Source organism: Bubalus kerabau, chromosome 21, assembly GCF_029407905.1.
Source record: "Bubalus kerabau isolate K-KA32 ecotype Philippines breed swamp buffalo chromosome 21, PCC_UOA_SB_1v2, whole genome shotgun sequence".
Classification (NCBI taxonomy): Eukaryota; Metazoa; Chordata; class Mammalia; order Artiodactyla; family Bovidae; genus Bubalus; species Bubalus kerabau.
This window is the reverse complement of record NC_073644.1, coordinates 49,331,203-49,553,345: the sequence shown is the minus strand read 5'-3', so window position 1 is coordinate 49,553,345 and position 222,143 is coordinate 49,331,203. Positions and strand designations below refer to the sequence as shown.

At 46.7% G+C, this 222,143-nt stretch overlaps 1 protein-coding gene across 2 annotated transcripts; it reads left to right on the top strand.

The window, feature by feature from the left end:
- The first annotated feature begins 14,137 nt into the window (after positions 1–14,137).
- LOXHD1 (lipoxygenase homology PLAT domains 1) lies at positions 14,138–209,635 on the top strand. Of its 2 annotated transcripts, XM_055559027.1 has the most exons (41): positions 14,138–14,267; positions 20,946–21,060; positions 27,788–27,868; positions 30,162–30,346; positions 53,319–53,417; positions 59,862–60,010; positions 70,068–70,191; positions 73,197–73,447; positions 82,524–82,659; positions 83,494–83,654; positions 84,664–84,750; positions 85,179–85,314; positions 100,552–100,706; positions 102,502–102,662; positions 105,415–105,491; positions 108,032–108,228; positions 110,933–111,125; positions 116,738–116,898; positions 119,267–119,738; positions 120,198–120,352; positions 123,409–123,542; positions 132,924–133,090; positions 134,020–134,124; positions 137,707–137,835; positions 138,829–138,993; positions 140,181–140,362; positions 144,897–145,013; positions 145,686–145,848; positions 149,322–149,476; positions 152,751–152,960; positions 153,052–153,187; positions 167,225–167,433; positions 168,291–168,476; positions 171,290–171,417; positions 178,426–178,543; positions 179,454–179,628; positions 181,217–181,402; positions 195,079–195,249; positions 201,418–201,550; positions 202,886–203,044; positions 209,155–209,635. In XM_055559027.1, the coding sequence occupies exons 1-41, from the start codon at positions 14,138–14,140 to the stop codon at positions 209,633–209,635; spliced, it is 6,834 nt and encodes a 2,277-aa protein (XP_055415002.1). The 2 variants fall into 2 exon arrangements, with proteins under 2 accessions (XP_055415002.1, XP_055415003.1); XM_055559028.1 differs by lacking the exon at positions 168,291–168,476.
- Positions 209,636–222,143: the final 12,508 nt, after the last annotated feature.

The following is a 222,143-nucleotide window of genomic DNA, read 5'->3' as shown; positions in this document are numbered from 1 at the left end:
AGTTTACTCAGCCTCAGGCAGTTGGGGACTCTGGTGAAGGAGAATTAATTTTGAGCCCCTGTAGTAGATGCTGTAAAGCTCTGTTTCAAAGACGAAACATCTTGCTAACAGCAAATCCCTCACGGCATTCATGGAATTTAATTTTAAATTCATTTCCAGTGAACTTGATTCTGGTTTCTAATAATAAAGCAAATTAAGAGAATGACAACAGGTGCTAGATTTAGCAAGAAGCGGCAGCTAATAGACTAACATAATGGCATTAAAAAGACCAAAGCTATACATCTCAGAGAATACCAAGTGATCGGATGCTGTTTAGTGCAGGGCCAATATGTAGTAACAACCCCAAGAGCAACAAATAACCCCTCACAGCAGCCCATCCTGTGGTGTCCACAGCCACGCAGAGATACGAAAAGGCTCAAAGAATGTGCAGTAGACTGTGTTTAAGGAGGCAGAGAAGCGCTTTATCCACCTGGAATTATTTCCATCCCCAAGCACTTGAAACACGTTCATCGAAATCTTGGTGCTTAAAGGATTAGCCCTCAGTTATCTTGAAATTCAGGTTGGTAAAGTTCAAGTTCATTATCTGATCACACAAGATTCGTGAGCTGGGTAAACTCACTCTTTGAGACTTAGTTTCTCTCTGACATTTGCTGCCTCCCCCCGCAAGGTGGAGAGTGAAGGGCACCCCTTCCACCATCCTGCCTTATAGGGGACATGCAGGTTAGTGGCCAGTGGTGGCCGGGTGTCCCCTGCTTCCACCTGTGGTGTCTCTACTGCACGTGGGAGGGGATCTGGATCTCAGCTGGGGCCAGGGCCAGCTCTGCAGTGACTCAGCCTGGATTTATTTGTGTATATAAGAATAGGCCTATTTGGTTGTCTTCCTGTGAAAGTGAACACATCTGCTTTCTATACACCTTCATTCCTCATTTTCTCCCCAGCCCTCGCTGTGTTCCTAGGAGGAGAGAAAGGCAGTGAGTGGCCTGCAGACTGGGCCGAGGCTGGGGAATATGACAGAGGTCTGTCCCAGGTTGCACAGAATGCTGGTGGAACCCTGGTAGGGTGCCCAAGCTCCCCAACGGGCAGGGGGAGGTGGCCCTGTCTTGCTCCCACCCTGAGGCCCTTCTGTTTTCTTCCCTCTGGGTTATCCGGTTGACTGGAGTCAGGTTCAGGCCTGGGGCTTACCCCTGGCCACATACGCTGCCCAGAGTCTGTGGGGAGGGTCCTCTTTAGTATTCGTTCCTCTCGGGGCCCCCAGCATTGGGAGCTGTACCTGGTGGGGTGAGAGGGTGGCAGTTTTAACTGGCAGAGGGTCAGCCAAGTCCACAAGCCTGAGAACAGCAGGTGTGAGGAGGTGGTTGGCAGTCGATCCAGTGATGCCCCCTGTTGCTGTGCTTGTTTGTGGGGGGCTGGGGGGTGCCCCAAGTGACAGCTCCTTTCTAGCCTTCCTGGACCTCTTCCACAGGACCCTTGGCCTCTACTGGGGCCAGCTTCTGAGCAAGTCCCTCTTCCCAAGTATATTTTGGGGGGCAGGTGGTCCTCCCTGAGGCCTCCATGCTCTGCACACATGTTTTAGGGGTGCAACAGGGTCTTCAAGGCCTGCCAATTCCCTTTCTGGACCCAACTAACCTCTCTTCAGAAAGCCATAACTCTTCTTCAGAGCTGTATTGTGTGAACTGTGAAATATATGTAAATGTGTATGTATTTTTAAACTCACACGTTAACTCAATGCGCGTACAAGAAGTCGTCCAGTGCTACAGTTTGGAGTCGAACCTCTGCCACCTGGCTCCCCAAGTGAAGGCAGGACAGATGATGGGGGTCCACGAGGGAGCTGTGGAAACCTCGTCCCTACAGCCACGAGCTCCCAGGCTCGATGTCGGTTTCCCAGCGACTCGCCCCTGTGTGGCCTCCTGTGTATGAAGACAAAGTGGCCATGAGGATGTGACCTCCACGTGCTCCTCAAACCCACCCCCCTGTGCTTTCCTCTCCCAAGAGCCACATCACGCTACACTGCGCTCCACAGAGCCTTTCCCACTGGAGAGGGAAAGGGAGACCGAGACGTCATTTGCTGGGCTGCTCAGAAACTCAGTCTGGACGTGGAGCTGGAGCATTTCTTTAAAAAAAAAAAAAAAAAAAAATCCCTCTCTTGCTCTGGTTGATTTGCTCCCTCCGTTTGTCCTGGAGAGAAACGCTTTGTGCCCCTCCAGAGTGCTGGGAAGATGAGGTTGCAGTCATTATTTTCATGCAAATTTTGCTGAGGAGCAGGGGTTCATAGAAATTCTTGCAGCCTCATTCTAGCTTGTGCTTGTGCGTGGCTGTCCTTGAGTGATCCTGAAGTGGTGACTGTGACTTAACGCCTGAGACGTAATCAGGGTAATTTGTATCTGTCACTGTGTTTGAAAAGCTCTCAATTCCACCCAATAAAACCAGTCAAGTGGTTCATCTAGTGCAGATTCTCTGGCTCTGGCCTTGTGTGTGTGCGTGTTTGGGGACTGGGCTGGACCAGGCTGATGCAGCACAGCTCAATGTGCTGCATTGAGCAGCTGCCAGCTCTAGGGAGGACACTGTGGCTGCCTGGGGCTCATCTTTGGGAAGCATTGGCCTCTCTGTGTTTGGCAAGAGTGGCAATCTAAGCAGGGGGGCTTAGGAAGGGTTCAGAGACCAGACCCAGACCAAGTTGGGTGGAGTGCTGAATTGGCAGTATACAGGGAGCAGAAGAACAAAAAGAGAGAAGACTGCAGACTTCCTCTAAGGAAGGAGGGTCCCCACGGGCTGGTGGGGTGGGGGTTAAGGGGAGAGGGGTGAGTGGGTGGGGGATTATGGGATCTGAGTTGTGCTAACACCTAGAAACAGACCCATTAGCTAAAAAGACTTGTTTTTCTTTAAGCAAACTTGCTCTGTCAAGGTCTGGAGCCACAGCAAAGGAATTACCCTTTCATTAAAAAAAAAATTGTTCTTTCAATGCCGCTATCCATGAGTGTGTTTGGAATAGGATTATGTTAAATAAATAAAAAAAAAATTCATGTACAAACTGGCTGGGTCTGGCCTGCCTTATGAGATGTAGATAAGACTGTTTGGATTTCACAAATATGCATTTTGGAGAAGTGCAAAACCTTTCCTCTGATTTCTGCAAGCTCTCAGGGGCTGGTATTTTCATGATCCCCTCAGTCTCTAGACTTTAGAGCTTTTGAGCATGTTTCTGTTTTATATCCCTTAATCACCTAGATTATATGCAGACCTTCCCTTGACATCAATGATCATCAGAGTGATGTGGGAGAAGATGGGAAAGGGATGGACAACATTCCAAGCAAGCAATCTCAAACATAATGTTGGGTGTCCTCTGGCTAACCCATTGGCCAGCCTCCCAGTGGGAATACTTCATGTGGTCCTAGCCCATCTATTTGGCCAAACTTCTCCTTGTCCTTTTTTGGCCTCCTATTCTGACTCCCCAACTCTCTATCAATGGAGAACACATTTCTACTATTTTTATTTGGACTTGTTTAAACATTCTCTGTATGCTTGGTTTCCTATACAGCCTGGATCTCAGCTCACCTTTTACCCCCCACCCCCTCCCCCCAAAAGAACTTCCATACCAGCTAAAAGATATTTAAACTTTCCTTATTACCACTGTAAAATGCCAAATGCTCAAACAAGCAACGGTGGAACCTAAGGGTACTATTTGAGGGTTAGCCCTGAGACCTGAGTACTGTCTGTAATAGGAAGAAAAAAAGCTGAGGGTCAGGGAAATAGGACTTCAGTATGTATTTTTGAATAAATTAGTGAATGAACCAATGAGCTGGGGGGACAGAAGTTAATTGTAGTCTGTTTATTTAATAAATAGAGTCATGCTATTTGTCACTTCATTCCTTCATTGAATAATCATTTCTTGCGCCCCTACTTTGGGCTAGGTGACTTGAGGATTTGGGAATACAAAGGTGAACAAATTCATGTACCATGTTTGCATTTACAGGACATAGAATCTGGCCAGAGCAATAGAGATAACCAAAAACTCCACAATTCCAAGTTTAACTATAGACAGTGCTTCTAAGGAGCATACGGTATTGCAGGATGTTCAGCACATCTCCCTGACCCAAGGATGAGCCCAAAGAACACTCCACTGGAGCAGAGACAACTGAGATGAGAACCGAAGGATAAGGAAGGGTTAACTGGGGGAAAGGTGAGGGTGAAGTTGTAGGGGAAGAAAGTCCAGATAGAGGGTCCTGGATGGGGAGAAAGCTTGGGACCCTGGGGGAAGGCTTTTGCAAGGGTAGGGCGGGGGAGATAAGGCTAGAGGGCTGGATGGAGGCAAGACCCTGTGGCAAAGAGGTGGGCCAAGTTAATGATTTTGATTTTGATTCTAGAAGAATTAAGTAGACCTTGGAGGATTTTAAGGAGGAGGAGGACATGGTCAGATTAACATTGGAAAAATTCCTGAGAGATGTGGCCAGGTGGCAAGTAGGAAGACATTGAGCTCACCTCCACCCCAGGGCACACCAGAATTATGACTATTTACAGAGCAACTATCTATGAGTATGACTTGAAGACTAGCAGAAAAAATTTCCCGAAACTAAAGATATAAGAAGGAGCAATGACTTGGGTACGAGGGGCAGAGATGAGTATAGTCAAGACTCACATCTCTGGATAGGTGACCCACAAATGGAGGGGTGATAATCACAATTGCTGAGGTTCTCCCCAAGTTGTGAGGGGTTCAAGTCCCACACTGGGCTCCCCAATTCAACCCTAAATTGGGAAAACAAGCCCTCAGAATGTCTGGCTTTGAAGGCCAGTGAGGCCTTCAAAGGGGAGAGTTCTTTAGTTGTAACACATTCTAACAACCCTACTGTTACAGGGGAGAGCCAGAGGACTGTAGAAAGCAGAGACTCCACTCTTAAAAGGTGCACACAAAATCTTATATGATTTGAGTCCCAGCACAGAGGCAGTAATTTGAAAAGAGCCTGGAGCAGACCCGCTTGCTGAGCTTAAAGAGCCTCCTAGAGAGGCAGGAGGCCACTTGGACTTCCCCTTGAGATGGAGATGATGGCAACAACCATTGCTGTGAGTGGTCCTACTGCAAAAACACTGGCACTTGCAAGCACCATTTTGGAGTGCTCTAGCGCCCCACTCCCGGAGAAGGCGATGGCACCCCACTCCAGCACTCTTGCCTGGAAAACCCCATGGACGGAGGAGCCTGGTAGGCTGCAGTCCATGGGGTCGCGAAGAGTCGGACACGACTGAGCGACTTCACTTTTCACTTTCATGCATTGGAGAAGGAAATGGCAACCCACTCCAGTGTTCTTGCCTGGAGAATCCCAGGGACAGCAGGGCCTAGTGGGCTGCCGTCTATGGGGTCGCACCGAGTCAGACACGACTGAAGCGACTTAGCAGCAGCAGCAGCAGCAGCTGGCTTAGGTAAGTGCTGGGTGCATACCCACCAGCCGGACAAGGCCCCCACCCACTGGGGGCTGGCAACAACCCCAAGATCTCACTGAGTCATGCAGCTAACTGCCCTAGGACCTGGCCCTGCCCGTCAGCAGCCTGGTCGCCACCATGCAAGGCAGATCCCTGCAGTCAACTGGCTGCCAGAGTCCAGACAAGCCTAAGAGAATGTCCATGGTAGTTGATCCCACCACAAAGAAGGGCCCACACAACACACATGGGGGCATCTCTAGAGCATCTAGCTCTGGTGACCAGAGGGGAGCATGGTGCTGAGCCGCAGAGTCCGTCTCCTACAGAGAGCTACTTCTCCAGGACTGGGAAACATAGCTGGCCTATTTAATACGTAGAAATAAGCACAGAGAATTAGGCAAAATGAAGGGACTGAGGGATATGTTCCCAATAAATCAATAAGGTAAAACCACAGAATAACTTAGCAAAGTGGAGATAATCTGATATCTCCATATATCTGATAAAGAGTTTAAAGTAAAAACTAAAAATGCTCAATGAACTTGGGAGAAAAATGGATGAACATAGTGAAAATTTTAACAGAATTAGAAAATATAAAGAAGAACCAAACAGAAATGAAGAATGTAATAACTGAAATAAAAATATACTAGAAGGAATCAGAAGTACATTAGATGATATAGAGGAGTGGTTCAGTGAACTGGAAGACAGAGCAGTGGAAATCATTCATGCTGAACAGAAAAAAGAAAAAGAATTTTTAAAAACATGAAGGTAGTTTAAGAGACCTATGAGATAACATCAAGCGTGCTGACTTTATAGGGGTTCCAGAAGGAGATGAGAGCAAGTGACAGATAACTGGAAGAAATGACACTTCCATACCCTGTGAAAGGGAACATACATTCAGTTCCAGGAAGCACACAGAGTCCTAAACAAGAGGAGTCTGAAGAGGTCCACATCAAGATACAGTATAATTAAAATGGCAAAAAGTAAAGATAAAGAGGGAATCTTAAAAGCAGCAAGAGAAAAGCTATTCATTATGTACAAGGGAACCCCCATAACACTGACTTTTCAAAAGAAACATTACACACCCAAAGAAGTGGAACAATATATTAAAGCTGTGAAAGGGAAAAAACTCTACAACGAAGAAGAGTCTATCTAGCAAGTATTTTATTCAGTTTTGAAGGAGAGAGAGATTTGTACAGATCAACCAAAGCTTAAGAGTTCAGTACCACTAAACAAACTTTATAAGAAATGTTAAACCATGTGCATGCATGTTCAATTATGTCCAACTCTGTGACCCCATGGACTGTAGCCCACCAGGATCCTCTGTCCATGAAATTTTCCAGGCAAGAATACAGGAGTATTCTTACCTGGAAAGACAAGACTCCAGGGAATCTTTCCGACCCAGGGATTGAACCCACATCTCTTGCATCTCCTGCATGGGCAGGCAGGTTCTTTACCACTGTGTCATAAGAGATGTTGAAGGGGCTTTTTTAAGCAGAAAAGAAAAGACTACAAGAAATATAAAAATTATGAAAGGAAAAATCCCACTGGTCTCATTGGTGAAAGCAAACAAACAGCACAGACAGTATATCAATCCCTTATCAAGTAAGTAAGATGGTCTAAAAACAGAAGTAATAGAATAATCTATATCCACAATAAGTAGTTAAGGGATACACAAAACCAAAATTATAAAATATAACATCAAAATAATTAAATGTGGAAGGGAGAGTAACAGTAGGGTTGTTAGAATGTGTTACAACTAAAGAACACAGTAACTTCAAATGATTATATATTAACATATATGATCCACATCTATTTCTATTACCTATTTATCTATCTACCTATCTATGTTGTTATATATGAATCACAGACCATGGTAACCACAAACCAAAAACCTAAAATAGATACACAAAAAAAGAAAGGAATCTAAACTAACACTAAAGGTTGTCACCAGATTCCAAGAGAAGAGAACAAAATGAGAAGAAAGGGAGAGTGGAACTATAAAAACAACCCTAAAACAATGAACAAAATATCAATAAATATGTATCTATCAATAATTACTTTAAATATAAATGGACTAAATGCTCCAATAGAAAGACATAGAATGGCTGAATGGATACCAAAAAAAATCTTATATATATACATACCCTATTCCATCCGAAAGCAACAGGATACAGAGATGTGCTCTAAAGGGTTTTGCCCTTGGCAATGGGTGTGTGTGTGCTTTTTGATCAGGACAGGAAGAGGAGTGGTTGGAAATGGTGTGGGTTGGAGCCACATTGGCTGGAGAATGGGAGGTGGGGGTGGGCTTGGGGATGGGGTGAGGAGGAGAGAGTCTGCAGGCCTGAAGGAGGGATTAGGATTTTATTCTAAGGGCATGAGAAGCCATTGTAGCATATACGCTGGGGGTGACATGATCCGATTCATTTGTAAGTAAAACCTCTTGGGCTGATCTGAGCAGAGTGGATGCGGGGAATGGGGACAGATAGGAGGAGCGGGGACGGGGTTTGCCTAAAACATACATGGAAACAAACATTTCAGTGAAGCAGGAAAACCACCGATCTCACATCACTGCATCACCCGCCCTGCTCCCAGAATAGGAGGTGGTTCATTTTGAGACACCAGACCAGCTGGTACCCTGAATGAGAAATCAGGGACACGTGGTGGGTAGGGAGCCATGGGAGGGGCCGGGGCTGCCAGAAGGAGCACTCCTCTTGCACTTGTATATGCTCTGCACCCAACCTCAGCACACAGTTGTAACTCACTCATTCACTCACAGTTGTTGAGTCACATTCAAGCAACTCTGGATAGGCACTGAGGATACATAGGCCCTCCAGGAAGGATCAGTGTCTGCTGGAAGAGAGGAGGCATTGGGCAAGACTGAGATTTTGCCCTCATTCTCTCCCTTCACTGTGTCCACACCCTTTGTTATGTAACTTTACAGCCCTGGACACTGGGCTCAGACATGTGCGTTGTTTGGCTCGGCCAAAGATGTTAGCAGATGTTAGCAAAGATGTTAGCAAGTAAAGGCCTCAAGTGTGTTTGCCTTGTCAGGCTGGCCCTCCTGCCCTTCGATCATGGCCGTGAGAAGAGTGTTCCCTGGGCAGCTGGACGCATATAGGGTAGGCCTACGTCCAACAGATTCTGTAGCTGAATGCAGAGCTGAAGTTGAGACCAGTGTAGATATTAACCCAGTTGAGCCACAGACATGTGAGATATAATGCTCATGCCACTGAGATTTTTGTGGTTGCTGTGTACCAAGAGCTGACTGGTACTGAGATGCACACTTCAGCTCCAGTGTCAGAGTGGACAAGGGCTTTCAGAAGGAGAGCGCCAGGCATGTTTAGAAAACAGAACTTCAGTTTAACTGTAATGTGGGTTTCCTGAGAGGGAAGTTGGGTCAGATTACAGAGGACCTCCAGTGTCAGCTCCAGGAGCTCGAACTCCATGAATGTCAGGGACATCTGTTATTCTTTTGGCAACCCCACATCTGAATGCCCTTCCAAAGTTTGAGGAGAGCACAGCTCCCAGTGTAAGAGTTGAAAATGCCAAATCCTCATTTTCCCAGCCTCCTTTCCAGCAAGGTGTGGGCACACACTTAGGCTCAGCCCATCAGATGCACAAGCCCAGACTCTAAACTGGCACAAGATACCAACGTCCACTCTGGCCCAGCATCGGTGGCATCGGGGTCCTTACACCACCACGTGACCTCGGGCATCCTTCCAGGGTGCCCAAGACCCTAGCATGGGTCTTAGCTCTCTGAAAAATCCTGAAACCCCTCCACCCCCTTTTACTCTTACATAAACAAAATTTTTCCAACTTAAATTAGCCAGTGTTGGTTTCTATTGCTTGCAGTCCCGCATCCTGGCTGATTAAATTTGGATGCACTCAGATGTAACTGAGGTTTTTAAACTGGACAGTGACCTGACCAAAGACAAGCTTTAGAACTGATTCAGCCAGCAGGGGGATATACTTGAAAGGGGAGGAGCCTGGAGCAATGAGATCATTTTGCATGTGTGTGCAAGCATCATTTGGGCACACGTGCCAGTGGTCAATGGGATAAACAGGCACCTACTTTAATCAGGTGGAGAAGGAAATGGCAACCCACTCCAGTATCCTTGCCTGGAAAATCCCATGGACAGAGGAGACTGGTGGGCTGCAGTCCATGGGGTTGCAAAGAGTTGGGCACGACTAAGTGGCTAACACACACTTTATCATCATTATTTCTCCTAACACACACTTTAATCAGAAGTCCCAACAATTACCCTGTCTGCCCTGCATGTCAGCTTTCTGAATTAGAGTGCAGATGTACAAGACCATGTTCAGGGCCTCATGCTAAGCCTAGGTTGGAGGAGGAGGCTGGCACTGACCCTGGCTCTGCCTGGGATGGAAGGGGGTGTCTGCACATCATGCCCTGAGTACCTTTTTCCATTAGCCATGTGCAGGTCCTCCCATCAAAGGGCCTGGCGTTGAGTCAGTAACCAAAACGGCACCACATAAGCTTTCACAGTGGAAGATAGCAGACGAGGCCGGCCGGTGAGAGACACAGTGGAGTCTGAAGCCAAACACTGCCCTCTCATCCTCCCTTCCAGTCAATCCCTTCCCCTCTTGCCTGCCCCCTACAACCACTGGGCTAGTTTCACCGCTTCTAGAAGGTTGAATGCACATGATCAGACAGCATGTAGTTTACTCTGACGGGTTTCTTTCACTCTGAATAATGCTTTCGAGACTCATCTGTATTGTGGCATGTGTCACCTCTTCTTCAGTTATTTTAATGGTTGAATAGTCTTGGCCAGTCAATGGGCATCTGAGTTGTTTCAAGTTATTATCAATAAAGCTTCTATGAACGTTCAAATGCAGCTTGTGTGGACATATATTTTCACTTCTCCTAGGTAGATATCCAGAGACGGCAATGGCAACCCACTCCAGTACTCTTGCCTAGCAAATCCCATAGACGGAGGAGCCTGGTAGGCTGCAGTCCATAGGGCCGCAAGGAATTGGACACGACTGAGCGACTTCACTTTCACTTTTCACTTTCATGCATTGGAGAAGGCAATGACAACCCACTCCAGTGTTCTTGCCTGGAGAATCCCAGGGACGGGGGAGCCTGGTGGGCTGCCGTCTCTGGGGTCTCACAGAGTTGGACACGACTGAAGCGACTTAGCAGCAGCAGCAGCAGGTAGATATCCACGAGTGGAAATTTTGGGTTGTGTGGGAAGTGTCTTTACAAGAATGTGTCAAACTCTTTTGCAAAGTGATGGTATCATTTCACACTGCCACCAGCAGCGTGAGAGTTCTAGTTGCTCCACATTCCCGTCAACACTTGGTATTGTTTCAGATTCTGCTCCCTTAATCATTATGTTCTAGAGACATGGGATGTTCTAAAAATATTTGATTTCAGTTTTTTGAAAAAAATTCCAATAGAAATTTATTTTTTACTGAATGGGCCCTCATGCAAAATGAACACTTTAATTTTTTTTCTCTGAATGGATCCTCATGCAAAATGATATTTCCCTAGTAATTTCCCAGTAATCTTTAAGGTCCCAAAGACCTCCTGAAGAACCCAATGTGAAATTAACAACAGAGGTCAAACCACACAGTGCCAGCAGGGGGCGTGCGTCACCCACACTTAAACTCCACTCCTATTCCTCATTCAGACTTTGGCGTCGCCAGCAGAACTAAGATGGAAGAAAAGTTGATCTTTCCTGAGTGATAATGTTTAGGGCCAGAGATGCCTTCCTGTGGTAAGGACTTGTTGTTCAGTCGCTGAGTTGTGTCTGACTCTTTTGCAACCCCATGGATTGTAGCCTGCCAGGTTCCTCTGTCCATGGGATTTTCCAGGCAATAATACTGGAATGGGTTGCTATTTCCTTCTCCAGGGGATCTTCCCCACCCAGGGATCGAACCTGTGTCTCTTGCTCGGCAGGCAGATTCTTTACCACTTGAAGCACTTGTGTGTGTGTACATGGTAGATCAGTCATGTCTGACTCTTTGGAACCCCATGGACTGTAGCCCACCAGGCACCTCTGTCCACGGGGATTCTCCTGGCCAGAATACTGGAGTGGGTAGCCATGCCCTCTTCCAGGGGATCTTCCCAACCCAGGGACTGAACTCAGGTCTCCTGCATTGCAGGCAGATTCTTTACTAGCTGAGCCACCAGGGAAGCAAACATTTATTCATTTATCAGCACATGTGGGATCTTAGTTCCCCAACCAGGAATTGAACCTGTATCCTTTGCATTGGAGGCCCAGAATCTTAACCCCTGGACCACCTGGAAAGTCCCCTTGAGCCACTTGGGTGGCTCCAAAACACAAAGCCGCCCCAGGGTCTGGGGAGGGATGTGCATGCTGACTGCTGTTGGATGTCCTGCATCACCCGAGAGCTTTGAGGACTCGACTGCCCAGGCTCTGCCCCAGACTGAGTAAATCAGGGTCTCTGGGACAACCAGGCAGCAGCCTTTAAAAATACTCCAGGTGACTCCAGTGTGTTGTGGGGACTGAGCGCCCCTGGGCTGGAAGCCTGTTAATCCTACCTGGGTGGCCTGTTGTGGCTCCTCCACCATCCACAGGCACCTGCCACTCCGTGTCACAGAATGTCGCGGCTACTGGACTGAGAGTCTGCCAGCCCAAACCCCGAGAGGCTCCTGGAGTGCCCCCTGCTGTCGGTAGGCAAGCAATGCCAGCTGCCCTCAGACCTCTGTGACACTGTCACCCCAGGCGGCACTCAGCGTCCCTTCCTTCTTTCTGGATTGAGTTGAAACCAGCCTTTACTCACCCGCAGTTGTAAGACTGCCCTTTCAGCCTTAGTCTAGACAGTCACTCACATTTGTAGACCCTCAAAATGTCCTCTTCTCCAGGCCAAACGTGCCCTCAGAACGGTATTGGTTCTGGAACACTCACTTTACAAGCATGTCATGTAAAGTGTGTTTTCTTTTCAGCCTATTCTGTTTTCCTCGTAGCTGGTTTGTAGATCTGACTGCCATTTGTTTATCTATCCACTGAGCATCCATTCATTCACTGAGCAAGCCGGTACCAAAGCCGGTAGTGTGCCAGGCATCTTATAGGTACTGGGAGCCTAACGATGAGCAAGGGGGCATGGTCCCTGCCCCCACAGAGCTCAAGGCTGGGAGAGGCAGGGGAGGGGCATCAAGTAGACAGGGCCTTGCAGGACGGTCTTCAGGAAACTGGCTGTTTCATCTGTTCGTTAGTGTCTCTGATGTGTTACTGTGGGCCGGGACCCACAGAGGAAGGACACTGGGGTTCATCCTTGCTTCTGGGACAATCTGAGATGATAATGAAGCATCACTGAAACTCCCACTCCCCACCCCCATCCCTGCCGTGCAAAATAAGAGAGAAGTCCTGAGTCATGAATGTTTATTAAGCTTCTACTGTGTTCCAGAGGCTTCTGCTGACCGAGCACTTTCTCCAAGTGTTCGATAGGTTTTAATGAGTCATGCTCCCCCTTTTACAGATGGGGAGACTGGCTTGTCCAAGCCGCACAGCCAGGAGGTGGTAGGCAGACCAGTTTTGTCTTATGACCTCAGTTTTATCTGATGACCTCACACAGCCAGAGAGAGGGATGAAAGTTCCAAGTGGACTGAAAACTGCCAGCGTTTCAGGATTTACGTAGACATTTTACAATTCGGGCTGTAAGAAATCTTAATAAAATCTTAATAAAATCAGCAAGGCAGAGGGGTCTAGTGGCCCTAAGGGAAACTTTCGTGCTGACCAAGGGTGGGGAGGGGCCTCTGGTCCTCTTGCTGTGACTCAGAACCCCACATGGGCCTGCAGGGAAGGTAAGGGCTGAGTGGGGCAGGCATCTGGGTGGGCACTCAGGGTGTCTACTATTTCACTGCAAAGCACAGAGGGCGATACGGGCAAATGGAAAGCTCTTGTTAGAACAGATGCTGGTCAACTTTGCCAGCCTGTCGGGGCACTGTGGGGGTCACCTAGGACTTGGTGGGCTTCCCCAGCATCCTTGGCTTCAGCTGTAGGAACTCAGGACTCAGGAAGCACCTTGTGGGTGGTCTGAGTGTTCGTCAGAGCAGCAGGTCCCTCCTGGCTGAATGACCTCTTCTGGAGTCTAAAGGAGATGAAAGCGGAGAGGTTGAGAAGGACCCAATTAGAACCTTGCCTGCCTTGTAAGATGAGCAGAGGTCATAAATAATAGAGAGACACTGAGTCCTCTGAGTCCGGGGGCCCAGCTAATTTGGGGCCCTGCGTGCCTCAGGAAGGCCCCAGGTCCTGGGGGCATGCTTTCACGGCCCTTGAGGCTGTGAGACTGGTTTATCTTTAGGTGGGAGGCCCCACCTGTCCCTGGGGTGAGGGGGGGCCCTGCTGTGAGGCCAGGTAGGAAACAGATGCCAAGGGCTCATGTCACCTGATTCTCCATGAAAGGATGAGAGGGGGGTGGGTGGAAGGGGAGGGGTAAGGAGGACAGCCTGTCCTCGGTCCCCATGAATAAGTCATGAGGCCCAAGGAGAGCCCACGGCAGGTGCAAAGGAAGCGGCAGGGGAGAGGGAGCCAGAGACAGGGGCCAGGGGCAGGAAAGGCTGGGGTAAAGCCCCGAGGTCCTGCTCAGGGGCCAGTGAGGAGAACGGAGCGGGAGGGCTCTGGACACGCGTGAGCTTTGATCCACCCAAACGTGTGTGCAGGAGCGCAAGGAGAGGGGGGTCCCGGAAGGGGCCAGGGAGTGGGAACGCTGAGCCAGTGAGGGCCAGGAAGAGGCAGCTGGCACAATGATGCCCCAGAAGAAAAAGAGGAGAAAGAAAGACATTGACTTCCTAGCCCTGTATGAGCAGGAGCTGCTGAACTACGCCTCAGGAGACGACGAGGAGGAGCTGGAGCACGATTACTACAAGGCCAAAGGTCTGCCGGGTCCTGGCTGCAGGGTGGGGGGCCCATCCGATCCCATCCCTCACTTCGAGAGGGGAGTTTAAGGTTCTGCCTTGACCCCTTTCCTGTGGACTATCCTGTTACAGGGTCTGTACTGCATCCTTTTGGGGGTACATGAGGGCCCCACTGTACTGAGGGCCACAGAGTCGCAGTGGTACAGAACAGACTAGAACAGAAGTGCCCACCCTCTCCAGCTCCCGTACCTCCAGCCTGCTCTCTGTGGGGCAGCCTGCATGAGGCTGTGAAGGGGCTGTGGAAGGAGATCTGGGCGCTCATCACGTGCTCAGCAAGGGCTCGGGGCTGCTGCCCGCTATGGCCAACGGAGAGGGGGCCCTGGGGCTTCGCAAGGTGATGCTGTGGTCCACTCGGGGAGGGCAGCTGGCGCTTTGGACCCAGGACTCTAGCCTTTTAGTCTTCCTTTCCTCTGGGGTGCATGGCAGCTGCTTGGAAATACTCTACCTTCACGTAAAGTAAACCAGAGAAGGGGTGAACTAGGGACCCAGGAGCCAGTTTTGGCTCAAAGGGGGCTTTTGTTTGCTTTGGTGGTTTTTTGTTTTGTTTTTTTTTTGCTTTGCTTTTACAATTTAAAAAAATGTTTGACTGTGAACGCCTATTAGGCAGTGGATTTATCACTCATGTGTGTGTGTTCGCTCAGACTTTGTCTGACTTTTTGCAACCCCACGGTCTGTAGCTTGCCAGGCTCCTCTGTCCATGGAATGTTCTAGGCAAGAATGTTGGAGTGGCTTCCATTTCCTTCTCCAGGAGATATTCCTGACTCAGGGATTGAACCCACATCTCTTGCATCTCCTGCATTGGCAAGCAGATTTTTTTTTTTTTACCATTGTGCCACCTGGGTTTCACACATCAGTGCTGTCTACCTCATCTCTGAAGACATTAAATTCTCAGTGCTCCCTCTAAACTGGCTCACTACCCCCTGTAAGCACCAGATTCACCCATTCATTCACCAAAGAAGTATTGAATGCGTGCTTTGTGCCCGCCATGGGCTTCTGCTCCTCCTTAATCCCCATCCGCTGGGAGTTCCTTGATTATACTCCATCTGTCGGGCTTGTTCCCCAGCCAAACCTGACTTCTGTGCGGGTGGGGCCCTCCTTTCTTTGTGCTGACTCCTCACCCCACTCCCAGTGCAGACCCAAGCTCAGAGAAGGAGGTCACCGCTGTGGCACCGTGAAGGCTGTGGCTCTCCTGGGGCCCCTTTCCTGGCTCCATGTCCCAGGCATCTCCTGGGGTGGAGGCGGGGGTGTGGGGAGGGACGAGGGGCCCAGAATGAGTGAAGTGTTGCCGCCTTTTCTCAGGACATGTTGTCCAGTGGCAGGGAGGGGCATTGAGGCTAGGTGTTAGGGCAGAACTCTTGATAAGTACTCTCAGCTTTGGGGTGATTCACCCTGGCCAGCACGACGGCTGGTGCGAACATTCGAGAACCTTTCATAGCTGCCACACTGTCCACTTCTGTTCATGGGCTCTGCCTGCCTCAGTGTGACTCACAGCTTCCCTTTTCTCTTTATCCTTCTCAAAGCATTTTCACTTCCATTCTCACTTTTAATCCTTGAGATCCCCAAGAACAGTCCAGGCAGGTGTGATTAGTCTCAGGTTAAGGACAGAAGCTCTGAGAACTGAAGTGATTTCAGCAAGGTCACAGACAGGAAAGACAAGAGCTTCAACCATTCCCAAGACAAGTTCCCACTTCCGGTCAGGATGCTATTCAATAGAATCATGGGTTTAAGCATCAGGCACCACGCTGAGCACTTTACTCATGTGGATTGGTTTCATCTTCACAACTACTCAACGATGTGGGTTGGATTCTCAAAATCTTCTTTTTCAGATGCGTCAAGTGAGGCACAAGGAAGCTAAATAATGTGCCTGAGATCACAAATCTATTAAGTAGCAGAGTTAGGGTTTGAATCTTGCTGGTTTGGCTGGTCCTTGCCCTTGTACTGCCCCATCTTGACTGTGCTAAAAATAGCTGGAGAAGAGCAAGCCGAGGTGAGTGCCCCCGTGACATTCCTAAGAGGCATGGACCTACTGATTCTGCAGTCAGCCGCAGGATGGGAGGATGAATGTGGATGGTTCTGACTGTAGTCACATTCTGAGCTTTGCCTGCTCTGTCGTGGTTATCCTCTCAGCTTTAGAACAATGTGTCACCTACGCCCTTTGAGCACTGGGTTCTTCCATCATGTGGAGAATCTTGCTGAGTGTGATGGGGAAGAAGAGTAAGGAGGAGGAGAAAGGCCTAGGTTTCCTTCTCTGTTCCTTGGGTCGCCTCCAGGCTACACTGGAGTTCACCAACAGCCAGAGGAAGGTGAGCAGCTCTCTTGATGCTCTGAGGGTACAGGCCGAGCCTGGTGCATTGGTCTACCCCCTGACCTACACAGGGCCCATGAGGACAAGAGAGTGACTCCTCCAGAATCCGGGTTTCAGAGAGACCTCAGAGGCTGTCTTGCCCAAGCTTGCAGCCCTGGGGCCCTTTTTCTCTCCTGTGTCTCAGACAGGGGTTGCCCAGCATCTGTGGGAATACAATTTCCCAAGGCGGCCTTCTTGGGGACGTTGTTAATGAAAATGATGACGGTCATGTTGAAGACGATATTGATGTCGTTGATGACAACGCTAGAGATGATGATGGTGATGGGATGATGGGATGATGGTAACAGCTCATCACTTATGGAATGCATATCTTTCATCCAACTGAGGGAGTATCTGTAAGATAAATTCCCAGAGGTGGAAATAGGCTAGGTCAATGACTATGAAAGTTGAAGACTGTTTTATTTGGTTTAATCCTTATAATCATCCTTCAGAGAAGAAATCATCTCTACTTCAGCAATGAGGAAAATGAAGCTCAGTAAGAAATCTGTTTGAAATCATAGAGGCAGTGATGGTAGAATTGAGATTACATACTGGTCAATTTATTTCATAGTCCACACTCATTTCATTGATTGTTTCACTCATTAATTTGTCTTTCCATTCATTCATCCGTGTAATTATTTATTGAGCATCTTCCATTTGTCATGCTCTCTGCTAGGAGAAGCCTTGTTGCTGTTGACAGTTCTTCTTTGTGCTGATCAGGGGATTTTACTGTTTGGGATCCTCTGCACCAAACAGAATTTTGTGTTTTCCACGAGGTATTTGTCTTCTCTAAGACAGTTCTTCAGCTGTTTGAAAAACTTTTGAATTAAAATTTTTAAATTGAGGAAACACACACACACACACACACACACACATATGGACTTCCCAGATGGCTCAGTGTCAATGGTAAAGAATCTGTTTGCCAATGCGGGAGCCTCAGGAGACGTGGGTTCAATCCCTGAGTCAGGAAGATTCCCTGGAGAAGGAAATGGCAATCCACTCTGGTATTCTTTGCCTGGAAAATCCCATGGACAGAGGAGTCTGGGAAGCTATAGTCCCTAGGGTCACAAAGAGTTGGACGTGGCTGAGCATGCACAAACACACATAGAATATTTTATATATATATATAGTATATATATAGCACAAAACTCATAAAGGTACAGCATGTTGAATTTTTACAAATGTGCATGCTTGTGTAACCACCATTGAGAACAGGACATGGAACATTTCTAACCTCCAGAAAGTTCCTTCACTCTCCTTCTCAGAGGTAATAGCCCTCCTAATTCTATCACCATACTTTTGCTTTTTGCTCTTGAACTTCCTATAAATTGAATTATATAGCATGTTTTTGTGTGTCTAGCTTCTCTTTCACTCAACATTATACCCAAGAGATTTACCTATGTTGTGACTTGTTACATAGTTTGTTCATTGTATTATTTGTGTATTATTGCATTTTATAGATATATCACCCTTTGTTTAACCATTCTATTGTTGATGGACTTTGGCGTTATTTTAGTTATTATGGATAAAGATGCTTCAGGTCTTGTACATATCTTTAGATGAACACATGCACTCATTTCTCTTGGATTTATAACTGGAAGTAGAACCACTAAGTCATAAGGCGGGCTTATGTTTAGTTACCAGGGCTTGTACCAATTTACACTCTCAGCGTCAATGTATGGGGCTTCCCTGGTGGCCTAGTGGTAAAGAATCGCTTGCAATGCAGGAGATCGCCTGCAATGCAGTAGACCTAGTTTTGATTCCTGGGTCAGGAAGATGTGCTGAAATGGCAGCCCACTCCAGTCTTCTTGCCTGGAAAATCCCATGGACAGAGGAGCCTGGCGGGCTCCAGTCCATGGGGTTGCAAGAGTTGGACACAACTTAGTTACTAAACCACCACACCACCAGTAATGTATGAGAGTGCCAGTGGCTCCACATTCTTGAAAATACTGAGTATTTGTCCATCCTTTTAATTTTAGGCATTCTGGTGCATATATGGTAGTGTCTCATTGTATTTTAATTTGCATTTCCCTTATGAATAACGATGTTGAGTCTTTTTCCATTTGGATATCCTCATTTACGACATGCCTATTTAAGTATTTTGTCCATTTTTCAACTTTACTGAGGCATAATTAACAATAAAATGAATCTACTTTACTTGTGTTGTTTGATGCATATTGACAAATGTATACATCCCTGTAACCTCTTGCAACATTCATATACAGGGTATTTAAATTATCCTGCAAAAGTTCCATGTGGCCCTTCCCCGGCAATTCCCCCTAACGTCAACCCTAGACAACCAAGATCTGCTTTCTGTTAGAACAGATTAGAGTTCACATAACTGGCGTTACTTACTGTGTAGTAATTTTTTTCTGATTTCTTTTGCTCAGTGTTATGTGCTTGGGATTCATTGGCATTGCGTATGTCAGCTGTTCATTCCTTTTTATTACCATCACAGAGTGGGATTCCACTGTAGAGATACACCACATTTTAAAAATCCATTCACTCCTGGCTGCATTTGGGTTGTTTCTAGTGTAGGCTTATTATTCATATACTTGCTGTGAATGTTTGTGTGCAGGTCTTAGTATGGCCATGTTCTTATTTCTCTTGGGTAAATATTTAAAAGGTGAATTTCTGGGTCTTATGGTAAGTGTATGTTTACTTTTAAAACAAATTATTGCCCATTAGAACAATCATGTGGTCTTTCTTTTTCTTATTAATTTGTGTAATTCTTTACATCTTCTGAACATCTGTTCTTTGTTGGCTACAGGTAGACTTCAGAGATATTGTGGATTTGATTTCAGAGCCCAGCAATGAAGCAAATATCACAATAAAACAAGCCACACCACGTTTCTGGTTTCCCAGTGCCTATAAGTTACGTTTACCGCTATATAGTCTGTTAAGTGTACAATAGCGTTATGTCTAAAAAAAGTGCACATACCTTAGTTTAGAAATACATTTTGCTAAAAAAATTGCTAGCAATCATCTGAGTCTTTGGCAAGTCATAATCTTTTTGCAATAGTAACATCAGAGATTGCTGATCATAGATTATCATAACAAATATAATAATAATGAAAAACGTTTGAAATATTTTGAGAATTACCAAAATGTGACAGAGAGACAAGAGTGAGCAAATGCTGTTGGAAAAATGGTGCCAACAGACTTGCTTGACACAGGGTTGCCACAAAACTTCCATTTGTAAGACACAAAATATCTGTAAAGCACAATAAAGCAAATTATGATAAAAACAAGGTATTATGGTGGTATGCCTGTGTGTGAATTCCAAATATCTTCTAGTCTATGGCTTGCCTTTTCATCTTCATGATGGCTTAATTTTTTATGTTTTTAAAATTTTTATTTGTGTATTTATTTTGGGCCGTGCTCCTTTCTCTAAACCAGGCAGCTAGAGGCCTTTATGTCTTCTCTCATGTGGTGTGGTTCTGGAATTTCCACTGTGTTCTCATTTTCCTATTGACTCAGTTTGAAAACATCTTTGCATAAGCACAAACCATATGGGCAACACTTCAGGTCCTGGAGTTATCTTGGGGAGGGGTGTAGGAGCCGTTTGCAGATCAAATCCCTGTGGTGTAGACTGTGAAGAGTGAAGGCTTTGGTTATCAGAAGAGACAGGGAGTCACACAAATGCACTGCTTCCTTTCTCCTCCTCACGGGGACTTTCATCAGAACCAAGGGCATCAAAAGAAACCACATCAACAGCAAAGAGAACAAACTTCAAGGGCACAAAGAGAGGAGACATCAGTGCCTGTGCCTAAAGGGACTCATTGGCAATTCTGCTTCCCCCATCCATAGGATGGGTCATCCTGAGATCACCATGGCAATGCCCAGGCAATGCCACAGGAAGTGAGGACTGTGAGGCAGCCTTGTGTGGAGGGCAGAGAGGAAGGTGAGAACCAGGCGCAGGCTCTGAAGAAGATCTTGGCTAGGAGGGCATCCATGTACTGTCCTGGAAAGATCACAGATGGGCTATGGGAGCCTGGGGCTGGGCTCTGGTGTTGGCATTGTGTAGTGTGTGACCTGGGCTTGTCCCTTTGCTTGCAGGTTCCTCACCTGTAAAATGAGCATGCAACAGTAAGTGGGAGACTGTGGTCTCATGGCAGGACTCGATGTGGGTCTGATCCTGGCTTAGAGTCTTGGGGGTTGCAGCAAGCGTTCTAAGAGTCCTTTGTGCTGGATATCCCTGGTGGAATTAGCAGGAGCCAGGCTTCTCTGAGCCCACGTAGGATTCAGGGTTCTCTTCTGAGTCTGCCCCCAACATCTCCTTTCCTCCTCCAGTGTACGAGGTGGTCACAGCCACGGGGGACGTTCGTGGTGCAGGGACAGATGCCAATGTCTTCATCACCATTTTTGGAGAGAATGGGCTCTCTCCCAAGCTCCATCTCACCAGCAAGTGAGTACTGACTTAGCCTTGGTAGGGTCCTGGGCTGGTACTGGGGGTTGATGCAGTCCTGGAGCCCATGAGGGAAGATACATGTGTCCACAGGTATATGAAGTGGCATGGGCCTTACTAACGACAGGCCGCATGCCAACCAGGTCTCAACCAGAGAAGCTTCTCTGTTGATTTTTATACGTATAGTCATGCTTACTTTGGATCCCAGAATTCCAAGTATTCATATCAGCTGTACTTTTATGTGGGAGAATAAATACTCAGGCAATAAATGAGGTCTAGGTCCAGCTTTACCATTTAGTTGCCATATAACTTTGGCCAAATATCTTTGCACCCAAAGCCTTGACTTCCTCATATATCGTCCGGAAGTGATAATCACCTTTTACCAAACTCATAGGACTTTTTGGAAGAGAAGAGAAGGTCATGCATGTGGATCATGTGTGAAGGTTGTGCATGATCTTAAATGCTCTGCACCTATGTCTCACCCAGGACCAATGTCATATCAAACCTACTTGTCCACTAATGCACACTCGAGTCAGTGTGTGTGTTTGTATAAATGTGTGTGTGTGTGTGAGTGTGCTTGTGTCCTCCATGTCATTGTGGCCCACTGAAAGCAGAGGCTGCTTCCCTCCTCCCCCAACACCACGCAGGGGCACACAGGGTTACTACACACGGTAATGTTAGAGTGGAATCATGGGATTCCAGAGATGGCCGGGGCCTTACCTAGGCAACTGGTTTTCAGCCTGTGCTAAGTGGAGCAGGGTATTGGCGAGCTGGTTTGGGGCTCCCAATACCCTATCCTCCCTTTCTTTGGAGCAGCTTGGCTTATACTTGTCTTATCTGCTGGGTTTCTCAGTCAGATTCTATTTGCTCCAAGGATTCTATAGCCAAGGAAGATGTAAAAATCACTAAATCTATTCCAACCTGCTCTTGGGAAATCTGGGGTCTAGAGGAGAGAGGTGAGCAGCTCTGGATCATGGAGCTTTTGACGGTAAAGCTGGTCCTTCAACCCCAGGGTCCTGATGCAGACGTTCCCTTGAGTACACGACCCCGTGGCCCTGGAGGGTGTGCGGGAGTCTCCCCCCGCAGTTCTCCTGGGGCTCCAGGGTGTGATCTCTGGGCTTTGTGGCTCCACACCTCCAGGTGTGGCAGGGGAAGCGATAGAAGGGTGGGGTCCACAGGCCAGGACATTCATAGACTTTGTACTTAGCAGACCGACCAGGTCCGGCAGAACACGTTCGCCCTGAAGGCTGACCTGGGTGTAAATGCGACTGTGCTGAGGCAGGCATAACGTCCTATTTTGTCCATTTCTGCAGAACAGGGTACCTGCCTCCTTGTACTGCTTACCCTGCTGAGTGGCTCGCTTGTGGAAGCCCTTTGCTCCAGTGCTGTGGGCACGGTAAAGAGAATACATGGAAATTCCATCCTTTTTGCCATGTGTCCTCCTGGAGCACAGCCCTCTAGGGAGAAGCTGCTGGACCATGGGGAGTGGGTTAGCTTGGCTTCTAGAGTCCCCAGCCCTTTTGTGGTGGTTCCTCACCATCTTTCCTCCTCTCTGCTTCTGCATCCTTAAACTCTCCCCTCTCACCTTTTTCCTTTGTCAAAATGCCCTCTCAGGAAGGTCCCTGGAGTCAGCTTTTACAGCCCTGTGTGAAGGCTCATCGCTGAGTCCCCTCTCCCTGGGAATCTGAGTTCCAGCCTTCCTTCTCAATGGGGAAGACAGACTGCATCTTGGGAGAGGGTCTCAGGCAGCACCAAGCTGGCAGGGCACCAGGCAGTGCTGAAACTGCAGGAAGGCAGCCAGCTTTTCTGGGATAGCCCTGCACGTAGGAATCAACGTCCCCCCATTACTCTGTGGGTCTGCTGATGGGGGGCTCTCCTGTGTCTGTGTTCTGCCTCAGGCTGGGCATTGGGGGCAGATATTAGACCAGGACCCCAATCCGGCTGGGGCAGAGGGTTCTTCAGGAGCTCATGGGAAGTGGGTGGTTTCTGATATACAGGCATGTTTTGCAGCATCAGCTGTTTGTCCTTGGAGAGACTAGAGAGGTGATTCCTAGAGGGATGCTAGCTGGAACCAGAGGATGATGGGAGATCTGCCTTGTACTTCCAGTGTCTATTGCAGTTCTTTGCAAAGAGAGCTTCCTCAATGATTTGGTATCAGTGTGGCTAGATTAGGACTTTACAGGGAAGGACATGTAATCTGGACCTCGAGGGGTGAAAAGGACTCTGATAAGAAAGGATCAGAAAGAGGGGACTTTAGATGAGTGGGGACAGCTTGCAGAAGTACGGAGGCCACAAGGGGCACTGCAGGCCAGTGGGGGCTGCACTGAGGGGCAGAGAGGAAGGAGCTAGGAAAGGCAGGGAGGACTAGACACAGACGGCCTTGCTTGAAAGTCAGTTAGTGGAGATTTGACGTACTCCGCAGCCAAGAAGGACGAATCAGACCGTAGTAAGCAGGATAAACGGGGAAGTAGAAGATTAGAGTCTGGCTGCTTTGCAAGGCTGCTTTCAGAGTTTGCAAGACCTGAAATCCTGTCTACAAAGAAAATTGCAAAGACACAATCCTCACCATCTGAAACCCTCTGATTCAAGATGGAGAGCTCAAGTCCGGGTGGGAGCGTTGCTTTCTGAGGAAGTGCAGGTTGCCACGTGACCCAGGTGCAGGGGGCTGCAGAGGTCCAAGAGAGGTTTAGGTGCAGCTAAGTCCCGCCCGGCTCGGCCCGCCCCCTCCACCATCCCTAGGGTCTGGATCAGAATGCCTGCTGGTCTCAAAACCCTCTCCTCTCAGTGTCCAGTGCTATTCTCTCCTCTCCACACTGTGTCACCCAAAACCCACCTCCACACCCACTTGTCACCTGGAATGGAGCTCTTTTTCCTTGTTTTACACCCACAAGCACACACACGTACGTGCACTCATATGCACATGCACACATACAAAGTACGAGGCTTACCTGATCGCTCAGTTGGTGAAGAATCTGCCTGCAGTGCAGGAGACCCTGGTTCAATTCCTGGGTCAGGAAGATCCCCTGGAGAAGGGAAAGGCTACCCACTCCAGTATTCTGGCCTGGAGAAGTCCATGGACTGTAGAGTCCATGGGATCGCAAAGAGTCAGACACAGCTGAGCCACTTTCATTTCATTTCACTTCACAAGGCATCTTGGGGTGCATCAGACTTCACTGATAGCTCGGGGCACGAGAGTTCACACGGAGGCAACATAACTTAAAACAGAATGTTAGATAGACCCTCCCCCCAGTTTTAAAATTAAGCCACCGCCCTTCCTGGAATTTCTCCTCGAACCCTTTCTCTGCAGCCTCTGGCCGCATCCCTCACCCCGCCCGCTTCTCGCTCATCCTCCTCTCTCTCTCCTTGATTCTGCTCTTTCCTGCGGCTTTCCTCTTCTGCCCCAGGCCTTACCTTCTACCCTCTTGTGGCTTATGAGGATGTTTTCATCTCCGGTACAAAGTAATTCCTGCGGCAAGAAGAACCTTGCTGCCCAATGTTAACGTGCTAATTGTTCTCACCCTCACGGTCTGGGGTCTAAATTCCTCGGCACACATCAGACCCTCTCATAGTCAGCCAAGAGTGTGACATGCTCACTTCCATTCCCCTACTAGCTAACCTCTGCCCCACCCTCCACACCAGTCAAGTGACGGCAGCTCTGGATCCCAGAGGAAGCCCCATTCTCTGTGACCCAGGACCACCCCCCAGCACTGGGTCACATGTTCAGGATATGGCAAAAGGATGGAAATCTCATGTATCTTCTGGAATACGGTTCTCTTGTTAAGAATTCACCACCCAAGAGTGTGGGAGAATCCTGGCATCTTAGCCTGCCCGGCAGTTAGCTAAAATGCCCTGTGAGCACCTGGAGAGGGTGGGTTCCCTGCAGAACAGCAGGCGCAGGTGGGGGGCTGTGTTGATTGACCAGCAACCTTGAAGAACATGCCATCTCCCGCAGGAAATGTGAAGAGGTCTCTATTGTTTGTGATGTTTCCTTTGACCTGGGACCCTCTGCCCTTTGCTGTTTCCCCTCCACCTTCAGTCAGATTTCTGACTTACTGGAAGCGGGGGATTTGGAGACTGACCCTGAGTGGGTTGGGGTTGGAGCTCATCTGGGATTGTCCTGGCCCCTCCCTGAGAGGAGAGAGTCCATGTAGCTCAGTCTCTACAGTCCTTCAGTCCTCTGTTTCCCCTCCTCTGAACAGAGACCCTGGCAATACAGAAGGCCTTGGTCTTTTTTTTCCTCCTTGGCTGCACTGTGTGGCTTGCAAAATCTTAGTTCCCTAACCAGAGATTGAATCCAGGCCCCCCTTGCGTGAAAGTGCAGAGTCCCAGCTGCTGAACAGCCAGGGAATTCCCCAGAAGGCCTTGCTCTTGTCTGCCAGGATGCTGGTCTCCGTTCTGTAACCACTATGATGTGCCTCACATCTTGCCATGCCCTGGGTGCTCCAGTGTGGTCCGGAGACAGTGAGGAGTGTGCCCTCTGCCCACCCCGGCAGATGTTTCTCTCCTGTTTCCCTTCTTCTATCTCGGTTTTTAAATTTTGTCTTTTGAGCGACTGTAAAGCAGCATGGAAAAGTACAAACACGCTGGAAAGTACGACTCCACCTTCCACCTGGTTGTATGCACAGGCCCTTTCCGAAGACGCAGAGCGCTCTGTGCTGGACGCAGCTGCTGGAGCCGGAACACTTGTGAGAAGCACCCCGGAGAGCCAGCCGCTTTCTTTCCAAATCACCTTCCTCTTCCCCTACTAAAGGCACTGGTTGTTCCCCAAATTGCATGTACCCTTAGCAGATGCCACTTGGCGATCTTCAAATTCATTCCAAAGAATTTACCACGGGCAGCTGCAGGCTGGATAGAGTGGGGCTGCTAAAATAGGGACTGTGCTTTTTTCATAATTGCGAAAACAAGACGTGCTCCCTTCAGGAAACTGAAAAAAATACAGTCAAGAATAAGTAACCAACACTTCATAACAGTCTTATCATGCAATGTTTTTGGATAAATCCTCCCCCTCTATTGTTTTTAAATTAACTTGGTGTTCCTTATGTATTGGTTGTTCTGTTTGTACATTCTATTTTTAACCTGTTCTTCCTTCCATGCCCATTTCATAAACCTGTTTTTGTTTCATTAAATATTTTTCACAATAGAATTTTTGATGGCTGCCTAATATTCCATCATATAACTTCCCACGGTGACTGTTTCATGGGATATTTATATGATGTAGAGACTCCTGTCTATTCCCCAAATCAATTTCTTTGTCTCATATACTGAAATATAAAATACCTCTTATTTCCTTGTTTTTCATTCACACAGTCCTGATGCCCAGAATCAATGTTCACAGAATGCAGGTGGTGTTGCTATTCACCCTTGGAGGTGAGATTCTAACAGGTTCAAGCTGCCAGCCTGGGGGTGAACCATTTCACTCCAGCACAACCCAAAAGTTCCCACCTCTCTCTCCTCCTCCAGCCCTGCACCCAGAGTACACACCTTGGGCTCTTCTCCCTGACAAGGTGACCTCAGTGTACATTTTCACCTGATTTTGTGAGCTTTGCACTGCTTTAGGAGGGCCCTGGGCCCCGTGTCTCACACTGTGCCCACCGTAAGGCAGTTTCTCCCCAGACCAGACTTTTTGCCAGCTGGGTCTGTGTGCAGAATCACAGCTTCTATGTCTCTAGAATCTTAAAAGCCTTTGGTTACTGAGAGAGTCTGAGCCTTGTTGCCTTGGGGAGAAGGCCCTTCACCTCCCTTTTTATTTTGAAACAGGTGATGGCCAATAAAAAGGCATGTCTTCTTTAGTTTTCATTTCCCGTGGGCTGCGTGCTGCTGCCGAGAGCCCTGGCTGGGAGCACTGAGGGAGGTCCACAGCTCTCAGTCCTGCAAGGCCTTCACCATGGGGGCAGGAAGAGCTGCGAGCAGGCCTGGACTCAAGCAGAGGGGGTCCTGGCCCACAAAGAAGACAGAGCAGATGTCCACATGAGATTCCGGCTTCCACTCCCGGAGGACTCGGTTCTCCAGCCTTCCCATATCTAAGCTGATGGATGCTAGGATGCTCCCAAGTCTGGACTTGTTTGGGCACCTCATCGAGAAACATCTCAGGTGTACTTGCTTCTGTTTGCACCATCTGTGGGATGCCAAATATGCATTCCCTCACTGCCCCCACTTCCCTGATTGCTGGTTTGGGTTGAGTGTTTCCTCTCTTGTTGGAATGGCAGGACCGTGGACCACCACCCAAGGTTTGCATCCACTTGGGGCTGCCTTTGCAACTCTCTCAGCAAGAGCAAGGCAGGTGGGGAAGAGAGGCCAGGAGGCCTGCAGATCCAAGAGCACCATGGCATTATCACACCTTCCTTCCTCCTCCACTCTCCCAACCCAGAACAACCACAGATGATTGGATCATGACTTTGGAGAGCCAGGTTCTGGTCCCAGAACCTGGGACCAGACTAGCAATTTACTTGTTTGTAAAATGGGGCTAACGTTGCTCACCATCCTTGCTTTACTGACACGCAGCAAAGATCCCATGAGAACCTGGGTGTGAAAGCAAGGAATGGATACTAACCATCCTTGCCTTCCACCTCTCCAAACCATGTCAGAAAGGAATCTCAGAATGGAATTGACTGCCAGTAGCACTTCCTGGAGTGGGACGGTGGAGGAAGTAGGATTTGCCAGCACTTGGCTCTCCTCCTGGGCCTCTGAACCAAGTGCTGATCTGTGTTAACTGTGCACGCCATTGCAGGAGTGAATCTGCCTTTGAGAAAGCCAACGTTGATGTGTTCCGAGTAAGAACCAACAATGTGGGCCTCATCTACAAAATCAGGTGAGAGTTTGGCCTCTGACAGGGCAGGGTGAGATGAAGGCAAGCAGAATAGGAACTGCTTTCATTATTGACACTTGGGTGTTGACTGCTTTCCTGGTGTCATCTGAGTGGTGACCAAAGGTGACCACATCTTCCCCTCCCATCCTGAGTCATGGTGCTGTAAGCTTGCCCATTAGAGATTCACTTCTTTGGGTTATGACAATTTGAGACAATTTTTCACACACTTGGGGGAAATAAGCTCTGAGAAATCCTAGCACAGTGGTTAGCAGACTCTGCGTCCAGATTGCCTTGGTTCAAATTTCTGCCCTGCCATTTACCAGCTGTGGAAGTTCAGGGAGATTTCCTCTCCAAGCTTCAGTTTCCTCATCTGTAATAATGGTGCCCAGCTCCTAGGGCACCATCAGGGTTAGTGAGGACTCAAGAGTCAGTGTTTAGAACAATAACTGGCACACAGTAAGCACCCAGGGAGCGTTAGCAATGCCAGGCCGTATTGCAGGGTGCCTTTTGACAGATATCTCCGCTGACTTTGTTCTCTGGGGGAATTTTTGTGAATGTGTGGGGAGGGATAAGCCTGCCAGCCTGGTTGCTGAGCAAGAGCTTCAATTGTCCCTTTTTGCCCCCCTCCACCTACTGCTGCTGCTGCTAAGTCGCTTCAGTAGTATTGGACTCTGTGTGACCCCATAGACGGCAGCTCACCAGGCTCACCCATCCCTGGGATTCTCCAGGCAAGAGTACTGGAGTGGGTTGCCATTGCCTTCTCTGCCTCCACCTACTACCCATCCCCAATCAAGTCCATGCCCATCTGTCAGCATGTCAAGATCACCTATGGTCTGACTGTACCCAGACTGGAGGGCCTGGACAGGAATGAAATGCAGCCTCCAGTCACTCCTTGTTTTTCTTCTTCCCACTAGGAAATATAGGGCTGTGAACTCTTTTTACTGGGAAAATAAAGGATGTTTAATAGGCTCTGGCACTGGTTGTGTCAAGGGAAGGGGGTTATGACCAGGAAAGGGGGTCTTACAGGGGAAGGCTGCTAAGAGAGTGTCATTGTGTGGGAAAGGCAGCCCCTAAGCTGAAGTCCTACTGTGTGCTGGGCTCTGTGCCAGACAGAGTCACGCATTATGTGTATATCATGTGTAGGGGCTTTCCAGGTGGTGAGAACTAGTGGTAAAGAACCCACTAGTGGTAAAGAACCCACCTGCCAATGTAGGAGACACGGGAGACACAGGTTTGATCCCTGGGTCAGGTAGATCCCCTGGAGGAGGGCATGGCAACCCAGTCCAATATTCTTGCCTGGAGAGTCCCATGGAGAGGGGAACCTGGCAGGCTACAGTTCATGGGGTCGCAAAGAGTCAGACACGATTTAGTGACTGAGTGTGCACACACACACACACACACACACCATCTGTTGGGGTGTGTGCTGTCTTGAGCTGTGATTGTCCTGTTAAGATCTGCAAATGTAAGGCCTCACTGTAATGGGATGCTTGGTGCAAAGTGAGGTCACCCAAGGATCAAGTTCTGGGGAAGAAACTGGGCCTCAAAGAGGAGAACTAGACTGGCAAGGATGGAGAGAACTACAGGAAGTGGAAGAAGATGATAGGGGCCAGATTTTGAACATTCTGGATCTCTACAGTAGTCCCTGGCCCCACATAGTATTGATCACTTAAAAGATGGCTAGCCCAAACCAGATGCAAAACCAGGTGCAAAACCACTTCAGATCTTTGAAAAACTAGCGCAAGATAAAGAATGTAAGATATCTCATTAACAAATGTTTACATGGTTACCCACTGAAATGATAAAGGGATTAAATGAAATATACTATTAAAATTAACTTCACCTCCCCTTTGTTTTCAGTGTGGCTACTAAAAAACCTAAATTACCTTTCTGGCTTGCACATGAAGCTCATGTGATGTTTCCATGGGGCAACACCAGTCTATGTGGCCATGCGGGCTCCTCTGGGTGGTAGGACTGAGTAGCTGAGTGTGTTTTGGGAGTCGCGGTGAGAGGGAAAGCTCCAGACAGTCCTTCTGCAAGCCTTGGTGATCCTCAGTTTTCCATGGAAGGCAATATTTCCTTACGGGCAATGTAGCAATCCACATTCATTAATAAGCACACCCACCTTGCAAGGAATCCCCATTTTTCAGATGAGGAAACTGAAGCCTCAGAGATAAAGAAATAACAGAATCAGAACGGTTGAACCTCTGTTTTGAGAAAACATTGGTGGGATTTCAGTATGGAAGGGGCACTGTCTCTGTCTTACCAGTGATGGTGTGGGTGTCTGCCTCTGGCCCAGGATCGAGCATGACAACACAGGCTTGAACGCCAGCTGGTACCTGGACCGTGTCATTGTGACCGACGTGAAGCGGCCTCACCTCCGTTACTACTTCAACTGCAACAACTGGCTGAGCAAAGTGGAGGGTGATCGCCAGTGGTGCCGTGACCTGCTGGCCAGCTTCAACCCCATGGACATGCCCCGAGGTCAGTGTCCAGAGGCTGACTTGCCTGCCATCCCTCCCTGCCTGCGCTGGGCTCGCCCAGGCTTCTGCCTTGTTCTGGGTGGCCCCATCACTCCTTGCCACCCCTCCAGGGTCTTTTTGTTGACTAGGGCACAGGTGAGGCCCCAGCACTTCCTTATGACCCTTTCAAGAGCAAGTTCTGGGGGCTCACAGAAGCAGAAGATGCAGGAGGCCCTGAAGGCATGGTGGAGGAACAGGCACAGCCCTGAGCATACCCTGTGTTTTCTTGGTGGTTAGTTTAGTCCCTAAGAAGTCACTTGCAACCCTATGGACTATAGCCCGCTAGGATCCTCTGTCCATGGGATTTCCCAGGCAAGAATACTGGAGTGGGTTGCCATTTCCTCCAGGGGATCTTCCCGACCCAGGAATCAAACCCAGTTCTCCTGCATTGCAGGCAGATTCTTTACCGACTCAGCTATGATCAGCTCCTACCTATGGAAAGTTCCCTCTGAGTTCAAAAGCAAATCTCCCTGGCTTCCTATTCCATGGTTTTTCTTCTTACACTTGAGGAAGGTGAGTTCCAGCCAGGGCATGATGGATTGGATCACAGCTTGCTGCTTCCAGAGTTCCCCAACTCCTTCTGGTTTTATGAAAAGTGAAGCAACTTATATCAAATGCATTTCTGGCCCAAAGAATTAGTTCCGTCATTTTAGCCCTGCAGGAACAATGGGAGGCAGGAAAAAAAAGTGTGTAAAAACATATCTATATTCCCTGTCCTATTTTATCACCCCTTTGTCTCCTAAAATCCTGACCACCCCCCGCATCATCATTGATATACGTATGTCCTCATTTCCAAAAAATGAGACCTCACAAGTGGGTACCATCATCATTATATCCTGCCTACATAGAGTCAAGGGCCATCAGAGAGAAAAGGAACTTGGTGGCCAAGGAAAGAGCAGTGGGTTTCCCACAGTCACTCGGTAGAACAGCAGAAGGCTAACACACTCCTCCATCCAGCATGTCCCCCGTGGTTTCCAAGTGCCACTGGCTCTTGCAAGTCAGCTGGGCATGTAAACATATCTGTTATTCTAGTGATGATCTCCCAGCTCCCAGCCAACCTTGAAAATTTGCCCTATTCCTGTGTAGTTCTCATCATAATAACTTGCAACTTTGTTGATTCTTTTTTTTTTAAAATATATGCTATCCATCTTTTATTACAAAATAAAAATTTGATCATTGCAGAAAATTTAGAAAATACAAACATACAAAAATGAAAAAAAGAATACCTATAATTCCTGGAGAAATATCACTGGTGACATTTTTGAGCACTTATTTCTGATCTTTTTAGTGCATATAGTTTGAGAGGATGTGCTGGTACAACATCCCCTGTTTTAGAGCATGTTTATTTCTAAGTCATTAAATGTCACTCAACATCCCTACTCGGAGAAGGCAATGGCAACCCACTCCAGTATTTTTGCCTGGAAACTCCCAAGGATGGAGGAGCCTGGTGGGCTGCAGTCCACGGGGTCGCCAAGAGTTGGACACGACTGAGCGACTTCACTTTCACTTTTCACTTTCACACATTGGAGAAGGAAATGACAACCCACTCCAGTGTTCTTGCCTGGAGAATCCCAGGTTCAGGGGAGCCTGGTGGGAGCACAGAGTCGGACACGACTGAAGCAACTTAGCAGCAGCAGCAGCAGCAACATCCCTACTTATAAGGGCTGTGTAGCATTTTGGTGCGGAGAAGGCAATGGCATCCCACTCCAGTACTCTTGCCTGGAAAATCCCATGGACGGAGAAGCTTGGTAGGCTGCAGTTCCTGGGGTGGCTAAGAGTTGGACACGACTGAGTGACTTCACTTTCACTTTTCACTTTCACACATTGGAGAAGGAAATGACAACCCACTCCAGTGTTCTTGCCTGGAGAATCCCAGGGACGGGGGAGTCTGTTGGGCTGCCGTCTATGGTGTCGCACAGTCGGACACGACTGAAGCGACTTAGCAGCAGCAGCAGCATTTTCGTGTAGGGAGATACATACCATCATTTATTCACTGGATACTTTAGAGTTGATATTTATATTGTCTTCCCCCTCTAGCTTTTTTGTTATTACAAAGAGTACATCTAAGTCTTGCCACAGATAAATTATTCTTTCCCTAAGATCATTTCCTCAGTGGGATTTCTAGGTCAAATAGAGTACATATGGTGAAGACTTTTGCTGATCATTCCCAAAGTGCCCTAAAAAGGACCCATCAGTGTACAGTCACATCAGCTGTGAAGGGCACCCACTCCACTTGTCCCTGCCAACAGCTGAAAGTATTGATTAATTTCCCAATTGGATAGGAAAAAGGGCTTTTCAATGTTCTCTCTTTGGTTAATGGTGGGGTTGAATATTTTCATGTTTTATTGGTCATTTGGATTGTGTGTGTTTATGTGTGTAAATTATCTACCTCATGGTCCCTGTGTCTTTCTTTTTGCTTGAGGTGAATTGCCCCAATTCTCCTATAGACTTAAAGCACTTTAACTCTTGATCCAGTGTCATTATCAGGATCAATCCTTAGCAAATTGTCAAGCTTGCCATCTTTCTTTTTCTGTTCTCTTAAGTTTCCCCTTTCTTGGCCTTTCCCCTCCTTTTAGCTCATGATCCAACTTCTGCTCTGGTCACATGAAAATCCAGTGCTCTGCTGTTAGGCGAAGAGCTTCTGAAAATCACCGTTGAGAGAGAATGAATGTAACTCAGTGATTCCTCAACTTTCCATGAGAATGGTCCAGGATAGTGTTTCCTTAAAGCTTCTGAGTTCGGTTGCCTGACCGGGCCCTCTGTCCTTATATGGGCTAGAGGGCATTGAGTTTTTTAGTATTTTCAGGCCAGATTCTGGAGGAGAGAATGAAAAACATGATCCTTAAATATTCAAGGGACTGCACGGGTAAACAAAAGGTTAAGTTTCTTCTATTTTCACCTGGAATTATATTAATTTGGTGTTTGGAGGTCTTTGATCACCAAAATGGAGAAGATAATTATTTCTTAATTCATGCAGTTTGACAGGTAAAAATATTTAAAAACGTGGGATGTAGGGTATAAAAGAGGGGGAGAGAAGAAAGGGGACATTTCCCATGTATAATCCATGCCCCTATCTTTGTTCCCCTCTCTCCATCCCCTTTTGTCCATTTAAAAAAATTATTTTTAAATTTATTTTTAATTGGAGGAGAATTGCTTTACAATGTTGTGCTGGTTTCCGCCTACAGCAGTGTGAATCTGCCATAAGTACACATATATCCCCTCCCTCCCATCCCCCGACCCACGCCTCTAGATTGTCACAAAGTCCCTGGCCGAGCTTCCCGTGTTATACAACAACTGTATAGCTATCTATTTTACAAGTGGTAATATATGCGTTTCAGTGCTACTCTCTCAATTTGTCCCGCCCTCTCCTTTCCCTGCTGTGTCCACAAGTCTATTTTCTAGGTCTGCATCTCTATTCCTGCCCTGCAAATAGGTTCATCAGTACTATTTTTCTAGATTTCATATATATTCATTACTATACGATACTTGTTTTTCTCTTTCTGACTTACTTCACTCTCTATTGTAACAGGCTCTAGGTTCATCCACCTCAGTTCAGCTGACTCACATTCATTACTTTTTATGACTGAGTATATTCCATTGTAAATAGGTACCACGACTTCCTTATCCATTCATCTGTCAGTGGACGTCGAGGTTGCTTCCATGTTCTGGCTGTTGTAAGTAGCACTGAATCAACATTGGGGTACATGTCTTTTTGTATTATTTTTTCAGGGTCTATCACAGTAGTGGGATTGCTAGGTCATATGGTAGTTTCAGCCCTAGTGTGTTAAGGAATCACCATACTGTTTCTCTATAGCTGCTCTGTCGGTTTACATTCTCACCAATAATGCACGAGGATTTCCTTTTCTCCACATCCTCTCCAGCAAGTACTGTTGGTGGATTTTTTGATGAAGGCCATTCTGACTGATGCAAGGTGATAGCTCATTGTAGTTTTCATTTGCATTTCTCTTATAATGAGTGACATTGAGCATCTTTTCATGTGTTTATTGGCCTTCTGTGTCTCTTCCATGGAGAAATGTCAGTTTAGGTCTTCTGCTCGTTTTTTTTGGTTGGATTGTTTGCTTTTCTGATATTGAGCTGCATGAGCTGCTTGCATATTTTAGAGATTAATCCTTTGTCAGTTGCTTCATTCGCAATTATTTTCTCCCATTCTGAGAGTTGTATTTTCATCTTGTTTACAGTTCCTTTTGCTGTGCAAAAAGTTTTAAATTTAATTATATCCCATTTGTTTATATTTCCATTACTCTAGGAGGTGGGTCAAAGAGGATCTTACTGAGATTTTTATCAAAGTGTTCTGCCTATTTTTAAAAAAACTTTTAAAAAGTTTATTTTTAATTGAAGGATAATTGAAGGATAATATTGTGTTGATTTCTGCCATGCATCAACATGAATTGGCCTTAGGTATATATATTTCCACTCCCTCCTACCTCCTACCCCATCCCACCCCTCTAGGTTGTCACAGAGCCCCAGTTTGAGTTCCCTGAGCAAATTCCCACTGGCTATCTATTTTACATATCATAGTATATATGTCTTCATGCTCCGCTCTCTATTTGTCCCGCTCTCTCATTCCCCCCGCCTTGTGTCCAAAAGTCTGTTCTCTATGTCTGTTTCTCCATTGCTGCCCTGCAAATAGGTTCATCAGTACCATCTTTCTAGATTCCATATATATATATGTTAATATATGATATTTGTTTTTCTCTTTCTGACTTACTTCACTCTGTATAAGAGGCTCTAGGTTTATCCACCTCATTAGAACTGACTCAAATGCATTCCTTTTTATGGCTGAGTAATATTCCATTGTGTATATGTACCACAGCTTCTTCATCCATCTGTCGATGGACATCTAGGTTGCTTCCATGTCTTAGCTATCTTAAATAGTGCAGCAATGAACATTGGGGTACATGTGTCTTTTTCAATTATAGTTTTCTCAGGGTATATACCCTGTAGAGGGATTGTTGAATCATTCAGTAGTTTTATTCATAGTTTGTTAAGGAATCTCCGTACCTGTCTTCCATAGTGGCTGTATCCATTTACATTCCCAGCAACAGTGCAAGCGGATTCCCTTTTCTCCACACTCTCTCCAGCATTTATTGTTTGTAGATTTTTTTTTTGATGATGCCCATTCTGACTGTTGTGAGGTGATATCTCATTGTAGTTTTGATTTGTATTTCTCTAACAAATAGCATGTTGAGCATCTTTTCGTATGTTTATTAGCCATCTGTATGTCTTTGGAGAAATGTCTGTTTAGGTCTTCTGCCCACTTTTTGATTGGGTTGTTTATTTTACTGATATTGAGTTGCATGAGCCACTTGTATATTTTGGAAATTAATCCTTTGTTATTTCATTTGCCATTATTTCCTCCCATTCTGGGTGTTGTCTTTTCACTTTGTTTATAGTTTCCTTTGCTGTGCAAAAGCTTTTAAGTTTAATCAGGTCCTACTTGTTTACTTTTATTTTTATTCTCTTTATTCTAGGAGATGGGTCATAAAGGATCTTGTGATTTATGTCATGGAGTATTCTGCCTATGTTTTCCTCTAAGAGTTTTGTAGTTTCTGGATTACACTTAGGTCTTTAATCCATTTTGAGTTTATCTTTGTGTGTGGTGTTAGGAAGTGTTCTAATTTTATTCTTTTACATGTAGCTGTCCAGTTTTCTAAGCACGGCTTATTGAAGAAGCTATCTTTTCTCCATTGTATATTTTTACCTCCTTTGTCAAAGATAAGGTGCCCATAAGATGAGGTATGTGGGTTTATCTCTGGGCTTTCTATCTTGTTCCGTTGATCTATATTTCTGTTTTTGTGCCAATGCCACACTGTCTTGATGACTGTAGCTTTGTAGTCTGGAGTCAGGACGGTTGATTGCTCTAGCTTCATTTTCTTTCTCAAGATTGCTTTGGCTAGTCAGGGTCTTTTGTGTTTCCATACAAATTGTAAAATTTTTTGTTCTAGTTCTATGAAAAAATGCCATTGGTAATTTGATAGGGATTGCATTGAATCTATAAATTACTTTGGGTAGCATAGTCATTTTTACAATATTGATTCTTCCAATCTAAGAATTGGAGAAGGAAATGGCAACCCACTCCAGTATTCTTGCCTGGAGAATCCTGTGGACAGAGGAGCCTGGTGGGCTGCCGTCTATGGGGTCGCACAGAGTCAGACATGACTGAAGCGACTTAGCATGCATGCATGCATTGGAGAAAGAAATGGCAACCCACTCCAGTATTCTTGCCTGGAAAATCCCAGGGACAGAGGAACCTGGTGGGCTGGCGTCTATGGGGTCCCACAGAGTCGGACACGACTGAAGCAACTTAGCAGCAGCAATCCAAGAACATGTTATATTTCTCCATCTGTTTGTGTCGTTTCTTATTTCTTTGACCATTGTCTTCTAGTTTTCTGCATACAGGTCTTTCATCTCCTTAAGTAAGTTTATTCCTAGGTATTTTTATTCATTTTGTTGCAATAGTGAATAAGATCGTTTCCTTAATTTCTATTTCTGAGTTTTCATTCTTAGTATACAGGAATGCAAGGGATTTCTGTGTATTAATTTTGTATCCTTCAACTTTACTAAATTCATTGATTAGCTCTAGGGATTTTCTGTTGGTATCTTTAGGATTTTTCTATGTATAGTATGATGTCATCTACAAACAGTGAGAATTTTACTACTTCTTTTCCAACCTGGATTCCTTTTGTTTCTTTTTCTTCTCTGATAGCCACAGACTTCCAAAACTATGTTAAATAACAGTGCTTTGCTTATTTTAAAATCAGGGTGTTTGCTTGTTGTGGAGTTGTAAGAGTCTATCCAGAATATATTTCTGAATATAAACCCCTAATCGGACTTGATTTACAAATATTTTCTCCATTCCATGGGCTGCCTTTTGCACTGTTTGTGTCTGCTGGTGCACAAACTTCTTCAATTTTATGAAGTCTTATTTATCTAGTTTTCCTTTTTGTCATTTATGCTTTTGTGTCATTGCCAAAGTCATTGCCAAATCATATGTCATGAAGCTTTTGTCCCATGTTTTCTTCTAAGAATGCTGTATCTTTAGCTTTTACATTTTTGTTGTCGATTCATTTTGAATTAACTTTTGTAAATGGTGAAAGGTGAGGGTCCAGTTTCATTCTTTTGCATGTGGATGTTCAGTTTTTTCAGCACTGTTTGTGGAAAAGGCTGTGCTTTCCCCCATTGAATAGTCTTAGCACCCTTGTTGAAAATCATTTGACCATACATACAAAGGTTTGTTTCTGGGCTCTCTGTTCTGTTGGTCTAAATGTCTATCCTTATGTCAGTATCACATCGTTTTGATTATTGTAATTTTGTAGAAGTTTTGAAATCAGGATGTGGTAGACCTCCAACTTTATTCTTCTTTTTAAAGATTGTTTTGGCTATTCAGGGTCCCTTGATATCCAGCTTCTTTTAATGCACCTTAAATTCTCATTAACTGTTTTTAACAGTGACACTATGCCATACTGACTTTGCTGTCAAAGGGCTTTTATTTACTTGGAAAAAAATATGAATAGTCTCTCTCAACCCCAAGTCCTCAGTCCTTGCCCAGGACTTCAAGGCTGCTGGGGAAACCTCACAGATTCTCCTGACTCATCCCCCGCGTGAGTCAGCAGGTGTGGGTGTCCCAGTCTTGGCTGGCTCTCCACCACATCTCAACAAAATGATCCAGGCAGACATCACACCTCCTAATTAAGCATCTCAGTCATACAGACAGCCTGAACAGGGAGTTAGCAGCCATCTCTATGTTCATTTCCTTCCTGGAACGGGTGTCAGGGGTCTTGGCACCTTCTGGGGTCTGGGGAAGGTTGGCAGCCACTTTTTCAGCATATCTGTGTTGATTATCCCTGGAAACACAGTCTTGACTATCAAACTGCTCCAGAAATTTGGCGAAATTTCCCTCCTGCCATCTGCCTTTTTGCATCCTCGCCTCATTGTCATGGACACCTGACTCATTTCCTGGAGGATTTCTTTCATCCTGTCTGTAATGGCTCACCCTCTTGACACCCAGAACCCAGAGGAGACATTGACATTTACAACTGATGAAAGCCCTTGGCTGGGATCTAAGTACAGTCTTCCAGGCTTTGAACCAAAGCATCATCATTGAAAACTAACAACTGCCATCAGTGATGCCCTCTGAGCTACTGTTAGATTCTCCAGGTCGAGCTAAAGACACGGTCTCTGCCCACAAGGTGCTCACAGTCTAGTGGACAGAGATTGCCATAGTGCAAGTATCCACGAAGAGGGCACAGTGGTTCAGAACTCCAGTCTCAAGTCACGGAGTTCTAGGTTCAAATCCCAACAGTGTTACCTACTAGCCATGGACAAAATCCTGTGGCAGCCTGTGTCTTCATGTGCTCACACCTTACAATTAGAATCTTATTTAAAATTCACAGCACCCCAAGGAGGGAAGTTCTGTTATTTGCAAAGAAGGTGGAGCTGAGCATCCATGACCTTGAATAGCCCCCTCCTCTGTTTCTTGGTCTCAGACTAGCAGCTCCCCTTTCTCAACCTGCTTGCTCAGACTGTGTTGGCTCTAGTGTCTGGCAGGAAGTGCTCTGAAAGCTGTTCTCCCTGGCACTAATAAATCATGAGAAGGTTTCAAGGGACCCACGCAAAAGGGGGATGAAGCCTGAGGGACAGGATGAGACATCCTCTCCCAACCTGCTCCCACAGTCTGGGGAGGAAGCCAGATAATGTACAGCAGTTTCTAGGGTTCAATCTGCACCCCATCCACCCCAACAAGGACCCAATAGGACTGCTCTCCCCGGAGCCCCAATGCCTGCCTGCCTGGGATGATGGTGGGAGGTTCTCCTTGCTCCCAGACTGCTGTCTCAAATTGGTTAGGCAAAAAATTCTGAATCTCCCACTGAAACATATACCAGAGTCAGAGAAAATGTTAGAGCCCACACCTCTGCCCCTTCATTGCTCTTCTATTTTCTCCTTCAGTTTTCTCCAGGCCACCTAAACACCATTGCATCTAAAGCCCCAGCCTCTCTGGAAAGGATTACCTGCTCCCTTGCCTGGGGTTGTTCTCTCCCTGCAAACTCTGGATAAACTGAAGTCTGTACCTTCCACTGTAGTGCAATGATTCTCAGTGGGGTCCCGGCACTCCATCAGCAGTTAGGGGATGTGTAGGGAATCCTATGGGCTTCCCAGGTGGCTCAGTGGTAAAGAATTCTGCCTGCCAAGCAGGAGATCCGGGTTCGATCCCTGGGTCTGAAAGATCCCCTGGAGAAGAAATGGCAACCTACTCCACTAGTCTTGCCTGGGAAATCCCATGGACAGAGGACCCTGGTGGGCTACAGTCCAAAGGCTTCCAAAAGAGTCAGACACAACTTAGTGACTAAACAATAAGCAAAGAATCTTATGGGGAGAGAGGGAAGAACTTCTACCTGTTTCCAGAGATTCAGATACATCCTGGCCGAATAGCAGAAGGAACCACCGTGGCTACTGGGGCTGGGGTGTAGCCCTTGGATACATGGCTGAGAAACAGCATATCTCAGAGACTCTCTTTACCTCTTTGGACTCTAAGCACTTAATATGTGTCAATCTGGTCTCTCCAGCTCAGCTTGGGTTTCTCTGAGGGTAGCACTTTCACTTGTCCCTGCACACTTGGTCCTGGGACTTAGGGGCTGGAGTGAAGGTCAGTAGGACACGGGCTCAGGTGTGCAGACACACGCGCTCATGAAGACCAGCAGCAGAGATGAGTGCAAAGAGCTCTACTGGGGGGCAGAGAGCTGGCTGCTAGGCTTGCCCTCAGGAACGGTGCACCTCGGGCAGGTTACTTGTCCTCTGGGCTGCCTGCTCATCTTATCAGAGGTCCCCTGTGACTCTGGCTTCCTCTGCTAGCTCTGGCTTTACTCTGCTAGCTAGGCATCTCTCTCTCAAATGGCTCCAGGAGTCTGTGCACCCCCCACTTGCCAACCTTTATGTCATTTTTGGTGTGACACTCATGGGGCACAGTGCCCAAATGCAGTTGATAAACACACTGCAGACTTACACAGGCTGAGAACACAGGGCTGCCCATGTCTTTCTGGCCCCAGGGAGGCTCAAGGTGCATCCCTGAGGCTGGAGCTGGGATGGGGGCAGCATTGAATGATTGAGGGTGGGGACACAGAGGTGGACAAGGCAGGACACGATGGAGTAGAGTTGGAGTGACACAGTGCTGGGTCTTGAAGGAGCGTGGGCTGAGGGCTGTCACCAGTAGGGAAGCGCGGGTATGACCTGTTTAGAGCAGACATAGCTTTCTCACTGCCAATATGATGTCATTTCCTGCCTTCTGGCCAAGCAATTGTCCCCATCCTGGTGCCAACCCACAAACCCTCCCACCTTGCAAAGCACCGAGTTGATCACATGGCTTAAATCAGTACCGAGCCCACATCACATTAGGAGAGCTTGCCAGCTTGGCAGTGAGAGAAGCCTCTGAAGCCAGGATCTGAGTTCCAGCTGGTCTGGGGGCTGCACGCACCCTGGGGCTGGTAAAGCCCAGGCCCAACAGTGCATCAGGGTTTCAGACCCAGGCCTCGCTGACAGCTGACAGGACCCCTGCCTTCAGAAGGGCCCACCCTTGCTCCCAGCTGGGGCCGGTTCGTTAGGGACAAGCCTTCTTCTAAGGACCATTTAGTCTTTGGTGGAATAATAATAAATATGACTGCAACCCGTTCTGTGCTGTGCTTCAAAGAGACTGAGGGGCTGGTTGTTGGAAGAAAAGGAGCCCACAGGAGGAACGACAGCTTGGGCAGGTGGGCTGGAACAGGCAGGCGACAGAGAGGATCGAAGACAGTCTCCCATTTACAGTCTGGAGCAAGGACTTGCTTTTCTCCCCCCATACCAAATGGGACAGCAAGTGCAGTGCTGGGAGCCCAAAGCTGCCCAGAGCTGGGGACTGGGTAGAAATGGTGCCATGTTTGTCTGGCACAATCACTGTTTCCACTCCTGGTTATTTCATCAGGTTAGATCAAGCTTGTGCTCAGTCGTGTCTGACTCTTTGTGACCCTTTTGGACTATAGCCCTTCAGGCTTTTCTGTCCATGGGATTTTTCAGACCAGGATACTGGAGTGGGTTGCCATTTCCTCCTCCAGGGGATCTTCCCGACCCAGGGATCAAGCCCCACATCTTCTGTGTCTCCTGCATTGCAGGCAGATTCTTTACCTGCTGAGCTATCGGGAAAGCCCATTTCATCAGGTAACGGGGTTGTAATTTCCAGCTCATGCCGGGCTTCACAGAAATTATCACACAGCTCCAAGTGCACACCTGGTCTTGGCAAGACAGTGTGGGGCACAGTGCCCAGGGCACCTTTGAAGAAGGGACAGGACAAAAAAAGGGATCATGATTAACGTCTTAGGGGCATATGGCAGTCATGCTGACCTGCAGTGGATTCCAGACCAGCCGGAGAACCACATGGTGCAGGAGCAAATGCAAGCAGCCTGGGTGATTGATGCAAAACACACCCGTCATGAGAGCTCTGCCAATAAACCCGAGGCCCTAACCTACTCCCAGATTCTAGTGGACGCTATCATACAGTAGTCAAGTCACTAATGTTAACATGCAGCTCTCTGGATCAGAAAGCATACGGGGCTGCGCACCTGAGTTCTCTCTGGCTCTGCCCTCGGCAGTCATGGGGCTTGGGCCAGAGCTCAGCTCCTCTCCCTAGTGGGGGCACTAGGTGGCCTCTTGGGTTTTTTTAGGACTGTCGTTGTTTAGCTGCTAACTTGTGTCTGACTCTTTTGCGACCCCATGGACTGTGGCCTACCAGGCTCCTCTGTCCGTTGCCATTTCCCAGGCAAGAATACTGGAGTGGGTTGAGACCCCCATGGACTGTAGCCTGCCATTTCCTCCTCCATGGGATCTTCCAGACTCAGGGACTGAACCTGCATCTCCTGCTTGGCAGATGGATTAGTTACCAATGAGCCACCTGAGAAGCACCTTTTCAGAACTAGAGGAGGGTTTCCCTTCACAACCCAACAGAGATGGATGGCCCAGGGCTAGCCTTCCTCTACGGCAGCAGGAGGAGATTGACTTTTGGCCCCTCCCTTCTGCAGCAGATACTTCTTCCCCATTTCATGCCCCTCCCCTGACCTTCTATTCTGCCCATGCCAGTCTCCCCATCACAGGCTGTATCTCTGGACTTCCACTCTCTGTGGTCAAACCTGACTCTGCCTCTCTAAGCATGAACAGATGCCTTAAGCTCTGTACCTCTATTTCCTCTTCTGTAAAATGGGGATAATGTGAATTCCCACTTCAGGAAGTGGTTGAGCTAGTTAACTGGGGGAATGAACATTAAAGGACTTAGGGCAGTGAATGAGTGAGTGTCCAGCTCTTTACGACCCCATGGATTGTAGCTAGCCAGGCTCCTCTGGTCCACGGCATTCTCCAGGCAAGAATACCAGACTGGGTTGCCATTTCCTTCTCCAGTGCAGTGTAGAGCATAGAATAAATGCTCAGTCAACCAGGCCAACCTGGTTGTTGCTATTGTTACAAAGCCGTTTCTCCCCCTGCATCTTCCTCCACGTCTAAGCTTGTTCTGACTCTGAGATGCATAGACTCAAGATTCTGGCCTCTCAAGCTCAGAAAGGACTTTGGAGCCATGAAGTGCCTGAATCTCCTCTAGAATCCGACAGGCTCATCTAGGCTGCTGTGTATAGGCTCATGACCTTGACCACAGCCGAAACCTGCAGGGAGCACTGCTCTTCCCAACCCTCTTCCCCCTTAACCCAGCTCAAGTGTTACTCAGGGTCCCCTAGCTCTATTTGCTGGGGCTGCAGCATAGGAGTCATGATTCCTTGAAACCCTATGGAGGTGATCCTGGGCCTCGGGACACACAGCCTTGAGGGCTTCCGGGTGGGGAGGGCAGGGCCATCCCTGCAGCCCTCTCTTCCTGTGAACTTCACAGCAGCTTCCCACCCACCCCATCTGCTGCCTCCTAGCATTGCAGGAAATCATCTCCGGAAAGAGTGGGAAGAAGAAAAGTGCTTTGAATGAGGCCCCAGTGAAGAGTCTCAGATAATTTGGGGGCCAAAAAGGACCTTATCTACCCTCCTCCGTATTATAGAGAGGAGAACAGAAGCCCAGGGAAGCTGAGCCACCTGCTCGTGGTCACAGTGTAACTACAGGCAGAGCCAGATCCCTGGGGACAGGATGCCAGCTCATCTCCTCCAGTGTCATTCAGTGATTCAGTGGGCAGTGGAAATTCATTGGGAATCTTCTCTGCACCAGATCCTGGACTCAGGGTAAATATGTAAGGGCTTTTCTCTAGGAGCTTAGAGTCTAGAGGGAGGAGAGTCAGGCCAGTAAATGGCCACAGTACAAAGAGATAGAATGGTCTAGGGAGGGGGATACCCCAGGCCCAAGGAAGCATTGAGGAAGGGGGAAGCAGGAGGGTTCATAGAGGAGGTGATGGTGCTCAAGCTGCGACTTCATAGGTGAGAAGGGATTCACCAGGTTTTCAAACAGAATGAGGGCACTTTAGGAGCTGATGGGTCCTAATGGCACAGTGTCTCATTCACAAAGCTGGGGGTAGACCCTCAAATTCACAGCTTCACTGTGGCCTCAGTTTCCCAGGGACCACTGCCAGCCACACTCTCTTTCAACCAAGCAGCCTGAACCTTTGGGGGAATGCATAGACTTGTATATTTGCCCCATGCTTGGTTATTTTGATTCTCAAATAGGTATTTTTAATAACCTTTGTAATTTGGAAACTATACTTTTTGGAGCCGCATCCTGTATCTGTGAACTTGTGAACTTATGATCCAGTCATTGCCTGGGCCGTGACCCTGGTCTGGCTGTCCATTTCAGCCACCATGGTTTCCTGCTGGGTCCCTGCCGAGAGATCCAAGTGCTTTTTGGATCCTTTTCCGTTATAGGTTATTACAAAACATTGACTATAGTTTCCTGTGCTATATAGTAGGTCTTTGTTTTTCATCTGTTTTATATATATAGTTGTGTGTTCATTTTTTCAGATTCTGCATATAAGTGATATATGATATTTGTCTTTCTCTGTCTTCACTTAACATGGTAATCTCTAGGTTAATCCATGCTGCTGTAAATGACATTATTTCATTCTTTTTATCTGGCTGAGTAATATTTCATTTTAGATATATACCACATCTTTATTATCCATTCATCTGTTGATGGATATTTAGGTTGCTTCTACGTCTTGGCTACTGCAAATAGTGCTGCTATGAACATTGGGGGGCATGTATCTTTTCAAATTAGAGTTTTCATATTTTCTGGATATATGCCCAGGAGTGAGATTGCTGGATTATGTGGTAACACTATTTTTGGCTTTTTAAAGGAAATTCCATAGTTTTTCATAGTGGCTATTCCAATTTACCTTCCCATCAATAGGGCAAGAGGGTTCCTTCTCTATGCACACTCTCCAGCATTTGTGATTTGTAGACTTTTTTGATGATGGGGCTTCCCAGGTGGCACTAGTGGTTAAGAATCCACCTGCAATGCAGGAGCTGAAGGAGATGTGGGTTCGATCCCTGGGTTGGGAAGATCCCCTGGAGGAGGACATGGCAGCCTACTTCAGTATTCTTCCCTGGAGGATCCCATGGACAGACGAGCCTGGTGGGCTCCAAGTCCATAGGATTGCAAGGAGTCAGACATGACTGAAGTGACTTAGCATGCACACGTGGACATTTTGATGATGACCATTTTGACTGGAATGAGGTGATACCTCATTGTAGCTCTGATTTGCATTTCTTCAATAATTAGCAATGTTGAGCATCCTTCATGTGCCTATTGACTTCATGTGCCTGCATGTCTTCTTTGGAGAAATGTCTGTTTAGGTCTTCTTCCCCTTTTTTTGATTGAATTCTTTGTCTATATATTTATATGGCCTTCCATCGTAGCTTAATTGGTAAAGAATCTGCCTGCAGTGCAGGAGATCCAGGTTCAATTCCTGGGTTGGGAAGATCACCTGGAAAAGGAAATGGCAACCCACTCTAGAGTTCTTGTCTGGATAAGTGCATGGACAGAGGAGCCTGGCTGGCTACAGTCCATGGAGTCGCAAGAGTTGGACACAACTTAGCAACTATATCATTATATATATGTATGTGTGGTTTTGTGTGTGTGTGTGTGTGTATGTATATATAGTGAGCTATATAAGCTGTTTGTATGTTTTGGAAATATATTCCCATTTTGAGGATGCTGGAAACAGAAGCACAAAGAGGTTAAGTAATTTGCTTATAAGTAATGGAGCCAAAAGTGAACCCAGATGGCCTTGAACTTAATCACTGTGTAAGACAGCCTTAGAGACACCTCTGTTAACATTTTAGTGAATTCCGTTTCTATTCTTTTCTTGTGCATGAATGTATTAAAGACTATATATTGATGAAAATGGTATTTTATTTTGGTCAAATTTATAACCTTTTTTTTTTCAGTTAATAGCATTGGCTAATATTTTAAATCATTATTTTTAACGGCTGCATGGTATTCCATGAATGAGTGAATACTATAATTCACTCCCAAAGATCCCTCGTTTTAGATGTTTTTAGGTTGTTCTCAGTTTCTCATTATTCTAACAGTTCTGTGATAGACATCTTTTTAGGTGGTCTATGAACACAAGGATTTCCTAGCATTAACTAGTTGCTATGCACAGGGATGGAATTGTTGGTCCAGGGGGTTGCAGAACGATGTCTTTAACACACATTCCTCACCTCCAGCAGCACCTGAGACATGTTGGCTTCCCAGCCCTGTGGGGGATAAACTCTGGCAGTGGAGTGGAATCTGGGTTGGAAAGAGAAGAAATGGAACAACAGTTGCTGAGTACTTGGGTAGAAGGGAAGAACCTTCTGCAGACAGCCAGAGAGGGGGGCTGAGTCTGTGGAAGTAGCTTTGTGGGGCTTGGCAATGAGGGAGGTGAGCATTCAGAGCAGTAAACCCTTCTCTATAGCATACTGTTAAAAACACCCCATAGCATTTAGGCTGACATCACAGTTTCTTAGGAAATATACAGGTTGTATATTTACTTGGGGAGGATGAAAAGAGCAGAGCGCTTTTTCTTGATTACCACCCAGGAGTGATTATTAATGATTGAGTGATATTTCAGTGTCAGTGTGTAACCAGGCTCAGCTGGGTTCAGCCCATGGCCTGTGTTCCAGCACGTGGGAAGTGCCGACAAAGTGATACAGACCCCAGAAGTTCTGGAGTGCAGGACTGAGGGCTCGGAGATGGGGGCCCTTGGCAGAGAGTCTGGGGCTTAAGCTAGGCTGGGCAGGGTGGGTGGAATGACAGCTAAGAGAGAGCCTTCTTGTCCAGGTCCCTTGAGTCCACATCTGGGCTTTAGTCCTGTCCAACTGTGAAAGCTTGATTAAGTATCTCAGCCTCCTGCTTCCACTGATCGCCTCATTAGTGAATGGTGACAATAGCCATCGTGAGGATTACCCGAGGTAATAGGTGTGCTGGCCCATGCTAGGTTCTCAGCAAGCCCTGGAGACTCTTATTTCTTGATTAGTGGGGGTGTCTGTGAGGGCAGAGAGGGTCAGGGCCCTCTATAGAAAGCAGAGATATTCCAGTCCTGATTAAAGAAGAGGGTGAATCTGGGTGAGAAATTTGGGCCTCTGGACCTGAAGGAAGAAAGAGGAAACTGTCGGGTCAGGAATGGGGAAGGAGAACTCGGGTCCATGGGCTTGGGAGGCCATCCACTGGTCAGTGGCCATGACCCAGCGAGGAGCCTTGCTGCCCATCCTCGGGTTCTGTGGACCACATCCTCCCCACACCCATGCGGGCTTGAGTAGTTAGGGGTGTTCCCGGAGAAGACTCTTGAGAGTCCCTTGGACTGCAAGGAGATCCAGCCAGTCCATTCTGAAGGAGATCAGCCCTGGGATTTCTTTGGAAGGAATGATGCTAAAGCTGAAACTCCAGTACTTTGGCCACCTCATGCGAAGAGTTGACTCATTGGAAAAGACTCTGATGCTGGGAGGGATTGGGGGCAGGAGGAGAAGGGGATGACAGAGGATGAGATGGCTGGATGGCATCACTGACTCGATGGACGTGAGTCTGGGTGAACTCCGGGAGTTGGTGATGGACAGGGAGGCCTGGCGTGCTGTGATTCATGGGGTCGCAAAGAGTCGTACACGACTGAGTGACTGGACTGAACTGAACTGAACTGAACTGGAGAGGGGAGAATGTTCTTCCTCGGCTCCCACCCCCAAGGCAGCTTCCCCCAACCCCTGCCATCTTCAGCTCCCACACAGCCCCTGTGAAATCTCACTTCTGTGGCTTGGCATCCTGGCTCTGGGTGAGCGGAAGTGCTGGGTGTCAGGGTGTGAGGCTGGCAGATGTGGTTGGGGGTGGGGTAACATCAAGTCCAATCATCCCTCTTCCAACTCTCCTCCCCAGTCTCACCTGTGAGAACAAATAAAGCCACGTTCTAATTAGACAGGATCTGGGGATGGGCGAAAACTTCATTCTCTTAGCTCATCCTCAGCTCATTCATGATTCTCTGCTTCCTGAGAAAGCCTGGACCATGTGAGCTTCTCCAAGGCTCAAACCATGTGGGCAAGGGATGGTCTCTTCCTTGGCAAGCAGGACAGAGGCTTCGGTATGGGGTCTTTTGCTAGGCTTCTGCTGTCGGGCACATGACGAGCAGCTTCACCCGCTCAGCTGTGCACCCAGCACCAGGATGTGGGGCTTCCGGCCCCCTCAGGGCTGTGCCTCCTCCTCCTGCCGCCCAGGATTGCTCTCGGGAGATGCGTCCCATCACTGCTGTGTGCTGACTGTTCCAGACGGCACGCCGGGGAGGCTGCGGGGGCGGCTGGCACACCCGGCGGTGCAGGAGGCAGCTGGGGCCTGCCAGTGCCTGTCTTTTCTGGAAGCCCACGCAGGCAGCTTCCGGCTGGTCTGCAGGGCACATATTTCCTGTTTGGAAGGAGCAGCTTTGTGCCTCTGCCAGGATGGGGTGCAGAGGGGAAAAAAGGGCAAGGGCCAGGCTGGACTTGTGTATCCCTTGGGCAGGCAGGGCAGGACAGGAAGGTCACAGATGACCCTACGATGTGACCTTGAGGCAGCCATCTGTCTTTTAAACTACAAACAAAATTCTCTGTGCAAGACCCCAGCTCAATGTGGTTGGGCTTTGGAAGGCACCATGGGATCAGCACCTTGATCTGTAGCTATGGTGTATTGTTCAGGTCAATGTTTCAATTAGTCTGTTCTCTTTGAGCTCACGCTGACCTTTGGTGGAAAGAGGCTACTACCTGGTTTCAGGTGTGCAGGCTGTACATGGCTCCAGTGCGACTGTGTAAGGAGATCCCTTTCACAGCACAGGGACTGTAGATTTATGCATTTATTATGACAGTTATCCAACAGATGGCAGTCAAGTGTCTTGAGGAAGGGCTCCCTTTATCTCATTTGCACACAGGCACTGTGTGGGCTAATGGTAACCCTGCTGAAAGGTCAGAGAGAAGTAGTTCTAGGGAGAATTTTAGAACAGATAATATGCCAAACAGGTCAACCATAGGCCAACTCCAGGGCTGGGGCGGGCCCTCTTTAGTCCCCATTTCTCCCATGTTTGCTCAGGAAGAGCGATGAACTCAGCTTGCCAGCTCCTCCTCCAACTTGACCTTCCCCTTTCTTCCCATCTCTGCTCCTTGCTCGTTCACAACCAGGCAGTGAGCTGAAAGGCACATGGCCGAAGTTTACAGAACTGGACCTGCCATCATCCCCACCTTCAGGAATCCCCAGATTAGACTAGCCCCTCTTCTCAATCGGACTCAAAGGAATGGCAGCTTCAGCCCAGTCACACAGCACTGTAAGGGGCGGGGAAAACGGAGCGCCGTTCATGGTCCTTTTCACTCCCCACCCCAACAGAGAAAGGGCAGTCATTCCCCAACCTTCAAAGCCCTAAGCTGTTTAACTAGCGGTGAAAGTGAAAGTCAAGTTGCTCAGTTGTGTCTGACTCTTTTCGACCCCATGGACTGTAGCCCGCCAGGCTCCTCCATCCATGGAATTTTCTAGGCAAGAGTACTGGAGTGGGCTGCCATTTCCTTCTCCAGGGGATGTTCCCCACCCAGGGATTGAACCCGGGTCTCCCAAATTGCAAGCAGACGCTTTACCATCTGAGCCACCAGGGAAGCTAGCGGTGAGGATGCGCTATGATCATCCTGTAAGTAACTGACTCCCCTGCTCCACGTAGCACTGCTCCCATCTGGGCCCCAGAGAGCAGAGTGGTCTGCAGTCCTTTGTCCAGAAACACAGAGGATGGTGCACAAGATGACATAGAGCAGGGGATGGCCACACCTGGCCCATCGCCTGTCTTTGTGTGGACTGGAAATGCCTAGAAAGGTATTTACATATTTGGAGGATTGAGAGGAAATCAAAACAAGAAGGGTGTTTCATGACACAGGAAAGTTCTGCAAAGTTCAAGTGTCCATGTCCATAAATAACATTTCCTTGGAATGCAGCTGGGCCCATTTGCTTATGTAGCATTTACGTAGGACTGTGGGCCGCTGCTTGGTGCTATAGCAGCAGAGCTGAGGAATTGCAACAGAGACCAAGAGGCGTGCAAGGCCAAGAATATTTACTATCAGGCACTCACAGAAAAATGTTGCCAGCCCCTAGTCAAGAGCATGAGAGCCCATCAAGTATTCTGGAAGCAGCCCTGGATTTGGAGACAAGAGACCTGGTTTGAGCCTTGCTGACAACATTTAGCAGTTGTGTGTCCTTGCTCTCCGAGCCTGTTTCCTCATCTGTCAGGCGGAATGTTCTCACTACCTGCCCACCTCATGTGGCCCTTGCATGGATCACAAGGACAGGCAAGTGCCTTGTGAATTGCAAGGCCTGTGTGAACGTTTAGTATTATATGCCCAAGAAGCTGGGTCATTCCGGCCCCTTCTTTCCACCTTTCTTCTCATTGTCTTTCTCCAGGCAGCCTTGCTCCCTTGGCCTCTGGGGCAGGGGTTTTTATTGGCTCTTCCCCTTTCCCCCTGGCTGAAACACCCACCTGTGACCAGAATGGAAAGTCTGTGCTTGTTGAAACTCTGATTGCAGGAAGCTGGGGGGCTCCCATGCGACCACTTAGGAGGAAGCCTTGCTGTACTGTGCTGGCCATTTGCCTCCTGTGAGGGGATGAAGCCCTGCTTTTATACTTTTATCACAACTCAGGATGGATGCTGGGCCCTGGACTTTGCTTGGAAAATGGCTAATCAGATACTATGGGGTTCTGCCTGAAGAGGAAATATGGGGAAAAGAGAACAGTTATAAAACAAACTTCATTGTCTGTCTATGGGGCCTTTAAAGAATGGATTTAAAAGGCAGTTCCTTGCCTTATGATCCAGCAATCCCACTGCTGGGCATACACACTGAGGAAACCAGAAGGGAAAGAGACACGTGTACCCCAATGTTCATCGCAGCACTGTTTATAATAGCCAGGACATGGAAGCAACCTAGATGTCTATCAGCAGATGAATGGATAAGAAAGCAGTGGTACATATACACAATGGAGTATTACTCAGCCATTAAAAAGAATACATTTGAATCAGTTCTAATGAGGTGGATGAAACTGGAGCCTATTATACAGAGTGAAGTAAGCCAGAAAGAAAAACACCAATACAGTATACTAACGCATATATATGGAATTTAGAAAGATGGTAACAACAACCCTATATACGAGACAGCAAAAGAGACACTGATGTATAGAACAGTCTTATGGACTGTGTGGGAGAGGGAGAGGGTGGGGAGATTTGGGAGAATGGCATTGAAACATGTAGAATATCATGTATGAAACAAATCGCCAGTCCAGGTTCGATGCACGATACTGGATGCTTGGGGCTGGTGCACTGGGATGACCCAGAGGGATGGTATGGGGAGGGAGGAGGGAGGAGGGTTCAGGATGGGGAACACATGTATACCTGTGGTGGATTCATTTCAATATTTGGCAAAACCAATACAATATTGTAAAGTTTAAAAATAAAATAAAATTAAAAAAAAAAATAAATAAAAGGCAGTTCTTGGCCCCTCCTCAGTGTGATCAAAGGCCATAGGCTCTCCATTCAGCCAATACATGGGGGCCCAGGGCCTTGTCCTGCTGCAGAAAGTCCCAAAAAGTTTAGGACAGTCTAGCTTTGTTTCAGAATTGACTTCCCCCTGCATCCTGTTCATCTGGCTTCCTGACGCCTGGGCATCGGCCGCTGGTCACCTCACCTGGAAAGGCCTGGAAGCGTTCTCTGGCCTATTGGTCCCTGACCCTTGGCTTGTCGCCCCTGTTCCTTCACTTGGGCCCTGGTTCTCTGCTTGCCTGGGCTTTCCCAGGACGAGGATGTGTGTTCCCTAAGCCCTTGGTGGGCTCCTGCTTCCCCAGCCTCATCTTTGTGGCCCTGGTTGCCTTTCCCACCCTCTGAGGTGCCTCCCTGTTCTCCTGGCTTCCCTCCACAGTCGGCGAGCTGCCCCTCCTGGTCAAGCATCGTGGACTTGCAGAGCGCAGAGGACCTCGCTGCTCTCACGTCCCTCGCCTCTGCCGTCTTCTCCAGTGTCCCTGACATGCTCAGTGAGACTCTCCTATGTGCCCAGCCCTGTGCTGAGGGCTTTGAGAGAAAACCATATGAGACAAGGAAGTCCTGCTCCCAGTCCTCTTTTAAGTTCTTGAGGAACTTAGAAGTCTCACCTCCAGGAAACAGCAAACAAAACAAGGAGGAGATGGTGAAACTGGGAAATTATTGACACCGACCACGTGGCAGAGCCAAGGAGCACAGGGAGAAAGACCTCTGGGGCCCGAGACACTGAGGAAGGTCTAGGGAGGAGGCAGGCAGAGGGGCTAGGATTTGGACCTCAATTAAATACCTTTTATTGGCTTCATATACGAGGCATGTTCGTGTGTATGTGCTAAGTTGCTTCAGTAATGTCTGACTCTTTGCAACCCTATGGATTGTAGCCTACCAGGCTCCTCTGTCCATGGGATTTTCCAGGCAAGAATGCTGGAGTGGGTTTCTGTGCCCTCCTTCAGGGGATCTTCCCAACTCAGGGATCAAACCCATGTCTCTTACGTCTCCTGCATTGGCAGGTGGGTTCTTTACACTAGTGTCAACTGGGAAACCCATATATTGGGCATAAGACATCCAAAAAAAGATTCTGGAACATAAAAAATAGAAAGCTATGGCAGCAAGGGGAAAGATAAGGAAAAGTTGCCTCAGCCCTTAGACTTGTTGAGTCACAAAGAAAATCTAGAGGAATCTCCCTTTTGCAGCACAGAGCAACTCCTGGCTTTCGCTCCCCACTCTAAGGCAAGATCTGGTTGGGAAGGTTTGGGCATGGCTTAACATGTTGTCAAGTTTACATTGAGCACCACCCCCTCTTGAGGCCATGGCCAAAACTGAAGTGTTTTGGGGTTACAGAGAATAGATTTCTATTCAATAAATGGAGCAAGATACAGGAAGCAGATATAGGTCTTTAAATGAAGTAACGTCAAAATGTGTATTTGCTGGCTCTTATTGGTTCCTTTGGTCTTTGCATTGGTTATGGCCTTGACAATTTATATATAAATTTGTTTTTTATTTGCATAACCAGTTTTATCCAATGAATTTTTATGATGTGACGTGGTGTAAAGAACAGATTGGCAAAAATAGTGTAGAGGCAGTAGGCCCAGCTGGAGTCATTTCAGTATCCAGGGGAGATACGCTGGTGGGTTGGTTGCATTTGGGTTGATTCATGCATCCCAAGGCAACAAGTTAGTAGATGAAAACAGAAGTCCCCTCCACCTCTGATTTGTTCTCTGCATGCACAGATCAGCAATGTTCAGCTATGACCTCTGGAAACCAAGTCAGGTGACTTGAGTCTTGCTCAGTTACTGACAGTAGCGGAGACAATTCATGTGCTGCTGGAAAGAAGGGTGGATGGTGTGGTAGCTACTTTGAGGCCTCTGTTCTTCTCTCCTCAGGACCTGAATGAGCTGACACTTTCTCTGTCTTCATTTCCAGGTAACAAGTATGAAGTCAAAGTGTACACTGGTGATGTCCTTGGTGCGGGGACTGATGCTGACGTCTTCATCAATATCTTTGGAGAGTATGGAGACACAGGTAATAGATTTAAACTCTTCTCAAGCCATTCCCAGAACTTCTTAAGTGGGCTGTTTCCCACCCTCCGGGCAGAGGAAGGCAACTCCAGGCTCCTCTAGGCTCTTCTCTTGAGCCTCTCTCTTCTTCTTGTGATGTGCTTTGTCATGGCCTTCCTCGGGCAGTACGGTGCCCATTGCATCAAGTTTATGTGAATGATGTGCTTTCAGAATAAGCTGTGCTTGGCTTTTGAATTGATTTTAAATCATCCTGCATCCTAGAACAGACCCAAGCTCCACATTTCCAGGGGATTCATTCTCACTTGCTCTATCTCCCTAAGCTCCATGCCCATCTTGAATTATATTTGGGGTTGTGGCTGGGCATGGCCTGACTCACTGCAGCAGTTTGGGGCAGACAAGAATGGGGCAGGGGGATAAATTGCTCTTGGCCTCATAGGTGGACCAGGAACTGAGGGCACAGACCCAGCTGTAGGTGTTGGAAGGAGGTTCAGCCAGTAGAACTACTGAGACAGGTGGTTTGCTCCTGCTTCTGCCCATTTAAAGGGATACTCTTGCCTGGAAAATTCCATGGACAGAGGAGCCTGGTAGGCTGCAGTCCATGGGATCACTGAGAGTTGGACACGACTGAGTGACTTCACTTTTACTTTTCACTTTCATGCATTGGAGAAGGAAATGGCAACCCACTCCAGTGTTCTTGCCTGGAGAATCCCAGGGACGAGGGAGCCTGGTGGGCTGCCGCCTATGGGGTCGCACAGAGTCGAACACGACTGAGGCAACTTAGCAGCAGCATAGGAGTCAGAAAAGCTTCAGAGACATGAATTTTGGACATAATCTATTAGATAATTTAAAATGCATTGCTGGAATTATAAGAAAAAAAGAGAAATCTCCTGGTGTCAGAAATGAGAGAATTTAAAACCAAAGTATTAGCTATGAACTGCTGCTCTGAATCTTAGAAGGACACCTTCATGTTCAACAATCTATAGGATGAATTTCCTTACACATTTGGGGTCAGAAAATGATATTTTGGCTCTGTATGAGGCAAAATATGCAAAAAAGCCAGGATCCCTAGAAGTTCACAGGAATATCTTCAGTGAAAAAAGAGAGTAGGAAAAAAAAATTGCTCCTCAGTAGAGTAAACTTATCTTTGTAAGAACTCTAGATTAAAAAAACAGTTGCTGGGGAATTGATACTTTAGGCTTATATACATACAGGCTTTGAGGTGTCATTTTACACTGCACATGTGATTTGGGAACCCTCTCCTTCAGGTACAGAAAATTTGTTCCATGCCAGTGGTGTTTAGTTGCTAAGTCCTGTCCGACTCTTGCAATCCCATGGACTGTAGACTGCATCTCTTGCATTGGCAGGCAGATTCTTTACGTTGAGCCACATGGGAAGCCCCCTATGACAAATACAGGAAGCAGAAATACAGGAACTGAAAATACAGTTACTAGATACAGACACTTAGTGGATGGGTTAAACAACACAATTAGAAATTGTTTAATAGATAATTAGTGAACTGTAGAAAAATATAAACAAAATATGCAGATGTGCAGAGACATAAAGGGTTGAAAAATACCAGTAAGAGGTCCTGAGATGTGGAGGAGGGAATACGCCCTAATATGTTGAATAGGAGTTTTGGAAACAGAATATACAGAATAGGCGAGAGGAAATATTTGAGGAGATAATGGCTGATCACATTTTTTTTCAGACTTAAGCAAAGATATGAATCTTCAGATTAAAGTAACAAGAGACATTGACCAGAATAAACAAGAACAGATCTTCATTTAGATAAATTGTGGTAACACCAAAGGCCAAGAGAAAGATGTTAAAAGTAACCAGATTTGGTGGATTATCTTCTATAGAAACAATTAGATTGATAGCAAATTCTTATCAGCAGCTTATAGAGGATATAAGTTCGTGGGATAATATTTTGCATCCTCTGGGAATTCCCTGGGTTCCAGTAGTTAGGACTCCGTGCCCTTACTGCTGAGGGCCTGGGTCCAATCCCTGGTCAGGGAACTAAGATTCCACAATCCCACAAGCTGTATGGTGTAGCCAAACCTAGAATTCTATACTCAACTATTCCAGAATGAGGGCAAAATTAGTGGATTTCCAAGCAAACAAAGAGAAATAAGACTTCCCACCCAAAGACACATGCTTAAACATGAGTTTTTCATTGATTCATGCTTAAACTCCTGAAGAATATACTTTAAGAAAAAGAAAATTGTACCCAGAAGAAATGTGTGAGATCCAAGAAATAAAGGTGAGCCAAAAAATGATAATTATGTAACAAATTTAAGGAAGCGTTAACTGTACAAAATGATAATATTAATAATAATAACTATTATCAAGATATGAGAAAATATGGACCCTAAACACTAAAACACAGTGCTATTTGAGAAAGAAAGGCGATAATAAGAATTAAAACATAACTTGGTTGCAGTCCATTTGCTGACCCCAGGGAATAATTAACTTTAGACTTTGATACATCAAGTATGCAGATTAAAATTGTAAAAGTAAGCACCCCAAAGAGAAATGCATAAGTTCTAAACCAGGAGAGGAAATGAAAGGGGATAAAGACTCAATCAATCCAATAGAAGTCAGGAAATGAAGAAAGAAAAAGTATGCTAATAGCAAAAAGTAAGATAAATGTGTAAATAATACAATAAATAGAAATAAACTAAACTAAATTCATCCACTAAAGAACAAATGTTCTCATATTAAATTAAAAGAAATAAAATCCAGCTTAAATATAGGATACATAAATTTCTGAGAATATATAAAATGAAATTAAGTATACCAGGAACATATCATCTACAGGAAAGAAGCTGGTGTAGCTATATTAATATCCATCAAATTAAACTGTCAGACAAAACACTTCATTAGAAATAAGTATCAGAATGACAAAAAGAGCAATTAACCTGGAAGATAGGATAATTCTGAACTTGTATAGATTTAGCAACATATTTTTAATACATGTGAAGCAAAAAGTAATAAAATTCTTGGAGAAACTTGACAAGTACATGATCATAGTGGAAGATTTTAATACAACACTCTCAGTAATTGATAAGTCAAATAGATAAAAATTTAGTATGGTTGCAGATTTTAACAATGGTTAATAACCTTGGTCTAATATAAGTATGTAGATTTCTAAATCCAGTGGGTAGAGAATATACATTCTTTTCAATCGCATAATGACAAATGCACATGAATCAATAACATAGAGACAACATTCTTTGATCATAAATCAATAAAATTAGAAGAAACTCCAACCTTTTACCCCATTTAGAAACAAAATTTAATTTTCAAAAAAATGAATGATCATCTATAAAATCCAGGAGAATTAAAAAAATTATTAGAACCATGAGAAAGTTTAATAAAGGTGCTGGATATGACTAATACAAAAATATTAATAAAACAGTAAGCATATATATTATTTAAAAATATATGATTTATACTAGCTTTTGGTATCTAAGAAAAACTCTGGAAAAAATAAAAATTTCTACTTAAGAACATGCAAGAATACCTAAAAAATGGAAAAATATATTATCCTCGTGGATGAGAAAAGACTTAAACTCAGTAAGATGTCCAAATTTCTCATTATTCTATAAATGCAATGCAGTTTCAGTCAAATTCCCAAAAGGCAATATTCCACAGCTTAAGCTGTTATTAAATTCATGTCCACATAGGGCTAAGTATTGCCAGGAAATTTTTGAATAATGAAAATAATATTGACAATAGTAATAATATGAGGATATTTACCCTCCTGCTGCTGCTGCTGCTAAGTCGCTTCAGTCGTGTCCGACTCTGTGCAACCCCATAGACGGCAGCCCACCAGGCTTCCCCGTCCCTGGGATTCTCCAGGCAAGAACACTGGAGTGGGTTGCCATTTCCTTCTCCAATGCATGAAAGTGAAAAGTGAAAGAGAAGTCGCTCAGTCGTGTCCGACTCTTCGTGACCCCATGGACTGCGGCCCACCAGGCTCCTCCGTCCATGGGATTTTCCAGGCAAGAACACTGGAGTGGGGTGCCATTGCCTTCTCCATTTACCCTCCAAATACTAAAATATTCAAATCCCCCAAAACTACAACAGAGTGATATGTATAGGAGGAGAAACAAATAAACCAAAAGAATAAAGAGTCTAGAAATACACAGAGAGTGGCATTATAAATCTGAGTAGAAAGGATGAAATATCCAATTGCTGGTGTTAAAACAGTTGTCTAACCATGTGAGAAAAGATAAAAGTCAATCTTTTTACCTTTCACCACACACAAAAATAAGTTCCAGATGGGCTAGAGATTTAAATGTGAAAAAGCAAACTATGACTTTTTAGTAGAAACTTTAAGAGTGTGTCTTTTAAAAATCTCAGTTTAGGATAGAGTTTCTTGAACAATTCACTAACAGCACAAACAACAAAAGGAAATATTGATAAAGTCCATTAAAACAAGAAAAAGTCTGTATGATAAAAGGAAAGACAAAGAAAAGGAAAGACCACAGACAAAGGAAAGACAATAGAAAAATATAATAAAGTATATGAACAGAAAAATTATGGACAAGCAAAGCCTGAATGGCCAATATATATATGAACCAATCTCAAAATATATGTATATATATGAACATCTTTCAGTCTTTTCAAATAGTCAAAGGAATGCAAATTAAAACCATAATAAGACACCATTGTACACATGAAACAGAAGTTTAAATATATGTGTTAACAATGATTATGGGGAATGTGAACCCTCAAAGGCTGCTGGTGATAATTGATGTAGTACAACCATCTCTGAAGGTGATTTTGCAATTGCTAATACACTGAAGATGAGCACATCTCAATATCCAGAAACTCTGTAGGTGTCCAGTCAGATCAGTTTTTACAAATGTAGGGCAGAAGGTTAGTACTGGAGAGTCCATTTCAGTGCTGTTTACAATAGCAATCAAATAGAAACAACCCAAATATGAAAGAATGCACGTATAATCCTGTTTTCTTCATTCAATGACTGTTATATACAGCAGTTGGGTGAATTCGGTTACTAGCATCAACAGAATAATCTCAAAGGAGTGATATTAACTTCACAAGAGTGTGTGATGATAAGATGATGGTAACACAGGCAACAGTAAGAATCCCAGCCCCTGACATGGCACCTACCACACTCCGGGCACTACCCTAAGGGCTTTGCACACATTCATTCAGTTAATCCTTGAAACAGCCCCTATGAGGTGGAGTCCTTATCATTCCCACAGTACAGACAAGGAACTTAAGACAGATGCTAACTATGATGTTATTTATGTAAAATTCTAAAACATGCAAAAATAGTATATGCTCTTTATGGATACATACATGCACAAACAAAAATTCATGAAAATAATGGATGCCAGTTGATGATACTGTTTGCTTGTGGCAGGGTGTGGCAGGTGAAGGGATGGACTATGAGGCTTTAGACCTACCTGTTATGTTTAATTTCCTTTAAAAAAGAGAAAGGCCTAAGTTAATTACACAAAATGTTAATATCTGGTATACCTCTTATATCTGAGTGGGGGGTACATGGATGTCTAATATTTTCTATATGTGTGAGTTGTGGCAATCTAAAATTTAGAAAAATTTAAGGAATCGGCTTTTAGAAAAGAAATAAAACAGGAAGGATAAGCAAAAATCTGGTGCTCAGATGGGCTTGTAAGGGTTAACATGACCAGTAGACTTGGGAAGGCGATCATGGAAAACTGAAAATGAGAAGGAACAGGCTGGCTCAAGCCCTAACTATGTGCTTAATACCTGTGTGACTTTGGCAAGTTGTTTCACTTCTCCAAGTCTCAGTTTCATCATCTGCAAGACAAAGTTAATAATATTTCCCTCTTAGATTGTGACAAGGGAGCAAGTGAGGGAGGAAAAAAAAGTTAAACATGGAGCAGACTCTGGTGATAGTTATCATAGCCATTTTCCAGAGGAGGCAAGCCTCAGGCAGCCTGCTGGCTGATGTCAGGGTCTCAGCCACAGCCTGTAGACCAATAACCATGGTTGTGCTCCTTGTTCAGGAAAAGCAAGGCAGGGCCTCAGGCCCAGGTACTGGGGTGCAGGTGGGTTTGCTAGGGTGGGGACCCTGGGCTAAGGCTGAACTCAGAGACCCAGTTATGGGTCCTGGGCACAGGCCACACAAGGTGAGCCTCAGCCTTGACTGGCAGCTGGAGGGGTTTAAGGAGCCTATAGATCTTGGGGTGAAGCTACCCTTTTAAATAAATTAATAAACTCTATTCTTTAGAGTAGTTTTAGGTTCACAGCCAAATCGAGTGGAAGTACAAAGAGTGTCCACATACCGCCTGTCCCCATCCACAGCCTCCCACGTGGTGACTTTTGAGACCATTCTGCAGTGGGTGACCCATTAAAGTTTGGAGCCGGTTCTCTCTCCTCATCTGGTCTCCTTTGTACAAATAACTGCCTTGTGTGTCTGTGTATACAGGTGAGCGTAGGCTGGAGAATGAAAAGGACAACTTTGAAAAGGGGGCTGAAGACAAGTTCATGTTGGATGCCCCCGACCTGGGGCAGCTCATGAAGATCAATGTTGGCCACAACAACAAGGGGGCGTCTGCGGGCTGGTTCCTGTCCAAGGTGGGTTCAGCTGCCTGTCTGTAGTCCCTTGGCCTGGGAAGGGGGAGTTCTGGCTCCTCAGAGGCTGTACTTCAGACCTAGACTCTCTCTTTAGGTCCATCAGCCTCCACCCTTCTATCTAAGACCCTGGTCAGCCATGCTGCTCTTCCCACAGCCTCCCAGGCCTTGCCTGTGCTATCTATCACCTTCCCAGAAGGACGGCTTCTCTCATCTGCACCCATTCAGGGTCTTCCTTCCAGCAGGCCTCTGACACTAAGCATTCCCTGACTCTGGCCACCAGAACCTCTCCCTCCCATGAGTGTCTATAACCCTGCTGGCTTGTAGCATTCATTTCACCTTAATCATAAGCTACTTGTGACTTATCTTGGGTCATTGCTTTGTACCTCAAACTTCTGGATCTCAGATCCTCAAAATTTCACCTATCCAGGACAAAGTTAAGAGTCAAGAAGAAAGCAAAAAGGCTTCTGAGAAGCTGAGATATATCTGGCTCAAAGTTCACAAGAAGAGCTTATGCCCCAGGTACTACCTTGCTCTGCCCTGATTTTGAAGGCAAGACCCCTCAGATTCTCACTCAGTCTAATGCTTGCTTATAATCCCTTCTAGCAAACTTGCTACCCATAATTTTAAACCTATATAGCAGAAAATTAGAGGTAGAAAGAGACACTGAAATTGGTGGGGTTATTGAGAACTGTAATGGAAAGTCAGAGAAGACAGAAAAAGTCAAAAGAATATTGAATGATCATGGAAGTCTGAGGTCATTTAGAAAAGGGCTACCAGCCTTGGCATGTGTCTTAGTCATGAGGCTATCCACATCTTTCAGCTTATCCCAGAATGATTGGAAAAAATGGATGTGTAACATATTTTGAAAAATATTTTGAAAAGCTCTTACTGCTTAAAAACATAACACCCTTGGATTTATAATAATCTGACTACTGAGAATGAGACTGTCTGATAGTTGAGGTTTTGCTACTCCTTAATTTTGTATACTATGCTGTGGCAGTTAGGAACGTGCTTGACTGCAAAGATCAGAAATTGAGGAGCAATCAAGGGCGTATTTTTCTCATCTCACATGAATCCAGATGTGGCCAGCTCAGGGCTGCTGCAGCGGCCTCCTGAGACCTGCTGTCTCACTGAGTCACCGTCCTCAGCACAGCGGCTTTCATTCTCCAACTCGGCTCACAATCACATTTTGGCCGTTGAACCTCTAGGCATCTTATCTGTGTTCCAGGCAGGAAAAAAAGAGAAGACCAAAGGGGAAGGACTTTTTTTTGTGGCATGCCTTGCCTTGGTTTGAGAGATGCATAACCCTCTTTGGAACCTCTGCCTGTGTCGTGGGGCCATCCTAGCTGTACTGGAAATTGGGACTTCAAGTAGGTTTTCCAGCCGTTATGGCAGAAGTAGGCTAAGAAGGTGATTGGAAAGGGTGTTGAGTAAGAATCCTTGAGTGTCTGCCGCATGTCTCCCTGTAACCAGCCTGAAAGTTCCTTGAGGGCACCTCCCCAGCTCTTGGCATGGGACACGGTGCTAAATCAGCAAAGCAAGGAATGGCCAAGTTTTTTTGGAAAGAGGGGGCTTCCTGGCTGTAAGAGCAGCCAGCCTGATGCTGAATAGGGTTTCCGGAGGTGAAGTGGAGCTGCTGCTTGGATTGGAGAAGAAGTGGGGCAGGAGTCCAGAACCTAGAGAGCCAATGTCCAGGCAGAAGTGTGCCTCAGCACAGAGGAGGCAGTGTGCTTTATGACCTCAGCCAGAATGGGGCACAGAGAGATACTTTGGAGTCCAGTCCCTTCATCCTGGGAAAGAAGATTGTCAAAGTGAAAACGCAGGAGTAGCTGAGGGAGCTGCAAAGTGCAGCCGAGGGCCTGAGGGTGACCTTGACATAGCCATTACAGCTGTACCTTGGGAAGTCAGGTCCCTTCTTGGTCACCTGGATCCTCACCCCTGGTGCTTTCTGAAGCTCTGTGAAGCAGGTGGTTCACACACGGAAACACGTCCTTGTGTTATCTTCATCTCAAAGCAAGGGCAGCTTGGCAAGGTGTGAGACATAGGGTAAGAGCACTTTTCCTTTCAAACGCTGAAAATCTTGTTCCGTTACCTTTTGAAATTTGACATGGAAGCCGCACAGACTTTTGTTTCTTCCTGGACAGCCTCTTTTGTGGCGTTTTTGTTTCAGCTAGGACGCTTGTAGGATTTTTTCTTTTTATTTATAATTTAAAAGTCTTGCCAGATAATGTCTTTGAGTAAGGTCTTTGTTAGTTCATTTATCTCCCCTTACCCCCTCTCCCTTCCCCTTCCTTCCTTCCCTCCTTCCTTTGTTTTTAAAAGAAAAGTGAAGTGGCTCAGTTGTGTTCGATTCTTTGGGATCCCATGGACTGTAGCCTGCCAGGCTCCTCTGTCCATGGCATTTCCCAGGCAGGAATACTGGAGTGGGTTGCTATTTCCTTCTCCAGGGGATCTTCCTGACCCAGGGATCGAACTTGGGTCTCCCGCATTGCAGGCAGACTCTTTATCGTCTGAGGCACCAGGGAATCTTGTTTTTAACTTCTCTATAACATGATGAGACTTTTCTATGATGCCTAGGATATTTTTTGTTTGTTTATAGCTCAGAAAAGCGATCTAGTAAATATACTAAGAGATCAGAAAATATACTAGATTCTTGCTTGGATGGCTTTATTCTGATCTTTTCTTCAGGAAACGATTATCCATTTACTGGATCGCCACTCTCTGTTTTCAAAAGCTCTCAGCTTCCCTTTTATTATTTTCATCTCTATTTTCTTTGCACTCCATAAGAACTTGTCAAATTCCCTCCCACCTTATTATTGACTTGCTTTTTCATACCACCAGTTCTGTTTCTTTCTCCTATTAATATGCATTTTAATTCTGAATGTTTCTTCAAATTATTTTTTCTTCTCACAAAAGTAATATATATATTCATTGTAAAAAGTTTAGGAAATGCAAATAAGCAAAATTAAATAATCTGAACCACCATAATTTCACCACCCAAAGGTAACCAGTGTTCATGTTTTCATACGTATCCTCCAGGCATTTTTCTGTGAATTAATACACATATGTCATTTAAAATAATGGGGTCATAATAAGCACAATATCTTACAAACTGCTTTGTCTCCATTTTCAAGTGTAATATACATATTTCCTCATGCTATTTAAATAGAATAATATTGATATTTCACAATGCAGTTTTTAATGACGATAATACTTCACTACCCAGATATACCATGAAGTATTAAACCAATTCCTCTTTGTTGAACATTTCAATCTTTTCCCTCAAATTTATTGAGGAAATAAACTGTGCTATGACAGACATTCTCAGAGCTTATCTACATACACATTTATGATTACTTCCTACAATTAATTCCTAGGAGATACTTCAAGGTCATGCAGAATTGTAAGGACACTGACGAATTTGCTGCTACACAGTTTTGCTTTCCTTGATATGTTTCCTCATGTGATCTGGCTCTCTTTTCATATCATCTTACTGCCTTTTCGCTGCAGCCCCTCCTATCATTAAAGATGTTCACCCCTGTTTCATAAAGACTGTATTTTGTTGCATTCTATCAAGCAAATCAGTTTCTTATAGGGCTTCCCTGGTGGCTCAGATGGTAATGAATCCGCCCGCAATGCGGGAGACCTGAGTTCAATCCCTGGCTCGGGAAGATCCCCTGGAGGAGGGCATGGCAACTCACTCCAGTATTCTTGCCCAGAGAATCCCCATGGACAGAGGAGCCTGGTAGGCTACAGTCCATGGGTTGCAAAGAGTCAGACACAACTGAGTGATTAAGGACAGTTTCTTGTCTTCTTTTTCTATATCCTTTATCCTTTTATTATACTTTGTTCTTTTTCTGTATCCTTTATTCAGTCCTTTAAAGATTTCTGCTCTTCTTTTCATTCTTCAGAATGATTTTTCCTTCTTCCCTCTCTCCTTCCTTTGCTTCTTTTTCCTTTATGTTTGCTACTCAGACACTGTTTTAAACCAGAAGCCAAGCAGGCTATTTTCAGTGTGAGATTGGTTATTCTCTTTGGGGCCAGTATTATGTGTAAGGGTGAGTTCAGGGCCTGGCAGGCAGGTCCCCAAGGGGAGTGTGCCTCCAAGTGTTCACTGGCTTCTGAAGAACTCCTAACAGTCTGTTCCTTTAACTTAAGCCAAACCGAAATAATCCTTGGGAATAAGACATAAAAATAATTCTAGTATTTTGTAGGTCAGAGCACCTGGATTTACTAGGTATTTTCTTGAAGGAGGAATTCTGGTGAGGAAGGAAGAAGAGGATTTTAGGTCCCAGGCAGAGTGAGTGCAACCTGGAAACCAGAGGCTACCTCTCACCACTGTGACTACACAGTCCCTAGCCTCCTGCCTCCCCATGGAGACTGGGCTTCCATGCTGCCCTTCCTCACCTCACCTCCACAGAGACACCAGTAAAGTGCCGTTAGATTGTCTGCATTTCCACATTCGACAATTCTACAGCAAGTGCTCCCGTTCTAGAAGTGGCCTGGTTGGTTGCCTTGGACACCACATGACACTGCTCCTTTGGTGTTTCTGTGTGGGGCTTGGAAGGATAAATCTGACAGCCTTCATAGGTCGTCTCCCTCCCTCTTCGTTAGTCAGTTGTCCATGTGTATTCCTCAGCCCCCTGTTCTTCATTCCTTCCCCGAGGCTGGCATCTCCCTCCCACAGGCTTTGCACGTGGCTTGGGTCCCCACGTCTGCTTAGTCCAACAGTTGTGACTAATTCAGATGATCAGTTCAGCTCAACCACCGGCTCCAAAGAACAAGAGTCACAAGATGGAACATCACACTGCCAGTGGGCCCTGCCTTTGGCCCATCTGCTTCAGGAGAGGATTTGCCCGAGGTCCTATAGCTCTTTGGGGCAGGGATGGGACCTGTCCCCAGTCCTCTGGACTCCAAGTCTGGATTCTCTCCACTGTGCCATGCATTAGAAAATCCAGAATTGGGTAGGTCCCCTGCCACATGCCTTAGGGAGCTTAAGTTCAACCAGTACCACTGGCTCTGACAGGAAGTGGAGACAGAGACTCATAGAGCAGATTTCAGGGACCTCAAGAAACTCAGCGTGGCCTCATGTCACCGATTTATACTTGACATTCAACAAACATTTACTGGGTGACTATTACATCCTAGGCCCTATGTTATGAATGACTGTTACAATGGACATGGTTCTGCCTCTAAAAGAGATAAGACTGAATACTTACAGTAAGGTAGGTTATTTACTGGAAGGCAGGTTACTTACTGTAACCTTATATCCCAAAACTTAAGGGAAAGTCCAGCTTTCAGTGAACGAACATTCTGTCCTAAGGATCCCACAACTGTTGATCAATCCAAATGTCCTGGTTTATAAATCAGAAAACAGAATCACCCCAACTTTAATACAAAGCTGGATGAGGCAAGTGTCTTTCATGAGGTACAAACAAATGTTGGGGTTAGCAGCGCCTGACTGGGCATCAGAGGAGGTTCCAGGGAGGGTCTGTTGGAGCTGGGCCATGAACACAGGCAGGGCTTTGCCAGGTAGGGCAGCTGGAAGATGGCACCGGAATACTGAATAACTCAGGGCCAGGGCACAGGGCTCAGAGTACTGAGGAAGCACGTCAGGGGGTAACTGAGGGCAGGACCACCGCGGGTGTGATCTGAAGAAGCGACTGAAGGTCCTTATTGAATGAGGCAGCCTGGGGCAGTGACGAAGGAGTGGGCAAGTGTACGGGCTCAGAAGAGAGGAGTGAAGGGCAGAGGAAGGGCTGAGAGCACTGGGGGTTACACCGTTCACATGCTGTCGCCTGCAGTTACTCATGCTTGTGGCGTGTTACATAGCAACTGACACAGTATTTCAGTGTGATGAGTGAGGCCCAGAGCTCGGAGGGCAGCAGGAGGCCACCCACCCCTCTTCCTTTGCTGAGCTTCAATTTCCCTCGTAGACCATTCCCTCTTTCTTCCATGAGCCCAGGTCTCCTCTACTAACTCCTGGAAGCTGATTTATTTCCAAGTGGGTTTGTAAGCTCCAAAGTCTGCATCTTTTTTTTTCTCCTGTGTCAAAACCTACCTGTCCCTTGTCCTATGATCTAAGAACTAGAAATGTAAACCACAGTTCAATAGTGGTTCTTGGGGAGTGCTCTGGTGGCCCAGTGGTTAAGAATCTGCCTTGTAATGGAAAGGATGCAGGTTTGATCCCTGTTTGGGGAACGAAGATCCCACATACTGTGGGGAAACTGAGCCCACGTGCTCCAGAGCCCCCACGCCACAACTAGAGAGTCCATGTGTGGAAATAAAGATCTCAAGTGCTGCAGCTAAGACCCAGTGCAGCCCAAAAGAAAAAATAGTGGTTCTTGGAATGCGGCATGGCTGCTTATGAGTCAAGCGAGGGCCACCTTGACTGGATAACAGACATGCATTTTCAAAGGGAAGACTGGAAACACCGGTAAGCCTGGCATCATTTTCTGTTCCATGACTGGTGCTGAGAAGGAGCGTTGTGGATCACCCAGCCTGTCTGCATCTCAGGCACCTTGGCACGTGGGCGGGAAGGAGAAGACACTTCAGTTTCCCTGGATTGCCCTGCGTGTGGAGATTTTGTCTCTTCTGCCCGAAATGGGCCTCTTCTCCAACCAGGCTATGTCAGGTTGGTGGAAGTTATTCCCACGTCAAGGAGGGAGGGCTACTGTAGGCCATGGGTGACTCTCTACATCCATCTACAACGTGCTGACTGTAAGACCAGCTCCATGTGCTCACACTGACATGTCTGACCCATGCAGGAGGAAATCAGCCCCCAGGCCCTGGGTCGTGTAGGGGTGTCTGTGAACTGTCTGGAAAGATCCAGAAAGAAAGAAACTCTGCTTGTCAGCTTCATCTTTGGCTCCCCTTTTCTGTGGGTTGTTTATCCTCTATGCTTCCTTTGTGGCTCAGATGGTAAAAAATCTGTCTGCAATGTGGGAGACCCAGGTTTGAACCAAGGGTTGGGAAGATGCCCTGGAGAACGAATGGCAATCCACTCCAGTATTCTTGCCTAGAGAATTCCATGGACAGAGGAGCCTGATGGGCTACAGTTCATGGGGTCACAAAGAGTCAGACACAACTGATCGACTACACTTGCAGGCTTTCACGTTTTTATCCTCGTTGGGGCTTCCCAGGTGGCGCCAGTGGTAAAGAACCTGCCTGCTAATGCAGGAGATGTGAGAGACGTGGGTTCGAACCCTGAGTTGGGAAGATCCCCAGTATTCTTGCCTGGAGAATCCTATGGACAGAGGAGCCTGGAGGGCTATAGTCCACAGGGTCACACAGAGTCAGACATGACTGAAGTGACTTAGCATTATCCTCTTCTGGCTTATTCGTAATGGGTGGTCTCATTGTAACTGCTTTGTCCCTGTTCTTGCAAGACAGAGTGGGCCTCACCTTGGACAGACCCCTTTCTCTAGCTGCCATCTCGCCTCCCAAGGCTCATGACCCCTGGTTTCCCACAAGCTTCTTGGAAGGTCAGCCCCACCTGTAGACTTGTCTGCAGGTGGAGAATATTCCTCCAGGAAATAATGTTTCTTATTTGCCATTAGGTTATTGCTTCTGTTTCTCACACACACTCCACGTGTGTGCTTCTATATCATTCATGGTAAGGTCGCTTCTATCTTTCCAGTCTTTACTGTTGTCTCTGCTAGAACAACAGTGGTCTGGAGGGAGCACCACCATTTCTTTCTGTTAGCAAAAACCACTCCTGAGCTGTCTTGAATTCTTAAAAGGAACGTTATGAAAACCCAGGCATGTCTGGGCAACTCATGAACTGAAGTGGGAAAGCTGTTTGTTCTTCCCCAGAGAGGCCCTCAGTAATGTCCCTTGAGCAACCAGGATCATGGGTCCCAGGCCACAGGACCCTTATCAGCAGAGACCAGAATGCCTTTGGGAGAACCGTCAGCCCCGCCTAGGGACAGTCTTCCTGCGGAAGTGCTGGCATCAGCTCCTTCTAAATCTCACTACTTTACTCCTTCCCACCAGGCTCACCACTTGCTACCAGATATGTTCCAAAATGTTCTACCCTCTGGGAGCCAGCTTCCTCTAGCCTCATTCTGCAGACTAAATAATTGTCTACATTTTTCAATATATTGTGTTCGCCGAAAAGTTCATGATGGAAAAACCTGAACAAACTTTTTGGTCAACTCAACATATCTGGAAGTTTTTTAGAACTATCCATAGGCTTTCATCCTTTCTACACCAGTGTTTAAGTCTTGGCCTTTCTTTGTGATTTCATATTTCGGAAAGTCTAATTTTTAGAGTCTTGGCAGTTACTCAAATACTCATTCATATCTTGTCTCTTTCCTTTGTGGTTCAGCTGTGCAGCTAGTTTTACCCTATACAGGTGTTCAGTGGCAACACATTCTGTTTTTCAGATTAGCTAAGCTTATTAAGCCAAGAATTGCCATCAGACACCAGGTCAGGAGAAGGCAGGCCCTTTATTGATGGCGTCTCTGTGAACTTCAAGGGTGGCTGTCATTGGAATCGCTCTTGGAATCATGGCTGGCACTCCATTCTGTAAACATTTGAAGATAGAAATGGTCAATCGGTATATCTAGATTCACTAGTAGACTCGACAGCTTATCTGATAAACTAAGTCCTTTCTTTCTTCACCTTGCTTTTCCAACCTTGTAAAAGTCAGAGTGAAGCCAGTTAAGAGGTATAGCCCAGATTCTTGGCTCCCCAATCTCCCCCAACCCCAATCCTGGGAGATAAAAGCAAAAGCAGAGAAATGCACAGAAAGATGAATTGATAGAGGCTAGACTTTCTTCAGTGGCAGAACCTGCTCTGGACAGATCGCAGTGGTCACTAAGCATTCACCTCTGTAAGTACAGATACTTGATAAAATCAGCAAGCTGAAGGGTGACTCTTACCAACCAAACTTACAAGGGGCTGATTTATAAACCTGAGCTTGAATGCCGCTTTAATGCCGCTTTACTTGGGGAGAGGAGGCCGGTCACTGGCTCAGGCCACTGCTGCCCCCTGGTGGGTAGTATCCTCAGGAGCCGGTCATGAGCCCAGAAGTTTCCTTAATGAACACTGGGTTAGAACTAGGTGAGATGCCTTTGGATAGGTCAAGACGTGCCCTGTTTCCACACTGTAGGTACTTTGATCTTAGGAAGTGAGTTTTCCACTGAAAATCAGCCCTATTCCGTCAGGCAGCCCTGGGAACACTCACCCTGTCTGTCACCAGGTATGTCTGCCTTCCCATTACGATGGAAGACTCGACCTGGTTATTGACAATCACAATTGACAATCACAGTTACCTTAGAGTGAGTTTTCAGTTGGGTGTTTCTGGGACGTTTTGGGAGGGCCTCTCAGCATCTTGGTGAGCTTGAGAAGATACATTTATCTCAGCCTTGCTGACCTAGCTCACGTGTGCGTCTCCCCAGGGGCTTCATGGATGCCCAGATCCCCTACCGTCACTGTCCGTGGCTGACATTTTCTGACCTGCTCACCAGATCCCAGGATTCAGTGTGCCAGAATCAGGGTTTCTAGCTCCCTTTATGTGGACTGTCCTTCTCAGTAAGAAGGCCAGAATCCCAAGCTTCAACAGGTGAGGAAGATGATGATCTTGGTGCTGTCTGCAAATCCAGGCTTCCAGTTCTGGCCCCTCAGTCTCATTGGGCTGCTGCTGCTGCTGCTAAGTCGCTTCAGTCGTGTCCGACTCTGTGCGACCCCGTAGACAGCAGCCCACCAGGCTCCCCCGTCCCTGGGATTCTCCAGGCAAGAACACTGGAATGGGTTCTCATTGGGCACATTCTGCCAAGTTTCTTGCATTGCATTTTTAAATGGTCATCCGCAGAGGAGGGAACAAAAGCTCAGTAATTCAGGAAGGAGGTAACTCTCAGTCACGCCCGTGTGACTCTCAGTGCTTTGCAAGGTTTTCCCGACAACAGGTGTGTCCTTGTGATAAGCTTTCCTTGGGCCACTAAGAAGATGAGAACATATTCTTAGAGTTCACTCAAGTGATGGAGGAATGGATTTGGTCAGCATGTGTGACTTCCATGACACTTAACCTTCCTTCTCACTGTCTCTTTCCCAGGTTGTCATTGAAGATATTGGGAACAAAAGAAAATACGATTTTCCTCTCAACCGCTGGCTGGCCTTGGATGAAGATGATGGCAAAATCCAGAGGGATATCTTAGTGGGTGGAGCTGAGACCACAGGTAGGGCTGAAGAAAGGGGAGGTGCAAACTGGTTCAGTGTTTCACTTTCTGTCTGAGGGTCGATGTTCTCATCTGTGGACCTAGAGGCTTTCAGTCAAGTGGGAAGCAGCCGTGTCTTCAGACAACATTCCTCCTGCCCCTGAAAGTGCTATCCGCTCCTCTGGGCTGGAGTCTGGGCTCTGTTGATGCCAGAGGAGATGGGGAAGCACCCCTGAGGAGATGCTGACTTCCCGGGAGAAGAAGTTATCCACAGGACGGAGCCAGGCTGTGAACCTGTGTCCTTTTACGAGGATCTGGACTCACTCTTCCCTCCTCCTACTATGAGTGCTTCCTACAAGCCAGGCTCTCTCTAGGCACCTGACCCATGTCACCTCCTCTAGTCTCCACAGCACCCCTACAGTATGGAGCAGTTATCATTCCCATTTCACAATAGAGGAAACTGAGTCACAAGTTGAGAGACCTGTTCAAGGTCACACAGCTGGTGAGTGACAGATCCAGGATTTGGTCTGCCTCCTAAATCTCTACCCTGTATGAGTTCCATGGACAACTGGAAACTCCCAGCACAGAAGTTCATAGGTGTTCCCGAAGATCGATGTTGGTGAATGCACACAGCTGACAATGTGCCCTGGGGCAGACCCTCCCATGGCTCCCACTGCACCGAGGATGGGTCCAAGTTCTGGGGTATAGGACAAAAATTGCTCCACGGCTGGGCTCCAGTTGACTGGTTCAGTAGCATGTTTCAACACCTTCTCCCACTGCTCCTGCACACGCTCCCTCTCCCCGCCCCATCTGCCCACCGTCCACTCTGTCCCGCATCTAAACCCACCCCCATCTCATCCACACGCCTTCCCTCTCCCTCCCCCGAGCTGCTGGCCTTCCTCTTTCTCTGCCTTTCTCTTTGGAATATGCTTTACCCTCAGCCTGTGAGGCCATTTCTCTTCCCTCTTCTCAAATTCCTGCTTCCAGTCACTTCCTCTGAACCCCACCACCACCCCCTCTAGGTGGAGCCATTTCTCCCTTCTTTTGCTCCAGACATTTTGAGTAGAACTTGATGGCTGTTGTTTAGGAAGCCACCTGCTCCTCTGCTCTAGTGCTTTTCTGCTTTTCTCCTCTTTATAAAAATATTTTTATTTATTTATTGGTTGTGCCTGGTCTTCATTGCTGCTCTGGGGCTACTCTCCAGTTGCGGTACAAGGGCCTTTCACTGTGGTGGCTTCTCTTGTTGCAGAGCATGGGTTCTACAGCACGCAGGCTTCAGTGGTTCCCCAGCTCTAGAGCACAGGCTCAATAGTTGTGGCACTTGGGTTTAGCTGCTCCGTGCCATGTGGGATCTTCTTGGACCAGGGGTCCAACCCCTGTCTCCTGCGTTGGCAGGCGGATTCTTTACCACTGAACCACCGGGGAACCCTCCAGTGTTTTTCAACTTTGGCGTTGTGGTGCCTTGGCCTTACCTGACCATTGTTGGGTGTGTCGTAAGTTTGTTACTAGAGTTTGCCAATCATTTACTTAAAAACATACACTAGGGCTTCCCAGGAGGGTCAGTGGTAATGAATCCGCCTGCCAAGGCAGGAGACATGGGTTCGATCTCTGATCTGGGAAGATCCCACATGCCACAGAGCGACTAAGCCAGAGTGCCACAACTATCGAGACTGTGCTCTAGGGCCCCGAAAGCACAGCCACTGAAGCCCACGTGCCCTAGAGCCTGTGCTCTGCAACAAGAGAAGCCATCGCAGTGAGCAGCCCGTGGCCACAGCTAGAGAGCAGCCCCCCACCCAAGGCAACTAAGAGGAAAGCCCAGGCAGCACAACCAAGAGTAAAAACAAATAAATAAAAAATCACTGTCTTTTATGCTTGAAATGGGCATGTGTAAAATATACTGCAATAAAGTTGTTAAAAAATAACATACATGAGAGCAGATTTAATATGCCCCCTTTAACTGTATTACTATTACTTGCTTGCAGTGGTAGAGGAGGAGGAGAAATGACAGTCTGAAACTGGGATTGCTGACAGCCTAGGCCGTGGCAGTCTGTCGAGAGTGAGAACCTCTCTGGCCACACGTTGTAAAGCTGGAGGCCCACTCTTTGAGGGCGGTAGCTATTCCTTTTTATCGTCACATTCTCCCAAGGCCTGTTATATAGTAAACATTCAGTAAATGTTTGTTGAGTAAGGGAAGGTGCAAATTATGAATGAATAATGTGCTATCTCCCAGAGATGTTTTATTTCTCTGAGATGAGGGGATGAAGTTAGGATGAAAGGGAGGTGGAGGACTAATAAGGTTCAAAGCACCACTTAGAATCCTGGACAGAGTGAAAAAAATGCAGGCCTGACCTTAACAGCATTTCCTGTCGTTTCCTGTCCAAATGCTTATCTTTGGTGTTTTCCTTTACCCTGTCTCATCTCGGCGTTTAATCCCCCTTGCCGACTCTTCTCCAGAACTCTGTGTCCTCACATTGCCTCTGACTGACCAAACCCAGATGGCCCAGCTCCCTCCCTCAGTCTCCTGACATCTCACCATGTCAGGTGGTCAAGAAGGCCATTGGTGCCCATTATTAGAGTTGCACTTTAAGTTATGAGCAAAAGAGCAAGCTCCATGAGTCAGAGAGCCCCAAATATAAATCTCTATTAATCGAGTTGACTATTATAATTAAATGAGACATAATAGAATTCATCCGGCAGCTATTAATAATATGCACATGGTAATTAGCATTCATAATAAGTACTATTCTGAGCCAACCCAAGCTCTTCCTTCTCTTTGTTAGTTTCCTGTAATCATGCCTGACAGCTTCCTGTAACCTACAGTTTGTTCCTAAAGTCAGATGCCCTGGCACCCCAACTCTGAAAAAGATAAAAGTGAAATGGAGAGGGCACTGGATGTCATCCAGAGGAAGAGGATTTAGGGTGGATAGGGGTGTATGGCAGAGGTATGGCTAGGTGCGGGAGAAGGTAGGTAGGACATCGTTACCAGCCTGCACTGACCCCTCTTCCTCCCCTTGTTTCCATACCAGCCATATCCTACGTTGTCACTGTCTTCACTGGGGATGTCCGGGGGGCCGGGACCAAATCCAAAATCTACTTGGTCATGTATGGGGCCAGAGGGAATAAGAACAGCGGGAAGATCTTCCTGGAGGGCGGTGTGTTTGACCGTGGCCGCACAGATATCTTCAATATTGAGTTGGCTGTCCTCCTCAGCCCCCTGAGCCGGGTTTCCATAGGACACGGCAATGTGGGCGTCAACAGAGGCTGGTACTGTGAGAAGGTAAGGGAGACCCGGGCCTGATTCAGACACTCTCTTCACTTTGCAGATTGTTGTTGTTTTGTTGTTTTAGTCACCAAGTTGCGTCCGACTCTTTTGTGACCCCATTGAATGTAGCCCACAAGGTTCCTCTGTCCATGAGATTTCCCAGGCAAGAATACTGGAGTGGGTGGCCCTTTCTTTCTCCAAGGGATCTTCCTAACCCAGGGATTGAACCAGAGTCTCCTGAATTGGCAGGCAGCTTCTTTACTGCTGACCCTTAACACAGAAAGATGCACTTTACCACTGAGCCACCAGGGAAACCCCTCACTTGCAGCTACAAACTCTAATCTGAATCCTATTTCCTACTTCCTTTGGACGAGTTACAAAGCACATGGGAAATCCCTTTCACGGGGACGCTGGGATGGTAACATGCCCATCTGTCTTGTCTACCTGATGGTTGGGAATGGGGGCTGCTCTGTACATGCAACCAGGGACCAAACACAGGGTAGGTGATCCAGGGGTGTTCAGCTGAGTTATAGTCTGTCCTGACTCCTGATGCAGTGTTCCACTTTAGTTTTTAAATGGCTCCATCAACAAGTATTTTTAAATACATGATTTTAATTGTGGAATACTTATGCTTTAAAGAGTATACATAATAAAAGTAAGATATAGAGAATGATTTAAAAGCTCAAATGTTAATTTTGCCTATCACTTAACTTAAAAGAATATTTCCAATGCTTCTGAAACTCCTCTGTGTCTTTCCCCAATCATATAATCCTCTCTCTCCCAAAGAACATATACTATTAAGAATTTTGTCTATGTGTATATTGTTGGTTACTGGCAGTTTTCACTCAACATTATGCTTTAGAGATCATCTGAATCGATAGCAGAAGCTGTAGACCATCCATTTCCTATCTACTCCATTGCATGAATCGATTTCAATTTGTCTGTTCTTCTATTGATGGACATTTTGGGGTTGTTTCTTGATTTTTGATACTATAAACAATACTTCCATGAAATTGTTGTATGTACATCTTTGTACAAATATGCAGGAGCTTCTCAGGATGGATGTTCTAGGCTGTAAGTGAATATTTATTTCTGAAGCTTTCTGCTAAGTCACTTCAGTTGTGTCTGACTCTGCGACCCCATAGACGGCAGCCCACCAGGCTCCCCTGTCCCTGGGATTCTCCAGGCAAGAACACTGGAGTGGGTTGCCATTTCCTTCTCCAATGCATGAAAGTGAAAAGTGAAAGTGAAGTCACTGAGTCGTGTCCGACTCTTCACGACCCCACGGATTGCAGCCTACCAGGCTCCTCCACCCATGGGATTTTCCAGGCAAGAGTACTGGAGTGGGTTGCCATTGCCTTCTCCATTCTGAAGCTTAATTGTTTCCAAAGAATTCCAGTTTGTTTTCCAAAGCAGTTGCACCATTTTATTCTATCAGCCATTTATACGATATATTTTGTTCCAGACATCCTTGTCAACACTAGATATTGCCTGAATTTTAAATTTGCACCATTTTGGGTGTATAAACTGATCTTCTTCTGGTTTTAATTTTTATTTTCATGATTACTACTGAAGTTGAACATCTCTTCATTTCTTTACTGTCCATTCATATTTCCCTTTATGGAAAATGCCTGTTCATGTCTTTTGCTGATTTTTCTGTTGAATAGTATATTGCTGGATTTATTTTTAGGAGTTCTTTATTAAATCCAGATAGTAAATCTTTATTGATAGTATTATTGTTGTTCAGTCACCAAGTCATGTCCAGCTCTCCGCGACCCCATGAACTGCAGCACACCAGGCTTCCCTGTCCCTCACTATCTCCCTGAGCTTGCTCAAACTCATGTCCATTGAGTCAGTGATGCCATACAACCATCTTATCATCTGTTGCCTCCTTCTTCTCTTCCCCTCAGTCTTTCCCAGCATCAGTGTCTTTTCCAATGAATCAACTCTTCGCATCATATGGCCAAAGTACTGGAGCTTCAGCTTCAGCATCAGTCCTTCCAATGAATATTCAGGCTTAATTTCCTTTAGGATTGACTGGTTTGATCTCCTTGCTGTCCAATGGACTCTCAAGAGTCTTCTCCAGAACCACATTTTGAAATCATCATTTCTTTGGTGCTCAGCTTTCTTTATGGTCCAACTCTCACATCTGTACATAACTACTGGGAAAACCACAGCTTTCGCTGTATGGACTTTTGTTGGTAAATTGATGTCTCTGTTTTTTACTTCACTGTCTAGTTTTGTCATAGCTTTTCTTCCAAGAAGCAAATGTCTTTTAATTTCATGGCTGCAGTTGCCGTCTGCAGTGATTTTGGAGCCCAAGCAAATAAAATCTGTCACTGTTTCCACTTTCTCACCTTCTATTTGCCATGAAGTGGTGGGACTGGAAGCCCTGATCTTCGTTTTTTTAATGTGAAATTAAGCCATCTTTTTCACTCTTCTCTTTCACCCTCATCAAGAGGCTCCTTAGTTCCTCTTCTCTTTCTGCCTTTAGGGGGTGTTGTCTGCATATCTGGAGTTATTGGTATTTCTCCCAGCAATCTTGATTCCAGCTTGTGCTTCATCCAGTCTGACATTTCACATGATGTACTCTGCATATAAGTTAAATAAGCAGGGTGACAATATACAGCTTTGACGTACTCCTTTCCCAATTTGGAACCAGTCTGTTGTTCCATGTCCAGTACTAACTGTTGCTTCTTGTCCTGAATACAGGTTTCTCAGGAGGCAGATAAGGTGGTCTAGGATTGATAGTATTTTTGATAGTATATGTTAAAATATCTTTTTGTAGTTTGCCATGTTTTTTGAAGGAGAGGAGATTTAAATTAAAAGTAATCTGTCTTATCTTTTCCTTTATGGTTAATGCATTTAGAAAAAAAATTTTACTTCTCCTAAAGTTCTAAAGACATTTTCCTATATCCTCTTCTAAAATCTGTAGAGTTTGGTTTTCTTGTTTATATATTTGCATCTTTAATATATCAGGCATTGATATTTGTATGAGGTGGGGATCCAACTTTATCTTTTTCTGTATAGATATTTAAATGTCCCACCAACATTTATTGAAGGACTTTAAAAATCTAAGTAAGGTTAAGAATCACCTGGAATTATTTCTAAAAATAGAATCCTGGGCTCAAACCCAAACCTACTGAGTCAGAATTTCCAGGTAATCTGAGTATTTATACATGCTTTACGTAATTCTTATCATTAAAGAAGTCTAGGAAGCACTGGTTAACTAAATAGTAATCCTTTCCCCACTATTCTGAAAGAGCAACTGTCACGTGTCAAATTCCCCAAATACATGATTTGTCTCTGAGCTCTCTGCTGCTGCTGCTAAGTTACTTCAGTCGTGTCCGACCCTGTGCAATCCCGTAGATGGCAGCCCACCAGGCTCCCCTGTCCCTGGGATTCTCCAGGCAAGAACACTGGAGTGGGTTGCCATTTCCTTCTCCAATGCATGAAAGTGAAAAGTGAAAATGAAGTCGCTCAGTCGTGTCTGACTCTTCGCAACCCCATGGACTGCAGCCCACCAGGCTCCTCTGTCCATGGATTTTCCAGGCAAGAGTACTGGAGTGGGGTGCCTGAGCTCTCTAGGCTGTTCCATTTATTGATTTAGTTTATTCCTGCACTAATGCATTACTCACTATCTTCACTTTACACCTTTACACTAAGTCTTGGTATCTGCTAGGGCCCACTTTATTGTTCTTCCTCAGGTATATATTGACCTATCCATAAGCCTTTATCTTCCACAGAAATTTTAGAATTTTTTTGCCAAGTTCCATGAAGAACTGCTGAACAGAATGCAACTGGGTCTGTAGACCTATTTGGAAGAACTGACATTGTTACTCTACTAACTTTTCCTATTTATGAACATACAGGACTCCTTAAAATTTAGCTCTTTAATAATTCTCAGTGTAGTTTTATATTTTTCTTAATAAAGGTCTTACATATTTTTGTAAATATATTCATAGAAACTTTTGTTGCTGTTATAAATGGTATCTCTTTAAAAACTATTTATTTATTTATTTTTTGCTGGTGTAGACAGATATAGAAGTACTTTTGTATATTGTTTACATATAGTTATCTTGCTAAACACTGTTATTAAGACTGATCATTTATAGTTTTATTGTTAAGAGTTTTTATTCTGAATTGGTGTTAAACTTTATCTATTGCTTTTTCTGTACTTGATTAGATAGTCAAAATGGTTTTTCTTTTTTATTTATTATGGTGAATTACCAGTTCTTATGGTAGACCAACCCCGAACTTCTATAAGCCAAACTTGGTCATAATGAATTTTAATTTTATGTTTCTGAAATTGATTATCCAACATTTTATATAGAATATATTACATACTAATGTCCATGAGTCACATTGGCCCTTGATTTTCCTTTCTCATACAGTCCTTGTGAGGTTTGATCTTAGAATAAAATGAGAAGCATTTCTTCTCCTGAAAGAAGGTAAAATGCAGTGATCTGGTCAAGATAGTGTGGGATTGTGTGTGCACATCTGCAAGAGAGAGAGAATTACTGATTTAAAAAAAGAAAGTTGTGTTTTTGTTTTCTTAGTTATAAAATTGGGGCTTCCCCGGTGGCTTAGTGGTAAAAGAACCTGTCTGCAACGCAGGAGATATGTGAGTCACAAGTTTGATCCTGGGTTGGGAAGATCCACTTGAGGAGGAAATGGTAGTATTCTTGCTGGGGAAAATCTCGTGGACAGAGAAGCCTGGCAGTTATAGAATTATTCAAGCTTTCAAAATTTTCTCTTCAATCTGAATGAGCTATATTTTTCTTGGAATATGTGTATTTGTAGACTTCAAATGTCCTGATATAAAGTCATATACAGTATTCCCTTACTTTTTAACCTCCACTACATCTGTAATTATAATCTTATTTTCATTCCTAACATCAGTTATTCAGATATTCTTGCTTTTTAAAAATATAATTCTCACAAAAGTTTATTTAGCCCTTTCATATAACCAACATTTTTCTTTGTTTATATTCTATCTTTATTTTCTATTTTATTGTTCTTTATTATCTCTTCTAAATTTCTCTAGGTTTCAGTTGTTGCTATTTTTTATAAATTCTTAAATTGTATTCTTAGCTCATTCAATTTTAGCCTTCTTCTTTTCTCATAGTATAAATTTTGATACTATAATTTTCTCCCAAAATAGTGCTGAACCCGTACCCCACATGTTATACTTGTGTTATCATTCAGTTTGATTTTATTGTTTCATTTTAAAATTCAACTTCATTGGGGTATAACTGGCATAAATAAAAATGCATTATTTTGAACTGTACTGCTCTTTGAGTTTTAATGAATTCATATACACTCATGTAACCATTACCAGAATTAATATATGAAATGTTTCCATTACCCAACTTGTTCCTTGTTCTCCCTCCCAGTCAGTCTCCACAATTCCAAGCAACCACAGATCCCATTTCAGTCATTAAAGACTAGATTTGTCTTTTCTAGCACTGTTTCAGGTATTAGTACTTCTTTCTTCTTATTGTTAAGTAGTATTCCATTGTAAGGATATACAACATTTTGTTTATTCATTCAACTATTTGTGTATGTTTAGGTCATTTCCAGGTTTTGTTTTTTATTTGCTACTATGAATGAAGTGCTATGAACATTCATGTCCAAGTTTTTTAACGGGCATGTTTGTAATTTCACTGGGTAAATACCTAAGAGTCGAATTTCTGTATTCTATGGTAAATATGCATTTAATTTACAAAAGTCTTTTAGACTATATTCAAAGGGGCTACACAATTTTGTATGCCCACCAGCATTGTATGAAAATCCCAGTTGTTTTATAGCCTCACCATCACTTAGTAATGCCAATCTTTAAAATTTTTAGGTATTTTTATGGATATGTAATGGAATTTAATTTGGTTTTAATCTACATACCTCTGATGACCACTTACATTGAACATTATTTTTTTATATTCTTATTGATCACTTGTATATCTTCCTTTCTTTTTACCCCTTTTAATTTTTTTATCTTTTTATTGTTGAATTGTGAGTTCTTTGTGTATTCTTGATTCAAGTTCTATGACAGAACTATATATCTATATATGAATATATAATATATAATTATGTTATATAATATGTATTTTAAATATGATATCCAACTCTTTGGGATCCCATGGACTGTAGCCCACCAGGCTCCTGTGTCCATGAAATTCTCCAGGCAAGAATACTGGAGTGGGTCGCCATTCCCTTCTCCAGGGGATCTTCCCGACCCAGGGATCAGACCTGGGTCTTTCACATTGCAGGCAGATTCTTTATTATCTAAGCCACCAGGGAAGCCCATGATATACATTATATATAAACAATCTCCCAGTATGTGGGTTGCCTTCTCATTTTCTTTTTTTTAATTTATTTTTTAATTGAAACCAAATTGCTTTATAATGTGTTGGTTTCTGCCATACAACAACACTAATCAGTCATAATTATATATGTGTGTGCTCAGTTGCTCCGTTGTGTCCAACTCTTTGCAACCCTATGGACTGTAACCTGCCAGGTTCCTCTGTCCATGAGATTCTCCAGGCAAGAATCCTGGAGACGGTTGCCATGCTCTCCTCCAGGGCATCTTCCCAACCTATGGATCAAACCCACATCTACTGCACTGTAGGTGTAGTCTTGACCACTGAGCCACCGGGGAAGACCCAATTATATATATATATATCCCCGCTCTCTTTGGAGCCTCCTTCCCGCCCCGCACCCCCACCCCGCCCAGGTCAGGCTGGGCTCCCTTTATTTTACAGCAACTTCCCACTAGCTGTTATTTTACACACTGTAGTATATACATGTTGAAGTTACTTTCTCAACTCAACCCACCCGCTCCTTCCCCTGCTGCATCCACAAGCCCATTCTCTACATTTGTGTCTTCATTCCTTTTCTGCAATAGGTTCATCAGTCCCATTTTTCCTAGATTCCATATATATGAGTTAATATACAATACTTGTTTTTTCCTTTCTGACTTACTTTACTTTGTATGAGAGGCTCAAGGTCCATCCAACTCACCACAACTGACTCAAATTCATATATATTCATTCATATACATTCACAAATTCATTCCTTTTTATGGCTGAGTAACATTTCATTGTATATATGTACCACAACTTTTTTATCCATTCATCCGTTGATGGACATCTAGGTTGCTTCCAGGCCCTGGTTTTTGTAAATAGTACTGTAGTGAGCACTGGGGTACATGTGTCTTTTTTATATTATGATTTTCTCATGGTTTATGCCCAGTAGTGGGGTTGCTGGGTCATATGGTAGCTTTATTCCTAGTTTTTTAAGGACTCTCCATACTGTTCTCCATAATTTGCCATTTCATTTTCTTAATGTTTTTGAAGAGCAGAAGCTTTTAATATTGATGAAAGGCAATTTATCAATTTTTTCTTCTATGATTTGTGATTTTTTGGTTCTTTTTGTCATTCCATTTGAAATTCTTTCATTACCCATTATTTATTTTGAAATGTAATTTTTAGGTTCCAAATACATTTTGCTTTTTATGTTTTTGTTATTTATTTCAACATTGTTTTAATCAGGAAACATTAATGATGCTATTTAAATTTTTTTGAGATTTACTTTACAATGCACTTCAACCTATGCACATAATTCCAACAGCTGAATTTAAGTTTTTGATTTTATTTATAAATTCAGTTTGCTACTTTTGTTATTTGAATCTTCTGTCTCCTTAATAGCATTTTGTCTGTTTGATTTATTAACTACTAAGACAGATGTATTGAAATTTCCAATGTCAATGGTAGATATTTAAATTTCTTACTATAGAACTAACAATTTTCGCTGTGTATGGTTTGAAGCTACATTATGAAATATAGAGTTATTTTAACCTTCTGGTGAATTGAATCTATGCCACAATCCAATCTGATACTATCTTTTTCATAAATTTAGTCCACTTGTATTTATTACAATAACTGACATGTCTGTTTGTCCTGCTTTTACTTTTCTTCCCTTTTTTTGATAAATTGATTGGTTTCCTTGATAGTGATTTGGAAATTATACACTATTTCTGGTTTTTTAGTGGTTACTATTGAAATTTTAGCATACATACTTACTGTGAAAAGACCTAAATTTAATCACCATCTCTGTTTCCCTCTTAGACAATTCAAGAATCTCAGAAATTTCTAATGATAATAATCCTGCATCTAGGTTGTATGCTATTTTTGCCTAGTATTTTAGTTCTATTTTAAATTATTTTTAAATCCACACAATATATGTTGTTTTGTAGAGTCATTATTTGTTCAGATTTGCCAGCGTGTTTGCTTGCCAATTCTTCTTGCATTGAAGACCTCTTTTCTGGTGTCAGATTTCTTCTTGCTGCTAAACTTCCTTTAGAAGTTCCTTTGGTTAAATAAGGTCTATCCGTGGTAAACTCTGTTTTAGTTTATCTGAAAATTATTTTATTTCATTTTCATTCCTGAAAGAAATTTTGGGATACAGAACTCTAGGCTGAATTCTAATTCCCTTATCCCCCAATATCATCTGGCTTCCGTTAGTCCAGTTGCCATTTGTCTGTTTTTTTCTTGATGTTCCTAAGATTCCTGTCTTTGGCATTCTGATGCTTCTTTTCAAAGCATCTAGGTGTGTCTGGGTTAGATAGACTGCCATGTTCTAAACCTATGATTTCAGAATGTGAGTAGAGATGGACAAGGTGTAGGAGAGAAGGTTGAATAAGGATCAAGCTCTGAAAAGGGTGGTTAGTTTTCATATTAAATTATAGATATTAATTATCTTTTATGTGATTGACTTTTTCCGTAAGACAAATATAGGGTATTAATTTAGTATTCTAGTTGTTTGGTTCAGACTGAGACTTTAGGATGCACACAAGGAAGTATGGTGTTCAAAAAGAGTGTGTGTATAGAGAAAAATGTTTGATATTTGCACTAGTAAATTGGAGTATGTATGATACCTTCTTGGGAAGATTTCCTAGAGGAGGTCTTTCTTGATCCAAAATTTAATGAGATAGGCTATATGACCCTAAAGGTGAGGCTAAGGAGGCTGTTGAACATTGCAAGGAAGTCCCGGTCAGGGGACTCGCTGCAGAAGATGTCATCTTCTCGCCCAGGTGGTGATTCTGTGCCCCTTCACTGGCATCCAGCAGACCTTCCCTTGCAGCAACTGGCTGGATGAGAAGAAGGCGGATGGACTGATCGAGAGGCAGCTCTATGAGATGGTGTCTCTCAGGAAGAAGAGATTGAAAAGTAGGTGGAGGGGCCTGGAGCCAACAAAGGCCAGGATCAGACCACTGGGTCCCCCTGCTTCTCAATTTTCCTCTGGAAAGGAAAGGGTCCCCCAGGGATCTCAGTTCTCCAAGGCACAGGCCGCACAGAGTTATATTCATGGCACCAAGGTAGATACTCCAGCAGCCCCAAATTGATACACTGCTGTGATGGGCTAGTTGTTGAACTGAATGGTCGTACAGAGTGCACTCTGAATGTTCTGGCCAGTCTGGGTGGAGTCTATTCTTGCCCCTACTTAAAACTTACTAACAGACTCTCACCAGGAGACACAGACGTAAGGAACAGACTTTTGGACTCAGTGGGAGAAGGCAAGGGTGGGATGATTTGAGAGAATAACATTGAAACATATACATTATCATACGTAAAACAGATGACCAATGTGAGTTCAATACACAAAGCAGGGCACCCAAAGCCAGTGCTCCGGAACAAGCTAGAGGGATAGAGTGGGGAGGGACGTGTGAAGGGGGTTCAGATGAGGGGGACACATGTATACCTATGGCTTATTCATGTTGATGTATGGCAAAAGTCAACACAGTATTGTAAGTTTTAATCTTCCAATTAAAATATTAATTAATTTTAAAGAAATGAACATTAAGGCATGCACTTTGAAATAGCAAGGAATCCATCATTCCCTAAATTTGGTACTTGCTATTACATAATGGGAGAGTGGGACACGACTGCATACAACCTGCATTTCAGTCTTGATCACCTTTAATGTGCTCATTTTCCCCACTGGAAGCATGAAAATCTTTTCACTTTTTGAAGTTTATGGTGCAACTGGACCTATCTCTGCAGAATTCCCATGGTCCCTGTGGGTCTGGACAACTGACTTGAAGAAAGCTGGTTCCAACTCTCCTGTCTTCATCCAGATTTATGGGCAGAAAGGGCGGACAGATGAGATCCTTCTGAATCCCAACAACAAGTGGTTCAAACCCGGCATAATTGAGAAATTTAGGGTAGGAAGGAAGTGTGATGGGGTGGGATGCAGGAAGGAGGAAGGGGTGTAAGATGCATTTGTCATGGGATTCTGGTTTTCGAAGCCAGGTTTGGATCGAGTTTGAAGACAAAAAGGTAAAATAGAGTCCCCAGACCCCTGCAGGAGTGCCACATTTAATCTATAGGCAATGCATTGGGGTGTAGTTTAGATCTGGCCCTTTATCTGAATCAAACAGTTCCAAACAAAGCACGGGAGAAGAAGCAAGTATGGAATGGCTTTGGGCATCCAGGAGCCTGGCGACTTGGGGAATCATTGTAGAACAGAGACCCCGAGCCCAGTTAGTGTCAAACAGCCCAACCTGGACTGAATTAGAGTGAGGAGCCAATTTAAGGGAAAGTATACATTTTAGAACATTTAAAAATAAGTTCAGCTTTAAATTTTCGATATGTATATAAGTAGAGCAGGGCTTGTTTTGCCAACGGAAGTGCTGCTCTGACCTTTAGGTAAGAATAATTTTGTAATTTGTGGCTCTCTTTTCAGAGCACCCTGTTTGAGCTTCTATTATACCTTCAGTTCACTGCTCGTTATGTATTTGTCTTCTCAGCTAGATTTTGAGCCCCTGGGAGAGGGCATGACCACTGTATTGATCTTTTTGTCTGTTTCAGTGCCCAGCAGAGTCCTGGGGCTGTGGGCCTGTGTTAATTTGCAGGGCTGCCATATAGATTTTGTAACTGAAAGCTTATCATTTGGAAGATTTCCTTTAGTCAGGATCCTACTGTGGGTCAGTTATTTTTGTTCAGTTTCACCAGCCCAGGCTGAACCCTGGATCTACAGCTGTCTCACCCTCATGTGCCATTGGTTGAAGGAGCACAAAAAGATAGAGTATATGAGGGTGGTTTGAAGTAAACCCTGCCTTGATGCTGAAAAAACAACTCAAAGCAGGTGCCCTCCTGGCAGGGGCTCAGCTATGAGGATAAATACATTTCACTTGATTCTGTCCATGCAAACCTTGTTATTTCTCACCATAGATTGAGCTCCCAGACCTTGGCAGGTTTTATAAGATTCGGGTATGGCATGATAAAAGGAATCCTGGTTCTGGATGGCATTTAGAAAAGGTGAGATGACCATTTTGGGGTTGGAAGGTGATTGGGAGAGGAACCAACATGGTTTCTTTCTAATGACCTTGTCTTATTAGTTTGCCTTTATCTGTTGGAAGTGTGGATGGGGAAGGGTTACAGTGAGACCTAAAATTGGACACATGATGCATAGAATTCCTGATGAGGACAGGACTTCCAAAGTAGGCTAAAAAGATGCTTAGGTTTCAAGAGACTTGCCTTGTGTCCCAGTCATCTGGCTGCCAGGCAACTGTGGGTCTCTGGGGGACCAGAGGGATAAATATTAATCTGGCACTCCATCTTCCACAAGAGTCCTCTCTGGGGGGACGGCCTCATCCTCCTTGAGATGAACTAGCAGAACAGGAACCTCAAGGCATGGATGAATATCTGTAGTACACCCACTTGCTCACCCCAGGACTTGTTTCCAGATGACCCTGATGAACACTCTGACCAAGGACAAGTATAACTTCAACTGTAATCGCTGGCTGGATGCCAATGAGGATGACAATGAGATCGTTAGGGAAATGACTGCTGAAGGCCCAACAGTACGGAGGATAATGGGCAGTAAGTACTGACGGGCTCTTATCCTGGGGGAGGTAGTGGTATGGGGGGTGTGTGTGCCAATAGGAGTCTGACTCATGAGCTGTAGTCTTATCCGCTATGCAGAATCAGGCTCCCTTTGAATGAGGAATGAGTTTATAAGATCCTATACTCAAGATAGGCTTGTAGGAACCATCTCCAAGGCATGATGCTAAAGCTCTATGATGATGGGTATGGGTGAGAAGGGGGAGATTTCTGGGTCTTCAGGTTGGCTGTGAGACAATGAGAAGAATCCACACTGAACAATATTTCTCCAGACACTCTGGAGAAGCATCCTCTTCAAATTATTCATGAGATGCTCTTCAAAAAAGGAAGGCTGGATCTGGGTTCTTACAGCCATACTCAACTGCTCCCTTGTGAATCCTCTATTTCTATTTGAGGCTAGTAGGAGAGAGCTGAGCTTTTAATCTGAAGTCATCCACAGTCAAAGAGGTAAGCGAGACCATTTTGCTTCTAGGTGGTACCACCACAGTGCTGGCAAGCACATGGCATATGTCCTATCCTTTTCCCTTGGCAGACATTACTGAGCAATCACATCATTCTTTCCCATCGAGTCTGAAGTGAGCTTTATGGCCCTCAATATGGCACTGCAAGCAAATATTAGCAATTGATCAGAATTAGCACTTAAGATAATTAAGTGCAAAATTAATTTGAAAAATTGCAGAAAGTTAAGTCTATATAGAAAACAACATCACCCATCATTCCTGAAGTCCTTCTAAGTATCTGGATAATGTCACTTCTCAGGCATTTGCACATCCAGTAGAAGCTGTCTCTCTCTTTATATATATACATGTAAAGAGGGATCACCCTGTTAGTTCAATTAGGCAATGCTTGCAATTCATACTATTTTATGATGCTTCTTCAATTTTAATTAAAATATATAACTATGGAATATTTGTGTTCAAAGATCCTTAGAATAGCTTGATGCAGATAAGGAAACCGAGGAAGTTCTTGCCCTGATGATACAGTTAGAGGCAGAGTGGGACCTAGAACAAGATCTCTTACCTTGTCAGTGACTGTACTCGGCCTTTTCACATTCAGTAGTAGTTTCTTTGGCAGCAAGGCAGTCATCTCCCTGAAAATATGATAAATAATATGATCCCTGCTCAGCCTCCAATTAGGACTTTATATAAAACATAGCCCAAGGCAGAAATACACCTACTGTTACCTGGTCTGCCCTCTTTATGTGCCAGAATTGAGCCTGTAGATATGAACAATTGAGGAGAGGGGGGCTTGAGATCTGTTTTCTAAATCCTGCCAACCAGTCCTCATGAGATTAGCTCCTCACTCCCCATTTCTGAAGTCACCGGGTGCTGTCATTCCTGAGACTTTTTGCAAGGTTGCTTTGTGAATTTCACAACTGACTGCTCTAATAATTCTCTCCGTCTGTTAAGTCATGGGACCTCAAACTTCAGCATTATCACCTAGAGGGCTTCTTGAAACACAGATTGCTGTGCCCCACCCATGGATTTTCTAATTCAGTGGGTCTGGGGTGGGGAGCTCAGGAATTTGTTTATCCAACAAATTGCTAGGGGCCCTGGTGAGGACCCACTGTGCTAAGGCATTAGTCACTTTTCTAGCTGTGCCCCAGCTTCTGAAATTTGGCTGCTGTTGTCTATATTCTTCCCTCTCCCCACGCTTTATTGGTGACAATTTTATGTTTGGTTAAATCTTTAAAATTCCGGTATGCTGTCATTCTAGTGAGATTTTTTTTTTTTTTTCAGAGAGAAAGCTGCCACTTTTACTTAAATGTCCAGTCTGTTCTTTTACCTCCATCTCTCCCTTGCCTTGACTAAAGCATGACTCCCCTTCTCCCCAAACCCAGTTTTCTGTCCTCACGGCTGTGGGGCTGCCAAGAGGGGACGTTCTCCTGACTCTCTCTGCACTTCCAGCCTCAAAGCTCACACTGCTTATAGGGGGACCTCCGTCCCAGCTCATTTGCATCTTCTGTTGACTTTGTTCACGTTACTCTTTTGCACTGTGTCCCCTGGTCATTCTCTAGATCACCCACTTCTACCATTGTTCTAGAATAGTGAATTCGTCTGCTTGGGCTGCTGTAACAAAATACCATAGACTGGGATTTTGAAACAATGGAAATTTATTTTCTCATAGTTCTGGAAGATGAAGTTCAAGATCAAGGTGTTGGCAGGTTGGCTTTCTCCTGAGACCTCTCTCCTTGCCTTGTAAATGAGCATCTTCTCAGATGACCTTTTCTCTGTTTGTGCTCCTATCTGTGTCCTAGTCTCTTCTTAAAAGGACACCCGTCATACTGGATGAAGGTCCACACATATGACCTCATTTTATCTTGTTTACCTCTTTAAATGTCCAGCCTCCAAAAACAATCACATTCTGAGGCCCTGGGGGGTGTGACTTTGTCTTGTTGATCCTGTTCGTGATGCCAGTTGTCTCACTGTATCTCACTGTGCACACCGTCCGCTGAACCCAGGGTAGGCAAGGCTCACGCTAAGAGACTGGAAGAAGACTCGAGGAGCCGTAGGAACTGGAGACATGTTTATTCTCTCCTGGCTGGCACAGCACTGTAGCAACAGATTCTGAAAGAGATGGGAATACCAGACCACCTGATCTGCATCTTGAGAAATTTGTATGCAGGTCAGGAAGCAACAGTTAGAACTGGACATGGAACAACAGACTGGTTCCAAATAGGAAAAGGAGTACGTCAAGGCTGTATATTGTCACCCTGCTTATTTAACTTATATGCAGAGTACATCATGAGAAACGCTGGACTAGAAGAAGCGCAAACTGGAATCAAGATTGCCGGGAGAAATATCAATAACCTCAGATATGCAGATGACACCACCCTTATGACAGAAAGTGAAGAGGAACTCAAAAGCCTCTTGATGAAAGTGAAAGTGGAGAGTGAAAAAGGTGGCTTAAAGCTCAACATTCAGAAAACGAAGATCATGGCATCCGGTCCCATCACTTCATGGGAAATAGATGGGGAAACAGTGGAAACAGTGTCAGACTTTATTTTTCGGGGCTCCAAAATCACTGCAGATGGTGACTGCAGCCATGAAATTAAAAGACGCTTACTCCTTGGAAGGAAAGTTATGACCAACCTAGATAGCATATTCAAAAGCAGAGACATTACTTTGCCAACAAAGGTCCGTCTAGTCAAGGCTATGGTTTTTCCTGTGGTCATGTATGGATGTGAGAGTTGGACTGTGAAGAAGGCTGAGTGCTGAAGAATTGATGCTTTTGAACATCAATGCTTTGGTGTTGGAGAAGACTCTTGAGAGTCCCTTAGACTGCAAGGAGATCCAACCAGTCCATTCTGAAGATCAGCCCTGGGATTTCTTTGGAAGGAATGATGCTAAAGCTGAAACTCCAGTACTTTGGCCACCTCATGCAGAGAGTTGACTCATTGGAAAAGACTCTGATGCTGGGAGGGATTGGGGGCAGGAGGAGAAGGGGACAACAGAGGATGAGATGGCTGGATGGCATCACTGACTCGATGGACGTGAATCTGGGTGAACTCCAGGAGTTGGTGATGGACAGGGAGGCCTGGCGTGCTGCGATTCATGGGGACACAAAGAGTCAGACACGACTGAGCGACTGAACTGAACTGAACATAAGCACATCCAACCCTTCAGGGACTTTCCAGGTGAAGCTCATATAGGCCTACTGCACAAAGTAGCCTATGACCAAGTTGAGTACCTCATGACGCGCATGCGCAGTGCTATAAGTGGTCTCGGCTGTTAATAGCTGTGCAAAGTCATTGTTTACAGAACATGGGGCCAGCGGGCATGAGAGCCTGGCGGTGGGGAGGGGGGAAATGAGAGAGCCTGACTGGTGCCATCTTGTTAATTTCCCGCAGACTTCAACATATGGATATGCTGCTGCTGCTGCTAAGTCGCTTCAGTAGTGCCCAACTCTTAGTGACCCCATGGACTGCGGCCTACCAGGCTCCTCCATCCATGGGACTTTCCAGGCAAGAGTTCTGGAGTGGATACGGATATGAGGGGGACACAATTCAGCCTGCATCAGATAGTATCTCTCAAAGTGTGGTCAAGAGTCTGTTTATATCAAAATTGCCCAGAGTGTTTGTTAAAACAAAGATGCCTGGGCCCAATCTCAGCTAATACTAACTAGACTCTCTGAGGGCTCTGCCTGGTAATCTGTATTTTTATCAAGCACACCAAGTGATTTTTGCACATATCAAAACTTGAGAGGCTTTGTTCCACTCATCAATGTCCGAGTGGAAAATCTGCTCGTCTGCATGCTAGTCCTCGTCCGCTTTGGTGCCCTCACCTCCCTCCCAGGCAAGCAGCCACTCCTCAGGACCTGACTCGGGCTCATCCCACAGAGCTGCTCCTCCGAGCTCTGACTCAGCCTCCACCTCCAACTCGGGCTCCTGTGCTCCTAGGCTTCTCACGACCTTGATGACATGTATACCACCCTTGAACTTGAACTCCCTCCAGCTCTTTCTTCTCTACTTCTTCTCTTTCTCCTGCTCTGTCAAGGACTTGTGGGTGTGTGGAGGGTGTATTTTAGGGACAGGTCTTTAAGAAATATTTCATCCAGTGGGGAGAAGACACAATCTTGAAATTGGGCAAGGACCAAGTTGACTACAGAGAACATAAATTCAAGAAATACTTTGCAGGTGGAACCGGCAGGATTTGAATGAATGCTGTGGACACAGTGGGGAGATGAGCTTCCTGCTGAAGAAGCTGAGAGTTGGAAGTAGGGATTTGAAAGATTAGAAGAGATCATGGTGGGAGGGGTGGGGAGGAAGAGCATTTCTATAGGTTACATACAAAAACGCTCTTGTTTGTTTTTGCCTTCTGTGATACTATTACAAGACAATGGCAATTAAAAAAATTCTGTAATGACTAGTATTGGATTGAAGTGAGCTAAGTTGAGACCTGGCACCCTTTACTGGAGTGCTTGCACCTCTAGCAACATAACACAAGGAAGCTACAAGGGACTAAAAATAACTGCACACATACAGCAGTTGGGGCAATTATGAACCACAGATACAAAAAGGCCACAAACCAAATGCCATTTCTGAATCACAGGGAGCCAAAGCAGGACACTGGGCATGACCCCTGCACACAGCACCACCAAGGGGGTGGGCAGACCACCTAAGCCACTCCTCCAATCAGAGCCACCGATCTGCCACTACTCTCATCCTGTTTAAGGAACCAGCTTGCCCTCCTCGGAGAGCAAGCAAGGGCACTTGTAAAGCCTTGCCTGAATTTCTTTTCTGGCCTCTTACCAATTTCTATTGATTAAAGAGTCCCAGGACCTGGGTTTGTAACAGAAGAGCTGTTTGTTCTGGCTATAAAGGCATTTTAATGTCTTCTGGGGGTCCTGGGCAGTACTTTGGAGCCCATACCAACTTGAATTTCTTTCCCTCAACTGCTCTTTTTGGCCCACATAAATTTCTCTTGTTCTTGGAACATACCCATGTCCTCACTCACCTCTACAGGAATTCAGATCTCCTTTGCTGGTCTGGATGCTTCTTTGTAACAATAAATAGAGGTGGTGGCAATGTCTCACTTCCGCAGTTGGTATCCTGATCTAGTGAATAATATGCAGGGCTTCCTGGAAATCCCTTGGGGAGAGCCTTGGGCTAGTGTAAGATGAGTAAATACCAATTTAAAACCAATTCTCTAGGTTTGAAACTGTGTAAACTGTAAGTAAACTCCTAGTTTACTTAAAAAACAAGGGCCAGTCAAACAAGCAATTAACACCATGTCTGAGAGCCAGGATGCCACCGGGGGTGATCGCACTGATTAATGCAGACCAGGAAACACGGACAAAACACTCACCAGCCCACAATTTATTTCCACCTTGCCTTTCCCTCAGGAGCTGTATGAGATAGTAAAACCGATAAAATTAGCATTCTCCAGTGTGTGCCCAGCAGAAGTGATTTCGTACCACTGATGAGCGGGCAAGAGACCACTGGACTCAAGTGCTGAAAATTGTAGCTTCTTGCTAATCAGGCTGAGCTGTAATTTTAAAATTAAAGTACAAGAGGCTCCAGTACTTACTGTCTGTTTGAAGTCTTTCATTGCTGATAACTAACAGTTAAAATCATCTTTAATTGCCCGCAGGCTTCTCGCCAGGAAGGAGCTCGAAAACTTAGTGGCAGGTGGGCTGGGAGGGCCCCATCCCCTAGAGAGGATTGGGACCCCTGACAACCTCCAGGCAAACAGACCTTTGAACTCCTGAATAAAGGGGACTGGAATTCCCAGGCACAGGGATTTCTGAATTCCCTTATCAGCTTGCTTCTGGGAAGGGCCTAATAGTTACAACTGGAAAAGGCAAAACGACCTTCATCAAAATTCAGAATGAGTGAGACAGGCGTGCCCCCTTCCCTTTTGTGCTTCCCCGTTTCATTACTCAATCCAGTTACCGCTATTTGTTCTGATTACTGTTAACAACGCCTATCGTTGGGAGCTTAACACAAAAACATCAGCTTCGTTTATGCTGTCTGAACATTTAAAACACGTAGCTTCTGTATTTTAACAGAGTTGATTGGAGAGACAGCAACGGTTGAATGCCAGGTGCTGTCCCCCAAAGAGGCAGTGTTGGAGGCAAGACCTTTCCCCCTTGCTGGCTTCAGTGGCTGCCTCTGCCAGCCCCAGTCAGGCAGGTTTAGATAAGCTGCTGTCCTTGACCTTTTCTTCTAACAAGTGCTTTTGCTCAGGTATTATATCTTCAGACTCATATATTTAAAGGTCAAATTTAATTTTCAGATGTCTTCATATCACCAAATAAAATGGGTATGTGGCCGAAAAAAATTTGTGCATTGAAATCAACTTTCTGGTACATCATTTCTGATGGACTGGTACTTCATTTCAGATGGACCACGGATGAGTAGTGTTCATTTTTAAAAAACAACAGCTATATTGAGGTATGATACAAGTTCATACAAATCATCTATTTAAAGTATTCAGTGGCTTTTAGTATATTGATAGAATCATGCTTCATGACCACTATCAACTTTCAGAATATTTTCATTGCCCCTGAAAGAAACCACATGCCCAATAGAAGTCACACCCATTCCCCCACCTCACTCCTTAGCTCTGTACTTAGCCATCTGTTTAAACCAATTATCTATTTTTTGTCCCTATATTTGCCTGTTCTGGCCATTTCATATAAGTGTAATCACTTAATATAAGACTTTTTGTGTCTGTTTCTTTTACTTTGCTGTTTAGTTACTAAGTCGTGTCCACCTCTTTGAGACCCCAACGGACTGCAGCACTCCAGACTTCCTTCTCCTTCACTATCCCCTGGAGTTTGCTCAGATTCATGTCCATTGAGTCAGTGATGCTATCTAACCATCTCATCCTCTGATGCCCTCTTCTCCTTTTACCTTCAATCTTTACCAGCATCACAGTCTTTTGCAATGATTTGTCTTTTCACATCAGGTGGCCAAAGTATTGGAGCTTCGGCTTCAGCATCAGTCCTTCCAATGATTATTCAGGCTTGATTTTCTTTAGGATTGACTGGTTTGATCTCCTTGCAGTCCAAGGGACTCTTAAGATTCTTCTCCATCACCACAATGCAAAAGCATCAGATATTCGGTGCTCAGTCTTCTTTCACTTAGCATAATGTTTTTTAACATCCATTCACCTTGTAGCATGTATCAGCATTTCGTTTACTTTAATTACCGAATAGTAGTTCATTGTGTAGATAGACCACATTGAATTGTTGATGGACATTTGGGTTGTTTCCACTTTTTGGCTATTATGAATAATGTGACTATGAACATCCATGTGCAAGCTTTTGTGTGGACATATGTTTTCAGTGCTCTTGGATTTATATCCATGAGTCAAACTGCTGCTATGTGGCAATTCTGTTTTGAGTTTTGAGAAACTATCCTACTGTTTTTCAAAACAGCTGCACGTTTTGCATTTCCATCAGTGATGTATGAGAGTTTTAATTTCTCTACATCTTTGCCAACACTTGTTTTGCTTCTTTAATATTCTTTTTCAGTATTGTTTTGGCTCTTTTGGGTCCCTTGAAGTTCTATATGTATTTTAGAGATGGCTTGTCAATTTCTACAAAGAAGTCAACTAAGACTGATAGAGATTCATTTTTATCTGTAGGTCAGTTTGAGAAGTATTGCCTTAACGATGCAACTGGAGCTTAAAGATGAGACCTCAACAGACTGCAGCCATGTTAAGACTTAATGATGTTAAGTCTTCCAATTCGAGAACACAGGATGCTTTTCCACTTATTTAAATCGTCTTTAATTTCTTTCAACAGTTTTTTAGTTTTCAGAGTATAAGTTTTACACATTTCTTTCTTTTTTATTGAGGCATAATTGACTCACAAAGTTATATTTAGTTTCAGGTATACAACATAATGATTCAGTATTTGTGTACATTGTGAAGTGATCACCACAGTGAGTCTAGTTAACATCCATCACCATATGTCGCTACATAATTTCTTTCTTGTGATGAGAACTTTTAAGATATGCTGTCTTCTTGTTGTTTAGTTGCTAAGTTGTGTCTGACTCTTTGCGGCAGCATGGTCTGCAGCACACTGGGCTTCCCTGCCCTCCACCATCTCCCAGAGTTTGCTCAAGTTCATGTCCATTGAGTCAGTGATGCTCTCTGACCATCTCATCCTCTGATGCCCTCTTTTCCGTTTGCCTTCTACTCTTTTCAGAATTTTCAAACATGCAGTACAGTATTATTAATATTAGTTGCTCTACTGTACATCTCCATGACTTATTAATTTGTTTTCACTTGTTTTCTTAAATTATCTGTTAAGGGACTTCCTTGGTGGTTCAGTGGCTAAGACTCCATGCTCCCAATGCAGGGGCCCTGGGTTTGATCCCTAGTCAGGGAATTAGATCCCACATGCCACAACTAAGACCCAGCACAGTCAAATAAATATTAAAAAAAATTATCTGTTAAGTATTTAATCTTTTTGGGCTTCCCTGGTGGTTCAGCTGGTAAAGAATCCACCTGCAATGCAGGAAACCTGGGTTCAATCCCTGGGTTGGGAAGATACCCTGGAGAAGAGAACAGCTACCCACTCCAATATTCTGACCTGGAGAATTCCATGGACTGTAGAGTCCTTGGGATCGCAAAGAGTCAGACACAACTGAGCAACTGTCACTTTCATTTATTCTTTTTAATGCTATTTTGAATGGAAATGTTTTATTAGTTTTATTTTCAGATTATTCATTGCAAGGTAATAGAAATACAGTTGATTTTGCTATCTTGATCTTGTATGCCATGACTTTTTGGAACTCATTTATTGGTTCTGATCATTTTTAGTAGATTCCTTGTGATTTTCATTATACAAGGTCATGTTGTCCATGAACAGAGATAGTTTTACTTCTTCCCAACCTGGATACCTGTTCAAAAAGACACACGTACCCCAGTTTTCATTGCAGCACTATTTACAATAGTCAGGACATGAAAGCAACCTAAATGTCCACAGACAGATGAATGGATAAAGAAGACATGGTTCATATATACTATGGAATATTATTCAGCCATAAAAAGGGACAAAATTGGGTCACTAGGAGTGATGTGCATGAACCTAGAGTCTGTCATGCAGAGTGTCTGTCTCTTCCTGAGCCATCCTTTTACTTTCAACCTATTTGTGTCTTTGCATCTAAAGTGTGTCTCTTCCACACATCAGATGGTAAGATCCATTATTCATTCTGTCAATCTCTGTGTAATAAGGAGCATGAATTATTTTTGATGTTTGGCCTCTGATAGCTTTCCAGCTACACCAATCTTTCTCATTTTCTGCCTGATATCTGGGCAATTTGGTGAGAAAACCTGGATGTTCCCTTCCTTCACACTGGTGGAAAGTTCAAGCCATACAAGGACCCATGTGAAGAAATTCCCACCCCCTAACCACCATACCCCAAGCCAGTCATCACTCCCTGCTATCTCAAGCCATTTTTGGACCTGCTTGAAGTTTATCATGCTCTTCCCAGAACTCCTCATTATATGAAAAATCATCTTATGTTCACTCTTGTTACATATGTAGCATCATTGACCTTGATTTCTGATCAAATGTGGAGTAGGGGGATCCATCCTATCTCTGTCGGATTATCATCACATTTTGCCTTTGGATTAAAATATTTAGTTCATGTACACTTAAGGTAATTACTAATAAGGCAGGATTTAAGTTTGCCATTTTGCTATTTGCTTTTTATATGTCATAAGTTTTTTTGTTGTTGTTGTTGTCCCTTTCTTATTCTTTCTTTTGTATTAGTTTCTAAAATATCATTTTAGTTCCCTTGTTTCTTTTTATTTATATAAATTATTTTCTTATTGGAAAGAATTACACTTGGGGAATTATACCAGGGAATTACAATTAACATCTTAACTTACAACATTCTAGTTAGGATTAATACCAACTTATTTTCAATAATATACACAAACTCTGCTCTGGTGTAGATTTGTTTCTTTCTCATCCTTCATGCTATATTGCCATACAAATTACATTTTCATACATTACAAACCCACCAATGCAATTTTATATATATATTGCTTTATGCAGTTGTCTTTTGTATAAAATATGAGAAGAAAAGGGTACAAACAAAAATTAAAATACACTGTCTATAAATATACCTCTATCATTACTTTTCCTCATTCTCTTTATGTCTGAGTGTGTTCAAGTTACTGTCTAGCGTCAAATATGAAGGACTCCCTTTAATATTTCTTTTAGAGCAGGTCTGCTAGTGATGAGTTCTTTTAGTTTTTGTTTATCTGGGAATGCCTTAATAGCCCCTTCATTTTAAAAAAAAATGGACTTTTTAGAGCAGTCTTAGATTCAGAGCAAAATCCCTCTGCTTCACTGGCTGCTGCTTCTCATCTGAGTTTCTAGCTTCTGGGCTTGACCTCTAAAGTGGGCATCCCTCCACAGTCCTCGTCTGCATCTTCTCCACAGAGGACCTCATCTGGCACTGTGACTTGCAGTGGAATCTACATGTCTATGATGACGAAAGTCATGTCAACAGTCCTGACCCTCCACACGTATTCAACTGCCATCTTGACCTCTCTTTATGATCGTCAAATGCAGCAGTTCCCGTCCATTTTGGGAGCAGGGACTGATTTCAAGGAAGACAATTTTTCCTTGGACTGGGATGGAGATGGTTTGGGGATTATTTACACAAGGTACAGTTACTGTGCACTTTATTTCTGCTATTATCGCATTGTGATATATAATGAGACAATTATACAACTCACTACAATGCTGGATCGGTGAGCCTTAAACTTGTTTTTCTGCAGCTAGCTGGTCCCATCTGGGGGCAATGGGAGAAAGTGACACCCAGAGTGTGTTGCCGATGTCCAGTCTACTCTGTAATTTCATTTTGATTGCTGTCACTGCAGAAAACCCTGCTTCACAAAGATAGGATGTTGGAAATGAAAGCAGGCTTTTCAGCGCTTTTTTGGCAATCTCATGATATTACACCTTGACTTTAATCCAGAAAGTATGGAGATTTGAAGTTGTCCCAAGCACACTTTTAAGGCCACTGTCATTTGTGATCTCAAGCAGTTGATCCTTTTCTAGCACAGACAAAGTCAACTCACCTGGCTTATTCACAAATGGTTCACGGATCAGTTCCTTCCCAGTTTGTGAGTCTTTTGTGGTTGGAAAGTAATGCTCCAAGTCTTTTGAAAGCTGAGATAGGTGATCATGCACAAGCTGGGAGAAAGAAGCTGCTGGCTCAGTCTCTTTCAAAATCTCAGCTAATGTTTGAAACATGTCAAAAATCCCAATGTTCACTCATCAGCCGCATAATTCCAGTTTGGCTTTGAACGCAGCCACTTTATCTGCTGACTTGGAAGCAGTGTCATTTTCCCCTGTGACAGACCGAGTTTGTTGAGCAGGTTGCATATGTCACTCAGTAAGCAAGTTTTGCAACGAATTCTGTGTCACTAAAATGTGCTGCCTGATAGTGATTGTTTTCCTAGAAGAAATCTCTGGAGTGGCCCTTGTAACAAAAGCACTCTGGTCAGTGATCTTCCTTTAGAAAGCCACCTCATTTCTGTGTATAAGAGAAGGCATGTGAGCTCTGTGTCCATCTCCTCACAGAGCTGCGTAAACAGACATGAGTTAAGGTCGCATGCTTTAATGGGGTTGATAATTTTAATCACAACCTGTCAAACATTGTTAAGTTCAGGTGACATTTTTCAGCTAACTGGCATTTCTCTATGGATGACACAGTGTGTAGGTTTACAATCAGAAGCAACCTCTTTTCCCGAGTAGTGAAACCAGAAAGTTGTCTAGTTATGGCAGCTGCTCCGTCCATGCATATACTGACACAGAATGACCAATTCAGTTTTCCTGATATGTAGTCATTCAAAGACTTGAGCTCTGGTGTTGGCTGGCAACAAAAGTGCACGTGACATACCCTCGTGCACATCCTCCTGAAAATATAGCGCACAAAAACAAGCATTGTTGCCTTGTCATCATCGGTAGACTCATCAACCTGGATTCCATATCATGGTGACTCTCTAATCCTAACAGTTGCACCTCAATATCCCCTGCTATTTCAGGGGATATCATCCATTCATCCGTTCACCTAGTTAAGGTGCTGGCCAAAAGAGGAACAAGCGCCACCTTTTGAGCTGCAGTCTCTCCTTAAGGCTCACAACAATGTCCTTAGTCACGGGCAGGATCAGCTCTTCACCAATATTAAAGGGTTTCTAGCTCTAGCAACACGATTAGGCGCTAAGAATGATGCTGTCAGTGTAGATACGTTTGATAAAGTGGTGCCCTTCAATAATTGCATCTGTTCTTCGTGTTCACATTTTTTTTTTCTTCTGAAAAACTCCAAGAGCTTGTCTTTTAATGCAGGGTGCTTGGTATCCATGAGGTGAAGAAGTTTAGAAGATTTCATGGTTTTGTTGGATAGCTGGTTGCCAAATATTTTACCAAACAGGCTTGGAGAATGTGAATCACCTGTTGAAATGAATGTGTAGTTTAAGTAGGATTCCTGGTTTTTTCTTTGAAGTGCAGCCTACTTTTTGTGAAATGAAGTGAAAGTCGCTCAGTCATGTCCGACTCTTTGCAACCCCATGGACTATAGCCCACCAGGCTCCTTTGTCCTTGGGGATTCTCCAGCAAGAATACTGGAGTGGGTAGCTGTTTCTTCCTCCAGGGGCTATTTCCAACCCAGGGATCGAACCCAGGTCTCCTGCATTGCAGACAGATTCTTTACCAGTTGAGCCACCAGGCAGCCTCAGAGTCTTCTGCTGTCTCGTCATTGGGTCTTCACCCATTTCCAAAGAAACTCCCCAGTGATGTTTATTTTTTGCTCATTTTGGCTAGGGTTAGCTTGTGGGCTTGCCGAAACTGTGACTGAGAAAAGTGTGCAGAGTGAGAAAGAGGCATGGGTGGAAGTGGTAAATAAAATAATGGGTGGGCCACGCATGGACTAAAGTAAGCGTTGGATTCTGACTTAAAGCCTGCCACCAGATGCAGCTTGTTACTTTCCACTCACTGATAGGGTTTAGGTATGAGTCTGCAAGCGATTGATTTATTACGGCCTCTGTTCAGTTAACCTCTCTGCTAATGCTAATCTGATTTGCAGCCTCTCCCAAGCACTAGCTTCACTGCCTCAGTTCCTCCTCGGATCATCAGGCATTAGGTTTTCATAAGGAGTGCACAACCTAGATCCCTCGCATGCTCAGTTCACAGCAGGGTTTGCACTCCTACGAGAATCTAATGCCATCTCTTATCTAACAGGAGACAGAATTCAGGTGGCAATGCAAAGCAAGGGTGAGTGGCTGTAAATACAAGTACCCTCTCTCTTTTCTAGACTACCGTAATTATTCCACTAACTATCCTTTCTGATTCTCTCCTTCATCCCCTACAATCGGCTCTCCACATAGCAACCAGACGCTCTTTAAAACATAGATCAGGCCAAGTTACTCCCTTGCTTAAACCCTATACTGGCTTCCTGTAGTAATAAAAACAATAAGCAAAGGAAGCCACATGTCTTACCTTGACCTGTCACACATCACGGGCCCCTTTCTGGCCCCTGTTCACTTCTGGACCTCACATCATCCCCTCCTGCTTCCTCTACTCCAGCCACACCGGCCTTGTTCTCTCTGCTCCTAGAACATAGCTGCTCATCCCCACTTTATAGTCTCCGTACTCACACTGGGACTTCAGAGTTAGCAGCATCCTCTTCTTTCACAGCACCTGTGGCTGGCTCGTATCACTAATATCTTAGTCCAAGCCTTGCCTCCTCACAGCAAGCTTTTCTGCATCTCTAAATCATTTTCACCCCCTCACCACCCTTCTCTTGACTTCTAGCACACTCTGTGGCATCACTTCAAGGTATCAGCTTTGTTACAGATATAACTCAGAGATTTCCCTGTTCTTAATTTGTGATTTTACTGTCCATCTCTCCTCTCCAGTCTTCCATTCTCAAGTCTAATGCAAGTGCCACAGAGCAAGAGTTTGTCTGTCTTGCTCATTACACCTGTCATAATGCCTTCCACCTACGAGGCTTAGGTAAACAGGGGGCAAATGAATTAATGAATTTCACTTTGAAGCTTATTTTAAGTAGAAGCAAGGCTGTGATGTGCAGGATGTGGGCTGTCCCCAACAGTATATTTTCAATGTGGGAAGAAGCTTCTGCCCTTTCCGGAGCAGCTGCACTTTGTGGCTTTCTCTCTGCTTCTTTTCCTGGCGTGTCCTTAGCACTAGGGAGTTCTGAAGAGAAGAGGAGGCTCAGTTCTTATTCAAAAGAAAAGCTATCTTACTTTTCTTAGGAAGACAGGGAACATATGAATTGGAGAACAACCTAAGGCAAAATAAAGTCTACTGGGCTGGAATGGAATCAAGTGCCAAAATGTTTGAATTAGACCTGTAGTCCCCAAACACTGCCAGCTTCACCAGAGTCCCCTGGGGGAGCTTGTGAACAATGCAGTTTTAGGTGTCCAGCTCAAGAACTAGGATTTGAGAAGTCTGAGGCAGGGCCCAGGAATCGGAATTCTTATAAACATTTCCCATGGAGTTCTGATGATTAGCCAGGAGCAGGAAGCTCTGAACTGTCTGGGACAGAGATTCGCAGCTGAGCTGGCCCATCATTGTCCTGAGGCAGCCGAGGGAAGGAGCAAGGTCAGCCCTGGATGAGAGCTGGATGGAGGAGGGGAAAGCAGTGCTTGAAAGTGGGGAGCAGCAGGGCCAGCACTGGGAGCAGGGGGCTGGCAGTCAGTGGTCTCCCCCTCTACCTGCCAGTGGCCCGGTACCGCGTGACTGTGTGCACTGGGGAACTCGAAGGTGCAGGAACGGATGCCAACGTCTATCTCTGCCTTTACGGTGACGTGGGGGACACAGGGGAGCGGCTGCTCTACAACTGCAGGAATAACACCGACCTGTTTGAGAAGGGCAATGTAAGTTGCAGTGGTGCCATGTCCCCACCGGCCCCACCCTCTCTTCCTTGGTCTTCCCTGCTCCGGGTAGAGCTGCCCACTGGTACAGGCCTTGGCCATCAGAGTGGCTGGCTCTGGGGGAGGGAACAGGGAACTACATGCCTGACACCCACCAGGCTCCTAGGACTGGGAGCTGGAGAGCTACCCTAAAGGATCACAATCCTCTTCCCACCCCTGAGTTTTGAGAAGAGGGCAGAGCAGGAGGACTTCAGGGTGGGCATGCAGGGAAGGAAGCTGGGCACCTTACGGTGACCTGGAGATCCCAGGCTTGCAGGAAGCTGGGGCATCTGAGGGCCCACTTGAGAACACTGCCTTCTCCACTAGGCATGACCGCTGGAGGCACCTTGTTCATTTCCTTCTTGAGAGAAAAACCAAGAAAGATACTAAACGTGGAAGTGGGAGAACTAGGTTCTCCTGTCAGCCACATGACCATATGCTGGGCATTTCTTTTGGTTTCCCCAGCCATCAGCTGGGTTGACTGGGGAGGCTGTGTGAAACAGCAGGGAAAGAGTCAGGCAGACTGGAGCCAGCCACTCCATTCCCTGAGCCTCTAAAGTGGGTAAAGGGTGCCTACCTGTGGCTAGCTGTTGTGAGGATGTCAGATGCACTGCCCTGGCAGATCTGGCCCACAGCACAGTGTGTGTGTGTGCTAAGTTGCTTCAGTCGTGTCTGACTCTGCGACCCTACAGACTATAGCCTGCCAGGCTCCTCTGTCCATAGGATTCTCTAGGAAAGAATGGAGTGGGTTGCCATGCCCTCCTCTATAAAGAGCTGTGTGGCTGCAAAACTATGAGGCCAAGGTTGGTCATCAGATGAACACTTGATAAGCCTTGGTCCTCTCCTTCCTCTGCCATCCCTTCCTTGGTGAGGGCAGGACAAGCCCCAGAATGTGAGTGGAGGTCTCCTTCCATCCTTTCTCATTCTTTTCTTGCTACATCTTCTGACTCCTGCCATGAATCCCACCCTCGAGTTCCTGTCCCCAGGGTATGCTTCTATGTAGACTTAGCGACTTTGTAGCACCTGCTGCGTTGGTGAGAAAAAACTGAAATTAATAAGACCACTGGTTCCCCCCAATCATTCCCTTTCTCAAAAGGGCCCAGTGTCTTTCTGCAGCAAAGAGCTGGAGGAGATTAGCCAAGGAATGAATTCACAATGAATGGTTAGTCACTGATGACAGCTTGATGTGTTAATCCTCCTAGGGGATTTGCCTTTTAAAAGGAGATCACAGGGAATGGCCATTGGTTAGCCAAGAAATGCAGATCTCAGTTGTTGAGAACTTGACATCAAATGATGTTCCAGTGGGAGAAATTGGGGTGGAGTGCAACTGTTCTTCATGTGTAGCTCCTGGCCCACCTATGGAGAAGGAAATGGCACCCCACTCCAGTACCCTTGCCTGGAAAATCCCATGGATGGAGGAGCCTGGTAGGCTGCAGTCCATGGGGTCTCTAAGAGCCGGATACGACTGAGTGACTTCACTTTCACTTTTCACTTTCATGCATTGGAGAAGGAAATGGCAACCCACTCCAGTGTTCTTGCCTGGAGAATCCCAGGGACGGGGGAGCCTGTTGGGCTGCCGTCTATGGGGTCGCACAGAGTCGGACACGACTGAAGTGACTTAGCAGCCTGGCCCATCTGGGAAAGACCAATAGCCCAACCCATCAGCTATGGCTTGTAGGATTTCTGGGCCTGGCTCTTCCCTTGGTGTTTGGGTCCCAGGGGAGCCACCACCCATCTGGCCCTGCTATCTCCCCTGTAGGCCGATGAGTTCACCATCGAGTCTGTCACCATGCGGAAGGTGAGGCGGGTGAGGATCAGACACGACGGCAAAGGCAGTGGCAGCGGCTGGTTCCTGGAGCGGGTGCTGGTGAGAGAGGAGGGGCAGCCTGAGAGCGACAACGTGGAGTTCCCGTGTCTCAGGTACACCAGGCCCGCCAGCTTTGATCTTCCCCAGCTCAGGTTACAGGCCTTGGATTCTTCTGTCTTGCTGAGGTGTGTGGTTATGGCATTTGGTCTCAGAACTTCTCTGCCAGGATCAGGGAGTGGTGAACATCTTAGTTATGGTAGATGTGTGTGTTTATGTGTGAGTGTGTATGTGTGTACATGTGTGTGCACACTTCCACACTTTTGTGAGCCCAGGGGAAGAATAATAAAAGCTCCAGAAGACCGGCTTATCTATTTCACAACGTCTGACACTGAAACTGGGCTGAAGTGTCTGAAGCTGAAAGAAAGCGGCTATATTTGGAAATATGTATTAATATCCTGCAAGTATTTAGGTGGAAACTGAAATGACAGGTCATAGTTTCCTTTGCTGCTGGGGGGGGACAAGTGGTGGAGGAGATGGAGAAGTGGTGGAGGGCAAGAAGGGAGAGATGGGGCTTTGTGATGGCTGAGGATGGCTGAGGATGGTGGTCCATCCTCCTGGCTCGTCCTATGAGCGCTCAGCCAGTGCTGCCCACAGCAGTGTCCAGGTGTGTGGGAGATGCCACAGTGACCTCAGCAGGACAGTCAGAGGTTGATTGAGGGGATCCAACCAGCACTGCTCACTCCCCCAAGTCTCTCCCTTCCTGTCATCAAAGCCAAGAGTTTGTATCTTCATGTCTTAGATTCACAGCATGAAAGCTCATGGGAAGCATGACAACTTCGTGGTCAGGTAATTTTTTCTTAATTGAGGTATAGTTGATTTTTAAAATACTGTGTTGATTTCAGGTGGAGGGCAGTGATTCAGTTATATTCTTTCAGATTATTTTCCATTGTAGGTTATCAAATTTAGTTCCTGGTGTTATACAGTAGATTCTTGTTGCTTATCTATTTTACATGTCATAGTTGATGCTAGCTAACAGCTAACTGATAGCAAGGTCCTAGAGATCATGGGCCTGGGGAGGCAGGGCTCGAGAGAGGGATGGGAGAGACCACAAGGTCACCCGCATTGACCCGGGGGAGAGGAGGCAGCGTATTGGTAGAGTGGACCATGGTTTAGGGAAGCCTGAGCGCCAGGTCAGGAGTGCTGGGGAGGCGGCAGTGCCCTGGCTTCCTCTGATACGTTCCGTGGCCAGGAGTTGCCTCCCTCTTGGGTTTATAATAGGAGTGACTGCAAAGATAAGCACCAAGACACAGACAAATGGGGTGACGCCCTAGACAAGAAGCAAGTATCTTGGTTTCCCTGTTGCCCTGGAGAACATTGAGAGTGTCTCTTCTGTTGTCATCAGCCCAATATCACAGACCATCTTGAGTATGGGGCCTGGATAACTCCTACTTGCACAACCGTCTGATTTCTCAGGCTGGGTCCCTGCGCTCAGTGGAAACAGTGCTTTTCAGGCAAATTGGTCCCATGTCTTTCTGCTGGCGTCTACTGTGGCCCACTCCAACGTACTGACGCGTCAGAGCCAGCAAGCCCCCTCCCTTCAGGGTGCAGACCCAGCTTCTTCTTGTTGGCAAATCTCATTCATCCTTGAGAAGTCAGATCAGAGCCTCTTCACATGAGCCTTTCTCATTTCTCTAAACTTCTGTTGCACTTGATTTGGTCCAACATCCATCGTTATCTTGGTCTCCATCTAGTTCCTTGGCCAGTCTGTCCTGCCTTCTTCTTTTCTTTTAAATTAATTTTTATTGGAGCATAGTTGCTTTACAATATTGTGTTCGTTTCTACTGTACAGCAAAGTGAAATATATATGTATATATATATCCCCCTTTTTTTGTATTTCCTTCTCATTAAGGTCACTATAGAGCACTGAGTTGAGTTCCCTGAGCTAGACAGTAGGTTCTCACTAGTTATCTATTTAATACATAGTATTAATAGTGTGAGCTTCCCTGTTAGCTTAGTTGGTAAAGAATCCACCTGCAATGCAGGAGACCCTGGTTCGATTCCTGGGTTGGGAAGATCCACTGGAGAAGGTATGGGCTACCCTCTCCAGTATTCTGGCCTGGAGAAGTCCATGGACTGTATAGTACATGGGATCACAAAGAGTCGGACACGACTTAGTGACTGAACAACAAGTGGGTAATACCAACTTATAGATAGATGACTATAAAAATAAGCTAGTTAAGTGATGCCTAAGAAAGAGTTATTTATCTGATAAAATTAGTCTTTATTCTATTAACTAGGCCACAGGTTCTCTAGGGCTGGGCTGTCTCTTATTCACCACAGTGTATCTTCTCTGCATTCTCCCCACCCCAGAGCCCTTAGCACAGGACAAGGCACATGATGAACTTTTACAATTGTTTTGTTTTTTATGATAATGACACAGGTGTTCATGGCTTTTAGGACAGACTCTTTAGGAACTGATGTTCCACATCAAGCGACCCTGTCCCTTCTCCAGCCCCATCTGCCAACCCTGCAACATTTGCTTGCTCCATTCCATTCCATTCCACACTTGCCTTCCATCTGCTCCTGGAGGCTCTGCTCTGTCCCAGCACATCGTTCGCTCCGAATGCACCTCCCTCCTCTTCTGCTTAATTCCTCATCACCCTCCCAGTTTTATCCAGTTATCACCTCTGCAGGGCAGCCCTCCCTCCCATTCTGGGTTGAGATCCTTTCTTCTGAGCTCTGGTAGAACCATTTTCCTTTGCTGAGTTTAGAGCTCTGGCCTCCCGGTGACTCTGCATGAATTGTGTGATGGTTGGTTGTCGGGCTGCCCCACTCAGAGAGCTAATGGCCCTTGTTTGCCTGCAGGTGGCTGGACAAGGATAAGGATGATGGACAGTTGGTCCGAGAGTTGCTGCCCAGCGACAGCAACGCGACACTGAAGAGTAAGTGGTCCAGAGGACAGGTGGTGGGTGTGGCCTGGGTGGGACTTCCCTGGCTACCTAGAAACTAGCCCTTGGAGAAAGCACACACCCTTCACTTCGCTCCATGAAGGCAGCACAGCAGAGGGTAGGGAGGAAGAGGCTCTGAGAGAGATCGGGAACCCTCTGCCTGTCTGAGCTTTGCACAGCCTCTTTATAGCCCTGGATGTGGTGTCCTGGACGCCTGTGGGCTTCTGTCGATGAGAGTAACAAGGGCAGTAACACTGGCTAATGCTGCCCAGCCCCGGGGTGCGTACCTGTCATTCTGGAGAGGATAAACATGTTTGGAAGGGGCTGTACAAGGAGGACCTTGTTTTTCGATGCTGAGAATTATCCTAGAGGTCTTGTAGTTTTCCTTACTGGTGTTATTTCTTCAAGAACCTTGATTTGTTCATGAGTGTTAGACAAAATTTAAAAGAAATATATCCAGAATCCTCAATAATACCAAACCTGGTTTCTTTTCCAAGGCTTCATAAAACTGTTAATTGCTCAGTTGTGTCTGACTCTTTAGGACCCCCATGGGCTATAGCCCACCATGCCACTCTGTTCATAGAATTCCCCAGGCAAGAGTACTGAAATGGGTTGCCATTTCCTTCCCTAAGGGATCTTTCCGACCTAGGGATCGAAACTGAGTCTCCCTCATTGCAGGCAGATTCTTTACTGTCTGAGCCACCAGGGAAGCCCTTAATACCTCATATTTATCACTTATTATCTGCAATTTGCTATCTGACCTCAGGAAGATACTTAGCTCCACCAGATCTGCATCCTTACCTGACAAATGGGCATAATGACATCAACTCCGCCGACCTTCCCAAGTTATTTCTGGGCTCACATGAATAATAAGACCACATATTTATCACTTTTTATCTCATGTGAGTCCAGCAAGAACCCTGGAAGTAGGCAGAGCTAATGTTGTTATGCCAGTTTGTCAGGGGGAACCCAGATCTGGTGGAGCTAAATATCTTCCTGTGGTCAAATAGCAAATTGCAAAGCTGGAATTCTGCATTCTGAGAACACTGAATTACAGAATTTAAGAGCTGGAACAGTTCTTAAGAGATGAAAAAAATGCCTAGATTGGACACAAGTCTCATGCTTGTGCCAAGGGAACTCCTAGGATAGCCAGGTCTGCAGGCAGCAGTGGAGCGGGGCCCAGCGCTCAGGCATCTCTGTCTTCCTGCCTGTCCTTCCCACTCCAGCAAGCCCCACTGTTCAACAGGAACAGGGTCCTTCAGGCTCCCTCTTCCCCAAGTCAGAGTTTTTGAAAGGATTTAGATGAAAATGGTATAAGGAAGTGGTCTTTTTCACAGGTCTTGCTATATCTTTACAGCAAAGACAGAAGCCACCTCCTCAGGGCCCTCAGGTGTGCCCGGGGGAGCTGACCTGGACTAGACCCACAGGTCTGGCCTCCTCCAGGGCCTGACTGGTCTGTGGGGTTGTCACCTGAGAGGTGTGCTTAGCTGTCTCTCTCCGAGTCTTTCTTGCCAGCGCCGGAAGGCCCTGAGACGGCTGTGAACCGCAGGCCTTGAAACTAGCATCACCTGCCTTTCCAGCGCTTCCCTTTTCATTCCCAAGACCCACGCCCTGGAACAAGGCTATTGGACTTGGGCTCATGGCTCAGACTATCCTAGGCCTTGCCTTTTATCCTCCCTTGTGGACAGGTGACACAGACCTTTCTGGGTCATAAGATAGAATAACATCAGCATGGCATTTCGGGTGAGAATAAGACCTTTGGGATTTACACATAGCTGACCCTTTTTAAAAAAATATCTCCAACTATTTTACTTTAATATATAAACCTTAATACACAATAGTTCAGAGAAAGCAATTGTGATTATTTCAATATCATGCCAGAAATGTTATTTGATAAGACTCAGCTTCCATTTCTCAATTTTTAAAAAATGCATACAAGCTTACTTCCTTAAATGATTGTGTGGAAACACCACTCTAAAATTTAAGGACTAGTATTATGCTTAAGGATGACTGCCTAGTGTTTAGTGCTAGGCTGGCTCCTTCTGAACTCTAGCCATCTTGAGCCAAAAACAACATCTTCTGAGGCTCAAAGTCCTCACCTGTAAAACCATGGTCAGAACACCCAGCACGAACACCATGTAGGTAACGTGCTACGTTTTCTGCCGGGAGGTAGAGGCTTCCTTTGCCTTGGTTTCTTCACCCATCAGATGAGAAAGTGCATGCATATTTGCTTTAAATCCTCGTCTCTTACATTTTAGTATTCTTTGCATGCCTTCCTGTTCTCAGCGCATTCACACCCTATGGGGCAGACGAAGCAGGAATCAGAATTCTGATTTTGAGATGAAGGGACTCCAAAAGATGGTAGGAGCACCACCACCCCACCCCAGTCTCAGGGCTATGTGAGGAGAGCCAGAGCCTGGGCCCCCGACCCCCAGCTGAGTGTCCAGCCCCGGCCATCGACCTCCTGCCCCGAGGTCCCTGTGGCTCACCCGCGCTAACCCCTCCCCTCCCGCTTCCTGCCCTGGACTGTTCAGACTTCCGCTATCACATCAGCTTGAAGACGGGGGACGTCCCTGGGGCCAGCACAGACTCTAGAGTCTACATCAAGCTCTACGGGGACAAATCTGACACCATTAAGCAAGTTCTTCTCGTCTCTGACAACAACCTGAAAGACTATTTTGAACGTAGCCGAGTGGATGAGTTCACCCTGGAGACCCTCAACATTGGAACTGTAAGTCTCTTTCCCAAGACCCTGTGAGGGTGTCTTACCGATTTCCCTGTGTGTATCTGCACATGGACACACACACACACACACACTTGTGTACACACACTCACACTCACACACACACACACATGCACACACACAGACACACTCATGTACACACACACACATGCACACACATATACACACACATACTCACATACATGCACACACACATACACATACACACACACTTGCATACACACACATACACACATACACACACTCTCACAACACACAAGTGAACCCATTTGAAGGGGAAAAGTGCCCACTTGGTTAGTGCAGTACATTGTTTTCTGGTATGACCCAGAGGATCAGGAGGCACGTGAACAGTGGTCAAGCTTCCAGACTCTCTCTGGGGCTGGAACTCATGTTCTTAGTCCAGTGTTTCCTTTACCTCCATAGCCAGGACCAGAGAGACCTGGGTAGACCCTGGTGTGCAGGGAAGGAGGAAGGAGGGAGAGCTGGAAAGAGCGGCTGGAATTGCTTCCCAGTTCCAAACTGGCGTGTGTGTCACAGTGACACCCAGAAAGCCTATTGCAGGTTGAACTCCCAGGCCACACCTGAGGGATTCTGCCTTAGATAAGAGATGGGTCCCCACCATCACCTCCCCGGCTGACTGTGCTGTGAGGGGTCTAAGCATTCACCTGGAGAAGTATGGGTCTGACTGCCTGCACTCAAGTGCTGGAAACTTTTCTAGAAGTGTCTGAGCAGGGCTTCGTGTTACCACTTGTCCCTCTCGGGGTGGCTTGTGGAAACTGAGAGGGTTACAAGCCCCCCTTTGCTGACCCCTCCCCTCTTGGTGAGCCTCACCTGAGTTCAGGTGCTCTGGGGAATGATTTCATGTCAGTCATTTACATCTTGAAGCTCCTTAGCTTAAATCAAGATTTTCCTTGATCAAGCTGTATTTACATTTTAAGCTGAATTAATAATTGTAGACTGAAATGCTGTTTCCTTTTTTTTTTTTATTTTATTTTATTTTTAAACTTTACATAACTGTATTAGTTTTGCCAAATATCAAAATGAATCCGCCACAGGTATACATGTGTTCCCCATCCTGAACCCTCCTCCCTCCTCCCTCCCCATTCCATCCCTCTGGGTCCTCCCAGTGCACCAGCCCCAAGCATCCAGTATCGTGCATCGAACCTGGACTGGCAACTCATTTGTTTCCTTAACTAAGGATTTCTGGCAGCAGCCAGCAGATAAATGAGACATCCGAGTGGTAGGGAAGGGCGTTTGGGCCCTTCTCGTGTTTCTGAAACCTGCTCAACAAGCAGTGTGGCCAAAAGTCTGGGAGTGTGGGCTTGGGCTCCTGACTGCCTGGTCTGAGGCCGAGTGTTTCCACTTACTGCCGTGTGCAAGTTACTTCACCTCTGTTTGCTTTGATTTTCTCACTGCTATCGCAAGGGATTCCAGTGGGATTGTCATTAGCATTAACTATGTCAGTAACACCCACATGCATAGTATGTACTCCGTAAGCTCTAGCCTTGGTGACTGAACAATTGCCCACGTCAGGTGCTGGCCACTATGGGGCTGACAGATGATCCCTGCCTTCATGGCATTTTCTGTCACAACAGGCAGAAAACACCTGTTCCTGTCTTTCCTCTGTCACAGTGCCAGCACCACAGAAAGACAACGAAGCTCTCCCACGCTCCTCGGCCCACACCCTAAAGGCTCTCAGACTGTGTCTGTAGATGTAGCTGGATTCCAGGCGACCAGGCTCCAGGCACTCAGCTGTGATAGAGTTTCCAATAGCAGCTGCAAATAGGTGCTCAGGATGCAGAAGAGTGAGAGCAAGGCTTACAGGGACTATTTTCTGAATCTGGCCTTTGGGCACCAGACTCACAATGAGCACCACCCCTCCAAACCACCACAGAAAGGATCCAGGGGGCTGGAAGGGACCTCAAAGACCATCTGAGAGTTCCATCTGTTGTTAGAATGGCCTGAATTTCAAAAAAAAAAAACATAAATATCATTCAAACCCTGAAGAGCGAGGTACATTTAAGGATGGTAACATGCACATTTATGTGCTCATCTATGACATCTGTGGGCAAAGATTAACATAAAATATAAAATAGCAAAGCAACTGAACTATAGTGTTACTGAGAAAAATACACCTTGGTTCTAAGAGTGAGAGGAGGCACCAGGCACAGAACGACAGAGCCCCAAAAGATGGTCTGCTTATTGTCACCTGTAGGATGGGTGTGCTGGAGAAGACATGCAAAAACATGTACAACCATGTATGGTGTAAGACAAAACAAAGCCAAATCACCAACATGGCATCGGAAGCCGATGGTGAATATTTTGAACGTTTGCTTTCCTGTGCAGCCACCACACTCTTAGGACGTCCACTGCCTGGCATTCAGTACATACTGGAGCTTTCAAACCTCTGGTCACACCCACTTGCTTCTCACCGTGTCCCTGGGAGGTGGGCTGAACTAAAGACAAAGGGACAGAGGCTCCAGGCTGGAGAGGTGGGGCCTTGGTCTCCTGGCTGGTTGAAGGCAGGCCGGCCTGGGACCCAGCCCTTCCTGCTGAGCCCACATCTCCTGAGGAGCTGGAGTCTGGGCTGAGGGGAGCTGCTTGCCCTGGTGTTTTGGGAGGGCGTAGGGATGGAGGGATGGAGGCTTCTATACCAGCTCCTTGCTCACGTGTATCGCGTGTTTCCTTCCAGATCAACCGGCTGGTGATCGGGCACGACAGCACGGGCATGCATGCCAGTTGGTTCCTGGGCAGTGTCCAGATTCGCGTGCCCCGCCAAGGCAAGCGGTACACCTTCCCTGCCAACCGCTGGCTGGACAAGGACCAGGCTGACGGGCGCCTGGAGGTGGAGCTCTACCCCAGCGAGGTGGTGGACATCCAGAAATGTATGGAGGCAGCTGTGACGGGACTGTAGCACTGTTCCCCATGGGGTGGGGCAGCGGGGAAGGAAGAGGGATTGTGGGTGAGCTGGGTCTTGTCTCAAAGTGGGAAGCTTCCAGTTGCCCCTGGTAGGGTTCTGGGATGGAAAAGGGGCTCCTTCTACAGATGGGGAACCTTAGAACTCGGTGGATAAACCATTGTTTTCTGGGATAAAGGCAGCAGATGACTTTATTGAGAAATATACCTTCTTGGCCTTGTGTACAAGAGAAGTTTGAGAAAGAGTTTCCCCCCAGGAATACTAGTGAAGAGATAAGCTGTTCATTCATTCATTTATTCAATATGTGTACATCGACTGTTTCTCTATGCCCACACTGCCCTAGGCTTTGTAGAGACAATCATGAGCAAAACAGACCCTAACCCTAATCCTCAGGGATTTCATGCTCTGTGATGGGAGAAAAATAAATACTTGGCATAATGCCAAGTAAGAGCTAGGAAGAAAAGAAAGCAAGATAAGGGGTTAGCAACAGCATGGGGAAGAGGGAACTATATGGACAGGGTGGTGACCTCTCTGAGTGGAGGTGAAATTCAAGGTGATCTGGCCACCTATTGCACATGATGTGAGAGCCATTGATTAAGTAGGGGTTAAAGAAACAAGAGGTTATCTAGAGGATCATCGGTCCAAACCTGTTATAGACAATGTCCCTTCCCTCACCTCTGCGTTTTTGTGTCTAGCCTGAAAGCAGCGGTCCAAGACTCACTGCCACAGGAAGCTGCTTTGAGAAGGAACCCACTATGAACTCGCTGCTTCCTCTTCCAGAAAGCCTTGTGTCTTATTGTGTCCATCCTCTCTCCCCATGTAAACTGTAAATTCTCTGAGCACTGTGTCACATACACAGGCTTTGTAATGGTACCTGCTAGTGTGCAGAATCAAATCCTTCCCTCTTTTTATGAGTTAAACTTGATATCCATCAGAGTAATACAAGTACTGGGCTTCCCTGTTGGCTCAGATGGTAAAGAATCTGCCTGTAATGCAGAAAACCCAGGTTCGATCTCTGGGTTGGGAAGATCCCCTGGAGAAGGGAATGGCAACCCACTCCAGTATTCTTGCCTAGAGAATCCCCATGGACAGAGGAGCCTGGTGGGCTACAGTCCATGGGGTTGCAAAGAGTCAGACACAACTGAGCAGCTAAGCACAGCACAATACAGGTACTACAAGATGAAGAGTAAAAAAGCAGCAGCAGTTCCCGTACCTACCTCTTTCCCCAACCCATCCCCCTTCTTCAGAGGTAACACATTTTTAATAACTTTAGCTTTTTGTTCAGAAATCTATCTCCATATTTTCAGTAATGTACTTGTCAGTTGCTTGATTTTTTTTCAGTCATTTAGCTGTTCAGTTGCTCAGTCCTGTCCGATTCTTTGTGACCCCATGGACTGCAGTATGCCAGGCCTCCCTGTTCTTCACCATCTCCTGGAGGTTGTTCAAAGTCAGGTACATTGAGTTGGTGATACCATCCAACCATCTCATCCTCTGTCGTCCCCTTCTCCTCCTGCCTTCAGTCTTTCCCAGCATCAGGGTCTTTTCTAATGAGTCAGCTCTTCACACCAGGGGGCCAAAGAATTAGAGCTTCAACTTCAGCATCAGTCCTTCCAATGAATATTCAGGACTGATTTCCTTTAAGATTGACTGGTCTGATCTTGCAGTCCAAGGGACTCTCAAGAGTCTTCTCCAACACCACAGTTCAAAAGCATCAATTCTTTGGCACTTAGCTTTCTTTATAGTCCAACTCTCACATCTATACATGACTACTAGAAAAACCATAGCTTTGACTAGATGGACCTTTGTTGGCAAAGTTATGTCTCTGTTTTTTAATATGCTGTCTAGGTTGGTCATAGCTTTTCTTCCAAGGAGCAAGCGTCTTTTAATTTCATGTCTGCAGTCACCATCTGCAGTGATTTTGGAGCCCAGTCTATCATTGTTTCCATTGTTTCCCATCTATTTGCCATGAAGTGATGGGACCAGATGCCATGATCTTCGTTTTTTGAATGTTGAGATTTAAGCCAGTTTGTTCACTGTCCTCTTTCACTTTCATCAAGAGGCTCTCTAGTTCCTCTTCACTTTCTGCTATGCGGGTGATGTCTGCATATCTGAGGTTATTGACATTTCTCCTGGCAATCTTGATTTGGTTTGTGTTTCATCCACCCCAGTTTTTCCCATGATATACTCTGCATATAAGTTAAATAAGGTGACAATGTACAGCCTTGACGTACTCCTTTCCCAATTTTGAACCAGTTCATTGTTCTATGTATGGTTCTAACTGTTGCTTCTTGACCTGCAAACGGTTTCTCAGGAAGCAGGTAAGGAGTTCTGGTATTCCCATCCCTTAAAGAATTTTCCACAGTTTGTTGTGATCCACATAGTCAAAAACTTTGGTGTAGTCAATGAAGCAGAAGTAGATTTTTTTTTTGAATTCTCTGGCTTTTTTTGATGATCCAGCAGATGTTGGCAATTTGATCTCTTGTTCCTCTGCCTTTTCTAAATCCAGCTTGAACATCTGGAAGTTCTCAGTTCATGTACTATTGAAGCCTTGCTTGAAGAATTTTGAGCATTACTTGGCTAGCATGTGAAATGAGTGCAATTGTAGTTTGAACATTCTTTGGCATTGCCCTTCTTTGGCATTGGAATGAAAACTGACTTTTTTCAGTCCTGTGGCCACTGCTGAGTTTTCCAAATTTGCTAGTCATAGACATTAATTATTTTCAGTCATAGACACTATTAACTTCCTACTATAGAATAGGAGGATTTAGCTTTTTTAACATATGCACATGTACATTTATACACACACACATATATCCCCTCCCTCCAACCTTCAATAATCAATATCTGATTTTTATATTATTACAACCATGTAAATATTATTCACTGCTGAGATACATACTCATAACAATTATGCCTCATTTTTTATACAACTTGTTTTTTTCTAGAATTAATAATAATCTCATTTATGCATTAGTAGAGTTTTCAATGTACCCATATATATTTCTATATACCCATCTGTATACTCACCTATCTGTATTAGTCTGCTAGGGCTACTATAACAAATTACCACAGTCCATTCTAAAGGAGATCAGTCCTGGGTGTTCTTTGGAAGGAATGATGCTAAAGCTGAAACTCCAGTACTTTGGCCACCTCAAGTGAAGAGTTGACTCATTGGAAAAGACTCTGATGCTGGGAGGGATTGGGGGCAGGAGCAGAAGGGGCCGACAGAGGATGAGATAGCTGGATGGCATCACCGACTCGATGGATGTGAGACTGAGTGAACTCCGGGAATTGGTGATGGACAGGGAGGCCTAGCCTGCTGCAGTTCATGGGGTCACAAAGAGTCGGACACCACTGAGTGACTGAACTGAACTGAAGTGGCCTAAGCAACAAAACTTTGTTTTCTCCCAGTTCTGGAGGCTGGAAATCTAAACTGAAGAGTCAGCAAGTTGGGTTTCTTCTGTGATCTATCTCCTGGGCTTGCAGAAGGCCACCGTCTCACTGTCCCTCACAAAGTCTTCCTGTGAGCATGGGCATGTCTGTATCACAGTCTCTCCTTAAAAGGACAGCAGTCATATTGGATTAACTTAATCCCCTCTATGAAGGCCCTGTCTCCAAATGCTGTCACATTCTGAGATACTAGCGGTTAAGGTTTCAACATATGAATTTTGGGAGGACACAGCTATTCCATAACACCATCTTATCTCCATCTCTCCAACAGAACTAAAGTTCTTTTCATATGTTCAAATCCAACAGGAACTCTACTTCCTTCTCTCCAACTCCCATTACAAGGGAAACTCTTGTCTTGTTCTCTGGGATGCAATGAAGCTTTCCTTTTGAGACTTCCTTTCTATCATCTTTTGGACATTCCAGTCTTTCTCTTCTAGGTTAGATCTCTTGTTTTCTGAATTTCACATAGTCCTCTTTTTTGGTTCATTGTCCACTGCAATGGAGAATTTGAATGTGTGCAAATGTCTCTAGTCTACTCTCACCATTGAGCCATAATTTGGCTTGTTAGAGAATTCTGATCTAGAACTCATTTTCTATTAGAGTTTATAAGGGATTTTCCTAGCACCTTCTGGCTCCCAGGGTTACAGCTGGGAAGTCTGATGCCATTCTGCTACCCAAACCTTTGGGGTTTTTTCTCTCTAAAACCTGCAGGATCCTATGTTTGTCCCTGGCATTCTGAAATTTCATGATGTCTTCAGTGTCTTTTGTGATTTTGGTGTCATCCAATCTTCTGGGAACTCAAGAGGTCCTTGAATTTAGAAGTGTTCCTTTAGCTCTGGGACCTTTTTTTGTATTTATTTCTTCGACAATTTCCAACTCTCTGTCTGGTGTTTTCTTTAGAACTGAAATTTGTTAAGCTTCCTCTGATTTTCTTATCTTTCTATCATTTTGTTCTTGGGAATTTTCCTTTTTGTTCTTCAGTGCTGTCCTTGACTTTACCTTTTCTTTGGAATATTTTGTTTCAGCTACCACATGTTCATTTCCAACAGCTGGATCTTGTTCTCTGCATGCTAATTTTTATCTCTCCTAATTTTGTTTAATCCTGGTTACTACTGAAACCAGAGAGAGGAAACAGAGACTGGGGTTCTCCCCATTAAGAATGCTGGACTTTTACTGGGTCTCCTTCCTGCCCATCAACTTGCCCAACCTCACCCCCAGCTAAAGCCATATTTCTAGTTCAACTTCTTCTGGCTCTCAGCCAGTCCCCTCATTTCAGCCGCCAATTTCTCACATTGCTGGGGTAATGGGAGATCCCTTATCTTGTTAAAAATAAGTCTTAACTTGAAAAAATTATGATTTCACCCTACAGCACTGCTGAGAGGACAAGTCTTGTAATATAGCCACTTAGAAAAAAAAATATGGTCCCATAGTTCTTGGAGACATTTTGCTCTCCTATAAGAAGCGCCCTCTAATGGTGAATACTTATAACACATTTCCACCCTCTAACAACTCGACAGTATTTCTTCAGTTCAGTTCAGTCGCTCAGTCGTGTCCGACTCTTTGCAACCCCATGAATTGCAGCACGCCAAGGCCTCCCTGTCCATCACCAACTCCCGGAGTTCACTCAGACTCACGTCCATCGAGTCTTCAACATAGAGACAAATTCTTTCTGTGGTATCATCTGAAAGCTGCCTATATTTAAATGAAGATTATCATTTCAACCATCCTCCTTTACTGAAAATAAGGGAAAAAGACAAACACATAGCCTTTTGCTTCTTTCTGCCCCACAGTGTCTACCCAGGGGTAGGCACACAGCAGAGAGTGCCAGCTGGTGTACTGACCTCATTCCTGGTTCCAGAGGACACATGCAGCACAGAGGACAGCTGAGCCTTGGAGTCTGATTGCTTAGGTTTGCCATTTCCACAACCGCCTTAAGTCCTCGAAGCCTCAGTTTGTCAATCTGCAAAATGGCAATAATACTGCTTATGATACTGATGGGAGGATTGGATGAGATGATGCCTAAGAAGCAGCAGACACATGGCCTGGGTTTGGGAAATGTTTGCTTTGTAACTATTGTTACTGTTGTTGCTATTACTAAATGTCCTGCTTCTTCTCCGTGTGCCCACCCAGTGATCCACTACGAGGTTGAGGTTTGGACTGGGGATGTAGGTGGAGCAAGCACCACTGCCCGAGTATTCATGCAGATTTATGGTGAGGAAGGCAAGACAGAAGTGCTCTTACTCTCCAGCCGCTCGAAGGTGTTTGAACGGGCGTCCAAGGACACATTTCAGGTGTGTGGGGGTAAAGCCATGGTGGCGGAGGGGTGCCAAGTGAGGGCTCAGCATACGTCTGAAAACAGAGGGATTGGCTCTCAGCCCTGGCTTCTTGTTAGAACCATCTGAGGAGCTTTAAGAAACTAGTGCCACCTAGTCTACACCTGGATCAATTCAATGAAAACCTCTATGGTTGGATATGTTTTCTGTGTGTGTTTGTGTGTGCTCAAGTTGTGTCCGACTCTTTGTGGCCCCATGGACTGTAGCCCACCAGGCTCTTCTATCCAGGAAACTTTCCAGGCAAGAAAACTGGGGTATGTTTCTAAAATCTCTACCAGTGATACTAACATGCTGCCAATTCTGAGAACGGCTGGAGGGTTGATTCTAATTTAGCAAAATATGATGCTAGGGCCTTGGTCACAGCATTCATTTCCAGCCTTGGCCTCTGATTCGACAGCTCACTCAGTCTAAGAGTAGGGCCATGGCTCCCAACCAGGTTACTGGGAAGCTTGGAGTCTCACGACTCTGTTCTGAGTGCCCCAGGCCACCTCATGTCCCTTTGAGTAGCGGAGAAAAAAAGATGAGAACGTAAGCATGTTGTTGGCAGGAGAGAAGGACCCAGGGTGGTGCCTTTTAAAGGGCATGTGAATGTCTCATATGGGACACAAGTGCATGTGTGCATATGTGTACATCTGCAGATCTGTTCTGCAGTAATATCTTCATGCTGGCTGCTCTGCGTGTGTGCCATAAGTAGCCTGGCCCTCAGCAAAGAGTCCTAACCCAGTGCCCAGCAGAGAGGGTCCTGGCTGAGCTGGGCCAGAGTCACGGGTGTCTGGAATGTCAGTGGTGGAGGAGCCCTCCTGGAATCCTACCCTCTCCTGACACTGCTGAGAGAGCAGGGGCCTGATCAGCTTCTTTATCAGCTCAAACCTAGGTTTACCATAACTACCTGGCCTGCTTCACAGCCCCTGGAAGGATTAAAATGGTCAATGTCAGGGAAAGTACTTAGGAAACTGTGACCAGTCACGGAGGTGTTAGGAGCAGAGCGTCTTCTGGATGTGAATGGACTGCGTGGCTGGGTGTGGTGGTGGCTGCATTCATAGCTGGGCAGGTTGATGGGGGAGCAGAGACGGCAAGTGAGCCCGACTGTGAGGGTGCTGTGACCTGGAAAATACTGGAGAGGAGGAGATGGGGGGAGAGAGATGGTAAGTGAGCCAGACTGCGAGGGTGCTGTGACCTGGAAAACACTGGAGAGGAGGAGATGGGGGGAGAGAGATGGTAAGTGAGCCAGACTGCCAGGGTGCTGTGACCAGGAACCACTGGAATGTGCTGAAGAAGGAACTACCGTATCCAGAGCCCATCCCTACGGGTCCTGGGCTCCATTTTGGCCACTCATTTTCTCACAGAGGTGCTTCTGGCTACATTGTGGCTTCATGAACAGTGAGTCAGGAGACCTGGACTCTCCTGCAGGTCTGAGGTCCAGATGGGGGGGACACCAAACAGCTCGTGGGACAGCCCTGGGCCTCAGTCTGCTCAGCACGGGAGCCGTCGCCCGAGCCGGGGCCAGACCTCCCCTGGATGTCAGGCTCAGACCAGAGTGGCAGATGGCAGGTCAAGTACCCAGTCCTCTGAAGCAGAGCTAAATCCCTGCCCTTTGAGCCGGCCATGTGCTAGGCCCATTGCAGGAGAGAGCTGAGCGCACAGACAGTAGCGCCCGCGGGCAGAGAGGGCATCCAGGCATCCAGGCTAGGCTAAGACCTTGCCAACCTCCGGGACCCCTGAGCGCTCAGAGAGGGGAAAGGCTGGTGTCAGGGTGGGGGGCTGGGGCCTCTTGGGGGTGTGGGGGAGACTTCTGTCTTTGACAAACACCACTTTTTTTTTTTTGCTTCTTGGAAAAGTTCTATATGATTAATGCTGGGGGAAAAAATGCTCGGAAAGAGAGCACAGGAAGGCACAACACTAAAGAAAAAAAAAAAGATAATAATAAAGCTCAGGAACTGGAATGAATAGGTTTGGTTAGAGGCCGAGGAGGGGATAAAAGCATTCTGCACGAGGGAACAAAGATACAGAAATAAGAAAAATAGGAGTGAGTGTGACGTGCCGAGTGTGTGTGTGTGTGTGTGTGTGTGTATGTGTGTGTAAAGTGGAGAATGAGAAAGAGAGAAGGAAGGAGACCATCTTGACCCACTGTGTCGGGGGTTCCAAAGACATCGGTTTGGGCAGAGGGGTGGTGCGGCAGGGAAACCAGGCTTGGGTGGGGGGCGGGAGAGGAGGCGCGGGGGTAGCTTTGACTCAGAAGCCCCAGCCTCTGGCTACGGCGGCTCCGCGGGGCCCCAGGGAAGATGCCGAGGGCCTTCCCAAGCCACAGCCCCCGCGCTTTGTGCAGCTGGAGGCGGCGGACGTGGGCCAGGTCTTCAAGATCCGGCTGGGCCACACGGGCGAGGGCTTCAGCTCCAGCTGGTACGTGGACACCGTGTGGCTGCGGCACCTGGCGGTGCGGGAGGAGGACCTCACACCCGAGGAGGAGGCGCGCAGGAAGAAGGAGAAGGACAGGCTGCGGCAGCTGCTCAGGAAGGAACGTCTGAAAGCCAAGCTGCAGAGGAAGAAGAAAAAGAAGAAAAAGGAGGAGGGCAGCGACGAGGAGGATGAGGAGGAGGAGTCCTCGTCGGAGGAGGAGTCCTCGTCTGAGGAAGAGGAAGAGGAGACCGAGGAGGAAGAAGAGGAGGAGGAGCTGGAGCCCGGGATGCAGGAGGTGATCCAGGAGTACAAGTTCGATGCCCACCGCTGGCTGGCCCGGGGCAAAGAGGACAACGAGCTGGTGGTGGAGCTGGTGCCCGCGGGCCAAGAGGGTCCTGAACGTAAGCCTGAGGAGGGGTCACATAGCCCCCCAGGGTAGGGGGGGTACAGAGAGGGAAGGATGCCCAGCTCTTCTTGCAGGTGGGGCCCCCCGTGGCTCTCCTGACCTGGGCTGTGGTGAAATGCCACCGTGGACCATTCTTTGCTGGGGCTGGTGTTGCCCTTGCCCTGAGACTCTTGGGAGGAGCCCTGGTATGGCTCACTGGTGACTCATTGTGGGGACATCAGTAGGAGGGTTGCTGCGGACCAGCGCCTTGCCAGAACTCTCAGCCTCTTGGGCTTCATGGTGAAGGGAAGTCTTGGGTAGGGAGGAGGAGCCAGTTCGTTTCTACCGTCAGTGTAGACGTGGGTGTACCATGAGGTCTTTCCGGCTCCCACCATCTGGCTGGATGCAACGGGCTGAGCCTCAGGTCCACCCCAAGGCCCGGGCATTCTCAACACTGCCTTTCTGTGTCCCCCAGCCAACACCTACGAGATACAGGTGATCACGGGGAATGTGCCCAAGGCTGGCACTGATGCCAACGTCTTCCTGACCATCTACGGGGAGGAATACGGGGACACAGGCGAGCGGCCCCTGAAGAAGTCAGACAAGTCCAACAAGTTTGAGCAGGGACAGGTAGGGTGTGGGCTCCCCGAGGGGGCAGGTGGGTCCCAGATGGAGAGAGCCCTCTGGTGATTCCAAGGCAGGCCCAGCCTGCATGGCAACTGCTGTGTCCAGCGCTGTGCCCCGTTCAGTCCAGCCAGGTAGAATGGAAGCACCTCGTCTGTAAGCACCAGGGCTTTGTGATGGGGACATAAAGAAAGGCCCAGGTGGGGTCCAGGAAACGCCCAGGAACTAACTGGAGGCGGCATGGGTACCAGACCCTCAGGTGCTGAGTGGGGGGACAGGTTCAGGGAGGAAGTGCTGACCAGAAGATGGGGCTTCAGAGGAAACTTGGAGGGAAGGAGGCATGTGAGTGGGCCATGGTGGAGGAGTATGGTGTTGATCTCAAGATGACAGTGAGAGGTGTTCCTTGAAGATGGGACCACACGAGGAGGTGTGGGGTGGAAGTGCAGAAGGCCAGTTGGAGGACATTGGATGGCGGGTCTTCTCACTCTGCTGTGGTTACTGCCAAGCCATGGTGGGCGCTGCCTCTGGGAAGCTTTATGGGACCAACTGAAGGGGTGGGGGTGTGAGAGCCTTGAGTGACAGCTGAGAAATTTGATCTACATCCTGAGGCAGTGACGCCACGACAACAGCATTTGAGCATTTAGAGAAATTCAGGCCCCTCTCCTTCCAGGTATAGTAGGAAAAGCACGGAAAAATGCAGCTGTCTTTCTTGTCCCTTGAGATTTTACAGGGTCCTCTGGCTAGAAGACTGTCTCTCATGTCACCTTTCCCATTTCTGCCGGCATCCCAAAGCTAGGTTCCCTCATCAACAAAGAGGAGAACCAGAAATGTATACATCCAATAAAAATACTTCTGGGCTCATTGCTTGATCTATTTCGGATGTCCCCTGCTTTTTTCTTCAACACCACCTTCCCATGACTTGAGGATCAGGATTTATTTCTGTGTTTCTTTTAAAACTTGCAGCCACTATGATGACTAGAATTGGAAGAAAATTGCTGCAGAGGATGTAATTGGTACAACTGGTGAAATTTGAACATAGACTATATGTTAAATAATATTGTGTTGACTTTGTTTCCTGAATTTGGTAATTGTACAGTCATTACATGGGCCTCCACGGTGGCTCAGCAGTAAAGAATCCACCTACAATGCAGGAGCTGCAGGTTCAGTCCCTGGATTGGGAAGATACCCTGGCAGAGAGCATAGCAACCCACTCCAGTATTCTTGCCTGGAGAATCCCATGGACAGAGGAGACTGGTGGGCTACAGTCCATAGGATTGCAGAGTTGGACACGACTTGTTACTGAGCACGCAAGTGCTGAGATTATATGAGAATGTTATTCTTAGAAAATTCATGCTTAAGAAGTCAAAAGTAGAGGATCATGATATCTGCCAAATACTTTCAAATAATTCAGGCAAAAAATAAAGGGCAAGAGAGAGTGAGAGAGAAAGCAAGATCTAAGGGTATACAAAATTTCATTGCACTCTTTCTGCAAATTTTCTGTAAATTTGGAATGCTTTTCAATAAGTAGTTTAAAAGTTATAGTCAAGAAGATCTCATTCACTTATCGGGGTCACCCTCTGGTCCTGGTGTCATCTGTTTTCTCCTGTGCATAAATGTGCAACTGGTATTATATAAGGCCTCCCTAGTGGTCTCTCTCCCACTTGAATGGTGAGCAATCTAGGTCTTACAGTTTACATTCTGTCAATCACTTCTGATCTGCACTTTGACTCATCAGTTCAGTTCAGTCGCTCAGTTGTGTCCGATTCTTCGAGACCCCATGAATCACAGCACGCCAGGCCTCCCTGTCCATTACCAACTCCCGGAGTTCACCCAGACTCATGTCCATCGAGTCAGTGATGCCATCCAGCCATCTCATCCTCTGTCATCCCCTTCTCCTCCTGCCCCCAATCCCTCCCAGCATCAGAGTCTTTTCTAATGAGTCAACTCTTCGCATGAGGTGGCCAAAGTACTGGAGTTTCAGCTTTATCGTTATTCCTTCCAAAGAAATCCCAGGGCTGATCTCCTTCAGAATGGACTGGTTGGATCTCCTTGCAGTCCAAGGGATTCTCAAGAGTCTTCTCCAACACCACAGTACTTAATCTGGAGAAGGCAATGGCACCCCACTCCAGTACTCTTGCCTGGAAAATCCCATGGACGGAGGAGCCTGGTAGGCTGCAGTCCATGGGGTCGCTGAGGGTCGAACATGACTGAGCGACTTCACTTTCACTTTTTACTTTCATGCATTGGAGAAGGAAATGGCAACGCACTCCAGTGTTCTTGCCTGGAGAATCCCAGGGACGGGGGCGCCTGGTGGGCTGCCGTCTATGGGGTTGCACCGAGTCGGACACGACTGAAGTGACTTAGCAGCAGCAGCAGCAGGTACTTAATCAGAATTTGTGGTTGAAGGAGTTTATGCATATATGTACACACACGGCATGTAGTATCTGCACATATGCAAGCAACAGGACCTACACACACACACACACACACGCACACACACCACAACACAAATGTGGGCATTCAGTCAGCCCATATTCCCTAGCCCTCTCTCACGGTCACTTCTATCACCCTCTTACCTCCCTCCACCTTCCAGGACACAGTGAAAGTGAGAAGACCCCCCTGGCGGGGGCAGGTGAAAAGACAGTAGTGCAGTAGGTGAAGGGAATGAAGAGGTGGAGGCTTCCAGCTATAAAATAAAGAAGTCTCAGGGGTGTAATGTACACATAGGGAACATAGTCAATAATGTTGTAATGACTCTGTATGGTGATGGACGATAATTGGTCTTTAAGTGGTCGTCAATTCATAATGTATAAAAATATTGGACCACTATGTTGTACACCTGAAACTAGTTTAATGTTGTATATTAATGCTAATTCAATAAACAAAAGTCGGCAGTGCAGACCAAACCCCAGATGGCTGGCTACATTTTCCATGCCCCCTCCTTCTTGATGCTTTGGATCTAACAACTGGCCTCGGGCTGCCCCAGGTCCTGGGAGGGTGAAGCTGACGGTGAGGTGGGGAGGGCTGCCCCCCTCCATGAGTGCTACTCTGATCTTTCCCAGACAGATACCTTCACCATCTATGCCATTGATCTGGGGCCCCTGACCAAGATTCGGATTCGCCATGACAACTCAGGCAACAGACCAGGCTGGTTCCTAGACAGAATAGACATCACTGACATGAACAATGAGATCACGTGAGTGGGACTGGAGGGGAGGGAGGGGAGGTCATGCCTGCCCCCAAGATAGTCATGGAAAGAAGGGTAAGGGTGGGGTGGCTGTGATGAGTGAGGAGAGGGGGTGGCTAGGATGTGGGTTTGGCACATGGAGCTGGCTAGGTGGGCATTGCCTCCCTCCCTTCTCTCTCCTTGGGCTGCCCCTCCAGTTCTTTATGTCCATCACTTCAGAAAGTCAGGCTTTCTATTCCTGCCATGGCCCAATCTCCATGCCCAGACTTACTATTCACAAGTCTCTCCATGTATAAAGTGACTTCCAGGACATGACTTTAACGGTCTAGACTAGGAATAAGGAAACTTATTCTGTAAAGGCCAGATAGCAAATATTTTAGGCCATTTGGTCTCTGTTTCAATTGTTCAGCTTTGCCTTTGCTGCAGAAGAGTAGCCATAGATGATACCTAAGTGAATGGATTTTATTTAAGCTGGCTGGCTATTTTTTTTTTTTTTTAAGTTAGAGTAGTCAGGAACTGGACTTCCCTGGTGGCTCAGCAGTAAAGAATTTGCCTGCCAATGCAGGAGATGTGAGTTCGATCCCTTGGTTGGGAAGATCCCCTAGAGGGCGAAATGGCAACCCTCTCCAGTATTCTTGCCTGGGAAATCCCATGGACAGAGGAGACTGGTGGTCTACAGTCCATAGAGTTGCAAAGAGTTGGACATGACTTAACAACTCAACAGCAATAACAGCAAAGTAAATGGATGTGTCTGTGTTCCATGAAAACTTCATTCATGGGCACTGCAACTTGAATTCCATGTAATTTTCACATGTCACAAAAACTATTTTTCTTTATATTGTTTTCAACCATTTAAAGATGTAAAACCTTTGCTTGGGTACATAAGTGGGTGGTGGGCCAGGTTTGGCTCACAGGCCATAGCTTGCTGGCCCCTGCTCCAGATTCACAGCTACCCCCTGGAGCTAGGGTGGGAAGGGGGTCTTGTTCTCCTGACAGGTGAAGGAACCACACCTCAGGGAGGTGAGGCTGTAGCCCCAGCGTCAGTTTGTGCCAGAGCCAGGACCAGAACTCCAGACCATCAGAGATGAATCTGGTGTGTTTCCACCAGTAGGCCACATTGCCTTTTGGAGGAGAGGAGTCAAGGGGCAATAGACATGAAAGGAGACATGGAGCTGTTGGGGGTGGGGGCACAGAGGTGGGCAGAGAGGGAAGTGGGCAAGATCTGGAGAGGTTTGTGGAGCTGTTGAGGACCTGCCAGTGCCCAGAATGTCGAGGGCACTTAAGAAATAAATGTTTGGATTAAATAACATCTTGGCCTGCAGCCTGGTGTCTCTTGAACATTCCCCGCTCTGTGCAAGGTAGGGGTTGATGGAGGTCACCCCATCTTCCACCTCAACCCTGCCTCCCCAGCCCAAGAGATTAGTCCAGAAGGGGACACTGAGGGACAGCTCACACACAGCCCAGTGCCATGGGTTTCTATGAGGCCACATGAGGACCCCGTGATGGCAGAGAAGGGCTGTGGGACAAGCCCACGCTGGGAACCAGGGTCCTCCCCTGGGGTAGGTGCTCTGCCAGAAACTCACCAGGTCACCCTGGACAAGTTACTACACCATCTTTATAAAAACTTTTTATTTTATATTGCGGTATAGTTGATTAACAATGATGTATTCATTACAGGTGTACAGCAAAGTGATTCAGTTATACCCATACAACTATCCATTCTTTTTCAAATTCTTTTCCCATTTGGGTTAGTAGACTGAGTTTCCTGTGCCTATATGGTAGCTCCTTATTGGTTATCTATTTTAAATATAATAGTGTGTACATGTCAATCCCAAACTCCATCTTCATGAGCTTTCATTTGCTCTTCTGATAAATGGGTTTAAAGATAATAGCCCAACTTATATCTCAAGATGGTCTCAAAATCTAAAGAAAGCATTTAATCTTGACAAAGATAAAGTGCGCCTTACAGGGACAAACTGTGAACATCCCCTGCAGCCTGGTTAGGGTCGGGGAACTCTGGTTGATTTGGCATCTCTGGGCCAGCCCAACATACTTGAAAAGTATTGCAGCTCTATAATCTGTTTTAATTTCTGTCCATGCTTGTCTTCTTTCATTATGAAGAATATTAGCTGTTCTTACCTTTTCAAATGAAGACATTGGGTGACTTTTTAAAAAACCCTGTTGGAATTTTGATCATTTTGCTGTTAAATGTATGTGCAGAGAATTGCACATTTATACCATGAAGTGCTCCCCCAGGCATGCATTTCTGTCTCTCCAGGTGCTCCTTGAGTATCTCAGTCAGGCCATTTTCTACACATTTTCTACACTGGCTTCACACAGGCTACACATTCCTGTTACATTTGCTCACCTGTCTGATATCTTTATCACTCTTGCGACTGGACCCTTCTCATTACTCCTCTCTCCTTTTCCCCGCCCTTTCTTTTTCCTTCCTCCACTCTGCACTCCGCTCGTCTCCTCCTCTTCCCCTGCCGTCCTTCCTTGTTGGTGTTGCATGGTTTCTTTACTTTGTTTCGTTGGTATTGAAGCAGCAGTAAGGGCTCTGTGCTCAGCTGGCTCCAGCCATGGGCAAGCAGAGAGTGACTCTGAGCAAAGCCTACCCTGGGAGAGAGATGTAAAACCATGGCCATCCGTTGGAAGCAGAATGAGAGCAGTGATCCTCTCTCTCGGAGAGGCACTGTCTTCTCAACAGCGCCACAACCTTCCATGACCTTTGTTAGCTCAGGAATAAGACCTTTGCGGCCAGAAGGGTGAACGCACACTGAGCTGTCCCAGTCACTCATCTCGTTGCAGACTGGGTGCCTGTAACTCCTCTCTGCTGCCCCCCACCCCTCCGTCCATTGCCCCTTCTGTCAGAAAAGCTGTCAGATGCCCCTCCCCATCTTCAGCACCTCCTGGTCAAAACCTCCTGGTCAAAACCTCCTGGCTGGCCCCTCCCCCTCACCCAGGCCCTGCCCATGTCTGCAGCCGTCCCGACCCCCAGGCCACGTGCCTTCTCTGCTCACACTGCCCAGAGGCTCCCGGGTCTGTCAGAGTAAGAGCGAGAGCACTTCCAGTGGCCTGTCCCACCCCTTTGGCTCACTCCTTGCTGTTCCTTGAAGCCAGCAGACGTGGTCCCACCTCAGGGCCTTGGCGTGTGCTGCCCCCTCCCGCTAGCACTCCTGCCCTGATGGCTCGCTCATCCTTTGTCTAGGTAGGTCTCTGCTTAGGTCCCACCGGCTCAGCGAGGCCCCACTCTCAGCCCTGGACCTTTTATTCCTCCTCCTCAGTTTACTTCCCCCACATCACTGACTTACAATACACTGTTCCATGTAGCCATTCTTCCTCTCCCAGACGTAGAATATGAGGTCCCCTGAATGAGGAAATAACTTCATCTGTTTTGTTCACTGCTGTGTCTGCCCCCTCACCACCCAGTCCCTAGAAGAGTGCCCAGCATGTAATAAGCATACCATAGATACTTATTAAGTCAACTAATAAATAAAATTATGCTTGACGTGTTGATTCATTCATTAATTCAACAAACACAAGCCATGCTAAGTGCTGCCAGCTGAACAACTGGCTCAGACACCACCTTTGAAGAGCAGAAACCTATGATGGGAGGTAGTTCAGGTTCAATTCCTTTCTCTTCCACTCTTTGCCTGTGTGGCCTGGGCAGTCACCTCTCGAGTCTCAGTTCTTCCATCCATACAATGGGCATAAAGAAACTCTTTCACAAAATCATTGCGAGGACTAAGTGAGGTACTGTGTGTCAGGGGGCCCAACACCCAGTAAAAGGCAGTATCCGTTCTTTCCCTGAGCAGGAAGATTCCAGTGAGTCAACATCTAAAAGTGGCCAGACAGCTAGGAAATGGGGCAGGAGAAGTGCAGGGTGGTTGAGGAGCTGACAGCCAGGGAGGCAGGGAGACCACAGGGACTGCAGGGCAAGCAGGTGCTGGTGGTCTCCACGCGGTAACCTAGAACATTGAGGGGACTGGGGAGGAGGGTGTGATGGCAGGTTATCAGGCTGCTCTTTTATCCAAGGTGGCATTGAGATGTGCCTTTGTGAACAGGCAGCTCTTGGATGTTTGAGTGCTGGAAACAGAGAGCATTAAAAGCGGTTGGAAAATGTGATTCAGGTGGTACAGAGGTGGAGAGCCAGGGGGCACATACGGGATGCAGTAGGTCACTGTGTTTTTCTTGGGCACGAGGATCATGGAGGATAGGAAACAGGAAAAGAACAATGGAGAGGGTGGCAAGACAGGATGAAGGTGCTCCAAAGCCACGCTGAGAACACATCCAGGCTCCTGGCTGGCTGCATTTCATGGGCACCCTGCTGAAGCTGAGCATGGGAGATGGGGGGAAGGAGCAGAGAGATGTCAACTGCTGTCAGGCCCCCTCGGGAGATGCTGTCTGAGCAGAAAGGCTCAAGAGACGGTGTGATGCCCAGAGCCCCTGCCGCCGCCGTGAGGTCACCCAGACAGAGCCACAGTGGCCCCAGGGGTCTGATGTCCAGAGCTGGACAGATTCAGTGGAGCTTCAGCAGGACCCCTTGGAGCCCTTCTGGCCTCTGAGACAGTTGCTCTGGAGGGCAGCTGAGTCTGAGCTTGAAACCCCAGGAGGAGGGGACTGGGGGAAGTGGGGGCTGAAGATTTATTGATCTGTAACTCAATTGTGAGAAAAAAAAAAGAATAATTATTTTCCAAATAGAGAGTGCTTGAGGTCTTTTAGAGGAGTCTCAAGCTGTCAGGGTCCATGATCAAATGATGTGGAAAGTCTTTTTAATGGTGGTTTGCAGCTGTGAATGGCTCTGAGTACATTGTCCTGGGGTCTGAGGTGTCCCATGGGTTGACTGGGGCTCTACCCACAGACTCACATCCTCTCATATAAGGAGGCTGCTAGTCCCTCGGGCAGGGAGAAAACTGTGAAGTTGAGACAGCTTGTCTGGGGACTCTAGCCTGGGAGGCTCCACCACTGGCCTCTTTGGAAAAAAACATTCAAAAAGGGTCAGGTTGATGTTCACGTTGACAGTCCCATCACACTTGGAATGAGGAGAGCCGGTCCTCTCCTCTCACCGGCTCTGCTCAGACAGTTCCTGGAGCCTTGGGGTGACGTCAGGCACCACATTCTAAGGGGGCTGATGGAAAAGAGAAAATGCATCTTCAAGAAAAGAATAGTGGCTGATTAAGAAACCTAGGAGTCGTGGCAGGAATTCTGAATGGGGAATTAAGAACGTTTCACCTGAAGAGGGCATGATGCCTTTTGATTCCATTGATCCTGTGGTGCCCATGTATGCCAGGGACTGTGGACGGCAGGGGGCAAGGAGACTCTGAGCTCGTGGGGTGTTCAATTTGCCTGACTTCTGGCAGAGACACTTTAAATACATGCTCCTGGGCAACCTCTTCCTTTCTCATCACTTCAGCGACCATTTATTTGACAATCATGTCCATGTGGTATCCCAAGTTGTATCAGTCAGAATAGGCTAAGTTCTGCTAGATAACAAGTAGCCCTAAAATGTCAGTGGCCTCACACAATGGAAGCTTAGTTCTTGCTCATAACACAGGTCACAGGGGGAAGGGATCAGGGGCGTATATGTTGAGAATCACTGTGATCTCTCGGACATCCAGGCTGATGGAGGCTTTTCCTCAGTGTATGTTTCCATGCTCTTCCTTACAGTGGAAGGAGATGTGACAAATTGTGCACTGGCTCTTAAAGACCCCTTACAGCCCAGAGATTCCAAGTACATTAGCAAGGACTTAAAAATTCAAAGTCCTCCTCACCTCTAAAGCTATGAATCTCTGATGTTTTAGCTTCTGAATACATAACAGAAATGGGCGGACGTTTGGGAGTGTGTTGTCTTGACTCAGCCCGTCTTTGTTAAGTCCTTCTCTCTGCTGCTTCCTCGCCCCCTTCCTTGTTGACTAAATGAGGTTTGCCACATCTTCCTTCCTCCTTTAATACTTTAGCTATCTTTTTATATAGATCTGCAATTAAGTCAAATCACTCAACTTCAGAGAGGAAGAAGCAAATGCCACAGAAGTTAGGAATGTATTTAGTGTTCTGAGCTCTGTCCACACGCGATCAGATAGCCTTTTTCCACCTCTGTTTTGAGCCCTAAGACATAGATTCCTGTTCTTATTGATGGGGGTCTCATAAGACCCTGAATCGTGAAAGACAGATGTTATTCTTGAATTCCATTACAAGTGGCAAATGTGTTGGGTGAGCTTTCCAGCGAGGGTTGATCAAAAAGTTTGAATTATTTTTCCCCGTAAGTTTCACCTAACAGGAAGATATTCTCCAAAACCCCTCACTCCTCCAGGATTTGGGGCGGGGGGTGGTGTGAGATTCACAGAATGTTGAGACAGAAAAGACCTGACAATGATTTCATGCAGCCTTAATGTGATGGAACTTGGGGTGCAGAGACCATGCGGCATGTTAGGGGAAGACCAGAGGCACAAACCAGAGTCCCCGAGCCCCAGACCCACTCTTGTCACTGTGCTCTTCCTGTAACACCAGTGGGCATATCTGATGAGCTTCAGCCTTTACTCACAGAATGGGAAAGGCCATGCATTAAATACATTTTACAGTGTGCAATCCACGCATTCCAGTTTTACTTTCAAGTGAAACCCAACCTTTTAGGGGCCCTGAGCTTTGCTTCCATGCTCACTTTAAACCTCCTGCTGACCCCAGCTCTGCTTCTTCCTTCCATTGCCCTGGCTGGAGTGGGGGGTACCATGCCAGAACACCTGCATGCCTTTCTTCTCCTTCACTCCTGAAAAACAGCCACCTAGTGCCCTCCCCAGGCCTCCTGGAGCAGGATTTATTCCTCCTGTGGGAGGAAGGGGAGAACACTGGCCCAGAGGTCCAGTCCTCCGCTAGACCTCCTGTGGGTGCTTGTTGGCATCATTGGGGGTGGAGGCTAAATGCCCGGCACTCAGGCCCGTCCGGCCTCTGGCTCCGGTTCTCCCCCCAGGGAGCGGGATCCGGAGGCTCGGGGCCCGCGATGCTGCCGCAGTGGGCGTGCTGAGGACCTCCGACTTCCCCGAGCAGGTATCTCAAGGACAGCAGGAGTGACGCGCGCCGAGGCCTTGCGCATGCGCTCTTCGCTGGTGTGGGAGGGCTTGCGCCCGCCCCTTTCTGTCTTGCTGACTGTTCTGTCTCCTAGTATAAGTCTCTCCAGCTCCTTATGCCTCTGTCTCCTTCTGTCTCTGTCCTCCTCCAGCCTCCCACACTCTCATTACTCCTCCGCAGCCCCAACCCCACTCTTTTCTTTATTTCTGTCTCTCTCCCTTAATTGGCCATAATTCAGAACTAAAGCCTATTATTCATAAATTATTTGGTTGAAGAAAAAAATTAACTTTTCCATTCATACATTTAAAAGGCTGAAAAGTGGAGCAATATGCATTTTTCACTTAAACACTAATTTCAAAGCAATCTAGTTTGTCTCTCTCAAGGCTGAGCTCCTCCCACCGTTTAAATCCATGTCCCTTGATGCACAGCTACGGGGGTCTTCCCTGATAGCTCAGTTGGTAAAGAATCTGCCTGCAATGCAAGAGACCCTCGTTCGATTCCTGGGTGAGGAAGATCCGCTGGAGAAGGGATAGGCTACCCATTCCAGTATTCTTGGGCTTCCCTGGTGGCTCAGCTGGTAAAGAATCTGCCTGCAATGGGGGAGATCTGGGTTCGATCCCTGGGTTGGGAAGATCCCCTGGAGAAGAGAATGGCTACCCACTCCAGTATTCTGGCCTGGAGAATTCCATAGACTGTTTAGTCCATGGGGTCGCAAAGAGCTGGACATGACTGAGTGACTTTCACTTTCACTTTCGATGCAGAGTTGCACCTCCATGCCCCTGGCCCTGCTCCTCTCACACGCTGATGGGAGGCACTAAGGACTGTAGGAGGGTGTGGGGCTCAGAAAGGGATGAGACCCCCGGTCTACACTGTTCCCAGCCTCTCCAGACTTTGACCTGTCTCTGAATGCATCTTATGCACCTGGACCGTGGTAGGGATGGTGTGCAGCAGCCCCAACTTAGAGATAGTCTGTCCCCAAACCCTCTGAGTTGTTCTGGGAGCCCAAGGGCCCAATGGTGAACTGTCCAGCCAACAGCCTCCAGAAATCCCAGGCTTGGGCTGAAGACAAAGAAAGGAAGTATCACCATCACCATCACCATCACCATCATCATCACTATCAAAGTATTAGCGAATTTTTAACCAAGAATGTACTGAGAGCCAGGAAATTTAAGCACTTAAAAATGTTTTACTCCTGTAATTCTCACCACTGCCTTTGAAATAGGCAACATTATCCTCATTCTATAGAGGGTTGCCAGATAAAATGTAGAATGGCCACTTAAACTTGAAAGTCAGATAAGCAAAGAATAATATTTTAGTATAAGTGTGTCCCAAAGATTATTCCTTGCTCATCTAAAATTCCAATTTAACTGGGAGTCCTGTGATTCTGCAGGCTAAATCTGGCAACTCTCACAGAAAGAGTTGTAAAGAAACTTGTTCAGTCTCAAAGGACTGTAGGTGGCAGAGCCAGGATTCAAACCCAGTCTGGCTCTAGAGGAGAGTCCTTAGTCCCCACTCTCTGCTGCTTCTCCCAGCCCTTGTCCTGCCTTCCCTTCCATCCCGGCTCCTCCCTTGCACTGGGTTCAGCTTCTCTGCTGAGGAGTCTAATTTGGACCTCTCTTCCCTGGATGGTGTCCGCTGTCTGCTGTGCCAGCTCCTTAAAGGTCATATTCTTTGTATCTTTCAGAAGCTTAAGTGGGTCATTCCGTTACAATCCTTTAGGTATGAAGCACCTCCTATGTACAATATTCTCTGCCAAAGTAGCTCTGGCTAATAGATTGATTCTAGAAAAGGCCAGAACAATCCCCAGAAACCCCTCCTTCTCTAGATTCCTCCTATGTGACCCTGATTCCAGGCACAGCCTTTTTCCATGGGGTGTATGGAAACCACATCCCATATTTGTTGTCTACTCCAGGCAAGCGTAGACTTCCAGGCAAACTGGATTCCCTTGTAGCTCAGATGGTAAAGAATCTGCCTGCAAAGCAGGAGAGCTGAGTTTGATCCCTGGGTCGGGAAGATCCCCTGGAGTAGGAAACGGCAACCCACTCCGGTATTCTTGCCTGGGAAATCCCATAGACAGAGGAGCTGGGCAGGCTACAGTCCATGGGGTCACAAAAGTCAGACACGACTTAGTGGCTAAACCACCACCAGGCAAGGAACTAGTGGGGTGATTCTTAGGTAGGATGGGAAGGCACTGCTGGGGGGTGGGGACAGACAGGGGAGCATTTGGGCCCCATGAGGGCCTCTTATGGCTCAGCCATGACTGCTCTTTCATGAGACCTTCTCAAAGAGACATTCCCAAACTTTCCCTATTCCCCTCCCGCACAGGTACTACTTCCCGTGCCAACGCTGGCTGGCTGTGGAGGAGGACGATGGCCAGCTGTCCAGGGAGCTGTTGCCAGTGGACGAGTCCTGTGTGCTGCCACCAAGCACGGAGGAGGGCGGGGGAGGTGGTGACAACGCCCCCCTCGACAACCTGGCCCTGGAGCAGAAAGGTTTCCTAGAGCTGATTTCTTCCCTCCAGCACCCCTCTCCTCTGTCTTTCCCCAACTAGGTCTCCATCTTCCTCTCCACTCTGGACTCTGAGCACTTCCTTTTCTGGGAATCTATTTGTGCTGCCCTCTCAGTCTTCCGTGGCAAGAATGGGAAGGTGACAGGGGCATGTTCTCACATGTCTAGCATATAGCTGGCTGTAAAGTACATGGCTTAGCATGGAGTTATTGTTAGGAATGGAATGAAATAAAACAGAATAGTTACAGTTGGTTTTGACTTAGACTTTCCTGGTGGCTCAGACGGTAAAGCATCTGTCTACAATGCAGGGGACCTGGGTTCGATCCCTGGGTCAGGAAGATCCCCTGGAGAAGGAAATGGCAATCCACTCCAGTACTATTTCCTGGAAAATCCCATGGACAGAGGAGCCATGGGGTCGCAAAGAGATGGACACGACTGAGCGACTTTCCTTTCCTTTGACTTAGTCTTGCAACCTCCCCTCCGGGCTCTTTATAGACTCCCAATACGAATATTTTTGTCAAGGGGAAGAATGAACTTTCAAGAGTGCTGGGATGCTTGTGCTCCCTTCCTTGAAATTCGCATTCTTAAAACTTCCCAATCTGGAGGAGTCAGACCAGGGTTCCTGGCTGATGAGCCTTTGAACCCCACAGTCACCCCAAGTCTTCCTCAAGCATCCTACAACTTTACTGATTGAGGGTTTCCTGTGTGAGCTGGCAGTAGGGGTGGGGAGTCTCATCTCTGCCTTCTGGAAGTTTCCAGACTAAAGGCAACTACAGAACAACACATACTGCAAGGAAAGTGACTCATAGAAACAGTCAACCGAAGCAGAGAAACGTGCTCAATAAGTTATCTCCCTCCTCCCTTCATGGGAGGTGCAGTCTACCACTCACTTCTCTATACTCTTCTCCTGCAGATAAATCTACCACATTTTCAGTGACCATAAAGACTGGGGACAAGAAGAATGCTGGTACCGATGCCAATGTCTTCATCACACTCTTTGGCACTCAAGATGACACTGGTAAGAGAGCAATGCAAGGCCCCATTCACCCATGCTCCTCTTGAGGGAGACTGGAAGAGACAGTGGAACTTTCCAGAGATATCCCGGTCATGTCTCTCACTTTCTTTTTTAAGAAATCATTTTTAAAATTTTCTTTACTGTTTTATTGTATTGTGGGAAGAACACTTAGCATGCAATCTGTTTTCCTGCCAAATTTTAAACATATAAACATTATTGTTGACTGTTGGTTCATGGTGTACAACAGATCTTTAGAGGTGGTTCATCTTACTAAACTGAAACTTTATGCCTGATGATTAATAACTCCCTATTTCCTCCTATGCCTTGCTCCTGGTAACCACCAATCCAGTCTTTGATTTTATGAATTTGACCTTGATATCTCATTTCAGTGGAGTCATGCTGTATTAGTCTTTATGTGCCTGGCTTATCTCACTTAGCATAATATCCTCAAGAACCATCCACATTGTTGCATATCAAAGAATCTCCATTTACAAGGCTGAGTAATATTCCATTGTATGTATATACCATATCTTCTTTATCCATTCATCTGTCAATGGACATTTAGGATTTTTATCCCATGTCTTAGCTATTCTGAGTAATGCTGCAGCAAACATAGGAGTACTAATATCTTTCAAGGACCTGATTTCATTCTTTTGGATATATACCCAGAAGCGAGATGGCAGGTTCTTATGGTAGTTATATTTTCAACTTTTTGAAGAACTTTCATACTATTTTCCAGAGTAACTGCATCGTTTTGGACTTCCACCCACTGTGTGGAAGGAGTCCAATTTCTCTACATCCTCACCAACACTTGTTGTCTTTGTTTTTTTTGATAGTGACCTCCTGACAGGTATGAGATGGTATCTCATTGTAGTTTTGATTTGCATTTCCCTCATAATTAGTGACAATGAATACTTTTTTCATATATTATTGGCCATTTTTATGTCTTCTCTGGAGAAAGGTCTATTTAAGTCTTTAGCCCATTTTTAATTGAGTTGTTAGATTTTCTTTATTATTGAGTCGTATATTTCTTTATATATGTTGGTGTTTAACCCCTTATAGGTAAATGATTTGCAAATATGCTTCCCATTCTACAGAATTTGGTTTCTTTTGCTGTGCTTCTAGTTTAATGTAATCCCACTTGTTAATTTTGGTTTTTGTTGCCTGTGTTTTGGGTGTCATATTCATGAACTCATTACCAAGACCAATGTCATCAAGTGTTTTCCTTATTTTTTTTTTTTTTCTAAGCGTTTTACAGTTTCAGGTCTTATATTTAAGTTTGTAATTCATTTTGAGCTGATTTTTGTGTATGATGTGAGAGAAGGGTCCAAATGACTTATTTCACCTGTAGACATCCATTTGCCCCGCACCATTTATTGGAGAGGTTTTCCTGTCCCTATTTTGTACACTTGCGTGCCTCTGACTCTTGAAAGATTACATGCGACTGACCCCAAAAGAGAAAGGCAATTCCTTGTTCTTTTAAATGTTCTTTTAAAATTCTTTTAAAATCCCTCTAAGTCCTCTCTCAGCCCTCGTTGCTGCCTCTACCCCCTACAAGTGTTTGGAAGCTGTGAAAAATCATCTTCCCTTCAGCATCCTCTCCCCAGGTAATGGTGCCCATGTCTTTGTCCAGCCTTCCTGAAAGGTGGTTTCGTTTTGTTTTGTTTTGCTTAACCATTTCCTGCGCCCTTCTTTGAGGCGTCACTGTGGTGGCCTTTCAAAACTATAGTGAAGAAGCTCCTGAGTCCACACAGTGAGAGGTCTCTGCTCTGTGTCTTTTGCCAGGTTTTTCCTTCTATTCTGAATGCAGAGGTAGCTCTAACTCTATCTCAATAACAACCTGGGAAATGGTGGCTCTTCCCAACCTCCCATAAGATTCAGCCAGTGGGTTCCATGGTACTCTCGATATGAGATGCTCAGGGAATCTTGGAGTCATTCTGGAGCCTCTGTCAAGGCCATCACAGAAGGTGGCATATGCGCCGGAGTCAGCAGTCCACTTGGGCCACCTGTCCAGCCATTCTGAGTTCAGAGAAGAACCAGTTCCTCAAATACGTAGTCATCACATATTTTCTCATTACTCCTAAAGCTCTATTCTAAGCATTGCTGAAGAATGAAGGGGTGAAACCTGACTTTGTAATCACTGACTTTGAGATGCTCATATTCTAATTCAGTCATGTGTACTCGAGCTTGACTAATTGGTTTAAATTTCTCCTATACCGCTTACTAGCTCTGTGACCTCGGGAAAGGGGCTTAAGCTCTCTTTGCTTTAGTTTCCCCCATTTGTAGCGTGTTCCGATAGCACAGTTGGTAAACAATCTGCCTGTCAGGGCAGGAGGCATAAGAGACAAGGGCTTGATCCCTGGGTTGGGAAAATTCCCTGGAGTGGGAAAAGGCAACCCAACACAGAATTCTGGCCTGGAAAATTTCATGGACAAAGGAGCCTGGGGGGGTACAGTCCATGGGGTCACAAAGAGTTAATATGACTGAGCACACACATGCACTTTTGTAAAATGGAGATTAAACTAGTAGATATCTCATAGAGTTGTGGATTTAATGAAATTGAATGTGTAAAATATTTGAGACAAAATGACAATAAATCATTTATTATTAATATTATTATTTAATAGGTTAAATAATGCAAATATAATGAGTGAATCAGGTTGAAACTTGCAAATGTATGTCATTGCAATAGTTCCTGAACCATAGTCAATGAAATTGAGGGGGCCTAACAGAGTGCTTTTATTTGCCAAGGGATTTCTATGTGTTTGGCACATTCTTCAACACTCAACAGTCATCATATTAAATAGTCACAACTCCTCTATGGGGAAGGCACCAAAGCCACCCTTTTTGACATTTGAGGAAACCAGATCTCAGAGAATTAAGTAATTTGCCCAAGGCCACCCAGACAATAACCAAGGTCTGTCTGACTCTGTGCACTTAAATCATCTGCAGTAAGTCTATGATTATCAAAAGACTTCCTACATGAGGCAGGACTTACAGGGATAAGGAGACTTGAAGAATGAGGCAGGACAGATGGTGATGACCCTGGGACCACCTTAAATTTGAGATCGACACCGCAGTCAGAGCCCTAGGACAGAGCCTGTATGTGAGGTGGCTGGTGAGGGACACTGGAATCCAGTCCTCCTTCTGTCACCCAGGGAAGAGGCTCCAGAGAATTGGCATGTGCCCCATCCTGCAGGGGAGCCCCTGTTTCCTCACTGCAGGGAACATGCGAAGGTGGCTCCCTCCCCACGTGGAGAAACCTGAGGGCTGTGTCTTAGGGCCCCACCGCTTTCTCCCGGGTGATCTTGGATAAGGCCCTTAATTTGTGGGTATGTCTCCTTTTCTTTAGCAAAGCAGGAAATAAAAATACGTATGTCAAAGAGTTATTGCAAAGCTCCATACAAGGACATACACACACACACATACAAAATACCAAAAATGCCCCACAGATAGTAACTGTATAGTCTAAATTTGATAGAAGTTCAGAAATTTGCTCATTAGGAGAGGAGACTAAGAGGGGTAGTCAGACTAGGTTTGAAGGCCTCAGGCCTAGCCAGTCATGTTAGGGTCATTTGGTTGCAGGAATGACCCTCCTGAAATCCTCCAAGACCAACAGCGACAAGTTTGAGAGGGATAGCATCGAAATCTTCACAGTGGAGACCCTGGACCTGGGAGATCTGTGGAAAGTCAGAATCGGTCATGACAACACAGGTGTGGCTTCCCTCCCTTCTGTTCCTGGCTGAGAACGTGAGGACCATGGGCAGGTCCCCATGGGTGACTAGGAAAGAATCTAGGGTGGGCTTGGATGTCATCTGCTTTCCATAATGACACAGCTTCCTCAGTCCCTTCATGGCTGCACACAGAGATTCTGGTCTAATTGATCAGGGTAGGGCCCGGACACCAGTGATTTTTAAAGCTTTCTCCCCAAACCCCACAGTCAGAAATTTCAGTGTGCAGCGTCTTTGATTCAGTAGGTCTGGGATGGGGCCCAAGAGATTTTATATCTCACAGGTGATGCCGAGGCTGTTGGTCTGGGGGCTCCACTTAGAACCACAGATGGAGCCAGTTCTTCCCAGAACCCCCCTAATACTGTGCCCAAGTTTGTTCTCTCTCACTAAAGCAGGACTCATTTTTTTTGGTCTTCAAACCATATCTTGTGAGCCTGAGGAAGGAGGCCTTTCTCTTTGCCTCTGGGACTGAGGGACAAGGTCTCTGCCTGGCTTCCATTTCCTTCTTTAAACCTGAGCACTCATTTTCCCAGGGAGGAGCATAGATCCTTCACTGGTTTCCCTTCCCTTCATGAATCATAAACTGAGGCCAGGGAGCCCAGCATGTCGCCCTGCCACTGGGTGAAAATATGGAGCCCTTGTTAACACAGGCTCTCTCTGGCATCTGGGTTCCCTTTTGGGAATACCTTCCACCTTGGAGGGTTCTTTGCTTCCCTCCCCTCAGACTCTGCCTCCTGTCATCTCTTCTCCATATCCCTTCCCTCCTGTTCATTTCACTGACAGCAGCCCAGAGTAGGATCCGGTGGGGTACACAGGAATCAGTCCACACTGCTGTAAGCAGAAGCAATGATGAGTCCACGGTGGAGCCATAGGCACCAGCCTTTGACTAGGGAAGGATGCTTGGAGTCCTGAAGTTGTGCACAGAAAGCCATCTGTGTAGAGGTCCTTGAGGGGTTCTGTGTCTCCTTCCCTCCAGGCAAGGCTCCAGGCTGGTTTGTAGACTGGGTAGAGGTGGACGCCCCATCCCTTGGCAAGTGCATGACGTTCCCCTGTGGCCGCTGGTTGGCCAAGAATGAAGATGACGGCACCATCGTCAGGGACCTTTTCCACGCGGAGCTTCAGACAAGGCGGTACACACCATGTAGGAGTCCTGCAGGGAAAGCCTGGGCCTCCTCCTAGACCTCCTCTTCCGCCCACCAACTCCCAGTCCCTCATCCACAGTTGACCCTTGGCCAGGCCCACCTTGGAAATTCCCTGGGCCCTGTGCTGGCTGTGGACAGAACTCTAGACCCAAGGAAAGGAAATACGGGATGTATTTCTACTCCAAACTAGCTGATGACATCAGGCAAAGAGCCTGACTTCTCTGGAGTTCAGTTTCCCTGTCTGCAAAATAGAGATAATAGTGTAGGGTGGTTGTAAGACCCAAAAAGGAGAAAAGATAAGGTCTAACATTTGTTGTTGTTGTTGCTCAGTCGTGTCTGACTCTTTGCAAGCCCATGGACTGTAGCCTGCCAGTCTCCTCTGTCCGTGGGATTTCCCAGGCAAAAGTACTGGACTGGGTTGCCATTTCCTTCTCCACAGTCTAACAATGAAGGGTCATTATCAACCCCTTAATCAGTCCTCACTCCAGTCATTAACACACCAAAGAAATCACTGTTATAAGATTTTATCTTGATTGGGGGGGAAAAAAAGAACTTGAAAAGAAGCGAAATGTAATTCCTTTACCAGCTAAAGAAAAGGAGAAAATGGAACAATTAGGTGAATTTTTGACATGTTGCTTCCTCTGTCATCATCTGAAAGTCTGTATTGCCGGGAAGGGGCAGACCAGTGTGGAGCCAGTGAGTGAGTAGTAGAAGGGGTGAGAAGAGAAGAGAAAGGACTCTCACCACTGTAGACCGGCCGATCTGATTGGTGTCTCCCCTGAAACATAATGCTCCTGTGTATAGCATATCTGCAGCCATGGACTGCTTTGAGGATGCTGTAACAAATGAGGAAACCAAGGCTCCTAGGTGACTTGCACAGGCCGCACAGTCAGGCTAGATAGAGCCTGCGCTTTCACCCAATCTGTTATACTAGCTCTGTGATGGGAGAGGCACGGAGACCCTAGTCTGAGGTGACAGGGGTTTTCGATGGGCCCAAGGCATGTTGGGATACCTCCCTCCACCCTGGGTTGCTAGGCAACCACATGAAGGTTCAGGCCCCTGGGTAGCAGCTCCCAGTGAAGGGACAGATCCAGAGCGGTGGTGCTGATGAAGAACTTGACCTGCCTGTATTTGTTTCCTGTTTTCACCCCCCCCCCGCCAACTTTGCCTTCTGTCCCCTCCCCAGTTGTCCCTTACGAGATCATCCTCTACACCAGTGATGTCTTTGCCGCTGGGACAGACGCCAACATCTTCATCGTCATCTATGGCTGCGACGCCGTGTGCACCCAGCAGAAGTACCTGTGCACCAACAAGAGGGAGCAGAAGCTGTTCTTTGAGAGGAAGTCCGCCTCCCGCTTCATAATGGAGGTACCGGCATCTGGCAGGCTGCCAAGGGAGCCAGGACAGGGGTGCGGGCTGGACCAGAAGGCAAGGAGAAGGAGCCCTTGTCCAGAGTCTGACATGTGTCTTTCATCTGATGGGCTGTTGTGAGTGAGGGAGATGGTTCTCACTGGAACCATCATTCTCACTGGAACCTCATTGGATGAAGTTCATCCAATCTCTCTGAGCCTCAGTGCATGTGAGGAGCCAGGAAGACAGTGACCTTCCCTCTCCGGGACCAGTGTCTGAGTCAAAGGTGACAATGAGTGCACAGGGTTTAAGGAAACTAGAGGCACAATTCCACTGGGGCCATCTCCAGTGCTACCAACAGCAAAGCCATGGAGAGACCTGGCCTCCAGACTTCCTCATCACATTATTGTCTCCTGCTTATCTGTCAAGCTATAGTGAAAGTGAAGTCGCTTAGTCATGTCCGACTCTGCGACCCATGGACTGTAGCCTATCAGGCTCCTCCGTCCATGGGATTTTCCAGGCAAGAGTGCTGGAGTAGATTGCCATTTCCTTCTCCAGGGGATCTTCCCAACCCAGGAATCGAACCCAGGTCTTCCGCATTGCAGGCAGATGCTTTACCATCTGAGCCACCAGGGAAGAGAGCATCCCATGTATTCCTTGGTTCCCACTTGGCTCTGGCCTGAGAGTTTCACTGTTCGATGCTTATTGCAGATGTATGTCACCGCATCCACACCTGGGTATTCTGTACACCCATCCCCTGCCTCCTTGTATGCTCCACTCTGTGCCAGTGGGGTGGAAGAGACAAGGGAAGGAGAGGACCCAGACCATGCCTGCAAGGGGCTTGCAGTCCAACTGGGGAACCCCAGATCTCAACAAGGCTAAGGAGAGAGTCTGGTGACCATCATGATAGCTGCTCTTGGGGGTAAGAAGGCCCTGTCATAGGGTCACTTAGCCCTCAGAGCAGCTCTGCGCTGTGATTATCCGTGCTTAAGTATGGGGAAACCAAGGCACAGAGAGTTTAGCAGCTTCCATGAAATCACACAGCCAAGGCATAGTGAAAGTAGGATTCAATACCTGGAGGATTGGCTCAGAATATGTGCCCTTAGCCCCTGCCATCCACTAGCCCATGAGGGCAAACGGTGGGGCTGGTTGAGTGTGCTGTAGGTGTTCAGAGACCAGAGAGGGCTCCCTGAAAGTAGTGGCTTTGAGCTAGACCTGAAAGTGAGCATATGAGGGACCAAGGAGGGAAGGCCTTCCTAGCAAGGGGAACATCATGGCCGAGGGCCAGAGATGGAAGGAAACATAGCAAGTGGCTTGAGGTTTGACAAGAGGGGATAGGAGAGGGATGTAACTTGGCTAAGGATCCATGGAACAGGATTTAAAGGGGGTGACTCTGAAGGACAAGGGGTGGGGGCTTGAGCTCTCCAGGTAGTAGGGACTTTGGGAGATGTGCCCCTTATTTTCTGGTGGGAGACAAAGCACAGAGCCCCATCTTGCTTCCTCGGGTCATGTCTGCCCCGGGAAACTCCGTTTCCCCTCCCCACCTTCTCCGGGAGCAGTCGGCACTTGTGGGAAGGTTGCCACCTTGGTGGAGATTTTTTAACAAGGAGAATTCAAGGGTGATTCATCTATGCACACGAAGCAGCACCTCACCCACAGAGATCTCCTTGTGCGTGCGTCATCCCAGCCGGATGGTGTCAGAGGCCTGAGTGTGATCACACCTTGGCTTCCGGGAAGTTTCATCAATGAAGTCTGCCTAATAGGCAGCTATAATTTGCCAGTAATTTGTTGCAATTTTTTTTCTTTCCAAATCTACCTGGGTGTTGGGGGGAGTATGAGGGCTTAGATACAAATGAGCTTGCTTTGTGTCCCCGTCTCGCCGTTTCTCTTTTCCCACTGATCTTCGGGTAAGAGGAGGAGTGCTGGACTGTAAGTGAGCCCATAACCCTGGATTCTGGCAAGCCCACCCTCTCTGTGGCCTCGTCCTCAGACACTCAGATCTGCTGGGAAAATAACAATGGCTAATATTTACTGGGCACTCCCCATGTGCCAGCCTTGTTCTTGGCACTTGGGATGTATCACCTCATTTAATCCTCATCACCATTCCAAGAGTCAGATGGTGTCATTGTCCCCCTTTGCCAGCTGCCTGGCAGCTCAGTGTCCTTGAGTGCAGATCCTGTAAGTCACGATCTCGCCCAGAGCTTCCTGTTTCTCCTGCTGTGAAAGAGTGAGGCCCCGTGCATTCACTGGTCTCTGTTTAATGATTCAGAAAGTCCAGGAGCTCACAGGGGACACCAGGTCTCTGATGAAGCACAGGTGAGCTGGCTGCTGGGGAGTTTGTTAACTCAAGGCGTCTCCAGCAAAGTGGTGCCGTATTGGTCACTTGGAAGGAGAGAATCGCTGACAAAAAGAAACACGTCTGTGATCTTAGACCCAGAAGTGACCTTGAAGGGTTGCCCTGCCCATGCCCCTGCCTTTGGCTGAGCAATCTCCCCATTTGATAGATGAGGCAGTTAAGGCCTAGAAGGTCAAGAAACTTGTCTAGATCATGCAGCTTGTAGGGCTATAGCTGGGAAGGATGGAGGTGGGTGGGAGCAGGGGGACATTCCTCAGGCGGTGCTGATGGGCTTGGCCATGGCTGTCAACGGTGTGTGTGTGTGTGGAGGGTGTGCAATGCTGGGAGCTCTTCCAGTTCATTCCCAGGTCACATCTGTCTAGGCTTATAGAGGCTCCACATTTGGTGAATGGCTCAATCACTCATTCAGATGCCATTCACTCATCAGGAGTCTTCATCTACCCTGGGGCTGACTGTGCCATCTCCTTGTAGCACTGAGTCTTTGATGGAGCAGGCTAGGCAGAAAGCTCCGCAGAGGGGCTGCCAGGAAGCTCAAGTCTGCACACCCTCCTTAACTTCAACCTGTCAATGTCGAAGACATGAGTTCCGTGGACCAACCATGAGCCAGGGCATCTGGGTATTACTTTGTTTCCCTGTCCTCTTTTCCCTTTACCCCGACTTCCTTGTCTGTTTCCACCTATGATTGCCCAGATCCCCATAGGGATGAGGCAGGGTGGGAACTGACACGTCCATCTCCATTTCAGGGAAGAACATGACACATGAGAACTGGGAGAGGCCCACAAGGCTCCCAGAGGCCCTAGAGTGGGACCTGATGGAGGGCAGCCTGACAGAGAGAGCCAAGGAGGCAGGTGCCAACTGTGTGGATGCCTTGCCTTGTGTCTGGCCACCTTGTTGCTTCTTTCAAAGGCTCCAAGGAAAGGATCTGGGAGTCAATCACTCCTGGCTGAGTCCCTCTCCGGCACCATGTGCCCATAGAGTCCAGACAGGATAGATTAGAGAGAGCACCTCCTGAATTTCAGGGACTCTTCATGCCTGCACGTATCACTCTTTCATTCAGGGGGACTTTCATGCACTCCTTGGTGGCTGAGGTGTGAGAGAACCCAGCTGACTTTGTCACACACATTTCGCAGATGAGGAAGCAGTCTTTTATCCTTTCTGCCATTAGGTATTGAGTACAGAGGTCAAGGGCTCTGTTCTGGGTTTTGGGGATGCCTTGATGAGCAAAACAGACGTGGTGCCTGCCCTTATGACTTTCAGTGATGGAAAAGAAGGCTTCACACAAGTAAATACAAACTTCTGACTGTGAGAAGTGCTGGTGTGTGTATGTGTGTGTGTGAGTGATAGGATGCTGTCAGACCCTATCATGAAGAGATTTGAATTTTTTGAGGTGATCAGGTCCTTATAGCTCAGTTGGGAAAGAATCTGACTGCAGTGCAGGAGACCTCAGTTCAATTCCTGGGTCTGGAAGACTTCCTGGAGAAGGAAATGGCAACCCACTCCAGTATTCTTGCCTGGAGAATCCCATGGATAGAGGATCCTGGTGGGCTACAGTCCGTGGGGTTGCAAGAGTCAGACATGACTTAGTGACTAAACCACCAAGGTGATCAGGGGCTTTCCCTGAGTAAATGATCCTTGAGTTGAGACTTGAATAATGACGTTGGGCAAATACTGGTTTAGGTAAAGAAGAAGAAAGGGAAGGGGCAGGGAGGGCTGATACAAAGGCCCTGTAGCAAGAAAATGTCAGGCTGGAGGGACTGGAAATTGAATGACACAGAAGAGGAGTGGCTGGAGATGGAAGCAGCCCTAATGGGCCAAGGAGAAGGTCAGACTAGCAAGGCGGGGCTTGGGCAGAACTAGAACTCATCTTCAGCTCTCAAGCCTCTGCTAGTAACAGAAGACTGGGGGCTGGGCTCCACCATGAAAAGGGATACAGCCTCCCAGAGCTTGAGTGAACTGAGTTCTGGAGTCTAGGCTGATGTTAAGTTGGGGAGATGAAGAGAGGTGTGAGCACAGCATGTGTAAGGAAGGGAAAGCAGGGGCTGATTTGACCAAACAGGAGGGACTGACTGGGAGAAAGTGACCCCAGGAAGTTCAAAGGGTTTCTAAGGTAGATGCCCTCGGGAGGCAGAGTTTTGCTGAGGTTGTACTTTCCTGGACTGTTCAATCAACATCTGGTGTATTTTCTCCTTCCCCAAGTTAGAAGACGTGGGAGAAATCATTGAAAAAATTCGGATTGGCCATGATAATACGGGCATGAATCCTGGTTGGCACTGCTCCCACGTGGACATCCGCCGGCTCCTCCCAGATAAAGATGTGAGTTTCTGACTGGTCCATCCTGCTGTTTCTTTTGTCCCTTTTCAGAAGAGATTCAAGTCAGATTTCCTATAAGAAACTGCAGCCTTTTTAAGTTGAGATAAAATCATCTAAGGAAGATTCAGCCAGTTCACGCCAAGTGCAGGAGCTAAAGCAGGCCCAAGGCACAATCTTTTAAAACCTTCAAGAAAAAGGGTCTGGACAGCCGTGTCTCTGCTCCTCACCCCCAAAGCCGTGCTACTAGTGAGTGACCAAGTGTGTCCCTCCTGCAACTCAAGGTCAACTCAGAGAAAGAAAGCCACCCACACAACTTGGAAAGCATTCTTAAAACCACAGAATTCTAAACCTAGGGAGAAGTTTAAAATACAGACTCTCCCCTCACTGCCAGCTGAGTCTTAGTCTCTGGGATGGGGTTCGGGTATCCATTTTCAAGTGACGTGGGGAATTCGACCTTCCAGAGCCTCCCCCTGACATGGTTTGGAAGTGCTTTAAGTAAGACTGGATCTGCTGGAATTGGGGCAGGGCTGGGGCCTCCCCTGGGGCTTTTGCATTATCAGTGGGGCTCCATCACCCTTGGCCTTGGTCCCCATGAGTGTTGAGACAGGTGATGAATGACTGAAGTTGGCAGTTTCCACATGAAGGGTTCAGTTTCCTCCTTTCTCCTCACCCCAGGGTACAGAGACCTTGACTTTCCCTTGTGATCGATGGCTTGCCACTTCGGAGGATGACAAGAAGACCATTCGAGAACTGGTCCCTTATGACATCTTCACCGAGAAATACATGAGAGATGGGTCTTTAAGGCAAGTCTACAAGGAAGTGGAGGAGCCTCTGGACAGTAAGTGTGGGGCGATTGCCCTCATCGCCATCAGCAGAACGAAGCGTCCCTCGTTGGACACTTGCCCTGTGCGGGGCAGAGCCTTTGCACCTTGGAGGCAGAGTCTGTAATTACCTTCACTCCACAGAGAGGGCAACTGAGGTTACACAAGCTGCCAGAGTTCACTCAGCTAATAAATGGCACAGCTGTTCTTCAAAGTCGCAGCACCCTCACCCTGAGTCTCGTGCTCAAATCCTCCCCTGGTATGACAGTGTGATCCGCCATCCACGTATGTGCTCTCCTGGGGCTAGACTCAACTGGTCCTTGTTCTCTCCCTTTGCTTAGTTAATTTGGCTACTAATCCGCGGGACTTGGTCCTCTCTGCTCTTGCTGGATCCAGCTGTCCCTACCGAGTGTGAATCAGATAGCTTCCCGGCTTTGTACAGAACTGTAACTCTGGTGTTTGTTCTCAGGAGGCTGGGTGCAGCTTCCGTGTCCAAGGCCATGGGTTTCTTTTCTGTGTGTGCCAGTCACCTTTTCCTCATTGATGAGGCTCTTTTCTGCAGAATTTGCACCAGCCTGAGCACACACTTCTTGCCCTCATTCCTTTGCTTTGGAACCACCATTTTCTTTATTTATTTATTTTATTAATTGAAGATAATTGTTTAACAGAATTTTGTTGTTTTCTGCCAAATAGCAACACGAACCAGCCATAGGCATCCACAAGTCCCCTCCCTCCTGAACTTCCCTCCCACCTCCCTCCCCATCCCACCCCTCTAGGCTGTTACAGAGCGCCAGTTTGAGTCCCCCCCACCCCTTGGCTATCTATTTTACATATGCTAATGTAAGTTTCCATGTTACTCTCTCCATACACCTTCTTACCTCTCTGGCTAGTCTCTGAATGCCCTTCTCCCTTCCCTTACTGGGTGGTATTGCTCCAGGCTCAGACCTCAACCTAAACTAAGCCTCTGCTGTAGCTGTGATATTTCTTTTCATCTGAGTTGCCACTTGCTTAGAGATAAAAACAAGTGTTACCTCGATGACATGCCTTTCCCTACCCACATCCTTTTCTCTGAATGTGTTTTACTTTGAATCTGGGGGATCATTTCCTTTTCTACTTGGATCCCAGAGGATGCGCTGGAAAGCTGTCCTCACGGCACCCTTGGCTGTTCTGTGTTAACAAAATGCTACGAACCCCTCTGCGCTGGGTGGTGTTTCTAGGGAAACATCTTTTCACGGAGAGCGGGGTGGCCTTGGTGGGATGGGGAGGGAGGAGGATCCGGAAATAGCCGGATTTGACTGCACGACTGACCACCGTGCTGCTCAGCACCCAAAAGCTGAGTCGGTTTTGCTGATTCCCAAAAGGACTGGAGAGAGCAGTGAAGGGCAGGAAGGCCATTTAAATCACAGCCCTGGGGACACCATACCCCACTCTGGGACAAGGGTCTCCTTTGAAAAGGTCCCACCCAAGTGTGGAGCAGGTCTGAATGAACAGCCAGGGAATGGATGGGGAGAACAAGTGAGGAGGGTGGGGATAGTCGACTGCTGTGTCCAAACTCCGGCAAGATTCCTAGTGTTACCTCTTGTCATATCAGCCAGCCAGGTGTGGGTCACGTTGACTCCTTTAGACAAAAGATGTTATTAATGTGTGTGTGAAATGCTGGCTGGATTCTGCACCAAACTGAGCAAGTTGGGGGCCGGGGGGCCAGGGTTCAGGTGCGCCCAGTGCTGGATCCTACTCTCAAAGGGGACAGGCCTCTAGGAGCAGGTCTCCTGGTGCACCAAGGAGGGATGGCCAGCAGACTGCTGGGTGGGGTGATGGAGATGGGAGGATGCGAAAGGGGGCGGAGCTCAGGACTGGATGTGAGCTTGTGGCCTGTGGTCCAGTCCAGGTGGACACAGGGATGTGGGTTCAGAGCTCAGAAGGGACCTGGGCTGGAGATACAGCCTGGGGAACTCACAGAAGTCGACACCTGGAGAGTGCAGGGTGAGAGCTACGGGAAGCAGACAGAACTGGAAGACATGGGCATCTGGGGCAAGGCAGATGTTTAGGAACCTATAAAGCTGCTCAAGGAGCAGAAAGAGGCAGAAGGGGAGCAGGGAAGAATAATGCTATGGATCCAAGGGAAAATGAGGATAATAATAGGAACCATGTTGTGGGTGTGAGCATGTTCCATACCCACAGGCAGAGCAGCTCACATCACCTCACTCGCCTGCATTTAGTTCCATGTGGTTCTGAGCCCACTTGCATGGGCTAGTAAGAGTGTCCATCTCAGTCACTGCAGGGAAGGGGTGTCCCCTTTCCTAGGGTCTTATAAAAATCCTGAGGCTTACAGCAGGAACCCGGCCTTCAGTCCAGGTTGGGGACAACCTTTACTTGTGGCCTTCTGCTTGGTGAGACTGTGGCTGCTGGCTGTCAGCCAGCACACAGGTTTCATTTCTCTGGGTGGCCAGAAAGGCTTCTCCAAGGAGCCTGGCTTTGTCAAAAGACCCTGGAGGCCTCCTTGCTTCAAGGCTTCAGACAGGCTTGGCAGCTGTCTCCTTCCTGGGTCCCTGTGGGCAGTTGGGGAGTTCCTACCACCATAGGCACTCTCGAACCCACACCTGCTCCCAGGCTGGGGAAATGAAACTTCTTCCCAGTTGGGTCGTTTTCACCTTCACCTCAAAGCCACAACTTCCATCCTTCCCCTTGGGGATAATCCAGCTAAGTCCCCTCTTCCTTGGCCTGAAACTCCAAAGCTCCTGGCACAAAGGACTGTGGAGAGGGGACACAGAATGCTTAGCCGTCATACAAACAGATGCGTCTTCCCCCACCCAGGGTGGGGGGTTGAGTGAGTGACTACTTTATGCTTCCCTGATGAATGCTTAGCAGCAAAACAAAAACAAGACAGTGTTTGGTTTTATTTTCCTTAATAATCTGTAATAATTGTCACACCAAGTATTCTTTGAGCCCTTTCCAAAGGCCATGGGAGACAAAAGAGTAGGTGACAGAGATTGTGGCTTTGGCGGCGGGTGGTTCCCTGGAGCACTGGGGCAGGGTGCTTGAAGAGGAAATGCACATAAGGGAAGAGACACTGAGGGGAACCTATTCTTTTAGAAATACTTAATTTTTCCTATGAACTGTTTAGAAGGATTTGGCATCGATACTGGTCGCCCTCCGGCGGGAAGGCAGATCCGTGTGTCACGGCGGGTGCATGTAGTGACCACGGTGTGCACGCGTGGCAGGCAGTTTCCCGGGGTGGGGGTGGGGTATATGTTTTGAGGGATGCTGGAAAAGTCTCCATCCCTTGGGTCTCTTAGAGCAAACTTCCCACTGCTGAATCTGGCCGGACTTGTAGCAGAGCATGCATAATGGAGCAGACGAAAAGGACACTGCGTTCTCCTGCAGGCCTGGGCCACAAGCTGAACTCCGCCTACAAATCCAGTTCCCCCAAGCTAAACAACGCCATCCCTTTCTTCCCTTTGTCTGTGTGTCTGTCCGACTGCCCGCCCAGTTGTGCTGTACTCGGTGCAGATCTTCACAGGAAATGTTCCCGGGGCGGGGACAGACGCCAAGGTCTACATCACCATCTATGGGGACCTCGGGGACACCGGGGAGCGGTACCTGGGCAAGTCAGAGAACCGCACCAACAAGTTCGAGAGAGGAAAGGTAAGCGGGGCCCCCATGTTACCCCACCCCTCTCCTCTGGCCCTCTGTTCCAGGGGCCAGCTCCTCTTGGTCCCTTAGGCTGTCTGGGACCTTTGTGGGATGTCATTGACCCTTGGGGTGGCATCTGCCCCATGCATCCCCCAAGGGCATCTGGTCCCCCTTTCTCAGCCTATGCCTGAGCCCTGGGTCCTATATGTGGAGTGGGGGTGGGACTTGAGCAGGCAAGAGGCCGTGTGAGCCCCAGGTTGCTGGCTATACGGAGCTGGGTCCTTTTCAGAGAATGTAGCTCACTGCACGTGGGTCATGAGTGTGGAGGTGAGCACCGCAGAGTGGGAGAGCTGCCTCGACAGAGGCTTGAACGAGATAGAAGTCTGGAGGGCTGGGTCTGCCATCCACTCCGTCCGTGACTGAGCATCTCTGGACTCAGCGTCCTCATCTGTGAAAGAAGGAGCCCGATGTGAATCAGCTCAGCTGTGTTGTGCAGAACTCTAGACAGCATGGAGGCCCGAGGGAGCCACGGAAGAGTGGGGGTGCAGATGGGCACCCGCCTCCTCCCACATGGGACCACTCTGAGCTGGCCTATCTGTTGGGGTGGCAAGCAAGCCTTCTATTAATCAAGGGGCTCTGTGGCTACAAAAAAAGCATGAAGACCATCCAATTGGATAGTGGGATCCGAGGCCCTACCAGCTCTGACCTAAAGGTGGTTTTACCAAAGGAAGATTTCCGTCCCCACTTGCTTCCCACCAGCCTGGCCCCTCTCCCTGCCGGAGCACCCCTCTCTCTGCCACCTTCACCCTTCTTCACTTTCAGGCTCCCTTCCTCCTCTCCATTCACCTAACTCTGCCAGAAGCCCCACAGGCCAGGCTACAGCCTGGAGAGGAGAGCCAGGCGGCTGGCTCCTAACCCCGTCTGTGGTCCTCCTCGTAGCCGCGTGTCTGGGGAGATAGATTCCCACATCAACCAGCTTGTGTTCACTGGGGTCTCCTTAAGGCCAAGCCTCAGCCAGGCATGACCTTTAGTGCTGAAATGTTTGCTACTTGGTGAACAGGAAAGTAACTCCGGGCCAAGGACAGCGGGTGTCATCTAAGTGGGTCTGCAGCCAGCTGGTGACTCCAGCAGCCAGGCCGCCTATAAGAAGCCCTAGCCTGGGCTCCAGATCCCAGGGAAGTCGGGCCCCGGGGCTCCCAGAGAAGGTGGGGAGGGGAAAGGGAGTCCCCCGGGGTAGGCACCACCTGAGGAAGAAGGAAGGGGCTCTGGACTTCATTTCCCACCAAAAACTATCTGTTGAATGAATAAATGAGTGAAAGTATAAGTGAAGGTGATGCAATCCATTCTCCTCGGTGTTCAGGTTCAGATTTTTTCTCTCTTAGCAATTATGACATCACAAGAGAAGTCTTTACCCCATTCTGCCCCTCCTTCTCCTCCTTCCCTCCCGTGTTGACATCCTGGTGGGGAAGCTGGAGCTCCTTTGGCTCAGTCACTGATGATTTCGGACTTTGTTCACTGCTGAGTATTGTGAAAGCTTCTGCTTCTCTAATCCTGTGCTCCAGATCTAGGAGTCACCTTGGCACCCCTCTCTCTGTCAGAACTCCCTCCCTCCCATATCCAGTCAGTCACCTGGTCTTGGAGAGTTTCTCTCTAAATGACCCTCAGATCACCCCGGTCAGCTTTGTCATGCCTTCCTTATCATACCTTGCTTAGGGAACCCTGCACCAGACCTCTGAAATCCAATCTACCCTCCAGGCTTCCCCAGTTAATCCATCCAAAGATGGCAGAGTCACTCTCTCACTTGGACTCATCAAGGCTCCCCACTGACCCCAGATCTGGCCTGAGTCTTTCATGGGATTCCCAGATCTTCACTGCCTGCCTCACTAGCTTGTGTAGAAGTTCCCTTGGGCCCCAGTTTCCAGAATGGTCCACACTCTCTCCTGTGTCCAGGTCTTTCCAAGGCTTTTCTCTGCATCCGTGCACATATGCCCAGAGGAAATATATAATGCTGCTCTGCGGCTTTAACTTTTATATAAAAGGTATCCTATATGGGTGTTTTTTGCAGGCAATGGGGTACCTTTGAAATTTTTCTGTCAAGATAGTCAGACATGGATGTTGTTGGCTTGTTCTTTGTAACCACTGCACACATAACATTCCATGTATAACACTGCCATTGTTATTTACTGTTGCCCCAAAACTGGACACCTGGGTGGGTCCTAACTTTCCACTGTAAACAATTATCCTGCAGTAAGCATCCTTGTGTACATATGAAGGTGTCCCCCCAGGACAGATGCAAAGTGGACTTGCCATGTCATAGGGTGTGGGCTCAGCCGCTTGTCAGCACTCTAAGGCCTGCACAGGTCCACACCTGCCGTCAGGATCACACCATTCACCTGCACTTACCTCAGCCTGCAGTCTGACCTGCCCTGGCTGCTTGGAAGGCCCAGCTTCAGCTTAATGCCACCGCCAGGCAAGTCTTGCCAGCCCTGGCACTAGTCCTCACACAGGTGGCTACTACCACCACCTGGGCTGTCCTGAGGAGGGGCACAGGGCATCCTATTATCCCTGGGTTCCCAGCTCTCAGTACAGTGACTTAGCATATTTTTTGGAAGGAAAGTGGGTGTCACTCGGGGTCACCTCTCCCACCTCTCCTTCCCTAAGCTCCTGCCAGCTGTTTTGATCCCAGTTTACCCCAAACCTAGAACTCCATATCTCACTGAGCAATCCTAAAGGAATGCAAGTGCTCCAGAATACAATGTCACATCATGAAAGGTATAATCAGGGACATAGAGGAGGGCCTAGGTCACATCCCCACAAAATCCCTCATAAACTCACAGTCCAGGTGTCGTGCCTTATGCTCCCCAGCCTGGCCTGCACCGTAGCCTCTCCCCTCTCTGCTCTCCTGCAGCCCGGACTGGCTCCTCCAACTGCTGGCTTCCCCCTGAGAATTTCAAGGCCCCTCACCTTATTCAGAAAGATACCACCTCTTCCATAGCTCTTACCATCCAGCCTCCTAGCTGACCTCAATCAATACTCCACATAACTCAGCATGTCCAGGATGTCCTCTTATGCCAAGAGGAGCTAGACTGTAAAACAGAGCAATTGTGGAAGCAAGGCCTTGGAATATCAAACTCTCTGTGTTGGGGATTTGGGCCTGGAGGGGTCCAGCTTGGAAGGTCTGTTCAGCCCAGCAATTAAGGGGGATGAAAGGTACTAGATGGATGGGGTTGGAGCAATTGGAGGCAGGGAGGGGCCCCCACCCAAATCCACGAATCTGGACTCCCAGGCCGACACCTTCATCATCGAGGCTGCGGACCTGGGCGTCATCTACAAGATCAAGCTCCGCCATGACAACACCAAGTGGTGCGCAGACTGGTACGTGGAGAAGGTGGAGATCTGGAACGACACCAACGAGGATGAGTTCCTGTTCCTGTGCGGACGCTGGCTGTCCCTGAAGAAGGAGGACGGGCGGCTGGAGAGGCTCTTTTATGAGAAGGTGCGTGAAAGGCAGCTGGGGCACCTGGGTGATTCTGCGGAAAACAAGGTGCCAGAGGCGTAAGGGGCCTGGGTTGTGCTCCTCCTGACAGGAGTATAGCGGGGACCGGAGCAGCAACTGCAGCAGCCCCGCTGACTTCTGGGAGATCACCCTGAGCTCCAAGATGGCCGACATGGACATCGCCACAGTGACGGGGCCCATGGCTGACTATGTTCAGGAGGGCCCAGGTAAGCCAAGCAGAGAGCTCACATGGAAATGTGTTTAAACTATTCCTGGACAGGCCGTGTATTAACCTTACCATCATTTCACTTACATGTAACATTTTGTAGTTTACACACAGGTTCCTCACATGCTATTTCCATCCCCACAACAGCTCTGTGAACTGAGATACATTGACCAAAACAAACAAACAAATAGACTGCAAGTTATTTCTCTAGTGAAAATGAGCTTATTTGGGATCAGCAGAGAGTTGCAATTTGGAGTCTACAGCCAGGTCAAGCTACATGCAAGTCCCCACAGAGCAAGGAAAGGAGAACTCTTTCATAGACAAGAAAAGGAAGTTGGGAAGGCTGGAGTAAACCAAGAGTCCACAGCTTTTCATTGGCTGAGTTGTTGCCAGGATAGAAGAGGAGTCTTTCCTGGGCTCTGTCTGTTGTCACAGGACATGAGAGCTCCCCCTTCTGGTTTCCTGACTATTTAATTACAGTTTGTAGTTTTTTGTCTGTTTTTTTTTTTTTTTTTTTTTTCTCCTCTTGACTGAGTTCTTTTTATGAAAGCATCACTGATGAGTCAGGTTTTCACTTCTCAGCAGGTTTTTGTCCCTCAGTGTCAGGAAGGACGTTTCCTGGGTATAGTGTCCCATGTTGGAGAGAAAGTGTACAGATTGGAAACCTAATAAGATCACATTTGAGTAACAAGGAAGGAGGGAGAAATCTCAGGCATTTTTTAAATCCAAAGTCCATGTTACAAAAATAATAGACTCTGGAGTTTACCTGAAGCTTTATATCTCCATCAGGGGTTTGGAAACACACTTCTGACAGACCTGATCTGGATATCTTGGGAAAGCTGTTTCATCAGTTGTTGTATGCTTCAGTTCCAGGAAATATTTACTGTCATGTGACTGGATGATGTACATGTCCGATCAGGATTTAATTGCCTTCTTTGTCATATGAATCCAAGAGTCTATTCCTTGGAGTTCAGTAGCACAAGTGTTGGCTAGCAGTGCTTCCCAGAAGCTTTTCCAGCAAGATTGAAGATAGTCTTTTCCAATAAACAAAATATCCAGGTCGCAAGGCATAATGCTTAAGATCTTTGTCTCCAAAGAGCATACCATGAAAAGATTGCTCTACAAATAACATGATTATTTTCAATAGAAATTGTATTAGAGTATCTCTCTTTTTATCAGTTGTGGATCAGAAAAAGCAGAAGCCAAGTACATTGGGTGTACTGTGACCATCTTAAAGGGTGTGTGTTGGTGAGTTCCGAAAGGAGTGGGTCTAAGATTTAGAAGAATCAGTGGCAGTGCTTTTTGCTAATGTATTTGGAGGGTTTCTACAGAAATTGCCATTGAATCTTAATAATGCTGTTAGTGCATTTGACTAAACCAGAGGATTGAGAGTGGTTAGCACAATTAAAGTATATTAATACCAGCCAAATAGTGCAGACTTTGTCAAAGTACCTGGGCTTCCCTGGTGGCTCAAATGGTAAAGGAAGCTGCCTGCAATGCAGGAGACCTGGGTTCGATTCCTGGGTTGGGAATATCCCCTGGAGAAGGGAATGACTACCCACTCCAGTATTCTTGCCTGGAGAATTCCATGGGCAGAGGAACCTGGTGGGCCACAGTCCATGGGGTTGCAAAGAGTTGAAAACAGCTGAGCGACTTAGCATGCACACACATCAAAGTACCTGACTAGCGAAATTAGTTCTTCAATCACTATGAAGTTTGAGAGTAGTTTCTCAAGTAGGTATAATCTTCTCCAAAAGGGCTTTGTCCACAGAAGAGGCAGTAGTCTGTCTCTAGGGAAGGCTTCCATTCAGTGTGAAAACATACAGACCATGACTGAAAGATATTTATCTCCATGAGACGTAGGAAGTTGTATTAAACCCATTTGCCAGACCTCAAATGGTCCATTAGTAAGTTTACAATGTCCAGAAGCAATGCAAGCAGATTTTCCTGAGTTGTGTTTCAGAGAAGTGGAAGAGTGAGGTAAGCGCTTTTGTGGCCTTGTTAATGTTTCCTCACTAGTATTGATTCATGGATGCTATCATTTCTCCAGTAGAACAATGGTCTGATGCCGGTACAGTGGTGAGGAGTGGGGATTTTACTCTCTGGTAAGACTGGGTTGTTGTTTGGACCAAACCAAATAGCTTTCTCTTTTTTATCAAACCAAGAACTGTTGAATTTCCAATCTTGTTTTTCTTTTTTCTGAGGCTAATTGTTGGGCTTTTCTAGCTAGTTTTGCTAAGTTATCATTTGGGGGAAATATCCCTTTGAACTGTTACAGAAGTTTGACTGCTATCAGTTCCTTTAAGGTCAGTATTCCTTGCAGAAATGCCAGCAAGGTGATTTCCCTTAGCTTCCAGTGAGTTAAGTTTAGAATGCCTTCTAAACTTATTAATAGCTAAAACTGCAAGTGAAAACATTGCATCCAATAATTCCTGAACATAGGGGCCACTTAAATTTTATTTCCACTGGAAGTAAAGGAGCCGTGCTTTTGCCACAACATTCCAGAATCATGAGCTATTCCAAAAGCATATCTACCATCAGTTTAAATACTGGCAGTTTTGTCTTTGGCTGAAGTATGAGTCTGTGTAGGACTGGAAACCTCTTGAGATCACTCATGAGTAACCATGTGTACCATAGGGCTAAAGTAACATCATCAAAGGAGTTGCAGTAGCACACCCAGCAAAATATTTCTCATTGTCACCTTTTGCATAGGACCCATCAGTGAACCATGAGAAGTCAACGTTATCCGAAGGAGTTTGCTGAAGAGCATGAGGAGAGTCAAGAGGTGACCCGTCAGCGTTAATCAGTAGAGAGGGACTTCATCACGGAGAGGAGAAGAGTAGCCTGGCTAAGGATATTACAATGTAAAAGAGTTATGTAAGGAGCAGTTAACAAAAGGACTTCACGGGAAGTGAGACAGCTGACTGAGAAATGTTGAGTGTGATGAGAATTCAGGAGGGCTTCTACTGCAGAAGGCACAAAAATGGTTCAAGATCTCATAAGGATTTTTTTGGTAGCCCTTACCCAAAGAGTCGGACACGACTGAGCGACTGAACTGACTGAACTGAACTGACCCAAAAGGGCAGTAGCTTCAATGGCAAAGAGGGTATCCCATTGGCACAGGCTGCAGTTGCTGGCTGTCATACCCTGTGGGCCAATGGTTCTCCCTGTGTTTTAGGGCATGTACCCCAAGGCATACACATACCTCTTCCTTTTCATATGCCAAAAGGGAAAAGAAAATATGATCTTTGAGATGCCCGAGGGCAGGTGGATTCATCAAACTCTCCTTTAAGGCCTTAGAAGCTATGTCATCTGCTTCTTCCCATAATATTGCTGCTGCTGCTAAGTCGCTTCAGTCGTGTCCGACTCTATGCGACCCCATAGACAGAAGCCCACCAGGCTCCTCCATCCTTGGGATTCTCCAGGCAAGAACACTGGAATGGGTTGCCATTTCCTTCTCCATCCCATGATATTAGGTCAGTGTTATTATTGTTTAGTAAAACAAACACAGGTTTGACCATAAGAGAAAAATTTGGAATTCAATTTTCGCAATAACAAAGTAGCTCTAGAAAACCTAGCAGTCAGCACTTAATTTGGGGTTTGGGGAAATTTAGGACACAGTGAGGTCTGTCTGGAACTAGGTATAACTCTTGTTCTGATATTAGATGCCTTACCTGTGGAAACTAGGGACTGAGGCAAACTGCAACTTTTCTTTGGCAATCTTATGTCCCTTCAAGGTTAAAAGCTTTAGCGAGTGGATACTGTCTTTTTAAAAGGAAGCTTGAGAAGGAGAGTAAAGAAACAAATCCTCCACATAGCGCGCCAAAGTAGATCCCTAGGGGAATTTTTATCATCCAGATCAGGCTTCAGGATTTGTAAGAAATAGGAAGGACTCTTAGTAAAACCCTGAAGCGTTACTGTCCAGGTGAATTTTTTTTTTCTTCCAGAGTTAATGCATAAAGGTACTGACTAGCTTCTTCTCAGATCAGATCAGATCAGTCGCTCAGTCGTGTCCGACTCTTTGTGACCCCATGAATCGCAGCACACCAGGCCTCCCTGTCCATCACCAACTCCCGGAGTTCACCCAAACTCAAGTCCATCGAGTCAGTGACGCCATCCAGCCATCTCATCCTCTGTCATCCCCTTCTCCTGCCCCCAATCCCTCCCAGCATCAGAGTCTTTTCCAATGAGTCAGCTCTTCGCATGAGGTGGCCAAAGTACTGGAGTTTCAGCTTTAGCATCATTCCTTCCAAAGAAATCCCAGGGCTGATCTCCTTCAGAATGGACTGGTTGGATCTCCTTGCAGTCCAAGGGACTCTCAAGAGTCTTTTCCAACACCACAGTTCAAAATCATCAATTCTTCAGCACGCAGCCTTCTTCACAGTCCAACTCTCACATCTATACATGACCACAGGAAAAACCATAGCCTTGGCTAGACGGACCTTTGTTGACAAAGTAATGTCTCTGCTTTTGATTATGCTATCTAGGTTGGTCATAACTTTCCTTCCAAGGAGTAAGCGTCTTTTAATTTCATGGCTGCAGTCACCATCTGCAGTGATTTTGGAGCCCCCAAAAATAAAGTCTGACACTGTTTCCACTGTTTCCCCATCTATTTCCCATGAAGTGATGGGACCGGATGCCATGATCTTCGTTTTCTGAATGTTGAGCCTTAAGCCAATTTTTTCACTCTCCACTTTCACTTTCATCAAGAGGCTTTTTAGTTCCTCTTCACTTTCTGCCATAAGGGTGGTGTCATCTGCATATCTGAGGTTATTGATATTTCTCCCGGCAATCTTGATTCCAGCTTGTGCTTCTTCCAGTCCAGCGTTTCTCATGATGTACTCTGCATAGAAGTTAAATAAGCAGGGTGACAATATACAGCCTTGACGAACTCCTTTTCCTATTTGGAACCAGTCTGTTGTTCCATGTCTAGTTCTAACTGTTGCTTCCTGACCTGCATACAAATTTCTCAAGAGGCAGATCAGGTGGTCTGGTATTCCCATCTCTTTCAGAATTGTCCACAGTTTATTGTGATCCACACAGTCAAAAGCTTTGGCATAGTCAATAAAGCAGAAATAGATGTTTTTCTGGAACTCTCTTGCTTTTTCCATGATCCAGAGGATGTTGGCAATTTGATCTCTTGTTCCTCTGCCTTTTCTAAAACCAGCTTGAACATCAGGAAGTTCACGGTTCACATATTGCTGAAGCCTGGCTTGGAGAATTTTGAGCATTACTTTACTAGCGTGTGAGATGAGTGCAATTGTGTGGTAGTTTGAGCATTCTTTGGCATTGCCTTTCTTTGGGATTGGAATGAAAACGGACCTTTTCCAGTCCTATGGCCACTGCTGAGTTTTCCAAATTTGCTGGCATATTGAGTGCAACACTTTCACAGCATCATCTTCCTGGATTTGGAATAGCTCGACTGGAATTCTATCACCTCCACTAGCTTTGTTCGTAGTGATGCACTACGTAGATAAGCTACAGTAAAGAATTTGCTCCAGTGGGGATGGACAGTAGTAACATTTGAGGGTTAGGAACAATGGGGTGTTGAGGGATAATGTTGTTTTTATTGTTTGAGGTTTAGGAGAAACCTCTATACCTTTGGCTCTTACATTGTCTCATGGCAAAATGGGAGAGTTACAGGAACCAGTACAAGAGATAATGAAGCCTTGAGCCTTGTAATCTTGTGTTATTGACTTTGTGCCTGGACGGGTTCTTCATTTGTAGGACATTGATTAATTCTGAGAAGAGATTTTGAGAATCTGTTTGAATCTTGGTTGGAGGTGCACTGTGAATTTTGCCAGTATCGGTTAAGGATTTTGCCTTTAAGGAGGGTGGTAGCTGATTCAATTGGGACAAAGGATCAGTGTTTCCAGAACCATCTCTAGAACTGTCAGACACAGAGAAAATAAAAGAAGTCATGTAACTCATCTGGTGGGCTGCTTTGATGACTACTGTCAAGTCCTAGAATTATTTCTCCTTTGGGGGAGAAAGAAATTCCAACATGATACTTCTGTAAGAAGTCTTGGCCTAATCAATGGATAGGGACAAAGGAACTAAGAAGAAAAAGACATGTATCTCTCAAAGGGCCTAAACAAAAGGAAATAGGTTCAGAGACAGGAACCTCTCGAGGTTCATTAGCGATCTCCACTATCTGAACTGATTAGTACCGTGGGGCAGGGGCTGTTTTAGTAGTGGGGTTGAGCTTTGGGAGTGTGGCTCTGGTGACAGTTAGGACTGGGAGAGATTCATTCCAATCTGGGGGAATGTTTCTCCAAGCCCATTAAGAGGGAGGATTGGGAAGAGCCCCTGTATTTTCTGTGAGCCCTGCCCTAGAGAATTGGGAGGACACTGGAGAGGCTATTTGGGCTTCCCTGGTGGCTCAGGTGGTAAAGACTCTGCCTGCAATGCAGGAGACCTGGGTTCAATCCTGGGTTGAGAAGATCCCGTGGAGAATGAAATGGCAACCCACTCAAGTATTCTTGCCTGGAGAATTCCATGGTCAGAGGAGTCTGGAGGGCTACAGTCCATAGGGTTGAAAAGAGTCAGACATGGTTGAGTGACTGTCACTTGGAGAGGTTATTTGGAGGGCTGACAGTGTCTAAAGCACTTAAAATTTGTAGCAATTTCTTTTCCAGTGTCTTGGCTCTTTGCACTAACGGCAGAAACTAAAGGGTTTAAGTTTTGTTTAGGGGCCTTCAGTTACTGGAGATGAAGAGTGAAAATTCTGGCCATCTTTCTTTTAGGTGACTCATCTAGAGTACAAGAGAGGTGGTGTGGCAGGTTAAATAACCTGGAGTAGACCCAGTTTCCTATTGCATCCTGGCCTTTTTTTCTGCTGGAAGGAAATGGTCCCTGTTAACAATTAATAAACATAGAATTAAAAGTTACCCAGGGGGATTAAATCATCTGAAATCAATTGTAATAGTTATGCGCAGGTTTATTAGATTTTTGTGTGCAAGCCTGAATTTTGTTTCAATCAACAGGCTTTGGAAAAGCCTTAGGAATTGCCCGATGAAGTCACCTAGTGATTGCCTGAGGCTGATCGTATATAAGCATACCTCGTTTTGTTTTTTATTTTTTTCTTTGCACTTCACTTTATTGTGCTTCTGGGCTTCCCTGGTGGCTTATATGGTTAGAAAATCTATCTCCCAGGTTCAAACCCTGAGTTGGGAAGATCCCTTGAAGAAGGGTATGGCAACCCACTCCAGTATTCTTGCCTGGAGAATTCCATGGACAGAGGAATCTGGTGAGCTACAGTCCATGGGATCGCAAAGAGTCAGCCACATCTGGGAGACTAATACACTTAATAATGCTTCACAGATTTGTTTTTGTTTTTTTTTAACAAATTGAAGGTTTGTGGTAACCCTGAGTGGGGCAAGTCCATCAGTGCTGTTTTTCCAACAGTATTTGCTTACTTCCTGTCTTTGTGTCACATTTTGGTAATTATTGCAATATTTCAAGCTTCCCCTTTTTTGCTGTATGATATATTTTACTTATAAAACTTGACTCATATACATGATTTGATATCATGGCTTTCTAAAAATTTTATTGCAGTATAGTTACCTTACAATGTTGTGTTAACTTCTGCTGCATAGCAAAATGTATACATATATCCCCTCTCTTTTGGACTGCCCTCCCATTTAGGACACTACAGTGCTTTAAGTAGAGTTCCCTGTCTCTACAGTATGTTCCCATCAGTTGTCTACTTTATATATAGTATCAATAGTGGATATGTGTCAATCCCAATCTCCCAATTCATCCCATCCCACCTTTTCCCCCTTGGGAAAGATTCCTTTCAAAATATTACTACTAATTCACAGGGCACCTGGTCACCCAAGAGATCTGATAGAGATGTACAATGAGATTAATGTTTTCATACCTGCTAATACAATATTCATTCTGCGTCCCATGGATCAGGGAGTAATTTTTACTGTCAAGTCTTATTCTTTAACAAATACAGTTCATAAAGTTATAGCTTCTATAGACAGTGATTCCTCTAATGAACCTGGGAAACGTAAAATGGAAACCTCTAGAATGCACCATTCTAGATGCCACTAAAAGTGTTCGTGGTTCATGGGAAGAGGTTCAAATTATGAGCATTAAGAGGAGTCTGAAAGAAGTTGACTCCAGCCCTCATGGATGACTTTGAGGGGTTCAAGACTTCAGTAGTGGAAGTTACTGCAGATATGCTGGAAATAGCAAGAGAACTAGACTTAGAAGTGGAGCCCGAAGATGTGACTGAATTGCTGCCATCTCATGATAAAACTTTAACAGTCAAGAAGTCGCTTTTATGGATGAGTAAAGAAAGTGGTTTTTTGAAAAAGAATCTTCTCCTGGTGAAGATACTGTGAAGATTGTTGCAATGACAACAAAAGATTTAGAATATTATTTAAACTTAGTGGATAAAGCAGTGACAGGGTCTGAGAAGGTTGACTCCAATTTTGAAAGAAGTTCTACTGTGGGTAAAATGTTATCAAAGAGCATCGTACACTACAGAGAAATTGTTCATGAAAGGAAGAGTCAGTTGATGTAGCAAATTTCATTGTTGTCTTATTTTAAGAAATGGCCACAGCCACCCCAGGCTGGAGTAACAGCCACCCTGGTCAGTCAGCAGCCATCAACACAAAAGCAAGATCATCCACTGGGGGGAAAAATATGACTCACTGAAGCCTCAGATGGTAGTTAGCATTTTTTGGCAATAAAGTATTTTTAAATTAAGGCATGCTCATTTTTTAGATATAATGCTATTGCACACTTTATAGATTATGGTCTGTGGTTGTTATTGTTCAGTCACCAAGTCGTGTCCAACTCTTTGCGACACCATGGACTGCAGCACGCCAGGCTTCCCTGTCCCTCACCATCTCCTGGAGTTTGCCCAAGTTTGTGTCCATTGAATTGGTGATGCCATCCAACCATCTCATCCTCCATCACCCTCTTTCCCTTCTGCCTTCAATCTTTACCGGCATTGGAGTCTTTTCCAATGAGTCGGCTGTTTGCATCAGGTGGCGTATCCACTGGGCAGCCAAAAAATTCATGTGACTCACTTTATTGCAATATTTACCTTATTGCTGTGGTCCAAAACTGAACCTGCCATATCTTCAAGGTATTTCTATAGTGAGATAGCAGGATGGACTCCCAGTTGTGATTCTAGACATCTTTTAGGATTTTCCCAATTAATAGTTTGCATTCAGTGCTGGGCCTGGCCTTTACCACCAAGCACATTAATTAGCTGACATGTTAGAGAATCCAGGTTGATGAGTTTGAATGACTATATTAAATCCCTCCTCAGATCTGTAAGGATCTTTGGTTGCTTTGGGAAAATCTTTGACTTTGGCTCACAGTTCAGCTTTAGTCCAGGGAATATAAGAAATCAAGGATTTAAGAGGGAGGAGATCAAGATGATAGAGTAGGAGACCAAGCTCACCTCCCACTATGAACATATCTAAAATACACCTGCATGTGGAACCGCTCTCACTGAAAACAAACTGGAGAGTGGAAGAGACAAAGAGCCATGTGGAGTCAGGTAGGAAGGGAAGAGAAGCGATCGGGTTGGGACTAATGCCCCTAGGAAGGAACATAGAAGAGTCAGCGATTACACAGGCTAGGAGATCCTCCCTGGGGAGTGAGCAGTTTGGACCACATATTGGGCACCTCTGCCCTGGGGTCTGATACTGAGGAGATGACTCCCCATAACTGATTTGAAAATCTGTGGGACTTGCAGGAGGGCTGTAAGAAACCTAGATTCCACACACAGGCATGCTTACTCCTGGGATCAAATAGGAAGAAGCAGACTGAAACTCCCCAGGACCCCTGGCCCACTTCCCACATCCCACCACTCTAGCTCCAGCACAGCTCCACTAGGGTGAAGTCTGTCATAGCCAAGGAGAGTGTGCGACTGTGGGGAACAGAGACGGCTGGGACCTGGAATTCATCTGAATGGGGTGAGCATGGCCATTTCTGGCACTTGCAGAGATGATGCATCAAAAGCGCACTGAAGGTCTAATTGGTATACCAGGACTGCCTCAGTGCATGTCCCTGGCCACACCAGGGGCCCACTCTGACCTCTCTCGCTGCAACACTACTCCCTTCTAGGATGAAAGTGATGGGGAAGTACACACACTTAGAGGAAATAGAACTGATTTGAACTTGACCAAGACTTCTGCCTTAGAACGCTGGACCTCTGGGAGAGCAAACTCCAGGAGACGGTGAAGGACAGGGAAGCCTGGCGTGCTGCAGTCCAAGGGGCTGAAAAGAGTTGGAGATGACTGAGCAATGAACAGCAGCAGCCCTGGACCTGACCCCAGCCCTAGTAGGGCAGTGTTGGCCACTGAGCACAGCAGAAGCGCTGGGTCACACCTGGCTCTGGCTCCAGCCCCTCCATCTCCAGCCCCACTTCCCACCCTGGTGAGAGTTGCCAGCACACCCAAGGGGAAGACGCGACCTGTGCTGACTCCAGATCCGGCTGCCTTGCCAAAGCCACTGGGCACACACAGATTGATAGGATTGCTCCCACACAAGCAAACCCCTTCAAGACTGGGACAAGAAACTGTTTTTTACCTAATTTGATAGAGAGGAAGTTAAGCAAAACAAGAAGGCAGAGGAATTTGTTTCAAATGAAAGAACAAGACAAAAGAGTCTGAAAAATGACAAATAAAACAGAGATAAATAATTTACCAGATGAAGAGTTCAAAGCATTAGTTATAAAAATGCTAACTGAACCAGGGAAGAGCAAAGACAAACCCAGTGAGAATTTTAACAAGGAACTAGAAAATATAAAAAGGAACCAATCAGAGCTGAAGAATACAATAACTGAAATGAAAAACACACAAGAAGGAATTAACAGCAGGTGAAGTGGTACCAAAAAAGATGTCATTTTCATCATAGGTGACTGGAGTGCAAAAGTAGGAATTCAAGAGATACTTGGAGTAACACGCAAGTTTGGCCTTGAAGTACAAAATGAAGCAGGGCAAAGGCTAACAGAGTTTGGCCAAGAGAACCTCCTCTTCCAACAACACAAGAGACGACTCTACACATGGACATCACCAGATGGTCAGTACTGAAATCAGATTGATTATATTCTTTGCAGCCAAAGTCGGAGAAACTCTATACAGTCAGCAGAAACAAGACCAGGAGGTGACTGTGGTTCAGATCATGAGCTCCTTATTGCAAAATTCAGACTGAAATTGAAGAAAGTAGGGAAAACCACTAGACCGTTCAGGTATGATCTAAATCAAATCCCTTACGATTATACAATGAAAGTGACAGATTCAAGGGATAAGCTCTGATAGACAGAGTGCCTGAAGAACTATGGACGGAGGTTCATCTCATTGTATAGGAGGCAGTGATCAAGACCATCCCCAAGAAAAAGACATGCAAAAGGCAAAATGGTTGTCTGAAGAAGCCTTACAAATAGCTGAGAAAGAAGAGAAACTAAAGGCAAAGGAGGAAAGGAAAGATATACCCATCTGAATGCAGAATTCCAAAGAATAGCAAGGTGAGATAAGAAAACCTTCCTAAGTGATCTGTGCAAAGAAATAGAGGTAAATAATAGAATGGGAAAGATTACAGATCTCTTCAAGAAAATTAGAGATACCAAGGGAACATTTCATGTAAAGATGGGCACAATAAAGGACAGAAATGGTATCAACCTAACAGAAGCAGAAGATATTAAGAAAAGGTGGCAAGAATACAGAGAAGAGCTATACAAAAAAGACCTTAAAGACCCAGATAACCATGATGGTGTGATCACTCTCCTAGAGTCAGACATCCTGGAATGCGAAGTCAACTGGGCCTTAGGAAGCATCACTACAAACAAAGCTAGTGGAGGTGATGGAATTCCAGTTGAGCTATTTCAAGTCCTAAAAGATGATGCTGTGAAAGTGTTGCACTCCATATGCCAGCAAATTTGGAAAACTCAGCAGTGACCACAGGACTGGAAAAGGTCAGTTTTCATTCCAATCTCAAAGAAAGGCAATGCCAAAGAATGTTCAAGCTACCACACAATTGCATTCATCTCACACGCTAGCAAAGTAATGCTTAAAATTCCCCAAGCAAGGCTTCAATAGTAAGTGAACCGAGAACTTCCAGATGTTCAAATTGGATTTAGAAAAGGCTGAGGAACCAGAGATCAAATTACCAAAATCCGTTAGATCATTGAAAAAGCAAGAGAGTTCCAGGAAAACATCTACCTCTGCTTTATTAAATATGCCAAATCCTTTGACTGTGGATCACAACAAATTGTGGAAAATTCTTCAACAGATGGGAATACCAGACCACCTTACCTGCGTCCTGAGAAATCTGTATGCAGGTCAAGAAGCAAGAGTTAGAACCGGACGTGGAACAATGGACTGGTTCCAAACTGGGAAAGGAGTACGTCAAGGCTGTATATTGTCACCCTGCTTATTAAACTTATATGCAGAGCACATCAGACACAACTGAGCAACCGAACTAAACTGAATTAAGCACTGTGATCAACTGTGGACAGGCCAGTGGGGTTCTTTTTGTAAAGATGAAATACAGCCATGGGAAGAAAACAATGCAGATAATTCCAGCCAGGAAGGTATAGTCTGGAAATTTTTCAAAGGGCTACAGGTTGCATAACCAAACTTCCGCTTCATCAGGGCAATGTCTCCCAAGCTATTTAGGAAGGTTAGCTGGGAGAAGGTTTTGTTTGTTTGTTATAAATTTATTTATTTATTTTAATTGGAGGCTAATTACTTCACAATGCTGTGGTGGTTTTTACCATACATCAACATGAATCAGGCATGGGTGTACAGATGTCCTTCAATCCTGAATCCTCCGCCCGCCTCCCTCCCCACCTCATCCCTCTGCATTGTCCCATGAAGCTTTGAGTGCCCTGCTTCATGCATGGAACTTGCACTGATCATCTATTTTACATATGGTAATTAGGAGAAGGTTTTCCAACCTGTTTCAGTTAGTAACTACAAATAACAAACATGAAGCATTTCTTTTCTTACTCATAAAAGTTCAAAGAGAAACACAGGGCTGATACAGCAGCTCCAGCAAATTCAGGGTCCTAGGCTCTTCAACCTGACCAAACTAACAGTCCTCCAAGTGGCTTCCATCGTAAAAGGTGTCCATGGTTCCAAGATGAACTGGAGCTGGAGCTCCAAATATCACATCACATTCCAGGCAGAATGATTGGAAGGGTAAGGAGCAAAAAGGTGTTCCTCCCAGTTGAGTCAGACCCTTTAAAAGAAAATTTCCCAACATCTTATATATCGTGACCACCCCTAGCTGTAAGGAGAATGAACACTGGCTGGGCAACTAGAACTCTAAGCATATTTCCTGAGCAGGTTTTTGTGCTGTTTAAAACATGCTTTGGAAATGAATGCCTTCTAGAACTTTCATTTATGTTACACATATAAATACCATTTTATTTTTCTTCTCTAAATTCCTGCTTTTCATGAGAACTTGCTTTTGCCAACCTCATTTGTACATCCATAGTGTGCTTGTCAGGCATCTACCCTGTAACTGGGTAGCAGTTCTTGCTCTCGGCCCACTTCGCGTGGGAGTGCTGGGTGCAGCTAAGCTAATTGGTCAGTGGGGCTTTTAGATGTTGCAGTGATCTCTCTTTGATCTTCATTTGGGACTTACCAACTCCCTCACTCCGTGGAGGGTGCATGCTAAGTTGTTTTAGCCATGTCTGACTCCTTGCGACGCTGTGGACTATAGCCCTCCAGTCTCCTCTGTCCATGGAATTCTGCAGGCAACAATACTGGAGTGGACTGCCATGCCCTCCTCTTGGGGATCTTCCCGACCCAGGGATCAAACCCACATCTTTTATGTCTCCTGCATTGACAGGTGTGTTCTTTACCATTCACGCCATATGGAAAGCCCCCTTGGAGGGTAGACACTCCCCATAGATAGCTCACCAGTCTGAAAAGCTCTGTTATACTTTGTCTCAGAGACAGGGAGCTGAGATCAGTGCCTCCAGAGGTCATTTCCAAGTCTCCAAGCCCACCCTGGTCCCCCCTGGCCCGTAATGAGGCTGGGCTCCCATGATCTCTTGCAGTTATTCCCTACTACGTGTCAGTCACCACGGGGAAGCACAGGGATGCAGCCACCGACAGTCGGGCCTACGTCATCCTCATCGGGCAGGAGGACGAGCGCAGTAACCGCATCTGGCTGGACTATCCCCGGGGGAAGAAGGGCTTCACCTGCGGCTCTGTAGAGGAGTTCTATGTTGCCGGCTTGGATGTGGGCGTCATCAAAAAAATAGAGGTGCCGGTCTCTAGGGCCTCGGGGTGGTGACCCCCAGGGAAGGAAGGAGCTGACCTATACATGGGTGGGAGGCTGAGTGGGCCTGACCTGAGCCTGGCTCAGAACAAGCAGCACAGGAAGAGCTCCTGGCCTCTGTCTTCAGCTGGCTGGGTGACCTTGGATGCCTCACCTGCCCTTCCAGGTCCATTCTCCACCCACCCAGAGGCGATGTCTGTGTATTAGTTTTTTTTCTTAATTGCTCTGTAACAAGTCACTACAAACTTAGTAACCTAAGGCCACACAAATGTATGGCCAGGAGTCCAGGGTTAGCTGTGTCTTCTTCTCAAGGTCTCACTGGGCTGAGGTCAAAGTTGCTGCCAGGGCTCTGGTCTCATCTGAGACTTGGGGTCCTGTCCTAAGCTCAGTGGTTGTGGGAGGAAATCAGTTCCCTTGTGGTCATAGGACCGAGGCCAGGGGCTGCCTGAATTCTCTGCCATGTGGCCCTCTCCAAAGCCAGGCAACGTGTTTCCTCAAAGCCATTCAGAGAGGATCTCCTCTGTTTCAAATCTCTGTGACGTCTTCCCTCTCTGATGTCTACACCCGCTTTTGAAGGGCTCGCCTAATTAGGTCAGGCCCTCCTAGAATAATCTTTTGATGAACTCAGGGTCATCTGATTAGAGACCTTCATTGCATCTGCAAAATCTCTCCACCTTCACAGGAGGGACTTGGATCAGTGAGTGCAGAGCACGCTGGAAGGCAGCACTGAAGATGGGGGTGGGTGTTGGGGGGGCTAACAAATGGGGGAGGGGATGCTGAGCAGGCAGGGCTTCTTGCCCAGTTGTGCCCCATCCTCACGGCCCCAGTGTGTCCCCGCCTAGCTGGGCCATGATGGGGCCTCCCCCGAGAGCTGCTGGCTGGTGGAGGAGCTGTGCCTGGCCGTGCCCACCCAGGGGACCAAATACATACTGCGCTGCAATTGCTGGCTTGCCAAGGACCGAGGAGATGGCGTCACCTCCCGTGTCTTCGACCTCCTGGATGCCATGGTGGTGAACATCGGGGTGAAGGTATAGGGGGTACCTGTTTGTGTGGATGGTATGGCGTGGCAAAGGGAGTGCCAGGTGAAGGGGACGAGCACAGGGGAGACAGAAGTGAGAGAAGGAACAGACTCATCCCTGGGGCACTGGCCAGGGCTGCAGCCCTTTGTACCAGCAGCCCTTTGTACCAACAAGACCCACGTTGCTAGGAGCCATGAGACTCAAGTGTCTTCTTGTCTGCAGCTGTGTGACCTTGGGCAGGTCATCTGGCCTCTCTGGGCCTTGGTCTTCTCACATAGCACATGGAAATAATGCTTCCTATCCTCTCCCATGTAAGGTATTGATGAGAATGAATGAGACCATGAATAGTTCATGAAAAGCGTGCTCTACATAGATGTCCAGAGTCATTGTTCTCCAAAGGATGTTCCATTGACACCAGTAGGCTGGTGATGGGGACAGATGGCCTTTGGGATGCTGTGAGCCCCTGGGTCTCAGTGCAGTGAGTGCTATCTGCCCAAGGTCCCCCTTAAGTGGAAAAGGCTGGAAGGCGGGTGCTCTGAGTGCCTATCCCAGCTCCACCTGGGCTGAGTTGTATGAAGTCACAGGTTGGTGCCAGGCAGGAAGCAGAGTTGCTGGGTGCTGGACCCAAGGACACGTGGTCAGCTGATGGCCCAGAGGCTTCTGTGTCACGTGACCCTGCAGACTTCTCTTTCTCTGAAAAGCTGTGGGGTCAACAGAAGGTCCCAGCCCTCATCTCTGTTCCTGAATCCAAATCAATGGGCTACTAGATTTAGGTTGGAAGCTGTCCCACAAAGGTAGGAAGACATCGCCCTGGACCTGAGCGTGCCTTGCCTGTATTGTATGTGGAAACAAGGAAGGGCTGAGTTATGGGCTCTAAACTCTATTCGGGCAGGAGTGTGGATGCCTGCCCATCTCCTTCCTGCTGGAGAGCCGAACTTCCTACAGCACAGACACCCTCTCCCTTGCTCAGCCATCTGCATCTGTGGCCAGACGGTCAGTGGGGGAGAGCACACAGTTCTTCCGGGGACCTCTGTCCTGACCCTGTTCCCGGCATGCATGTGGGTGTGTGTATGTGTGTGTGTGTGTGTGCGCACCACCCCCAGTACACATGCACACCCCCTCTCGGTGCAGCTCACCTCCCTCTGGGGTCTTTAATCTGTGGAAATCCAAACCCTCACACCGCAGTTCTTCATATTACAAAAGAACACAGGTTTGTCACTTCACAAAGAACCCAAGGGCTCTTTGGACTGGCCACCTCCCCAGGACATCTGATATCAGACTGGAATTACAAAAGACTGTTTCTGTGTCTCTTTCTGGAAACACATCTATGGCATAAAAAGAGATGGGTCTGTGTAAAGAAGAGAAAAAAGATGGACCCGGAGAAGACAGGAGTCTGCGAGCCCAGCCTTAAGGGGCCAGTCTCCACGGGGCCTCGAGTGCTTGCTTTGATTGTTCTAAGTTTGCTGGGTAAGAGCTGAGCGGTCAGGCTTCTACTTTTGTTCCCAAAGCTCCGTGCCCACCACACACACCCTTGTTAGGTGGTCTAAGAGGATTTTCCTGGGAAAGCAAAGTGTAGTTCAGTTATTTCCCAGGCAAACGTGTCCTCCTGGCCAGGCCTGAAATATTACTTCTGACCTTGCAATATGGTGGTGAAGGTTCTCCGTGCTGCCTGAAAAGGACACCACCAGGGGTGCGATCACTGACATGAATAACACAGGTTCTGAATCTGACAGCAACTGGTGGTGGGAATCCAGCGTCTGCGACAGTGATATTGCAGTGTGGGAGCCCCTGGGGAAAGGAGGGGCTGGCTATGGGTACATGCAAGGAGATGGTCAGCATGGCGTGTTCTTGGCCGTGTGTGCAGGCCTCTCCTGAACCTTTGAGACCTAACTGGGCACCTGGCAAGTGGCTGTGGCATGAGAGGTCAGGGGCCAGAGGACACTCCAGATCAGAGGTGAAGATGGCCCTGCTTGCCCTGAGGCTGCCCCTCAAAGGAAGAACCAAGGCAGGGGCCTCAAGGAAAGCACCATGCTGCAGGGAGAGGGCTGTTCTCGCCTCCTCTGGCAGAGACAAAGAGAACACACTCTTTTTGGCACAAACCTCAGGCCAAAGGGCAAAACTCCAGTCTAAAGTGAAAAGCACCTATGATAGGTGGCTGGCCCATTCCACAAGCGAAAGGATGCAGAGGTCCCTCAACCAGCAGCCCCGACACACTCCAATCACTGATGCGCAGGGTGTGAGCTGGCCGTGACACGTAGGAGGGATGGTCCCCTAGAACTGCTGCGGCCCCTTGATGCCAGGCCCAGAGTGGGCACCAAGGCGAGGTGTCTGTGGCTCTCACAGCTCTGCATGGTGCGCATCTCTATTTACGGAGAGGAGGCAGAGGCTGGAGAGGGTGGGACATCTGCCATTCCACAGCTAGCAGTGGGGATGGCCCTGGGGTTCAGTGGCGCCCTGCATGGCTCCAAAAGCCACTGTGCGGCCAACACATGCAGCTGGGATGAACGGACTTAGGTCGGGCTTCTACAAACAAGGAGATCGGTTAATGCTGGGGCGATCGGTCATGTTCCCACTCCACATGTGTTCTCTCTCAGAAACTGAACTCCTCTCCAGCCTTGAGCCGGGCACAGCGGGGGACAGGGACAGTGACACGGCCTGGCTCTTGCTCTGCAGACACTCACAGTTGCTTAGTGGGAGGGCTTTTTTCAGAGCCGTGGAGCTTGGAGGACGTGTTCTTTTGCCCCAGCGAGAGTGAAGTATAGTAAATCACCGGGGGTGGTGGTTGAGGCCAAAGCCCAGGACTCACATCCCTCTCGGGACAGGTGCTCTACGAAATGACGGTGTGGACAGGGGACGTGGTGGGCGGTGGCACCGACTCCAGCATCTTTATGACCCTTTATGGCATCAACGGCAGCACAGAAGAAGTGCAGCTGGACAAGAAGAAGGCCAGGTATCTGGGCATGGCCGTGCCCCTTGCCCCTCTGCCCCTCCACACACCCAGTCCTCCACCCTCCAGCCCCATCCTGCCTCCAGCCAGACTACCCTCTGACTCTCCCCTCATCCCCTGGGGCCTTCCAGCCTCCACGCTTCTGTCTGTGATTCCTCCCTCCTAGAATGCCTTTCATCCACGCTCTCTGTTGCAAGATCTTTCTGTTTCAAAGCCTAGCACAAATCTACCTTCTCTAGGAAGCCCTCCTTGATCAATCACTTCAGCCCATAGCCCTCTTTCCTTCCTTCCTTCTGTCACTGTGAAATGTTTGTAAGGTCTGGAGGTTAGTGGATAGCATTGTGTCATTGTGAATCTCCTGCTTTCATTCTTTTTACTGTAGTCATGTAACCTGTTCATATTAGGGGGAGGTGGCTGAAGGGAACACAGAAACCTACTCTATTTTTGTAACTTTCCTACAAGTTCAAAATGATTGCATAAAAGTGAAAAAAAAAAACATTGAAATATTAAAATAACAATTGAACACCCATATCAGGCACTGTCTCAGACACTGGAGAGACAGTCCAACTGGGAAGAAAAGATGCTCAAACTCATGAAGTTTAACACCTGAGGGGACCACAACAACAACACAGACAACTGATGTGGGCTTATCTGGTGTTGGACGTTTCTCTAAGCCCTTTGAATGTATTGACACACTTATTACTACCTACAACTCTATGAGGATTGTTATTATCATCCCCATTTTACAGATGAGAAAACTGAGACACAACAGGGTCCAGTCATGCTGTTAAAGACCCCATAGCCAGTAAGCTTTGGCCCTGGACAGTGCACCCAAGTGGCCCCAGTCTTAAGCCTTAGGTTCTACTTCCTCTTAAGATAGTTATCAGTAATGACAGTACTGGTGGACCTCTTTAGTCCTTCTAGAAAGGACCTGTCTGCGTCTTTCATTAAATCCCCAACTTAGTCCTAGGTTTTGTTTGGTTTTCTGTGTTCAGCCATTGTCCCCCCAAACCATCCCTGACCCCTGATATCTTAAGCATCAGAGGGCAGAGACCCAGAACCCAAGCCTAAGGCTTGTGCAACCCACCCACAGCCACTCGCCTCTGAACCCACACTGCCGTCTCCCACAGATCTTGCCCAGCTTCTTAGCAATGTCTAAAACCCTTCCATGAAAGCTGGCGGGCAGAATCCTTTCTGACCTCTCACAGCTCCCGCCTCTGGCCTTGCGTGTGTCAGGCACTCAATAAGTACGTCTGGAAGGTGGCAGAGGTAAGGATGGGAGGGATGGTGCTTGCGGGGGATGAAGTTGCTGAAGCTCTTGGTGGCCAGGTAGAGGCTTCTTCTCATGGACAGAGCAGTCCATGAGAGTGGGAACTCTGCTCATCTTATGCAGCTTGTGTCTGGGGGGATCCGATGAGAAGAGTTTTGGCCTCTCTTCTCTTAGCACTCCTATGCTCTCATTATGCAACTCCTGTTTCCTCCTGGAATTCTCTCCTGAGCTGTTCTCCCCTGATAGTGATTGTAATAATGGTTAACGTTCAATGAGCGCCTACTCCCTGCAGGCACCATTGTAAGTGCTCTCTCTCTATATATATATATAGAGAGAGAGAGTTAATATATACATATAATAATATTTATATTAACTATAATAATAATACAATTATATATATTAACTCACAACAAATAAAGTGCCTGAGGCATAGAAAGATGAAGTAACTAACACCCCAAGGTCACTCAGTTAATCAGCAGAGGAGCTGGGATTTGAACTCATGTAATTGTGGAAATAAAATGGAGGTCAAATGAGAACAGAGGCTGTATCTTTCCAGCTTGCTACAGCAAGAGTGTGAGCACCATCACTTGGTTTGGCAGAGGCCAAAGGCTCTCAGGATCCTGGAAAAGCTTCAGAGTGAAGCATTATTTGAGGCATGGGAGAACTGGAGGAGAGCTAACTGGAATCAAGGCAGCTTATGTGATCGGATTCAGTTCAGTCATTCAGTTGTGTCCAATTCTTTGCGACCCCGTGGACTGCAGCACGCCAGGCTTCCCTATCCATCACCAACTCCCGGAGTTTACTCAAACTCATGTGCATTGAGTCAGTGATGCAATCCAACCATCTCATCCTCTGTCGTCCCCTTCTCCTCCTGCCCCCAGTCTTTCCCAGCATCAGGGTCTTTTCCAATGAGTCAGCTCTTCGCATCAGGTAGCCAAAGTATTGGAGTTTCAGCTTCAGCATCAGTCCTTTCAATGAATATTCAGGACTGATTTCCTTGAGGATTGACTGGTTGAATCTCCTTGCTGTCCAAGGAACTCTCAGGAGTCTTCTCCAACACCACAGTTCAAAAGCATCAGTTCTTCGGTCCTCAGCTTTCTTTATAGTCCGACTCTCACATCCATACGTGACTACTGGACAAACTGTAGCTTTGACCAGATGGACCTTTGTCAGCAAAGTGATGTCTCTGCATTTTAGTATGCTGTCTAGGTTGGTCATAGCTTTTCTTCCAAGGAGCAAGTGTCTTTTAATTTCATGGCTGCAGTGACCACCTGCAGTGATTTTGGAGCCCAAAAAGATAAAGTCTATTACTGTTTCCATTGTTTTCCCATCTATTTGCCATGAAGTGATGGGACTGGATGCCATACTCTTAGTTTTCTGAATGTTGAGTGATTGGATAGGGGAGTATCTTTGGATTTATCTAGTTGGTCTTGAGTCGGGAGTGGGGGAAAATCAGGAAGGCAGATTTGACTGAGTCCTGAGCGTCGTGGGCCCACTGCTGGCAAGGCTTCAGTCTGGCGGCCTGGGGTGGCTGAGGCAGAGCCAACGGGCAGAGCCCTGTTATCCTCTTCAGTCTGTGGTTGGCCTCCACACTCTCTCACAGTCTTCCCCTCCATGATTTGACCTTAATCTCCAATCCAGCCCCAAATCCTTGAAATTTCTCGGATTAATTATCCCACGCGGACATTCCACCTTATTTTAGAGATGTACATAATTGCTGGTGGGAGAGATAGACACTTCTTTTCTGGTAGTATCTAAACTCCAAAAATGCTTCTGAAAGTCCCACCATTCTATAAATGCTTTGAGGCACCTTGTTAAAGAATTTTGTTTTTCTGCATTAAGATTTATGCTGTGAGAAGAGCCATCATTTCTTAAATACACTGGTTTGCAAGCTCAGGTTTCTTACCCAAAATATAGTCTGCTTTATTTCATTTGCAAGTGGCCCAGTGTTTGGCCTGTGTCTTGAAATCCTTGTTACAGATGTCAGCATCTCAACTTGGGGACTCAGACAGTGAGACCCACTGGGTTTGTGTCATTCTCATAGCTTAGTGCTGTGCAAAGAGATCCTCCCAAGAAATGGCACGTGACCGGAATGGAGGCGGGAATGGGCATGTGTCTAACAGAAGGCATGGTGTGGGTTTGCCTGCTGCAACGGCCCTGTTGTAAAATACTAGACCCAGAGGTCAAACTTGATAACCTTTCCCTCAACCCCTCTCCCTAGTTGAAGTCCCCAACTTGTCATCTTGCCACTTTGGGGGAAACTGTTCATAACTAATTCACTTTGAGATGGTGGTGAATTGATGTGGTATTCAAAGAAAAAAAAAGATACCCTCAAAAGGAAATGCTTAAACTTAAGGAATATGTCTCTAGCAGTGGAATTTGAGGCAATTAGTGTCTCTAATGGAGATAGGGATTCCTTTAAGGCAAAGAGATGTTTTTCTCTAGAGGAAATTAAGTGCCTGTAAGAAATCATCCCGAGGCCCAGTGGAAACCCCATGAACTAGGAAATTTTTTGTCTGGAAGCAAACCAGATTCTCAGAGCTCTGTTGGGTTTGCCCTTCAGAATGGCCCCTGGCTTCCACTGCGTACAAATCTTCCCAGCTTCTTGGCAATGTCTAAAACTCTTCCATTAAAAACTTGCCCTTGCAGCCTAAGGCTTTGGGCCTGGTTAGCCTCAGGCTGTCCTCCGTCACGGAGACCACTGAGTGAGTGGCTGCTGGGCCCTTTCCCAAGGACATTCTTTGATGGGTGGAGAACAGAAGGAAAGCAGAACAGGAAGGGAGAGAGGCAGCAAGAGCTGCTGAGCTCCTTGGGGTGGATGAGCAGGGCACAGCCTGGGCCTTCAGCAGCCCGTCCTTCTGAGACAGAGGCAAGGGCACGTGGCTCAGGGGTGGACCACTTCTCCAGCAGTGGCCCCTCAACGCGGGAGCCCTCCCACATGTCAATGGTGTTGTCTTGCGAGGGTGTGGGGAAGCAGGAAAGAGGTGGCTGGTGAGTCGTAGAAGGATGAAGTTCCCTTTAGAATGTGGGCCTTTTACTCTGAGGAGACAGGTGTAATCGGGATTTAGCCTGCAATGAAGGACTAGGGGGGAAGTATAATCCAGGCTTCAGTTTTCTAAAAGAAAAAGCGTATTTCTCTCCCCCTTTTCCTTACACCTACCTGACCATAAAATCTCCATAAAGGGGAGATTGTTGGTTAAATTCAGATAGTGACAATTAAAGAAAAAGATAAAGTGAAGAATTCTAACGTTCCTTTGATCTGCAACATTATACACCCAGCAAGAGTAAGGGATGAATGAGTTGAAAGATTGTTGAGGTCCTTTAATGGACTGGAACCTGGTGGTCCGGAGTCGACAATGAGAAAGTGAAAGAAGGAGAGAGGCTAATATTTCCTGGGTTACGCAGCCGGCTTTTGCGTTCCAGGAAATCAGCCAGAAATAGAGAGAGAAAGAAAGAAAGAAAGACACAGGGACCAAAGCTCTGATGGAGCAAAGATGTTTTAATCAACATGGTGTGGGCATATATACTGTCTTACAAGGTAGTTATTCTCAGATAAAGATGAAAATTCCAGACTTACAAAACATAGGCGATCCATATTAAAGACAGAGAGTTGTAAACAATCACTTTTACCATATGGTTCATAAGAAGGAAGACGGTACTTATCACCGTATTGAAAAACTAGCGAAGGAAATGCCTGGTTGCCTCTCCTCTTAATTCCTGAATATTCAGGAATTAATAAGGAACGGAGGATTCCTGACAGATCCAGAACAGCACACAGGAAGCCTCCTGTTAAATGCTTCCTGACATTTGAGAGAATCTCCACTTTGTGAGATGAGCTTGAGGGGAGTTTCTGAGAACTGCCTTCCAGTTTCCACATGACCGGGAGACAGACAATTTAAACTAGAGCAGGAGGAATTTAGGGCAGACTTCTGGGAGAGTGTTTTTACTTCTAATAATCGCAAAGTGCATGAAGCAAGTCATCAGAAGGGATTAGGCCTCTGTTCCACTGCTTTGAAGACAAGGAGTAGTTAGTTTTTGGTTTGTAGCATTTGTAGTTCTAGCTCCCACTGGCTATGGCCTTTGTTTTTAAAAAATATGTTTGCTCAAGGAAGCATAAAATTGCCATGCAGTGTCATATCTTCAGTGATACCTGTGTTACCCCCAGGGGCTTATCAGCATCAGCATCTGGAATCAGTGAGCAGTCAAGCAATGTCAGCATTGAAGATCGCATTATGCATGCAGCACTGTGAGAAGAGCAGTAGAAATAAAGATAGAGCATCGCTAAGATGATGCGGTCATTTCGGGAGAAAAGCAGTAATAGCAGCAAAAGCAATGTCACCTGCTGCTTTACAGTTATTAGTAGTGTTTTCCAACCAAGGGCCGCTGCATTCAGTTGTGCATATCACTTCAGTTCAGTTCAGTTGCTCAGTCACGTCCAACTCTTTGCAACCCCGTGGACTGCAGCGTGCCAGGCTTCCCTGTCCATCACCAACTCCCGGAGCATGCTCAAACTCATGTCCATCGAGTCGGTGAGGCCATCCAACCATCTCATCCTCTGTCGTCCCCTTCTCCTCCTGCCCTCAATCTTTCCCAGCATCGGGGTCTTTTCCAATGAGTCCATTCTTCACATCCGGTGGCCAAAGTATTGGAGTTTCGACCTCAGCGTCAGTCCTTCCAATGAATATACAGGACTGATTTCCTTGAGGATTTCCTTGAGGTTGGATCTCCTTGCAGTCCAAGGGACTCTCAAGAGTCTTCTTCAACACCACAGTTCAAAAGCATCAATTCTTTGGTGCTCAGCTTTCTTCACAGTCCAACTCTCACATCCATACATGACCACTGGAAAAAACCATAGCTTTGACCAGGCAGACATTTGTTGGCAAAGTAATGTCTCTGCTTTTTTAATATGCTGTCTAGGTTGGTCATAGCTTTTCTTCCAAGGAGCAAGCATCTTATAAGTTCATGGCTGCAGTCACCATCTGGGGTGATTTTGGAGTCCAAAAAGTCTCTTATTCTTTCCATTGTTTCCCCATCTATTTGCGATGAAGTAATGGGACCAGATGCTATGATCTTCATTTTTTGAATGTTGAGTTTTAAGCCAACGTTTTCACTCTCCTCTTTCACTTTCATCAAGAGGCTCTTCTTCACTTTCTGAAGGGTGGTGTCATCTGTGTATCTGAGGTTGTTGAAATTCCTCCCAGCAATCTTGATTCCAGCTTGTGCTTCATCCAGCATTGTGCATATCGTGTACAAAAAGAAAAAGGTGAGTGGTACTGTCTAGAGTTGCACAGTGCACAGCCTGCCCCACCATTCACAGCAGCCATGTCACTCATGAAGTCTCATTGCAAGCTTTGCAGACATGGAATTCTTTTCACATTTTAAACTGATTTCACATCCATTTGGTCCTCATAACAGTTTTATGAGATTGCAGGGACAGTGTCATTTTCCCCAGACTACAGACGAGGAAACCTAGTCCCAGAAAGGAGCTGGGACTGTTCTACATGGTTAACACGATGAGATTAGGACCCAGAACTGGTAACTCTTGATTCAGGGCCATTTCTACCAGCAATTCATTTAACCCAGCCTTGCGAGAACACCTCTTGGTGCAAGAGACAGGCTACTGGGGAGTCACTGGGAGCTGAGAGGCCTCTTCTGTCCTTACCCCGAATCTGTCTTTACCATGGCCTCCCCCCTCACCTTGGCCAGCCTCCCTCCTTCGTGTCCCTCCTCTCCATCCCCAGATTTGAGCGGGAGCAGAATGACACCTTCATCATGGAGATCCTGGACATTGCCCCATTCACCAAGATGAGGATCCGAATTGATGGCCTGGGCAGCCGGCCTGAGTGGTTCCTGGAGAGGGTAACACAGCTGGACCTTCACCCTCCCTTCCTCCTACTGCCCACCCCTACTTCCTGCTCCTTTGGGTTGTCAGTGGGGTTTGTTAACGTGCAAATGTCACCTTAGAAGGTTGTTACCTGAGTCTGCCCAGATAATATGCCTCTGGGTGTGAATTAATCAGGGAACGTAGTTTTACTTATTTGTACCCAGTCAAAACTGAATGAGCTGCCAGGGAATACAGCTTGCCTGGTCAGTGTAAAGTGGACAGAGACCAGTGTGAGCTTCCTGGAGGGAGTGAGTTGGGAGGAGTGAGAGGGGAGCGGCAGGAACTGGGCAGCAAGGTTCCCATGCTGGGAACCCGAGGCAGACCATAGGGAGGCTCCCGGTTCCCCCCGGTCTCAGTGAGCGGTCTGCCTCTTCTTCTCTGAGCCGTCCTCTCATCCCTTATCCATCAAAGGCCATCTGTCCCGAGTCCCCTGAGGCTCTGCTCCCCTTGTCCAGCTTTTAGCAGACTTTTCTTGAGCCAATAATACAGTGTTCCCTCCAAGGACAATCTGGCGAACTTGGGTCCACAGTCCTGGGGAGTCTGTGGCTGAAAGTGGTTTGGTTGGTCTATTTTTATGTCATTAATTCAGCAGAGATTTCTGGTGCACAGTTATAGGCCCTCCTTGGAAACATATTTACATGAATTGCCCACTTCCAGCTCACCAAGTAAAGTTAGTCACAGCGGGGGCTTCAGACTCCATGCCAGGCCCCCGGGGTAGGGTCTTGTCCTGGAGAGGACCCTTTCCTCATGCCTCGAGTCTGAGAAGAAGTTGTCTCAGGCCTGGGATAGTGGGTTCCAGGGTCCAGACAAGGGGGCCACATTAGTGGCTGGGCAGTCGGTGGGGGTGAGGGAGGTGTTCACACACTGGCGGGTCTCCCTGCCCAGATCCTCCTGAAGAACATGAACACGGGAGACCTGACCATGTTCTACTATGGAGACTGGCTGTCCCAGTGGAAGGGCAAGAAGACGCTGGTGTGCGAGATGTGTGCCGTCATCGATGGGGAGGAGATGATGGAGTGGACGTCCTACACTGTCTCAGTGAAGACCAGTGACGTCCTGGGTGAGTCGGGGGTGGAGCGCTCACTTCTGTGTTCACTGCCCACTCACCCTGCCCTTCTCAAATTCTGGCTCAGGTCCCAAGCTCTGGTCAAGGCATTTTTCTTTGGTTAGCCTTTCAAAAGTAAGGCCAACTCATTTCCACAGAGTGTCATCTTCTACAAAGTATTCCTCCCCGTGACTGATATGGCTCTGTCCTTTCTGCATCAGGAAAATGGGAGAAAACAGTGCAGGAGTTTGGCTCAGAGGCCCTCAGTCCTCTGCTGCCTCCTGAAACCCCTCAGCCAGGTGCTGTTCAGCATGGCTGCCCTTGGGCCCCTTCCCACATCCCTGTGCTTGGCCACCATCTTCTGTGCCAGCTTTGGCCTGGGATCTTAGGATAGGGTAAGTCCCTGAGCCCACGTGTGAGTGACATTTGAGTGCAGCAGTGACAGCGAGGCTGTGACAGAGGCTGGCACAGGTGTACCAGGTGCTGGGAACCTACAGGAGGGCACCTGCCCTAGCTGGAGATCAGGGGCAAAAATCAGGGAGGGCTTCCCAGAGGTGGTGCCAAAGTGCAACCAGAAAGGCAAACAGAAGCCGGTGAGGCAGATGGGACGCCAGAGGAAGGCCCTTCCAAGCAAAAGCACCGATGCAGCAGAGGCCTGCAGCCGGCAGGGAAGCACCAATGCAGCAGAGGCCTGCAGCTCGCAGGGGGGCAGTGTGTGCTGCCTCCGTCCCCTCAAGCAGTTCTGACCCCTGGGAGCTGGTGCAAGGACCCAGCAAACTCACTCACAGTACCTATAAATGGCAGTGAGGGATCCCCGCTTGGCCCTGCTAGTTCAGACTTTCAACAGGGAAGCTCTCCGGGCACAGTGATAGGGACCTCTTGCAAATGAAGCCAAAGAAATGAAGCTTTCCTAAATTGGCAGCTCAGGCATACATGCTGGGTCAGGACAGCTGGCAAGGCACCAGATTTGTGGCACTTCCTTTCTTCCTGAGAAAGAAGATTTCACTCTCTTTGCTCAAAGTTCCAAGTGTTCACTCATTTTCAAGTCCCTCATCCCTTCATGATGTGCTCTCAGAAAGTAGTAAGTTCATTGATAATCACGGGGTATGTATCAGAAAAGTTTCAAGGGGTCACCTCTCCCAGAAGCCTTTTCTTTCCAACTGAGTCACTGCTTCTATTTGGCTTAAGCAGACAAGCTCTAGTGTAGAATGTCAACCGGAGGCAGATGTGGGGACAAAGAACTTTCACATTGTATAGGAAGGTGTTTATTTCTAAACTGTAAAGCCAGTCTACATGGCGTGCCTTTAAGGATGGGTATATTTCCGCAGAATACATGAGTTCTTGTACCAAACCATCCACGCCTGCTAACCAGGACCCCAGTTAACCCAACAGCATTTACAAGGCTCAAATGTAAAACGAAGGATAGAGTTGTAGACCTGGGAGCCCCAGGACACTGACCAGCCCTTTCTGATCTCATCCCTGGCTTTGACAACTCTGAACTTGCCCACGTGCACCCCTGGCTTCTCCCTGGATCCCAAGAGTGAGGCCAGAGCAAGAGGGCTGTGATTCAGAGAGGCCAGAGTCCTTGTCTTGTGCACCCCAGGAGCGGGCACCGATGCCAACGTGTTCATCATTATCTTCGGGGAGAACGGGGACAGCGGGACCCTGGCCCTGAAGCAGTCGGCCAACTGGAACAAGTTCGAGCGGAACAGCACTGACACGTTCAACTTCTCCGACATGCTGAGCCTGGGCCACCTCTGCAAGCTGAGAGTTTGGCACGACAACAAAGGTAGCTCAAGGTCAGGGTGGGGGAGGGCAGGCTGCAGCTCTTCGCCTAAGCCCCTGCCCACCTCTCTGGCAGCGTGTGGGGACTCTTCCGCCCCAGGGTGGCAGGAAACCGGAAACAGTAGATTGCTACCATTTCGATGTTTCCATCAGTTAGAAGAGCCGGTGTTTCACGACAAATATCAGTCCCTCCTTCTCCACACCCCCCGTCCCAGGGTAATGAGTAGCTCTTACTTTTTCTGTGATATCAGGGCATTAATTCTACTTAGTTCAAACATTAAAATTAAGAGGAGTGGGGGGAGGAAAGGGCTATATCACCAAATTCCCTTCGCATGAATTTTCCATAAAGGATTATGCTTGTTTAGTTATAATAGCAAATCTAAAATTAGTCAAACTCAGTTATAAATATGAATGATGGGATAGGATATAAGCCAAACAAGAAATTTATCTTCAAAATGCCAAAGGAACACTTTTTTGCATCTGTAATTGTGATGAAGCTCATGTTCAATATTTCTTTCATTACTGCTTTGTTGTCGTCAGGCTGCTATGAACATTTTTTTTCTGGCTTTGGGCCATTACGTTCTACATTATATAATTGAACACAGTTGTTAAATACTAAATGTCACCTCCTTAAGACATATTATTTTCTTGATTTATGCCATTCTAACTCACCCTCTTGACTTCCATTGAAACTGGCTTTGACAAGGCAATTCACTCAAATCCTTCTCCAGTCTTCTCTAAGTCTCCCCCACGAGTGGCCCAGAGGTGTCCTGACTGTTGTATTGTTCTTACTTCTTTAGATCCTGGCAGAGAACCAATGTATCTGTCATGGTGGCTGATGAAGCCTAATTTGGCAACTTTAACATGCATTAAACAATTAAACATGTTTTCCATAACATGGGATAAGCTCTGATTAAGCACAGAGAAAGTTCTCAGTCTTCAGAGCAATAAAATAATGAAGATTTGCACAGCCCTCAACTTTCAAATCTCAGTGTACCCACTCAGTCATTCACTGAGGGAACATTTACAGCGTTCGCTATGTGCCTAGTGCTCTGTTAAGTACAAAAGATACAAACACTTGATCTTTGTGACAGTCTTATGAATGCCTGCCACAGAAGAACTTTATCATCTCTCTTTTCTACAATCAAGGAATATTGAGGCCCTGTGAGGTTTGAACAACTTACTCAGAAACACACAGCAAGAAATAGACATAACTGAAACTCAAATCCAAGTCTTCTGATGCTTTTTCTAGTAAACTATGCTGGGGGTCAGCCCATCCTGCCAGTTCCATTCTGCCCAGCCAATGGGCCGATGGGTCAGAGAAGAAAAGATGAGGAGATGAGGGCAGCTTCTTCTATCTCTGTTCACTATGTCCCCCATACATGTTGTCAGGGGATTGGGGGAGGATGTCTTCTCCAGAAAAGTGAGAGGAGATGCTTATTCCTCACCTGTCCATTCATTGTCCTTATAAGTCTATGTAAAGAAACATATTTGCAAAGTATTCTCAGACTATCGCTAATGAATCTCTATTCTTTCCTAACAAAGAGACAAAACAAGATCCCTGAATTCTTTCTCACCCTCTCATTATCTGTTATGATTGTCTTAGACTTAGTAGGAGGTTGGCTGGTAGCTGAAAGTCTGACAATTATGAGTCAGATTTATTAAGATCATCTTTTGCCCCAGAGAATTCAAAAGATCAGGATAAGCTGCTGCCCATGCCACTCAACAAATGAGTGTCAGGACAATCGCTTCAGTGTTTGATCAGGCTGCCATTGGCTCAGTAAAAGCACTGAACCCCATTGTGTGTCTAATTAGAGTGATTTGACAGAGCTGATTGATGAGGGTGGGTGGAGATGAGGTCTGTCTACCCTAGCTTCCAGGCATAGTTTCCTGTCGCAGTGTCCACACCAGAGGCAAACCACTGTTCAGGAAGTATATTCCCAGGAAGTGTGCCCCTTCCCTAATCAGAAAGAAGTACATTTTACTTCTGCCCTAATACACACACGGGCAAGGCATTACTCTTGAGGGCAGGGGCCTTGCCTCATCCATATTCATATTCATAAAGGTGCCTATGGCAGAGTGGAAACTCTTTAAATCTTAACTTAGTTGAGACTCCATGCCCTCCCACCCCCAGGAGAGAGCTGTGAAATACCAAGACCACAGCCCCTACCTCAGGAGCAACAGAGAAGCAAAGAGACTAGAACCTTGAGAAGGAAGAAATATTATTCCCAATGAGTCTGAACAATCCCCTCAAGGTTCAACCACAAGATGGGATCAGAGGTCAAGCAGCTCCCTGATCATCTCCTGGTCAGGTCAGAGAACTGGGTAGGGGAGAATTTCATGTAGACCATGATGACCTCCCTCACTTTTCTAAGAGGAGAAGGCAATGTTAGGGCCATTTTTTGTTTAGGGCCACTTTTAATATGAAGATTTCACTCTTCATATTAAAGTGAGGGTGAAGGGATGACCAGAAAGACTGAGGATGCCTTTATTAAAGATCATAGTTCTAGCTTCACACTCTACAGCCTTTGGAGTCATGTATCTGTCCAGGGTGCTGACTTCACTGCTTCTCTCAACTTCTCTCAACTCTGGACTCTATCACTTGTTTCTAGGGTCTCCACCTTGGAGGCTGACTATTTTCAACCTGGACTGTTATAGATTTCTCTCAAGCTTGGCAAAATGGTTCAAACTTCCACACATTTCATCCTCAAGTCACAGCAATAAAAGGCAGATAATTGTTGATCCAGGATAAGAGTTCGTCTCTGTCTCCTGCCTTCAAAAGCTGCTATCTCCAACTCCATATTATCTAACTCCACCTGACTAAACACCTGAAAGCCCACTGGTTCTTTGTCACTTGGATGACTGTTCCTGTTGCTGCCCACACCTTCAAAATCTGCCTTATTCCTTCTCAATCTGTTTCTCATCAAAGACTTTCCAGAGTTCTCTTGGGCACTTGTGTTCTATGTTGTATCCCTCCTTCCAAAGTATCTAGGAAAGCAAAGACTGACATATTTGAGAAAAGCGTTCCAGAAAGTCAAGCAGTAACATTTCAGGAGTCATGGATAATGTTTGTCTTTAGTGATGGCTATGTATCCCTTCTTTGGGGCTTCCTAGGTGGCTCAGTGGTAAAGAATCCACCTGCCAATGCAGAAAACACAGATGACATGGGTTTGATCCCTGGGTTGGAAAGATCTCCTGGAGTAGGAAATGGCAACCTGTTCCAGTATTCTTGCCTGGAAAATTTCATGGACAGAAGAGCCTGGTGTGCTACAGTCCATGGGGTCACAAAGAGCCAGACATGACTGAGCACACACACCATTCATTGTCCATTCATCATAGCTTTGCTCTATAAAGTTTCTGTAAACACTGAACCACTGCTGCTAAGAAAAACACAAGGTTAGGTTCCTGCAATCCTCTGATCACACATTTTCATCAACCAGTAAATGCATAACCTTATTTTCTTTTGGGGAAGGGGCTTTCCTGGTGGCTCAGACAGTAAAGTATTTGCCTGCAATGCAGGAGACCCAGGTTAGATCCCTGGGTTGGGAAGATCCCCTGAAGAAGGGCATGGCAACCCACTCCACTATTCTTGCCTGGAGAATCCCATGGAGAGAAGACCCTGGCAGGTTACAGTACATGGGGTCACAAAGAGTCAGAGCAACAAACACACACTCTTTAAAGACACTTCATATGGTATATATTGTTGATTTATTAACAGTGAACTCATGGCCATCAACACTATTGATGAGGATAAAGGAAAGTTATATGGCAAATCTATTTTCCCTGTAAGGCACATCACAGCCTGCTTGCACTTAGAAACACTAGACAGTTCTTTAGCACTATAACATAAAAATGTAAAAAAAAAAAAAAAATCCCACAGCGCTAAGTAGATAGCAAAAACACTCGTTCATAGTGTGAGAGCTGAAACAGGAGTCAGAGCACCATCTTGTTTAACCTCAACTGGCAACATATGAATTAGCGCAAATTTTTTGCTGCTCTGCACATGTCCATGTATAACTGTGAAAGGACTGTGAGTATTGATTTTAGAGCTACACATAAATTTTATCAATTAGGTGAATTTGCAAATATGGATACAGAAATAATAAGGTTCAACTTGATCTGTCCTTGAAAAGACAATATTTGAGCTAAGACCTAAAGAATTTATAGGAGTAGACATTTGGTGAGGTGTGGTGTTTATCAGAAATGAAGTGTGTTTGAGGCAGAATGAATAGAAAACATAAAAGCTCTAAAATATAAGAAAGACTGACATGTTTCAGAAATGAAAGCACAGTTCAGAATGACGACAAAATAGGGAATGGGTGTGGGATCTAGAAAGTAGACGAGAATCAGGCCATGCAAGGTATTATAAGTCTTGTCAAGGATTGGGTCTTTATCCTAATTGTCCTGAGAAGCCATCAAAGGATCTCAGAACAGTAGTCATGTAGGGAAGATTATCATAGTGTCTGTGGGGAATAGGTTAGATGGAAAAGAAAGCAAACTTCAAAAGACTGGCTAAGAGATGATGGGAGATAACGATGCCCTGCACAATGATGGTAGCAGTGGGGAATGGAGAAAATGTAGAAAGATTTAAGAAATGCTTAAGCAGAAGGCTTATTAAAGGATTGGCTGAGAAGGAAAGTTGAGCAAGAATGGTAAGGCTGCTAGAGGAGATTCTTCATCCTGGCATGTTTAATTTAAAGGTCTGGTAGACATCTAGGAGTGATGGCTAGTAACAGTTGGGTTTGGAGCTCAGGAGTCAAACTAGTTGGGAGATACTGATCTGAGATATTGATCTAAGAATTGCTAGTGCAGAGACATCACTGAAGCCATGAGAGTGAGGAAATGAAACTTCAGAAAATAAGAGTGACCAAGAGCAGATTCTTGAGTACCCTCATGTTTGAGGTTAGAGAATAGAAGGGAAGGCAGAGGAGAAGGAGGAGGAAAGGGAGAGGGAAATGGGTTGCCTCAACATTTTTTCACTTCCTAAAGGAACGTGTTCAGGGAGATGGACCCTACCTATGGAACTATTGAGGACTGTTCACTGACCATGAAACCCAAAAATGTGGTGTGTTGGTTCATGATGCCAAAGTTTCCTGGGCATAAATTTAATAAAGAAGCTATGAAACCACATTTATTTTTCCAAATAGCAAAGCAATTTAAACTATTTTAAATGTTTATTTCTTCCTAGCAAATTCCCAGAATCCCTTGTTGAGAAATTTTGTTATGCAGCCAAACATTTAAGTCACTGTCACAGGGAGAAAGGAGGGGAAGATTAACAGTCTTCCGTCGTTTGTGGATTCATGTTTATAAGATACAAATGTTCATCATTGCTTCTTAAGTACTCCTCCTCCTCACCTCCCACACACAAAATGTCAGGGAAACTTTCTCACCAATCTCACTCTCTTTGTTTGCTGGTCCTTTTTGAGATGTGTAATTGCCTTTTTATTCCTGATTGTTCCAGTCCATCCAGTGAATGGTATGATATATATGAATTTGCAGCAATGAGAAGTCTCCAAGATGAACATCCATTTTAAAAGTTTTCTTTTCACTCTCTTCTCTTTCCTAGCTCTGCCATGATTACATCTCTCTGTTTATGATGAACAAAATCTCTGATGGACTAACCTCCTTACTGAAAGTTTTTCCTATTGCCTTACCTTACTTAAGCCCTCTCCCCGAATAGTCATCATATTTGTAACTACATGCTCAGTCTGGCCCCTTACTTAACTAGCAGCTCCAGGAGTACCATTGCCATATTCATTACTCTTCCCTAATGCCCCTCACACTGCCTGTAACCCAGTGGGGGCTTAATATAGAATTTATTTAATACCTCTGTTTCAAGTCCTCATATACAAACCCTATTTTCTTATGCTTCTACCACAGGGAACCCACATTTCTTCTGGATCAAAGTTTTTCCTTGTTTCTTAATACTTTCAAAAAGTGGGTCCTGGTCATGAATTTCAGGGTCATCACTAGGTCCTATAATAATGGCTTCTCCCACTCCTTGGACACTATGCATATATCTAGACTTTCTCAGCTTTCTACTTTCATTTTCCTTCTCTGCAAAAACTCTACACTCAAATTTATCTCATCCACGTCAAAACCCTGAAAGGAAAGGGTGACAGTTCAGCACCTTGGACAGCTCTAAAACCATCCACCCATCGTTTCTTGCTACTACTTTGGTTTAGTTTGGCCTTGAAGTACAAAACAACGCAGGTCAAAGACTAACAGAGTTTTGTCAACAGAAAACACTGGTCATAGCAAACACCCTCTCCCAACAACACAAGAGATGATTCTACACATGGACATCACCAGATGGTCAGTACTGAAATCAAATTGATTATATTCTTTGCAGCTGAAGATGGAGAAGCTCTATATAGTCAGCAAAAACAAGACTTGGACATGACTGTGACTCAAATCATGAGCTTCTTATTGCAAAATTCAGACTTAAATTGAAGAAAGTAGGAAAAAACACTAGACCATTCGTGTATGACTTAAGTCAAATCCCCATGGTTATACAGTGGAGGTGACAAATAGATTTAAGGGATTAGATCTGGTATACAGAGTGCCTGAAGAACTATGGACAGAGATTCATAACATTGTAAAGGGGGTGGAGACCAAAACCATCCCCTAGAAAAAGAAATACAAGAAGGCAAAGTGGTTGTCTGAAGAGGCTTTACAAATAGCTGAGAAAAGAAGAGAAGTGAAAGGCACGGGAGAAAGGGAAAGATATACCCAGCTGAATAATTAGCGATATCAAGGGAACATTTCAGGCAAGGATGGGCACAATAAAGGACAGAAATGGTAAGGACCTAACACAAAGAGAAGAGATTAAGAAGAACTGGTAAGAATACACAGAAGAATGATACAAAAAATTCTTAATGACCCGGATAACCATGATGGTGTGGTCACTAATCTAGAGTCAGACATGCTGGAGTGTGGAGTCAAGTGGGCCTTCGGAAGCATTACTACAAACAAAGCTAATGGAGATGATGGAATTCCAGCAGATCTATTTCAAATCCTAAAAGATGATGCTGTTAAAGTGCTGCACTTGATATGTCAGCAAATTTGAAAACTCGGCAGTGCCCACAGGACTGGAAAATATCAGTTTTCATTCCAATCCCAAAGAAGGGCAATTCCAAAGAATGTTCAAACTACTGTACAATTTACACTCATTTCACATGCTAGCAAGGTTATATTCAAAATCCTTCAAGTAAACCTTCAGCCACACATGAACTGAGAACTTCCAGATGTACAAACTGAGTTTAGAAAAGGCAGAGGAACCAGAGATCGAATTGCCAACATTTGCTGGATCATAGAGAAAGCAAGGGAATTCCAGAAAAACATTTACATCTGCTTCATTGATAATGCTAAAGCCTTTGACTGTGTAGATCACAACAAACTGTGGAAAATTCTGATGGGAAGACTGTAACACCTTACTTGTCTCCTGAGATACCTGTATGCAGGTCAAGAAGCAACAGTTAGAACCGGACATGGAACAGTGGACTGGTTCAAAATTCAGGAAGGATTATGACAAGGCTGTATAGTCTCACACTGCTTATTTAATTTGTGTGAAGACTATGCATGCATACTAAGTTACTTCAGCCATGTCTGAGTCTTTGTAACCCTGGACTGTAGCCTGCCATGCTCCTCTGTCCATGGGATTCTTTAAGCAAGAATACTGGAGTGGGCTGCCATGCCCTCCTCTGGGGGATCTTCCCAACCCAGGGATCAAGCCCATGTCTCCTGTGGCTCCTGCATTGCAGGTAGATTCTTTCCCTGCTGAGCCACCTCAGAAGTCCTATATGTAGATTACATCATGCAAAGCCAGACTGGATTTATCACAAGCTAGAGTCAAGATTGCTGGGAGAAACATCAGCAACCTCATATATGCAGATGATACCACTCTAGTGGCAGAAAGTGGAAAGGAACTAAAGAGCCTCTTGATGAGAGTGAAAGAGGAGAGTGAAAAAGCTGGCTTAAAGCTCAACATTCAAAAAACTAAGATCATGACATCCAGTCCCATCACCTCATGGCAAACAGAAGGAGGAAAAGTGGAAACAGTGACAGATTTTATTTTCTTGGGCTCCAAAATCACTGCAGACAGTGACTGCAGCCATGAAATTAAAAGACATTTGCTCCTTGGAAGGAAAGCTATGACAAACCTAGACAGTGTATTGAAAAACAGAGACCACTTTTCCAACAAAGATCTGTATGGTCAAAGCTATGGTTTTTCCAGTAGTCATGTATGGATGTGAGAGTTGGACCATAAAGAAGCCTGAGTGCCAAAGAATTGATGCTTTCGAACTGTGGTGTTGGAGAAGACTCTTGAAAGTCCCTTGGGTTGCAAGGAGATCCAACCAGTCAGTCCTAAAGGAAATCTATCCTGAATATTCATTGGAAGGACTGATGCTGAAGCTAAAGCTCCAATACTTTGGCCACCTCATGTGAAGAACTGACTCATTGGAAAAGACCCTGATGCTGGGAAAGACTGAAGGCACAAGGAGAAAAGCACAGCAGAAGATGAGATAGTTAGATAGCATCACTGACTCAATGGACTTGAACTTGAGCAAACTCCAGGAGATACTGAAGGACAGGGAAGCCCGGCATGCTGCAGTCCATGGAGTCCCAAAGAGTGGGACACGACTTAGCAACTGAACAACAACAACTTTGATGTCAATGCCAGGCTCTTCGAAGAGCTTGATTCCTCCCTTATTCCTCTGATTACCTTTGGTCTCCTCATCGCTCTTGGACTTAAAGAAATTCCAAGTCACTGATGTTATCTTCTTCCCTTTGTAAGCAGAGAATTGACCTCCTCGTCGACAACTAGACTTTGGATTTGAAAGCAGGATCCTGTCATTGGCAAAAACAGAAAGATTTTTATGTCTTCAATGAGCCCAAGTGGTTGGGATACTATGATCAGAAGAGGACCAAGATTCTGTGCCTAATTTCCTCTTTATAGTAACTTTTTCCTCCAAAGATGAAAGTTTAAATGTTTAATACAGAGCCATACCTAATCCCTTTATTTTTTTCATGCCATTGACTTTTGAAGGAACAGGGCCCAATGGTGTATAAAATTTGCACACTCTGGACCTGTCTGCTTGCTTATTTATGGTGTCATTGCTTCCTCGTTCCCCATATTTCCTACAATCTGAAAGTCAGCTGTAAAGACTTGATTAGATCCAGGTTCGACATTCTTTGGCAAGAATACTTTATATGTGGTATCAGGGCTACTTTAAAATGAGACTTGTATACTTCATATTACATCACAGCCATCTCACACTTACTGACGCTCACGTCTAATGGTGAATCCAGGGCAGACTGCTTGATCCCTCCATTGTAAACTTTCCCATCACTCTTCATCTAATGGCTTCTCAGTGATGATCAGGTAGAGTTACAAATGATTTTCTAATTGTTATTTCTTATCCACTTATTAGCTGGAATTCTTTTGTAAAAAAAAAAAAATTGCCCCTCAGGCTATTTGATTACCATGAAATATAGTTCATAGATGAAAATCAAGATAAATGATTAATTCTTCCCCTTAATTCCAGTTACTCAGATAGCTTTTATAATACTGAACAAATTATAACAAGAGTGTTTATTTTCTAATTCATCTTTTTCCTCTTGCTTTCTTCCTCTGAACTGAAAACTCTAATTAATACATTTTCCTTTGAATAATATAAATTCATAGAAATGGATAGGATCTCAGAAATCATGTATTTTAACCCAGTTACTTTGTTCAAGTAAGGAAGCTGAGGCATAGAGATGCTATAATGTGTTCAGTTTGGTGGGTTTGCTTAGAATGGAGTCTACAGATCTCCCAGACCCAAGTGTGTCACTCTGGGCATCCTATCTTGAATGATGTACATGAGAAAGTATTTGTGGAGGGATACTAGCTAGATTCTGTATTCTTTAATAGCTAGGACTCTGTGATGGCTCCATATTTCATTTCAAACAATCTATTTATCTTTTTAAAGAAATTTTGTTTACCCACATGGACTTTAGCTTGCCAAAGTTATTTTTTAAAGAAATTACTTGAAGAAATAAATTATCTATTCAAGCAATATTTTAAGGGTTTGCACTGAAATTTAAAAAGCTGAGAGATCACTATAGAAAGTAAATGTAATTTATCAATTCTGTATTTATTGAGCACTAAGTCAATACACCTGTGATGTAATCAAGAAGTTTAAGACATAACTTCCACACCTTAAAATTGAACTAGAGAAGTCTCTCTCTCTCTCTCTCTCTCTCTCTCTCTCTCTCTCTCTCACACACACACACACACACACACACAATCACTATAAAAGAGCCCATGTTCATAACCTCACTAGAAAACATTTATTTCCCAAGCCATCTTGGGCAACTGTTCATGGGCAAGTGAATAAACAGATGATGAATGCCATGGGACTGAGGGGTTTGGAGGCTCTCATGGAGGAAGTGAAGCCTAAGTTTTCCAGAGGGTAGGTGTGAATTTAGGGCAGGGAAATCACTTGAAGCCTTAATGAAGATGAAAGATACAGCTAAGTGATGCTGAATAAATCCATCTCACTGGGATGGAGGAGTTGCCTTAGGAGTCTTCCTTACTGAGGCAGGAAATGAGGTGGATGGAGTCAGGATGAAGAAGGCCCTATATATGTAAACACAGGATTGAACCCTTTTCCCCATCAGATATGGAAGACCACTGAGGAATTGCAGGTAGCAGATAGCATGATGAAATCCAGGAAGTATCTGGCAGTTAGTCTCCCTCCTATTTGGAGTCTGCCTTCTCTTGGCTGGAAAGACTGGGGCCCTATGCTCATTCAATTTTTTTTTTTTTTGGTGAAAAATTGCTTTACAATTTTGTGTTGGTTTCTGTCATACAACAATGCAAATCAGTCATAATTATACATATATTCCTTCCCTCCTGGGCCTCCCTCCCCAGCCCCATCCCACCCTCTCCACGCCAGCTCCCCCCTACCCCCAGGTCATCACAGAGTGCCAGGCTGGGCTCCCTGTGTGTTTAGCAACTTCTTACTATTTTACACCTCATTCAGTTTTTAAGCTTTTTTTCTTATAATAAACCTTGGAACATTTGGGATAAAATAATTTCACTAGGACAGACCATTGCTCCCTGGTGGGGCTTTGAATTATTTTTCCCCTCCACTCATAGAATGTTACCACCAGTGTCCTTCCTTTTCTTCCCTATTTAATAATAGTGCACTCATCCATTCAATAAACATTTATTGAATAATGTGCTAAGCATTGCTCTAGGCACTAGAATATAGTGGTGGATATCAGGCAAGACTCCTGCTCTCATAGGGCTTACAATCTAGAGAAGACAGACAGTGTAGACAACGTGCAAGGAAATAAATACAAAATTATTTCAGACTGTGAAATGGGTGTATGTTAATGTGATAGCAAGTAATTGGGGATGGGGAAGCCTCTGCAAATTGGAAAGGTCTTCCCAAAGACAGGACATTTGATCTGACACCTCAGTGATGAAACACTGTGGATATTCAGAGCCTAGGGTATATTGTTTCAGGCAGACAGAAAATGTGCAACATTTCCATGACAAGACTGGATTTCATATATTAAGGTACTAAAAGGTGTACATGAAATATAGTAAGTAAAAATGCAAGTAGTATGAGATGAAATCAAAATGGAAAGGGGCCAAGTCACGTCAGTTCTTATAGTTCTTAGTGAGCTGTTTGCGGTTATTCTGAGAGTAATGGGAAGACATTGAACAGTTTTCCATGAGAAGTAGCAAAATCAGACCTGATTTATGATTTCAAAAGATCACTATGATGCATGTAGAAGGGTAGTAATTATAGCATTGCATGTAGAAGTGAAAGTTTGGATAACAACTCATCAATTAGGACAACATAGAAATTTTCTTGTGTGTGCATACAATGGAATACCATGCAACTATGAGAAGGGATGGGCAGATATTTATGTACTGATATAGACTGTGAGTGAAAAGGTAAGATGTCAGACAGTGTGCGATGTTTGCTATCTTTGTGTAAAAAGATAAAGTAGGACTCTTAAAGAGCAGATTCTGTAAAGAAATGGATTCTCTAGTGGTGGGATTAAGATGGTTCCCTATTGATTTATGGTGGTAGTGATGTCATATGACATCAGCCTTCCCAGAGCTGCCTCTTCTCATGTTTGATAGGTTCTTAGTGTAGAAAGTCATGGTAGGATCCCTGTTAATCCCATCCAGCATTTCCAAAACAAGGCAATTAAATAATCAGTGAGCATGAAGCTAAGAGTGAAGCTTATTTGTCTTACAGTGGTTGGGGTTAGTCTGCTATTTACCATGGAAGGAGTTCCTTTGCAGAATCAAACTTGAAAAGAGAGCTGAAGATGGGGTGAGACAGGGCCATGCCTTCAGAGGAGAGAGGAAAGTGGGGTGCGGGGAAGAGAGCAGCCTGCCAGCACGCACCAGGGCAACCCGGGTCGGACTGCCTCCTCCTCCGGCTGTCTTCACCCACACACTGGGGCCCTGGATTGCCTGAGGATAAAGTTAAAGGCAGCCCAGAATCCACCCTTCCCACCATCCCACTGCTTTTCTCTATCACCGCCATGCCTGGAGCTCTGGAAGTGAATTTGGGAGTGAGACCTGCCCAGGATATAGAGCAGAGTAAGTCTGTTATTTCCACTTAATACTGTGCTGGGCTGTGCTTAGTTGCTTAGTCATGTCCAACTCTATGTGACCCCACGGACTGTAGCCCACGAGGCTCCTCTGTCCATGGGGATTCTCCAGGCAAGAATACTGGAGAGAGTTACCGTGCCCTCCTTGAGGGATCTTCCCAGCCCAGAGATCAAACCCAGGTCTCTTGCATTGCAGGCAGATTCTTTACCAGCTGAGCTACTAGGGAAGCCCCCACTTATAACTAACCATTGTTATTTACATTTTGAATTTAAATAAAACTTAAAATATGCATGCAAAAAAATTCTTTGTTGATAAAATAACGCCACTTTTTAACTCAACAGAACCACTGTAAAATTTAACTTGTTCTAGGACTCGCTGATTTCCACTTTCAGTAAAGACCTATGTTTTAAAACATATGAAGTACCTTTTACACCAGGAATGAAGCTATACTAGGACTGCCAGTATGTATGCTCTGCCCGTGAGCCTTAATATCTGCTCCCTGTGGACTGGGTGACTGGAAGCGTGTGTCCATCTTTGTGTGTCTCTGTGCTTATAACCCTTGAGACCAATGGCAAGATCTAGAGATGTCACTTCGGGCAGTGTCTGATCCTCCTTCACCATTATTGAAATGGCTTTTTGTTGGAGAAGCTAGGACTGCCTTTCCAACCCCAAGTGGCATAAGAAGGCAAGATGTGAAAGTAAAACATATACATGCCTTCCTTGTAGCCTTCTGCACATACTATGGACACACAGAGATCCTCTAAGAGTTCCTGAACCCAAGTTAAGGATTCTGCAAAGAGAATTATTGGGTTGGCCAATAATATCTTATGGAAAAACCTAAACAAACTTTTTGGCCAACCCAATCTATTCTCTAGGCTAGAGGTACCTCAGAGATCATCTAACCCAACCCCTCATTTTATCAACACAGAGACAAAGGCCCAGAGAGGACAGAGAACTTGTCCAGGGCCACACAGCCAGCACACGTAGGGAGCAGAAGTCTGAAAGGGGAGGATGAGCCCATTTAGCCTCCAGCCCCGTGTCTCTATTTTCAGGGATATTTCCTGGCTGGCACCTGAGCCATGTCGACGTGAAGGACAATTCCCGCGACGAGACCTTCCGCTTCCAATGTGACTGCTGGCTCTCCAAGAGTGAGGGCGACAGGCAGACGGTCCGCGATTTTGCCTGCGCCAACAATGAGATCCATGACGAGCTGGAGGAGACCAGTATGTGGGGACACCGGTGGGCCCTGCTTAGATGCAGCCTGGGCGGAGGGAGGGGGGAACAGTGTTGGAAAATCTAAAGGAAGATCTCTCATAGCTGGAGGGGAATCAGATGCCCAGTGAAAGAAATAACATTGCAGCAGTGCATAAGTAAACACCCTAAGTGTTGCTTTGTGAACCTGAGACAGCCAAGATACTGGTGCCAGCTCATGGCCCCAGATCACAGGGACTTATTAGGTAGCAGGAAAACCCACAGGGGACAAGCCTACCCTGGGCAGTTTGATGTGATGCTCTCTCTGGTTTAATTTTTTGTCGTGGACTGTCTCCAACTGATGTCTATGGCAACAGCCACCAACTCCGGCCTTCCTGAAAACAGAATGTGTGGGGAGCCAGCATCTCCACTGACAGCTTTCTCTTTGGCTCTTTCCTCAGGGCATGTGCAAAGGGAAAGAGTAATTGGTCCCTAAGGTGGATGGCCATCAAGAACCAGGGAGGTGTCTCTTTAATACAGATGCCAGTATCTGGGTCCAACAGATTTGATGAAGGCTTATCAATAGCAGAGCCTGATGTAAAGAAAGGATTTTCCAACCTTTTCTTACTGCAGCTAGCTAGTTACTGTAACACTAGCTGCAGTAAGACTTAAACCCATAAATCTCAATAGCTGAATACAACAAAATCTGTTTCTCACTGATGTAATCAGTCCAGTGTGGGTGTTTGGCAAGAGGCCTTTCACGCTGTGATTCAGGGGCCCAAGCTCTTCTCACCTGTCTGCCATTTTCAACATGTGGCTCCCACATTTCTTGAAGAGGGAAAAGAGAGCTGGAGAAGGCACACTCCATACTTTCTTAACACATTAACTCATATTCTGAGTCATGTGGCTCCACCTAGATGCAAGGGCACCTGGGATTGTAGTACCTGGCTGGACAGTTGCCCCAGGCAAGCTCTGTACATCACGAAAGGGAAGCATGGATGCTTGGTGGAAAGCCACGGAGCCTTCTGCACCATGCCATCCAAACTGCCCAGTAATGGACTCAGCTGCTTGGAGAGGGATGATCACTGATGGTACTGGGAGCATTCAGACAAGGGCCAACCACTCATCTGTCAGCCTTCATGTATGAGGATGCCTGCCCTAATTCAGAGGGTGAACTCCCAGCTTCTCTAACTGTACTTACTGGGGGCGCACTTTTATTTTACATGCTATGAACCATGCACCCTGCTTTGTGATTGTTAGTTTCCTTGTACTGAACTGTGCCCATCTGTGTTATCCCTACACAGCTATAAGCTCCCAGAGGTCAAGGACAGACTCACTCTGCAGGCTTTGGGACTTAGTAGGTGCACAAATCATGAGAGCTCAGCAAATGAAGGTTGTTTTTCCTTGGGGCCTCACAATCTCATTAGTGGTGGAGGCTAATGCATAATTGCTAACATGAGCAATAAAGGCTCCTGGGGCCCTTGGCGTTCAGGGGAGGAGAGATTTGTGAGGTTGGGAGCATAACCACGGAATTTCCTTCACAGATTTCCCGCCAAACAGCTTGCTAAGACCTGTGGAATTTGGGTTGGTAGGGAGCTTGGTAGAGGGGAAGCAGTACTTGCATTAATTCCAGAAGGATGTGTGTGAGACAGAGATGGAAGGGCAGGGACACCAAGCCCAGGAATGGTCTGGATCAGTCTGTCATTATGAGGAGCCTGCAGAGGGCAGGGTGCCCAAAGGCCAGTGACACCCATGCCCGCGGATGGAGGCATCCTAGGGAGAGCCAGGGATACAATTCAAGCCAATCATACCAACCTCAGCTATCTTTAACCAAGTAACACAGCCTGGTGTGGGTTCTGGGACACACTAATGAATAGGGCAGAGATCCTGCTCTCATGGCACTTACAGTCCATGTCTGTGTCCCCAGGGGCATCTCTGGGCACTCGACTTGTAAGAATAAACACCCTCTCATATCTGAACAGAGCTGCGTGTGTGTGAAGGTGCTCCACACATCCCCTGTTCTCACTGGATCCTCACCACCCTACGCCCACGCTATGATCTGCATAGGGGCAAATTCACCTCTCTATATCCTAGGTATGGAAAACCATAAACCAGAAAAGTGAAGCAATACACCAAAGACTTAGCCACAGCCAGTAGGACTCATATGACCTGATTCCTAGATGAGGACTCCTCATACCACGGTCGCTGTGCCCTCCTCGGGCCTGGCTGGTGCTCCAGATTGATCAACTACCCCACTTTGTTTAGCATCCTGTTTGCTGCCTTCACCTCCAATTCTTGATAGCAATTTCAGAAGCTCCTCCCCATCCTCTGTAAGCGTCAGCCTCTGTGGGTGATTCCAATGTGCAGGCAAAGCAGAAAACCACTGGCAACTTTTAAATAATACTGTTATTTGGGTCTCACCCCAGAGATTCTGTGTTAAGTCCTGGACAGTAAGAGCATGTGCTTATGTGTGCATACGCATGTACACAACACACACACACACATACATGACACCTAGGGGACAAAAAAATATCTCTCTGGGGCATGCTGTGTGTGTGCTAAGTCACTTCAGTCGTGTCCAACTTTTTGCCGCCCCATGGACTGTAAACCACCAGGCTTTTCTGTCCATGGAATTCTCCAGGCAAGAATACTGGAATGGGTTGTCATGTCCTCCTCCAGGGATCTTCCCAAGCCAGGGATTGAACCCGCATCTCCTGCATTGGCAGGCAGGTCCTGAACCTCCTGGGAAGCCCCCTCTCTGGGACATCCTCCAGTAAGACCAATGCCTCCCCCTTCTACAGCCCCCTTCCTTCTTATCCACCCCTACTTGAAGCCTTTTCAGGCTGCTCAGTCAGCCTTATCTGCGACATTTCCAGTTCTGATACAATCAAGCTTGATGACCAACTCCCCAGGTTGGAGGACTCACTGCTCCACCAGACAGCTCTGTTTAAAAATTCATCTTTATAATTATATTCTTGAAGCTACTATCCATTGGCAGTCCCAATGGAGGCAAACAGAAAACTTCAGGAGCGGTCAGGACTTGGTTGTACATGCCCAAACCCCAGCCCTAAGCTGGCTCCAGGAAAAAGAGAGCATGTTGGTGCCCAGAACTTGGAAGTTTCAGGTGGAACTGGCTGGGGCTTGGCTCTCTCCAGAGGCTCCAGTGGTTTCAGTATGTCCTTGTCCCCTTTTCCTCTCAACTGTTTCTTTCTCTACATCGTGGGAAGATGGTGGCTGGTACCCCCAACCCCATAGCCTTCTAATTGAACAGCTTTGGTGGAAGGGAAGAGAGCATCTCTTAAGGAATAATTCTGATTGTCCAGATCTGGGACTCTCATGCAAAACCACATGGGAGGAACTTCCAGAGCCAAAAAGGGTCCTGGCAACATAAGATGGGGGAGGTGATGTGGAGCAATAAGCTGCAGGTGCCCACTGGATGCCCAGGTGGCCTCTGGTGGCGCTCCTCAGTGCCTTGCGCCCCTTCAGTCCTGGCCTCAAGGCAAACACCTATCTGTTCAGGAGCTGCTCACGTGAGGTATGTTGGATCTGCTCGGTGCATCCTGGGCTTCTGGTTCATCTCTGTCTGCAGATACCACGCCCAGAGCACAGGCCAGATGTCAAGGGCGGACAGCTCTGCTCTCTCCTGTCCTGCCACATTCATGCCCACTAAGCCCACAGTATCTTTGTTAGTGGCCCCTTCATGTGAATGACTTGCATGGTGGCTACGGAGCCACTTTCTCCAGCCGGACTCCTCCCATGGGGGTGTTGGCCCTGGGGTGAGCCTCACATGGATCCCTGCTAGGCTGGGCTGCTACCTGCCCCACTCTGTCAGGTCCCTGGTCCTCCTCTGTCCTTTCTTCCCAGCAGCCTATAAACAAAGCGGAGAGTCATGCCTTCCAAATTTTTATCAAGTCATTGATGAAATGACTTTTCCAAGGTGGAAATAGGCTGATTGAAAGACCGTTGATGCAACTGGCCACATTTGTTTTTAATCCATCTGAATGTCCTCACTTACACGCCTTCCTTCTCTGCCTTGTCTTTGGGGCCATGAGGAGAGAGCTGGTTGTGATCCACACGCATGTCCTCCCTGAGCTGACTGCAGGAAGCAAGTAGGTTCCTAGTGCTCCCTGCTTTCTTCCCTGGGCGCTGGCAGTCCATTTCCTCTACAGTGAAGGATCCACTTTGAATTCACAGGTGTATGGTTTGCAGAAATACCTTACCCTCCCTGTGTTGGCTTTGAGCCCCCAGCCATGACTCATTCATTTCATGTCCTGGTGCTGTGAACGGTTGGGCCTGCAGAGACAGGTTCTTCTTCCAGGGCTGTGCTCACTGTGGATCTCCTTCCCTATCCTGGGTTCTTTGCCTGGATGCCCTCTATGACTTGAGAGAAGTCACAAAGGCAACAGGTCACTGAGAGGCTGGGGTTGACATTACATTGAGCTGTAGACACAGCCATCCCTTCTAATTGTCTTTATCACATTTCCGAGATAAAAGCACAGAAATCAAACTATCTCTTTGGATCTGGAATCCCAAATCCTCAGTGACTCACTAACTGCAGGAAGACAAATATTGTGTCCTCCTGTGTGCCAGCTCCATCCCAGCTGGTCCATGGGGAGTGGGGCTGGATCTCTTGGATCTCCTGGATCTCAAGCCCCGCCCCTGCCCTCCAGTATCTTTGCTTATGTTCCTTCCCCTCCCCCGCTCCTAGAGCATCCCTCGGTTCTCTGCTGATCACAATCATGAATCTTCACACACTGTGTGTGTGAAGCCAAGCTCACACACTGCCTTCTTCATGGAGCTTACTGTGATGAGCCCAATCATTCATTATTGACTCAACAGCTATTTATTGAATGCCTATGTGCCAGGTACCATTCTGGGCACTTGGGGTCTATAATGAGCAAAACAAAGACCCTTGCCCTCATGGAGCTTACATTCAGGTGGGAGGGGGGCATACAATAAGCAACAAAATGATAACTGCTTAGCATATTAGACGGAGAAGGCAATGGCACCCCACTCCAGTACTCTCACCTGGAAAATCCCATGGATGGAGGAGCCTGGTGGGCTACAGTCCATGCGGTCGCTAAGAGTCGGACACGACTGAGCAACTTCCCTTTCACTTTTCACTTCCATGCATTGGAGAAAGAAATGGCAACCCACTCCAGTATTCTTGCCTGGAGAATCCCAGGGATGGGGGAGCCTGGTGGGCTGCTGTCTATGGGGTCACACAGAGTCAGACACGACTGAAGTGACTTAGCAGTAGTAGCAGCAGCAGCATATTAGAAGGTACTAGGTAAGGGAAGATGATAGAGCTCAGTAGAGCAGGCTGGAGCCCTGGGGAAATTGGGCTGGAATTTGGTTAAGGTGGTCCCTGAGAAGGGGACATCTGAGTAGGACAGGAAGGAGTGAGCCAGGTCAACATGGATGGAGGTGGGGAGAGAAAGGGGATGAGCCACAGACAGAGCTCTAAGGCAGGAGCAGGTCTTGTCCTCCTGGAATAGCACGGAGGCCAAGCAGAGCGAGCAAGTGGGGGAAAGTGCTGGAAGGTGAGGTTGAAGACATAACGGGAGCCAGATCCACACTCTCCTCCTTGGTACTTGCGCCCTTTGCTGCAGGTTATTCTGTTCCATTGTATAGTCAGTGTTTCCATCTGGGGCCAGAGATGAGTGCTAGGATCACCCAGAGTTTAGTCCAGTCCTGGCACTAGACACCCGCTTAACAAATGAAACAATGCTGACCTGCTTGTGGAAACTTCAGGGGAGGGAGGTTGTGACGCAGAGCTAGACACCAAAGTGAGAGCTGAGACAATACAGAGGCTGTTTGCCAGAGAAAGTTCCAGGCTCTTCTAGAGTCTCTCCTGCCTGGATCTTCCCCTCCCCTTTCTGTAGCTGGGCCCTGCCTCTCCTCCCTTCTCTTTGCTCCTGATCTTCACTTTGCATCTCAGAGACTCCTCCATCCCTGAGAGCCAGGCCCCAGCATCCCTTGGGAAACTCATCCCCTCCTTGTGGTTTGCCCCTAAATCGAGGCAGGCTCTGTTGACAGTGCCTCGATCGTAAGGATTTTAACCAGCGCCCCAGCCCCCACACTTAAGGCTGTGGTCTCAGACCAGATGTAGGACCTGAAGGGAGAGGTGGGTTTGCTTCTGCCCCAATGGTGGGTGCCGCCTCCCCTCTGCTGACTGTCTCCCACCTTCTCCACTGCAGCCTACGAGATCGTCATAGAAACCGGCAACGGAGGCGAAACCAGGGAGAACGTCTGGCTCATCCTGGAGGGCAGGAAGAATCGGTCCAAAGAGTTTCTCGTGGAGAATTCTTCTAGACAGCGGGCCTTCAGGAAGTAGGAAGAGGGGGTGCCCACAGGGGAATGGGGATAAGTGGGGTGGGTAAGAGGGGGACCCCAAGAGCCAACCCTTTTAGTTGGGGCCATAAATATACAAATGGGCCTAACCAGCAAGAACATACTGAGTACCTACTGTGTGTCAACGCCATTCCAGCTCTAGGGACACAACAGGAGCTTTAGAAAAGGGAAGGGAGAAGACTGTCATTTAAGAGAGACTAGAATCTAATTGTTCCAATGACTAGAAAAAAAGGATAATTATGTAATATGATAGAAGTGCTAATTATGGCCACAATGGCAATCATAGTACAATATAAAAATGTTTCAGATTCATATGTTGTACACCTTAAATTTGCACAATGGTATATGTCAAATGTGTTTCAATTTTTTAAAACTTAATGCAAAACTACAACAAAAATCACTTAATTAATTATAGCAAGTCCACTATGCGGCAGGACTGGGAATCACACAGATGTTATTCCACATCCGTGCAAATGAGGAGCTCACAGCCTACTTGAAAAGGGAGACAGTCACCCGTAAAAACGCAAATAAGACAGCATGGAATTCAGTTCTAGTGAGAAATAGAGAGGGAGGGGAGAGCCTTTAAGATGCTTCATAGGAAAAATCAAAATTAGGTCTCATGTAACAGCGCCCCCGCTCAGCACTCCCTGCTGCCCGCCACGCCCTGGAGATTCTCACGTCTTCCTGTACATCAGAGCTGCCTCTGAACTGCCCAGATGCCCATTTCATCTCCCTGCTGCCTCCAGAATCTCTTAAATAGAGCCTCCTCCTCCCATAACCTCACTTCACCCTCTATTCAACACCCGTTCTGCATGAAGATGGGCTGAGCTGCCCCACCCCCAAAAGGCAGCACACCCCACTTCTTTTCCATTGCCACTTCCCTCCCTGAACCCAAACTCCAGCCAAGCCAGCCCTCCTTCCAGAAATGACCGCACCTCCAACCCCATGACTTTGCCAAATCAAGTCTTCATGAGAAGATGCTTCCCTTCCCCTTCCCTCTGCTCCCTGAATCTCACCTCCCTCCTCAGCCCAGAGCTGAGGGCCCAGGGCCTCACCCTCCTCCAACACCATCCGCTATTACCAATCACTGATTTTGGGAACAGGTAGCCCGAAGGGCTTTTAAATGGTTCTAATTGTCTTGTTCCAAAACTAGACTGAACCCCTCAAGCAATGGAAGCCTGACATCAGGTCTCGCTTGCCGGTCTATCCCTGTTCCTCAGACCAGCATTTAGGATACAGTTGGCACTGGATAAATGCTTACTTCCTTCAGTGGGCATGAGCAGCGCTCACTGATGGTACCTTTGTGTCCTGCAGGGGGACAACAGACACATTTGAGTTCGACAGCGTCTACTTGGGGGACATTGCCTCCCTCTGCGTGGGCCACCTTGCCAGAGAGGACCGGTTCATCCCCAAAAGAGAGCTGGTCTGGCACGTCAAAACCATCACCATCACCGAGATGGAGTATGGCAACGTGTATGTGCTGGGTCTCCACCCTCTTCCCCCGGGGAAGCCTGCAGCCAGACCATGGGCAAGACGGCAGGGGGTGGGGAGGTGTCCCCTTCAAGGCATCTGAGTCAGAAAGGAAAGAGGCAGCTGTACTGGTTCTTGAGTTTTCTGAACAGAGCATTACCCCAGAGGCAGGGGACTAGACTCGATGACCTAGGGTGCTCCAGCCTTTTTATCCAGTGGTGCTTCTTTGGAAGAAAAGAGGAGCCAGTCAGGCAGTGCCAGACAGCTGAGTCTTTCCTTCCCTGCCCCCATGATCACTGTGTAATGACAAAGAGATACAGCTTTGAAGCCTGCTGCTCCACAGTCAGAGTGAATGCCCGTCATCCCTGTGGGCAGAGCGGGGACCAGCAGAGAAATCCCATGCCCACCGCCCCGAGGACCCCAGATAAGGAGCTTTACATTTCCCCCTCCAGGGCCTTCTGGGGACATTTCTAGAGGATTAAGGGTCTTAGTTACCTGGGTAACAGTTCGCAGCCATCAGTTTTTCTAATTAAAACCACTTGGTAACTGTGTTGGAAGCCAGAAAGAGCCCTGAGGCTCTAGAAGGCAGAAAAGACACTAAAAAGGAACCAGGAAAGGATGATGGGGAAAGAGAGGGCAGCATGTGCCTCAGGGAGGGTAAGCCCAAGGAGAGGCTAAGATAGCTGGGCCACCCTCAGAACCACTGTCTGCCCCTCCAGGCCCCCCTCATACCCCTCCCGGGCTGGCCCTGCTCTTGACAGCATCTTTCAGAAGAATCGCAGCAGACAGAAGTAGCAGCCCTGCCTGGCCAGGCGGGTCCCAGCTTCGGCTCCAGCCTTCGGGGCCTCAGCCTCTCAGGCAATGTCTGTCCACACTCTACCTGCACCCGCCAGCTCCCTGGAACGGGCCGTCTCCAAGCAAGATTGCCCTTTGGGAATGGAGCAGGAAAGGGTTCTGACATGTGAACTTGTGTCTTAGCTATCTCAGGCTGCCGCGACCAAATCCATGGACTGGGTGGCTCAGACAGTGGGCATTCTTTTCTCACACCTTGGAATCTGGAAGTCAGAGGTCAGGGTGCCAGCGGAGTTGAGTTCCCATGAGGCCTCCCTTGCCAGCTCATCGTGCGTTCACACGGCAGAGGGAGATCTGGTGTCTCTTCCTTCTGTCACTAGGTGGCCCTAGTGAACACACCTGCCAGTGCAGGAGACATAAGAGACATGAGTTCGATCCCTGGGTTGAGAGGACCCCCTGAAATGCCTTGCAACCCACTCCAGTATTCTTGCCTGGAGAATCCCATAGTCAGAGGGGCCCAGCAGTCTATGGTCTGTGAGGTGGCAAAGAGTCAGACACGACTAAAGTGACTTCACACACACACACACACACACACACACATACTTCTTCCCACAAGGGCACTAATCCCATCATGGGTCCCCATCCTCATGACCTCATTTAAACCTAATGACCTCCCAAAGCCCCATGCACAAATGCCATCACACTGGGGTAAGAATTTGGGGAAAGAGAATTCAGTTCATAGCAGCGCCCTCTCAGGCTGCAATGCTATATTGTTGTTCTTTGGGGGAAAACCAGCTAGGGTACAGTAAACCCTGTAGGAGTCACTGGGCATGGCTGTGAGGAGCAATCCTGTTGAGGACTTGGAAGCTGGGATACAGGGCTGAGGAGAGTTCCAGCCCACCAGCAAGCCAACCTGTACTGCTTCCCGACTGCAAGGAATGTGGCTGCTCATACTTCTCTACAAATACCCAAAATAAACAAGACAATACAATACAATAATAAAAGAGTTGCTACTTAAGTTAGCTTTAAGTACGCAGTGTCAGCTGTGAGAGAGTCAAAGGTCTCAACGCCACCCAGCACCTTCCAGTCTCAGGAGGGAGGGGAGTGAAGAACTTCCTGACCCACAGTCCTCAGCTGAGTTGTAGGATTCCTTGTTCAGTAGAAAGAATCTACCACTCCCAGTGAAGCATCTTTTCCTACACTCTCAAAAGTGTGGCCTTTTGTCAGCTGGGCTGGGAGGGGAGGAAGGGATGTCCACAGGCTGGGGATCTTCTCAAAGGGGGGTACAGGGAGTCCAGACCCCAGATGCTCCAGCCATCACCTGGTCAGCTGCGTGGCTTCAGGCCATCACCCAGCTCCTCTCTGGGAGGAGAGATGGATGCTCTTTAGAGTCTGGTGGGAGGGGAAAGATGGCAGGAGTACAGAGGCTCTCAGAAGTCATGCTCCAGCCTACCTACTGTGCTGGTCTGTGATTTCTGGTGGGTGACCACCTCCCTTCCCCTCTGCCAGATATCACCTCTATCCAGAGTGAGGATGGGGCAGAGGTGTGTGTCACTGTGGCTATTCACATGTCACCATTCTGTGTGTGTGTGTGTTGCTCAGTCGTGTCCAGTTCTTCATAACCTCATGGACTGTAGCCCACCAGGCTCCTCTGTCCACGGAATTCTCCAGGCAGGAATCCTGGAACGGGTTGCCATTGCCTTCTCCAGGGAATCTTCCCAAACCGGAGATTGAACCCGGGTCTCCTGCATTGCAGGCAGATTCTTTATTGTCTGAGCCTATTTACATGTCACCGTTCTCAGTTCAGTTCAGTTCAGTCGCTCATTCGTGTCCGACTGTTTGCGACCCCATGGACTGCAGCACGCCAGGCTTCCCTGTCCATCACCAGCTCCCAGAGCTTGCTCAAACTCATGTCCATCAAGTCAGTGATGCCATCCAACCATCTTATCCTCTGTTGTCCCCTTTTCCTCCTGCCCTGAATCTTTCCCAGCATCAGAGTCTTTTCCAATGAGTCAGCTCTTCGCATCAGGTGGCCAAAGTCACTGCTCTAGAACACATTTAAATCCTACCATGTAAAGACCACTTACATAACACTGTATATGGATCCACAGTTCCTTTCTAACCAGCATGTTGGGCCATAATATCTGGATTTCCATGAAATACAAAGTAATTTTATCTCAATCTCTTATAAAAATCTCAAATTTTCACCTTCCAACTGATTCTAGTCCTGAGTCTTGCAGCATTTCTGACCGGCTCTTTGTTGTTAATATCCTCAGAACTTCAGTGGAAGGACGCACAGAGAGGCTTTTGTTTCTTTTTTTAAAAAACCCAAAACGAAATCGTTGTTTTATCTCATTATCACATATAATACATAATCATTTTAAAATTCAAATAAGGCAAAAAAATGTGTATGAAAGAAAGAAGAAAAATCCCTTTCGTAAAAGAAAGTAAAATTCCTTAAAGTCCTATCCATCAGAGAAGGCCACCATGAACATTTGGTGACCCCATTCTCTCTGGCGATTTTCTGATATTTCACACACACACGCTGTTCAGACAAGTATTATCATATTCAGCAAGTATGATCAACAAGTATGATCATTTTTCTATATGATCATATTATTTCTATATGATCATATGACATCATATTTCTAGATCATATCTATCATATTTCTTGTATGATCAACAAGTATGATCATATTTCTAACATATTCACTTTTGTTCATTATTCTCTACTTTGCCTTTATTCTTGCTCACGAGCCTATTGCAAGTGAGCACAGCCTGGCATGTTCTTCCACAGCTGGAGTCTTGACTCCACAGAGCCCTGAGGTCCCACATTTTGGTGATCTTATAATGATGTCTGTTAGGAAACGTTTCCTTATAACTCCACCAGGGACTAATTTTCAGCCATTAAAACAACGAATTAAATATGTACCAGAAGACTTGGAGCCATTCCCAGGAAGCACTGTTGAGTGAGAAAAGCAAGATATGGGGAAACATGCATTATACGATGCCATTTGTAAAGGGAACACTGACGTCCCCCATGTGTGTGGGTCTATGTGCGTTCGTGCAAGGTTGGGCAAAACAGAGGGAAATTTGGCAAGATATATCCACAACTGTTACATGAGTTATCTGAGGTGAAGGCAGGATGCAGGAGGGGAAAGGAGGGGAAAAGGGAGACAGAGCCAAGCATAAAAGAAAAGAGTGCATTTAGAAAACCACATATGATCACAGGATTTGTGCATTTATATAGAATTATGTATATGAGTGGACATTTGCATAAAGAAATACATTTTAAGTGAATGTTTAAGCAAAGAAGGCAAATATATCTCCCTCTAAGAAAGTGTGGTATATAACAACAACCCAGATTTATCAAGTGACAAGTTGGAGGAAGAGAGCTCTCCAGACAGAATTCGAATTTCCTGCCAAGTGTCTTTAAACGGCTGGTTCCTGTAGTGGCCGGGCAGGCTGGCTCTGGGCCCCGGCTCTGGGTCACCTTGTGTAATGACTTCTCTTCTCCAAGCCTTTGTTTCCCTTCTGTGAAATTGGAGGAGATGAACTGTATGACCTGGGGAGTTGATGAAATGCAAAAATGCAAAACCCAGCCATTTAGTGAGCATGCAGAAAACCAAGTTCTTTTTACTGTTATAGATTTTCATCTAAAAATTAATTTTTCATCGTTGGGCACACCCTTTCCGAGCTACGTTTCTGAAATCATTAGCCAGTGCCAGAATTGCTTCTTTCCAAAACTGTTAAAATGTTAGGAATTTGGATGGGGGAGGAAAACAAGGACATTTGTTCAGTCCAAACCTCTAGCATTGCCAGTGGGAAAATCAAGGTCACATAGCTGGGAGGTGGCAGGGTTGGGGCAGACCCCAGCCCCCTTACCCCATGCAGTGTTTTCCCACCGCGCCTCTGACTTCTTCCTATAACTATTGGACTCACTGTCATTACCCAGAGGCTCACACTGGGGGTGGAGTAGAGAAGGGACTTTTTGGTCCAAGACCATTTCTCTTGGCCCTGGACTTGTTTCTGCATGTGGTAGCTTCTTCAGTACTTTGCACCCCTTTGTACTGTGTCATCCGTGAACACATGCATATGTGTGCACGCACACAACACACATATACACCCATGGTTCAACTCAGCCAAGTGCAAGGGATTTGGGAGCATACCTCTATCTCATAGTTACTTTTCCACTTGACTTAGCCTAGGATTGTCATTCTGGTCCCATAGCTCCTCTGAAGGTGACAAGAGTGGATAAAAGCATTCATCACTCCCTTGGAAGGAGCAAGAGAATCAGCCTGATTGGTGTGCAGTGAGCTTAGAGAAGGGGAGGAACAGGTCAGAGAGGTAAACCCTGGGCCGAGGATCAGATCATGTAAGGTCTTGCAAGCCTTAGTAAGGTGGTGGCTTTTATTAATACTTATTCTGGGAACAAGTATTAATCCATCACTCATTCACTGGACATGAGTTTGAGCAAACTCCAGGAGATAGTGAAGGAATCCTGGCATGCTGCAGTCCATAGGGTCGCAAAGAGTCGGACTGAGCAACTGAAAAACAAAATTCTGAGAATAAGGATGAAAATGAAAAGGAGAATCAAAGGGCAGTTTAAATTCTGAGCAGAAGGATAAGATTCTCGGGCTTACATCTCCACAGGATCACTTGGATGCTGTGCAGAGAATTCACCGTAGATAGGTATTGAGAAGCAGATAGACCAGTTAGGAGGCTGACACATTCCAGACAGAAGATGGTGGTGATTTGGACGAGAGGAGTGGCAAGGTAGTTAGTGAGATTGTGCCAATTCTGGACTTATTAGATTGTATTTTAAAGATAGAGTCAGTGGGAATTGCTGGTGAATCAGATGTGGATTGGCTCAGCAGGTAAAGAATCCATCTGCAATGCAGGAGACACAGGAGATGCAGGTTTGATTCCTGGGTCAGGAAGATCCCCTGCAGGCGGAAATGGCAACCCACTCCAGTATTCTTGCCTGAAAAATCCCAAGGACAGAGGAGCGTGGCGGGCTACAGTCCATGAGGTCTCAAAGAGTCTGCCACGACTAAGCGACTATGCACAGATGTGGAGTGTGAGGGGAAAAAGAAAAGGAGAATCAAGGGGCAGTTTAAAAGATGGTGATGTCAGTCACTGTCAATTTTCAGATGAACAAAAATTCATCTGAAAATTCTATCCTTACATTTTGACACGGACAATTTCCGCCCTAAGATCTTGTCGCCTGGGAGGGAATCTCTGGTGGATGCCCAGGATCCTGGAGGGGAGGGCGTGAGCCTTGGCTGGTACCCCCTGACCTCCCCTGCTCCCACCCGCAGGTATTTCTTCAACTGCGACAGCCTCATACCCCTCAAGAGGAAGAGGAAGTACTTCAAGGTCTTCGAGGTCACCAAGACTACGGAGAGCTTTGCCAGCAAGGTCCAGAGCCTGGTGCCGGTCAAGTACGAGGTCATCGTGACGACCGGCTATGAGCCAGGGGCGGGCACTGATGCCAATGTCTTTGTGACCATCTTTGGGTCCAACGGCGACACAGGCAAGCGGGAGCTGAAGCAGAAGATGCGCAACCTGTTTGAGCGGGGCAGCACTGACCGCTTCTTCCTGGAGACGCTGGAGCTGGGCGAGCTGCGCAAGGTACGCCTGGAGCACGACGGCAGCGGCTACTGCTCAGGCTGGCTGGTGGACAAGGTGGAGGTCACCAACACCAGCACCGGGGTGGCCACCATCTTCACCTGTGGCAGGTGGCTGGACAAGAAGCGGGGCGATGGGCTCACTTGGAGGGATCTCTTCCCTTCCGTCTGAGGGCTGCAAGCCCTCCCTCTCCATTTGCACCAACTCGCCCCGGCCACACCTGCCACCCTCAACCAGGGCTTTCAGGAGTCCTTTCCTGAAAGCCTCCTGGAGCTGGGACTGGGGGGCCAGAGTTCCATGATCCTTCGGAGGTCACTGTGGGTGACAGCTGGTGGAATCCCACCCTCTCCCGGGTCTCCTGAATCTATAGGAATCCATCAACGTGTGTCATAATCTGTGGCTGCCCCAAAATAAGTTTTGGCATTTTCTTTTTCAATAACAGTAGTGACCAGGCTGAGATGGGCTGGGCATGAATGGGAAATTGGGGCTTCACCCAGGGGATAGAAGTGGGGAAGAAGAGGTCCTCAAAGTGATGTATTTTAAGCAAGAACTAATTAACACTTTTTTCCCAAAAAAAAAAAAAAAAAAAAAACTGGGCTAATTAAATTATTACCAACCACACCCCACAATGAATTCATCTGGGCATCTGCTCACTTAGAAACACATCCTTTTCCCCAGTTTCAATAAATCCAGCAGCCAATGGAGAAAAACATCAGGAGAAAGAATTTTAGCTGAAAGGATTTATAAGCCTGTGAACAGATACCTGATTCTTTCCATCACTTTTCAAAGAACACATTACCAAGTGCCTGCGGCTGCCCCAGCCAGAAATAACACAGTTGAGACACAGAGACCTGAGCAACAGTCGAAGGGAGAGGTCGCCTGGAGCAGCCTGGTCCCTGCTGCACAGGGGCTGGGAGGGCAGGGGGACATCAGTGGTGTTTAGCACCTGTCACCTGTGCCTTGCTGTGGGCAATGTGGACTGAAAGCTGAGAAGGGACTGGAAGAAAATAAAGGTGTGGTCTCTGCCCTTGAGGGGGATGACACTGATGGAGAGGCAGCTGGAGAGCCACATATCTGTGTGTGTGCACACATGTGCGTGCACGCACACACATGCACAGGTGCTCGCACACACAGACACACTGCCTGATCAACCATCACAAGAGTGCTGCAGAACTCAGCCCCTGACTTCTCCTTTTCCTGCAGACGGTGGGGTGGGACTGAGCAGAAAGGTGCATCAGGCCAGGAAGTCGTCCTGTAGGAGGCACCCAGTATCAGCACTTCTGCCGTGTCACCACAGGGCCTCTAACCCAGACAGGTATAAACTTGGTGAGGCTTCCTGGCTCTGCGCTCTCAGAGACCCTTGGAGAGAGGCCGCCGCAGTAAGCACAGGCCAAGAGGCAGCAAGAAGCAGGCTTGAGTCCCAGCTCTTCCTTTTCCCTTTTGGGAGAGATTGGGCACATAATCTCATGTCTCAGGCCTCAGTTTTCTCATCTGTTAAATAGGAAGAGTAACACCGACTTCGTAGGTTATTATGAAGACTAAGTGAGTTAAAATGCAGACCAGTTAATTCAGAGCCTGCAATGAAGGGTTTGTCCATTATATTGAATAAGCAGGACTCTAGGGGCTGGGGTAGGATGGGGGACCAGTAATCATTAAACAGCTTTCTCTATATCTTTTTCTGGAGCTGGTTCTTCCCCTGTCCCTGGACGAAAATTAAGGCAAGCCTCATAACTCTTCTGGACTCTCGTAGGTAATAAAACGTCCAACAGCCACTTTAAAGCCACAAAGTCCATCTCAGTTCTGTAATTTAAATGTTTGGCTCCAGTACAAAGACCAGAGCATTCTACTTAGAGTTGAGTCTCCTCCCATCCCCCAGCTCAGTCCAGTCCCAAGCGGGAACCGAAGTGAGAAAACAGGAGTGTGCGTGTGTGTCAGTGTGCACACGTGTGTGTATGAGTTTGGGGTCACCCTCACCTCCTGTGCCCACTTTGCACGTTTACTCCTGACCCTGATACCCCACCCCTGGGGGAGGGAGGAGAGGCGGAAATGGCGGCTTCCTGCTGGGGGCACTGTTGTGGACGGGGTCCTGCTTCCTGGACTGGCAGCGCCTGGAGACTTCCTCCCACGAGCGCTTGTGTGGGCTCCGTCTCAGGCCCCCCACCTCCCTCTCCCACTGTGTCGTGCTTAGAATCCAAGACACCCACAAGGAGGCTCTCTGGCATCCTTTGCTCTAACAAACCCTGGGCACTCGGGCCACTCTGCCATCAGCAGTCAGTCTGCCCATCCCTCACTCCCACAGTCTCTCTGGATGCGCAGGGCGCTGTGTCCTCAGCTGAGATGGACACATCCCCCTCTCCAAATAGCCCCATTGAAACCCCAGTCACAGCCTTGGGCAAAAGGGCAGCCAAAGGGAAGGAAGGGGTACTCCCTGCCCACCCTCAGCTCTTTCTGAAAGCACTGCCCTCGTATCCATGCCCACCCCCTTCTCAAGCTCTCCGTCTGTCCGTCCTCTGTTATACCTGGAGGGTGATGCTTAGCTCAAAGTTAAAAGCTTTCTGCTCTGTCCTCTGGCAAGCGCTACTCCAACTGAGTGTGGAATGTAGCATCTATTGTTGATCCAGCCAAGACTGGGAGGGGAAAGGCCCTGTGTTCTTTTCAGTTGCTGATGTGCTCAATAAATGTGGGCTTACTCTTACTGCAAAGGGCTGGACTGGTTTGGGAATATACCCTATGATCTGCGTCAACTTTCTTTCTGTCTCTACTTGGCCCTGGCCCTTGGCTCCTCACCAGGGATGAAACTACTGCTATGAAAGCTATCAAAACTGTTATCCCTTCTGTTCATCGGGATGCACTTCATCTCCTGCAGGGCACCTCCTACCCACCTGGTTTCCCCAAGTCCCTGGGGACCTAGGCCAGTTGCCCCGGCTGTGTGTCCAGCCTGTTTGTCTCCAGCGATGCCATGCACTGTCTGTCTGCTGAGCCTCTGGTTGGAGCTATTCCTCGGGCTTCAAGTCTCCTCCCCACCATCCAGCCCTCCCTCCCACCTTGTTCTGAGGCTCCAGGCCAGTCCGGCCTCCCTGCTTCAGAGGGCAGGAACTGAGGACTGGAACTGGCCTCTGACTCACCAAGGCTCCCAGAGGGACAAGGCTGCGCTTGCAGAGGGCTGTCTGATAACCTTTGCACTCCCAGAGGAGGTCGGAGGGAGATGGGCAGCGCAGTGGAGAGGGGAGTCTTGCGGAACCCTCCTGCATCAGGTCCCCTCCCCACGGATCTGCTTCTTCAGGCTGGGCACTGCCCTTCCATCAGGGCCCTGAAGTCCTCCTTCCCCCTCCCAGGCTGCAGGCGATCCTGCTTAGCAGGGCACTGGGCAGTGAAAGGAGGGGCCCCTGCTGCCCCTGCTCGCACCTGCTGTGCCCTCTCTGCCCTGAGGAGGGAATGCGGGATCAGCCCCGCCAGAAGCCTCCAAGAGGGGGCACACTCCAAATCTCCACCCCCCGCCGGCCCCTGGGCTGGGCTCAATCCCTCAATTCCTGTCTCTTCCAGACCGGTGCAGGAAGGGCAGCAAGGAAAGCTGGGATTGGGAAAAGCAAGCAGGCAGCCCAGGGCACAAACGTTAAGGAGGCGCTCAACCTCAGCCTTGTGCAAAGGCCAGGCTGGCACCCAAGAGTGGGGCTTCCTTAAACATTGCACCCAGGGCACCTTGCTTGCCTCGTCATCCCTAGTGCTGGCCCTAGAAGAAAGACATTCTTCTACCCAAAGGCCCCACAAAGCTCTGTATCCCAATAGTCCTAATCGCAAGGCTGAGATTCAACACCCAGCCGTGGGGAAGGTGAATAGCCCCTTCTCTATGGAAGGTGTCTCCTGAACCCTTCTCACCTCCAGGTCCCTGCTGCTGACATGGCCCCTGGTCATCGCTGGGGGCATCAGCCATGGCTGGTGGCCCTGGATAGTCCCTTTCCTCCAACCAAGACAAAACCCCTTAAAAGTGAAAGTCGCTCAGTCATATCTGACCCTGCGACCCCATGGACTGTAGCCTACCAGTCTCCTCTGTCCAAGGAATTCTCCAGGCCAGAATACTGGAGTCGGTAGCCATTCCCTTCTCCAGGGGATCTTCCCCAACTCAGGAATCAAACCCAGGTCTCCCGCATTCCAGGCAGATTCTTCACCATCTGAGCCACCAGGGAAGCCCCCAAACCCCTTAAGATGAAGAAAACAAAACAAGGAATAGTCTCCTCCCCTGCTCCTCTGTTTCATTTCCTACCATCTTCTCCAGACCTGCTCATTCCTTCCCCAGCCCCACCCCACTCCCGCACTGACAGCTCACATTGCTAGAAAGTTCTTTTTTTAAAATGGCTTCTTGAATGCCAAGCTTTATATCAGCATCATCTTTCCTCATTTGATTCTGAGGCAAGTCTGCATTAAAGAATATTTGGAGAGAATCTTAAATGTAAAGCTACAACTACAAAGTATTTCCAAATAAAAACCAGCATGCGTGCATGTGTGCTAAGTCGCTTCAGTCGTATCTGACTCTGTGCAACCCTATGGACTACCAGGATCCTCTACCCACGGGGCAAGAATAGTGGAGTGGATTGCCATGCCCTCCTCCAGAGGATCTTTCCGAACCCAGGGATCCAACATGCATTGGCAGGCGGGTTCTTTACCACAAGCACCACCTGGGAAGCCCAAATACCCCAGGGTCCACATTAAAGAAAAAGACTCATTTGCAATTAGCACAAGTTATTTACACAAGAACTGTTATACCAAAGTCTAAGAAACACTTTTTCTCAGGTTAAACGAAACAGGTTAAACGAAAGCCTTCAATCATATTTTCTCAGCTCTTTGACTGAACAACATTCTCCTTCCAAGATTTTGATAAGTAAACTCAGCTCACTTCAGATATACCCCTTCTGAATTCTGATTATGTGGGCTCCAAATGGAATAAGGTCAGAAGTACTATAGATGCCCACTTCTGGAGGACCCTTGGTGCTGTGTCTTTGTCTTGAACAGGGACCCCCATTGCTCTCAGCCCCTTGGCAGAGGTTGACCCCAGGCATCACCCATCTGCAAACAGCCAAATGGTCTGAGTGAGGGCAAGATAAGTCTTCCAGGGACCTCAGCCTTGGACAAAGGGAGTATGGGCAAGGACATTTGACATTTCTAGTCCTAAATTCAAAAGGAGAAGGTTGGGTAATGTCACTGGAATGGGGGGAGGGGGCAATGATGCTAATGAGCTGGAGGGAGGGTGGGTTCTGTGCTTCCAGCCTCAAGGCCTCAATGTGGCTTTTCTTCTAGACTCTCCAGCTGAATGTGAGAAAGACATTTAATCAAGCAGTCGTTCCTGGTGTCTTGATTTTAAGGCCTCAGCCACCAGCCCTTCTGCTGAACAGACATTATTGGTGGCTGACCATAGCCTGGAATGGCCAGAGAAGAAGAGTAGACATTGATGGGGCCTCGGAAATTCTCCAGAGAAAGGAGAGGAAGAAGAGGAAGAGAGGAGAAAGACTATGGAAGTCAGGGATTTAAAAAAAAAAAAACACGCACACACACCATCACCATTATCATCTTTGTCATGGCTATTATTTATAGAGCGCTGATTATATTCCAGACAGTCCCTTACCCACGTGAGCTCATTGAAGCCTCAGAAAGATCTATGAGATAGGCGCTCTTGTTATCCCTATTTCACAGATGAAGAAACAGAAGCACAGAAAGTGTAAGCAAGTCGCCCAAAGTCACATGGCTAACAGGTGCCACAGAGGGCAGGGGTTTTCCTCAAACAAAATGTTAGATGGAAGCTCAAAGGTGGAAGAAATTCAGCTGTGGCTGGTTGCAGGCAGGGAGGGTTCTGAGATGGAAAGCGCTCAGGAAGGGCAGGCCCCGTGGGCAGGAGCCTTGCTTGCAGGTGAGGCTGCGCCCAGAGCAAAGGTAAGTGTGGGAAGACAGTGCCTGGTGGGGAAGGCTCTGGTTTGTTCCCTTCTGGGGAATGGGGAGTGTGGGGGAGAATCAGGGCCAGAGGCCAGGCGTCATCTTGGGTCCGCATGGTGTGCGCTGAGTGCAGCAGCTGGGGAGGCCTGAGAGGGAGGTGGGACCGGGGTGCGGGTTAACCTTCGGTGTCATCCGGACTGGCCCCGGGGCACCAGTGATAGAATACGATTCGTGGGTGTGTCTGGTGGAGGGCAGTTCAGATGATATGAGCATTTGAGTCAGTGGACTCAGTTGAGTAAATGGCCCTCCCCTGTGTGTGTGGGCCTCATCCAATACCTGGAGTGTCTCAAGAAAACCAAAAGCAGAGGAAGGGAGGATGTATCCCCTTCCTCCCTGCCAGAGGTCCTGGGAAATTCCCCATCGGCTCCCTGGTTCTCGGGCCTCCTGGACTCAGACTGAATTAGCCTGTCATCTTTCCTGGGTCTCCAGCTTACAGAGGGCAGATGTAGGACAACTCAGCCTCCAGAGTCCCGTGAGCTGATTCTTCCTCAAAATAAATCTCCATATCTATAAATAACATATCGTATCCTATATTATATCATATTAACCCTACTGATTCCGTTTCCCGAAAGAGCCCTGATAATCACAGCCAAACTCCATCCTCCTTAACCTCCTGAGGGTTATGCAGACTGGGAGTCACGGGCAGAGCCTGGATATTTTCTGAGAAGTCTGTCCTCCTGGGCGCTGTGATAGGAGGTGGGAGAGGGCTGGAGATTCAGAAGGCTGCCCACCAGCCCACAAGTTGGGTGGGCACAAAATCCAAGGAAATAGAGCCACTCCCCCAACCCCATAAGGCCGTGCCCCAACAGAGATTAAGTAGCCAAAGATGACAGAGGGGGCCTGTGGGATGTTGGGGGAAGGAGCCTGGCCTCCTATCCGCGTGCTTACAGCTGACAAACAGGGATAGCGGGGTGTGTGCACACACGGCTGACTAGTGGAGGAGCAAAGACTAAGGAGCCCAGGTTCCTGGAGCAAGAGATACAGGTGGAACTGTGGGGGAAATGGCAGATAGCGTTTTGGATCATCTGACTCGAATGAGAGCTAGAGATTTAAACATTCATTTTGTTTGTGTGTGTGTTAGTTGCTCAGTCACGTCCGACTCTTTGCAACCCCATGCAATGTAGCCCACCAGGCTCCTCTGTACATGGAATTCTCCAGGTGAGAGTACTGGAGGGGGTTGCCATTCCCTTCTCCAGAGGATCTTCACAACCCAGGGATTGAACCCCAGTCTCTTGCATTGCAGGGAGATGCTTTACCATCTGAGTCACCAGGGATGCCCATTTAACATTCATTTAAATGTATGAAATTACATACAAAATGAGTGAAAGCGATGGACCTTAGTTAATAATAAGGTAACAGTTTTGGCTCCTCCACTACAACAATGCATCTATCAAGGCGAGATGTTAATGGGTGGCCATGAGGGGACATACGGGAGCTCTCTACTCTCTTCAACTTTCTGTGCACCTAAAACTGTTCTGAAAAAATAAAGTCTGTGACAGAGGGGAAAAAAGTTCACTCACCTGGGCTCTGCTGGTAGTTTCTGAGAGAAAGTCATCTTCCAGTTCACTGACCCACACTTTTCTGAGAATAGACTCTAGACCCAGCAAAGAGTGTCTGAATTTGGGCTCTTACGAAAGAATAAAAAATTCCAAGTCCAACTGTCAAAAATCAAATCTTTCTCTTCTATGGAGAAACTGAGGAGCTTCCAGATCAAAACAGAAGAGGTTACATTTGAAAATGATTTAAAAAAAAAATGTGAACTTTCTGCCTTAAGATCCAAAAACTAAAGTTTAGGAAAACAGGTTAATTAGATGGTTGGTTCACAGAATATAACAGATTCTTTGAGAGATAAAAAGGTAAAAGAAAATAAGAGGTAAGAGAGGAGGAGGAGGGAGGGAGTTGGGAGCAGAAGAAGTGGGGAAGTTGAGGGAGGAGGAGGAAAAAGGGAAACGAGTGAAGGACAGAGGATGAGGAGAGGGTGAAGTGAGGAGGAGACAGCAGACATCGCCAGGTGTCCCGGAGGAGCACAGGGCCGTCGGGGAGCACCGTTCTCTGGGCATTTCCTGGGTGTGCACAGAAATAAACACCCTGCACGAGTGAGGTGTAGTTAGCAATGCAGTTCATTTTTATTAGTTATAAATAAAGTACAAAAAATCCACCAAAAGTGAATCTAAGCATTTACACAATTCCTAATGTCTCCGCCTTTTCATTGATGCACTATTGCTTTAATATTCATAATAAATATTCTTCTAGCTTTCTGCTATAAAATAGTCTATGTAGCAAAATGTTGCACAGCACAACAGAACAGAACAGCAGGAGGATTACAAAAAAAGGACAATCAACACTGAGGATAAGCCTTTCACTTACCAGGGGCAACCAAATTACCCCCTCGCGGGCCTGGGGTCGCTGGCTCCAGAGCTGAGAAACGAGCCACGGCCAAGGCCAGGGGTGGGGCTGGGGAAGGGGAAGGCTGGGGTGAGGAGGGGTAGAGGACAGGCCAGCCAGGGCAAAGGGCACTTCCCACCCTGACCCCCCCCACCCCAGAGCAGCATAAGGCGTGTCCGTCCAGGAGTCCTGCCAAGGGGCAGTATCTGCCAGGCCCTGCCGTGTGCAGTCGTGCTCCAGTGGGCAACTCCACAGGCTGCCTCCATAGGAGTCAGGTCCACATGGCTCCAGGGTGGAAGCAGAGGGAAGCTGGGCAGGCAGCAGTCAGGAAGCCCAGGGAAGGGGACCCATAAGTCCAGCCAGAGCCAAGTGGAGCCGAAAGGACCCAGCCACTCTCACAAGTTGGCCAGGCAGTATGGCAACTTTGGGCCTCCACTCCCTCCCCAGTCAGCACCATCCCACGGCGCCTCATGTGGAGGGTGGATCTCTCCACTGGGCAAAGGCAGTGATGTCAAGAGGCAAGAAGGAAGGATGAGCTGGAAAGAAAGGGGAGGAAGCCAACAGGTAGAGAGCCAGAGCCGCTCAGAGGGGACAGGGACCTCCTCTCTCTGCCTCTGACTCAAAAACAGCTGGGCTCACCGCTGTGCCAGGCTTCGAAGCTATTGATCCTCCAGCTCTCCCCTCCCGCCTCTCCTGGGGGCAGTGAGATCGGAGGCCCCCAGCTGTCCTCCACAGCAGCCCCCTCCAGGCCACAGCCCCCTTGGAGCAATGGCAGAGGGCAAAGGAGATGCTGGGAGGAGAAACCGTGGGTCTCAAACCTGTGTCCTGATCTGTTGTCAAGGGCGAGGCCTCAACAGCAAAGGCTCCAGGAGATGACAGGGTGGTGAGGTCAATCCCAAACGCCAGAGTCTGGTACCTATATCCTGCTGACCCCGTCCCCATATCTAAGAAGACATGGATGGCAGCTCACTCTCCAAATGCCCACCAAACCTTGTGAAAGCCCATGTCCAAGGACGCATCTGCCTGCCTTGCCCTCTGTGCACCGCAGGATGCTCCATGTCAAAGGACAGACATCCTTCCACTGGATAAGTTCTCAGTCCACTCTCTTCCTCTCCTTCCCTCCACACTCCCTTTTTTCTCTCCTAAGAGGATGGGAGAGCACAGCGTGGTGGGCTCCCGCCGGCTCTGTGGGCACTAGAGAAAACCTCCTGTTCAGCTTCCTCACCCCAGCCCAGAAAACTGAGACTTGGGAGGCCAAGTGACTTGCTCAAGATCACAGGGAAGTCTGCCGGAGAGCTGATCTGAAAAACCAAGCCTCCTGACCCCAGGTCCCGAGCTCATTCTAATAAATCATCAGGCTTTGGCTCTCAGCTGCTCCTGCTGGTAATGTCCAAGGGGCTTAGTTCTCGAACTAAGATGACCCCCCTAGCCCCCACCCCCAACCTTCCCCAGAGGATGGGGGCAGGGTGGGTAGAGGTTGTGGAAAAGGGGAAGAGGAAGAAAAATGGGGAGGTTAATGATAGGGGATTGGGAGGGCAAGGATAGCAAGTGAAAGGCTTACCCCAGTCTGCTGACGAGTGCAAATTATATTTATATATGTGCTAAATACAGTCACTATATTGGAGTTTTTCACTAGGATCACAGCATACAGAATCAAAGGTTTGCATTTCGTATGGAATGTATCCAAAGAGGCCAGCACCACAGTAGGACAGCTTGCAATCACACACCCTGATAGTTTGGACGAAATAAAGTTCGCGGAATTTTTGTGGTTTTTTTTGTTGTGTTTTTTTTTTTTTTTTTTTTTTTGTATTCGTAGTTGTTTGTCATCGTACCAATGCATGCAAAGCATTCCACTCCCAGAAACAACGCCAAAATGAGGTAATAGGAGTAATAAAAAAAATTAGTATCCTTTCTAAATAAATAAATTATAATTAAAAATGCAAAACAACTATAAAAATAATTAAATAAGAACCCACGATATCTACAAGTTAGTCATAAATTATGATTGTTAAATATAAGGCATTTAAACTCACAAAACCCTGTAAACTAGCAACGTGCCATGTTTTTGTTTTTTGTGGTTTTTTTTTTTTTTTTTCATGTTTGTTTTTCTATCAGCTGAAATCGCTCTAGCATTTGCTCTACGCGCGCGCGGGAGATGAAACACGACGGGAGGACCTGACAGACGGTGCTACAGCCCCACGCGGGGAGTGTCTGTCCCGCCGGCAGGCGGGGGGGCTGGGGAGGGGGGCGGAATTTCTTCAGGAAGAAGAAAAAAAAAAATCTGGTGCTTTTTCGTCACCATTGAAAAAACTGTGCTTGTTCATTAGGCGTAAAGAGTTAAGAATACTTGCACGGAGGCTGGAAAGATTTGCAGAAGAGGAGCTGGGAGTCCCGCCACGGGTGAGGGGCGAGGGCTGGGCGGGGCCGGCGGGAGAAGCCACCTGGGCCCCGCGCCCACCGCGCCGACTGGCCGGACTTCGCGGGGTTGGTTCGCGGGTTGGCGTCCCGGCGGCCCGGGCCGCGCTGTGGCTGGAGGCCCAACTGGAATCCTGGGGCCGCTGTCGCCCCAGAAGGCACTCATGCGTCTCGGTCAAGGAAGGGTCTGAGTCCCTTGAGTTGAGCAGAAGGAGGACGACCTGCGGTCTCCCCTCCCGGAGGTGGTGGGTGTGAGATGCTGAGGCCCAACCTGCCTCTTCTCCAGTCTTCCCAGGCTCCTGGACGATGGGGAGGGCCACGGGAGGGGGCTTCAAGGGAGGAGACACACAGACCCCCTCTCCTCACTTCTCACACTTCTCACCCCCCGGCGGGTCTGGGAGGTGCCTATCTGCAGGGTAGGAGAGCCCCAGAGAGATGGGCATGGGGGTGGGCTCTAGGATCTACCCCCAAAACCAGCGCTGACCTCTCCCCTCTGGGTGGTCCTCACCCTGTTAGTGCCTCATGTTAGCCTGGGGGCCTGCAGGGTGCCTGCAGAGAAGTGGTGGGGAGAAGGGGACCCGTCCCACTCTCAGCCTGTGATACAGATGTTGGTGCCCCTGGGGAGAATCGTTGTCAACAGTTCGGTGGGCACACAGCTCTCCCGACTTGAAAAAAGTGTGTTGATGTTAGGGAGGATCAGAGAATATGAGCGTTGGAAGGAAATTTAGCAAGCATCCAATGCGAGCTCCTTGTGGGCAGCTGAGGAAGCTGAGGCCCAGGGAGCAGAGGGCAGGTTCTAGAGCTGCCCCGTTACCAGTGAAGAGCCTGGACAGAAGCCAGACACCAGCTCCCCACCAGCCCCCCACCTGCTGGCCTTTCAAACCAGCCTTGGAGGGAAGAACAAAGACTAAGTAAATGGGCAGTGACCTTCCCTGGGCCGCCTCACCCATCTCAGGTCAAAGTAGGGTAGGGGGCGAAGTTCCCAGCTTCCTGGGGCTACTAGTAACTAGCTCTGTCCAAAATCCTGACAAGTACTTTCCCACTCGTGGGATCTCCAGTCACTGGCCCTGGAGACCAGGTTCACACACTGGAACCACCGAACGGGACAGGATCACACCCAGGCCATTAACCTTGAATCTGATCAGTCACCCTGCATTATCACCCTGGCTCCTCACCTGGACTGTAAGCTCCCCAAGGCCAGGATGTTGCCTCCCTGGCTGCTGTCTCTCCCAGCACCTGCGCTGGCAGCACTCAGGATAGACGCCTTGGTCTGAGTGAGATCCTCAAGGATTCCTCCTCCCAGAAGCCACGACCCCTGCTCTCTGCCCGCAGGTGTCCCGAGCGATGCCCCTCTGCCTGACACCTCCACGTGTGCCAGAAGGTTCTATCTCAAGCCTCCCCATCATTTTCACTCATTGATCCTGTTTCTACCCTTTGCAGCAGCAATGCAGACTCAAATTTTCTTAACCTTAAGGATGATCTTCATATATGTCATAAATACCTGTCCCCCTTAGTCCTTCTCACTGATACAAAGGCATTGAGACTGGGGCATGGGGTAAGTAAGGGGAGGGGGAGGCTTGAAGGGCAGTACACATGAGGGAGAGAAGGAGCCAGAGGCAGGGGCAGAGGAAGGGAGCAGAATTCCAGCTGAGCTGGTATTTTCCACATATGGACAAAGAAAGTTGGCTTGGGATTGGAAGTTGATGGACTCTCCCATCTCCATTCTCCTGTCCTCCTTTCTCTCTGCTCCCTTTGAAATTCAGAAAGAAAAAAAAAATGTGGAGCAGTTCAGAAAGACAGCAGCCAGGGAGACAACATCCTGGCCTCGGGGAGCTTACAGTCCAGGTATGATGTCACTTGGAACTTCCAGGAGTTGTCTTCCACCACCCCATCCCTC

Excerpts from the sequence above, each read along its gene's own strand:
- LOXHD1 (XM_055559027.1), top strand. The coding sequence starts at position 14,138 with ATGATGCCCCAGAAGAAAAAGAGGAGAAAGAAAGACATTGACTTCCTA. Across the intron at positions 123,543-132,923 it reads GACATGAACAATGAGATCAC|GTACTACTTCCCGTGCCAAC; the intron begins GTGAGTGGGACT and ends CCTCCCGCACAG. Across the intron at positions 195,250-201,417 it reads TGACGAGCTGGAGGAGACCA|CCTACGAGATCGTCATAGAA; the intron begins GTATGTGGGGAC and ends TCTCCACTGCAG.